A 257112-nucleotide genomic window follows, 5' to 3' on the forward strand; every position below is an offset into this window, starting at 1 on the left:
AACCCCGCAATTCATTCCTTAAATATTTCTGTGCAATTAGACTTCAAAGCCAAAGGTAAGCCTTCCATAAGTGACCACCCAAAAAAAACTCATAAAATTAATAAAAAATCTAAAAAATATCCGTTTATGTTTATTGATCTTAATCTTTATAGCCTTCTACCGTCTATCATATCTTAGACCTTAGTTTCCTGCTGTGCAGTTCTGGGGGGGGGGGGTTATTATAGAAATTAATAAAACATATTGTCTTGTAGGTTTTTGATGTTAACATCATTTTTATATAATAATAAAATTATTATTAGTAATTGTTCGAATTTCCCTTTTCTATTGATAGAGTTTTTCGCTCAGCCTATCTTGATATGTATATATATATACGTTTTTAAATGCGAATAACTTGCTGATAAATCACAACTCAGTGTTACGTAATATAATCTTTGAGACGATGTGAAGGTGTGTGAAATGCATTGCTTTGTTTGAGCCAAAACCATCTCGCAGGTTATTCACATTTTCTTCACGAAGTGTAATTACCTCATTTGTTGGTGTTGTCATTTAAACGTAATAGTAAATCACTATGTGACGGATTATTTTTAATTTAAAATCCATTAGGCATGTGAGTAATCTGAAGAAACAAAAAAACACTTTGTCTAATGAATTGTCCTAGGTTAATCTTGACTTTGTTCACTCATATATTTAACAACAACATATCTTAGAAAATAATGTGACAATGTATAAATATATAGTTAAGTTTTTGTAACACCACAAAAATCAAGGGGGGGGGAGATGAAAAATCCATAAATAGAGGTAAAAAACGGTTTTGGATGAGATGTAGAGTGACTATATATAAATGAATGAAACAACGGGGAAGATTTTTTGTTTTTATCTTCCGGTGGAATAGTTGAGCAAAATTAGTAGCAGAGAAATGTTAGTGAGACTGACCGATAATAAGGCGATACACTGTAACATATGGATTGAGAGAGAATTGGATATCATTGACAACTAGTGGGTAAAACAAGTGGTCAGTAAGATTTTATGATAAAATAAGGAGGGCCTGGTAAGAGAACGAAGTGGGAGACGCTATTGGATAAGAAGAAACGGAATGATTACATAAGCCGCAAGGCAGCTTTTATAGCGTGATATGTAATGCACTACGAACCGTCGACAGAAAGAGAATTCTCAACGTTCCTTATGGGTGCCGGTCGTAACCGTAGCTCGCGACAGTGACCTGATCGCTGCAGTCGCCTCCCTATTCCCCGGACCGTCACGATCAAGATATCGACCTTCATAAAATATACTTCAAACGTATATTAAGCTGTGTAGATCTGACGGACAAAGCTTGATAACAATATATATGGTAACATTTGCATGTGTAAAACAAAACCAGAATCGCTCTTACAATGATATAATCGGTTGTTTTTTTCGCGATTGCAGGCCACTTTTGATACTTTAATTATCAGCCCGCCGATCATGCACAGGTGCAATGCTTACGTCACTTGATAGTTGATGTAAACAGACAAACCTGCCATTCATTTTGTTCCACATCAGTTTTTTCTACAGTAACAATTAGTAGTAGTATAAATTCATCATTTTTTACATCAGTGAGCAGATGATATTACGGAATTTTAAACGATGTTGATGATCATCGACATACTCAGGGGCGTAGCTAGCTACAAGTACAGGCCCATTTGCTGAAAGGGTCCGAGGTCATGATTCAACATGAAAGTTTATTTATTCTAGATGCAAATGATGTCTTGATATACACCAGGAACTCTTCAAGTCATCAAAATCATTTTTATTATGCACTTAACTAGATACATTATGTTGTTCTCTTATGTATACTGTGTACACTAAGGGACCATAGTCGGTATTTAAGGAATGATACGATATGGTACGATAAGTTTATTGTGTAAAACATTTTACAATATTCATAGCATACAACATACAATACAATGAATGGAGAAAGTTTAGAAATTACCTTTTCTGGAGTGATTTAACATGAATGATGTAACATCCTATGGTTGTTATAGAGTGTGATTATAACCAATAGATAAGTAGCTAAATTTTTAAGTATAATTGCATTAAATAGCAGCAATTCAGGTTTAAAAGGAAACACGAGCCTAGTTATGTAAAACCACCTTTAGCTGGTTAGCAAAGTACATATATTGTGCTAATCTATATGTGGTATTCTTTGTGTCAGAACTTAACATGGATTCAAATTTATTTAACGTTGGCCAGTGCCAACAATAAGGCTTAAAAATGTGTTTCTTAATTCCCTACATTTTGGGCATACAAGTATGGTTCAATGGTTCGGTCAAAGTGAATCTACACTAGAAGCGAAATGGGGTATAATTCAGACTATGCTTTTCGCATAAATAACAATATCTTATTTAGCAAAGTATTTAAATGCATGAGAACGTGGGAGTAGCTATTGGTGTATTTATAATAAAAGTGAAAACATTCAGAACGTTAACTACTTTTGCTGTTACTGAAAGCTGACCATTATGAGTTCCAAGAACTGAGGCCTGAACACCTCCTCAGTCTAACCTATAACTGGATAAGTGCTATCACTACAACCCAATATTTTACCGGCGTGGCATTGTTTGTTTTCACTGAATAACCGATTTGTTAAAATCCAACATTCGGAGCTCCTCGGCCATTGTTATCGAAAACAACCTCGGATGTATGCCGGTACATCAGTTGAAGTAGTTCGTAAATGTTTGAATTATATCATTAATAAAATGTAATGTTTTAGAGTTGTATTTATTTATCTAAGTTTAACTGCTAAATAAAATTTAAGCGATATACTTGCAGCGGACTTAAACGTACAGCTTTTTGAGTATGTAAACCGTCCAAATACATCCGAAGTTGTTTTCGATAAAAATGGCCGAGGAGTTCCGAATAAAAATCCAACGAACGCCTCGTCTTACGTCGAGTTTGATAACTTTGGGCTAAAATGCATAGGTGACAGAACGCTTAATCCCGGGGTTCATGTTACATAAGCCACAATTAGGCTTTAAACCAAGAGGCTTGGCACTGGTTTTGTTTGACAGAACGTAAATATTGGCAATTAATATGGCTTACCGCCAAATTTGACCTAGAGCAAAGGTTTGTTTGTTGTAACAAAAAGGAAAAATGTATCATCAAGTTTTGCGTATTTATAATTTTCTCTTGAAGCCGTTTATTATCAAATTTACTTTTTTTTCATTGCAACTACACTGTAATGCTGTTTTCTGGAGGCGGATGTTAGCATGGAAATTAAGGTGAATAACTGTGGGTTTAAGACGAGTGTGAATGAATGGCGTTTAGAGATTAAATGGCATAGGGGAAATAAAAACAAAAAAATGGTATACCATTGAAGGGATTCAGTAAAAATGGGAGAGAGAAGGGAATATCAAAGATGGTATATGCGAAGCAAAATGAACAGTCTGAAAATGGGGCATAAAATGGACATAAAATGGAAGGAAATATTAGAAATTGGGAAATTGGACCTGTTTTAAATAATTTGGGAGATATAGGTAGAGAAAAGGGAAAAACAGTGTGAAAGACGCAAGGAACAAGAGATGAGAGTACAAGGGGCGAATTTATCCCAACGTTTTTCTCATACGTTCATTTGTCAAAATGTGATTTGATTTATCGGTTTTATAAAAAAAAACGATAACGTACTGATACATTAATTATGCTTTCCTTCACGTTAAAATTCTTATAGATCTATTTCTGAAAATCAAACATTTGCTGAACATCTTTTTACTCCGCATATGCTATACTATGATAGGAGTCCAGTGAGTGACTTCATTCTATAGTAAAAACAATATTCGTCACAATAAAAATGTCCGGATTTTCATAATTTCTCTAATGTGGCAAACAAGTAACAGTAAAACAAGTAAATGAAGAGGCGCTTTTTCAAATGCTTGATGTATGGAAACTTGCGAAGTTTAAATGAAGTGTTCTATTGTGTCCTGAGATGAATCCCAGTCATTGCCAAATCTTAGAATACATCAAATCCTCAATTAACATGTAAAACGGACTTGCTTAAAGAATATAATCAAGCACGTGTACAAATGCATTTTTTATGCAATTTCCGAATCGGTCAGAAAGCGAATAATTGGAGCTTGATTCGCTAATGAGCCATCATGGGCGTTAGATCACCTTCGTATGTAACACTAGACCAATTACAAAGCTCTTTTATTATATGACCTGACATTGCAGTTTCATTTTATTCAAGACAAAAAAATCAGGATTGTTTTTTAGAATATTTGAATACACAGGGGTTCGTTCTTATGTGGAGCTATGGACTTCAATCTAGTGTACTGTTATAAAGATTGTTTTTTGCTAAGACATATGCATCAGAACAGTAAGAAGTACTTTAAAATGAATATAAATGGATTAAGGAACAATTTGGAAAGGTCTAAGCCTCTTTACTCTGCGCAATATAATACTCCAACAGAGCCGCATGACAATGATCAGCTGTTAGAATTCGTGAATATAGTTTATTGTTTAAGTTCGAACACTTTCATGTTACAAGTTACACGTATGATCAAGGGTGAGTTTCTTGAACAATACCATTATTATATTGATTAATGTCGACCAGGGTGATACTCTCAAATATATATATCATTAGACTTTAACATTACTATGTTAAACTATCAAAAGCTTAACAGAAATATATCAAGTAATGAAATAATGACAATTGTACCTTGCACGTGTTTCATGGCGTTGCGAAAGTGCTTTACATATTGTGCACTCAACAATATTAAAGAACCAAAAAACGATACTTTCACAAAGAAAAGAACGCATGAACAATGCATTCTACCCTACATTTGCCTTCAGGGAAATATGATGGTAATGTATGAGAATACATATTTTCCCATTTGGAAGCTGTTATATATAACAACACGAGATTGCCCGTCATTTTGAAAGGCAAACGTCCTTCTAATGATTTTTTTTTTAAATTATAATAAAATAATGATACTTGGCAATATGTATGTTTATATATTTTCATATCATTACATTGTGTCTGAATAATCTGGTACTGTTTTACGCATGTTTGAAAAGACATGACGTATTATAGAGCACCAATGGCGGTCTGGTGGCATCCAATGAAGTTTTGCGCTCTTCTACGTAACCATTGCATCCAGTGTTTACCAGACTAAATCATAAATATGGTTGTGGGCGTAATATTTCCAGCACCAGTCTTATCGCCTCAGTTACTCTTTAGTAACACCTTGAAATCATTTACTTTGTCTGGCCCGAAATATACCTTATTTCTATCCAATATTTCCCCATGTTTTATTTAGCGCATGCAATACAAAATAATAAACTTTTCCTCAACGAAACAACCCACACATTCAAAGATATTATTCCGCCTAAATGAGTTGATAACTTTTGCAATGGAAGAAACAAAAAAATATGTGGGTTCTTTATGTTGCCATTTACACAAACTCCTTATATTGTTTCTTCCACTTGACAAGTTATCAACATTTTTTGAGGGAAATATCTTCTTTGAATATTTGTATTGTTTATTGAACAAATTATTATTGTTCTATTTTGAAAAGCGCAAGAAAGAGTAAGATATTTCAGTAAAATATGTTTGGGATAAATTTGATCAGGCGATCATCGATCAAGCTATGTCTATGGCGTTTACCCTGTACCATTCAACCGGGTTTATGTTGAAACTTTTGGCTACTGAGTTTGTTTCTGTAGTTTTCTACATGTATATTATAATTGAACTAGTTGGAAATATTACGCCTGTAACTATATTTGTGACTTAGTATGTAGAACACTGGATACAATTGTGACGTGAAAGAGCTGCCACCAGATCGCCATCGTTGCTCCTGTTTTCTCAAACATGCTTTTGATAGAAAAACCTGATTATTCAGCAATCATATGATGATATTAAGAAAAAACAACATATTGCCACATATCTTTATTTATTCAGTTTGAAGAGCAATTTCTCTATTCTCATACAGAAAGACGTATGTTTTCAGGCAATCTCGTGTTTTTCTTAGAGCTGTCAAATTGGAAAATATTTATTTTCAACCGCTTGTGGAATACTATTTAGACTAAAATTCTCTGGAGACATATGTGGGATAGAGAGAATAATTTTTGCGTTCTTTTCCTTGTCATAGTATCATTTGTTCTGGTTTTTAATATTTGTGAGTGTACAAACTGTTTAAACCCTCTCGGAGTGACATGAAACACGTACAGTGTACCGTTATCATGATTGTATTACTAGGTATATTTCTGTTAAGCTGTTACTAATTTGGTATAGAATTATGCTTAAGATTAAATGTATATCTTATTCGAGAGTATCACCCTGGTTGCTACTGATTCAATATAATTTTCGTATTGCGCATGAAACACGCTGGTAACAATACATGCTTGTGACTTGGAATATGAATATGAAAAAATACAGAAACAAGCTCAGTAGTCGAAAGTTTAGATATAAACACCGTTTAATGGAACAGGGTAAACTCCTTAGACAGAACACAAAATCATTCACAAACAAGAAACATGGAACAACAGCACAAAAGTCCTAAAAAAAACTGTACATGTATGCTATATAAAAAAACTAGGGGTATTTATCAAGGAATGTTAGGTACCGCCTTGGAATGGTCAGTAAAATGTCAATGGAACACACAAATGTTTGAACCCATACAATAATATTCAGAGCTGAAAATTGTCACTCTTGAAATTAAAGAAAAATCAGTAAATCGAACGAAAAGTTCTGACCGATCCGTAAATTGCGTAAAAGTTGCGAGTGTTCACATGTTTGATTAATTCAGATAAACAGATTAATTGTCAGCTTTCAAGTCATCGGTTCACTGCAAAATTGAAGTCTGCAATTTTTGAAAATATGTTTTGTTACTGAACAATGCAGTACAGGTATCATTTCTTACTCGAGGGGTTAGAACGTTTGTCTTAAGGTATTCCATCTCTAACAATGTAGTTCAACGTCGTTTAATTCTGTCAAACTTCGGGCCCGAACATCACAACAACACTTCAGTCAAATATCAATCTCAGCTCATTTAAAACATAATTTTCACCAAAAAAAAACATAACAACATGTATATGTGTTAAACCTTTAAAAATCGAATATAAGACATATGCTTATTAAATACTTTGGAAAGAATTTTGAAAATAAAATAAAATGATACAGCTAAAAACGTAATTGCGAACAGCGCATTGTTTTTAGCAATAAGTCAAGCACATTTTCTTCACTAGAGTTATGTTTTCTGAACTCTTGTTTGATCAACACATCCGATGAGATACTATTGTTTTAGAAGAAACAAAAACATCAAAAAATGTTTAACCATACTGTGTTTTTATGTGGTAAAATGAATTGAGATTGAGAGTTGACCTTAATATGTATTGAACGAGCTCATTAACACTTTTTCAAACTAAATTGCCATCGTAAATATCGACCCGCAAACTAGCGTCGAATACGCCAAACAGCGGAATGACGTCACATACTTCTTTTATTCGAAATGGCGCCAAGCTGAGAATTCAATACAAAATACGTAACATTATTTTTCAAGTAAAAGACATTAAATAAAACGTTGCATTGATTGTTTTTAGATGTTTAAAAGTAATAAGTTATCATTTAAAGATCAATTTACTGACTTATATTTATTTTTTATAAAAACAAATTTATGTTTTTTATGCTTGAAATTAACAATTATCAAAAGCGTAAATGTCGTATATGTATTGCAATGTATAGAACTTGTACAGGTCTACACACTTTATTGGACGCTTGCACCATCGGTATTTATTCATTTACCATTTCAATTTTGTTTTTTCAAAAGGTTTATAGTGGGGGGTTTTAAACATAAATGGACAACGACATGAATTGAAACGAACAGTTTCAGTCCATCGGAGACTGCTGTCTGTTTAAATAATTTTGACATATCTTGCGCTTCATTTCATTTTATTTTAATGCTGGTCGACCAAGATATTTAACCAGTTTCATCAACATCTTTATTCACTATTAAGGTTATAAACAATATATTATTATCATATTGGTATGCTGAATACAGTTGTTGTCTTATGATCTGTCCATTTGTTTAAGAACTTAATTGATTTTATTTATTTTTCTTAATTTCGATCATGGGCCATTTGCTCGTAATTAAATATGTATATACAAGCGGAAGTATTTCCTATAATGGGTATACAACAGAGAAACTATTTCAAAGTTAATGTGCTTAGAAAGGTGTATTGAATCATACAGATACAGTTGTTAACATTGTGATATAGATAAACCTATTTATAAATAATTAAATATGCTTCACCATACATGTATACATAAGCTATTGTATTATGCTATGTAATAATTTGATCAAGGGTCATATTGGCCTATTTCAAATATGTAGTGTGTTGTATGTTGCTTTTGAATAAACTTTCTTCTTCTTCTTCTTCTTTCAAAGTGATTTTAGTATTTATCCACAAATAATGTTTAATCTTATCAAGTGATCACAGTGAATACATATACCATTGACAAACACTGCTCTTTGTTATTTAAACACAAAGGTTTCGAGTGATGTTGTCTTCGTATATACTTACCTTTCCGTCAACTTAATTTATTGCAGTTGATTTGACCTCATTAGTTGGAAATATGTCTTCAGTTTTGTCAGTTAATACTAGTACAAACTTGTTGACATCGCTCTTTGTCTTAGCAGAACACAAATCAATACTTTTTAGAAACTTCAGAACGAAGCGATAGTAGTTTTTTAAAGCGAAGCTCTAATACTACGTGGACAAGTTTCCAGGCTCATACACGTGCACCAAATATCAATGAAAAACAGACAACCAACACAGCATTAAACATACGATTTCAATTTATTTGAAAAACCATTCGAACCAATCGAAACAGAATATGATATCTAATCCTTTATGCAATGAAATCCTGTTAAGCTCACAATTCAAAGGCGAAAACCAAAACACTTTTTATGGAACATTTGCAACCCATGCGTCGTCTTTCTGTGTTGTTGTGCACGTTGTTTATTGCATGGTATCTGTTTTGAATTACAAAGATTATATCCTGGTGAATTTAACAAAGTATTCGTTAATTTTTAGGCTAGTGGGTTTGTGCCTGCAGTATCTATTGTAGTATATTTAAACAGGGCAGCCCTTTACAGTTATCAAACTATGTGTTACATTTTTTAACAAAAATGATAACAAGAAAAACACTTTTGCCACATTTATATATGACAATACGTTTTAGAAAGCAAGGTTGCATACAAAGTGATGAATCTTTTCAAAATGACAGGCAATCTCGTACACCTATTACAGCTTCAAAATAGGAAAGATTGTCCATATATTTGATTTGTTTCTCTTGAGACGTTCAGGTTAAAGTAAATGTATTTGTGTTGTTATTTTATCAATACGCCTTTTATTAGTTTTGGTAGATGCACGTGTTTTCTAGTCCCTGTATTTTTCATTAAATTATTGACCGAGCATATGTTGCTTTATTAAAAGTCTTCTGATGTCTTTTTAGCATTATAACAACCTAAACAACAAGGACAAACCTGATAGCTAACTCATATATCAATACATTGTTACGGAGCACAACTTTAAGGCATAACACAAAATAAACCAGACACCCACAACTTCACAAAACTACACAGATAAACCTTTCACAAAAATTTTTGGGGTTACAGCTAAGTTGTTTATAATAAATGGTTGAGCCTACAAAAAGTGGTAGAAAGACAGATAAAATATTCGCCAAATGGCTAATATACTTGTAAAATTAACTGAATCTGTATTAAAGAATATTTATGATACAGTTTGCTATACGTAAATTGATGCCATTTTATCGTATATATGTAAATTACAAATAATAGTTTAAAATTAAAATAAAACTGCCATACTTAATCTTATTCCTAAAATAAATGTTTTCCAGATAACGAGATAACATTCTAGGAGACATAGCTCGTTCACAATTTGCATCACATATTTCACATATTTATGTAGATGCTTCAACATAGAAATTGCCTACGTAATAGGCATATGTCTGTAGTTAGTGCATGGTTACCATGTTCCAGTTCCCTTCAATAATAGTTTCTTAATTTGCTGTGGTCAGTTTAGGTGGAAACCATATAACAAATGAATACTAGTTCTTATATGCGTTATTGTTCATTGCTTTATTACGTTTTTCAGATCTGTAAGTGTGTTCATAGTTTATATAATTAATTTTTAACAAAATATCAATTTCGTTCACATGTGACTCTTGAAAGGCTTTGTTTGGCTCATTTTGTTTATACAACACAGTTTGTAGTCAAATTCAGACTGAAATAGGAACGTCATTGACATGAAAAGATTCAGTCAATGATGTGTTTGTTGAAAGAACAGTGGCTGAGCACTCTTGGAATACCGTGAACACCATAACATCATGTTGGCACAACTTGTACCCCATGTTATCTCCTAGTATATTATTTCTATCAGCTATTACAACTCACCTTTTAGCGTGTCTTTTGAGGTACTGTTGCCATTTACGTCTTGATATTATTCGTATAAAATTAGTACATAGTATCTGTTTTGAATTATAAAGATTATACCCTGGTGAATTTAACAAGGTATTCGCTATACGAAAGATATTTTTTCATTTTTTTCATATCTGAGAAATTACAAAATAACAGTACAAATATGAAATAATAACTTCCATAATTTTTCATATTCTTAAAATGAATGTTTTCCAGATAACTAGATAATGTGCTAGCAATCGTAGCTTGTGCACGAAATGCCTCACAAATACCATATATTTCATGTTAATACTACAAAACAGAAACTGCCTACGTAAAAGATAGGTATATGTAATTAGTTCATGGTACTCTTGTTCCAAGTCAAGTTGATTATAGTGTCTTGATTAGATTACGTCAGTTGAGGTGGAAACCATAAAATGCCAATAAATGTATACGAGTGCTTAGATGCGTTATTGTTAATAACACTTTTATTTTGGGTACATGAGTTTATAGTATTTATAATTCATATTACCAAAATCATCCGTAAATGCTAATTGCCCTATTCGGTTATCAAAATGTTTGAGTATGTTTATAGTACTGATAATTTATTTTTACCATATATCAATTTTATACCGTTTCACATTTCCCTTTTAATGACGTTTGGCGCATTTTATTCGTCCACCATACTTACCATGTAATCAGTTTCAGTCTGGAATAGAAACGTCATTGACATCAAAACGATTCTCTCAAGGCTGTGATTGTTGGAAGAACATTTGGCTTAGCACTCTTGAAATATCATGAGCACCATAACACATGGCTGAACAACTTGTACCCAGTGTGCTGGTATATTATTTCTATCAGCTGTTAACTCTCACATGATATCTTGACTTTTAGTGTGTCTATTAAGGTTTTTGTTATCATTTACGTTTTAATGTTAATTAAGTATATTTAATTGCGCATTAGATGTAAAAAAGAGATAAAAATTGCTAATCCAATTACAAAAAACAACAACGTAATAGCAAGTTAACTCTTTGTTTGTGGAGACGCCCATGCCCATTTTGTAATGCATAGTACTAAGGATAAAGGTGTGCATTTCGAAAATTGATATTAAATTGGGCATTTAAGCCAACTCCATAGTAGTATACAGGAAACTATTTGTTAAGTGTTAAAATTGTTCTAAATGAAAATAGAATGTACTCCGAATTATAGCAATTAATGTCCTTGAATAAACAGTGACGTTTACAGGCTACGTCCAATTAAATAAAAAAGACTTGTTTGAGTTATTTCTAATTTGCACAGAAAGTAAAGCAATATCCAATAACGTGCATACAACAGACACCATCAGATCTCTGTATTTATCATTTGCACACTGTCTGCGCTATAATGATGAGCATTTGTTACCATTTATGTGGGTACTTTATGTTACCATTTACACAAACTCCTTTATTACAAAATTGCTCAGATTGATATTGCTTCTTCCGCTTGACAAGTTATCATATTCATAAAACACGCTGGTGACCATACATACATATTAATTGGAACAAGAAAATGTTTGGACCCATACAATCTACATGCACATGTATTAAAAGCTGTAAAAAATCAACAAAGGCATGAATAGTTCTGACCGATCCGAAAATTGCGTAAAAGTTGCGAGTGCACAGATGTTTGATTGTTGCGTTTAACTACGTTCAATTTCGCGGTAATTTGGATTTTATTAGAATTCGACGATTTGGCGCTGACGGGGATGCATATTCACATTTTATCTTCGCAGACTTTTCATACCAGCCATTTGAAAGAAGAGCTTCTTTGTAAAACTGGACCTAGTGGGAGAAATAATATAAAACCCGAACATTTCATAGCCAAGAGTTTTGCATTTACTACAGAATGAAGTCACTCACATGAATAATAACATACTCCTACAATATTATGACCATACGTTGTACACAGATGCTTATAACATGTAAGGATTGGCGATAAAGAAACAAAATAACTCCTGCATGAAACAAAGCATATTTATTTTATCTGTACGTTATGTTTTCTTCGCTAAAACCGATAAACCAAGTACTATTTAAATAGTGAACGGAATGTTGTCATTTAAAACATAAAACAGGTCGACCTTTCCTTTGCATCCCCATTTCCATCCCTCCTGCCCTTTGAATATTTGCATGTCCTCTCTCTCTCCTCTGAGCTGAGACTGCTCCACTTGCATCGCTTATACCGTCTTTAACCGTCTTTCTTTCTACAAAAATACTTGTTTCATCCATCATCTCCTCCCTGGCTTATAACCGCAGCTGACATTTATTTGTATTTGCAATTAAAGATCTACCGTTACAGTTAAAGTGAAAGGATAAACTTTTTTTCCTTCTGATAATTGACTTAAAGAGAAAAAAATAAATAACAAAACTCACATGTTCAGCTAATATATACACTAATAGTTTCGGTTACAACAAGCCAACACTTGCACAAGTTTAAATTTACTCGTCAGCAATTTAGAATTTCAATGCCTACGTTCGGTCAGATTAAGAGATTATCAGTCATTTTTCAAGTTATCGGTCCACTGCAATATACAAATCTGCTTTTTTGAAATAATGTATTGCTACTGAACAATGGATTACAGGTAGCATGTCTTGATGTGTTATAACTTTTGTCTTTAGGTATTCCAACTCTATCGATTTAGTTCAACGTCACTTAATTCTGTATATCTTCGGGCCCAAACATCACAACCATACTTAAATCAAATCTCCATCTCAACTCATTTTACCACATAACCATGATAACTGTTGTGTCCGCTAGTGGGAGGTAACTCTTGATAGTATTTTCATTGATCTTTGCGCTCAAACTTTTGGGTAATTGTTTAACTTTCCGCTGCTCTGTCTCCCGCTTTTTCATTGCTGACGTACTGAAAATGGTGGCTGAATGATAAATCTTTCGTTCCTTTATATTCGGCTCCATGGGATGCATGGTGTAAGTTTTTGCAGTATATAATAATTATTCATGTTCTTTGATAGTTTTGGCCACTTTATTTTGAAAGCAAAGGCTCTTCTAGCCCATATTTTGTTATTTTAATTTTTGTGTTAATTCGTACTTAAACATGTTCGTACCCTGGTCAATTTCGTCCGTAGGCCTTTAATTTTTGGTCCTTTCTTGTATTTTGGATTTTTTGGTTTATTATGTAAAACTATTTTAATTCAATATGTGTATAAGCCAGAAATATTGTTGAGAATGTGTTTTTTAGTAGATTTCATTTTTTGTATTTTCAGTATTTACCACACAAATAAATCGACAGACCATTGGGCAGTTGACTTTGTTCTTTGTTGTTTACTGATGGTATTGTCATTGGTTCTACTCGCTGGCCCCAACGATCATCACATCATAGTGCGGTCCGGTACAATAACTTTCACACAAAAACACAACAACATTACAACTAGTAGTTCATTTTAATCATTTAAAAAGCGCATTTTCCTCAAGATATCTGCTTATTAAAAACTTTGGTCAAGATTCGAAAAGAAATACAATTGTACAGATATAAACGTACTTTTTTAAGTAGAAGACATTAAATTAAACGTTTCATTGTTTGTTCTTTGATGTTTAAAACTATATTTAGTAATAATTTAAAGATAAATTTACCGACTTATTTTTAATTTTTATTATGATAAATGTGTTTTTTATGCTTGAAATGCACAATTATCAAAAGCGAAAATGTCGTATATGTAATGCAATGTATATAACTTGCACAGGTCTACATACTTAATTCAGCGCCTGCATCATCGTTTTTTTTTCATTTTATCATTTCATGGATCTTTAAAAGGTTTATAGTGGTTTATTGAACATAAATGGACAACAAAGTGGATTTTAACGACCAGTTTAAGTCCATCTGAGACTGCTGTTTTAATAATTTTGACATATCTTGCGCTTCTATACCAGCTCCGATTCAGAGTAAGTTTAGTATTTATCCGCAAATGATATTCAATCTTTACAACTGGTCACAGTAAATACATGTATCATTGACAAACACTGTCCTTTGTTATTTAAACACAAAGGTTGCATGTGATGTTTTCTTGGTATATACTGTTCTTTCTGTCAACTATCGCAGTTGATTTAACCGCGTTAGTTGGAAATATGCCTTCATTAGTTTCAGTTTATATCAGTCAAAACTTGTTGAAAGCGCTCTTTGTTTTTCAGCAGAACACAAACACTTTTTAGAAACACCAGAACGTAGCGATAGTTGTTTTTTTTTAAAAAGAGGTTCAAATACTACATGGGCAAGTTACCAGGCTCAAAGATGTTCACTAAATGTCAACGGAAAACCGACAACCAACACAAGATGTAGCATATGATTTCAATTTATTTAAAAATCGTTTCTAATTTATCGAAACAGCAAAGGATATTTAATCCTTCATGCAGTGAACTCTAGTTAAGCTGACAATTCCAAGGCAGTAACTCAAACACTTTTTATGGAACATTTGGAACCCATGCGTCGTCTTTCTGTGTTGTTGTGCACGTTGTTTATTGCGTGGTATCTGTTTTGAATTATGAAGATTATATCCTGGTAAATTTAAGAAGGTATTCATTCATTGTTAGGCTAGTGTATTTGTGCCTGCAGTATCGAAAGTAGTATATTTAAACAGTGCATCCCTTTGCAGTTTTCAAACTATGTGTTACATTTTTAACAATAATGATAACAAGAAAAAACATTGCCACATTTATTTGACAATACGTTTTAGAAAGCAAGTTCACATACCAAAGAGATGAATCTTCTCAAACTGACAGGCAATCTCGTACACATATTACAGCTTCCAAATTGGAAAGGTTGTTCATATGTTTGTTTTGTTTCTCTTGAGACGTTCAGGTTGTTAAAGTAAATTTCTTTGTGTTGTTATTTTATCAATACGCCTTTGAGTAGTGTTGGTAAATTCACGTGTTTTCTTGTCCCTGTATTTTCATGGTATTATTGACCGAGCATGTGTTGCTATTTGAAAAGTAGCATGAGTCTTCTGAGTTCTATTTAACTAATATAACAACCGAAACAACAAGAACAAGTCTGTTAAATATATCATGTAGCAGTACCTTGTTACAGAGCACAATGCCAAGGCATCTCACACACTAAACCAGAGATACACAACGTCACAAAACTACACAGACAAACAACACAACTTTCACAATACATGCTGGGGTTACAGCTAAGTAGTTAATAATAAAAGGTTGGGCTGTTGTTAATACCTACAAATAGAAGTGGTAGAAAGACATATAAAATATTCGCCAAATGGCTAATATAATTGTAAATGAATTGAATCTGTATTAAAGAATACTTATTATACAGTTCGCTATACGTAAAATGATGCTATTTTATCGTTTATCTGAACATTACAAATAACAGTAAAAAAATAATATAAAACTGCCATACTTAATCTTATTCCTAAATTAATGTTTTCCAGATAACGAGATTACATGCTAGGAATCATAGCTCGTGCACAAATTGCATCACATATTTCACATATTTATGTAGATGCTTCAACATAGGAAGTGCCTACGTAAGAGGCATGTGTCTGTAGTTAGTGCATGGTTACCATGTTCCAGTTCCCTTCAATAATAGTTTCTTAATTTGCTGTGGTCAGTTTAGGTGGACACCATATAACAAATGTATGCTAGTTCTTATATACGTTATTGTTCATTGCTTTATTACGTTTTTCAGATGTGTAAGTGTGTTAATAGAATATATAATTTATTTCAACAAAATATCATTTTCTTTCACATGTGACTCTTAAAAGACGTTGTTTGGCTCATTTCATTAATACAGCATACTTACTATGTAATCAAACTCAGTCTGAAATAGGAACGTCATTGATATGAAAAGATTAAGCCAATGATGTGTTTAGTTTAAACGTTATATATTTTACAACGATTGTGAAGAAAGCTATGATAGCTTAATATACTAAGTCACTCTCGTTGGCACGATGTTGCGCGAGAGTGTGGTCTTGTGATGTGGGGGAAACCGGAGTAGCCGGAGAAAACCCACTTGTCCGACTTGGTGACCACTAACCAAACTCACATGCGCCCAGGCCGGTAATCGAACCCGGGTCGCCGTGGTGAGAGGAGAGTGTGCTATCCAATGCGCAAACCGGACAACCATGATGTGTTTGTTGAAAGATTATTTGGCTGAGTACTCTTAGAATACCATGAACACCATATCATAGTGTTGGCCCAATTTCTACACAATGTTATCCCTTCGTGTATTATTTCCATCAGCTATTACAACTCACAATGGCACAAAAGTAACACAATACCCAATAAATTGCACACAACAGACACCATCATTTCTTTTATTTCTTTGCATTTATCATGTTTACACTGTCTGCGCTATACATAATGATGAGCATTTGTGTTCATTTATGTGGGTTCTCTATGTTGCCATTAACACAAACTCCTTATATGGTTTCTTCCACTTGACAAGTTATCAACAATTTTTAAGGGAAATGTCTTCTTGGAATATTTGTACAGTTTATTGAAAAAAATGTTTTATTTTAAACGCACGTACAAGAAAGAATAAGATATTTAAGTAAAATATGTTTGGGAAACATTGGACGACCAGGCAATCAACGATCAGGCTTTATCTTGTGCGTTTACCCTGTGCCATTAAACGGGGTTTATGTTTAACATTTTAGCTACTGAGTTTTATTCTGTAGTTTTTCACATATATATTGTTATTCAACTTGTTGGGGATATTGCGCCTGTAACCATATTTGTGACTTAGTATGGTGAACACTGGAACCATTGTTGACGTGAAGAAGGAGCTACCACCAGATTGCCATCGGTGCTCCTGTTTTCTCAAACATGTATTGAAAGAAAAATCTGATTATTCAGCAATCATATGATGATATTAAGAAAAAAAAAACAATACAAACATATTGCCGCATATCTTCATTTATTCTATTTGAAGAGCAATTTCTCCATTCTCAAACAGAAAGACGTATGTTTTCGGGCAATCTCGTGTACTTCTTACAGCTGTCAAATTGGAAAATACTTATTTTCAACCGCTTGTGGAATACTATTTAGACGTTATTTCTCTGGAGACATATGTGGGGTAGAGAGAATTATTTTTGCGTTCTTTTCCTTGTCATAATATTTGTTCTGGTTCTTTATATCTATGAGTGCACAATCTGTAAAGCCCTCTGTCAGTGGCATGTTACACGTACAGTGAACCGTTATCATGATTGTATTACAAATGAACTTGGTATATTTCTGTTAAGCTGTTACTAATTTGGTATAGTAGTATGCTTAATTCTATAATTGATTCAGTATCATTGCCGTATTTTTCATGAAACACGCTGGTGATCATACATACTTGTGACTTGGAACACGAAAATGTTTAAACACATATATTTAAAAGTATACATGTATTCAGAGCTGATATTTATCACTCCTGAAACTTAAAAAAATCAACAAAGTAACCGAAAGTACTGACTGATCCGGAAATTGCGTAAAAGTTGCGATGAGTGTACACATGTTTGATTGTTACGTTTAACTACGTTCAATTTGACGGTAATTTGGATTTTATTAGTATTCGACAATTTGGCGCTGACGGGGACGCATTTTACACATTTTATCTTCGCAGACTTTTCATACCAACGATTCGAAGGAAGGGCTTCTTTGTAAAGCTGTACCTTGTAGGAGTAATAAAATAAACCCGAAAGTTTTATAGCCACGAATTTTGTATTTACTACAGAATGAAGTCACTCACTGGTATAATAACAGACTCCTATCATATTATAGCACATACGGTGTAAAAAGATGCCAATTAAATGTAAGGATTTGCGATGAAAATTTATATTAATTCCAACATGAAGCTAAACATAATTATTTATCTGTGTTTTATGTTTCCTTTGGTATAACCGATAGATCAAATACTATTTAAAAAAAATAACGTAGCATATATTCTTCCCTCTTTTTCTTATTTTTGTCAATCATTCCTTTTTTATCCCATTCTCTATACCTATATCTCAATTCATTTAAAACTTAAAACAGGTCCACCTTTCCTTTGCCTGCCCATTTCGGTCCCCGTTCTCTTTAAATATGTTCATGTTTTCTTTCTCCTCATTTTCAAAATGCTCCTCTCGCATTGCGTATACCATCTTTGACCTCCTTTATCTTTACCAAAATACTCGTTTCATCCGTCATCTCCTCCCTGGCCTATCACCGCAGGAAACATTACTTGTATTTGCATAAAAACATATATCATTCAATTTCAAGTGAAACTGAAATAATAAAATAACGTTTTTTTTCCTGCTGATAAATGACTTAAGAAGAAAAAATGAATACAAAAACTAAAATGTTAAGCACCCCAGCAGGCACACAACGTTGTTTCAACGTTGAAATATAGTGGAATATTGGTCACAACGTCGATCAACAATATTTCAACGTTGAAACAACGTTGAAGCTTCAACGTTGAAAAATTGTCGACATTTCGACGTTGAAACGACGTTGAAATACGGTCGATACCTAAACATTGAGGATGATTGAAAAATGGTTGTCATATTGATGTTGTCATGACATTCGATTATATTAATATTTCCGCATTCAATTTTTTATAGAGAGCCATTCATGCTTGACGAGTAGACTTCTTTTTTTTAGGCTGAATGGCCATCTACCGCAATATAGAGTTACCCCGATTGGAAAGTTCGAAACGAGTTGCGCCCCTAGCGTATTTCATAGTTCCGGTCAGTTTTCAAATAAATATCGATTGTGCAGATCATCAGTAACAGCAGAGCTTTAAAATTATCGTAAATTCCATTAGTTCATGCTAACAACGTGTGGAAAGTGACAGTCGGTTCCATTCGAGTAAGTACGTTTTGTATTTATTAACAAAATGTCAAAAAATTATGTTTTTGAACGAATTATTTGTTGAAAATCATGCATTTCGGATACGACGGGATTTCGGATACGATTTCCATTGTTCAAATTATGGTGAAAAATGTTAATATCAAGCGGTGATCTTGAATTGTTATTAACAATACTATTCTTTGCATCTATTATGTTTATAAAGGATGGTTTATTTACATTTATTGTTTTAATCTTTTACATTTCAGCATGGATGAAGAAGAGGTGGCGCATCGCATTGTTGATGGGGCAGTTTTTACCATTAACATGTACATTCTGTATAAATGTAATCCAAACAAAACTGTGTTCTTTATAGTTTTCACCTTACCTTAACCCTTCAGCGGTTTAACTGCAACGTCTATTTAATGTTGAAACTGCAACTCTGATTCAACCTCATTTCAACGTTGTTTCAACCTCATTTCAACGTTGTTTCAACGTTAAACCGCAACGTTGTTTCAACGTTGAAATCACAACGTCAATACAACTTTCAAATACAACCATATTTCAACCTTTTCTCAACGTTGAAGAATGACTGTTGTTTCAACGTTGCTTCAACGTTGGTGTGGCTGCTGGGTCAATTATTCACTTATAATTTCGGTTACAACACGCAACCCCTTGCACTTTTTCAATTTTTGAGGTCAGCAATGTCGATTTTCAATGCCTACGTTTGGTCATGTAGTTCGAATTTGGTTATCAGCAATGTATATTTCAATTCCTGCAATTGGCCAGATACACAGTCTGCTTCAAGTAATCGGTTCACTGCATAATTGAAGTCTGCATTCGTTGGAATTATATATTGTTACTGAACATGATGGATTGGCAGGACAGTTTGTTTACATTAACTTTCTACTTTTTGTCTTGCAGTGATGTATGCATTGGACGTGCGCAAGATTGGCGGGGCTGATTATAAGAAAATATATCAAAAATAGTCCCACCATTGCGAACAGTAACTGAATATTACTTAGTGAAACTGTAATTTTAACATAACAATACTGTATATAGATTAAGATGTGCACTTAAGGTCGTTATTGTGACCAGGCTTTGTCTGGTAGATCAAAAAAGTTATACAAGTTTAAAGTGTAATTGTATCATGCAGGTGGTTCATTTCGGGAACATCTAAACCTCAGCTTCGGGTCGAATTTGAGCCGTGGCGGTCCCCGCATAGGGGCGGCATCTGCAGTAGTGGGCCGCTGGTGATCTATGCGAAGTGCGGCGAGCTGTAGGGATATTTTAAAAGCTCTAATTCGAAATTGGCTTCCGGTGAGAGTTCCGTAGTGTGTTGCAAAGGACGACAACGGCCCCTCTCGGGATTGGGTCTACAGGGCAGTTATCACTCTACCAACGGCTGTCCTGTGGATGCGTGCAGTTTTCGTTTTGGGCGATCCTGGACAATCATAACGGTAGTCCTGGGTAGAGCTAGCCCCCGAATTTACCATTTCTTCTCATTCCATTGCAACTCCTACTTCGATCTCTCGTTCCTTGCCAAATTATGTTTATATACTATAAAACCTATCAAAAGAGTCTATATGACCTCTTACTTATCCACTATTTCTCATAATTACTTTCATCCCAAGCCATACTTTACAGTACATGTCCACATTATCCTACTGTCTTATATTTCTGTCACCAATATTTCTCTGCTACTGTTTTCACTCGACCATTCCCCCGAACATAAACATATGATTCTCACTTGCTCACAGCCATTCCCCGTTGTTTCCTTCACCCTTTTTCTTTCGACACATATATATATCGAAATTTGCTCACTCTATTTTTTCTTTTCAAATCTCAACCCTCCCCCTCCCCAACATTCTTCCCTCTTACTATGTCATTGCGTCATGCACCTTTCTTTATCATATCAGCACTCATAAACCCACCCCCACCAATACCAAAATCAATGAACTACAACTCAGTAAAAATTAACTTGGTAAAGGTGTGTGGAAAACTCCAGAGATTTACATTGTCTAGCACGATCTAGCAAGTTCTGCAAGTTCTAGATGGTCAATTAATGATTTCTGATCAGAACTTTTATATTTAACACAACGCATAGTCAGTCATGTTTGGAACTACATGCTCCGTTTGTTTGTTTTAAATGTTACTCGTTCACCTCTGAATAGTATCTACAATATATTCACCGTTGGCAATCATATTCAACTGTTGGACACAACAACGATAGGCGTGTTGGAGCATTTTCAAAGCATAACAAAAATGGCTCCAATCATTCCCGTCATGTGATACCTTATTTCAAAGACAAACAAGGTACATAATTTTTATTATAGTATTAGTGGTCATAGTAGTAAATTGTATTTTCCATATTTTATTGCATAATGCTATTATCAAACGTCTGAACAAGCTCATTGCTTAATCGGATGCACCTTTTCCTTATATAACAGCGCTGTTGACTGATGACTTAGTACCCATCTATACTGACGACAAACAATTTGTCAGTGTTATTTAAGTATAAAAGGTTTGTCTTTTGCTCATCTCTTGTTACACTTAATTTAAATACTGATCAATCAAATTGAAAAAGAAATGACTGAATCATTGAGTATTACCTTTTGCGACAACATAGCTTAAGACGGCTCATGACTAAACCATTAAGATTGCTGCAACATCTGAAGGCAGCCTGACTAAGACATTTAAAACTATATCCTCAGTATACATGTACGACTTGGCGACTTCTCGTACCTCATCAAGACTGCACAAATTTGACCGTCATTGCACGCAATTAAAGGACACAACTAAGGCCCTGCCAAGTCATTTTGCGGTAGTGGGCATATACATTTCCTCCACGACTCCTTGCAATCTTGCAATCAGCCATGAGTTTGGTATTTTCTTTTTCTGGTGATGTTTAAGTCTTGCATACACTTTTGAAGGTCGGAACTGCACTGTGACTAGGACAATGGTTTACATGTTGTCCGACCGACTGATCGACATTTGCTCCTCTTCGAAGAGGGCATACTTATTATTTTAAGGAGTCGCAGTCCTGTCCCACAAATCCATGAAGTTTTATTTCCCTAACAGAACAGAAATCACTGCCACTATGCAAATCACTTGACCATGGATAGCTATATATATATATTATATATGTGTAATACATAGATAAATATTGTAAATTATCTTCTTTTTTTTGATAGCGGTTTTCTTATTTCAACCTCCATTCACCTTGAATAATTGAAGTGTTATAATCACTATCTATAAAAAGAGAAATATACAAATATATATTTTGTAAAAAAAACCCCAATAAACTGCTGAATTCAATCTTTACTCGCTCATGTGGACAGAAATCTATTCTGTTTGTCAGGGGAGATTACTGCGAATGAGATTGTCCTGACCCTTGAATACTCAGACATTTTCAGAATGGCATTGCTCCTTTACTTTACTTGAGAAATATTTAGTTTATGATCATGAACCAATGTTTACGGGAATAATAGCCAAAACCAGCCAAATCAGACAGGTAGCTCTCAAGGGTTATTCTTGATTTGTCACTATTTGTAAACAAACTGCACTGTGCCTTTATATAGAATGTTGGTTAAAGTTTAGGCTGCTGAGCCTTTCCAATATAATATTCACAACAGTTTTGGGAGAACTGTGTGGTATTCTTAAAAAAGTCCTCATGTCTATGCAATATGCATTTAATTTTGTTATATTTCTAGCACATACTATGCAGACTGGGTTAAGTAGTCTTCACTCACCGTTCATAAAGGTTAACCCATCATTTATATCAGAAAACTATTTTTACAAATGCATGTGCAGTCTGTTTTTAGTTTTTGTCCCTCGATAAGTGTCAATTGGGCAATTACCTTTTACATATTTTTCCCACAGAAATGCTCCTAATGTGCCCGCTATCAAATACCTTCACTTATTGTTGATTTAAAAAAAAAACATGGCCGCCAGAGGGATACTTTCCACAATATATGTAAATATGGAAAACTTCTCCTCAGAATCTGCTGAACCAATTTAAAAATAGTTTAACAGAAAATATCCTTAGTTAACCCTCTCAAATTCCTTCACTCCATGTGTATTGATAAAAAAAACATTGCCGCCAGAGGACAGTGCTACATTTCACATTATGTATATAGCAAACTGAAAATCTCAAAATTCACTGGCCTGATTAAAATATAATTTAACTGAAATGTGCCTTAGGTGACCTCTATCAAATTTCTTCACCCCATGTTGATTCGCAAAAAATCATGACCGCCAGGGGTCGGGGCTACTTTTCACAATATGTTTATATGAAAAACTGTGAAAATATTCCCCTCAGAATCCATTCGGCGGATTTAAAAATGGTTTTACAGAAATGTTTCTTCGGTGACACTCGATCAAATTCCTTCACCCGATGTTGGTTCATAAAAAAACATGGCCGCAAGGGGCAGGGCTACTTTTCACTGTATGTCTAAATGGAACAATTTGCTCTCTTGTGACAAGTTATATAACTCTAACTTAAATATTGTAAGAGTTATGACCCTTTGTAGCATTTTACAAGTACATGTTTATCATGTTTTATAAGCCTGTTTAGAACATGACATATTATAGTTTCAACTGCGGAGTACTGGCAGAGGGGTCCAGTAAGTTGTCCGATCAATGACTTAAGATTCCTTTGTCCAATCAGTTGAGCGATATAGAGCGTTCTTGGCCCTAATGTTAATATGATCCTAGCCATGTTGTAGACCTTTTTTGCACAAAGGGTTAGAACATTAGTAAGTTTTCTCTGGGAATATTATGGCTTTGATCCATGTTACTTTAATCAGGAGCATTGCTGTCCCTGTAATTTCCATTTTTATTGACAAAATGATGATGTCTGCTCATTAGCTTGATAATTGTTTAAGTTTTGATCACTTCACGTAGAAATATTCTTTCTGGGCATAATTCCCATAGCAGTTCAACAAGCAGCAGTATCACAAAAACTTCATTTAATTTATCCTAGTATGTAAAATTATGTGGATTTTGGATGCTTGATGACCGCATTTAATTGTGATAATGTTTGAAAGGGTTTTATGCAGTGAGAATATATAATCATTATTCCTAAAACAGAATTGTAAACAAGCTTACAAGCCTTATTAAATTGCAAAAAGTCCAATTGACGTCAAATTTCAGTTAAATAGAAAAACAAATAGAGAAGCTGGGCTAATATTTAATCTGTGCATGTTTTGTGTCTTTGAAGTCTTTATAAGATCGTGCAAGTAACTCAGTGCTTAGAATAAATGTTTACATTGCAATCAATTAGATTTATATAAAATATAGAACACTTATTGATTAAAGTGACTAGACACCAGATGGTCCTAAAGTCGACAAATACAGTATTTCCTTAAAAGAAACTAGAATTGTCCATACTAGCTAGTATAAGGTTGATAACACATCACTTTACATGATTGAAACAATTGTTTTACCCGTTTAAATATTAGCGCATAACGGTTTCCCAGTTAGTGTGGAAATTTAGCATGTGAAAGTCATGTGATTAGTACAGATACATATACCAGCGCTATTTTTAAATGTACTGGGATTGACGTGTAAATTTCCAATTGGAAAAATGCGCAAATTTAAGGAATGAATTGCGGGCTTGATGTCATTAACGGGGATATGAACGCAATTGGGCTGGTCAAAGTACTCGTGGAGTCCTTCGGACTCCACACACTTTGACCAGCCCAATTGCGTTCATACCCCGATAATGACATCAAGCCCGCAATTCATTACTTATATTTACACCAATAGTTCATTATTTCATTCAATAATTGTTAAAAAGCGACCAGCCCAATTGCGTTCATATCCCCGATAATGACATCAAGCCCGCAATTCATTACTTATATTTACACCAATAGTTCATTATTTCATTCAATAATTGTTAAAAAGCTTAATTTCATTTTAAAAAAAAGAATTCAGTAACCCATTCCTACCCATTCTGTAAATAGAACGACCCAGAGCATTTTTTTTTCAAATCACGTCACAATATCGCGGGAAAAGATCAACCACTTGAAATCACTTTTAAACGTAAAATTCAAACAGTTATGGCAACTACACATTTAAAATTTAAAAAACTAACACTTTCTAAAATGTTGATTTATATTTTACGGGACCTTCTGACACAATACAAACAATAACAAGATAAATATTTTTCATATATATTGTTATGCAATGAATTGCGATCCGAACATATCCGAAGATGTTGCGTTCATCGATTGATGAACGCAATTGCCGAATTGACGTTCATTTAAGGAATGGAAGTTGAGATGTATATATATGCACTTGAATAACGTTTTAAATGCAATGGAAAGTTGTCCAATAATTGAGAATGGTCGGTTATTTGAGGGACAATGTAGATTGTATACTATATCAATAAATTTGTAAAATAGTTCTTACCTATTTTGTAATTATTTTTTTCATAAATTTGGAAATAAGTTTCTGTGATATAATGAGTGATGGTCCTTTATAGCATTTTAAACAAATACATATTTATCATGTTTTCATAAGCCTGTTTAAAAAACAGGATATATTATAGTTTTACCAGCGGAGTACAGGCAGAGGGGTCCAGTACATGTATGTGATAAAGTAACACTAAATAACTTTAGGAATATTTTTTTACATTGACTTTAAGGTTAGCATAAATGTTTTTGTCAATGCACTTAAGGCTAAATAAAGAATATCAACAAGAGCAGTCACAGTATGTGACGAATGCCCCCGAATGTGACATGCTTGTTGTCAAGCATAGAGGAATTTCAATGTGACATTGGCCTTTGAACAATGTCAGTACATAACAGGGATGAAAATAACAATGAAATGTGTGAATAACGCAAGAAACGTTTATGAACAAATTTGAATATATAAAAACACTAATTACATCTCATTGATCTTCTGAACCACCACATGAGACCCATGCATGGTCACTGTAATATGTCAGTGTTGTTGTTGATCTTATGCCAACTAAACCAGAGAGATACATTTGGTCAAGGCAAAACCTAATACATTGATCGGTGTGTTAGAATACTGGCTAAATTCTTTTTCTGTGAGCGTGTGGCATATTCAAGGAATTTGACAAATGTAGATCTGAATGTCACAACATGTCACTACATGTAATAAGAAAAACCATAGAGCGGGTTCTTAGTGCACCACATGTCGCCTTATTGTGCCAAACAACTATGCCATAAGATTGAAATTCCTCTATGCTTGACAACAACACCGGGTGGGTCTTGCAAATGTGACATTGCCTTTACGTGTCAAATACATACGGCAAGTTTTTTTTTAAATTGCCTCTGAACATAAACAATACCACCAATAATTGACAGCCCACACTATGTCCTTATATGCAAGCATTCCATAGAAAACAAACACTTAGTGTGACCTTGAATTTAGAGGTACAATGTAGGGACACTGGTCTTACATGCGACACATCATCTTGATATAAAATATGTCCATATGTGGAACACATGTGGCAAGTTATTTTAAAATTTGTCCAGACATGAAACAGTTACAGCCCGTACACGACCACCTACATTATATGTTGTTATATGCAGCATGCCAGTTTTCAAACATTAAGAGTGACCTTGACATTAAATTGAGGAACACAGGTCTTGTACGTGACACAACGCTTGAGGGTATAGGTACGATCCCTGGACCCGTGATACCAAAAGACTGGGTACAAGTAGCTCCCTTGTCTGGCACTTGGCATTTGAAGGGAAGTGCTGGGAAAAGTGGTGCACTCAGTACTGGTTTAACCCAGGTCAGTTGTACCCCATGTATCGGTGCTTTACTACCAGCAGATTAAAGAACCAAAGGGTCTCTTCGAAAAGAGCTAGGGTACCGCAACCAGACTGCCTTGAATCCAACCACTGTCTCTTTCACATGTTGTCCGTTCAGCAAAAACAAAGGACCCCGTTGGAAATAAGTGCTTGCACTTTCAAGGGTTTATAATCCTTGACCGCAGCAAGGTCTAAAGAAATGCATACATAACCAGGGGTTCGAACAGGTGATAATTGTCCTGAAAAAAGCAAGGTTCAGTTTGAGTTTGAGGGATTCGTGCAAAAAGCAGGACAAAGGGGCTTTGACCCATTTTGAAATTGTTTCCAAAGTCAATTTTATTCATTACAAGGTACATCCTACTGTTTTTGATGGAAATGTCCAAGCAAAAAAAAAGACAGGAATACATTTATCACTTTATTTTAATCAAATATCTTAAATAGTTCTTTAACACATAACTGTATGTCGACATAAAATTCAAATTAAGCACTCAAACGATCAATTGTACAATGACTTCAAAATACAAAATCATAACAGTAACACGTATTCGAACAAAGAAATATATCTATCAAACATTTCAATAAAGGCCAATATTTATAAAATGCAAATGGCTGTCTTGCCTATGTCATGATGATAACAAAACTATGAACATTATACATTGTTGGTTTAAATAAAACCAAAATGTAATATATATATTTTGCCCGTACATTCGTTATACATTATTTATAAATATATACAACAAAAAGGAACAAAGAAAATAATAATATAAGTAGCATTTGACTTTTTTGTTTGTTTGTCATGTTAAGTATCATAATATATGTATATTAAGTTGATAAAATGGCTCATGAGCTATAAAGTTTTTTGTTACCATATACCCGACTTTAAATAAAGATTCTTGTATCTTATGATTTTGACCAGTTAACTGATTTCCTGATACTAAATTCAAATATTCATTTAGAATTTAATGTAAATGTCTGATGATTATTATTTTTCGTGTTTTGAAATTTAACATTAATTAAAAATACACAACAAATGTTTTGCTTAATATGATATAGTAACTTTTATAATATGATTAATTTTGAGTATTTGCAGCCAAAATACACGGATGTTTTTAATTATACAAGAATCAATATTATACTAACCAGAGAGAAAACCTTTCAACAAGTTATGAGGTTTAACCTAAAATATTATACTGAAAATTACATAATCAACAATAACTATTTTTTCCACATCGCTTGTGACTGTAAAATTCCTTCCTTCTGCTTTATGAGCATAGAAACAAATATAGAGCATTTATCAGTCATCCATCAGTCAACAATTACATCTCTGATACATAAAAAATTCATCACAAGGGGAAATAAATCAATTTTAATGTACGTAATGTGAATAAAGCAATGATCACACTTTCATATTCAACGACTGTCCAAAGAAAAACCAATAATGCATAACATAACTTGTTATCAACCATGCTTACAAAATGAAACAATAAACAAACATATTTTATTAACATTGATTTAAGGGTTTTTCACAGTTGAAAACTCAAACTATGTTATAACTCATATTTTGCTTTAAAATTAAGGGTGAAAATGCCAAATTTAAACCATTAGTCAATCTTTATTGTAATGAATAAAAGCCAAAGATGTCCTAATACTTCTTCACTTTAGATCATTTAGAACACTTTTACATAAACCCCTTCATACAGAGACATTCCAGTAAATCACATCATAATGATACCACACTTAACGCCTTTTGCTCTTCAATTTTTGGATATCAGCAGCCAATTGTATAAAAGTTGGTTAAATTTAACCGCTCGTTAGGACTTATCCACTTTAATACAATTGGCTACAGACATCTATAGGCTTGGTCAGGCAAATAGTTGCCATTTTTTTTTTTTTCATCCATTCATACCCTATTTCATGAAATGTTTACCTAAAACCATTATTGATACTCTTGTAACCCTTGTTTTATGTTATAATAAATATAACTGTTACCCATGACCTAATAAGAACTATCTCATTATGGCCTTGTCAAGTGTTATGGATATTTCTGCTATGAAACATCTCTGATAGGACTGGAACATTGCTGTTTAATCCAAAGTTATATTGTTTTTGTTATAATTTAGTGTGTTTTTTTCCACTTAAAACCATCTAGATCGGAATTATTGTAAAGCAAATTGTCCCACAATAGCCTGGTCATGTCAACGCCTCTTTTACTAACTAAATACAAACATTACATTGTTGCCTGTTGTTTATAAAATTTGTCACATATTTCAGCATGGTCACTTGAAAGCCAGTTTTACCTCTGACTATGTTGTTTCACATAATAACCTTGTCATGTTAAGGACATTTTCCACAACAGAGCTTAGAAATCTGTCATATATCTGCGGAGCTGAGTTCTTGAAGTTTTCTCCACCGAACCTTGCTGTTTTGTCTTAGAAATATTTCACATTTCAGCATAGCCAAGTTTTAGAAGTTTTCCCCTCAGATCTAGGAACTCTGTCACATTTTCGCCTAGCCAAGTTTTAGAAGTTTCTCCATAAACCTAGGAAAACTGTCACATATCAGCCAAAAGTCAACATTTGACAATTTGTTCACCCTTTCTCATCCAATATCCATCCTTGTCCATTTTTGGTCTGGGCTGACCATTCCCCTGTGGTCAATGCTGATACACTTACTTCTTACTAACCAAGGGACATAACTCTGGGTGTTGGTGATTCTCACATGAGTTTTCCATCTTGTCACCATGGTAACAACTGAAAATAGAAATGGAATATTGCATTTATATAAATTTGGAACAGAAGTAAAGTGAAGAACTTTCTAAGACACTTTGCAAGTCAGTATCTTTATCATATATTTTGGAAAAGAACATACCTATAAACCTATTCCAGGACTTAAAATACTTTTAATTGTACCTTAATTATATAAATTATCTTGTTATTGAAGGTAAGCTTTTGTAAAATCCACTTAATATCATGATGAGGCGCAATGAAATCATGGCCCACAGCTGGCAGACAGGCAAGCATGCAACTTCAGAAAGACATTTGCTCTCTCATGGCATGGCCAAATAATACTATTCAACAAAAAGTCAACAACATTTACAAGGGCACCCCAAGCAGATGCTTATGTTTGTTTGTTGCTCATAATTGATCAAGGGGGGTTAATCAAGAGTTATGTAAGCCAGAGTTATTGGTATCGCTACACACCAGTGACAATATCCGTAAGAATTATGTTTTTTTTAACAGTTTCCGCGTTCAACATTGCCTAGGTCAAGGTTGCATTTTTTGCATGAAAACAAGCATGCTGTTGCCAAAGCTATGACAATATCTAAACATACGTTCTCATACATACAGGCTACTTAACATTGCTTCCAAATAATGTGACTGTTTGTTTTATGTCTATTGCTTTATCTTATAGTATAGAAATAGATTTCCAATTATGCTTCCATAAATAAAATGATGTATTTCCTAATTTATCTACACAGTAACCAGCGCTTGACAAATGCTTAACAAGATATTGATTCGCAAAAATATGAATTTCCAGGAAAATTAATCAATCTGTAATATTTGTAATACCAGGCCTATACAAACAAATAATTACTACCCTACAACTCTCAAACTCTCCAAGACAACCAATATCCCATTTATCATAAGAAGATATGTAATTATTGATAGGAGTATGTGATAAAACACATCCTTTACAAGAAAAGTTGTCAGATAAGTCATTTCCCAATCTGTCAGTAGTTTGTAAAAAATATTTCCAGAAATGATACCAGCAAGAAAATGCACATCTCTTGGGACAGCATGACGTTAAGCAAGATAACATAACAATTTATTAAATGGGATATAACAGGTTCACTTCTGGTAAAGTAATAGGAAAAAATACTGTTTTATACTAGTTAACTACCAGTATATATTTTGCCAAAAAAAAAATCAATGAATGGTTAAGTAATTTTTTGCTTGAAAAACAACAACAACAACAACAACAAGAGTAGTCCCAGAAATGTGGCAAATGCATATCAGTTGGCCTTGTTAGTGGGACAGCCAATCGACCTCTAAGTTAGCAATATCCACTATAATGAAGCAAGGCAAAGATAAGGCAATACTGCCTTTAATCAGTGAAACGTAGTTGGAGCATTGATAAAACCAAAAGGTCAATTTCATTACAAAGCAGTGCCTTTTTCACTGAGATTAAGTAGTGTTTGAATGTTACACTTGAACAGCGAAAAACATATTTTACTACAGCATAAATGGAACATGACAAATCTGTTAGTGTGACCTTGACACTTGCAATAAGATCACAAACTGTGTTAGTGAAAGACCTTTCCATGGTGCTCTAGAATAAAAAAAAATATGTAAAGTTTGATTGAATTCCCATGCATAATGATAATTTTTAAGACTATACAGATGATTCATGTTGTTGAATGATTGGACTGGGTGTATGTACAGCTTATTGAAGCACCCTGACTGCTTGTCAATTCTACAGCATTCATTTAAAGCCAAACTTCATTGTTGGAAGTGCATCTATAAGGATTGGTATGGTAAGGTATTTAAAATATGATGCAGAACATAACAAACAGAAATATGACCTACTAAAAGCTTTTTTTCAACCTATGATGAATTTCTATTTTCACATAATTAGCAGTATTAAATGACGTACATGTATGTACATTATTTTCCCCATTTCTCATTTTCCTACTTAATTCTCAGGTCGCATGCAAGAAGAGTATGCAAAGCCTGTTCGATAGATGACATTGCATGAGAACTGATAATTGACCATAAAAAGCCTGTTCAATAGATGGCGTAGCATGAGAACTGATAATTGGCGATCTTGACAATATCGTTCCCTTGTTAAGTCTGAGGCAGAAAAACATACTAAACCATAGCTAACTATTCGCCTACAGTGGTTTCTGAGAATTCCACCCCTGAAGACAGGAAGTCATCAAGTATTGATATGTAATGAAATAACATGGTTCTCTAAGGCAAATGTCTTTTTCTCCTTTTTTCACTGAGTTTTTTTCAATAATGTCGGGTAGGAGAATGGAATGAAAAATAAGAGAGAACAAAGCAATCCGATTCCGTTTACAAGCGTGAGTATAATCCCAGTCAAAAACCTTACAAATATTGAATTTATTAAAGAGTGATGGGGGTATGTCTGGATTATTATTCATGCTGAAGTTATGGTCTTTATTTTATACTTGTGTATTCTCTCTGACAAAATGTATACCAAGTTTCATTTGAATATCCTCAACAGTTTTGAGTTATGGCCAAGGTTCAAGTCTTTGCATGATGCCAACAACGACACCAAGGCGATCACATACCCTCAACTTCTGTCTTTGACAAACTGATGAGCCAAAAACAGTTGAGCTATATACGACCAAAACAGTTGAGCTATATACGACCAAAACAGTTGAGCTATATACGACCAAAAAAGTAATTTTACTATCAATAATTGTTGATTAAAAAAGACATTGTAAATTTAAACCAAACTTAATGGCCAAAACCAAACAATCTTACAAATAACCTCTAAATATAAAATGTTATCTACAGTTCAAAGGAATGATGATCAATTTTATTGTAACCCAAAACACATTTTTCTTTATAGGCCTAATGAATAGTGTCAGTGTATTTGAGACTCTAACAACCTCTGACAATGTCTACCTAGGGTATAATTGTCATTTTTATTGGCCAGCCAAGCAATATTGACAGGGCATTGATTCAACATACAAAGGGCACCAGCTGTGCATGAATAAAGTACAGGTGAACTGGGTTTTAATTTGTATATGAATTAAGGGCACCATTTCTGGTATTAAAATGGACAGGTTACGATGGATTACTTGTTAAATTGGACCTATTATATCACCTAAGTTGAACAGATTATGCTGCTGTGTTTTGAGTAATTTGTAATGTCATGTTGTGTTGTAGTTTGTCCATGTTATGGTATATTGTACAGTTTTGGTATTTTTCGAGATGTCATGTTGTGGTGTTGTCATGTTGCAGTATCGTCATAAAATGGTATTGTTAAGTAGTGGTATTTTTATGTTGTGATTATTAATATCATGTTGTAGTTTCATCATGTTGTGGAAGTGGCACGTTCTTATAATGTCATAAAACAGTCTTTAATAGTTGTCATGATGTATTATTGTCATGATGGTTTTTGTCATGTTGGGATGTTGTGGTTTTGTCATATCGTGGTATGTCATTTTGTGGCATTGTTATGTTGTGTTATTGTCATGTTGTGGTTTTGCCATATTGTGGTATTGTTATGTTGTGGTATTGTCATGTTGTGGTTTTGCCATGTTGTGGTATTGTTATGTTGTGGTATTGTCTTGATGTGGCATTGCCATGTTATGGTATTGTCATGTTGTGGCAATATCATGCTGTTGTATTGTCATGGTGTGGTATTGTCATGTTGTGGTATTGTTGTGTTGTGGTATTGTCATGTTGTGGTGTTGTCATGTTGTGGCATTAAATTTTCATGTTTAGGTATTGTCATGTTGTGGTATAGTCATGTTGTGGTTTTGTCATGTTATGGTATTGTCATGTTGTGACATTGTCATGTTGTAGTGTTGTCATGTTGTGATAATATTGTCATGTTGTGGCATTAAATTTTCATGTTAAGGTATTGTCATGTTGTGGTATAGTCATGTTGTGGTTTTGTCATGTTATGGTATTGTCATGTTGTGGCATTGTCATGTTGTGGCATTGTCATGCTGTGGTATTGTCATGTTTTGGTGTTGTCATGTTGTGATATTGTCATGTTGTGGCATTGTCATGTTTAGGTATTGTCATGTTGTGGTATAGTCATGTTGTGGTTTTGTCATGTTATGGTATTGTCATGTTGTGGTATAGTCATGTTGTGGTATTGTCATGCTGTGGCATTGTCATGTTTAGGTATTGTCATGTTGTGGTATAGTCATGTTGTGGTATTGTCATGTTGTGGTATTGTCATGCTGATGTATTGTCATGTTATGGTATTGTCATGTTATGGTATTGCCATGTTATGGTATTGTCATGCTGTGGTATTGTCATGTTGTGGCATTGCCATGTTGTGTTATTGTCATGTTGTGGCATTTGTTGTGGTATTGTCATGTTGTGGCATTGTCATGTTGTGGTGTTGTCATGTTGTGATATTGTCATGTTGTGGCATTGTCATGTTTAGGTATTGTCATGTTGTGGTATAGTCATGTTGTGGTTTTGTCATGTTATGGTATTGTCATGTTATGGTATTGCCATGTTATGGTATTGTCATGCTGTGGTATTGTCATGCTGTGGTATTGTCATGTTGTGGCATTGTCATGTTGTGGCATTGCCATGTTGTGGCATTTGTTGTGGTATTGTCATGTTGTGGCATTGTCATGTTGTGGTGTTGTCATGTTGTGATATTGTCATGTTGTGGCATTGTCATGTTTAGGTATTGTCATGTTGTGGTATAGTCATGTTGTGGTTTTGTCATGTTATGGTATTGTCATGTTGTGGCATTGTCATGTTGTGGAATTGTCATGTTGTGGTATTGTCATGCTGTGGTATTGTCATGTTGTGGCATTGTCATGTTGTGGCATTGCCATGTTGTGGAATTGTCATGTTGTGGTATTGTCATGCTGTGATATTGTCATGCTATGGTATTGTCATGTTATGGTGTTGTCATGTTGTGGTATAGTCATGTTGTGGTTTTGTCATGTTATGGTATTGTCATGTTGTGACATTGTCATGTTGTAGTGTTGTCATGTTGTGATAATATTGTCATGTTGTGGCATTAAATTTTCATGTTAAGGTATTGTCATGTTGTGGTATAGTCATGTTGTGGTTTTGTCATGTTATGGTATTGTCATGTTGTGGCATTGTCATGTTGTGGTGTTGTCATGTTGTGGCATTGTCATGCTGTGGTATTGTCATGTTTTGGTGTTGTCATGTTGTGATATTGTCATGTTTAGGTATTGTCATGTTGTGGTATAGTCATGTTGTGGTTTTGTCATGTTATGGTATTGTCATGTTGTGGTATAGTCATGTTGTGGTATTGTCATGCTGTGGCATTGTCATGTTTAGGTATTGTCATGTTGTGGTATAGTCATGTTGTGGTATTGTCATGTTGTGGTATTGTCATGCTGATGTATTGTCATGTTATGGTATTGTCATGTTATGGTATTGCCATGTTATGGTATTGTCATGCTGTGGTATTGTCATGCTGTGGTATTGTCATGTTGTGGCATTGCCATGTTGTGTTATTGTCATGTTGTGGCATTTGTTGTGGTATTGTCATGTTGTGGTGTTGTCATGTTGTGATATTGTCATGTTGTGGCATTGTCATGTTTAGGTATTGTCATGTTGTGGTATAGTCATGTTGTGGTTTTGTCATGTTATGGTATTGTCATGTTATGGTATTGCCATGTTATGGTATTGTCATGCTGTGGTATTGTCATGTTATGGTATTGCCATGTTATGGTATTGTCATGCTGTGGTATTGTCATGCTGTGGTATTGTCATGTTGTGGCATTGCCATGTTGTGTTATTGTCATGTTGTGGCATTTGTTGTGGTATTGTCATGTTGTGGCATTGTCATGTTGTGGTGTTGTCATGTTGTGATATTGTCATGTTGTGGCATTGTCATGTTTAGGTATTGTCATGTTGTGGTATAGTCATGTTGTGGTTTTGTCATGTTATGGTATTGTCATGTTGTGGCATTGTCATGTTGTGGAATTGTCATGTTGTGGTATTGTCATGCTGTGGTATTGTCATGTTGTGGCATTGTCATGTTGTGGCATTGCCATGTTGTGGAATTGTCATGTTGTGGTATTGTCATGCTGTGATATTGTCATGCTATGGTATTGTCATGTTATGGTGTTGTCATGTTGTGGTATTGCCATGTTGTGGCATTGTCATGTTGTGATATTGTCATGTTATGGCATTGTCATGTTGTGATATTGTCATGTTGTGGCATTGTCATGTTGTGGTATTGTCATGTTATGATATTGTCATGTTGTGATATTGCCATGTTGTGGTATTGTCATGTTGTGGCATTGTCATGTTGTGTTATTGTCATGTTTTGGCATTGTCATGTTGTGGTATTGTCATGTTGTGGTATTGTCATGTTATGGTATTGACATGTTATGGCATTGTCATGTTGTGATATTGTCATGTTGTGGTATTGACATGTTGTGTAATAGTCATGTTATGGCATTGTCATGTTGTGATATAGTCATGTTGTGGTATTGACATGTTGTGTAATAGTCATGTTGTGGTATTGACATTGCCTTCAATGTGTAATTTGCTCTAAATGTGCAAATGTAAGCCAAGGCTTGGAAACCATTCTGAATTTTTAGATATTTTCACATGAAGCATGCTGCACATATTGTTGTCCATTAAAATTGTACATGACTCTGGCTAAAAATATATTGAGTTAAATCCCCTGTTGACAGGTTTTGGACATATTGACAACGCAGATGACACCATTACAGCACCAGGACGTTGAATATACCTAATAAACAGATCAGCATAAAATACATCAAGTTGCAATGATTTTTTTTTCCTTTTTATTGAGAATATTTAAAATGCATACCTTCTCCATTCCCCTGTAAGCATGTTGCATTCATGCATCAAGGTAGACAGAAAATGATACATTATCAAAAGGTTTCCACCCAACTTAAAACTTGATTCAATTCAAAATTCTTGTGATATTTAACCAAACAGTCTCTTTATCCTTTAAACATGATATGATTGCATGTCATTTATATGATATTAATATGAATCTTGTTTTTGTCATCTGAATTAAGTGTAATTTTGATTTATTAGAAAATGTGAATCATTGAATGCAAGATTGAGGGTGTCTGTTAAAATGCATTTATCAAATAGAATGTAGCCCGCCCAGTATTAAGGCTGACTACTGATCTACCCAAACAGACGTCAGGCAAACCTGAAAAGTACATGTTTTAGAGGTCAAAATTATATTTTGTCAAATAAGTCTGGTGAGTATCTTTCAAATTTTCTAATACATTTATTTTAGTTAATCCATAGTCAGACATTATAATTGGTTATAATCAGGTGAAGCAGAAGATATAAGCAGTGGCTGGCCCAGTAGTGGGTAGTTTACACAATATAATAAAGACCACTAAAAGTTAAAGAATGTTCTTACAAACAGTAAATGGAGAGTCACTTCAAACCATTTACTGTACTTGCAATGTTTAACATTAACTTTAAGATGTCACTTAAATAATTATCTGTCTAACAGGTCCAATAATGATATAACATGAAAAGAACGACAATGTATTAAATTCTCTGATTAAAATTTTACTATGTTTTATTAGTATCAAGAAATAGACTATGATGATTAAGCTATGAAATGACGATATTAACAATATCTAGTGAACATATAATTTTATATTGACAAGATATGTTTATGAATGTCTTTTGTCAAATTTAATTAACACAAAGTTAATTTCAAGTTACACTAAGTCAGGACATGAAGAAGTATTTCCAGGCAAACCAACTGTGCTGGTATATTATGATATGAAAATTAAACATCAATCCACGCAGATCTTGTCCATTTTTCTCTGTCTTTTTCAAACAATTGGTCTAAAATGATGCATTTTGATATAATTCATGCATAATTTCTCTACAATATTGACAGAAAATATTGCCTTGGATTTAAGCAAGACATGTATCGGGTGCCCCCCACCCCCAGATCATCTAGTTAGTTATATAATAACACATAAGGGCATCGTTACCAAGGTTACAATTTTAATTGTGTGCTCTCACTTTTATTAGAGTTTTCCAGTTATGACCAACATTACAATGGGAGTTTTCCAGTGGGAGCGTGCATGGATGGACCTTAAAACTAGTCTAGTACTTAATTGCCTAATCTTCAATTTCATTGGCTGAGAATGTAGGTTGTATTCTAATTCTGGATTCGTTTTTTTCTTCACTGGTTGTCACCCCTGAATGTCTCAAATAATGAATGACATAAGCAGTAGTGAACACTTTTAAAACAGGAAATGATGTGTATTGTTATGTTCCAGACAATACTTAATTCAGACATTAAGTTTTTATTTAAATATAGAGTTCTTCTTTTCAAATATTGACCTAACAATGATTTATTTGACCTAGAAACTGTCAGTTCATTCATTTGTGTGGTTGTGATTTTACTGAGACAGATTTCAACAATGTAATAGAAATCTGATTTTATCCCAATGTAGACCAATTTCAATATTTTACCACCAAGTTAAAAGCACCCTTTGTTTTTACAAATTGCCAACAATTTTTAAAAGGCAGACATATTTGCATAAAGCAAATATTGAATAACTAGAGCTGTCATTGTAAGTGACAAATGCCCCTAAAGTGGCAGACAGATCAATGGAATATGCCAACATTCAGGAACAGCCTAAAGGGCATGTCACACACTACAGTAGTACCTCCGGGACTAAACCGGAGCATACAGTTAAAAACAGCGAGAAAATCAGTCGAGCCCTATCGAAAAAGCTCTCAAAAAAAAAATGGCTGAAGCAATGACCAATATAGTACTACCGTTGGAGCGGATGCGCTACCGAAATACCACTTTTCTTTCACCAATGATATACCGAGGAACTGACAATGTTCTACAGATGTTCCGGAAATTGCCGATTGTCAGCTATAGTGGAGTGATACCCTTGCACTGCAGTTATACTATCTATGAATGGTATAGTAGTAGGGTGTCACATAGCTATTTATACCATCTCAAGCTGATGCTATTTTGTTTGCCGAAGACAATGTATTACTATTGTTCTTAATTATGTAATACAATTGTGATACTGTTGCCCTGCTGTACTTATACCAATTCCGAAATTTGTACTCAGGTACTAAGCTCCTGTGACCCACATCTTTTAAGTAACAGGCCCTAAACATAAACTATAACCATGTATGCAGGACCCAATGATTGATGACTTCAAGTGTCAGGGTAGGGACCTTGGACTTGCAGGCGGCACTGATCCAGAGATTATAGGACCTGCAGGTTGCCCCTTGCATGACAATTAAAGCTACAGCCTAGACAGGACAACATATACTAATATATGTGCTGATATATGCAGCATTTCATAATGATTCATCATCTTATGTGAAAACACCACTGCTGTTGATGCAAACAAACATTTTTATGAGAGTTATGGCCCTTGCTTCACGTGTGTTGGGACTGGTAACATGTGTACTAAGTTTCATGAGAATATCTTCAATAAATTGTTGAACTTAACTAAATCAAACTTACTGCCAACATTATTCTCCCAACAAGCTAGGCTACATGACAATATTTTTCTATTAACACCTCTATTTGTTTTAGTCAGAATGGTCGGAATTAATGTCCATAAATTTTTATGCATACTATTATTTTTCCCTTTCCCAGTCAATCCCCCCCCCCACCAGAGTTTTTTTGTGTATAATTGTGGAAGTGTAGATAGAATACTGGTGATGTTATTTTACTTCTAAGAATCTTGTCAACATATTTTATGCTGACATGACGAGATGAAACATGACATGTTGACTTTTTTCCCACTTGTCCATTTATTTACCTGGATATGTTGATTTTTTTTTTGCCGAGAAATAAGGTAAAACAGGCTATGTGCACCTCATTTACAATAAACTCCACACTGTGTGTTCAACTATTTTAATAATTGACAAAATAAAAAAAGTTGATGTTATACAGTTAATAAGTTAAAACATGTCAACCTACACTTGGTATCATATGTCGAGTAATATAACTAATGTCAAGCCAACCTATAACAAGTAAACAAGACCACTAATCACATCATCAGTATAAAATGATATTTGTCTCCATATTAAATGGTAGCGTTATACCAAGCATACATTATTTATCATGATCGAGTTACAGTAATGATACCAGTAAAAAATGACAAAATACTTGAACTGAAAATTAGCACAGACATCTTTTATTTATGTACAGATTGGGAAAAAACACTTTTCAATTTAACATACATAACATTTAAAAAGCTGTTATTTAGTTTTGGCGCAATATAATATGACTTCTCTGTTCTATTTATTTTAAAAAGTTGCCTTAAGGCTTATGCAAGATGGCTTCTTCTTGAAAGAGTTTTTAAAGTTAGAACATTTCAGAGTATGAGCATCATTACATATATCACACTGTGAAATGATCTCATCCATTACAACAATTCATATTCAGATTTAAAAATAATTATAAGACAATTTAAAATATTTGTGTTTTAAAAAATCCATATGATTATACTGCACCATGATACACACTTTTAAATAGCAGTTAAAGTAACCTTCCCGACACAGACCCACTTAAAATTCCTTTAAAGCTAAAATAATTGTTAAACAATCAAAGAGCATTTAGTGATAAAAGATAAATTAAAAACATGAACACCAAAAAAGAACCTCTTCAGTTTGGATTACCGTATACCTCAATTGCACTTATGAGAATTTATAGATATAGATCTAGTTTGCTTTTTACAAAATTATTTAAGCAGCATGCAACACCGGGCAAGTTTGAATTCAGTTGTATTTCTAATGTCTACATAATATCATACACACTCAACATAATTATATGCTTTAAAAAGACTCAAACTTAAAAGTGCTCAAGGATCATCATTGACTACAACAACAATATTCATTGTTAGCCAGAGTTGTGGGCCCTGAGTCATTTCCCTTTTATGATAGTAAAATTTCAATTAGTGTTTCATCTTTTAAAAAATCGAAAAACAAAGTTGAGTCCAATCAATTTTTGATTTCACTAGACTTCTAAATGTCGATCAGCATCTATCTAAATGACACTTTTTCCATAATTACATATATATACACAAATTCTTGTATTTTGATTTAAACATCTAAAAACATTAAAAGAAAATCTTAATGATATTCACGTACCTGAGTGTAATTATTAACATATCATCAATAATTATCAGGAGAGGTCGTAACCTGACCAACCACTTAGTCATCAATCATTTTTATTCATACAGAAATCAGTGTAATTGTCGTATTTCATGTTCGGCCAATAATTTCCATAAAGTTGTGACAGAAGATTCTAATGAATATGCATATTAGGTAAATTATTTATATCTTTGTCCATTTTGATGAACTTTGCAATTAGTTTTCAAGAATAATTTTAAATGTCTGAGTAATATGCAAATAAACAGAATTTGTTATGCACATAAGGAAAGAGAAAAAAATGGTTTGTTTCGGATAAGATGGTTGTCATTCAAGCATTCAAGTAAACTATAAAAGGATTATATCTTATCCATAATGCACCAGTCAATTGTAACTTCGCCCCCCCACCCAGGCTCGGGGAATAGCAGGGACTTTGACTTTTTGTTCAGCCAAGCCCGGGAAAATCCCCTTCCTGCGGAGATGAACTGCTGGTAAAATCCCCGCCAAATGCCCCCGCACGTCAGGGACCATAGGTAAGGCCCATCCCCCGCTATTTTTGTCGTGAAGACAAAACCACCGCATTCACCTGGCACAGCAGGGCCACGTGGAAGGTAAAAACATGGCTATCCTCGGTAAACCCCATGCAGGACCTGGGGGGCCTTGGTTACAATTGACTGGTGCATAAAGCAAAAGCTTTTTTTTTTCACTTGTTTATCTTGAGTGCTGTACCCATTTTTTTCTGCTCCTGTCAGCTAATAGGGCTTTTTAAAGATAAGAAAAGTGTCATTAAAACCTAGAGAATATGGAGAGTATAAGACGGGAGTTAACCAGAATTGACACTTTCTACGTTCAATAAAATTAAAAAACACCCAGTCAACATAGACTGATCAAGATGATCGTTAAAATGTAAGGCATTCTTTGAAAATTTTTTTTGAAATATCTCTGTGCCATCACCAATTTTGTCCAAATATGATCAGCTTTGAACGACACCAACTTTCTTCATTAAAGTTTTTCGAGATGTTGCGTTTACAGTTTCTTACTAAGATATTAAATTGTATTCAGAGAAATTAAATTATCCTATTACTACATATTTTAGTGACATGGCCTTAAAAGAATTCAATTATTACAGACAAAAGATGACATTTTGTTAAGCATTAGATAATCTTAAACAATGACTTCAATAAATAAAGCTTTTACAATCCAACTGACAAGTAATTTCAATATCATCATTTCACAAGTTTCTCAGCCATTTTCATCAAAATTTGTTTTTTTCTACATTAACAAACTCCGCTTTCAAAGATGCTAAAACAGACAATTATGACTGTGATAAATTGTTTCTTTCAGGGCAAGGAAAAGAACATTTATAAAAACAAAATCACTGTGTCAAACTGTGTTGTGAAATTTAATTATGAACAGAATCTGATGTATTACTTCTTACAGAATTTATGAGGAAAATTGTTCAAGATTTGTCTTCATTCTGGAGACACGAAGGCTCACTTTCAGTTGTTGAATTGTTTCAGAGTCATCATGGACAACATTTAAATGGATCATTCAACACTAGGCCTCGAGCGAGTGATTACAAACAGCCTTAAGTGGCAAATCTGCAAATCTTCATTTCATTGTTAAACATTCCTTTTAGTTGAGTATTGATGATAAATTTAATGATTAAATGCTATTTTAAATTTCTCAATTATGTGAAACAAAATGAAAATACTATTTTTTTAAATATTTTTCTAAGTCTGAGCCTAGACCCTGACTTGAGAATGTAATCATGGCAGCTCAGGGCCTGCACATGATTTTCAAAAAATGTGCCTTTTAAAGCTTAAAAACTCTTCTAAAAGTATTAAAGAAAACACATTATAAAACCCCTCTCCCCCTTTACAGAAATGTCCTGCACAACTTATGCACCAGTCAAATGTAACCACGGCCCCACCAGGTCCAGGGAATAGCGGGGACTTTGACTTTTGGTCCAGCCAACCCCGGGTAAAATCCCTGCCCTGCGGGGACGAACTGATGGTAAAATACCCGCCACATGCCCCCACATTCCAGGGATCCTAGGTAAGGCCCAATCCCGGCTATATTTTGTGCGAAGACAAAACCACCGCCTTCACCCAGCACTGTGGGGCCATCTGAAAGGTAAAAACACGGCCCATTTCCCCTGCTATCCCCGGTATACCCCCGGACCTGGGGGGGGGGGGGGCGTGGTTACAATTGACTGTAAACAGCTGCCCTCCTGATTATCTTCTATTATAGTATAATTAAGTTTATGATATTTTTTTCAATTTTTGGAGACCTTAATAATAACTAACTGTAGTGTTGAAAAATAATTTGAATTAATATTAGAAATAAAAACAGACCTATCAAAACTGTCAAGATATTCCTATTTATAAATTACTTCCCATGACCCTGAACCACCCTGATCTTTTATATTCATAACCATTAAACCAAACAGGAGAAAACAGTGTCAAACTGTGACATACCTAGATAACTAAAATTATGTTTGGAAATGGATTCAATATATTTTTATGTTAAAAAAAATCCTAAATTGCAGAGTGACTTAATTTGATTTATATCAATTGGCTAAAGCAAAATATCTCCAGGTCCCGTGAAGCTATTGAACCACTTAAAGCACAAACGATACTCACACTATAAAGAAGCAGGGGACGGGGGTATCAGTCACTGTCAGTGAGCAAGACTGCTAGCACTCATTCGCATCCCCTGGGAGACAATCGGGTAGGAAACCAGAGACCCATTAAGTTCAATAGTCTGAGCGAGACTTTGATTATTTGATGGCTGGAGGCCCGACATCGTCTGCGGTAGTGAGACAGGAACGATTGTGGGCGGATTCATTGACAGCGTTGCTGTATTTAAAGTCTGTTGAGCTGCAATGCTGCATTGTCCCCCAGGCACTGCCGCTAACGCAGCTTCGCGAACCATTCGCTGCTGTAGTGCCTGTTGCTGATGTTGCTGCGTTATTGTCGTTAAGTCATTGCTTAGCGCAATTTGCTGAGCGAGACTGGTATTAAGATGGTTAAGTGAGGAAGCTTGAATTGCGGCATGCACACCTGCCGAGTTAAGAGTCTGTAAAATGTTTGTTTTACTCACTCGATATCGGGCGTTTTGTTCCAAGAGCACTTCGTTTGTTGCTGTTAAGTCTGCAACCTGTTTTTTAAGTTCGTCGACTTTTTTCCGCAACATTGAATTCTCATCTTCTAATAACTGATAACTGAGCGGTTTAGAATTTGGTGATAAAGGAGGGTAGCGATTTTCGAACGATCTAAATCCGTCATTAGCGAATTCTGGATCAAGTCTTCTACGCTTGATACTAACTTCTTGCTCAAACTCGAACCGATCAAAACGAGGCTCCTTACTGAACAGTTTCATTATTACGTCCCTCAGACTTTCTCTGTAAGAATTCATACTCCGAGCTTGATATGTGACGATATTTACACTGGTTTCCCCTATGACAGTCACCTTTCAAATTATCCTTACATATAGGAACACCACCCTTTGCAACCATTTCAGCATGATTCACACCGATGCCGAGTGCCGCAGCTGGCTGAACGCGAGACGGCAACTCACCAGTTAATCGAGCGTGATCTTCCTCCTCTCGAGTACAGTGCAGGAATTTACAATTACTCCGCCGGCATCCATTATTCTGAAAGTCGTGACAGAATGTGTATTCGGAGATCTTTTTAAATTCAGCTGTTTCTGGTTCACCGGGGTGACGATATTTACACCGCTTCCCACGCCTGCAGACATTACGCAGAAAATCGCGGCAAATGTCATTAGTATGCCCATTGTCACTTCCACTTTCACTATGGTCCGACATTTTCTCACTGCTTTCCGACATTGTGTGAAAAGTCATACAGAAATCAAGTCCTCTTTTATGAACTTAACCAGTTTAAGCAGCTTTGCGCCAATTTTTGTTTGCAACAGAATAAAAATGAAGTGTTTACAGAAAGATATTCACGCTGCCGCAAGGTCGGTCGCAAGGCAGAATGTTAGTAACATTAAAATCACATGACTTGGTCACAGTGTATCTCACCTTGCTCAGTCAAGCGTCTATAAGCACATCGATGGAATCTGAAAATAGAATGAATACATTTTGAGATGAAGATATAAGCAGAAAATTAAATGTTGAGTATAGTGTTTGTAACCTTGAAACTTACATCTAGAGGTACCCGGCCAATATTCACTCAAGTCTTGAAATTTTATGATCCAGACTCAAAACCATTTTTTTTTTTATTACATTGTAAAATTGATATGCAATAAAGGTACAAATTGTTGAAAATATTTGAAATCAGACCATATTTAAGTTACTTTAGACTCAGGACGTTACTGAATATGGACCCAGGATCCCAAGTTTAACACATTCAGAAAAGGCCAAAAAATGTGGGTCCCAGGGATGCACAGTTAGTAGGAATCAGACTGCATGCAGTTCAATTTCTTTACACCAGCTACTGCATTATGTTACCTATTATTATAGTAAACACGCAATTCTGTTCTCCCAGCCCTTCAGTGCTTTGATCATACATACACATATTTTATTCATATGAAAATAAAATAAATACAAAACATCATTTGAAAATAGGAAAATATAAAAACTTCTCAATCTAGAATTGAAATCATGATTGTATTATGATAATTCTTGAAAAGAAGTTCTTCTATAATTCTTTGTTATTTAAACTGATAAACCATAAAGAAAATTAGTGGGATAATAATTCTCCTACCACAAAGATTACCTTTGTTACAGAATATTATCTCTATGTAATTAAATTGCAATAAATCTTCAACATTATATGAAAGTTGTAGCATAAAGTTCTTTTCTATTTCTCAAAATCAGTAGACAAAATTCCTATAAAATCCATACCTTTCAACTCATTAAATCCTAAACAACGTATGTTTTCATTTAAATATCATCACAATAAATGAGAAAACTAATATAATTTACGAGAAAATTGAGAATGTATTCTAAAAGACATTCGGTGATAATTGAAAGGTGAAATGTTAATATGGCAATAACTCTTCCAATTATTGTCTTTCATATATTAATGTTAACCCAGAAACATTCGCATTATATATAATTTTCCTTTAATCAAATATTACCAGGTACAAGAAAATCGTTTTTTTTAATGAAAAGGAATTTTTAGTGAAATATGTTATTTCTGTCGTCTACATAAACACATTTAATACTTTAATAGAAGATTCATTTGGTCAAGTCATATAGACAGTTTTACCAAGCCAAATAATTACAAGATTAACACCCCAAGTGACAAAGCCAGGTTTTCAATGATTGACTGATTAGTAGTCTTCAGCCTTCGTTGTTAGATTTAGTTTCAACTGTTTTTCTATGTTTTTCTATATTGAGTAACAGTAACCTTGACCCTAGGGGCCCCAAATGCAATCCCACGAAAGGTCTCCAAAAACTCTTCCTTTATACCAAGTTTGGTCACAATATGCCAACACTAACTAATGTCATTTAGAACCAACAATTTTTCGACTTTATGTAACAGTAACCCTTGACCTTAGGGGTCCCAAACGCAATCTAATGAAAGCTCTCCATAAACTCCTCCTATATAACAAGTTAGGTTATTATTATTTGTCAACCCTAACTAAATTAAATTTCGTTCAGTCCTGAACATTTTTTAATTTTAGTAACAGTGACCTTGACCTTGACGCTAAGAGCTCCAAATGCAATCCCATGAAAGGTCTCCATAAACTATTTTTATATACCAGTTTGCAATATGTCAGCCCAAACTAAAGTTATTCAGTACCAACTGTTTTTCTATTTTTGATTTCTATATGTAACATCGCTGACCTTGACCTTTTATAGAATGGACCCTAAAGGAATCCTAAGCAAGTTCTTCACCTATTCTTTCTTTCATAATGTTTGATGTCCATATGGATGAACGGAATTCAAGTTATTTACTGGAAAACCCCTACTGCCATAGAAAAGTTTTGACAATTTAAGGGCCATAACTCTGGAATTGATAGTGCAATTTGGCAGTTGATTTAAAAGACAGTCAATATGTGGTGCTAATATTAACACTATGACACAGTTTGGTAAAGATTTGATATAAATGCAGTTATTTGTTTTGAGATCAGAAACAGTCCTTTGTGCACTGTGAATGTAGCGGACGCCGTTCAACATAATCCCTACATGTATGTGTCTCCCGTGGTACGCATAACATAAAAAATTACCGAGGTTTTGGTTTTTGATCAAAATGTTTTGCATAAATGTAAACTAAAGCTAATATTTTAATATGAGCTTTAAAATGGTTGAAAGTAATAAAGTTAGTATCTAAATTGTTAAATTATGTTGCTTTATATTTTAATCTGAAATGTGGTTCATATATACATGAATATTTAAATTTGCTCAGAAAATTCTATTTTTAAACAGGCCTGACAGTTAGAAAATACATTTCTTTCCAGTATAATTATTTTAAAACCATATAAAGCTGTCTACCTTGTAATATAAATACTGTCAAAATGATGATTACAGATTCATTTTAAAATCATAATCAAGTCAAAACCTATTATTTCTTTAAAAACATATGGAAGGCAATCTTGTTCTATATACATATTAACAAAGTAAAGATCATAAACCCTTGCACAGCATCAAAACCACATTTACAATCTCAGCTTGACAAGTTCATTGGCTGATATTCAGAAATGAAAACATTATTAATAAAAGGATGAATTAGGCCTTCTAATTACCCAAGTGGACAACAGTTTTCAACAAAAATGTTATATAGATTTGCTGTTTAAGTTACAATATAGTTCATTCATTCAAATGTTGACAATTCAGCTGCAATTATGAAAATCGTTCATATCTTTGATTCAATTCAGTATTAAATGTCCCCAATCAGGCGCTGTGAGTAAGTCAATGAAGTCACTTATGCACATGCAGTCAATTGTAACCACGGCCCCCCCAGGTCCGGGGGTATACCAGGGATAGCCGGGGAAATGGGCCGTGTTTTTACCTAATCTTTCTTTGTTACATTTAATTTCCAGAATGTAAACTATAATTTCAAACAATTTTTTTTAAAAATATTTTACATTCCAGAAAAATAAAATTGTAGCTTGAATGGGGTTTTAATAATAGTAATCAGATGAAACACAAATAGGGACTTTTAAAACAATAGTTATATCAGGTAAATACCATACATTTTATATCTAGGTACAACACACATTATTCCATATTTCAACAGGTATCAAAATATTTACCTAAACACAGCACAACTGTTTGTATACAAAGAAACAAGATTTATTCAACAGAGTTTCCGAATTCCAGAAAACATTGTACAACACTGATATATTTTGTGTAACAGACAAGAAGAGTTTTAGAGAGATTATTCTTCAGAATAAAATCCCTCAAAGCACCTGAGCTTCAGCAGCTAATTAAATATCCCATTACAGGTTAAAACGCATACCTTATGTAATTGAATTTAGAACTGCCTGAGAGCTGGAATTGTTACTAAGGAGACCGTTACAGTTTTGTTTCTCATTACTTTATTCTTTTAGTAAATAACATGATTAATTTACAATTCCTAGGGACATTGCAGGTGCCATATTATCTGAAAGAGCTCAGGTAACGAAAATTATTAAGGATTGTTTTTCATTATTAATATATTTCTGATTAATTATTAATATCTTTTACAAAATTTGGGAAGATGATTATATTTGATTTTGCAAGAAAAAAATCCAATTTGGTTCTCACAAAATATCTAACTTTTTTTTCTTAATTATTTCATCAAAATTCTTCATATGATGATGTATCAGACAGAGTGAGCATGACTTTGCACAATCCAATCGTACAGAATGGCAGCTACATTTGTGTAGAATATGTTCTTTCAATTTAATTATGTTCAAAAAGTCATGTTTTTCCTTTTAATTAATGAAAATGAAAATCATTTGCATAGCATATTTTCGTTCATGGATTGTGTGTTCTAATAAAAATGTAGATCATTAATTTTGTAAAGCACTTTTTTTCTTGTGATATGTTCTTTTTCTGAAATATTATCTAAAAACAGTTTTCCTTCAGAATTGAAAAACAAAAAACAATCATCCAGCCTTTCCGAAATTGTAAAAATTCTGCTTGGCCACCGGACAGGCACGTTGGAAGTTTTCTCCGTTCCGAGAAAATATTTGCCTTTCCGACCAAACATGTCATTAAAAACTATACAAAAAGAATAAAAAAATGAATATCAACTGGTTTTTATGCTTTCCTGATTTCATTGTCAAAAATACATTTACACACTACACAGACATGTCAACTAGTAAAAATAAACACTTAGTCTCGCAAAAAATAATGTCAAATTAACATCGCTGGCATTTAGGTGTTTTCCAGTTTTCTGGTAATTCCACCAACCGCCGCCATTTTGACACAGATGCTGAAGCATATTGAGTGCTGATGATTTTGATTGTCCCTGGTTGCAAACCAAGAACCAATCAAAACAGATGTAATTAAATGCCGTTAAGGCTGCATCGTATTTACTTGTTTATCTCTGGAAATCAACATCATTATTCCATATTGGAAAAGGCCAATTTTTGGCGATGTTATGTGATGTAAAATATCAAAGTGGGATTGACTAACTTATCGCTAAGGCAAATAATCAGCGAACAGTTTTTACAGACATTTCGCTTTTATGTTCCTTTTCGCTATTTAGTCGTTTTAAAATATGTTGGTCATCCGGACCGTCATTTACGAAAGAGCTGCTGGACCCATACAAAATTTGCCAGACATGTCCGGCAGACTGGCACATTTCGGGAAGACTGATCATCTGTCTTAATAAGAAACCACATATGTGACATAACAACGATATAATTATTGTTTTCTCCTATTCTTAAAATTGAGTGTCGAGATTCTGTCTATAAATTATAAAGATGTTTTAATAGCATTTCAAATCAAGGTTTTTATTTCATAAATATAGTTATTAATTTCAAGGTATGAAGCACCTAAATAGAGTTTAAGAAAAAACAAGATCTTTCATAATTAAATTGTAATCTATTAGTGAAATAAAGAGAAAATATTATCATTTTTACCCAAATATTTCATTCATCATAATGGCTTTTAAGATCAGAAGCCAAAAAAACCCCCAAACCCTTTGATCCTTCATTCATCTGAAACGTTCCAAAAACCTAACCTCAATAAAACACAGTGTTTTTGCCTATTTACCTGAAGTATCATTCACCCAACATTTGTTTGAATTTCCAGTTTATTGTAGGAGTTTTTCAGCACATTATATCAGCACTCTATAACTTACATATATCATTTATCACTATAACTTAATGAGCTTAAAGAAGCAGCATACAACATCATTCTTAAATGGACTTGATCATGTTTTGGCACAAAAAAACAGTTCTCCTGGTAATGTATCTGGAAATACTTATATTATCATTATTTTAGTCTTTCGATATCAAAATTGCGGATTTTTTTTTTAATTGAAGTATAAAAAAACGTGGTTGTAGTGGTGAGGGAACCCACACAGTACAGTCAAGAAAAGAATAGAAAACTGTTACCAGAACCACTCGCCCACAAGTTTGCATAATAAGCTGACAGATATTTTAACCTTTATTGAATAGACATTGGTATCATCATGTAATTATGTCAATGAACAAATCACAAACAGCTTTTGTTGAATAGGGTTACAAACATTTTCCAAAGTCATAGGCTTCAAAGACAATGTTTGAATATATATATATATATATATATATATATATATATATATATATATATATATATATATATATATATTTGTTGAAAGGTTCCTGCATGCATTCATCTGAGTATCTTAGTTTTAACACTCCTAATTATTTGCCACATTTTATTTGCATTTTTTTCTGTGAAAAGTGCATTTCACAAAACATGAAATAAGCCCTTTAAGAAAGCATTATACATAATCCGATTACCATCAGTTGTTTTAATTATGACTGAACAAGTACCGGTAAGCTCAGGTAACTTCTGAGAAAATATTTACGTTATACCCAAAAATAACGCATGAGAAACACAAAAATAACAGGTTTCATTATTAATTTAATAATTTTCAAATAAAGTTAAATACATATAATTTGAATTGTTTATCTTTGAAATGCTTATTATTAATGTTTTAAGGCACTGAGGCCTGCGCCTTAATGGGGTAATAGTTACAAAATTTGCGAATTATTTTCCATTAATGCACATTTCTTATAGAAACATTATCTTTGAAACAAGATGACAGCAATTGGCCTGCATAACAGTGAACTTATGTAATGACAAATCATATTCTTTAATACGTTTTTCAACCATTTAATTACACTTATTCAAATTATTCCCTATCAATTTAATACTCATTATAATCTAATTATACTGAATATCTGATCACAAGGCATTTTACCAGACATGGATGTTTTACGATATGTTTTATGTTTAAACATTACTTAGTTTCAAATTAAAAGGATAGACCAGTAATTTGTAACTGATAAAAAATCATACCCTGTTATTATTACTGTCCTGTTTTGCATCCTAAATTCTGTAATGAACACAATTATATTCCTTTTCACTATCTATATACCTGTTTGATATTTAAACTCAGTTGACCTGTGTTTCAGAAATAAACATAAAAAATACAAATTACTTAACATTTGAACAAATAATGCAATAAAAGTTCACATTAAAAACTCACTGAGTAGAGTATTAAAGATAATTCATATCATATCCACTCTAAAAATTCTCCCCTTCAAAAGAACATCTCCTTTGACTGAATGATAAACACTTATCATGATACTGTATCATATTTTCCTATTTCAGTATTATTATCCCAATGCACAAAATAAATTTAAATAAACTAAGTAAACATACCACAAAAATAAACACTGAAACAACAAAGAAAGAAATTAAAATATCACATACACAGATAAATCCCAGAGCAGTGAAGATAATTTTCAAAGTCAGTTGTTCTCATTGTAAAGCACACACACACAGTGTTTTCCCATGTAGCTCTCACCTCAGTTACCTGCCAGCAAACTTATTCACTGCTATTTTAGAAGAGTGAGTGTAATAATCTATTCACTGCCTACTGATCTAGGAGACAGTGTGGCACATTGACTGGAGGGGAAATTTCCAATAGAGCACCAAGAATTACCAACAAATGGCACATTGGCACTTTATTCTGTGGAATTCTTTTGTACCAGAGGGTGTAGGCAATGATTTATTTTCTGTAATCTTTCACTTGCTGCACAAACATAGTTATGAGCCAAAGATGATCAAGCTCTACATAACTATGTATGAAGACAATAACAATACTTGCATGTCATACACATGTAAGTATTGTTATTGTATAACACTTATAGTGGATAAAATAGGATGCATTTCAAACATTTACTGTAAGATTTTGATCATAATAAGGTCATTTAATTATCTGACAATTTTTAATTGCTGTAAATGTGCATATACAATCAAGTAAATTGAGTATCAAAAATGCCAAAATGTACATGTACAACATGTTTCAAGAGACACCAATGAATTTTAACAGCAAGGGCAAGGAACTGTACAGCCCTACTTCATCATTTTATACTAAGCACCATTTCAGAAACATGTAATTTACACCTTAGAAAACACCAACCCTGACACATGAGCATGCCTTGAAAATAATAGGAACTGTCTGACGAATGGTTGGGCTGGGTTTTCATTACACTCAGCACAGGTAAAATAATGCTTACTGCCAACAACACTGCTTGTTTCATTTGTTCTCCGGTTCGGGAGTCAATAACCCATGGAGCACTGAATTCATCAAGCAATATTCTGGAATGAATTTACATCTTAAAACAATTTCTCATTTCCAGATACTTCGGTTCTTTTGATTATATAAAGTTACAGCCCATTCATCACAAACGGCTTGTAAGACCTTGTGAACATAAATTATAATACCTTGCCTTATTAATTAAAGATGAGCAGTAATTTTATGAGCTCATTCTCAGGAGGTCAATGCCATTACTGACTCTTAATTCTTATTACAATCCTAGTAGAATGATAGTTTGTTTTTTTCTCTTCAAAGGAATAAAACTATACTCTTATAGTTCAATGGGTGTTTCACAGTCATTAATCATTGCTCAAAGTGGCATGCTTTGTATAGGTATCTATATATGTAGAAAATGGTACCTTCATAAATAATAATGACTAATAATCAGCTCTGGTTTAATATTAATTCGTTTCTATCATGTTTAACAAAAATGGGTGTAATATCTAATCATCAGGGGGAATCCCTATCCCTTCCAGGCCTGCATGTCTCCCTCTCTTGAACATTTTATACCAGTTTCGCCTTAGGCAGCATTTTTCTTACACATCAAAACCAGTCATTCAAATGAAGGGAATCAACTCCTTATATGGTGTCATTTGACCTGTAAAAAGTTAAGTCTGACTCAGACATTAAACATAAAAAAATCAGATTATCAAAGGGATTATAATCACTGGATCCTTCCAATGATCTAGCATAAAATAACTACATTGTATGCATTTATTACAGTTGAAAGGCCAAAATAGCCTAAAGTTAAACAACTCACGATTTTTGGTGCAAAGATTTATGGGTACAAAGCAGTGACATGCCAGAGAAATACTTAAACAAACAGGTGCAACAAAATCCTGCATCATATTATATGAATATAACGATCAATGCAGTCTTACAATATGACAACAAGACTTCTCACCTGAGTATGCGTCTAGTTGAGAAAAATTGTTAAAAGTTTCCAAAAAGTATCCAAAAAGAAGTCCCAATACATTGATTTTATGGTATGCATGCAATTACTAAAATAATGTTTTATCTCGAATATCAATATTATACTTCAGTGTCTAGATTTAAATAATTTAGAATCTCAGACTAATATATCAAGATAATTATCTAAATCATTCAAACAAATCTGACTAATCAAGTTAAACATTACAAAAAATTCAAAAAGACAACATCATAGCTAATTCTGGTATGTGCAATTAAGGATTGATTGCTTTGTTTCGTGTATTTATGCAGTATGTAAGCAGGAGCACACACAAAATCCATCGAACGCGCGCGCATTCAATCGAAGCATGAACACATGAACTTTTTTTTTTGATCAATTCTTGTATTTTATGTAATTATTCGTCATGATTAACAGTAAATAAAATCTTCTACAGTCGAGTATTTTAATTGTTAAAGATGCACTATTACTCCCAAATAAGATTTATCACAATAAATACAATTGTTTATATATACCAAAACAATGAGTTAATGTCCAAAACAATGATTCCTATAAAGGATGCCGTGTTTAATTTGAAAGAAATGTGCAGAAAACATGATATTTCTACCTTATGGGACGAAAAAATTTGCGTTTTCAGCATTATTAAGTCAGAAGTTAAAAGTTTATAAGTCAAAACTCATGTTTGTTATACAATAATGTGTGTATATATATTGGTTTTTTAAAAAGAGTGTCACTTTAAAGAAAGGTTTATTAATTTACAACATACATTAAAATAAATCAGATTTTTGTCATGTTGTATACAATTGGTTAAATTATGACACTCTCATCCAATCAGAGCGAAATATTGAAATAAACATTATGACTTCAAATCCTTGCGGTTTATTGCACAAGATGAATGTCATCAGTGATTTCATGCAAAGAAGATTAGGGGAATATCATTATTTCAGAATGTACACATTAAACATAGAAATAAGCCATTTGCAACCAAACCATAATGCTTTCAACAGTTATAATAGAATGAAATTTAATTTGCCTGTATTTCCTGATTGTATTCTCATATATTTTCAAAATTAACTCCTCTTTCAATTTTTTATTATTGAATTTAATATTAATGATTCCTAGTAATTAATAATTGAAATCAAACATGAAAACACATTGTGAGCATGGAAAAACTTGATTAATTACTTTTCCTCACAGCATTTCAAAGGGCTTTTCATTGTATGTGTCGCAGGGTCATGCCAATATCCTGTTTGTTCAGGACCCAGCCATTAATAGTTGAACAGGTATGCTCTCACACAGCACAGCATGCCTCTGTAAACTGACGTCAGGAACTTGATGTCCTTAGATCCATAATATGCAATAAAAGGCATACTAGTGCTATCACTGAATGTGATTAATACCCCGGAACACTGCCCTATTAAAGGGTAATTTTTTTGGCTCATTTTTGGATGTCTTTTTTTAAACATAGAAAATGAAAGTATTTTAATATTGTGCAGTGCACAAGCTTACATGGCAATCTAAAAATATTGAACGTTTTCAACTTAGGCTGAGGGACAAAATTCTGCTATCACAAGAGTGACAAAGGAAATAACTCTGTAATTAGTGAAGACAGAATTATGATTTTCATACAATGCACTTTCTCTCATTGTGCTTTACCAGTATGGTACATGGAAGTTTAATTAAATTCCATCCAGAAGCTCCAGAAAAGAAAAAAAAATAACAAAGGGCAATAACTCTGTAATTAGCTGAAATAGAGTTATGGTTCATGGACACTTCACTTCCTCTTATTGTGCTTAACATGATGATGATGAATGTATAAAGTTAAATTAAATTCCATCCAATATTGGGTGTCCATATGTTGACTAAGTTTATGCGCTTGATAATCATCAACAACAACACCAACTTGTTTTGTATTAAGGCATGTTTTAGGATTTATGTCAGGATTTAGGACAGGTAGCTAGCTAGATATATAGCTAGCTAGGGCCCTGTAGAAATTTAGGAACAGTGTGGGAAGGGTAAATGGACCGGCCGCTCTGATGATTGAATTTGGCTATGAAGAACTTTAACACATAATGAATTTGGCAAAAAAATGGTAGAAATTGTGTTTGATGAAGTAATATTAGGTTTCAACTGCCAGACATGTACAGTTTGTATGTATTTATACTCTAATAATAATTTTATGAAGGTCTCCATGAGGGCAGATTTATTATGGTGCTACTGGTAAAGGACAGGTGCAGCTTCCTTCCATTACCCTTCAGCTATAAAACCTAGGTTTATACCAACATACAAAGATTCAATACCTGCTCAGCAGATATTTAGCTAGCTAGACCACATACTTTGGGGGTGCACAAGATACTCACTGTATGAAAAACTCAATCTCAGAGATGGAATGAGACAGTTCACCATGACACCTGCCCAGATGCCACTATATGTCAACTCAGGTTAATATGTTTTCAAATTTAGGAATATTCTAATAAGATGTCAGTTTTAAAAATAACTGAACCAAAGTTTTGCTCTTTTTTTAGACAATTTGAAGTCACTTTGTCACAATCTGTCTGTACACATGAGGCAATTCCAATAAATCTTTCCCATAATGTCCAATTTACTTGACAAATTACCAAATGACGTTAAAACAAAGATTTATTGGCCAGAATAGTTATACAAGATGGTCTTAGTATACTTTAAATTTTCAGCAATGCACCTTCAAATAAATACTCTCTTCTGTTCATTATTTTATAAATTTTTAAATGTGTGTATATTGCTTAAAAGCTGCTCTCTCACAAATTGACAGTTATGACCTTTTTTGTTTTTTGTCTTATAATCAGCTCATCAGTGCCTTCAATTCAGTCATATAAGATAACTCGCATTAGAACTGATTCCAATTGTTTGATAAAGTTTGCCGAAAATTTCATTGTTTTAAAGTGTTCGTTAAACACTTTTAGACATAAAAAATCAATTTTCAAACGTAAATATGAATACTGCGATCTGCTCTTTAGTCCGAAGTCTTATATCACTATAGTTTCAAGACATTTATGCCAAAATTGGCTCATTCCATGACAAAAAAAAAAAAATTGTCAAAACAATCAATCTTTGAGAGTGCAGCTTTAACAAAAAAGCTTTTTCTGAGTATGGTATAGTTTTACCAGACATTCATTATTTATTGTGATGTACAATTTCAACATGATTTTTTTACAGAAAGCCATCAAATGATAAAACACTGCAGACCTAGGTCAGGTTGCAGCCTGGTTAGTCTCACAACTCCACAAATGATAACAGAAAACTGCCAATGTTCCAACATAAAGCATCAACGATACATGGGTGAACATGACACTGTCACCTGGTGTAACTAGAAAGCTGCCCATGTTCCAACATAGAGCATCAAAGATACATGGGTGAACATGAAACTGTCACCTGGTGTAACTAGAAAACTGCCCATGTTCCAACATAAAGCATCAAAGATACATGGGTGAACATGAAACTGTCACCTGGTGTAACTAGAAAACTGCCAATGTTCCAACATAAAGCATCAAAGATACATGGGTGAACATGAAACTGTCACCTGGTGTAACTAGAAAACTGCCAATGTTCCTACATAAAGCACCAAAGATACATGGGTGAACATGAAACTGCCAACTGATGTAGCTAGAAAAATGCCAATGTTCCAACATAAAGCATCAAAGATACATTGGTGAACAGGAAACTGCCAACTGGTGTAATTGGAAAGCTGCCCATGTTCCAACATAAAGCATCAAAGAAACATTGTTGGACAGGAAACTGTCAACTAGTGTTAACTAGAAAAATAAAAATGCCAATGTTCCTACATAAAGCATCAAAGAAACATTGTTGGACAGGAAACTATCAATTAGTGTAACTAGAAAACTGCCAATGTTCCAACATAAAGCATCAAAGAAACATTGTTGGACAGGAAACTGTCAATTAGTGTAACTAGAAAACTGCCAATGTTCTAACATAAAGCATCAAAGAAACATTGTTGGACAGGAAACTGTCAATTAGTGTAACTAGAAAACTGCCAATGTTCCAACATAAAGCATCAAAGAAACATTGTTGGACAGGAAACTGTCAATTAGTGTAACTAGAAAACTGCCAATGTTCCAACATATTTAGCATTAAAGAAACATTGTTGGACAGGAAACTGTCAATCAGTGTAACTAGAAAACTGCCAATGTTCCGAGATAAAGCATCAAAGATACATGGGTGAAGATGAAACTGCCAACTGGTGTAACTAGAAAACTACCCATGTTCCTACATAAAGCATCAAAGATACATGGGTGAACATGAAACTGCCAACTGGTGTAACTAGAAAACTACCCATGTTCCTACATAAAGCATCAAAGATACATGGGTGAACATGAAACTGCCAACTGGTGTAACTAGAAAACTACCCATGTTCCTACATAAAGCATCAAAGATACATGGGTGAACATGAAACTGCCAACTGGTGTAACTAGAAAACTACCCATGTTCCTACATAAAGCATCAAAGATACATGGGTGAAGATGAAACTGCCAGGCGCGTACCCAGGCATACGCCAGTACGCCAATGCGTACACTTCGTCAGAAAAAAGCGAAAAAATAAAAGTTCCAAAAATGCAATAAAAAGTAAAGGCTGGGGGGGGGTATAAGAAATCATTACGTCAGAATTTTATCGTTTGTTGGTTTTTATAGTGTAATACCTAAATTCCGCAAAAAAGGTGATCACGATGTAGATCTCAACTTAAGTTATACACGCGTTATTTTCCCATAACCTGCCAAATCGGTGTGGATCCAGTTGACCTCCTGGTAAATGATCCGAATGATGTTTACAAGGCGGGACTTTTAAAAATGACTGAACAGAAAGTTCTTTATTACCGTGGATCTAGCTCTTAAATGCGGGGTTTATGGTCTTTATTTCACAAAAATTCTCCAAATATTAAGAAAGTTATCTTTAAAAACCTTACCTGAATCGAGACTTGTTGACATTTGTTGCCGTGCACTTTACCGAATAAGTCACGTGGGTTCTCCACCGTGAGAAAAGTAAGAAATAACTGATCCGATTACGATAGTTGTATACCTGAGTGATAAATTTCATGTAAACGCCACAGCAAAGCACATTAACAGGTGCGTTTAATTATCATGTTTACAAATCGTCAGGTGTGCATGAATACAAGTTAGATGATATTCTGATTGTTATCATCATTTTAGTGCCGTGAAAGAACAGATATTTTCCCATACATTTTAAAAGCAAAATAATTAAGTATAGATCTATTTGTGTTAAGTTACAATATTTTATTAACTTATCTAGATGCTGTTAAGCATAGCATGGAGACAGTTTCAGACTCCGCATGTGATTAAATATACCGGTGAGGTGCGCGGCTGTCAGACTTTTCAACCCCAAGACTTTTCAACCCCTTTGTCATTTGTGAAATCAAAGACTTTTCACCCCCTTTGTCATTTCAACCCCTAAAAGTGCTAAGCCTTTTCAACCCCACCTTAAACAAAAACTTTTCAACCCCTAATAAACGAAGACTTTTCAACCCCTTAATTTCTCACCTTTTTAAGAAAATAACTACAACAGTAAACAATTTATTATGAAATTTCTTTTAAAAATCAAGAATATATTAAGACTAAAAATATAACAAACAAAAAATATGTAATACATACAAAATATACATACTTAAAACACATGATAATACAATAATTCATTAAATATTTACATTTAAATAAGTAAAAAAAATGCTCGACTGTCCATTTAGCTATTTAGTCATTTAACCATAAATCTTCCTTATCTCCCTGAGGAAATCCTCACACAATATATTATGTGCATGGTACTGCTCCATCAATTAATTGAAACAGCGTTTGTTTGTTTTTCTTTTAGTTTTTTTAAACACTTTTTTAAAGCATTTTGTCATCAATAAAAAAGACAATAAAATGAGTTGAACTTTAAATAAAATTCTTCATAATATTTCAAAATATCATGATTTAGCAGACAATGTTTAAGAAATACAAAAGTATACATTGAGTTCAAAGATGTTATAAATGTATTATAGATTGAGTTCCAAATGCTTTCAAATTACATAAATGTAACATAAGATTTTATGAACGTTTTTTATTTCTCAGTTTAAAAAAATAAGGACATTCTATTATAAAGTGGTATATATGTAAAAAAATGCTATAAGCATTGTATTTTCTTTTCATATATGCAATTAAAGAATGGAATGAAGGTTGCACATTCATTAATGGGCAACACGTGTGACATTGTCATAAATTCCTAAGGGATTAAGGGGCTTCATAACACCTTTAATTGAGGTTATAGTAACTTGAAAGTGGCAGTTAACTAAGGTTCTAATATCATGGCCATCATTCCAAACTATGGCCAGCTTGAAAAAATTTGTGTATAATTTTCAGGATTTAAAATCAAACAAAAAATATATTTTATTTATTTATACCCGCAAACTCTGAATTTTTAGATAATACATTATCAAGAATTAAAATCAAACTGTACTGAAATAGCAATCTGGTACTACAAAAAAACTTTCCACTGTTGACCTTTTTTAAAAGCAATGAAAGTTTTATAAATGTTCAAGTTCAGGTTTTTATTGGCATTCTACAGGCACAAAAAGTAGATGTTCTTTTATTAGTTATTAGTTGTAGTGATTCTTTGCATTCATTTTCTTTTGCAATTATTCAAATTTGTTATTTAAAGAACACAATTATGGTAATAACATTGTACATAATATATGTGAATTCGCTGTGATATGTAATATCCTTCAGAATAATACAACAATTGCATGTTCGGAGTAACCAGGCACCAAAATCTTACTTTACCGTACCATTGTTAATGTTCGGAATATTATTTTGAAAAAAAAACTAACCATCAAGTGCTTAGTAAATCAAGGCAAAGCCTTTGTAAATTTCATCCAATACTTTGGAGAAAAGTGTAACAAATAAGCCAAACAAATCTCTAATTGTATTTCAATAACAATTGGTTAAGTTTCTTGCAAAAACAATGAAAAGACAACACCTGGCTGACAAAAATAATAGGGGTTGAAAAGTCTTTGATATAGGGGTTGAAAAGCCTTCAATATGGCTATCAAAATATTTCAACTAGGAGTTGAAAAGTCTTTGATTTAAGGGTTGAAAAGTCCAAACAGCTAGGGATTGAAAAGTCTTTAAAATAGGGGTTGAAAAGTCTTCGTTTTGAGAAGGGGTTGAAAAATCCTGCTCCCAGGTGCGCAAGCCTTTCTGGTCAACGTAATATCTCAATTATTCAGCGGATTGGATGTTAAATAGAGACCCCACCCATCACCCCAGATCTTTTTGTTTATTTAAATCAAATACAAGTATTGATTTTTGGAAAAAAATAATAAAAAAATATCGGGACTAACAATGTTACTTAAGATAAATATTCATCTATTTGTATGCTTTTATACGTGCCAAAACGCCCCTAGATAGCACCAAATGCGATGTTGGATTTCAAAATTTTCCGGGGGGGGGGGGGGGGGGCATGCCCCCGGACCCCCCTAGACTGTGCGTATCCTAGATTTTGACCTAGGTACGCCCCTGACTGCCAACTGGTGTAACTAGAAAACTACCCATGTTCCTACATAAAGCATCAAAGATACATGGGTGGACATGAAACTGCCAACTGGTGTAACTAGAAAAGTGCCCATGTTCCTACATAAAGCATCAAAGATACATGGGTGAACATGAAACTGCCAACTGGTGTAACTAGAAAACTGCCCATGTTCCTACATAAAGCATCAAAGATACATGGGTGGACATGAAACTGCCAACTGGTGTAACTAGAAAACTGTCAATGTTCCTACATAAAGCATCAGAGATACATGGGTGAACATGAAACTGCCAACTGGTGTAACTAGAAAACTGCCAATGTTCCTACATAAAGCATCAAAGATACATGGGTGAACATGAAACTGCCAACTGGTGTAACTAGAAAAGTGCCCATGTTCCTACATAAAGCATAAAAGATACATGGGTGAAGATGAAACTGCCAACTGGTGTAACTAGAAAACTGTCAATGTTCCTACATGAAGCATCAGAGATACATGGGTGAACATGAAACTGCCAACTGGTGTAACTAGAAAAGTGCCAATGTTCCTACATAAAGCATCAAAGATACATGGGTGAACATGAAACTGCCAACTGGTGTAACTAGAAAACTGTCAATGTTCCTACATAAAGCATCAAAGATACATGGGTGAACATGAAACTGCCAACTGGTGTAACTAGAAAAGTGCCAATGTTCCTACATAAAGCATCAAAGATACATGGGTGAAGATGAAACTGCCAACTGGTGTAACTAGAAAACTGCCCATGTTCCTACATAAAGCATCAAAGATACATGGGTGGACATGAAACTGCCAACTGGTGTAACTAGAAAACTGTCAATGTTCCTACATAAAGCATCAAAGATACATGGGTGAACATGAAACTGCCAACTGGTGTAACTAGAAAACTGTCAATGTTCCTACATGAAGCATCAGAGATACATGGGTGAACATGAAACTGCCAACTGGTGTAACTAGAAAACTGCCAATGTTCCTACATAAAGCATCAAAGATACATGGGTGAACATGAAACTGCCAACTGGTGTAACTAGAAAAGTGCCCATGTTCCTACATAAAGCATAAAAGATACATGGGTGAAGATGAAACTGCCAACTGGTGTAACTAGAAAACTGTCAATGTTCCTACATGAAGCATCAGAGATACATGGGTGAACATGAAACTGCCAACTGGTGTAACTAGAAAAGTGCCAATGTTCCTACATAAAGCATCAAAGATACATGGGTGAACATGAAACTGCCAACTGGTGTAACTAGAAAACTGTCAATGTTCCTACATAAAGCATCAAAGATACATGGGTGAACATGAAACTGCCAACTGGTGTAACTAGAAAAGTGCCAATGTTCCTACATAAAGCATCAAAGATAAATGGGTGAACATGAAACTGCCAATAAGTGCAAATCGGTACAACTGTCAATGGTTCTACATGAAGCCTAAATGACTCTTTAAGTGTCAATATGAATCACCATTTGGTGTATGTAACCCTAAAATGGGTGTTAATCATTTTGAAAATGGCCTTAAGAAAATGAACATTTCTACTTGCAAGAATAGCCCCACAATTGAAATACCACACCTGCATGATAAATGTAACGATACATGAGGCATATACAATTATAGATGTAATTAATGAAACGATGATTAAAATGATAGAGTTAACTGCATCACTAAATTAAACCATTTTCTTGTAGACACGCTTATTTGTCATTTGCATTCACTACTTAAGGCAATAAAAAATCTCAACCGTATTGTATGACTTCTGAATGTGGTAATTACATTGTAGTTATTTTCAATCAACAAAACTAGAGATTAAAACTGATACACTTTTAGACAGGAAAAAGTCTACAGTGACATTTATACAGTTATTAACTGTTTCTAATTCCCTCTATTATCTGAAGCATATATAGTGTCTTCTTGAGACTCACTGTTCCATCTCAGCTTGGACTTGAGGCAAGAAGGACCTGTGCACTAGAGGACCCAGAAGGGGGGACACATGGCTGCACCCCCTCTAAACAAAGTGTTATGTAACTACTACTAACAGGTACCAAATATTATTGTGCAGTAAGAGGAGATATCAGTAGTTAAGTGGTATAGGGTTCTATTCCCAGAAGGGGTACAGTCTGTTGACCTCTCAGAGAAGGACACCAGAACTGGTTTCTACCCTGGAGAGTGATTCTTATCAGCACTCGGCTGACTTAACAATCAACCTTGGACAAAATTAAGAATATGATTTATGTTTCTCACACAGGAGACAAAATCTCTTTGCAATACTTATGAAAATGCCCCAAGCTTAAAATGCTACTTCTTACAATGAATTGTGAAGTCACTACTGTGATGTCTTATCATGCTCCCTCTTACATTGAATTGTGAAGCTGCCCATGTGATGTCTTATCATGCTCCCTCTAACATTGAATTGTGAAGCTGCCCATGTGATGTCTTATGCGTATTTTAACACCTCCTCTTACAATAAATTTTAATGCTGCCTTTAACATTGAATGTGCAGTTGCTCCTGTGATGTTTTATAATGCCCCCTTTTACATTGAATTAATGTGAAGTTGCTCCTGTGATGTCTTATATTCCTCCACTATAAAAAGTCTCCCACAAAAGAAACAAGCATTAATGACAAATAAGACATATGTTGGTTTCCATACACCGCCATTAAATTTCAGGAACTTAGTGTTTTCATGGTAAGCAGCCAATGAAAGTCAACACTCCCAGCTTTAAAACTGTCAAATGGCAAGTTTCAGCAATTTCCTCCTGGCATAGAAGGCGGAAAAAGCCATTTTAATTGTCATAGTTCAAGAACTGAATTACCAGCAAGGCATTTAAGGCATTCCATCCATCAGCAAGGTACCCATGGCATTTAAGGCATTCCATCCATCAGCAAGGTGTCCATGGCATTTTAGGCAATCCATCAGCAAGGTATCCATGGCATTTCAGGCATTCCATCCATCAGCAAGGTACCTATGGCATTTAAGGCATTCCATCCATCAGCAAGGTACCCATGGCATTTTAGGCAATCCATCAGCAAGGTACCCATGGCATTTCAGGCATTCCAACCATCAGCAAGGTACCCATGGCAGTTCAGGCATTCCATCCATCAGCAAGGTATCCATGGCAGTTCAGGCATTCCATCCATCAGCAAGGTACCCATGGCATTTCAGGCATTCAATCTTTCAGCAACGTACCCATGGCATTTCATCTATCAGCGAGGTACCTATGGCATTTTAGGCATTCCATCCATCAGCAAGGTACCCATAGCATTTTAGGCAATCCATCCATCAGCAAGGTACCCATGACATTTAGGGCATTCCATCCATCAGCAAGGTATGCATGGCATTTCAGGCATCCACCCATAAGCACTAGGCACCCAGGGCATTCAATCCATCAGCAAGGTACCCATGACATTTAAGCCATTCCATCCACCAGCAAAGTGTACATGACCCTTTAGACATTCCACCCATAAGCAAGGTACCCATGGCATGTTAGGCATCCCATCCATCAGCAAGGTACCATGGCATTTCTGGCATTCCATCCATCAGCAAGGTTCCCATGGTATTTCTGGCATTCCATCCATCAGCACGGTACCCATGGCATTTGAGACACTCCATCCATCAGCAAAGTACCCATGGCATTTCAGGTATTCCATCTATTAGCAAGGTACACATGGCATTTCAGGCATTCCATCTATCAGCATGATACCCATGGCATTTCAGGCATTCCATCCATCAGCAAGGTACCCATGGCATTTTAAGCAACCAAGCTATCAGAAGTTACCCATGGCATTTTAGGCAACCCAGCCATCAGCAAGGTACCCATGGCATTCCCTCCATCAGCAAGGTACACCAGGCATTCCATCCATCAGCAAGGTACCCATGGCATTCCATCCATCAGCAAGGTACCCCAGGCATTCCATACCTCAGCAAGGTACCCATGGCATTTCATCCATCAGCAAGGTCCCCATGGCATTTAAGGCATTCCATCCATCAGCAAGGTCCCCATGGCATTTTAGGCAGCCCAGCCATCAGAAAGGTACCCAAGGCATTTAAGGCATTCCATACCTCAGCAAGGTACCCATGGCATTCCATCCATCAGCAAGGTACCCCAGGCATTCCATACCCCAGCAAGGTACCCATGGCATTCCATCCATCAGCAAGGTCCCAAAGGCATTTAAGGCATTCCATCCATCAGTATGGTATGCATGGCATTTAAGGCATTCCATTCATCATCACGATGTACAATATATAAGCTGAACACTTCATGAGATATAAGTAATAATGTTGTGATTTTGGTTGATGGTTACTTTATAAATTTTAGTTTTACTGACAGCATTGTTGCCAGGTTACTGATCTTGACAATAAACAACTGAAAAAACAACAACGTACTACTTCTTTATTAATTCACTGTCATATTGAAATGTTTATGGGATCAATATTACTTTTATTTCCATCCTTCATTACATTTACTACCATATATACCTAAACAACACACCCTACACATATCATAAAGAAGTGGAGTGGGAGGGGAGAGTGAAAAATGTATAACACCTTAAACTACAGCACAATATATAGAGTGAAATGAGCTGTATTTTTTTTTAAGGATTTTGAGTCTGGTTAGGCCTTACGTATGTTCAAGTCCAAGAGCACAAAAATACCTTGAATATGCATTTAATAATATATGCTTGTTTTTAAGAACATACTATGGTGTATCAGGTCACGTACCCTAGATATTTGTTTTTCTTAATGCATTATCAAGATGTCATCATTTGATTATCATTTGAGTTCAATGATAAAAACAACAAGAGCTGTGGTAGGACAGCGCACTTGACTTTACGCTGCTTTATCTTAGAAATGGAAACAATAATGATACAATATGTGCCTATCAAAAGCACCAAAAAGAACAAATTAAAAAGTAAACAAATGCCGCAATGTGACGAAACCAGGTTTTCAATAATTGACAGCCTCCAGCCTTTGTTGTAAGATTCATGCAAATACAAATGTTTTTCCTTTTTAAGAAACAGTAACCTTCACTTTAACCAGTAGTAGTAGCCTCCTTATTCTTTGAATAGTCAAGCGCTATTATTTTATCAAATGCATTTTCTGGTTTTGATCATTCAAGTCAAATGAGTTAAATACAATATGCATCAGGGCTCGAATTTAACTTTTTTTGATACTTGCAAATTTTTGCGAGTACTTAAATTTTCAACTCGCAAAACCTGAAACTTGCTTGCATTTTTTAAGTTAACCCTTTGTGTTTGCTAGGAAAATAATATATTGTTTGCTAATGAACTTTTACCATTTTGAAGCAATTTGAATGATCCAGGGGCGTACCTAGGCATACTCCAGTATGCCCAGGTGTACAAATGTATTAAGGTTCCCGTGAAATGGCCAGTAAAAAGTCCCACGTCAGGGGATATCGGTCCCGCTCCAACCCCATATTTCATATTGGGACCACAATATAGAAATAACTTTACTTTTTTTCACCGCTCTCAAGTGTTCGGGCGTACATTTCAAAATACTTCAGGTACGTCCCTGTGATCATAAGAGTAACTCTGTCCAATTCACCAACTTTATTTGATTTCAAATCAAGTGTGACATCTAATAAATTAAACATGTGCAATAATTTGTTTAATTGTTTGATTTAACACATCACGTGGAACTAACTAGTTACTGGAGAGGATGCCTTAAATAGCCCCACAAAGCAGTTATACATGTACATTTTGCATCGATTTTACTTCTACCGACCTATGAAATTGTAGCTGTAAATTACACTTAAAAAAGAGAAACTCATTGAAGAGTTGTAACCGATGGTTCAAAGCAGCCATTTAGGCACACAAATTTACTGTCTCTGCTGTGCAAAATGGCACTACGATTGTGCTTTGTTTAACTGATTGACAGGCATGTTTATTTGCAAATAGCAGTACCAGGCAGCTATAAAGTGTCAAAAATCTTTCACAACAGGAAACATCTAAATGCAAAGAAGGGAGGACATGCAAAAATGTGTAACGCAGTCCGCCCTGTTTGTCACTCATGCCATCTTGTTTATACTATTCACAGCTTCCTTTTGTTGGGTTAAGTTACAGCTTAAAGTTTGTTTGACAAAATGTGCGAGTTTTATTGCCGCTCTGATAAGGAGATGATGACATTAAAACATCAGCTTTGTCATTAAAATTTGAAATTGTTGATATCTTCCTTAAAACAATTGCGCATTATTTATGTATGATGTTAATAATAATTTCAAAGTGATATAGCCCATGTAATTTGAGCATTCTTGCATAAGTCATGAATGCAAGTTGAGTGTCTTCATCTCAGCTTGGATAAGCATACGATCTCATTTCTGATAGCAAAATGAAACACTATAATTCACAAATGATGATATTACTTGTCAAACTGAAGCTTATATTGTCTGGACACATTCTAACATGTAAGGCGAATAAAAATGAATTGCGAGATTTTCATCCCCGCTGGTTCCCTGTTTTCTCCCCGCCCCTAAAATTTTATGACTCAAATAAAAATGTTGAACTTGAGTCGATTTAGCTAGCTGAATTTGCGTATGGATCTGATACTGTCCGGGAACGTCTTTTATCATAACTACTGTGTTTGAGAAATATATCATGTTCAAGGATCATCATGAAATAAATGTATATGGTCCCTTATGCAATAAGAAAGAGTATGCATGAACACATATTCGATGGTGAAACAGTCATCTTAAAAAAAAGAAGAAGTCAACCCCCGTCCCCATTTAAAAATCTTGAATGAAAATCGAGCAATAAATGTATTTTGGCCTTAACATCTTCATCGTCTGACAAGAAACTTTATACTGAAAACTTGGTTGCATTATGTATAATCTCCATATAATAGTAAATTATCATAAACAATCCTTATATTCACAAATATAAGATTACAGTGTTTTGAGATCATCTTCCTTCTATATAATATTGATCCTATGAAAGAAATAGGCCCTGCATAATTATGTTCATTTAACCCTGTAATCCTTATCCATTAAAGAGGACACATAAATAATGAAAAAGGAAATAAACCTTCAAAATCTGTAATATTTTCCTCATATCTTACTCAGTAGATAGAGGCACTGAAACTGGGGCGGCCCTGGAGCTGGGGCTGCTCTCAAAGGGGCTGCTGGGCAGGGGAAGCAGCTGCCGCCCCATTTTTAAGGCCTTAAGCTTCCAAAATATCTGCAAATTCTGTGCAGTTGGTTATTCTCAAATTAAACTGATTACATTAAATTGCTTTTTTAAAACTCAATTTCCTTTAACAATTTCAATTAAATATTATGAGAGTTAAATGCTTGCGCTGGAGACAGCATTATTCCTATCTCAGAGTTTTATATCTGGGCGTTAAATGATTCTGCTGAAATAAACACCATTCCTATCTGTCAGTGTTAAATGCATAATTTGCTAATGTAAACAATATAATAAATATCTTAGTATAAAATGTGTATGCTAGTGTCATTATCCCTGTCTGAGTGTAATGCCCAAGTGTTATCAATATATCTGAGTGTAATATGTGTAATTATTCCTGCCTGAGTGTAATGTCCGAGTATTATATCTGAGTGTAAAATGTGTACCGTATTTTCTCGACTATAAGGCGATTCGCTTATAAGACGGCCCCCTAACTTTGCCCATGAAATCTGGTGCTTTTTGTTTCGACTTGCTTATAAGACGGGGTCAATTTTTAAGCAAATCTAAAATGCTAAAATTCTTCCTAATGTGTAAAAATGTTCAAGCTCAACGGACAATTATCAACTTTCGCGGTAACTGTTTTTGTTTTACTCAAAGAAAATGGCGGTCAACTGTGAGCTCTCTATTTGGAGGTAGGTTAAAAATGAGTACATAAGTTTACAGGACAGGTCGTTACTTATCGAAATTGTAAAAATTAATCAATAACAACATATGTTTGTTTTAGTTTATTTTTTAATTGAAGACACCAATGAAGTTCTTCAGCAAAATAAATGGCTTCAATAACATAACTGCGAAAAGCCGAGGCATGAATAGGTGTTTGTTTAGCAATAATGCTTTAGGCAATATTGTCCCTTGATTGGCGACGAACATAAAGGATTCATATTCGCATTGTCATTTGTTTGCTTAATCAAATTGACAGTTAGGTACCTACATCATATTAAGATTCCAATTTATTGATTTGATATATCTGTCAAACTAATTATACTGACACGCGCCATGAAAAAAAAATGCAGATATAACGGTACACTGTGTGACGTCAGAGCACGCGCGGTGAAGAGATTTCGTGTTGTTGTTTACTTAATTGCCCCATACTTATATCAGCAGACAATAGACTGGATAGACGAATACCCTTTGTAAAATTTAACTGATTTTGACTTGAATTTTTTTTTAATATTTTATCGACTCGCTTATAAGACGGGTCCCCTACTTTGGGGGTAAAAATCGGGACCCAATTTCCCAGTCTTATAGTCGAGAAAATACGGTACAATATAATTTATGCTAATGTTATTATTCTTGTTTGGGTGTAATGTCTAAGTGTTATATCTGAGTGTAAATTGTGTCTGCTTATGTAATTATTCCTGTCTGAGTGTAATGTCTAAGTGTTATATCTGAGTGTAAATTGTGTCTGCTTATGTAATTATTCCTGTCTGAGTGTAATGTCTAAGTGTTATATCTGAGTGTAAGACGTGTATGCTAATGTAATTATTCTTGTCTGAGTGTAATGTCTGAGTGTAAAATGTGTATATATGCTCATGGCATTATTCTTGTCTGAGTGTAATGTCTGAGTGTAAAATGTGTATATATGCTCATGGCATTATTCTTGTCTGAGTGTAATGTCTGAGTGTAAAGTTTGAGTGTTATATCTGAGTGTAAAATGTGTATGCTATTGTCATTTTTTTTGTCTGAGTGTATTTATTATGTCTGAGTGTAATATCTGAGTGTAAAATCTGTGTATGCTTGTGGCATTAATTCTTGTCTTGAGTGTAATGTCTGAGTGTAAAATTAATGCATATGCTAAAGTAAACGCAATTCCTATGAAATATAATAGAAATATAATTTATATTTGAATGTAAGATATTCATGCTAAAGAAAAGATAATAATTAATTGGAATTTTAACACATATAATAACAATGATCATTTAAAAATTAACATCACTGATCCCAAAGTGTCAAATGCTAAAAGAACTCTAAACGACTAACATAACAAGTATCATTGCGCGATGTTAAAATGACATCATAAAACAAAATAGTGTGTCGTTAAAATGACATTTATAAAGAAAACATGTTGCTTTTAAGTGATCTAACCAGAATGTATATAATAAAAGGGTAATTAGTACTGCCGTTTTGATCCGGAATGTCATATTCGACTCTCATGGATTTTTGCAGATTTTGATTTCTCTCAGCTTGCGCCTCACGAAATCCAATCCGAATCTGCAAAAATCCACTCGAGTCAAATACAACCTCCCAGATCAAAACGCAGGCAGTACTAATAACCCTATTATAGCATCTTCTCCTCAAAAAGGCTAATCAAGATTCCTTAAGACAAGCAGACAAAGATAGCATGATAAAAATGGCAATAACTTACAAGCTTACAGCACACAAAACAGCCAGCTTCACTATGAATTTCATCTATTATTTAGTAGCTGGTCACATTAAGTTGGTAGCTAGATGAAATCACAGCCATTTTCCATGATAAAGGTGGCTCTCGGTAAGATCTTCTGGTTGCCTGGGGGATGATGAATCACTGTGGAAGAGATCTGGTCACCCCTGGGAATCAGGCAATATGGTTCCCTATATTATTAAAGGCCCGAGGAAATATATCTTTAGATTCTCATCCTTATTTTATATAAAAAATAATGTTGGATTCGCAGATTTTATACTTCATTTATAGAAAAAAAGACAATCTAAATTTTGTATCATTTCTCCAACAGTTGACCAATGGACAGTTAAAAGTTGAATTCCTATGTTTACAAAAGTATTACGGGACAGCATTAATGCATTAAAACAGCTCCTGGACAAGATGATGCCAACTCCTATATTTATGTAGTTAAAAAGGGGCATAACTTGATTGTGATTTAGCTAGAGGCTAAACATGTGTATATTGTGAGTATATGTTTCATGTGAATATGTCAAGTTGTGTGTTTAGTTGTGATCAAAGTATTTTTTTAGTTTTAATTAAATGGCACCACAACGTTCACAAAATCAAGCCTTGTGCACAAGGCATATCAAATAAAGTTCTCAAATTAGTTACATTAGGCAACCTCAAGTCAATAGAAAACTACAAAAATGTGATGGAGTAGCTAAATCCTACAACCCTGACAACACTTTTAATGAAAATCCAGATTTTTACATTTTCAACAATTAAGCTCTAGAAAGTTTTACAAGTTCTAGATGATCAGATTTTTATTTTTGTCCAGACCTTTTTTTGTTACATTTAGCACAACACATTCTCCATAAAATGTGGAACTACTTTCCCTGATTTTTGAATTTTTACTCCTAATAACCTCTGAAAAGGAAAAATATACCTGATGATATACTCTCTGTTACGTTGATTTTCCGCACATTATAATTGGCTTCATTACAGAAGACACATTGGACCATTTCCAACACAGAACAAAATGCTGCGACTCCTATGAGAGCATTATGAAATAAAACCATTTTAAAATTACTCAAATATGCATGAAACAATTTAAATCCATTATTATTAACTCAAAACGCCTGAACATTGATCAATTTTGAATAAATATTTTAAGAACCTTTTGTAATTAACCATAAAGACGTCAAACCAAATTTATTGTGTAATGGTTCGTAACAGGCAACAGTTTCATAACAATTGACAAGCAGGTCACAGACACTGTTAAACAATTCCGACCTAGCTGAACTCATTTTTTTCTGTAAATATTTAATAATAGTGACAAGGCCCCAATACTGAAAATATAGTTTGTTGTTTATTCTAAGCCATTTTTCTAGGAAAGGTTAAAAATGAATATGTACTGTGAAATCATAATTATTGGATGGGCATTAATTTTCATGGACTTCATGGGGTATGGCTTATCCCTGAATTCAAGATCCCAAATAAATTTTGACATTTAATACTGTCTATAGATATAAAATGGTATGCATGTATCGATACACATGAATAGGATATACATGGTCGCGATATACAACTTTTAAGTACCTAATCATTGTTTATATTACCAGTATATATATTTCTAACTTCAATGACAATAAATTAAAGTCAACAATTATAATACACGAATTTAAGTACCCATGAAAAAGTATTTTGAAAAATCACGACATTTCAAGCCCATATATGAATGATTTCCCAGTTTTCCATAATAAATCAGAAACAAAAATAAATATTACATGTCTTGGGTTACTTGTGGAGAAATTTTTAATTGTTATATATTTCTGCTAAAAATCCAATCATAATGATGGTATTACGTAAACATATCTTTATTTTGAAAGCCTAACACTAGAGCTGTCCCAGTGTAAGTAACAAAAGTACCCTGAAAGTGCCAGACAGTTTTATGGAATATAGCTACATTCAGGAAGAGCTAACATGAAATATAAGCATATATGCAGAACTCTGCTATTGTTGACTGCAAGTGTGGGGGAGCAATTAAGGACTTGCATCTGACAAATCTTTATGCATCGAACAACAGTGTCATGTTATTTCAAAATCCCCCCTCGTATGACAAACTTACAGCCTGGCCACATCTCTATCGTATCTATTCTCTATGTGCAGATATGCAGCATTCTATAATGATTAATCTCTTATTGTGACCTTGACCTTGGTGGGGATGTGGGTGTTGTGTGCCACACATGACCTTTATGTGATTATCATCTAATTGCAAGTGTATATGAAAATCACACCATCCCCGAAAAACTTACAGCCCAAACACAACAAACAAGAGGCCCAAAAGGGCCTATGCTCTACTGGCATGGCTCTTGTGGTCATTTTCAATCAAGAGCATGTACGTTTAAGTCATAGGCAACAAATATATAGTTCACTTTTAGTGTTTGGGTTAGCTGAAAACGCTGCACATTCAACATCTGAGGACAGGAAGTGTTGTAAGCAGATTAGTTGCATGAATTATTTTAATATGTGCCAAGTAAAGGTAATCTGAGGGTAAAAAATATTTGCTTTCAAAACTGTACTAATGGTCAACATTTCATTTCTGTAGCTTTAAAAATAAGAAGGTCAAAGTCAAGGACATCCGGGCGCGGGGGGAGTGACTGTGTCGTGTTCACAAGCTAGTATTTACACATTAGCATTTTTTATACTTAAAAGACCCATAATCCAGGCATGCATGGGCAGATCTGGCTGGTTTTCGAAAGGAACCAAGCTCTAATGGATATCTAAATACTGTACAAGTTTCATCGAGATACAATCAAAACTGAAGCCTGTATCGTGTTCACAAGCTAGTGTTTACACAATAGCATTTTTTTATACTATCAAGGGCCATAATCTAGGCATGCATGGGCGGATCTGGCTGGTTTTCGAAAGGAACCGAGCTCTGTTGGATATTGGCTGGTTTTCGAAAGGAACCGAGCTCTAATGGATATCTAAATACTGTACAAGTTTCATCGAGATACAATCAAAAATGAAGACTGTATCGTGTTCACAACCAATTGTTTACAGACGCACAGACATACTACGTACACATTACCATCGCATAAGCTCTTATGGCCTTTGGCCAGTAGAGCTAAAAACAGACAAAGGACAGAAAGACAGACTGTGCCATTTTAATAAGCAAACCTTCGGGGGCATATTATCAGTACATGTTTTTTGCTTGAATGCTCTGATGAAAATAAGAAATGTCCCAAAATGCTAGCCTCAAGTTAGGTGAAGGTCACAGTAAGAGATCAACCATGCAGTTCAGTCTAGATGTACACAATTGTTCAACTGTAAGCCTTTTATACCAAACAGCGTTCATAAATTTAGACTTTAAACACACAGTGCATAATTTTCACCACATGCAGATTATCCCCCTTGACTAAAGTACCTTAAAGGGCAAGGTCACTTAAGGAGATAACCTTGTCAGTGTTTTGTCTGCACTATACAACATAATGCACAAGTAGCATTTTGTTTTAACACATGTAATTTATGACTCATTGCACTAAAACCCCAATTAAGAGGACAAAGGCACTACCAAATACCTTTCTTGCCTCCAGATAATAATCAACTGCTTTCTTTACAGATATCAAGTACTAAGATACTTTAGTTTTGTAAATATCAAGATCATGATTACCACAACTATGTTTAAGTAAACCAAAATCTAACAAACTATTTCAGTATTCATTGCTATCAAAACCGTGCACAAAACTCGAAAACAAGACAAAGTTTATGAATAATTAATGCCCAGACCAAATCATCACAGTGTAATAATCACTATATCTGAATAATGCATAACACATTGCTAGTAAACCAGAACTCTCTGACAAAAAACACAAACAAATGGTAACACTTGATCCTTGATTGACCTAATGGCTTTAGTATCATGTTACAATGTTCCAGACATGGAAGTACTAATGGCAATTTATTGCATTACCATATTTAGTTAGTTCGGTCAGTCAGTATGGAGACTTTAAGAGTGCTTGATCAGTTAGCAGAATCGTCCGATTAAATACAGAACTGCCGGGACCGCTCTATTGAAAGTCAACATGGTTAGAATTTACAGAACTGCCAGGGGTGCTCTATTGGAAGACAACATGGTCAGAAATTACAGAACTACCAGGAGCCCTCCAATGGAAGACAACATGGTCAGAATTTACAGAACGGCCAGGAGTGCTCCAATGGACGACAACATGGTCAGAATTAACAGAACTACCAGGAGTGCTCCAATGGAAGACAACATGGTCAGAAATTACAGAACTACCAGGAGCCCTCCAATAGAAGACAACATGGTCAGAAATTACAGAACTACCAGGAGCCCTCCAATAGAAGACAACATGGTCAGAAATTACAGAACTACCAGGAGCCCTCCAATAGAAGACAACATGGTCAGAAATTACAGAACTACCAGGAGCCCTCCAATAGAAGACAACATGGTCAGAAATTACAGAACTACCAGGAGCCCTCCAATAGAAGACAACATGGTCAGAATTTACAGAACTACCAAGAGCCCTCCAATAGAAGACAACATGGTCAGAATTTACAGAACGGCCAGGAGTCCTCCAATGGACGACAACATGGTCAGAATTTACAGAACTACCAGGAGTGCTCCAATGGAAGGCAACATGGTCAAAATTTTCAGACCTGCCAGGGGCGTTCCAATGGAAGTCAACATGGTCAGAATTAACAGAACTACCAGGAGTGCTCCAATGAAAGATAACATGGTTAGAATTTAAATAACGGCCAGGTCATGCTCCAATGGAAGTCAACATAAGAACTGACAGAACTAGCTGCCAGGCAGAATTTGTCAGAAATTACAGAATTATTTGAACAATGATATTGCACTTTACCCACAAACAGACCTTATCATATCAGAAACAAAAAATGTACAGTATTTACTTTAGTTTTGGATAATAGAAAAGAAAACCCCTGGCACTAGCTGAGCTCTATAAAACATTTCCCATGATGTTAAACATATCCTTCGATTATCAATATTAAATTACTATCAAATATTGATAATCCTGTAGTTTTATGTTTATAACTTGTAAATTATTAAATAACTGTTTGCTTAAACTTTTCATTCATATCCAAAAGATATTTGGAAAGTACTTTTATATGCCATGAATATTGTATAAAATAACAAGCATTTTCAGTGAAAATATATCCCCCGCCAACGATGGCTTGTTTGTGCTTGATGGCTTGTTTGTGCTTAAAGGTTAAAATTCACCGAAGAAGTTCATTGCAGGATGTTGGTTCATATAACATTCAAGTTTCATTAAATTCTAGCAGCTAGTTACTGAGAAACGGCTCCAAACAATGATTTTTTAATAAATCAAGGGCAATAACTCTAAAGGAAAATTGACCAATCCAAAAGAAAAATAGACAGGCATCATCACAGTATGTTGGTTCTTATTTATTCCAAGTGTCATGAAATTCTACCAGCTAGCTGCATAGAAAAGGCTGCAAACATGGATCTTTTAATAAATCAAGGGCAAATATCTCATATAGAAATTAAAATCCAAAATATAAATAAACAGGCATCATCGCAGTATGTTGGTTCATATTTATTTCAAGTTTCAAGAATTTCTACCAACTAGTTACTGAGAAATGGCTGTAAATGAGAGTTTTTCAAAAAATCAAGGGCAATAACTCCAAGTACAATTAACCAATCCAAAAAAAAAAAGAACAGGCATCATTCCAGTATAGTAATTCATATTTATTTTAAGTTTCATGAAATTCTGCCAACTAGTGACTGAGAAATGGCTGTGAATGTGCATTTTTCAAAAAATCAAGGGCAATAACTCCAAGGACAATTGACCAATCAAATTTTTTTTTGAACGGGCATCATTCCAGTATAGAGGTTCATATTTATTTTAAGTTTCATGAAATTCTACCGGCTAGTTACTGAGAAAACGCAGGTGATGGACGGACGGACGGAAGGAAGGACGGAAGGAAAGACGGACGGACGGACGGACGGACAACGCCCTTTCAATATCCCGCTCCCTATTTCATAGGCGGGGGATAAAAAGAAACTGAGCAACTCATTTTATGCCATGATTCAATACTGTATTTAAGAGTTATAAGAAATAAACACTGATCCAAACAATACATGAAATTATATTGTTATTTCAAAAATTCTCTAAATCAGTTAATTTCTAAACTGTCTTAACTATGCGAAAGACTTTGAAGAAATCTGTTTAAAGTCTTAATTAATTTAACTCCAAAAAGGTTACAAATTATTGGTACAGTCGAAACCCCTTGGCTCGACATTCCAGGGACCAGCTTAAATACTTAGAGCCTTTCAAATATTGAGCCAAGCAGAATGCTTACTGAATGTAAACTTCTCTTCGATACCTTAGAAAAACCATGTTTACCTTGTTTGTTATTTTCCTATGTTATTTCCAAAAGAGAAGAGTATTTATTGGACATATTTTCTGTACTCACATCGTACTGGTCGCTATATGAGATATTCATGATGGGTTCAGAGGCTTGATTCAAACCGTCTAAGATTACTACAAAAATATAATACATAGCCTGGTCAAAAACAAACAGATTGAAACATGTTCTTAGTTCAAGGACATAAATATCACACATTTGATTCCCAGGATTCCAATGATTAAACTAACTTTTTTCCATTTACCTCAAACAAATGCATGAAAGATGGAGACGGGCCTGGCAAATATCCCTCTGACAACAGGCAATTAACATTAGAGAGAGGGCACTTCTGCAGGGCTGATAGCCATCTCTGTTCGTCTGTTGTTTTGAGCTCCTATTGTGTTTTAGAGGCTCACAAAGGGTCTAAAGAGAATGTATCTGTCCAACTGATCTTTTTAAGTACTAAGGAAGGCAAGGTAATAGATGATTGTAAAATTGTAGATAGATAGAAACGAATGAGACGAAGTTTTGCTGGAAATGCACTGCATGAACTAACTTGATTCTGGTTAAATCCACGGGGCACACTAAAAATTAGATCCGGAAACCCCAGAACGGTGCATGTAGTATGTGTTATTTACACATAATTTCTCTACTATACGATAATGCATCTGCACTTAACTCTGCATTGTTTACAGAATGTTTGCAACAGGACATTCTCCAAGCTTTCAACAACCACCATACAGCCCAGACCTCTCACCTGACTTCTGTTTGAATCCCCACATCAAGCTGTGTCTGTAAGGACATTGTGCCTGACATACCGCAGTGTTTAAACAGTATGCCAAAAGAAGGGTTTACAATGAAAAGTAATTTTTGACTGGATTTTCCAGCTAAGTGTATAAAGTCTGTGTATTCCAAAGGGCAATACTTTTACCTACTCAAATAGACCCAAACTATTATAACAGTAAAATCCAGTCTTGCTACCATTTATAAAACACGCCCCTTATAGATTTTCATATTTCTGTTCGAAAATTTATGTTTTATGGCTTAAACCATGTACTAACGGTTTAAGAAAAATGCATAAAACATCAATTTTTGAACTTAAATATAAAAACCTGCTATCTATTTTTGTCAGCAGTCTTATATAATTGGTTTCCATGGATTTTCGCAAAAATTGGCTCGTTCCAAGACAAAAGATAAAAAAGTTGTCAAAATGTTCAATCTGTGAGAGTGCAGCTTCAAATAGAAAATATGGTGTAATCTTATATAATAAATTCAATGATTTTTTTTTTTATAATCTTTTGAAGTTTTCAGTGCAAATAATAATTAATATGTCCAACACTGCCTTAGAGCACCAGACCAATCAAAATCCTTCAGTATAGTTGAACATTTCTGAACCACTTCTAGATTACTAAAGATAGAATGCTCTTTTTATTTTCATTTTTAACTGTCAGCTCGTCATTATGTTCCCTGGTAAAATGCAAACAAGCAATTTATATTTGTCTTGATAATAAAATCAATGTTACAGCATAAAAGTGTTAACAATTGATGGCTATTATATTATTCATAAATATGGAAATAACAAGAGCTGTCGCAGGCACATGACAAAGGACAAAGATCCCTGATACTGGCCTTGTTGTACAGATAGCCATTAGTATTTGGGCCTATATAAACAATATAGTTGTTAGTATATGGGCCCATATGAACAAATAGACATTAGTATTTGTGCCTATATATGAACAGATAGCTGTTAGTATTTCGCCCTATATGAACAGATAGTGTTAACATATGTATTATAAGTATCTAACATATTTTCATGATGACCTTCCCTACCTTCCCATGAAGACTTTTTCAGTTATTGATCAGAAACAGATTTTTAGCTCATGCAAGGTCACCACAATCTTGACCTTGACCCACTGACCTCAAAATTGCAAGGCTTCATCTGCTGGTCATGACCAACCTTCATATCAAGTTTGAGGTCCGTTGGCAAAAGCATTCTTCAGTTATTGATCGAAAATGCGTTTTCATTGAAGGGTAACCATGACCTTTGACCTAGAAAGTGATAGCATTCTTCTACTGTTCATGTTCAACCTGCCTATCAAGGTCGGGGGCCTTGGCGTGCAAGCTATAGTGATCAGAAACTGTACGGACATCCAGACAGACTGTCTGATTACTATATGCCGTCCTTTTGGGGCTTAAAAAGGCATTACCAATGCATAACATTACATTTGCCAGTAACATGGAATCATTATGTAACAGCCTAATATTTTATTGATGGCCACTGTAACTTTATAAGGTAGCTGTCCTGAATTACCAACAATGTTTTGTTACTGCTAAAGTACACTTTTGGACGAAATAATTTATTTTTTATCCCTTTATGTGAATCATGCTCCGGACTATTGAGGAAAATAAATTCCATTTTATAATGGAAAGTACCAAAATCATCTGAAAGTGAAACATAAGAAAAAACTCAGATTACAAAATACAAACCCTTTTGTATTTGAAATTCAACCATTCTTGAAAAGCATTCCAGCTGACATGAAGATTAAGGGTGTTCTTCCAAAACAAACATATCCAACATTTCAACAGCCATTTTCTGTCTTTCCCATTCATTCTTGGCTGGCAGTATACCGGGAATATAAACAAAGTACTCTAATCGTTTATTTGTGCCTGTCTCCGAATACATTTTTCCATAATTAAAGGGATAATTTGTTTATACTTGATTAATAATTTGGCTTAGCTAGCATATGCAATAAGCCTATAGTTCCACTTATTTCTCCCATCAATATCTGGCAGCTGAATAAATTGAGTACTGAATTCATAAACAGTTTTGTTAATAAAAATAAGGTGAGATAAAATCCATCTGTATGAAAGGTAACATCCATTCAGTCCAGTCGGAACACTTAACTAAGAGGCCACTAATAATAACTTAGTTGTTTGATGTTTTCCAACTGACTCACTGAAATAAGTGCAGCCCTCAAATTATTATAGTGTCTATAGTAGTGTCTCTGCATGGTCTTCATATCTTTTTTCTGTTATTCACTAATGATTTACGGGGTAAAAGAACAAAAAATAACAAAATAACAAGGGGCTGAGTATTGCTAGGAATACAAAAGTCACCTTTGACGGTTTTCAACAGTTGCTATCTGATAGCAAAAATATATTGAAATGATGAGCATTATTTCATGATTGCATGGTTTCTCACTTACAACCCACAGTCATGTACACAAAGTTCATATATGCATTATACTTATTAATAAAAATTCGTTCATTCACATTTAATTATCTTCACAATAAGAAATGATATGTTTTGTTTATTATAATCTCCTTTTGACCGAATCTAAATCTCAGTTAAAAATGAAAAATTCTAATAAATAAGTTATTTCTATCAATATGACAGTTTTTATACTGTATAACATTAGACGATGCATTATCATAAAGGGTATAATTTTTGTTCCAAATTTGGTCAAAATTGATTTAGTAATGGTGAATGTTAAAACCACAAACCATGACTATCTAATAATGCATGAAGATCTGCAAAATGCACATTATTATAAAATTGCAAATAAGATTTGTATTAAAAAGATATTAACCTTTAAATACGTTTTTTTTTTAATTAATAACTTAAAAAAGTAGCCATATTTAATTCCCTAGTTAAATAAGCGACAAAACATGGCTAAAAATATTTTTCATCTGTACTTTAATAGGCATTTTTTTTATTTTGATCATAATTTAAAGTGGAATGAGTTAAACACAGTGTTAATTAATAGTGCATTCATTATTTTTTTGCATCAACCTGTATTCTGTGCCTTTAAAGGCCAACTGCAACTCTTAAGGATACGTAACCAGTATGGGTTTAGTAAAACAATTAACTAAAATGTTTTTTTAGGCTGCTGCCAGTCACTATAAAACACAATGAAACCTGAGTGGATCTAATTGCAACTAAATATGATCATATACATGCAGCTGCAGCGTAGCAATTTCTTATTTTGCTTTTAATAAATTTTCAAGTAATTTTAGCAGATTTCAAATTAAACCAGAAAAAAACATCAAATTGTGTACCTTTCAATGGGGTTTGCTATTAAAGTCAACATTCTCTATAAGATACATTTTTTTAAATACATTAAACATAATATTCCATAGCCATTGGCAACCTAAAGAAACAATAAATTGCCTTGATAAAGTATTTTTTTCTTGTTATGGACACCCCATTATCTTTCAACTCTCTCAGACATCATAAATATACATTTAGCTATATATTGTTTTAGATATTATCTCAAACAATTTATCATCAACAAAATCTACAATAAAAGTTAAATAAGTACAATATCTCGACTTATTATTCAACAGTAAATTACAAAAAGAAACTTTTAAAATAACCCTTGGGTGAATGTAGTTGTCATTTCTGACTTAATTATAATACACAATGAAATAAAAATGAGCATTATTAAATTATCAAGTGGCGACTTTTGGTATCGAATGTATCATATCCGTGCACAATTACCTAATAAGGAAAATATTTCTCTTTGTAGTTTACCTTTTTATGTTATATATGCTCAACATTGGTCTTTAAATCTGTATATACTTCATCATTGTTCCTGCAGTATAATTAAATCATCAGAAATACTCAACCCTCTAAAAGGCTTGAATATAAACTGTTTAAATATAAAACAATTGTATGTTTATAGTGGTAAACAGCTCTGGGTGCTTCAGACAACAGTTAATTCCTGACAAGTCAGGTTTTAGACAGACCTATGCAATTAAAATAAGTCCACAATTTGGTCAAAAGACCAGGCTAAATGCTTTTATGCCTAAAACACCTTGGACCCCAGGTGACAACAAATTTCTGGCTCCAATGTTAGGAAATAGACAACAAAATTAGCAGTTGGTCTAAATCTGCTTAGTATATGCCATTAAAACTGCCCCTCTACTCCCCCCCCCAACCGCCACTCCCGGCCCCACCATGCCAAACCCCGCTCCACCTCCATGGGAAAAAATTAACAAGTGCAAGTTACCAATAATCACTTTATAAACAAGGATCAAGAATTTTTAGGACACATGGGTCAGAATCTGTAAATTCCAAGATTTCTACAATAATCTGCATTAGAAAAGAAATCCATCATTTTAATTAAACTTAAATGAAGTTGAAAGTCTGACATACATTTAAATTAACACATCTTCCATCGAGTAAGTTTCAACCTTTAAGTATAACAGATCCCAATGATATGTCAGAGCAAGCATCTATTACATTATTACATGAAAATTATTACCTTAATTCACTCAACTCCAATGATGGTCTTGTCCAAATTTTGAATGATCAAAAGTTTATCTAAAAAAAACAGCAAACTATTAAACTATTTAGCTAAATATTCTTCAGTACAGAGAACAGCAATTTATCAGGATATAACTTCTGCTCTGATCTTGTTTTAGCAATTATTTATGGCATATATAACCAACAGTTTGTCAATATGGTCAGATTTATTGGAATGACCTTCACTTCACACCAATATCGTCCCAACGACAAGCATTATTACATGTTTGCCAATCATAACCTGTAACAATAATGTCCCACTGGGTAATAAAATAATAATCACAACAAATGACAGTAATAAACCTGGCTGTAAAAACTGCCAATTTCGCGATATTGATGGATCGCGTATTAATGACTATAATGTGTTAATTATAACGAAGATGTCAATGTTGGTCTACTTTGTTTATGATCCTATAAAATGAGAATTTATAAACAGTATTATTTGAACATTAGTTAATGATTTTATTTTATTATTTCCTTATAATACTTAAAGGTGATCAAGTTTCTTCAATATAGTTTACGCAATAGGTACCGAGAGTGAGTCACAGATGGTATGAAATTTCTCTAATAGTTGAGTGCAATGACTGGAAACCGCAGATCAGGTGAATATAAAGTTGTCTAAATGTTATGAACACATATTGATGCAGAAATTGTGTGTTTCAGTCCGTTACGGACCGGTTTTTTACATATGCGCTATCAGGGCCCGCATTGTAACAGTGGACACTGAGCGTCCTTAATTTGCAATTTTGCATTCCCAGCTCCTCTTGACTGATGCTATTTGTGCTGATTTGATTCAAAGCAAACTACTTATATCAACATGATTCCATTACGACATATATGCAATGAACAAAGAAATGTTCAACATTGCAAAATTGCAACTGTCATTTATTGATCGAGGGTATTGTAAGACTTTGTTCAAAACACTGCTTATGAGGACTCACTCAAGTACCTGTTAAGAAAGTTATTTGGAACTGATTTTTTTTGCAATTGAATGACTTTAAACCTTTTTTTTGACCACAAAAGTACATGGTGACTCAGGTGTGTATGTTATGCAATAATAGCTATAGCAATAATACACATTTTTTTGGTCGTTACCATCTATACACACTCGGGCTGTAAACCAGTTCAAGGGCCTTTGCAGATTGTAACGACCTCAAAAAGGTGTATTAACCCTATAATAACAACATTTTCCCTCACCTGCACCATTTTTGCTGGCTTCCCTACATATTGGAGTCAAATGTAATTATCCTACAAAATCCACAGAATATAACTCTTTCAGCATCTATTAATATTCACACTATTCACTTAATTCCAAAGTACTTAGTTAATAGTACAGTGAGGCCAGGGTAACATCTTATAATCCCTCTATAATTGAAAGCAAGCTGTAGCCGATTTAACAGCATGACATGGTTTTATCACACATATAAAAAACTCCTGACATATATTCTAGGTTGAGAAATATTGATTTAATACTAGGAATATAACATTTTGTCAGGAAACACAATCGAATCTTTATATGCAAATAAACAAAATTTAATACTGATTTACTCAGCAAACCAGCCTAAGGATCATGTTGTCATACACATATACATTTTCATAATTTTTTTATGATCATAGACACATATGTATAAATTTTGAAAAACTGCAAAAACTGACAGGCAACTTCGGGTATGACCCTCGTAAATTATAAGTGTGTGTCTCTCTCTCTATATAATTGCTGCTGGCATTTTGAGCATTTGAATTCCTTTTTATAATTTGCCGAAATTGTGAAAACATAAAACAAAGAAACTTACCTGAATCATGTTACATGGTGTCTGCAATCTGCATCATCTGTGTCATCTGGTTATCCTGAAAATAAAGAGAAATTTATCATACTAACTTTAATACTCAAAGAGATCAATTCAGAATTTTAAATTTGCAAAAACATGAGTTTTATACAAAATATTTTGTCTTATAATTATATAAGTTCTTAGGACGGAAAGAAAAATGACTGCAAGACAAACCAGTCTTCAGCCCAGTGAAAAACTTCCACATATTTAATAACCAAATTTCTGCAAACTGGTTCTTGATGTCCCAAATAAAAAGAATATCTTTCTTTAAATGACATAATGTGCATCAGTGCTTATATAGGAATAATAATTCACTTAAGGCATATCATTTCCTTCAAAATGCAGAACTCACCTCTTAAATGTTTGAACGTATTCATTATATAGCATTTATCATGCACATTTAATAACATGAAAAGGTAGTTGGACCTATAATAACACTATTTTCTATATAGTTATCTTGCTTAATTCTGTCAATTTTAGCACTGAATTATTGTTATTCAAACAAAAGCTGTCGCAGAGACAGCGCGCTCGACTATTTCGCCGCTTTTCAATGTATAGATTGAAAAGTTTTGGCTAAACATGGATGGATCACTGTTAGATTAGATTTCAATGCAATACATGGTGTGCTGAGATATTAACATAAATGTGTTTCCATGCATAATTTTAACGAGAATTTCTATGTCTAATAATAAAGGGCCATTATTTGCAAAATACAGTTATCTTACTTGGGTATTCAATTAAGTTGAGTGGTTGAATACCATTGTATAAAGTCTCAATGCAATACATCAAAAAGTTGCTGAGATATTATCCTATGTGTGCTAACATGCAAGACCTTAACCAGAATTTCTAAGTCACATAATAAAGGATCAAAAATTCTATATTATAAAATATAGAGTTATCTTACTTGATTTAAAAAGAAGGTTAAGTAGATGGGAGCCTGTGTGTAAAGTTTTAATGCAATACATGAAGTATTCGCTGAGGTATTGACTTAAATGTGGTTACATGCAAAACCTTAACCAGAATTTCTATGTCGAATAACAAAGGGGCCTTTATTTTAATTTAAAGCAAACTGGGGTTATCTTACTTGGTTATTTAAGTAGATTTGGATGGTTGAGTACCATTGTATAAAGTCACAATGCAATCCATCAAGTAATTGCTTAGATATTAACCTATGTGTGCTTACATGCAAAACCTTAACCAGAATTTCTAAGTCAAAAAATAAAGGCCCATAATTTGCATTATATTCAAAAAAGTGTTGTCTGGGAATATATATCTAATGTTTTAATGCAATACATGATATATTTGCTGAGATATTGACTTAAATGTGGTTACATGCAAAACCTTAACCAGAATTTCTAAGTCGAATAATAAAGGGCAATTATTTTGCATTAAATGCAAACTAGAGTTATCTAACTTGGTTAATTAAGTAGGTTGGATGGTTGACTACCATTGTATAAAGTCTCAATGCAATACCTCAAGTAGTTGCTGAGCTATTAACCTGTGTGTGCTTACACGCAAAACCTTAACCAGAATTTCTAAGTCGAATAATAAAGGGCAATTATTTGCATTAAATGCAAACTAGAGTTATCTAACTTGGTTAATTTAGTAGGTTGGATGGTTGAGTACCATTGTATCAAGTATCAATGCAATACCTCAAGTAGTTGCTGAGATATTAACCTATGTGTGCTTACACGCAAAACCTTAACCAGAATTTCTGAGTCGAATAATAAAGGCCTATTATATGCATTATATTCAAATAATTGTTATCTAACTTCATTAATTTAGTATGTAAGATAGTTGGGAATACATATCCAAAGTTTCAATGCAATGACTGATGTATTTACTGAGATAATGACTTAAAGGTGCTTACATGCAAAACCTTAACCAAGGTGTGACGACAACGCCGACGCCAAGGTGAGTAGTATAGCTCTCCTTATTCTTCGAATAGTCAAGCTAAAACACGTACAGTAAAAGAAGTCTCAATAAATTTGTATTTCTTTAAGTTTTCTTTGCACGTGGCTATACCTTTAAACACTGACCAGACCATTCAATACTTAAAGAAGCACTCAGAAACCACCTCATTTTCATCTATCTACACAATAAAATCTGGCTGTTTATTTCCTAAATAAACAGTGGCCACATGGAACCCTACAGCATATTGGTGTATTTATACAGGGAGATAAATCTGACAATGGGAGATAACTCACAACAATCAAATATGATAACATAGTAAGCTGGGTAGCTTTATCTGTGTACACTATGGCTGGCATGTTTCCTTTCTTATCTTGTTAGAAGAAATTGCTGCACCAAAAATAGACAATATATTAATAACACCAAACAAATTTAGTCAATGATCAAAACTCTGGGGGTATTTAAGAAATTTAAAGATATTAAAATGTAAATACATAATTTACAATGCTATCACCTGCCACAATACCACAATGACATACGTGAACCACAGCCACAGAGTAACACTTAAGATCTACTTTTAAAAGTGCAGATTCCAAGTCTTAATACCTTAAGACATATTGCATAAACACTGGACAGGAGTGCTCTACACAATTCAATACTTGAAACCTTTTTATAAACCATTCCATTTCCATCTGGCTACACAATAAAACCCTCATGAATTTCTGAAGTAAACAGTTTCCAGGTGGACCTGTCAATATAATCTACCATTTCATATTGGTGTATTTATACAGGGAGATAATTCTGACAATGGGAGATAACTCTAGACAATCAAGCAAGATACCTCAGCAGAATGGAGTCTTTTTATGAGTCTGTTTCATCTTGTATAAACCTCAGTGTACAATAATTATGGCAAAATAATTATAAAAAAAAATGCTGCAGCAAAAATAGCAAATGCATTAACAGTGTCAGGATAAAAGGCTGTGAGAAAGATTTAAGAAATTTAATGGATGCACGGAAATATTGAGCTGAGTATGCAATCACTTGTAAATTATTCCTAATTTTATAGTTTGAATTCTTAGCCAGAAGGACATTAGACCTTTGGACATTTCACATGAAGCACTAAATGGACCAGGGGACATTTTGCATGAAACACCAAATGGACCAGGGGACATTTCGCATGAAACACTAAATGGACCAGGGGACATTTTGCATGAAACACCAAATGGACCAGGGGACATTTCGCATGAAACACTAAATGGACTAGGGGACATTTTGCATGAAGCACCAAATGGACCAGGGGACATTTCGCATGAAACACTAAATGGACTAGGGGACATTTTGCATGAAGCACCAAATGGACCAGGGGACATTTTACATGAAACACTAAATGGACCAGGGGACATTTCACATAAAACACTAAATGGACCAAGGGACATTTCACATGAAACACTAAATGGATCAGGGGACATTTCACATGTAACACTAAATGGACTAGGGGACATTTCACATGAAGCACTGAATGGTGGTCATATCCCAAATTCAATTACTGAGATAAAAAAAAAGCTAATACACTATTTCATCTTTAACTTCAAAATAAAAATCCTCTGAATATCCAGTAAACAGTCAGGTGTTATGCAGCCTGTCAATTAATTTTCTCACTATATATATTGAAATGTTTATCCAGGGAGATAATTCTGAAAATTGCAGAGAACTCTAGACAATCAAGCAAGATAAATCAGCAGGCTTGAACTTGTGTGATATGTTTCATTCTCCTTTGGGGAAAATTGCAGCAGTGAAAAACTTAAAGGCACTTCATGTAACAAAAACAAACATTGCTGAAGATGAAAGGTTCTGGAAATGATTGCGAAAAAAGAAGAATGTTGATATGGATCTGATAAATACAATCATTTGTCACAGCCACAAAATTGTGTGGAGTTTTTGTAAAGCTAATAACAACTTGTCACCCTCATTCTTCTTTAATTCACAAGAACAAACACCTTCTTCAGTATTGAACAAGAGAGCTTGTCTAGGTTTTTTTATCCCCAGTCAAACAAAGGCATGATTCAACAATTATTATTGCATCCAGAGTTAAGGGCCTTTTTATGTTTGTATTGTCTTTGATGCATGCGTACCAAGTTTCAGTTGCATTTCTGAACAGTTTCCAAGCTTTGAATAAGATTTAAGTTTTTGCACGTTGATTGAAGGTTATGGCATCAAGCTAATCTCTGCAAATAACTCAAATTAAAGCTAAAATAAAAACAGAAAAATTATCAAATGCTTCCTCTTCTAACAGTCATTGAATCAAAACATTTTTAAACATCCATCTTACGTTACAAACTTGATATTACAATGTTTTACTCTTTATTTTCTTTAGATAATATCTTCTCCCACCTCAGATAAGTAGATCCAATAATTTAACCATGCTAGAAATTCTTTTCTCCCACCTCAGATAAGTAGATCCATGCTAGATATTCTTATCTTGCCCACGGGCGAAGATAAAATGCCCGTATGGAACTCCTTTTTTATGGTCACCACATTGTAATTACCTCCCTTGTTGAAGACTGTCGTCTGTAGCATCATGGAAAATTGTCTTGTGGCAATAATTAGAATGCTAGTTAATTATTTCTCGCTTCGAATGTCACCATAAAACAGTTTTCACGCACCATTCAATAAATAATGCTTCACTCTCCTTAGGACTATTTAAAGACCGATTTGACTATTAATATAATCGGAATCACTGCGCGAATATCCATGACAACCACAAATTATCGCATATCTATACGCAATTATTTTCACTAAGCACAAAAGAGTTCCAGCAAAAAAATGCATTTTTACTTAATTTTGTTTAACTGAGGTGGGAGAAAAAGCATCTACCATAGCCGCTTGTGTAAGATAGGTTCATCCCGACCATCGCACAGGGTGTTTTGCAGAAACCTTGTTTCTGCAAAAAAACAACGGTTGGAATGAACCAACGGTTATGAAGAGTATAAGTATCTTCCATGGCCGAGAGTGTAAGATAGGTTCATTCCAACCGTTGTGTTTTTGCGGAAACGAGGTTTCTGCAAAACACCCTGTGCGATGGTTGGAATGAACCTATCTTACACTCTCGGCCATGGAAGATACTTATACTCTTTTTTCAAAGTACATTACTCTCAACGAGTTACCGTATTATATCATACATAGGACCCACTTTTTTACCCCCAATTCTTGTCTTAAAAATTGCCTGCGTCCTTTTTATGCTATTAGAATTTCATCTGTTTTTTTCCAAGTCCATTTCAGGTCGAAAATATCGGACCGGGGAAGAACGCGGTAATAGTAAGTATCTGTACTGCGTCACCGAAGAGAACAACTGACATAGGTAAAATCATGCAAGTTAACACACGCAGAAATATATTGAATGTTTACTTTAAAATGATATATTGAGAAATAAATTGATTGTTTACTTTTTTACAAAAGGGACGCTACTCACAAAAACTCGATGTGAGTCAGCATTTAACTGGATTGAGTTATAACGGCAACGGATAATCGGGAAAGGAGGTAAATATCAATTAATCGTTGTTCATGATTTTAATGTTTCGATATTTTACAAAACATTTTGTTGTATGTTACTGTTTTAAAAAATTAATAAAGGAATGTGCATAACGCAAAGTAGCATAATTGTCACTATAAAATCTTTTCAAATGTGCGAAGGTGTGAAAAACAATCGCTGTCTGTCATTAGAAAAACATCAATAGAACGAACTATTGAGATGGTAATAACGTATGGTTGTTTGTTCGCACTTTACCCGTGATGCCTTCCGCTGGCAAGGATAATTACCGACACACATTAATTATGCCTGACATGCTTTATTCCGCGCAGCGACAAGCCTTATCAAAACAATCATCAGTTTTGACAATACACAGTTTTGCAACGGTTGCAATGGTTGACTGTCATTCAGAAGGCATGTCGGAACTATTGCAATGGTTGCAACGGTTGACTGTCATTCAGAAGGCATGTCGGAACTATTGCAATGGTTGCAACGATTGACTGTCAGTCAGAAGGCGTGTCGGGACTATTACAGCATTAAATTGTATAATTCTTATAATATGCATGAATGTTCTCAAAATGTCAAGACTTATATCATTGTTGTGTACACTAAATTACTGAAATACGACGATAATTATCGAAATACACAAGACAGTTATCGAAATATGCCTTATATACATTTTTTTTTTACTTCAATATATGTTATAAATACTTTACCAACCTTAATTTTTCGGCTCCGATTTTGACATTTTTCTGCTGCGTCCTATATTTTTTTCAATTATTTTTTTGCCTGCGTCCTATCTATGCTAGCGTCCTATACATGATATAATATGGTAACTGAGCATATGCACTTTCAGTTTCCCTCGCAGAATTTCCTTTTTCCGACAAAAACAATAAATATAATCATTTGTCCGCGTTACGCAGAGTTAAGGAGTTCAGCCGTCAGCGGCTGATCAGTCCATCGAAGAATTGCTATCGTGGCATTCCTTGGATGGGTTAATCCTGCGAACCGCTTTGGAAGCTAGATAACAATCACAGTTAAAATTAAATAGTTTTGTTTGAATAAAAATGGCACTCAATTCAGATGGTTAGTTATTAAATGCTGTTATTGACTCTTTCCTCTGCCCTTTTAATTTATTTTTAACTTCCACCTCAGAGAAAATATTAGGTAAACTTAATAAAGCGTGTGTTGCATAAAGTTAGCTTACTACAAGAATGAAGTCATATTTCCATAGCAATAACAAGGAATTAAAGAAATAAAATTGTTCACGCTTATCAACATTAGCACTTCATTAGATGCGGAGTTTCTCCGGGGGGGTACAAAATTATTAATATCGGGACGATTTTCAAATGTTTCCGTTCATATTACACTTGCAGTAAATGAGCAACTCGTAGGAACTCTTAGGAATTTCAATGAGGGCAACAGTTTTAGCCTTGGAGGAAACCTGCGAATGTCGGCTTTATTCCTCGGCATGAGGGAGGTAAGTGGGTCTAATCAAGTTGCTGAATGTTCTGTAAATGTAATCTTGAATATAGAACTCTGTATTCTGTAGACCAAGGGGCTTAACTTGGTGTATTGTTGCTTGAGCAATTGGATTGCAGGTACAGTCAGCTGCAGTCTGTCAGTTTTATTTTGAACTATGTAACAATGGTTTCAATAATGGAATAAATTTTAATATTAAATCAGAACCAATCTAAGAGACTTCTCGTTATTCCAAATTTCCATGTTCCAGCACAAAAAGCTAAAACATAATAATTTTTTTTATACAACAGAAGAAAATATCATCATAAAATTTCTATAACATACATGGAATGCAAGGTATACACATCATCATCTTCCATCGTAGATGAGAGCAATTATCACCTACATTCACATACATTCTTGCATCAACCAAACGTTTGTTCTGGCAGGAATTATTTTGTCACATTATCAGTGATAATAAGCAAAATCTGTTATGTTTTATGAGGTAAAACAATTATACTTCTATATTTTTTGCTACTTTCCATCCGAATTAACCTGAAGTCTCTAAGAATAGCTATTATATCTTAGCACAGTCACCTTCTACTAGTTAAATGATATGCAGGGACAAATCCAGGATTTAACATCCCTTAACTTTGGCAGCTTAACTTGCGACATGCCACTGTGAAACAATGTTCTTTAAGAATATAATCATAAACACTTTAGGTCACTTGAATACCTATGCTAAACACTTTATATCATAGTGAACTGTTTTTGCACTAAATTGTAAGCTAAAATAAGCTTTATGATATAACTACCTCCCTTTGACACAAATTTGTCATGATCAACACGTCTCCTACTCTGAAGGGAAAATATCTCACTTATGTTTTTCGTTTTCCCTGAGGTTTTGGTGAGTGCCATTGAATTGTATACCCTAATAAGATAGAACTTGTACTAAAATTATGATTGATTTCTTAGCTGTTTACTAACTTATGAAGCTTAAATAATGTTGTTGCAAATAAGTTGAGAAGTAACTCTGATGTCAATTTACTTCAGATCTGTTAACCGAGTGTAGGACAAAAGCCCTCCCGGACAAAAGCCCTCCCGTCCAAAAATGACAAGGCGGACAAAATCCCTCCCTTATCGTCTGTCTGCGTTCCTCGGAGTTGGAATTTAAGGCCCTCGGAGGGTGATCGGTCGGCCGAAGAATGACGAACGCGGCGTTCCTCGAAGGGGTAACCTCCGCGAAACTCTGCGGACATTTGATAAGAATCTACGCTAAAGTTATTTTTTCATTAAAAATTTCCATCGATAATGACGGCTTCAGTAAATTTCTATTATTCTTTTTCCTCTGCCCGTTTTACATGAAGTTAGCTTACCACAAGAATGCAGTCGTATTTCACTATTTGCACATGCATCTTATAAACGTATATTTTACTAATGACTGAATACATTGATAAACACATTTCACCCGAAAAAGGCTAGGTTACTTATTACACATTTTCAGAAAATCAAACAGAAAGGTCAAACACGCGTTCAAAGTTCACAGCGCATGGTTGAAGCCTTGCCTCGTTTTCTGTGGAAAAATTCCGTAATAAGTCATAGCTATTTTTAACCTTCTATATAATGTATTGATCACGCGCGTGACGTCAGAGGTCATGGTTCAGAATCGTGTAAAATGTCGGCTGTTTTATGATGCAATACAATTAGTGGCAATTTATCAATGATTCAATGTTTACTATAAACAAGTCAAGACAATATTCAATTGGCATTTTCGGACACAAAACAAATTAAACGCTGGAATCTTGTACGATTAATAATGTACATAAGCATAAAAAATAACTTCTAAACAAGAGTGATTTCTTACTTATCTGATTAGACACGGAGTTCCGCCGAGGGATCATAAAATCGGACGATTTTCAACGCTATCGTTCATGTTAAACTCGGCGGAAAACCAGCCACTCGGAGGAACTCAAACAGTTTTACCCTCGGAGGAAGTCCGCGATCATCGACTTTATCCCTCGGAGTAAGCGAGGAAAGTGGGTCTAACTCGTTGAGTGTACTGTATCTATCTTGTGTTTCCGGTCTGGATAGAAAAATCCGACCCGAGGGCACGCGCGTAAGCCGGTAACAAGGACTGCTGAGTTACCGGCCACACAGCGTGCCCGAGGGTCTGATTTTTTCAATCTGGACCGGAAAAACATGATTGATATTTTTTTTCCAGAAAATCAAAAATTACCAATTTGTGGGAAAAAATGACGTAGAAAACGCACATTTGTTCATTTCACCAAAAAGCGCGTGCGATGTTGTTTACTGACGTCACAAAGCATAGAAATTTTAAATAACGAAAAATCATGTATATTACGATTAGTTTATTTTCAATTTTAATTTAAAGTCTTGCATATATATATATTTGATTAGGCTTTATTGAAATGACATTATATTTTTTTCATAAACCTTGCAATAAAAGAAATAAGAAGTTGCGCGTTGTTGCGCGTGACTCATCTAACATAGGGGGTGTAAGATGGGATTTTCCAGCACTTGTCACATGACCGGAAACACACGTCCGGTATGTAAGAAATATCGAGTTTACATTATTAATCTTACTATGTATTAATCTCTGTTACATTATTTTTACACAGAATTAAACTGCACTGGGTAAATAAGATAGAGGTTCACCTATATTTAGGCACTATTCTTGCCAAGGGCGACTTTTAACCCAAATGGTAACATTATACTACCAACACTTTAGAAAACCCATGGAGCACTGACTGTATGAAATATTAAAACCAAGGATTGCAACCAATGACTGTGAAGTTGCAATCCAATAATTTCCAAATATTAAGATCTGTCACCTTGGACCAATATAACAAACGCCTTACCAGGGGTCATGATTTAATGGAACAGTCTCAAGTCTGAGTTCAGATTCAAGTGGCGCAACTCCACATCTTCATTTCAATGTAACTTTTCTTTTGGTTTAGTATTGTTGATGCATTATGTTGAATTTTATCACTACTTGAAATTGTACAATTATTTGCATTTTAATATTTTTGTTAAAGAATGGAATAAAGAAGATTTTTTTTTGTAATTTGGTAAAAGCTCTTGTCTGAGGACCTCTAGACTAGGACTTAAAACTGTTCATAATCATGAGCTCAGATCTGACCAAGGACTTTAATCATCCCTGATGCAAATCATAATTATACCACTGATACCTTAATGCAAGAGAGACATGAAGCAAGATAATACAGCTTCCTTTCATAAACCACTTATTTCCTAGATTTTTGAATCAAAATAACATATCTCCCCACTTCTTATCTGAACAAGTGTATCATTTTTAGTGAGTAAGCCAATACTTTAAAGCCACAGATCTGGACTCTAAATTACAGGCTTTACTTAATTCTATCTCTCATTCTACCAAAGTTATCAGAAATCATGGCAATTAAGGCAGCTTATAGATTCTAATCACCAACTAATGGCAAATAGGCAACAAAATAATGAAATAAATACCTATCCATCATTTCATTTTATTTTTTTCATAATTCTGCATGTTTTCCTGGTATTTTTACCAATGGTATTTTTTACCTTTATCTGTCTTCCAGTTATATTTGGGGGTATTTTTTTAAAATCTCATCAAAATTCTGCAATCTTCCATTGTATCAGTCTTCAACAAACGAAAGAAAAAGCCCACAGGGACAAGGCGTCTACTCAATTTCCATTGTTATTTATTTAGTTATATCTAATCTCAGTACACTTGTACATTTATTGTCCAGAACTGATCACCCTAATTTATTTTCCAGAAAGTATAATCATCACCCCTCATTACAAATATCTCATCACCATGTCAGCTAGAACAAAACTACAGGTGCATGAGCATCCTGTTAAACTATGATGGACCATTGCCATCAGAACAGCATGTTACCATACAGGAATTTTACAGGCTTAAATTAAAATAAGGTTCTATACAGTATATACAGTAAAACTGTGATCACTCAAGGACTCCGCGGACTGAGCTAAAACCTATAGTGATCTGATGTTTTGAACAACCCAAGTTTCCAATTTAGTCTGTTATGAAATGTCTTACAATGTATCAAAGTTTCTAGTGTCATACCTGTTGTTTATTTGGCACCAATTGATAATAATGTATTGCGTTGTGGAAAATCGCTCATATGTTCAAAGGCAGTCATATATACTAAATGTGAAAATGTAAAAGAAAAAACCCAATAAAAAATGAATAATAGCAAAGTTTATTCTTACAAAAGGCACATTTTCTAAACAACCAACATTGGAATATTACAGTGCATATCAGTTATGGCAGAAGTCAGATTTAAATTCCACAAAATCAAGGATGGATATGATATTTGGCGCATCTTGTATGTTCGCGGAACTGTTGAATCATAATATCAATAACTTTTCCGAGTTTCCGATGTTGGACTGTTATGTTATGGGATGTTTATTCATATGTTGATTATACTCATTTACATTTCTTGCAATAAAATTCTCGTCATAAACTTCTCACTATTATCTTCTCAAAATACTGTCCTTAACAAGTAGGGGTCATGTGTAAATGGCGATAATCGTTTTTTCACACCTTAACAAATTTCCTTTCATCTGTCATTGCAATTTTTACAACTTGCTAAATGTTTAGCACCTGGCAATTATTTGTTTGTTTTGGAACATGCTTTTTGAAAAATATGTGAAATTATGACCTTGAGGTAATCATAAGGTTTTGCGCAAGATTTGAGTATTTGGGACTGGCAATGATGCTCAAGCGTCCTCAACTTATTTAGGTTTCGATCCATCGGCAATACATTTTATATGAAAATAAACAGAATAATGGTCAGGACTGAAGCCTCAACCTCGACCAATCCCCAGTTCTTGAACGTCCGCCTGTTCCAAATGATCGCAGTTTTACTGTACATGCATAACCAAAGATTTTGTTTGATTTTTTGGTGACAGACCTACATATAAGGGTCGCTATTGGCGTCAATACTATTTTAAATGAGCACGTTATGATTCAAAATCAAACATCTGTTCTTATAATCAGTATAAAATCACTTCACAGTAATATCCCTTCACAACTCTAGCGTTCACAAGTGAAGCCTTTTATAATGCAAAAGGAAGTAAGTGTTTTTAATCAATTAAGTTCTGCTTTTAAGATCAAGCCAATTGTACTGTAAAATAGATGTATGATTCAACTTCAATTTGCCAGAAGCTTTATTGAATGAAACTTGAGTGTACATTACAGTTTAACAACATTACAAATTGGCGTATTACGTACAATGCACTTTAAGTAAAACCTTATCTGTACTAGAAATCACATAAGCAAGTCTTATAGTTTTTATATAGCCTGAGAGTGCTACATGTACTTTTATATTAATTGCAAATGTTTGGTCCAAATGGTACACCATCCTGAAACCACGAAAGCTTTGCAAAAGTGAGCCCACATTCTGCCAGATAAATCAGGGTGAGCTGAGGCCAGATAAAAGCAAGGAAACACAAGCTTCCGCTACTGACATGAGGAGATGGAATACCCAAAACAGGTACTTTGTGATGAGGAAAACACACATTTACACTCTTTGTAAAGTTCGAGTGGAGGAGTAACATTTTTGATGGCTTGCTGCTTTTTGCACAAATGTGTTTACTGTAGTTTTCAGAAACTCTGACACATGTAAAATGTGTGATTTACAGGTATGAGTATATTCATGGAAGATGAATGGCTATTAATGGTAATTGTATCTAAAAAAATCACATGGAAAAAACTTTATGTAAAGCTTTATTAAATCATTAAGAATTTCACTTTTCGCGGGTGTTTAAAGGTCAGCCTACTGCCACTCGTCCCATACGTAATACCTGCGTCAGATTTTGCATTGACAGTGTGTCAGCCAATGAGGTTGTATTCTAAGTAAGATAACCTGAAGTAATTTTAATGAATAAGAAGGGCTCGTTCGCTACGCACACTTCGCTCATTCTTTTTCATTAAGAATTTGCTTCATGTCATCTAACTATTACTTGGTAAGCCTGCCCATACAGGTTGGGCAAACAGTTTTTAAGACAAACTGTATAATTATAACTTTCTTGTATAGGTGCCAACAGGTATGAATACAAAATAAGTAGTGTTTTGCAATAATATGCTTTTATTTAGCAACATGTACTTTTTCAATTGCAAGTTTGGTCCAAATGGTTTATCATACTACTCCACAGGAACTCTGCTAATGTGATCATGCATTCTATCAGAGGAATCAGGAAGAGCATGAGTAGGCAGATAAAAGCAAGAACGTTCATGCTATCAGTACTGACATGAAGGGATGGGAAAACCAAAACAAGGAACTGGTGATGAGGAAAACACACCTTTGCACTGTTTGTGAATGTATAAAGGAGGGGTAGCACTTCTGAAAGTTCACATTTTTTGCAGTCTTATAGATACAAAATTAATTGTTAATAAACTTAAATTGTTTGGTATGAAGAGCTAAGAAGAATTTAAACCTTGGGTGGTTCCTACCAGCAAGAATTACAGGAACATTTATCAATAGACACTGTTTTATTGTTTTTTGCACTTTTTGTTATGGTTAAGAGGAGGAAAAGTATTTTGGCAGGTTTTGTTTGGATTATTTCTGTGCTTGTTGTTTTGCATGAACAAGCGTTCAAACAAAACCTACCTGGATGTCGATGGATTAAATAAAAAAAGTTTCATCTTATAATTGATGCTTTTGATGCTAAGAAAAACACCCTAGTATTTAGAACCAAAATATGATGATTACTTTAGCTCATTATAACTTATTTTCCAAATTTTATAGTTAAATGTTTTGCTTTGTGAACTTACTACAACAAATATTACAGACACTAATGGTGTTAATTCCACTGTTACTGTTGATTGATGCTCTAAGGAGGGTTTTTACTTTCCCCTAGTGAAAGATTTATTGGATTCACTATCTATCTTTCTTGTTCCTATCAGCTCATTATCTGCAATAACAGTTACATCCATCATGCATGTTGATTACAGCTTTCGGTAGCAGAAAACAACAACCTTGGTTAAAACGGCTGCTGATGATGTAGTATAAATGTAGTATAACTAGTTATTTCTGACCTTGGTTAAAACGGCTACTGATGATGTAGTATAAATGTAGTATAACTAGTTATTTCTGTCCTTGGTTAAAACGGCTACTGATGATGTAGTATAAATGTAGTATAACTAGTTATTTCTGACCTTGGTTAAAACGGCTACTGATGATGTAGTATAAATGTAGTATAACTAGTTATTTCTGACCTTGGTTAAAACGGCTACTGATGATGTAGTATAAATGTAGTATAACTAGTTATTTCTGACCTTGGTTAAAACGGCTACTGATGATGTAGTATAAATGTAGTATAACTAGTTATTTCTGACCGAGGCTGTGTAATATATTTCTTTCACATCCTTAATTAAAATAAGCCTCTACCACAGGCAAGTTAGATGATTGGAAGTGTTCTTCATTGTTTCGTTATACATTCACTTTATATCTGAATACCAGTGTGCCATCATCAGGGCCAATGCCCTCCCTTACCCTCAACATTACAGAGCATATTAACAATAATGCCCTTGCTGACAACCAGGCATTCTTATTTATGACATAACAAACATAAAGCAATGGTATAGTTCTGCTTTAAAACAACAGCGACATTGCAACTAGATAAACCTGTTCTCTAATAATATATATAATATAACTTATCAGTAGGTTGTATACACATCACCAATATTAACAATGTCATGTGCAAGTGTTTAAAAGAGACACTTATGCACCAGTCAATTGTAACACCGGACCCCCCAGGTCCGGATGTACACCGGGGATAGCCAGGAAAATGGGCTGTGGTTTTTACCTTCCAGGTGGCCCCGCAGTTTCGGGTGAATGTGGTGGTTTTCTCTTTGCACCAAATATAGCGGGGAATGGACCTGACCTGTATTAAGGGTCCCTGGGGTGTGAGGGCATTTGGTGGGGATTTTACCATCAGTTTGTCCATGCAGGACCTGGGAGAGCCGTGGTTACAATTGACTGGTGCATAAGGTTCTTGATCAGTTAATAACACTTGTCATGCATGTTTGTCAATCCATTGTTCTTTCTGTAATCCATTTGCTGACAATGTCCTCTATATTTTCACAAAATAGTACAGACCAAAATACCATTAGTCCTCTTTGATATGCATTCTTTGGCAAAATCATCAAATTTCAAAAGTTTAATGTTTAAGTAATTTCATTTTTTAAGTTATTTTGAGACTTTTGAGCGTCTGGAAACTTGAAAATCATCATATTAAATGAAATGCAATTAGCAAACACATCTGTTTTAATCCCCGTACTGGTATTAAGAAAATTAATGCAGCTTTTATTCAAAATGCCCAAGAGTTCCATACAATGTTCTTGGCTTTTAATTACATGAACAAAGTTTACTGCAAAATGAAACAATAAGTAAACCTGTTTCTTAATTGCAAGTAATGTGGTCCCTCCTTACACTTAATGAAGAAACATCAAATACTTTCTAAGAATTGACTGCATGAAGAATATTTTGTATTTATCTTAATGTATTTTGTATTATTTTACACAAACATAGAACTTGGAGTTATAATCCACAGCTGAAGTATGATCATTTTTGTTTAGATTTTTTCAGAAAATAAACGTGGAAAATAATTTTGTTAAGCACTTTTGCGTAATTGTTTTGATGTGAGTCACAGGGAGTTACTTAATTACTGCAGTATGTGTGATTCACAATTTTGCCAAAAAATATTTTGAAACAAGGTCAAATGTTTGAGGCCCTGAATGTGTTTAAAGAAAAAAACACAATTTGTTACAATAAGTTAGAATGTCCTCATGAATTAGCTGCACTTTTCTTTTCACTTAATCTTTATTTCAGACCCTATTTGTTGCTAAAAATTGTCCATATTTCTTTTGTTTGTCAGTCATAAACGATCATGTATTAATTTTAACACAAGTTTGAATTTTCAAATAAGTTTAAAAATAAATATTTTTTTAGAGGTCTAAATTTTGTGAATTGTAATTGTGCTGCAATAATGATCAATTTGAAGGAGCTTCCTTGTACATAGTGAAATGAAGACTATGTATTATACTGTTTTCATTAGATATCAGAAGAAAAGCCAATTTCAGTGTGATAAAGAAAGCCAATTTCAGTGTGATAAAGAAAGAAAATTTCAGTGTGATAAAGAAAGCAAATTTCAGTCTGATAAAGAAAGCCAGTTTCAGTGTGATAAAGAAAGCAAGTTTCAGTGTGATAAAGAAAGCCAGTTTCAGTGTGATAAAGAAAGCCAGTTTCAGTGTGATAAAGAAAGCAAATTTCAGTGTGATAAAGAAAGCCAATTTCAGTGTGATAAAGAAAGCCAGTTTCAGTGTGATAAAGAAAGCCAGTTTCAGTGTGATAAAAAAAAGCCAGTTTCAGTGTGATAAAGAAAGCAAATTTCAGTGTGATAAAGAAAGCCAATTTCAGTGTGATAAAGAATGCCAATTTCAGTGTGATAAAGAAAAGCCAATTTCAGTGTGATAAAGAAAAACCAATTTCAGTGTGATAAGAAAAGCCAATTTCTGAGTGTGATAGGATAAGCCAATTTCAGTGTGATAAAGAATGCCAATTTCAGTGTGAAATATAAGAAAAAGTCAATTTCAGTGTGATCAGAAAAGTCAATTTCAGTGTGATGAGAAAATCCAATTTCAGTGTGATAAAGACAAGCCAATTTCAGAGTTATTAAGAAAAGCCAATACAGTTTGAATAAGAATAGCCAAAAATTGTTTGGTAAGGGTATGTCATTTTCATCATAGCAGAATGGTGTTTAAGTTATCCTCTGTATATCAAGCATTTAAGGATTCAAACTACATATTGAAAAGCAATAAAAAAAAAATATATATATTTTTTTTTTTCAAACTGACTATATAAACGGTAGGGTCGGCGCCTATTCCGTAGGAAGGGTCGGGTTAACTGAACCAAATGTATTATTTTTAGGCCCAATTTTAGCATGATACAGAAAAGCAAATTTCAACATGATACAAAAAAGCAAATATCAGAATGATATGTTTCTATATATACATCGTCTTCTTTAGATATAGAAGAATGGCCAATTTCAGCATGATGTATCTTTGAACAGGCAAAGTAAGCAGATGCCAATTCAGCTTTTTTTAAGGAGGTAAAAGGGAATAATTCAACATGATTTGAGCAATGATAGCGCAATTGAATTGCTGTTGGTCTTTGTATTGTCATAGTAACATTTTAATGATTTAAGATATTGAACCCTGAGATCAGTGCTTCCATTTTGGTTAATGAATACAAATGTAAGAAATCGCAATGAAAGAAACCAAAGAAACCACAAAGCATCGATATCTACGTCACAAATGTTTGCTATGTAACTGCTAATATCTACACATCCAGAATTACAAAGTGAGGGATTAGCATAAAACAGCTTTTACCTTGTATAATACATAATAAGTCACGTCTGTTTAATGCATAAGCCCTCAAAAGAACAACATCTGAGGCCTTATGCCATGTTGCAGCACACCTATGCAAATCTTACCAAAAGATAGTCACACAGTTCCACAGATGTTTTGTGATGAAGTGATATTTCTCTCACAGCCAGGTGCAAGGAAATACCTGCTATTCTCTTGCAGTGTAATGGGCGATATAATATAAATAAGTACCAATTCAGATCATGTAATATGTCTTACTGCATAGAGAAATCAGAAATTATATCAGAGAATTGTTACAGCAAAAGGCGAGGTGGGATTCCTCTCCGATGATAGTGCCAAATGGCTGTTGTCAATGATGTAAGAATGTCCATGCATTATTTCCCATGTCACATGTCATGCTAATGCTATTTTCATTAGAAATGACAGTGACACTTACCATAATTACCTATTCCCAGTGCAAATCTAATCCACAACAGAAGTATGATGAAGATTTGTGTATGAAGGCTGTAGCTCTTTGTTGTCTTTTATGTACAGGTGCCAACTCATTTGGTTGTTATTGTTCTTAGGGGTACTTGGCCTCCATGCACAGGTGCCAAACTCATTGTTGTAGTAATTAGTGTTAATCACTTTTGCAAATGGCCCATTAGCTTGTAACAGAAGATGTTTATAAGGTAAACAACTCCATCAGCAAGGAATTTATACAAATCTGTTTCTTAAAAAATGACCGACACTTGACATTATGCAGCTGATAAAACAAGGATATCTCCAGAAACAATACAACTTTATTTCATATCAAAGACAATCACTTTTTATTTTTTAAGAACTTAAACCAAATAAAAAAAGACCGCCCTGGAGTGTCTGCAGAGTGCCTTAGGCTGCACTGATGGTATAATATCAACAATCTCTACAATGTGTTGTTTTTGGCAACATGACTTTGAATAGCCTGAATGGTTTTTGAGTTAATGCTATTAAAGGTTAACAAGAGCACCGCGGAGTGGGTGCCAACGCTCGTCTGTAATTCCAAGTCGAAAAGGGGGGATAACTCAATATTAATTAAAGGCAAAATTATATGACCTGCTATAAACATGCATAGTGTTAATAGGAACACGTGTAGCAAGTTTAATGTGAAAATGTTGAAAGGTTTTTGAGTTATGAGGTAAGGTTAAAGTTTTTGGACGACGACGACGCAGACGCAGACGACGCCGACGACGCCAAGGCTATCACAATAACTCGACTTTTTTTCTTCGAAAAACAGACGAGCTAAAAATTTTGCATGACAATATCAATGACAACACCAAGGCTATCTGTCATACCGCCCTTTTTCCTCGGAAAAATAGACGAACCTAAAATCATACCCCCCCCCCCCCCCCCGGGTAGTAAAATTGTTCTGCCAAATGCCCCTGCACTCAGGGGACATCCTAGGTAAGACCCATCCTTTGCTATGTTCAGCGCAAAATCAAAACCTACACATTCACTCAGCACTGCAGGGCATGGCCTACAATGTGGAATTAAACAAAACAAGGCCCATTTCCCCCCAGACCTTGGGTGGGTGGTGTGGGTACAATTGACTGGTGCATAAAGAAAATAAATTATATCCCTATATTAAGCTTAAGCTAGCTGAGCATTGTTTTATATTTTACTAGCTTCATTTGATATTATCATGTTTTCAGCTGTGTGAAGAACTCAGGGTAGATTTTCATTCATGATTTGTCATGATAATTTAGACCACTTCAGTCTAAGATGTATTTTTCTAGTATAATAATGACATTAAAAACACATAAACTTCAAATATGTTACAGTGATATTTTCTATTACCAACTATTGATAATGCTTAAATGATAAAATGATAAATCTAATAAATTAACGTCATAATAAAGATTAAGGTAAATGATATCAAAATATTTACACTTACATAATGGCCCAATAAAGGTAGATCTGACAAAAAATGTCAGAAAATCACCTGTTGTTTTATTTCTTTGGGAGATCAATTGCGTTGGTATGGTATTTAGATGATATCATATCTATATTTGATATTTGAGATGAGAGTTCTGTAATTCAGAAAGGTAGCATTCATTCTGTGCAAAATGCTTGATTTTTATCATGAATCATCTTTTAAAGTCACATATTTTTCCAAATTCTACCTAGTTGAGCATATGGCCTATGGCCATAAAGGTCATATTTGTAATACACTCTCAGCCGACGTTCCATCATAATAAGTATCATTATACTAAGTCAAAATAACATCAGAAAAAGAAATAGTGCATTACATAAATAAAACAAATAAAAGTAAGATACAATCGCTGCTCCCTGAATTGCAATTGTGTTTTACTCATGTAAACATTCATATACACTCATACATGCCATATTTCTGGAGACCTCAGATTCCAGGGAAATGGGAAATTCTTTTTTTCTCTCTTTCTTTATATAGATTAAATTTTTATCCCCTGCCAGGATAAGGGGGGAAGAATAAAAAGTCTGGGGGATATTTTCCCTTTTCAGGAATAAAGCATGTATATGAGTGTGAATGTATTACTGTGAGTCAGACATATTGAATATTTTTGCTAAAATGATGTATTGATGAAAAAGTATCACATAAAAACATACTGATTGTAAACCAGCACATGATGGTTAAAGGACAAAAAAAAAGATTTAAATTAAACAAATGATATGAGTGACAGCTGGCTACTCCCAACAGTTTCGAATCAATTCCTAGAATTTTAAAGTAGAATTTACTTGTCACTGAGAGACTCTGCATGACATTTTGCAAAATCAGACATCAATGCAGCACTTTTGTTTTAGGAAAAAAATGACATTTATTCTTTATACTAGAAAAATGAATATCATCATAAAACAGGTCTGATTTGTAGGAGTGTTCCTCTAAAAAAAACACTATCAAATTTAATTAAAACCAAAATCAGAGCGCTAAAGCGTTAAAAGGCTTTGGGCCTGCTATGTTTTGTGATTATAGTCATGTAATTGTAAAACAAATTAACATAATATGATCTAAGTAAGTTATAACGCAGACACAAGCATGTGTACTCAGATCTTTAATTCAGTCTTCTGACCTTGGCCCATCAGGTATGGACCCATGTCAAGGTCGGTGCACATCGTCTCAATGAGGACAACATTTGTACCAAGTTATATGGTAATCTATTAATGCATAAGTACGGTAAGTTATAACACAGACACGAGCATGTGTACTCTTACCTTTAAATGTCTCGTGTGACCTTGACTTTTGAGGTATGGACCGTGGTCAAGGTCTCAATGCATGAGGACAACATTTGTACTCAGTTATACGGTAATGCACCTGTCAATTGTAACCACGCCCCCCCAGGTCCGGGGAATAGCGGGGACTTTGACTATCGGTCCAGCCATCCCCAGATAAAATCCGTGCCCTGCGGGTACGAACAGATGATAAAATCTCTGCCAAATGCCCCTGCACCACAGCGACCCTAGGTAAGGCCCATTGCCCGCTATATTTAAAGCTAAGACAAAACAACCGCATTCACCCGGCACTGCTGGGCCACCTGAAAAGTAATAACATGGCCCATTTCCCCAGCTATCATCAGTATACCCCCAGACCTTGGGGGGGGCCGTGGTTACAATTGACTGGTGCATAAGTAAATAATAGCCCATACAAGAAATGTTATAGACAGACAGAAAGTTAGACAGACAGACTGATGGAAGGACAAAGTGCATAATCTAACAGCGCTGAGGTTCATATGCCTGTGACTGTGCATTGATCGACTAACCAAATGTTAAAACTGTTTTGTCAATCTGCCAATGTTAGATGTTAGTCTACAGGCCTAGTGGCCTTAAATTGGAAAAAAATGGCATAAGTTTATCTATTCCATTATCTTGTCATTTAAACCATGATTAACTGATGTTGTTTTTTTGGTCAAGGATAAACTTACCAGGATTCATGGCCTTGTTTAACAAATAACTTGAGTCACATTAAAATAGCATCCTGAATCCAATGTGTTGCATGTCAGGATGGCCTATACAGTTTTCTAATATAGAGTGACCTTGAACTTTAACCTGTTACCCCTCAAACTAGGGGCAATCTACAGATAATGCCCAATGAGCATACCAAGTTGGTTCAAGAGTTACATTGATTGGAAACAAAAGTGTGACCACAACATGGATGATTACAACAGACAAAGTAAGCAAAGACTTCTGGGTTTCAACCTGATTGGATTTTGTCTGATCAGATTAAAGATTTCTAGGTGTGGATGTTTGGTGTCTTGCCCAAATATTTAAAAAAAAAATTCGAACATCTATGTTGTCTTTTACCCTATGTAGTATAAATGACATTTAATAATAGATTATCTAAATAAGAAACTGTGTTGTAAACTGTACACTGACTTAAGAAAATCAATCACTCAATACTCGGAAGTTGAACCATGGCTTTACAAAATTGCCATATAAATGCTGCTATTCTGATCAATTACAGAACATCCGGTTACCTGTGATTTTATCTCCACAATCTGCAATGACAAATATGACCAGTTGGCCGCTCAATATGGCTCTGTCAATACTTCTGGCACATTCACAATGATCTGTGGTCCACTCATACTTCACTACTCTTCAGATAGTTGTTTAAGACCTTAACTGAGCAATTGGAAAATAAAACCGGCTTGGATCAAGCTTGCATTTGTTTTCAGAATCATTATTACATTTTCTAATCAAATAAACCATTATTGATATTATATAATACAAACAAAAACAAATATTGACATTTACTCTAGCCGTTTGTCAAAGTCACTTTAGCTAAGATTTTTTTAGAGCATTATTGTATTTGCTTTAAAAACCTTTGTTTCTATTCAAATAAACTTTTACTCACTCTTATATATATAATAAAATACAAAATAAATATTGACATCTAGTCTCTAAGGTCTTTATATATAGTCATTTATACGGAAAAGTTCACAGTTAATTATTTAAGGAAAACCTTGACATATATTATAGATTTCAACAGTACTTTAAAATGACAATGATGGTGCATATGCATTACTGGTACATTACTTTTCTAAACTAATACATGATTTCTATTTTTCCAATATGATTAACAACCTGTCTCCCAGCAGTAGATGAATACCTCCCACATTAAACAAGAGGACCAGAATGGCCCTATATCGCTCACCTTTTTAAATTGACCAACTAGACAGTGATTTTTAAGGTTAGTAAACAGTCACTACATAAGGCTACATGCATGCCAATTATCAAAAGTCTTGGCTTTGCGGCCTCAGAGAAGAAGATTTTCAAATTTTATTCTGTACAAGTATATGTTTAAGGAAAACCTTGGGCCTCTGGAATGGGGTATTTTTTTCACTCCAAGGTCATAATTTAAACAATCTTTGTTTCATTCCCTAGGATCATTACATTAAACATACCAAATATCAAAGATCTGTGGGCCTTGTGGACTTTCACTCTCAGAGAAGCTAGAACATTTTCAAAGATTTTACCTTATAATGAAGGTTTATAAGCAATATCACTTTATGTACCATAATGTAATGTATGAGATACTGACTGTATTTAATAGATGATTAAAAATCCCCTGCACTAAATTTTCAAAAGCCCTTAATGGTTTTATGAACAAAGTCACATAGGGCCAGGTTAGTCTCAGGAAATATGGCATGTATGTGAATCTGTCTTTCCATTGGCTCAGTTGAGCAATGAGCATAACTCACAGGGCTTCTAAAAACCGGCAATTTGCTGGTCTGGACCGATTTTGACCAAGCAAGACCGATTTCAGTTTCAAAAATGTAAAAAAAATCGGTCTGAAATTTTCTCATTTTTTTTTATAATTTTGGACCAAAATGACTAAGTCAGTAAAAATTGTAGAAATTGTAATACACAAACATTCTTGGGTCATTCACACATTCAAAATTACCCCCAATAAAAGTGTACTGCTTTTTCTGCTACGCTGAACACTCGATATCTGTTAATTAGCAGAATGTTGCAATTGGTCAAATCATGTGTATCGGCTTTGATGGTTCTAGAGCCCTCTTACGAATTGCCACATCACGAAAAAATATTGACAGAATACACTTGTATATAATGGGACTTTTTAACAGGGGGGGGGTGGGGAAGGGGGAAATGTTCTGAATTATAGCCAATTTTATAGCTTAATTGATAAGATTTTGAACATATTTTGACAAAGAATCATGGGGCATATCTTGAGAATCATTAATGACAGAGTAATGGGTCTTGATACATATAGATACATATATCATATAATGTCCCTTTCAGCATTTTATTGTCAGTTTTATTTGATAGTCTTGAATGGTTTTTGAGTTGGCCAAGGTTCAAGTGTTTGCACACTGACCACACTAACTCGACCACACTAACTCGACCACACTAACTCAACCACACTAACTCGACCACACTAACTCGACCACACTTACTCGATCAAACTAACTTGATCACACTACTCGACCATACTTGCTGGACCACGCTTGCTGGACCAAACTTTCTTGACCAAACTTGCTTGACCACACTTGTTTGCCCACACTTGCTTGACCACACTTGCTCGGCCACACTTACTCGATTGCTCAACCACACTTGCTTGACCACACTTGCTCGATTGCACGACCAAACTTGCTTGACCACACTTACTCGATTGCTCGACCACACTTGCTTGACCACGCTTACATGACCACACTTACTTGACCACACTTGCTTGACCAAATTTGCTTGACCACATTAACTTGACCACTCTAACTTGACCACACTTACTTGACCACACTTACTCGACCACACTTGCAATTACTTTCTTTCTTTGAAAAGCAAACATGCTTGAAATGTTTTTATATTAAATAAACAAATTAAAACATTCAGCCTTTTGCTGCTAGTTCACTGAGCTCAGTGCATGAATAACATTTAGAAATTGCTAGTCTAAAAACTGACTGAAGAATGATTATATTCCTCTACCTCATTTAAACCATCTCCGTTACAAAGAGTGGAAAGTCAGAATCGTGAAACACAATATTATATCAGTGGAATGACAATGTGGTACAAGTATGAAATTGTTTCATTATCTGCCTGAATGGTTAAATGCCATTAGTTTCCTATCAATGGCAGCCTGTTTTGCACATTTCTGTGGAATTTGCATTTGTGATGTAAAACTATCACCATTCTCTTGTGCTTTAATTGCCCAATCGGAATGGAAAGCATTAAAGGGTGTTGATACATAATGGCATTCATTGTATATATGTGTTTATTAGAAAACAAATTATACATGTTCAAACAAAATGGTTATGAAAAGAATGTGAGAGTTCATATGGTGTAGTTATTCTGTAACGGTCTGCTGAAAGGCGGCAGATGTGTGTTCTTAGCACAACATTCTGTTACAGATGGATGTACATTTATAGTATGTATGTTTACTTGGTAGGTAATATGCAAATTAGCAAAGCCTGGGCTCTGTGTGGATTGAAAATATATTGTATGTAAAGACCAGTGGACCCCTTCAGGGTTGAGCATGCTTTTCTCTAAAGGGATATGTTGGCTTTGTTAGGCTAACACGTTACAATTGGTGGCAGTAGTGGGATATTGACAACTGCCAGAACAGAGTTGCCTTACCCTTGAATTTCCCAGACCAAAACTCGAGACGAGTCTTCTCGGAGAGGAAAGTAATGTAACGGTCCACTGTAGGCGGCAGATGTGTATTCATAGCAAAACATTCCGTTATAGACGGAAGTACGTTCATAGTACATATGTTTACTTGGTTGGTAATATGCAAATTAGCAAAGCCCTGGCTCTGTGTGAATTGAGAATATACTGTTTATTAAAACCAGTGGACCCCTTCAGGGCATGCTTTTCTCCAAATGGATCTGTTGGCCTTGTTAGGCTCATACCTTACAATTCTTAAAACAGAAAGTCTTGCTGCTCTTCCCAATATACGCTGTATTAAAATGGCTGTTCAAATAACATCCATCAAAACACATACATTATAGTATTTACAGTAAGTGCATCAGGATGATATATGAGGTATTTAAAGATGTTTATTTCTATGAGAGATCAGACTCCGACTTCAAAAACATCAAGTAAATCATATATAATGCACATGACAAAACCCCCCAAAAGAATCAAGTAAAATAACACCACAAATTGAGGTTTGATGCATCACTGTTGTAACATCTCGGATCTTGTGAAGCAGTTAAGGCAGTGTTGCTTTGAAAGCTAGAAATATGCCATAAATCAATCAGTTCTATTGAAACAGCACATATTAGTAGTGCTGTAAATCAGTGGTGATATAAGGTTTATCCTACCATTAGGTATAATTTGTAAACCATCTCATAAATCACTTAAAGCTTGGATAAGGCCGGAATTATCTGAAAATCCTGGAAAATCCTAACAGATTAAAATGATCTACTGACATAATTTGACAATTATCATAAAATATTAAACACTTTTTCACATTAGGAAAACCAAAAATATGGTACTCCCACACTTAAAGCTGTGTTTTACTAGGTAGAGCTAATCTGAAATCTTTTAAAGGCACACGATAAAGGTTAATCAAAGGCAAGTAATAAATGGCACAGGCAAAGGAACAAGGGAGGTAACAATGGGTACAAGCAATGGAACAAGGCAAGAAACAAATGGAACAGGCAATGGTACAAGGCAAGTAACAAATGGCACAGGCAATGGTAAAAGGCAGGTAACAAATGGCACAGGCAATGGTTAAAGGCAAGTAACAAAAGGTACATTAGCAATGGTACAAGGCAAGTAACAAAGGGTACAAGCAACGATACAAGGCAAATAACAAAGGGTACAAGCAACGGTACAAGGCAAGTAACAAAGGGTACAAGCAACGGTACAAGGCAAGTAACAAAGGGTACAAGCAACGGTACAAGGCAAGTAACAAAGGGTACAAGCAATGGTACAAGGCAAGTAACAAAGGGTACAAGCAACGGTACAAGGCAAGTAACAAAGGGTACAAGCAATGGTACAAGGCAAGTAACAAAGGGTACAAGCAATGGTACAAGGCAAGTAACAAAGGGTACAAGCAACGGTACAAGGCAAGTAACAAAGGGTACAAGCAATGGTACAAGGCAAATAAAAAGGGTACAAGCAACAGTACAAGGCAAGTAACAAAGGGTACAAGCAACGGTACAAGGCAAGTAACAAAGGGTACAAGCAACGGTACAAGGCAAATAAAAAGGGTACAAGCAACAGTACAAGGCAAGTAACAAAGGGTACAAGCAACGGTACAAGGCAAGTAACAAAGGGTACAAACAATGGTACAAGGCAAGTAACAAAGGGTACAAGCAACGGTACAAGGCAAGTAACAAAGGGTACAAGCAATGGTACAAGGCAAGTAACAAAAGGTACATGCAAGGGTATAAAGCAAGTAACAAATGGTACAAGCAAGGGTACAAGGCAAGTAACAAATGGTACAAGCATAGGTACAAGGCAAGTAACAAATGGTACAAGCAACCGTACAAGGCAAGTAACAAATGGTACAAGCATAGGTACAAGGCAAGTAACAAATGATACAAGCAACGGTACAAGGCAAGTAACAAATGGTACAAGCATCGCTACAAGGCAAGTAACAAATGGTACAAGCAACGGTACAAGGCAAGTAACAAATGGTACAAGCATCGGTACAAGGCAAGTAACAAATGGTACAAGCATCGGTACAAGGCAAGTAACAAATGGTACAAGCAACGGTACAAGGCAAGTAACAAATGGTACAAGCAACGGTACAAGGCAAGTAACAAATGGTACAAGCTACGGTACAAGGCAAGTGACAAATGGTACAAGCAACGGTACAAGGCAAGTAACAAATGGTACAAGCAACGGTACAAGGCAAGTGACAAATGGTACAAGCAATGGTACAAGGCAAGTAACAAATGGTACAAGCAACAATACAAGGCAAGTGACAAATGGAACAAGCAATGGTACAAGGCAAGTAACAAATGGTACAAGCAACAGTACAAGGCAAGTAACAAATGGTACAGGCAATGGTACAAGGTAAGTGACAAATGGTACAAGCAACAGTACAAGGCAAGTAACAAATGGTACAAGCAATGGTACAAGGCAAGTAACAAATGGTACAAGCAATGACACAAGGTAAGTAACAAAGGGTACAAGGAACAAGGCAAGTAACAAAGGGTACAAGACACAAGGCAAGTAACAAAGGGTACAAGGAACAAGGTAAGTAACAAAGGGCACAAGGAACAAGGCAAGTAACAAAGGGTACAAGACACAAGGGAAGTAACAAAGGGTACAAGACACAAGGCAAGTAACAAAGGGTACAAGGAACAAGGCAAGTAACAAAGGGCACAAGGAACAAGGCAAGTAACAAAGGGTACAAGGAACAAGGCAAGTAACAAAGGGTACAAGGAACAAGGCAAGTAACAAAGGGTACAAGGAACAAGGCAAGTAACAAAGGGTACAAGAAACAAGGCAAGTAACAAAGGGTACAAGGAACAAGGCAAGTAACAAAGGGCACAAGGAACAAGGCGAGTAACAAAGGGTACAAGAAACAAGGCAAGTAACAAAGGGTACAAGGAACAAGGCAAGTAACAAAGGGTACAAGGAACAAGGCAAGAAACAAAGGGCACAAGGAACAAGGCAAGAAAAAAAGGGCACAAGGAACAAGGCAAGTAAAAAAGGGCAAAACAAACAAGGCAAGTAACAAAGGGTACAAGGAACAAGGCAAGTAACAAAAGGTACAAGGAACAAGGCAAGAAACAAAGGGCACAAGGAACAAGGCAAGTAACAAAGGGCAAAACAAACAAGGCAAGTTACAAAGGGCAAAACAAACAAGGCAAGTAACAAAGGGCACAAGGAACAAGGCAAGTAACAAAGGGCACAAGGAACAAGGCAAGAAACAAAGGGCACAAGGAACAAGGCAAGTAACAAAGGGTACAAGGATCAAGACAAGTAACAAAGGGTACAAGGAACAAGGCAAGTAACAAAGGGCAAAACAAACAAGGCAAGTAACAAAGGGCACAAGGAACAAGGCAAGTAACAAAGGGCACAAGGAACAAGGCAAGTAACAAAGGGCACAAGGAACAAGGCAAGAAACAAAAGGCACAAGGAACAAGGCAAGTAACAAAGGGCAAAACAAACAAGGCAAGTAACAAATGGTACAAGGAACAAGGCAAGTAACAAAGGGTACAAGGAACAAGGCAAGTAACAAAGGGTACAAGGAACAAGGCAAGTAACAAAGGGTACAAGGAACAAGGCAAGCTACAAAGGGCACAACAAACAAGGCAAGTAACAAAGGGCACAAGGAACAAGGCAAGAAACAAAGGGCACAAGGAACAATGCAAGAAACAAAGGGCACAAGGAACAAGGCAAGTAACAAAGGGCACAAGGAACAAGGCAAGAAACAAAGGGCACAAGGAACAAGGCAAGTAACAAAGGGTACAAGGATCAAGACAAGTAACAAAGGGTACAAGGAACAAGGGAAGTAACAAAGGGCAAAACAAACAAGGCAAGTAACAAAGGGCACAAGGAACAAGGCAAGTAACAAAGGGCACAAGGAACAAGGCAAGTAACAAAGGGCACAAGGAACAAGGCAAGAAACAAAAGGCACAAGGAACAAGGCAAGTAACAAAGGGCAAAACAAACAAGGCAAGTAACAAATGGTACAAGGAACAAGGCAAGTAACAAAGGGTACAAGGAACAAGGCAAGTAACAAAGGGTACAAGGAACAAGGCAAGTAACAAAGGGTACAAGGAACAAGGCAAGTTACAAAGGGCACAACAAACAAGGCAAGTAACAAAGGGCACAAGGAACAAGGCAAGAAACAAAGGGCACAAGGAACAATGCAAGAAACAAAGGGCACAAGGAACAAGGCAAGAAACAAAGGGCACAAGGAACAATGCAAGAAACAAAGGGCACAAGGAACAAGGCAAGAAACAAAGGGCACAATAAACAAGGCAAGTAACAAAGGGCAAAACAAACAAGGCAAGTAACAAAGGGTACAAGGAACTAGGCAAGTAACAAAGGGTACAAGGAACAAGGCAAGTAAAACAGGGTACAAGGAACAAGGCAAGTAACAAAGGGTACAAGGAACAAGGCAAGTAACAAAGGGTACAAGACACAAGGCAAGTAACAAAGGGTACAAGACACAAGGCAAGTAACAAAGGGTACAAGGAACAAGGCAAGTAACAAAGGGTACAAGACACAAGGCAAGTAACAAAGGGTACAAGGAACAAGGCAAGTAACAAAGGGTACAAGGGCCACGTTATAAATAGTACGGGCAAAGCATGATGTCTGTTCATATTTGGAACACCACAAGGCCCAAAAGAGCTTGCATGCCAATGATCATACCACTATTGTATGGGAAGTTGCACAGTCAACTTACAATGTCAGTACAATACTAAGGACACAAGGCAGGGAAAAGGGAATGTCTGCATGGGGCCCACATGGTGTTAAAGTTTGCCCTTCAAGCCCTGTACAGCATCCCTGTGGATTCAATCTGGTATTAAATCGATCACTGCACCATTTTTCGTATCAAACAGACATTTTGTACAGATTTGTGTATGGACATGATACATATATAAGTGACAGGGGCATTTAATATCAACAAAAGTTTTATAAAACTGAGAAAATTTAAAGGAAACATATTATGAGAAGTAGGAACAAAGTATACAAAACTGAGATTAACCAAATGTTTTGACACCTATGTTAAATAATGCACCATTCATTCAATTAAATAAACAATTCATTTCTGTAATAACTCCTGTGTATTTGTCATACCCCAATTTCCCAATAAACAAGAGGCCCTCAAATGCTCTACTGGCATGGCTCTTGAGGTTATTTTCAATCCAGAGCATGTATGTATGGGTAATAGGCAACAAACATATAGCTCATGTTTTGTGTTTGGGTTAGCTCAAAATGTTGCATGTTCAACATCTGAGGACAATAAGTGTTGTAAGCAGATTAGTTGCATGAACTATTTTGATATGTGCCAAGTAAAGGACAAAAAAAAGTATTTGCTTCAAAACTGTACACATGTTCAAACTTTCATTTCTGTAGCTTTGTTGGATCAAAAGGTCAAAGTTAAGGTCATCGGAGGACAACATTAATGTTTGTTTGCAAAACTGTACTCATGGTCAAAATTTCATTGCTGTAGCTTTAAAAATAAACTAGAACTCCGCGAGTCGGATGTGTCGCCTGATGAATTATTTACTGTCGACATTACAGCTGTTAAATTGGCATTTTATTCATTTATAGACAATGATGTTGCCATTTAACTTTCAAATGTAGGTGGCATTTGAACTGAAGGTAACAACGTTTAGCCAGGAGCAAGCAATTGTTTATATAAGCAAAAATGAGCACAATAAATACTGAAGTCAATGACACTGAGAAATAATTTGAACATGAAAATTAACAAAGGGCAATAACTCTAATATGGAAGCAAGAGATACAGTTTTTGTGCACTGCGATCCCCTTCAATAAGATCTATCTATCTATAAAGTTTCAAGTTGATAACTCTTATAGTTTTCGAGAAATGCCTCGGACAAAATTTAAGCTTGAAAATTAACAAAGGGCAATAACTCTAAACATATCGATGCAAGAGTTACGGTTTTTGTGCACTGCACTTTCCCTCAATCAGATATACCTACGGAATAAGTTTTAGGTCGATACCTCCTATAGTTTACAAGATATGCCACGGACAAAACCTAAGCATGAAAATTAACAAAGGGCAATAACTCTAAAAATATGGCAGCAATAGTTACAGTTCTTGTGCACTGCACTTGCCCTCAATGAGATCTATCTAGCTATGAAGTTTCAAGTTGATACCTCTTATATTCTTCAAGATATGCCCCGGACAAAACTTTAAGCATGAAAATTAACAAAGGGCAATAACTCTAAACATATAGATGCAAGAGTTACGGTTTTTGTGCACTGCACTTTCCGTCAATCAGATATACATAGGGAATAACTTTCAGGTTGATACCTCCTATAGTTTACGAGAAATGCCACGGACAAAACCTAAGCAAGAAAATTAACAAAGGGCAATAACTCTAAAAATATGGCAGCAAGAGTAACAGTTCTTGTGCACTGCACTTGCCCTCAATGAGATCTATCTAGCTATGAAGTTTCAAGTTGATACCTCTAATATTCTTCAAGATATGCCCCGGACAAAACTTTAAGCATGAAAATTAACAAAGGGCAATAACTTTAAAACTAAGAAAGCAAGAGTTACTGTTATTGTGCACTGCACTTGCCCTCCATGAGATCTATCTACATATGAAGTTTCAAGTTGATAACTCTTATATTCTACAAGATATGCCCCAGACAAAACTTTAAGCATGAACAATAACAAAGGGCAATAACTCTAAAAATATGGAAGCAAGAGTAACAGTTCTTGTGCACTGCACTTGCCCTAAATTAGATCTATCTACATATCAAATTTCAAGTTGATACCACTAATAGTTTAGGAGATATACCCCGGACAAGCGAAAATGGGACGCGGACGCCGCCACCGATGCCGCTGCCGACAAAACTAACCTCTATATGTCGTCTTTTCAGGCGACACAAAAAGTAGGTCAAAAGGGGTTGGGCCAGCTTTGGCCCCAGGGGCATAATTTCAACTGTTTTGCTAGATGGTCATCATTATGATGCTCCACAATAAATATCAAAGGTATGAGCCTTGTGGTTTGAAACAAGAAGATTTTGAAAATATTTCTTAAATAAGTCTCTAGGAAACTTGTGACCTCCAGGGCAGTGCCAGTTTTGACCCCAGGGGCATAATTTGAACAACCATGATAGCGGACAACTAAATTATGCCTTATTCAAAATAGCAAGGGTCTGCATAGCTGGTTCAGACAAAAAAAAATTAAACTCCCAAATTTTAGTATACCAAACCTGTGAACACAGGGGGATGGCCAGAAATGACCCCAGGGGCATAATTTGAACAAACATTCACAAGCAATTGTGTTAAGATGGATGCGGGAACACACAAAAAGATTTTCAAACATTTCCCAATTGAATTATACCAAACCTGTGAACCCTGGGGCGTGGTCAGTAATGACCCCAGGGGCATAATTTGAACAAACATTCACAACCAAATGTGTTTGGATGGATGGATGCGCGAACGACAGACACTTTGGCCAATAGAGCTAAAAATGGCCTTTGGCCTTTCAACAAGAACAAGGGATCTCGAGTAATTCACAAAATCAACTGCAGAACCAAAAAGCAAGTTGTCTCCCTTTAATCCTAGACTTGACTTTACATGTGAACTTGGCTAAAAATAGACTTAGCTCATGTACATGTAAACTTGGCTAAAAATAGACTTCGCTCATGTAGACTTGGCTAAAAATAAATTAGCTAAAAATAGCAATTTTTTTTAAACTATCAAGGCTCATAATCTAGGCATGCATGGGGGGATCTGGCTGGTTTTCGAAAGGAACTAAGCTCTGATGGATATCTAAATGCTGTACAAGTTTTATCGAGATACAATGAAAACTGTATCGTGTTCACAAGCGATTGCTTACAGACGCCCCATGGACGCACATACGACAAATTACTATGGCCTAAGCTCTTCTGGCCTTTGCCCAGTAGAGCTAGAAATTAAATATTCATTTGAATTAATAAAACATTTTTTTATAAAAACAAACTAAATGAGGCTGTCCTCTAGGAGTTGTGAGGAAATCAAACAGGAATGCCTGGAGATGAAACTGTCCCCAACCTTAATTACTCACGGTCTGCAACCTTGACTTTTCAACCTAATTTGTCCCTTATAATTGTCAGAACTTGTATCTTTAAACATTTTGTTGCACGATGAAACAAGTTTAAACAACTCAACAAAACATTATAAGGGGAGGAAATGAAACAGGAATGCCAGGAAATGAAGCTGTCTCTACTAGCTAAGTTTGAGGTGACCTTAACATTTTTATCTTGTTTTAATAATTATACTCAAGCCACAGCCTGTATCTTTTAAATCACCTTAACATGGCATCATAAAGTTTTTGTAATTTAAAAAAAAAAACTAAAATAAAAATAAAAACCTTCTTGCGAAGCAGACATCCACCGCATGTTGCATGTGACCTTCACATTGCAATTTGAACAAAGTACAGGGATATCATGGAAAGCTGTCTCTCTTCTTGCTAATTTCAGTTCAACCATGTTCCTTATAAAATAAATGTCAGACTAAGTATCTTTTCTCCTTAATATGGCATGATGGAATGAGTAAAAAAATAATAAAAAAACATTCATAAGAAGGCCACTAATAATATGTTGTTTGGCAATTTCCTACCCACATATATAGGTAAGGTAAAGTAGGTAGGGTGTTTCTGAAATTAACATGAGCTGACACAGTGTGAGCACGCTCAACTTTTACGATACTTGCCTGCATGATTTTTAAGTTTTATTTAGGATGGCAAAGTTTAAGTGAAACATGCACTGGATCGTTGTAAAATTAAATGACATACAAAACCTCAATCAGAATTGTTAGTGAAATAAAAAAGGGGCAAAATTTGTATTACTGTGAAATCATTTAGATTCGTTGGCATGAAATTTCGTGGTTTGCCGAAAAATTACAATTTCGTGGGTACTTGAATTCGTGGTTTTTCGTTTTTGAAAAAAAATATAATTGAAATTGCGATTGTCCTAGATCGACTTCATTCCACGCGCTGGCCCGTGATTTCCGCTGCAAAACATTAACCAGGAATTACTAAGTCCAATAATAAAGGGGCAAAATTTATATTATATGCAAGATAGAGTTATCTTACTTGATAAATTAAGAAGGTTGGATGGTTGGAAGCACTTGTATAAAGTTTCCATACAATACATGCTGTATTTGCTGAGGTATTGACTAATTAAATGTGGTAACACCCAAAACCTTAACTAGAATTTTCAAAATGGAATTATAAAGGGTCATTTTGGCATAATATGCAAAATACAGTTATCTAACTTGATTATTCAAGTAGGTTTGATGGTTGAGTACAAGTGTTTAAAGTCTCAATGCAATACATAAAGTAGTTGCAGATATATGCGCTTACATTCAAAACCTTAATGTCAAATAATAAAGGTCCGAAATGTGCATCCAAATTAGTGTTACAAATCTAACTTTGTTAACTAAGTAGGTTGGATAGTTGGAAACACTTATCTACAGTATCAATGCAATACATGATGTTTTTGCTGAAATAATGACTCAAAATTGCTAACATAAAAAACTTTAACCAAGGTGTGATGTCAACGCTGAAGCCTAGGGAGAGTAACTAGTATAGCTCTCCTAATTCTTCAAATAGTCAAGCTAAAAACAAATCAAGATGCCAATGTGGCATGCTGCATTACAGCCAGATTTTTTTTATTGACTTTATGACATGGAATAAAAACTTTATAAGATTTAACCTAGTGACTTATTATCTTTTGACCTGAGGTGACCCATATTCACAAATGATCAAGACAACAATCATGTAGAAAAATATTCTGACAAAATTTCATAACAATTGGATAATAACATTGACTTTATGACATGGAATATAAACTCCCTAAGATTTGACATAATGACCTAGTTTTTGACCTAAGCCTACCCATATTCATTAACGTTCAAGACAACATGTAGAAAAGTATTCTGACTAAGTTTCATAACTTTTGGATTGGATAAAAACTATTGACTTTATGACATGGAATGAAAACTTCTTCGATTTGACCTAGTGACCTAGTTTTGAGGTGACCCATTTCATAAAATGCCCAAGACAACATGTAGACAAGTATTCTGACAAAATTTGATAACATTTGGATAAAAACCTTTGATTTTATGACATGGAATAAAAACGTTAACACATAATTGTTAATGCACGCCCGCTCGACCGAAGCCCGCCTGCCCTCCCGGAGAGTATAGAGCTAACAAGAAACGCCGCAATGCGACGAAACCAGGTTTTTAATGATTGACAGAAGAACTTTAGCCTGTGTCTGTTTTTCTATTTTTAGTAACAGTGACCTTGACCCTAGGACCCCAAATGCAATCCATTAAAAGGTATCCATAAACTCTTCCTTTATACCAAGTTGTGTCAGGATATGTCAACCCTAACTTAAGTTATTCAGTTTCAACCATTTTCCTATTTTTAGTAACAGTGACCTTGACCTTGAATCTAGGGACCCCAAACGCAATCCCATGAAAGGTATCCATAAACTCTTCCTATTGACCAAGTTTAGTCAAGATATGTCATCCCTAACTAAAGTTATTCAGTTTCAACGTTTTTTCTATTTTAAGTAACAGTGACCTTGACCTTGACCCTAGGGACCCCAAACGTAATCCCATGAAAGGTATCCATAAACTCTTCCTATAGACCAAGTTTAATCAAGATATGTCATCCCTAACTAAAGTTATTCAGTTTCAACGGTTTTTCTTTTTTTAGTAACAGTGACCTTGACCTAGACCCTAGGGACCCCAAACACAATCCCATGAAAGGTACCCATAAACTCTTTCTATAGACCAAGTTTGGTCAAGATATGTCAACCCTTACTAAAGTTATTCAGTTTCATAGGTGAGTTTGACGCCGCCCGGCCGCCCGCCCGCCCGAACAACGATGTTCGCCATTCTAATAACCAGGTTTCACTTTGTGAAAACCTGGTTAATAAAACAAACATTAAAAACACCAAAACTGATCCGTATATATAAACCAGTCTTAAATAGCATTTTTTTTTATTTACATCTTCCTCAAATGATGCCAGATTATTTGGCTATTTATGTGCAGTTACAGAGAATTTCAAGTAATTGTTCCCTTGACAGCAAGCTAATTGTAAGGCTTTCAAGTAGGAGGATAATTTTGGCGATGAAAATGGCAGAAACTTGTTATTTTGTCTGTTCTGTTCACAGTGTTTGCATTACAAGAGAAGATGTAAATGGTTTCTGTGCTGCCAACAAATCTATCTTGGAAAGATTGCAGCTTTTTTCCTTGATTCATTAGTATTTTAAATGTTTGGTCTTTATTTTAGGCAGTATTTTAAAAGATGTAATCCTTTGAGCCTGGCCAGGGACCTTGCAGATAATTGGGTTAAAAATGGTCTTTCATTGAAATTTGATTTTAGAATACAACCTTCATTTTCAGCCAATGAAATTAAAGATAACAATCATTAAGTACTTATAAGAGGCTTAATCATCATAAATTTCAACTTTAGCGTGTTAAAATGTCCAGTACTGTCACTGACATCCAATAGTCACTCTTCCTGCATCAGCTTTTGCATTGACAATGTGTCAGTCAAGGAGGTTGTATTCTATGTCAGCTAGATGACCTGAAGTAATATCTTAGTATGATTCAGAAGGGCTCGTTCTTGTAATTTTCACTATCTAAAGCAAAATTAGGTTTATTATGCTTACTTGTGGCACACTTTGTGAGGCCCAAATGAAATTCCATTGATTTTTAACCTATTTTAAACATTATATACTTGAACACAGAAGAAGATTTACTTGACATACAATTTATAAACTGTTCTTTTACAGGCCAATGACAATACTATTGTTTTTTTTTATTTCACTCAAATAATTACTTGAAATTTCCCTTGAAATGATTGGTGACACCTTGAAAAAAGGAGGCGTTCTGTATGGAAGGGCAGTTTGGAACTGCACCAGGAAGGTAAGAGTCAATAATAAAAATAGTTTAATTGATCGAAATATTTTTTGTCAAAGATAAATACACGGCGGGTAATCATTGGAGCCATAACATTTTGTTATGTGTTGAAAATGCTCCAACGCGTCTTCCGTTATAGTGCCAATGAGTGGAATATGGATGTAAACAGTGAGTATGGTTTCTTTATGATTTTTCATTTGTAGAGGTTTATACGAGTAAATTTAAAAAATTGAAGAATGTAGTTCCACATAGGAATGGCCATGAGTTGTTCTAAATGTAAAAGTTTTGAAGAAAATTTAATATCTGATCGTCTAAAACTTGCATAACTAATTGCTAGACGTTAGTGTTGACAACGTAAAAATCTGGATTTTTGTGAGAATTGTTCTCGTACCTTAGGTTTAAGCATTTTCTTTACATGTGTGTGACTTTTTTATTGACAAAAGGTTGCCACATTACAAATTTTAGAACTTTATTTGTTATACTTGCTGCACTATGCTCGATTTTCTGAACGTTGTGGTGCCAATGAATAGGTTGTGGTGCTCATGAATAGAAATTTAGTAGGAAACAAATTGTGAAAAAACTGTAGCAATTCCATAACATGAAATTTAATAATTAACTGAATTAATATAATTTTAGATCTTTTTAAAGTACGACCTACTACTACGCAACTTTGCGGACTTTAAGGTTCATTTGGTGTCTAATAAATTAATACTTGATAGCATAATGGTCGTTGTAATTCTAATTCTGTTTTTCCAGGTATTATAAGGCAAAAATCTAACGATTGTGTTTACATATTTTCAGATGGGTGTCTTTAAAGGGAACAGGAGGCGGGGCTATTCATGTCGAGAAAACAATCACTCCGTACCTCAAAATTTGCAAGAAAAAGTATTTTACAGTCAATCACCTAAATAAACAAGCAATCCCTTGCCATCTCAGAAAAAAGTTTCCTCCCTTGCAGCATTGGAAAAAAGATAGTTACTAAACGAGCACAGTTTCTTTTGCCGATAATACATGCTGAATTATCTACCCACAAAACAGAAATCACCTAATGCAAATGAAGGAATCTTTTTTCGGAAATGTTGTCAATCAAGATGAAACCCAGAGTCTTTGAATCAATGATACCCATTACCAAGTATCATAGCAATAGGTTTATCTTATCATATTGCAGGCATCATTGTTTATACAATCTTTAGGAGGGATTGTTTAAGAGCTTTGTAAATAAAGTACCCTTGTGCTCAAAGATTTTTTCCTTGACAGAAAGCATCTCTGCTTCTCTGAAAATATCTGTTTGCAAAAAGTTGAATGATATCAGAATAAAATGTGATGAAAAGAGAGGTTGCACATTGCATTATCAAATCGATAGCCACCATCCTGTAGGGATAGACTGATAAGCTCAGTCATATTGGCCTCCAGTTGAAAGTGTTATAAGTTTAAACAACAAAAAAGTTGATGAATAGCATCAATTGGGCGCAATGAAATTAGAAGAAAAACGTGCATGCAGATTACCAAAAATGGTTATTATTTAATGATAAAATTTGTTTTTATGTTGGGTGTACATATCCTTGAATAGTTTAAGCCCGGAATTATAGATATTCTGGGTTTTTTCCCCAAGCTAATCCTCCGGTTAAAACTAAATTATAACAAAAATATACATACGTTTCTTCGGAAGAAATAGAGTCAATGGTCTAATACATAGATTTCAATAGCATGAAATTCACCTTTTATTTGTACCGGCATGTTATGTGAATTCCTTGCTTTATATTTTGTACAAGTTTTTGTAACATATTTCACTCATATGAGTATATAGAACGGAGATAAAAATACTATACATCAAGAGGGAATTATCTGGAGTTCATTCTTTCGAATGACATTTTCAAAACAAACAATTAAGCTCAAGGTTAATTTTTCAAAACTCGGCATTTTTGCTGTCACCAAGGGAGATTACTGCGTAGAAGGTTTACAAACATAAAGGATATTGTAATAGTACTGTGTAACCTTTTATTTGGGCGGAAGTTGATATCAATCGGATTGAGTTGATATTTAAAATCAAAATGCAGGGCTATTATAATTTAAGGTTTCATTATCAATTAAAGTGTAAAGTTTTATAAAACATACTAAACTTCATATTTTATCATGCAATGTGGAAACTATTAAAAGCATTGTTCTGCAATTTATGAACTAGTCCCTAAGTTGGAATATTTCTAAAGTAATATCAAATATAGTCGGCGCCCTTCTGGGCGCCGACTAATAATACCTTTTATCAATTGGAAAAGTAACAATGGAAAATTAACATACTCTATTTAATACGCTTATTATAGGATTTTATGCTTATTATACGATTTTACGGTACATGTATACATGTATGTATGTAAGGATATAACTGCAGTCCCCCTATTTTGCGGAACAAAATCCACCAGTTTGAATGATTTATGTGTTAAAAATAACTTAATATGACAATTGCAGCAAAAAGCCTTCGACAAATCCAGAAGAAGCATAGCATGTATAAGACAATGGCGATATAAAACAAGACAATTTGACAAAATATAACACAGACTCATACTTTAAGCATTATTTTCAGCACTTACTTCAAAAGTAAAGAAAGCTATACAATTAGGGAAAGACAATACAGAAAGTGCATATCTACAAAAGTTCTTTCAAAGCAGTCTTCGGATCTTTGATGTTGATTAATTTCAAATTCTGCAGCAATCAAGATTTCTCTATAGCACTCAAAGTCTCCCTGTAGGGATATTTTTTGTAATATTGTCCATCACGTTGATATTTCAAACACTAAATGACCATAACATTAGTATCTCTAAAAACCTTGATCATTATAATCAGATAATTACAGAATGTCTTCGTACCTCCAAGATGGCGGCTATATTTTATAACATGAGGGCGTGGGTACAATCACCAACAGGTGCAACCCCTATATTGACACTAAAATGTTCAGCCTTGATAAAGAATATCAATTTTTGAAATTTAATATTTGACCTTTTCTTAGTTACATTGACAATTTGCTTCTTTTTTCAATTAGGTTAAATTGATATTCATAAAGAAATTATCAGCAGTGTTGTGGCTTTCGTTTTGGTGACCTTGCATTATATAAATATTATGTTTTACATTATACAGTATATGAGGATGCATTGAACATTCTGTTGTTAATTCACTATTTAAGACTTTTAGTGAACCAACTGATATAATTTTCCACTGAAATATGCCTCAGACTGCAAATTTTTTATCAGACATTCTCAGATTAAATGCATAAGTAACAATTTGATTTTCAGGGAAAATTGATTGGAGTGGGACTAATCACAATTTAATCATCCACAGGGGGTGACAAGATAGCGTCCATTTTTCCCAATCTTTATTTGCTTATCTGCAATCTTCACTGACAACTTAGATTGGCTTTCATATAAAGAGAGAGCCATGAGAAATATTATTCAAAGTTTCAACGACGAATCAAATGCATTACCATAAATGTTTTAACTACAGTAGTTCAATGGGAATTAACTCCTGCTTTTGTGTAATATGACGCGTAAAAATATTAGTGACATTAAATCTTAAATATTCATTGTTTTCTTAAGATTCGCAGGAATACATTTTTCTAGAAGCATAATTTCATAGTTATAACACATAATATATATGAAAAATATTGCATGGGGTTATATCTCTGCTATCCCATAAGTTATGTTATAAGAGCTGCATGGTTATTATAAGTATAAGCCGTTTATAGGTCATTTATCACAAATTAAACAAACTTATTCCAGCAGTCGCTGTTGCCCCCTTGGAATGGATCTGTTTAATTTGTAATACTTACAATACTTATAATACATTTAAATTAAAATTGTTGTCAATTATCTTTTTGTATACAACCTTATTTTTCCCTTGTTCAATTTTCAATGCCAAAAGTTCAATTTTGGTCTAGCCTTGATTTCATCTTTGTGGCCCCAGAGGAGGCAGCTAACTTTGTTTGTCTTCTTTTGATTAACTAATAGATATTGATGTTTTATAGGAATTGTTCTCATCTGGAACTGGAACCTAAAAAGTATTCATTCTGGGTAGTATTCGCTAAAACAGTAGGAAACAGCTGCAGAGTGACTTAATTGGTATGGTTAATTGCATACTTTCGGATAAATTAGGATTTGAATGTTAACATCCTTTTATTTTGAGCACCATTAGATACCTTGTTTAACTGCTATAACCTTATACTAAGGTCTGAGATTGCTATAGAAACATTTAAGTCTCAGTCAATCTGACAATATAATTAGGCCACATACAACTTAATAACAAGTTTCTGCCAATTTTCTTCACCAAAATTATCCTCCTTCTAGGAAGACTTACAATTAGCTTGCTGTTACAGGAGCAATAACCTTAAATTCTCTGTAACAGCACATAAATAGCTAAATAATCTGTAGTATTTTGAGAAAGTAGTTGATGTTTTTGCTGCTTTCATCTTGTTTTATTTATCAAATTGTAAGGAAGGAGATATTACTATAATATTTACTGCTTTATGAGCAACCCAAGTGGGTGCTTTACAATTGGGTGTTTTTTATTTTCAGTTGATCCAGGGACATATTCAAGAGGGCCGATATGGCCTTGTATCACTCAACTGAGTACCTTGAGAAACTAGGAAAGCAAGCTCATAATTGTCAAGCCAGAAGTCATTAATTGCCAAAGAAGCCATTGGATGCTATTAGACAAAAGGTGGTTGATAAAGAAGTTAGTGGTTGCAAAGGATGGCCATGGTTGGTAAGAAATGCAATTGTTAACTATTATTAAATAAGCAAGTCATTGTGAAGGTAGTCATCAGTTACTAAGAAATAATTTGGAAGCCACTATGATGGCAACTTCAACCAGAGATCTACATGGAATGATTTTTTTTGTAAGATTTGTCAGAGGACAGTAACCCATCACAACAGCTCACCCTTGAGAACTTTGTGTTTAGTCAATCTAAATAAAAATGATTCATTGGTGGACTTTTTCATATAAATATTGATACACATGAAATTAATGTTCCTCAATGTCAATAACAAATGCATGAGAATACATGTATCTTAAAAGTTTTTGCATGACAACGACTCCAAGACTTGACAACACCTCATTTTAACTTTGACAACATATCATTTTCTCTTCAAAAACAAACAAGCGTAAATTAAAGAGAGCGCACTGCAAGCAGATATATTAAGCTCATTCATTTTCCTCTTAGCTGACCAAGGGAGTTCATTAAATAAATTCTTCAGCGAGAATGACAGGCTTGCTACACAGATGCACAGTGAAATATTATCCTTAGAATGATTGGTCACCTGGCTGTTCCATTGCCAAGTGGACTGAACGACATTCCTTGTGCCTAAATGTGAATATGGAAAAGTATTTATTTTAGTTTTACAAGAACACATTCATTAAAATTATTTAACATAATACCATTTGGTTTGGCAAATGTATCAGTTACACATCAGTAAGGGCGAATGATTTACTTTGTATTAAATTGGCACAACAGATTTTTAGGAGCAGCAGCCAGGCATTATTGAAGCATGCAGCACTGAAAACATTGAATTGTGACAGTCCTTAACCAAGTTTCTCAATTGTAACACAATATTTATATATGGGTAACACATTCAAATCCTTTTCCATCCAAACTCAAAAAAGAAAATTTCCAAACAATTTTGCTTTGTAAAATATTCAGAATCAATTCCTAGGAAAAGGTAAATCAATCAGGCTAAGGATGTCTTACTGTCCTTTCAAGAGGCTTAAATGAAGCATAGCTAATCTTATGCATCAGTAAGTCTAATTAGAACAAAACACAAAGCATGGAATCAACATCAGCAATAAAATGAGAAGAATAACTGAGACACTATCACCTGATTTCATTAAGGACCACCTTCTTGTACCTTCTGTTCTCTGCTGATAACTGAAACAATTTGAGGCTTTGTTGTACTTGGGTGGGATGGCTTGAATTAAACTAATTGCAGTGGAAATTATTGAGGGAATGATCCCTAAATCTGCTGCCTTTCAAAGATAAGCTGTATAATACTATGTCTATTGTTGTTAATTTGTGAACATGAAATATTTGATGATGTGTTTACATATTCAAATATAAACAAGTTCAGCTGAAACAGTTGTCTCAAATCTTGTAAGAAATACAGTTGATAAAGTGAACAATGATTTCAAATTAGCCCCAAAATGTCCTAAGTGTCTTTAACCAGTTCCACACAAAAAAGCTTAAATGGGATTTCAAGGAGTTTAAGCAGCCATCATTTAACCCTGAATTGTAAAAGGTAGGGTTAGTTATTAACATTATTGTTTGTATTACAAAATAGTAACCTATATCATTTATTCATGTTATATCTTAATATTTATATTATTTAAAGTTTTCTATAAAGAGCTTTAATAATAGCATACAGTTATAACCAGAAGGTTACACTAAACCATTCTTCATCCTACAGCACTGTGGAACCTTATGGTATTAAGCTTAAATATACCCTTAACAAGCAGTGACAACCGATTCAGCAAACAGTAAGCCAGAAAAAGGGAAGAAATGTTTTTATGCAAGAGATAAATAAAACATTAGATTGAGGTAGCAACATTCACAATAGGTGTCTGTGACTGGCAATCATCAGGTGGATAATTGTTCTCCTCTTATTTCTATGTAAATCCAAAGATCAAAGGAAATGGCAAAGACACCACAGAACTTGACTATGTCAACAAAACCAATGACAAGCCTTACATTAACAGCCAACAATTCCTGTCATGAATGATGTGGTTGTAAAACCAATTCCAGGGTTCTGTGCAAGTCAGATGCCACTCCAGATATTTTTATTTGGTGTTATGTCTGTTTGGCTGTGCAAGTGATTGAGCCCTCAAATTCTGCCATTTAGAGCTCTTAGATATTACATTATGTGACACTATTTGAGATATAATACACCAGCAGCAAAGCTGGCGACCACATTGCTCAGAAAATGTTTTTAAGTTGATCAAGAAGAATAACTTTACAAATAATCTAAAAATTATCAAGAGCTATGGGAGTTTTGCATAATTAATGTCACAGTAAATGTAGGAACCAAGACTTCATTTTAATTAATTCTTATCTGACAATTCCCATTATGTGGATGCAAAGTAATCACTTTTGCACAACAAAAATGCTAATGAAAATGACACCAACCTTATGACAATATCTTAAAAACATTCAAACAGCTAAGAAGTTGTAGACATTTCAAAATATATGAATTCTTACCTCTATGTCTTGTATCCCACACAATTATAATTAATCCATCATTATGTAACAGAATTTGTCTGGAATGCAGCGCCAACAGAAATGTCCAATGAGAAGAAATAAAGATCTGAAACAAAAATGACAACGCTTTTACTGCATCAAATATTCAAATTCAATAACCTATCAATTACACTTATTTGTCTTAAACAAAACTGCTATAACAATCAATTCTTGAAAATCAATTGGGCCCCAATAAAGATGCTATAATGGCTTCCAGGTATATTGATAGCGGCTGAAATTAATTGAAATCAAACACTATGCAGACAAGCATATAACTATATTCTTTTGCCACAATTAGAGATAATGGCATGAATGCATGAGGATTCACATGTTTGCTTCAAGCATTACCAGTGGGAAATGTGACCAGTGTTGACCATGGATAAGGAAGTAGAAATAACACTTGACATGGACATTTCAGCTTTGATAATGTCACCAAAGCTATGAAAATATATCAACATAGTTTTCAAGCAAAAAAGAAGTGCAACATCAATAACAGTATAAGTTATGAACTTATTAAAGGGCGTTTCACTAAACAAAGCCATGAAATTTCAAGATGGGCTAAATCAAAAACAACGACAAAAACAATCAAAGTAAAAGCAACAGTAAAACGATTAAGCTTATATATCCAAAAACATGCCTAGTTTAGAATCAGCGAAAGTATATACAAACATTTCTGGAACCAGCAACAAAATTTTCAGCTGAGTACCCTACTCTCCAAGCCAATCTAAGTTGTCAGTGCAGACTGCAGATAAGCAAAAAAAAGATGAGGAAACATGGATGCTATCTTGTCACCCATAAACCCATGTGGATGATTCAATTGTGAATAATTCCTGTTCAATCAATTTTCCCTGAAAATCAAATTGATACTTATATATTTAATCTGAGAAAGTCAGGTGAAATTCCTGCAGTCGGCAGCATATTTCTGTGAGTTTCAGGTTTTGAAAATGACACCAAAGCTATAAAAATTTATCAACATAGTTTTCAGGCAGAAACAAGTGCAACATCAATACCAATAATAGTATATGTTAATGCAATTTTTAAAGAGAGTTTCAAAATTTACTGTGAAAAACAAATAGGCACAGGCATGTTTTGAAGTCATTTCTATTGAACTGTTTACAAAAATGTTGGTAGATATTGTCAATCAAGATGAAACCCAGAGTCTTTGAATCAATGATACCCATTACCAAGTATCATAGCAATAGGTTTATCTTATCATATTGCAGGCATCATTGTTTATACAATCTTTAGGAGGGATTTTTAAAGAGCTTTGTCAATAATGTACCCTTGTGCTCAAAGATTTTTAACTTGACAGAAAACATCTCTGTTTCTCTGGAAATATCTGTTTGCAAAAAGTTGAATGATATCAAAATAAAATGTCATGAATAGAGATTTTTCACGTTGGTTGCGTAATCAAATCGATAGCAGCCATCCTGTAGGGTAGACTATTAAGCTCAGCCAAATTGGCCTCCAGTTTTGAAAGTGTTATAAGTTTAAATAAATAATATTTTATAACCAGTGTGTATGTAAAAATCACCAACAGATGCAACCACTCTATAAAATCAACTGACACTAAAATGTTCACACTTCTAAATAATATCAAAATTTGCGATTGAATATTCTACCTTTTCTAAGTACATGTGTATATAGCATTGAAAATTTGCATCTTTGTTTTCTTTGACTATTTTGCATAAATATTAATAATGATTACACTTAAAAATGGTACAATGGCACATTGGTAATTAGGTTGGGTCATATTGATATTCCTGAAGGAGTTATCAGTTTGGTGTTCACTTTTAGTGACCTTGCATAACATATATTTTACATTGTACAGTAAATGACAATGCATTGAACATTCTGTTGTTTACTCACCATTAAGAATTTAAGTGAACCAACTGAAATAATTTTCCTCAGAATTATGCCTCAGACTGCAGGAATTTAACCAGACATTCTCAGATTAAATGCCTAAGTAACAATTTGATTTTCAGAGAAAATTGATTGAAGTGGAAATAATCACAATTTAATCATCCACAGGGGGTTTAAGGGTGACAAGATAGCTCCATGTTTCCCAATCTTTATTTGCTTATCTGCAATCTTCACTGACAACTTATATTGGCTTTCATATATAGAGAGCCATGAACTGATGTTTAGGTGGAGAAATGTTATTCAAACTTTCAATGTTGAATCTAATGCATTTCCATGAATGTTTTAAAAAACCTACAGTAGTTTGATGGGAATTAACTCCTCCTTTGGTGTACTTTTAATGACGCCTAAAACAAATTAGTGACATTTAATCATAAATATTTATTTTTTTCTTAAGATTCGCAGGAATTCATTTTTCTAGAAGCATTATAAATCTCATAGTTATAACACATAATATATATGAAAAATATTGCATGGGGTTATATCTCTGCTGTCCCGTAGGTTATGTTATAAGAGCTGCATGGTTATAGTATAAGCCGGTTATAGATCATTTATCACAAATTAAACAAACTTATTCCAGCAGTCGCTGTTGCCCCCTTGAATCTGTTTAATTTGTAATACTTACAATACTTATAATACATTTAAATCAACATTGTTGTCAATTATCTTTTTGTATAGACCTTATTTTTCCCTAGTTCATTTTTCGATGCCAAAAGTTCAATTTTGGTCTAGACTTGATTTCATCTTTGTCGCCCCAGAGGAGGCAGCTAACTTTGTTTGTCTTTTTTTGATTAACTAATAAATATTGATGTTTTATAGGAATTGTTCCAATCTGAAACTGGAACCTAAAAAGTATTCATTCTGGGTAATATTAGCTCAAACAGTAAGGAGACAGCCACGAAGTGACTTAATTGGTGTAGTTAATTGCATACTTTCGGATATATTAGGATTTGAATGTTAACATCATTTTTTGAGCACCATTAGATACCTTGTTTAACTGCTATAATTGTATACAAGGTCTGAGATTGCTATAGGAACATTTAAGTCTCTGTCAGTCTGACGATATAATTAGGCCACATACAACTTAATAACAAGTTTCTGCCATATTCTTCACCAAAGTTTTCCTCCTCCTAAGAAGCTTTACAATTAGCTTGCTGTTAGTGGAGCAATAACCTTAAATTCTCTGTAACAGCACATAAATAGTTAAATAATCTGGGGTATTTTGAGAAAGAAGTGGATGTTTTTGCTGTTTTCATCTGTTTTATATTAAATTGTATGGTTAGGTTTGTTTGTCATGAAACAAGAAGATATTCCTATATTATTTACTTCTTTACCAAGTGGGCATATTTTTTCAGTTGATCCATGGAAATATTCAATAGGACCAATATGGCCTTATATCACTCAACTTCCTGGAGAAACTAGAAAAACAAGCATAATTGTCAAGGAAGTCATTGGTTGCCATGGAAGCCATTTGATGCTTAGACAAAAGGTGGTTGATAAAGAAGTTAGTGATTGCCAAGGATGGCCATGGTTGAGGGGAATGGGACTGTTAATAATAATTAATTAAGCAAGCCATTGTCAAGGTAGTAATTCGTTACTAAGAAATAATGTGGTAGCCATAGCACCTACAACCAGAGTTCTACATCAAACGATTTTTTTGAATGAATCTGGAACAGGACCAACCGAAAAGCAGTTTTCTTGATATTGGCCCAGTGGTTTAGGAGATGGTTTACGAGATGCCATTTGAACAAAAATGTTAAAAACAATGGAGAATGGACAGATGACAACAAACAATGGACAGTGACCAATCACAATAGCTTACCCTTGAGAACTTAGTGCTCAGTCAATCCAAATGAAAATCATTCAGCGGCGAACTTTTTGTTATAAATATTGATACACATGAAATTATAATTATCTCAATGTCATTTACAAATGCATGAGAATACATTTATCTTTTGCATGTATTTGCATGTCAGCAACACCAAGACTTGACAACAACTCATTTTAACTTTGACACTCATTCTCTCTTGCAAAAACAAACAAGATTAAATTTAAGAGAGAGCACTGCAAGCAGATAAGGCTCATACATTTTTCTGTAAGTGGACCAAGGGGGATAATTTACTTCAGCAAGAGTGTTAGTCTTGCTACACTATATGCACAGAGAAATATTATTCTTAGAATGATTGGTCACATGTTTTTTTCATGGACAAGTGGACTGACTGACCTTTCTTGTGCCTAAAAGAGAATATGGTTAGGTATTTATTTTAGTTTTACAAGAACACATTCAAAAAATTATCTAATGCAATACCATTTGTTTTGGAAATCGTATCAGTTACATACACATCGGTAATGGTGAATGATTAACTGTATAAAATTGGCACAACCATTTTTGAGCAGCAGCAGCCAGTCATTATTGAAGCATGCAGCAATGAAAACATTAATTCTCAACGAAGTTTATCAATTTTAACACACTAATTGTATATGGGTAACACAATAACATCCCTTTTCATTCAAACTAAAAAAAAATAATCCCCAATAATTCTGCTTTGTAAAATATTCAGAATCAATTCCTAGGAAAATGTAAATCAGTCAGGCTAAGGATGTCTTACTGTCCTTTCAAGAGGCTTAAATGAAGCATAGCTGATCTTCGGCATCAGTAAGTCTAATTAGAACAGAACACAAAGCATGGAATAAACATCAGCTATAAAATGAGAAGAATAACAGACACTATCACCTGATTTCATTAAGGACCACCGTCATGTACCTTCTGTTCTCTGCAGATAACTGAAACAATTTGATGCTTTCATTTTCTTCTGTTTTTTTTTTCTTTCAAGCAAAATATAAACAGTTTGTTGTTGTATGTTGGGTGGAGTGGCTTGAGTCTGAACTAATTACAGTGGAAATTATTGATGAAATGATTGCTTGTGCGGCCTTTCAAAGATAAGCTGTACAATACTAGCTATGTCTATAAGTGATAGCACAATACATGTGACAAACGGGCCACTTGTTCAAAACTTTGTTAAAGATAAAAACATGATTTACAATATTGTTGTTAACATTTGTACATTAAATATTTGAGGATGTGCTCACATATTCAAATATAAACAAGTTCAGCTGAAAAAGTTGTCCCAAATCTTGTAAGAAATACAGCAGATAACAAATTTATCATGTTCTGATCAGTACTGATTTAAAAGTTAACAATGATTTCATTAAAAAAAAAAGTTAACAAAAAGTAACTATTCATCCAGAAGTAGTAGGGAACCTTATATGGCATTAACCCTGTAATATGCCCTTAACAAGCACTTGCAACAAACCCAGTCAAAGGAAATTTAAGGTGAACTCATTCAGCAGGGATAAAATATTTTTAAACAAGGGTATAAATAAATCATAAGATTGAGGTGACAACATTTCCAAGAAGTGTCTGTGATTGGCAATCATCAGGTGACTGTTTTCTTCTTTTATTTCTATGCCTGTTATGAATGATGTGGTTGTAAAACCAAGACCATGGATAACGAAGTAGAACCAACACTTGACATGGTCATTCCTGCTTTGTCAATGACAATAAAGCTATTGAAATATAACAGCAGTGCTTTCAAGTGAAAAACAAGTGCAACATCCATACAAATAACACTTTTAGCAATTATTAAAGAGTGTTTAACTTAAAGAAAAGTATGCTGTTTTAGGATATGCTAAAGCAGAAATTAAGAATAAGCAACAGTAAAACAATTAAACTACATGTAATTGAAAAACATCTGACAATTTTAGAATTGGCAAGAGTATATACAATATTAAATCCTTTGAAAAGCATCCAACAACTTTCCGAGAACGGCAGCCAGATTAATGCCCTGACTCTCTAAGCCAATCTAAGTTGTCAGTGAAGATTGCAGATAAGCAAATAAAGATAGGAAAACATGGAGCTATCTTGTCACCCTTAAACCCCCTGTGGATGATTAAATTGTGATTATTTCCACTTCAATCAATTTTCCCTGAAAATCAAATTGTTACTTATACATTTAATCTGAGAAAGTCTGGTGAAATTCCTGCAGTCTGCAGCACATTTCTGAAAGTTTTTTTCTCTATGATTTCAGGTAGAATGACAAAACAGATATTTACAGAGAAACAAGACCTGAAACAAAAATGATAACGCTTTTATTGCATCAAATACTCAAATTCAGTTACCTCTCAATTACACGTTTTTGTTTTTAACAAAACTGCTATAACAATGAATTCTTGAAAATCAATTGGGCACAAATAAAGATGCTTTAATGGCTACCAGGTATATTGATAGAGGCTGATATCATTTGAAATTTAACACCATGCAGTCAAGCATTTAACTTAATAATGATGGTATGAAATGCATGAGGATTCACATGTTTGCTTCAAGCATTACCTGGGAAATGTGACCAGTGTTAACCATGGATAACCAAGTAGAAACAACACTTGACATGATCATTTCTGCTTTGATAATGTCACCAAAGGTACCAGTGGTAACATGAGGGATGTGTACGTTATATCATGTGAACATCTTGATAATATTTTAGTTTTATAATAGTCAAAAGTTTTGAACTGCTCTGTCATGTAACCACTATCAATAACTGCTGAGCTCTACAGGAAAATCTAAAGAGTTCTTTAAAAAACAGACAAGCCAAATATCACACCAATACCTTTTTAATATCTTCCTCTGAAAGTTCCAATTTAAAGGAAAGCCTTATTTCAACAATCATACCTAATCCCTTCTAATAAGAACAAGAGCGGTCACAGACAGCTATATCCCCCGCCTCATGGGGACATTTTTGGTAGTGAAAGCCAATCAATGGTAAGGGTAGTTTCTCAACATAAGAAATGCGTAAAATTAAGAAAGGGCAATAACTCTTTCAAAAAAGGTCAAATTGCAAAAGCCTGACAATATGCACTGTGTCACTATATAGTCATAAACGTATGAGGAGTTGCGAAAAAAACAATTTTAAATGTAAAATAAAGAAAGGGCAATAACTCTTTCAAAAATGGCCGAATCGCGAAAGCCCAACAATATGAGCTGCGTCACTATATAGTCATCAATCTGTGAAAGTTTGGTAGAAATTGCATGAAAAACGTAAGAGGAGTTGGGAAGAAACCAATTTTAAATGTAAAAAAGGGCAATAACTCTTTCAAAAATCGTGAAAGCCCGACAATATGCGCTGCGTCACTATATAGGCATCAATCTGTGAAAGTTTAGTAGAAATCGCACGAAAAACGTAAGAGGATTTGCGAAGAAACCAATTTTAAATGTAAAATAAGCAAAGGGCAATAACTCTATCACAAATGGTCAAATCTTAAAATCCAGACAATATGCGCTGCTTCACTTTATGATCATCAATCTGTGAAAGTGTGGTAGAAATCGCATGAAAAACGTAAGAGGAGTTGCGAAGAAACCAATTTTAAATGTTAAATAAGCAAAGAGCAATAACTCTTTCAAAAATGGTCGAATCGGGAAAGCCCGACATTATGCGCTGCTTCACTTTATGATCATCAATCTGTAAAAGTTTGGTAGAAATCGCATGAAAGACGTAAGAGGAGTTGCGAAGAAACCAATTTTAAATGTAAAATAAGCAAAGGGAAATAACTCTTTCAAAAATGGTCAAATCAGGAAAGCCCGACAATATGCGCTGCTTCACTTTATGATTATCAATCTGTGAAAGTTTGGTAGAAATCATGTGAAAACGTAAGAGGATTGCGAAGAAACCAATTTTAAATGTAAAATAAGGAAAGGGCAATAACTCTTTCAAAAATGTTGAATCGGAGAAGCCCGACAATATGCGCTGCTTCACTTTATGATCATCAATCTGTAAAAGTTTGGTAGAAATCGCATGAAAAACGTAAGAGGAGATGCAAAGAAATGAATGAGGGACAGACGGACGGACGCACACACGGTCGCACACACGCACGCACACACACACGCACGGAATCCAGCCTACCATTACTATATCCCCTCGCCTTTTCAAGGCCGGGGATAATTAAACTCTTCAAAAGTACTGGCTAAATAAAGACAAATATTTAGAATACCTATGGACAAGAAATAGTGACTGCAACCATATTCCACAATAGATTTGTTGGCAGCACAGTAACATTACAACTTCTCTTGTAATGCTAACATTGTGAATAAAACAGACAAAATAACAAGTTTCTGCCAATTTTATCACCAAAATTATCCTCCTAATATAGGAAGCTTTACAATGAGCTTGCTATCATGGGAGCAATAACCTTACATTCTCTTGGTTTGTTTGGAAGAACAAGTTTATGTTATTTCCCTGTAAATGTTTGTTTTGTTTTTCAGGATCAGTGTTAAGGTTTCTTTGATAGCAAACAAATAAATAGTTTACTGCATTACCTATATGAGCAGAACAAGGGGATGGCAACGCCTGTTTTCTTAGCTGATCAAGGGGAATATTTCAACAATCATCAAACCCAGAGATATACACCTTGCCAGATAAAATTACTCAAACTGTCAATAGTAACATGTGTGCCGAGTTTCATACTACCGGTAAGAGTGCATATATCTGTTATTTAAAGTTAAGTTGTAATAGATAATCTGAAAACATGCTTTGATAATAATAAAAGTCCACATAATATATTTTTGTCAGTGATTACTAATTACATAAACAGTCAATTATAACCTGGATCAGGAAAAGTCACAAAGCTTTGAGGCCAATTCTACATTAGAAATATTTCATAAACTTATTACCTTTAATGTATTGGTCCAAAAATAATACTTTAAGATTGAATGAAATTAAATTTATACCAAAAACAGACATGCTCATTGTACTGAACAAGAAGAGCACTTGCAGAAGACTAAGTGACGCCAATCATCATCAGAAGCTTCATTATTCCATTAAGTGAAACAAGGGGCATTACTAAACAAATAGTCCAGCAAGAGTGATAAGCTAAGACACTACACAGATACACGGGCAAATATCATCCTTAGAAAGGTTGGTCATGTGGTTGTTATGTTGACAAATGTATACCTCAAACAAAATGAAACAAAATTTCTTTTACTTGTACAGGAACTACATCCAAGGACAACATTGGCATCTGTTTTCAAAACTGAACATGCGGTCCAAAAACACACAGTATTTCTTGTAAGTGTACCGGAACTACATCATTAATTATGTGTGGGGCCAATGGTAGAAGAAACTAAGCAACATTAAAATATAGAAAGTTTTGGTACATGTTGTTTTGTTAGACAGATGATTAGTTTCATTCAAACTGTCAAAACTTTATCAAACATTCAGAGGACGGCAGCCAATTTATCATTGAATATCATTCCTGTCATTATAGTATGCAAGCTTTTCTCCTACTCTTCATGAAGTATTTTAAAAGTTTGGTCTTTTTGGTACTTTTGCAGATTTAATTCCTATTAATTCCCATTATAAAGGCTGGGTGATGATTGTTTAAATAAGGCTTTCCTTCGAATTGGAACTTTCAGAGGAATGTGTTAAAAAGGTATTTATTAGATTTTGGCTTGTCTTTTTTATAAAGAACTCTTCAGGATTTTCTATAGCGTTCAGCAGTTATTGACAATGGTTTACTTATAGAGTAATTCAAAAACTGTCTGATATTATTAAACGAAAATCTTATCAAGATATTCACATGATAGTAAGTAGGCATCCCTCATGTTACCAAGACTAATCCATTTTATAGCTACAACAACTGCAACAAATTGTTGCGGAAGTCGTTCATTAAAGTGTTTAAACCGAATGTATGTATTATATTCTCAATCAACAAAGCCCTGCAGAATCTTAGAATCAATGAAACCCAGCTACCAATTAGCACCATATCAATAAGGTTGTCTTATTAAATTGCAAATAAAACACTGCTGACAAAAACCTTAGGTGGGGTTGTTTAGAGCTTTGTAAATAAAGCCTCCCTTGTGCTGAAAGATTGTTTCTGTTCTACAAAAACATTTTTGCTTCTCTGAAAATATCTGTTTTGACATTCTACCTGAAACCATAGGGAAAAAAATCTCAGAAATATGCTGGAGACTGCAGGAAATATAACAGACTTTCTCAGACTGATTGTATAAGTAAAAAATTGATTTTCTAGGTAATTGATTGAAGTGGAAATAATCACAATTTAATCATCAAAAGGGGATTTAAGGGTGACAAGATAGCGTCCATGTTTCCCAATCTTATTTGCTTATCTGCAAACTTCACAGACAGTTTGGATTGGCTTTCAGAGTTGGGCATTAATCCTGCTGTCAATCAAGAAAAGTTATTCGATAGATTTTCATGTTTGTATATACTTTTGCAGATTTTAAAATTGGCAGATGTTTTTTTTATTAGTTTAGGTGTTTAACTGTTGCTTTTTCTTTGATTGATTTTGTTGTTGTTCTTGATTTAGCCTATCCTAAAATACATGTCTTTGTGTTTTTGTTTTTTTATTTACATACATTATACTATTATTGTTATTGATGTTGCACTTGTTTTCCGCTTGAAAACTAGGTTGATATATATTCATAGCTTTGGTGTCATTGTCAAAGCTGGAATGACCATGTCATGTATTGTTCCTACATGGTAATCCATTGTCAACCCTGGTCAGATTTCCCATGCTAATGCTTGAAGCAAACATGTGAATCCTCATGCACTTCATGCCATCATCTCTAGTTGTGGCAGAAGAATATAGTTATATACTTGACTGCGTAGTGTTGGATTCCAAATAATATCAGCCGCTATCAATATACCTGGTAGTCATTAAAGCATCTTTATTGGTGCCAAATCGATTTTCAAGAATTGATTGATATGACAGTTTGGTTTAAGACAAAGCGAAATAAGTGAAATTGAGCATTTGAGGTTATTGAATTTGAGTATTTGATGCAGTAAAATCGTTGTTATATCTGTTTCAGGTAATCATTATTCTCATTGGACTTTTCTGTTGGCGCTGTATTCCAGACAAATTCCGTTACATACTGATAGATTAGTCATACTTGTATGGGATAAGATATAGTGGTAAGAAATAAGATCTTTCTAAATGTCAACAATTTTCTTAGCTTTTTTAGCTATTGTCAAAAGGTGGGTGTAATTTTCAATTACATTTTTCTTGTGCAAAAAAGTATATTTTGGCCACATAACTGAAATTGCCTCGTAATAGTTCATAAAAATCAAGTCTTGGTTCTCTCTCAAATTTACTGTGACATTAATTATGCAAAACTCCCATAGCTCTGGATAATGGATATATACTTCAAGTTATATTCTTCTTGATCAACTTAAAAAGCATTTTCTGACCAATGTTGTTGCTGCTTTGCTGCTGGTCTATTAGATCTTTAATAGCCAGTGTCACATAATGTAATCTTTAAAAGCTCTCAATAGCAGAATTTTAGGGCTCAAACACTTGCAGTGCCAAACAGACATCATAAACTCTAAAAAAATAGCCTTAGTTGCTTCGGACTTGCACTGAACACTGGAACTAGTTTTACAACCACATCATTAATAGCAGGATAAGTTGGCCATTAATGTAAGACTTGTCATTGGTTTTGTTGACATAGTAAAGTTCTATGGTATCTTTCCATCTTCTTTGATCTTCGGGTTGATGCAGAAACAGAAGAAGTAAATATCCACCTGGTGATTGCCAATCACAGACACTTCTTGTGAATGTTGTCATCTCAATCTAATGAGCTTTATTTCTCTTGTATAAAACATTTCCTCCCTGCTCAATTCTTAGATTTCTTGCCTTGAATTTCCTTTGACTGGGTTTGTTGTAAGTGCTTGTTAAGGGCATATTACAGGGTAATTGCCTTATATGCTTCCCTGGTACTTCAGGATGATTAATGTTTTTGTTTTGTAAACATTGTTTTAAATGAAATCATTATCAATTTTTAAACATTTTTAAATCAGCAATGATCAGATCTTTTGTTTGATACACGTGTGGTCTGCTGTATTTCTAACAAGATTTGAGACAACTGTTTCAGCTGTACTTGTTTATATTCAAATATGTGAGCACATCATTTACAATTTCATGTTTAAAAGATAACAACAGTTGATTCCTTTAACAAAGTTCTAAACTATCGGCCATGTTTGACCCGTGTGTTGTGCTTGTCATAGCTAGTATTGTACAGCATATCTTTGATAGGCAACACAAGTGAACATTCTCACAATTATTTCCTCTGCAATTAGTTCTGATTCAAGCCACCCCAGCCAACATTTGAACAACGATTTCATTAAAAACATAGTTAACAAAAAAGGATTATTCATCCTGAAGTACCAAGGAACCTTATATGGCATTTACCCTGTAATATACCACTAACTAGCACTGACAACAAACCCAGTCAAAGGAAACCCAAGTTATTGAAGTCAATGAATTAAGCAGAGAGAAAATGTTTTTATACAAGAAAAATATAAATCATTAGATTGAGGTGAAAACATTCACAAGAAGTGTCTGTGATTGGCAATCATCAGGTGGATGTTTTATTTTTATTTTATGCAAACTCAAAGATCAAAGAAGATGGAAAGATTCTACAGAACTTGACTATGTCAACAAAACCAATGACAAGTCTTACATTAATAGCCAACTTATCCTGTCATGAATGATGTGGTTGTAAAACCAGTCCGAGAGTTCAGTGCAATTAGGATGCAACTCCGGCTTTATGTCTGTTTGGCAGTGCAAATGATTGAGCCCTCAAAATCTGCTATTGGAGCTCTTCAAAACTACATAATGTGACACTATTTAAGATCTAATACTCCAGCAGGCAAGGCGGCAACCATATTGCTCAGAAAACGTTTTTCAGTTGATCAAGAAGAATTACTTGACAAAAATTTTATAAATTTTCCAGAGTTATGGGAGTTTGGCATAATTAATGTCACAGTAAATTTAAGAACCAAGACTTGATTCTTAAGAATTCTTACCAGGCAATTTCAGTTACGTGGCCAACGTTTACGTTTTGCACAAGAAAAATGTAATTGAAAATTACACCCACCTTTAGACAATAGCTGAAAAAACATTGAAAAAAAGCTAAGAAAATTGTAGACATTTCAAAATATCTTAACTCGTACCTCTATATCTTGAATCTCATACAATTATGACTAATACATCATTATGTTACAAAATTTGTCTGGAATACAGCGCCAACAGAAATGTCCAATGAGGAGATATGAAGACCTGAAACAAACATGGCAACGATTTTAAGGCATCAATACTAAAATTAACTTATTTGTCTTAAACAAAACTGCTAAAACAATCAATTCTTGAAAATCAATTGGGCACCAATAAAGATGCTTTAATGGATGTATCAGGTATATTGATAGCGGCTGACATTATTTGAAATCCAACACTATGCAGTCAAGCATGTAACTATATCCTTCTGCACAATTAGAGATGATGGCATGACGTGCATGAGGATTCACATGTTTGCTTCAAGCATTACCAGTGGGAAATGTGACCAGGGTTGACCATGGATAATGAAGTAGAAACAACACTTGTCATGGTCATTCCAGCTTTGACAATGACATCAAAGCTATGACAATATATATAATTAATTATAATATACATAGTATTCAAGCAAAAAAGAAGTGCAACATAAATACCAATATTAGAATTAGTTTATGCAGTATTTAAAGAGAAAGTCATGAAGTTTCTAAGGGTGAGCTAAATCAAGAACAACAAAAGCAATCAAAGAAAAAGCAATTGAACAGTTAAACAATTAAACTAATTGAAAAAAACATCTAACAGTTTTAAAATCAGAAAAAGCATGAACAAACATGAAAATTATTGAAAAGCACTTTTCTGGAACCAGCAACAGGATAAGTGCCCAAATCTGGAAGGCGATACAAGTTGTCAGTGTAGATTGCAGATAAGCAAATAAAGATTGGGAAACATGGAGCTATCTTTTCACCTTAAACACCCAGTGGATGATTTAATTGTGATTATTTCCACTTCAATTAATTGTCCCTGAAAATCAAATTGTTACTTATAAATTTAATCTGAGAAAGTCTGGTGAAATTCCTGCTTTCTGCAGGATATAACTGACAGTTTTTTCCCTATGGTTTCAGGTAGAATACACAACAGATATTTTCAGAGAAACAAAAATGTTTTTGTAGAACAGAAACAATCTTTCAGCACAAGGGAAGCTTTATTTACAAAGCTCTAAACAACCCTACCTGAAGTTTTTGTCAGCAGTGTTGTCTGCAAGTTAATAAGACAATGCTATTGCTATGATACTAATTGGTAGCAGGGTTTCATTGATTCAAAGACTCTGGGCTTTTTGATTGACAATATATACAAACATTCTATTTAAACACTTTAATGAACGACTTCCGCAACAATGTGTTACAGTTGTTGCAGCTATAAAATTAATTGGACTTAATAACATGAGGGATGCCTACTTAATATCATGTGAATATCTGATAATGTTTTAGTTTAATAATAGCAAACAGTTTTTTAACTGCTCTGTAAGGAAACCATTGTCAATAACTGCTGAGCACTTTAATAGGAAGTCCCGAAGAATTCTTCATAAACAGACCAGGAAACTATCAAATAAATACATTTTTAATAGATTCCTCTGAAAGCTTATATTTAAAGGAAAACCTTATTTCAACAATCATCCCCCAGCCCTTCTAATAGGAATAAAATCTTCAAAAGTACTGCCTAAATTAAAGACCAAACTTTTAAAATACTTATGAACAAGCAATTAAATATGTGACTGCATTTAATCCACAATATATTTGTTTGCAGCACAGAAACATTACATCTTCTCTTGTCATGCAAACACTGTGAATAAAACAGACACAATAACAAGTGTCTGCCAATTTATCACCAAAATTATCCTCCTACAAGGAAGCCTTACAATTAACTTGTTGTCAGGGGAACAATTATATTAAATTAACTGCACTATACCTAGGGTGTTTGGAAGAACATGTTTATGTTATTTCCCTTTAAAAGGTTGGTGCATATATAAAGATAAGGTTTCTTTATTAACAAAAATATAATTCACTACATTAACTATATGAGCAGAACAAGGGGATGACAACACTTCTCTGTTTTCTTACTTCATCAAGGGAAATATTTTAACAATTATTTAGACCAGAGTAATGGACCTGGCCTAATGCATATGTAAATTCTCAGCAGCAACAAGTGTAGCAAGTTTCATAATAAGAATACATGTCTATATAATATATATTAATGTATTTTCTGGTTATAGACAATACGAAAAACATCCTTTTGTAATATTGTCCACTTGCCATATTTTTGTCAAAGTGTTGACTTATTAACCCTTTACTTCATGTAAACCTAAGCCATTTCAGGCTGCCAGTTCATGGCTTATCAGTTCATATCAGTACCCCTACTTCATAGGAGATTATTGATATTATTGGAATTTTAACCCTAATGTATTACAAACCTATTTTCTTAGTATTTCTTTTGGTTTAATCAATAAGTCATCAATGTAAAGTTTATAGAGAATTAAATTTCCAATCCAGTCATATAAATTTTATTTTGTTATCTAAATTATTTTCAGCATGATATTCATAAACAAACAGAAAAATATGTCAAATTTGATGAAAATTAATTTTTATTACACTTTTATTAATCAAACACAACACGAAATATTATATAAACAACATATTTTTATAATTCATTTAATGCAACCTGAATTGAAACAAAGATGGACAGAATTAAAAAATAGTTCACAACAAAGAAGCACGGTATATTTATATATATGATACAGAAGAAAAAAAAAGTTGATCAACAGTCACAGTACGTATAACTTTCGGTTATTTAACACTACAATGAACAAATAAAGTTATTATTCAACTACTAAATGAGGCCTGCATGTTATTGTTTACTAAATTTATATCGTTTATTGCATGTCCATGTATTGTCATTTGGGTTTGATTTTAAAAATCCTCATTTCTCGTATCCTTGTGTGCGTGACGCCGAGGTCTGAATTCTCGACGTCGTACTCAATGTCTCAAACTCATTTTAATTGAAGCCAGAATGTTCCGATTCGTCAGACAAACACTGAAATATAAATGACATTATTCAGGAATGTTGTTTTAAACTGAAGTTAACAAGGGCAGAAATTAGCTCTACATTGCATTCTTGTGTATTCGAAAACACGTGTTTCAACAGCTGATCGATGTTAAATTGGGTCATGTCAAAGTTTAACAATAGGGATAGTCATTATTGTATAACACATTTGTACTTACTTTCAATTTGTAGAAGCAGATGCGCATTTTTATGACCGGATTAGCGAAACAGAAGTGACACATATGTCCCATATAATGATTTATGGCCTTTGTTTATACAAGCCAGATGATTTTTTGTTTATCCAACATGGCCGACATTTTGACACGTTTTCGAACCATGACCTGTGACGTCAGGCGCGTGATCAATAAAATATAGTTGTATTATTGGTAGTTAATTATAACTTGCAGTATTGTGTAAATTTCCACGAGGAAAACGAGACAGAAATGCCCACAAACCTGCGCAGTCAACGTTTTACGCATCTTTGATACCAGTGACCTTATTTCGCGATTTTCCGAAATTCTTTAAATAGTAACATAGTGTTTTTTTTAGTGCATTGTATTTATCGATGTTTATACTTTATGAATATGAATTTATAGCGCATAAACAAGCATCAGGTATGAAAATAAATGCCCCTACATTACGAATACGTAGGATTACGTATCTATGAAGCTATGGATAAAACGTTAAGATCCGTATCTATGAAGCTATGGATAGATAAGTAAAATTGCGTATCTATGAAGTAAAGGGTTAAACAAACAGGCAATTAGCCTTGATCAGGAGGTCACAAAAAAATTGTGGCCAATTCTTCATTAGAAAATTTCATAAATTACCCTTTAAAGGATTAATCCAAAGATTTAATGGGATTGAATTTATACCAAAAACAGACAAATATAATCTACAGAACAAGAAGAGCACTGGAAGAAGATTAAGTGACGCCAATGAAGCAAAATTATTTCTCTAAGTGAACAAAGGGGCATAACTAAACAAATTCTCCAGCAAGAGTGATAGGCTGAGACACTGAATATATGCACAGAGAAATAATAGCCTTAGTAAGATTGGTCAAATGGTTGTGTTATTACCGGAGTGTATGCCTCAAACTGAATAGGGAAACAGTTGTTTAAGTTGTGCAGTAACTACATCCTTAACTATTCGAGGGGACAAAGCTAGAAGATACAAAGCAACATTAAATTATAGAAAGTTTTGGTCCATTCCTTACACATACTTTTATTTCCTTTTACTAAACTGTCGAAAATGGAGCAAACGCTCAGAGGACTGAGGCAATTCATAATTGAATATCATTCCTGTCATAGGCATGCAAGCTTTGCCCCTACTCTATATGATAACAATATAGGGAACTTTTTAAAACAATAAAGTCTCTTTATTTCCAAAACATAACTGCATCTCGAGCTCAGATGAAAACTTATTTTTAAAGTAAAAATTTATTCATTCTTTTCAAAATCCGAGGAAACACAATTCTGCCATGTAATGGAGACAGAATCTATTGACAGGAAAGGTAAATCAATCAGGCTAAGGATGTCCTACTGTCCTTTCAGGAGGCTTAAATGAAGTATACCTGATCTTATGCATCAGTAAGTCTAATTAGAACAGAACACAAAGCATGGAATCAACATCAGCTATAAAATGAGAAGAATAACAGACACTATCACCTGATTTCATTAAGGACCACCTTCATGTACCTTCTGTTCTCTTCTGATAACTGAAACAATTTGATGCTTTCATTTTCTTCTCTTTGTTTATTTTCTTTCAAGCAAAATATAAACAGTGTGTTGTTGCATGTTCGGAGGGTAGGCTTCAATCAAAAATAATTGCATAGGAAATTATTGTTGGAATGTTTGCTTATGTGCTGCCTATCATTAAGATAAGCTGTACATTACTAGCTATGTTTATACGTGGTAGCACAATACATGTGTCAAAAAGAGACCAATCATCATCATTGTTAAACATGAAATATTGGATGATGTGCACACATATTTAAATAAAACTAATAAAGTTCAGCTGAAACAGTTGTCTCAGATCAGCAAAACACACAAGTGTATCCATCAAAAGTCCTATAGTACTGACTTGAAAGTTAACAATGATTTCATTATAAACTCACAAAACACTATTCATCCTGAAGTACCAGGAAACCTAATATGGCTTTAACCCTGAAATAACGCCCTTCAAAAGTAAGCACAGACAATCGATTGAGCAAACCCAGTCAAAGAAAATTCAAGTTAACATAGTCAATGAATTACGCAGGGAGGAAATGTTTTATACAATAGAAATATTTACATTAGATTGAGGTGACAACAATCAAAATAAGTGTATGTGGTTGGCAATCATCAGGTGGATGTTTTCTCCTTTTATTTCTATGTAAATCCAAAGGTCAAAGAAGATGGAAAGATATCATGAAACTTGACTATGTCAACAAAACCAATGACAAGCCTTACATTAATAGCCAACTTATCCTGCCATGAATTATGTGGTTGTAAAACCAGTTCCAGGGTTCAGTGCAAGTCGGATGCAACTCTTATTTGAAGTTATGTCTGTTTGTCAGTGCAAGTGGTTAAGCAATTACATAAGGTGATATACTATTTAAGATCTAACACACCAGCAGCAAAGACAGCCACCACATTGCTCAGTTGATAAAGAATTACTTCTTAAATAATATATGAATTATCCAGAGCTATGGGAGTAATGCATAATTAATGTCACAGTAAATTTGGGAACCAAGACTTATTCTTATGAATTCTTACAAGACAATTTCTCCTATGTGGCCAAAGTATACGTTTTTGCACAACAAACATGTTATTGAAAATGACACCAACCGCATTACAGTACCTAAAAAAATATTAAAAAAGCTTACAAAATTATAGACATTTCAAAAGATCTTACCTTTTACCTCTGTATCTTGTATCCCTTGTATACAATTATGACTAATCATTCATTATATAACATAATTTGTCTGGAATACAGCACCAACAGGAATGTCGAATGAGAAGAAATGAAGACCTGAAACAAAAATGACAACGCTTTCATTGAATAAAAATACTCAAATTGAATTACCTCTCAATTACACTTATTGGTCTTAAACAAAACTGCTATAACAATTAATTCTTGAAAATCAATTGGGTACCAATAAAGATGCTTAATGGCTACAAGGTATATTGATGGCAGCTAATATAATTTGAAATCCAACACCATGAAGTCAAACATACTACTATATCCTTCTGCCACAATTAGAGATAATGGCATTAAGTTCAGGATTCACATGTTTGCTTCAAGCATTACCAGTGGGAAATGTGACCGGGATTAACCATGGATAACCAAGAAGGAACAACACTTGACCAACTTTGAGCTAATAAACATATAAATATACATAAAGTTTTCAAGCGAAAAAACAAGTGCAACATCAATACCAATACTAGAATTGGTTTATGCAATATATAAAGAGAAGGCAAGAAGTTTTAGCATGGGCTAAATCAAGAAGAACAACAAAACCAATCAAAGAAAAAGCAACTGAGCAGTTTTAAACAATTAAACTAATTGAAAAAACAACAACATATGAACATTTAAGAATCAGCAAAAGTATATACAAACATTAAAATGTTTGAAAAGCATCCAATAACTTTCCTGGAAAGGCAGAAGGAAAAGTGCCCAACTCAGAAAGCCAATCTAAGTTGTCAGTGAAGATTGCAGATAAGCAAATAAAGATTGGGACACATGGAGGCTATCTTGTCACCCTTAAACCCCCAGTGGATGATTGAATTGTGATTATTTCCACTTCAATCAATTTTCCATGAAAATTAAATTTTTACTTATACTTTTAATCTGAGAAAGTCTGGTGAAATTCCTGCAGTCGGCAGCACATTTCTGAGAGTTTTTTCCCTATGGTTTCAGGTATAATGTCAAAACAGATATTTTCAGAGGAACAAAAATGTTTTTGTAGTACAGAAACAATCTTTCAGCACAAGGGAAGCTTTATTTACAATACTCTACACAACACCACCTTAAATTTTTGTCAGCAGTCTTGTCTGCATTTTAATAAGACAACACTATTGCTATGATACTAATTGGTAACAGGGTTTCATTGATTCAAAGACTCTGGGCTTTGTTGATTGACAATATATACAAACATTCTATTTAAACACTTGAACGACTTCCACAACATTTTGTTACAATTGTTGCAGCTATAAAATGGATTAGACTTGGTAACATAAGGGATACCTACTTAATATATGTGAATATCTTGATAAGATATTAGTTTAATAATAGCAAACAGTTTTTGAACTGCTCTGTAAGGAAACCATTGTCAATAACTGCTGAGCACTACAGGAAATTCTGAAGAGTTCTTCCTTAAAAGACAAGCCAAATATCAAATAAATACTGTTTTAATAGATTCCTCTGAAAGTTCCAATTTAAAGGAAACCTTATTTCAACATTCACCATCCAGCCTTTCTAATAGGAATAAGTCTTCAAAGTTACTACCAAAAATAAAGACTTTTAAACTTTTAAAATACTTATGAACAACCAATTAAATTTGTGACTGCACTTATTCCATAATATATTTGTTTGCAGCACAGAAACATTACATCTTCTCTTGTAATGCAAACACTGTGAATAAAGCAGACACAATAACAAGTGTCTGCCAATTTATCACCAAAATTATCCTCCTACAAGGCAGCCTTACAATTAACTTGCTGTCAGGGGAACAATTACATTAAATTATCTGTAACTGCCCCATAACCTACGGTGTTTGGAAGAATGGTGTTTGGAAGAATACGTTTATGTTATTTCCCTGTAAAAGTTTGGTTTGTATTTCAGGATAAGTGTTAATGTTTCTTTATGTTAACAAAAAATAAATACTACATTACCTATAAGAGCAGAACAAGGGGATGACAACACTTCTCTGTTTACTTAATTGATCTAGAGGAATATTTTAACAATTATTAAGCCCAGAGTAATTGGCCTTGCCACATGAATATGTAAGTTGTCAATAGTAACATATGTACAAAATGAATTTATAACAAAATATACTGAACAAGGAGACCACTGGCAGAAGCCTAAGTGACGCCAATGAAGCTAATTTATTTCTGTAAGTGGACCAAGAGGCATAACTAAACAAATACTCCAGCAATAGTGATAGGCTGAGACACTGAATATATATGCACGTGGAAATGTCATCCTTAGAAAGATTGGTCACCTGGTTGTTTTAATGTAGTTGTACAGGAACTACATCCTTAATTATGTGTGGGGTCAATGGCAAAAGATACCAAGCAACATTAAAAAATGGAAAACTTTGTTACACAGACAATTATTTTCTTTCACTTAATTGTCAGAAATGGCCCAAACATTCAGAAGGCTGCAGTCAATTTAGCCTTAAATATGACATTCCTAAAATATGACATTCCTGTCATAGGTATGCAAGCTTTGCTCTTTCTCTAAATGATATTTTTACAGGGAATACTTTTAGACTTTAAAAATCTTCTCATATCCAAAAAAATAAGTGCATCTCTAGCTGTGATCTGAGATGAAAACTTCTGTTTAAAGTTGACATTTATTCATTTTTTCGAATTCTGAAACAGCACATTTCTGCCTTGTAAAGGAGACAGCTGCCTAATGTCAAGGAGACAGAATCAATTGACAGGAAAGGTAAATCAATCACGCTAAGGATGTCCTACTGTCCTTTCAGGTGGCTTAAATGAAGCATAGCTTATCTTCCGCATCAGTAAGTCTAATTAGAACAAAACACAAAGCATGGAATCAACATCAGCTATGGAACCAGTGGATTTGTAGACACTTTCACCTGATAGCATTAAGGACACCTATATTTATATAGCTGGTCTCCACTGAGAACAAAGTCTATTTTGTTGCATTCGATCAGTTCCTGAGTTTATGTGCTCTATTTAAAGATAGTAAAACAACATTATGCTGTAGTTTGGGATGGGTTGAATCACATATTGCTGTAGAAAATGTTTTGAACTGTTTACATTATTTGCTTTCCATCTCTGTAAGAAGATCCTGAGCAGCCCTCCTTCACAGTCCTGGGAGGACATCAACTTCTTAACTCATAATGCTGAAAATCTTTCATCAATATGACTTTCTCAAACGGTATAAACATGTCTTTATCTCTGCTACCTTTTATATTTTGAAACTATCATATTTTGCATTCTAATAGAGCTTTTCAAGAATATTTATTGAAAACTGCAGAGTCAAAGACATAAGGCATCAAACAAATATTCACCATAATCATGGCATTATCCCTGTAATATGCCCTTAACAAGCACTGACAACCGATTCAGCAAACCCAGTCAAAGGAAATTCAAGTCAACTAATTAAGCAGGGAGGAAATGTTTTTATACAAGAGAAATATAAATCATTAGATTGAGGTGACAACATTCACATGAAATGTCTCCCAATTGGCAATGATGGAGATTCCACTCCTATTATTTTGGTGTAAATTTAAAGATCTCCCATTATTTTGGTGTGAATTCATAGGGCATTTTTTTATTGAACAGACAAATGCAATGGATGGAGGATCAAGAAGTCCTTTTATATAAAAAGACCAATTTCAAGGTGTACTTATATCCTGTGTTGTTTCTCCATTAAGTGGGATAACTGTTTTGATGAAACCGAAAGTAGACTGCATATCCTCCTGGTTAGCACTTCATTTAAAGCCTGGGAAAATATCTGGTGGTTTTATTTTTTCAAGAAAATGCAGAAAAAAAAACAACCATGTCAAGTAAAAAATACGTATTGGCAGTCAAAATAGGTACATTTTCCCGACGTTAAAAACGACTAAAATAGCCCCAGATATGCTATAGAATGCACCACAGACGTTCCCCATTTAAAAAAATTTACGGGGGGGCATGCCCCCGGACCCCCCTAGTGTGCGTTGACATTACGACGAGTGTCCCGGAATCGACCCAAGAAATTATCACATGTATGGGGATAAGGCTAAGTGTGATTGGAAGCATTTTTACCTGGCCCTTATGTACTGTTGTTTTTTTCACAATATGTGGTCAAAGGATTTAATACCCCAGTGACAAAGCTTGAAGAACAAGAAAAGAGCAAAAAAAGCGGATATCAATGCTTGTCCACCTCTGTTCAGATGACCACTTATGATAACTTCTTTTTTTTCCATTGACCAAGCAGAATATTTTAAAAACAAGCCTTAGATCGAACCAGCTACATATTGACAAGGTAAACATGGGAAAAGTTCCATGTGCATGTAATAATTGATTCCAGTTCTCAAAATATGATCAACATGGTTTTTAATGCTTTTGAACAAGACCAAAGGCTTTTATGACAATAATAATTATCTTAAGATAACTGCACTGCTGATTCTTTAAAAACACTAAATGAGTTTAAAGTGATAGGAAGACCTACCTTTTGTCTTAACATCAGGCATTATTGTATACCATTAAATCATGTCCAATCCATGTCTGGATTACAGCCTCATCAGCAATAGGACACATAAGATCAACTAAAGACCTGAAACAAAAAACAAACTGACAACACTTTTTATGGCATCTGCAAGCATCAAATTTTCCGCAAATTCAATAACCACTCAATAACACTTATCTGTCTTAGACAAAACTGTTAAAACAGCCAATCAATTCTTAAAAAATCAATTGGGCTGAAATAAAGATGCTTTGGTTGCGACAGGGTATATTGATAGCAACCGCTATTATTTGAAGTCATAAGCCATGTAGAAACATGTGCGAAATGTCAAGCGATGCATACATACGTAATATTTCATAGAACACATTATGAGAAAAACGGGGAAAGATTATTACTTTTATCAAAATAGTGATGGGGCATGTATATTATAATCCCCTAACAGTCATGGGGCATATAAATCATTATGATCCCCTAACAATGATTGGGCATGCATATCATCATGATTCCCTAGAATTGATGGGTCATATATATATCATGATCCCCTAAAAGTGATGGGGCATGTATATCATTATGATCCTCTAACAGGAATGGGGCATGTATATCATTATGATCCCCATACAGTGATGCGGCATGTATATCATTATGATCCCCTAGAAGTGATGGGGCATGTATATCATTATGATCCCCTAGAAGTGATGGGGCATGTATATCATTATGATCCCCTAGAAGTGATGGGGCATGTATATCATTATGATCCCCTAGAAGTGATGGGGCATGTATATCATTATGATCCCCATACAGTGATGGGGCATGTATATCATTATGATCCTCTTACAGTGATGGGGCATGTATATCATTATGATCCCCTAACAGTGATGGGGCATGTATATCATTATGATCCTCTAACATTGATGGGGCATGTATATCATTATGATCCTCTAACAGTGATGGGGCATGTATATCATTATGATCCCCTAACAGTGATGGGGCATGTATATCATTATGATCCCCATACAGTGATGGGGCATGTATATCATTATGATCCTCTTACAGTGATGGGGCATGTATATCAATGATAATGGTCCCCTAACAGTGATGGGGCATGTATATCATTATGATCCCCATACAGTGATGGGGCATGTATATCATTATGATCCTCTTACAGTGATGAGGCATGTATATCATTATGATCCCCTAATAGTGATGGGGCATGTATATCATTATGATCCCCTAGAAGTGATGGGGCATGTATATCATTATGATCCCCTAACAGTGATGGGGCATGTATATCATTATTATCCCCTAGAAGTGATGAGGCATGTATATCATTATGATCCCCATACAGTGATTGGGCATGTATATCATTATGATCCTCTTACAGTGATGGGGCATGTATATCATTATGATCCCCTAACAATGATGCGGCATGTATATCATTATGATCCCCTAGAAGTGATGGGGCATGTATATCATTATGATCCTCTTACAGTGATGGGGCATGTATATCATTATGATCCCCTAACAATGATGGGGCATGTATATCATTATGATCCCCTAACAGTGATGGGGCATGTATATCATTATGATCCCCATACAGTGATGGGGCATGTATATCATTATGATCCTCTTACAGTGATGGGGCATGTATATCATAATGGTCCCCTAACAGTGATGGGGCATGTATATCATTATGATCCTCTTACAGTGATGAGGCATGTATATCATTATGATCCCCTAATAGTGATGGGGCATGTATATCATTATGATCCCCTAGAAGTGATGGGGCATGTATATCATTATGATCCCCTAACAGTGATGGGGCATGTATATCATTATGATCCCCTAGAAGTGATGAGGCATGTATATCATTATGATCCCCATACAGTGATCGGGCATGTATATCATTATGATCCTCTTACAGTGATGGGGCATGTATATCATTATGATCCCCTAACAATGATGGGGCATGTACATCATTATGATCCCCTAGAAGTGATGGGGCATGTATATCATTATGATCCTCTTACAGTGATGGGGCATGTATATCATTATGATCCCCTAACAATGATGGGGCATGTATATCATTATGATCCCCTAGAAGTGATGGGGCATGTATAACATTATGATCCCCTAACAGTGATTGGGCATGTATATCATTATGATCCCCTAACAAGAATGGGGCATGTATATCATTATGATCCCTAACAGGAATGGGGCATATATATATATATATTATGATCCCCTACCAGTGATGGGGCATGTATATCATTATGATCCTCTTACATTGTTGTGGCATGTATATCATTATGATCCCCTAACAATGATGGGGCATGTATATCATTATGATCCCCTAGAAATGATGGGGCATATATATATTATGATCCCCTAACAGTGATGGGGCATTTATATCATTATGATCCTCTAACAGTGATGGGGCATGTATATCATTATGATCCCCTAGAAGTGATGGGGCATGTATATCATTATGATCCCCTAGAAGTGATGGGGCATGTATATCATTATGATCCTCTAGAAGTGATGGGCATGTATATCATTATGATCCCCTAATAGTGATGGGGCATGTAAATCATTATGATCCCCTAACATAAATGGGGCATGTATATCATCATGATCCCCTAGAAGTGATGCGGCATGTATATCATTATGATCCCCTAACAGTGATGGGGCATGTATATCACTATGATCCCCTAGAAGTGATGGGGCATGTATATCATTATGATCCACTAGAAGTGATGGGGCATGCATATCATTATGATCCCCTAACAGTGATGGGGCATGTATATCATTATGATCCTCTAACAGTGATGGGGCATGTATATCATTATGATCCTCTTACAGTGATGGGGCATGTATATCATCATGATCCCCTAACAGGAATGGGGCATGTATATTATTATGATCCCTAACAGGAATGGGGCATATATATATAATGATCCCCTAACAGTGATGGGGCATGTATATCATTATGATCCCTAACAGGAATGGGGCATGTATATCATTATGATCCCAATACAGTGATGCGGCATGTATATCATTATGATCCCCTAGAAGTGATGGGGCATGTATATCATTATGATCCCCATACAGTGATGGGGCATGTATATCATTATGATCCCCTAACAATGATGGGGCATGTATATCATTATGATCCCCTAGAAATGATGGGGCATATATATATTATGATCCCCTAACAGTGATGGGGCATTTATATCATTATGATCCTCTAACAGTGATGGGGCATGTATATCATTATGATCCCCTAGAAGTGATGGGGCATGTATATCATTATGATCCCCTAGAAGTGATGGGGCATGTATATCATTATGATCCTCTAGAAGTGATGGGCATGTATATCATTATGATCCCCTAATAGTGATGGGGCATGTAAATCATTATGATCCCCTAACATAAATGGGGCATGTATATCATCATGATCCCCTAGAAGTGATGCGGCATGTATATCATTATGATCCCCTAACAGTGATGGGGCATGTATATCACTATGATCCCCTAGAAGTGATGGGGCATGTATATCATTATGATCCACTAGAAGTGATGGGGCATGCATATCATTATGATCCCCTAACAGTGATGGGGCATGTATATCATTATGATCCTCTAACAGTGATGGGGCATGTATATCATTATGATCCTCTTACAGTGATGGGGCATGTATATCATCATGATCCCCTAACAGGAATGGGGCATGTATATTATTATGATCCCTAACAGGAATGGGGCATATATATATAATGATCCCCTAACAGTGATGGGGCATGTATATCATTATGATCCCTAACAGGAATGGGGCATGTATATCATTATGATCCCAATACAGTGATGCGGCATGTATATCATTATGATCCCCTAGAAGTGATGGGGCATGTATATCATTATGATCCCCATACAGTGATGGGGCATGTATATCATTATGATCCCCATACAGTGATGGGGCATGTATATCATTATGATCCCCTAGAAGTGATGGGGCATGTATATCACTATGATCCCCTAATAGTGATGGGGCATGTATATCATTATGATCCCCTTACAGTGATGGGGCATGTATATCATTATGATCCCCTAACAGTGATGGGGCATGTATATAATTATGATCCCCTAGAAGTGATGGGGCATGTATATCATTATGATCCTCTTACAGTGATGGGGCATGTATATCATTGTGATCCTTTTACTGTTTTGGGGCAGGTATATCATTGTGATCCCCTAGAAGTGATGGGGCATGTATATCATTATGATCCTCTTACAGTGATGGGGCATGTATATCATTATGATCCTCGTACAGTGATGGGGCATGTATATCATTATGATCCCCTAGAAGTGATGGGGCATGTATATCATTATGATCCTCTTACAGTGATGGGGCATGTATATCATTATGATCCTCTAACAGTGATGGGGCATGTATATCATTATGATCTTCTTACAGTGATGGGGCATGTGTATCATTATGATCCCCTAGAAGTGATGGGGTATGTATATCATTATGATCCTCTTACAGTGATGGGGCATGTATATCATTATGATCCTCTAACAGTGATGGGGCATGTATATCATTATGATCCTCTAACAGTGATGGGGCATGTATATCATTATGATCCTCTAACATTGATGTGGCATGTATATCATTGTGATCCTTTTACAGTGATGGGTCATGTATATCATTATGATCCTCTTACAGTGATGGGGCATGTATATCATTATGATCCTCTTACAGTGATGGGGCATGTATATCATTATGATCCTCTAACAGTGATGTGGCATGTATATCATTATGATCCTCTTACAGTGATGGGGCATGTATATCATTATGATCCTCTAACAGTGATGGGGCTTGTATATCATTATGATCCTCTAACAGTGATGGGGCATGTGTATCATTATGATCCCCTAGAAGTGTTGGGGCATGTATATCATTACGATCCTCTTACAGTGATGGGGCATGTATATCATTATGATCCTCTAACAGTGATGGGGCATGTATATATTATGATCCCCTAACAGTGATGGGGCATGCATATATTATGATCCCCTAACAGTGATGGGGCATGTATATCATTATGATCCCCTAACAGTGATGGGGCATGTATATCATTATGATCCTCTTACAGTGATGGGGCATGTATATAATTGTGATCCTCTTACAGTGATGGGGCATGTATATCATTATGATCCCCTAGAAGTGATGGGGCATGTATATCATTATGATCCTCTTACAGTGATGGGGCATGTATATCATTATGATCCTCTAACAGTGATGGGGCATGTATATCATTATGATCCTCTTACAGTGATGGGGCATGTATATCATTATGATCCTCTAACAGTGATGTGGCATGTATATCATTGTGATCCCCTAGAAGTGATGGGGCATGTATATCATTATGATCCTCTTACAGTGATGGGGCATGTATATCATTATGATCCCCATACAGTGATGGGGCATGTATATCATTATGATCCCCTAGAAGTGATGGGGCATGCATATATTATGATCCCCTAACAGTGAGGGGGCATGTATATCATTATGATCCTCTAACAGTGATGGGGCATGTATATCATTATGATCCTCTTACAGTGATGGGGCATGTATATAATTGTGATCCTCTTACAGTGATGGGGCATGTATATCATTATGATCCCCTTACAGTGATGGGGCATGCATATCATTATGATCCTCTAACATTGATGGGGCATGTATATCATTATGATCCTCTAACAGCGATGGGGCATGTTTATAATATTATTATGACCCTCTTACAGTGATGGGGCATGTTTATAATATTATTATGACCCTCTTACAGTGATGGGGCATGTTTATAATATTATTATGACCCTCTTACAGTGATGGGGCATGTTTATAATATTATTATGATCCTCTTACAGTGATAGGGTATGTATATCATTATGATCATGGGGCATTGTTTTGAAAGACGGAATGGGAGAGGGCCTGCCAGTTCCAAATACTATGCCGCAACCAATTTTATGATATAATGTTACCTTCAGAGAGATGGTATATTCAAGTCAGTGTTTTTTTCACTTTTAAGGGAATTGTGGCGGGGCCCTTTGATAGGGGAAAAATAGCATTGTTTTGGCAAAAACGGCAAAATTACTAACATAATTTATATAATGTTTAACATGTTTTCAAATCTTTTATTCATCAAACCTATGGACATATTCATGAATGGCACTAAATTAATTGGTACAATTGCTAAATGTTTAAAGATCAATGCTTCTCCCAAAAAGCCTGGGCAGAGGAAAAACATACTCTTTCAGGAGGGGAATGGAGCTAAATTTCCGCCCTAAAATGGGTCGAAATAAACAGTGTGTAAGTGCTGTGTAAAACAACATTTTGACAAAACAGCCATAAAATACTCCATATTCTCTCTCACTCCTCAAACAAAAAAATGTACAAATGCTAGCGTTAATTCCCTGATCTAAAGCCATTTGCTGTTACAACCTATCTCTCCAATGACCAATGCCTCAGCCCAGAGAATCTGACACTGATATCAATTTATCACACAGTGTAAATAGAAAGACACATGTTTCTCCTGTTCCATCAAGCAATGATCTATTCCCATACAGGAATTAATGTTTGAACAAGCACTATTTTCTGGATACTACATCATACCACACAGATATACAGGGCATTTTAGCGCGGTAGAGCTTGAGACAGTGATCCATTAAAAAAGGTTATCATTTTCATTTATATATGTAATATTATCCTATGTATCATTGTAAGTAATAACGTCAATTGTTTGAAACTCAAAATAATTTCGTCATCATAAGATATGAAGTTTTCCCGAGGAAATTGACGCAAACAGCTGCTCATGCAGAACACTTTAATTAGAATGCATGAATCTTCTTACATCTGTTTATAAGACTGCGCCGGTAAAGTATACATGTAATATGAAATCAATGTATGAACACTAAACTAAACAATACCATTTACAAAAAAAATAATATATATTTATTTGTTATATATTGATTAAATTAGGTGCAAAGTATTTTTCTAATCTGACGTCCTATAAAAAATTCATCAACAAAGTCTACGATTTAGTGGGACAGCCCTCATATAGATATATCTATATTAATATTTATAATATATACTACGAGGTATGTTCGGAAAGTTCCCGGACTGAACGCATTCCTTTTGAAAGGCTCATTGTATTATAATGAAACTAAGTACGGATTTACTACATCTATTATTCCATATCACTCTAAAATTTCGATTTTCATACATATAACAGTAAAAAAGTTACAATAAATTCAAAACATGTACCGACGATATGGCGGAGCAACCCGACGTTAAAATTTATAATGTCAACATCAATTCAGTTTACTCTTTCTCGAAAAATAGCGGCCATGTGCTTGCACACAACGTTCATGTCTCCTGACCCATGATGGGTAAACAGTTTGAAACCATTGTTTATCAAATGAAGACATTATTGTCTGCACGTGACGACGTAGGCTCTCGAGATCGTCGAATCGGATTCCGCGTAGCTGGGCTTTGACGGCCATGAAAAGCGCAAAATCAAGTGGCGCAAGGTCTGGGCTGTAGGGGGCGTGCTCCAACCTGCCGATCCCGAGAACATCCAACTCCAACTCTGTGTACCAGGCTCTGTGCGCTGGGCCATTGTCTTGGTGTAAGAGAACATTTTCTATGTCCTCTTCCATGCCGGGCCTCTTCTTGCGCAGTGCTTGGACCATATCCCGTCTCACGACCTGTTCAATAAATAACACAAAATTAAATACCATGTTGACTTTTTGAAAAATAATGCATTGTGAGGTTACACCGTTTCAATGCTGTTATGATTGAATTTATGCATCAATTCTCTATATTTGATTCATAGCATGATTATATAAATCTGTAATTTCGTTTATAAATATGTTTATAAAAATGTTTACCTTTGAATAATACGCTGCATTTATGGAACGCCCGCCGGGACCGCATGTGTCAAGATTACACCGTTGGCATCCATAAATACGATGAACATGAATTTTCCTTTCGATTTCGTCACCCGGGCCTTTTTTGGTGGTGGTGGTGAAGACGATGTTTTCCAGACCATACTTTGCTGTTTAGTCTCTGGGTCGAACAGATGAAACCAAGTTGCATCCGTTGTGATTATTCTTTGAAGAAATCTGTCCCCTTCACGTCGATAGGACCTCAAAAAGTTCAATGATTTATTCACCCTATCCTTCATCTGATTGTCATCCAACAGCCTTGGTAGCCAACATGCGCACACCTTTGTCATCTTAAACTCCTCAGTAATTAACTTATAAGCTGTTGCTACCCCAAAGTCACATTCCTCGGCCACTTCCCGTGTAGACACTCGTCGGTCCCTATCAAGCATCAACTTTACCATTTCGGGCTTTTTCGCTACAAGTGCCGGCCTCCCACATCTCTCATCGTCGGATGTTGACTCACGCCCCTCCTTAGAGCGTTTGTGCCACTCAAAAGCAGCTGTGCGACTCAAAGTTTGGTCTCCAAACGATTTGTTCCAACTTTATCAATGTTTACAACGGTGAAACATCTAAACTCTGGAGAAACTGTATCACGACATGCTGTTTTTCAATAATTTTGCGTTGCATGTTTGCTTCGAGCACCTGTTTTGGTTTTGCGAGGCGGTGTCTGCTCAAATGACGTCATGCGTATTTACTAATGACGTCATGTTGTGGTTCTACGTCAAGATGACGTTTCCCGCGTTTTTTAACGTTACAAAATGTGTTTAATGTGAACATTATAGGAATATATAAGGCTTGCTCCACAACAGCAAATATTATGTTGCTATGGATACAATAATTTTAGAATGTATTGACTTAATTAGGCGAATGTCCGCTTATTATCAAAATTAATATATATGTGTCTCAACTTTACCGAAGTTTCAAAGCTCTACGTTGAAAAATAACAAAGTTATTAGTACAGGCCGGGAACTTTCCGAACATACCTCTATAAACATATACATGAGCTTTTGTTGTCCAATGTTATATTTACCTTTTAAACTGGTGCTCAAAAGGCCTGCTGCTTGATTTACTTGGAGGCCTTAGTCTGAGCCTGCTTGATAATAACTTGGAAATGTTGACTTTCTTGATATGATTGTTTCACTGTCCAGCTCTTTCTGTAAATTAAACAGTTGCATGGTTACATTACACTAAGTTAACTCATTGACACTAGTGACACCATCGTAAATGTTTCCTTTTGAGCATATTGTCATGTATACAAGGTAGGCATTATGCAGGCATTGTACTATTGTATGTACTTATTATATTGTCTTTTGCCTTATTTTCAGACAAACAATGCAGAACGACCAACACTGATATAAAAGGCCCTCAACTGAGGCATCAACTCATACAAAAACCAAAAAAACATGTTCAAATTAAATTTAAACAAACAATGCTAAAATCTATTCCAAATAATGTCCAGTCTTTGGTCAATATAGCAAAATAGTGGGCGTTCTGAGGATCAAACATAAATTGGACCTTGCTGGCAAGTCATATGCTATACTGAGCCTCACTAGCCCTGGTAGCTTGGAATCATATACATGTACTTTTTGTCTCTACAATACCCTGCGTTCAGGCAGTTTATAGTATGTGGAAAATAAAGATTTTTGTCACATGTCTATCCTATTTTTGCTCCAAACACACTCCACAACAACAATTAAAATTTTCTACAACTCTGTTTCTTGCAATGATATCTTTTCATAATTAGACAATCCTGACAACTTCTCTATAGTTTAAGAACATTTTCCAGGAGAACTTGAAACTTAAAAAAAATTAATGTTAAAATACAGTTAAGTATAATTCACACAGATCATTATTAAACAATTGTCCGTGCCTTTATTTATTTCAACAGCATTAATTTTCTTCTTCTTATTGTCATGTATACAAGGTAGTCATTATGCAGGCATTGTACTATTGTATGTACTTATTATATTGTCTTATGCTTTATTTTCAGACAAACAATGCAGAACGACCAACACTGATATGAAAGGCCCTCAACTGAGGCATCAACTCATACAAAAACCAAAAAAAAATGTTCAAATTAAATTTAAACAAACAATGCTAAAATCTATTCCAAATAATGTCCAGTCTTTGGTCAATATAGCAAAATAGTGGGCGTACTGAGGATCAAACATTGGACCTTGCTGGCAAGTCATATGCTTTACTGAGCCTCACTAGCCCTGGTAGCTTGGAATCATATACATGTACTTTTTGTCTATACTCAATTAATACAAACACACTCAAATAATCTGCCCACGGTACCTTGTGTGGGAGTACAGGAGAGCAAAAACATTTCTATAACAGCGCCATACCAAGACTCTTCGGCACCAATTAAAATCATTCAGCTATCTTCAATCAACTGATTAAAATATAAAAGTGCAGACAACTTGTTCTTTTCTAAGTCCTCGGGGTATGCATGGAACATTTGCAGATATCAAAATCATTTAACATAGAATAACCAGATTTAACCATAGATGAAATGGACTATTAAATGATAGGAGTGCATTAATTGGTACTATTAAAACTGTGTTTGAACCTATTACTGAGATCACCTCTTTCAAATATGATTTATTATCACATTGGTAAAGCCATAGTGAGCTGTATACCCAAGTTCAAAGATAATCAAATCAACAATATAAATGAGTCATTGTAAATCAGGGAAGCCACATCAAATAATTAATCACTTAAGTGGATCCAGAGGGAGGGGGGCACCTAACGCCACCCCCTAAGATCGTCAAGGTTTACTTTTTATATCAATAGAGGAGAAATGCCCAAAATGCGTTATTTCTGACTATTAATTGTTAAAAATTTCAAACCCCCGCCAACACTTTTAACCAAATACATTTCGGTTCTGAGGGATGGGCAAAAGTCAAATACGCCCTGTAGTAAATCCTGGAAACGCCCCTGCAAATGTTATACTTGTTTTATGAAACAGTTCACCACCCTTCTTATTTTGTTAGATTTAAGAGTATTTATCCTTGCCTAACTTTACCTCTGGTAAACCAAGCAAGGCCCCATCCGTCAACAAAAGAGGAAATTTGCACCATTAGTGTCACCCGTATACCACAAACAAGCAAAAATATTGATGATGGATATTGACACAGCAGGTTAGATAACTTGACAAAGGTGCACACCATAACCTCATTTATCAAGGAAGCATAAAAAACATTCGTTTATTAAAACATAAATAAACTACTTTTTCTTTGAAACTCTTTAACTACCAATAAGTCACTTGTAAAATATAGAGGAATAATATATAATTTATCTAAAACTGAATTCTTCATTTTTTTAACATATTCAGTTTGACATATTCTGGTTTAAGCATCTGCTCCTCAAACAATGAGCATATTGGTTTAATCCCCACCCTTAGAGGCCACTAAATCCTTAAAGGTTTCATAATAGTCTCTACAAAAAAATAGAAATTAGTGGGATTTTATACACTATTAACTTTCTTCAAGTCAGCAATCAAGTAGCTATTGTAGTGCATGTGTGATTTATGTTAGTTCTCTTATTCAGAAAATTAAGTTTCTTAGCAATGTCATAAAAGTTCACATTTCCAAGAACGCAACAACCTCTCATTACAATGAGAACACAAAGGCATTTGTATAAGACCTCAATAAGTTCTCAGAAAAGTTAAATCAATCGAGCTTATTTTAATGAATCAGCCTTACTTTGCTTTGAGTAGGCTTAAATGAACCATACCAGGGCATATGCCTCGCTGGTCCTAATTAGAAGAAAACATAAAGCATGGAAATACCATCACCAAGACAGCCTGTATGAAGTGAGAGGCAGTTTTGTACTTCATTATGGTAATTATATGATTATATTGATTATTGTAATTATTACGCAGGCTTGGTTTGAGACTTCGATCATCTTGCATGAGACAGGGGAGACAACTCTTCTTCCAGTGAAATAGCATGTTACAACTAAAAAGTTTTCAAAAACCCTGTTCTGTAAGTTGAATATGCAGGGGAATGGTCAAAGTGGCTGGTTTAAAATCAGTAGTGATCAGGCAGACCAAGTTCAATTTGAGCTTTCGCCAGAATACTTTTTCTACCGGAAAACATTAGTGACTGTATACAAGTGTCTGCATAATATGTGAGAGTCAGATTCCTGGAGAGGTTTAAATTGCGGAACCAATGAAACTACCTCACTAATTATTCATGATAACAAGAGTTTCCTTGCAAAACCACCAGCAGTACACAAGAAAGCATAGCCATCAGTGTATCGGGGGGGGGGGGGGGGGGGGGGTATCCAGTGATGGTTAAGCTCCCAATCTCCATGGTGAAGATTCCCACAATACCCTGCGTTCAGGCAGTTTATAGTATGTGGAAAATATAGATTTTTGTCACATGTCTATCCTATTTTTGCTCCAAACACACTCCACAACAACAATTAAAACTTTCTACAACTCTGTTTCTTGCAATGATATCTTTTCATAATTAGACAATCCTGACAACTTCTCTATAGTTTTAGAACATTTTCCAGGAGAACTTGAAACTTATAAAAATTTAATGTTAAAATACAGTTAAAGTATAATTCACACAGATCATTATTAAACAATTGTCCGTGCCTTTATTTATTTCAACAGCATTAATTTTCTTCTGCAGCTCTGACAGTAGTATTAAAATTATTTAAACTAAACTCAAACAGCAGTGCATTCAGTAAACATGTTTGCTGCGACAGTTTGCAGTTTGGGGTCCCGCTTGCAGTGCATGCACATAAATTAATGCGTTTCAACTGGAATACAAAACAAATCGTTTGCGGGCATTTTGTAAACGCTCGCCTTACTAAAGCACTGCAGATGTAAGATAAAAACGACTCAAAATCTTATTAGCACAGAACCCAAATCCTCCATACCACATGTAGAACTTTTTCCATTATTGATGTAGAAGGTAACATCAAACTTACGCCCCCAAAATTGTGTATAATATCATTTTTTAATTTATTGTAGTATTATATTTGTGTGAATATGAGTAACCGTAATACTAGTTGGCACTAGATGGCAATAGAATCAGCAAAACAGATTTTCACATAATATTTGATTCATCGTGCGCTATTAGGATTAAAAGCGAGTGATCTTTAAATCTAAGTGACACGAGCACTTAACTTAATCAAGTCAAGGGGATTTTCAGTCAAGTAATAAAGCGAAACAAAATGATTTTACCAGAAGAAAAATAAATCTTAAGGATTATTTCTGATTTTTAAGGAAATAACTGTTAATTGGCAATGATTGATATATCTCCATGTGGCATTTGCAGAAAAGGAGCATGAACATTCACTTTTCGTCAATTCAGATACCTAAAAGAAGAATGCCTGGGAATGACTTAACGCCAATTATATATTCATCTGAAACAGATATTTTGTAGTCAAAGAAGATCTGGCAAAACTTAGTAATTATGCACAAGTCAATATATTAATTGTAACCACGCCCAGGTCCAGGGAATAGTGGGGACTTTGACTTTTTGTCCAGCCTGGGTAAAATCCCCGCCCTGCTGGGACAAACTGATGGTAAAATCCCCGCCAAATGCCCGCCCACCCCAGGGACCCTAGGTATAGGTAAGGCTCATTTGTAAATTCTTTTTCAATTGCGATTCTCAAGCAAACAATTAATAAAATTTTGTAAAAAACACAACCTTAAACCCAACACATTATCTGGATTTTAGACTGACAATTAAGCATGCTTTAAAACCACAGGGTAACATGTTTATAGAAATATCAGAGATAAACACGAAAAAAGTTGATGCATAGCATCAAGTCGGCGCAATGAAATTAGAAGAAAAACGTGCACGCAGATAACCAAAAATGGTTATTATTTCAATGATAATATTTTGTTTTATGTTGGGTGTACATATGCTCGAAGGACATTATGGTTAATAATATTGTTACAATAGTTTAAGCCCGGAATTAAAGATATTCTGTTTTTTCCTCAAGCTAATCCTGCGGTTAAAACTAAATTATAACAAAAATATTAGGGATGCAATGAATATTCGAATATTCAAATATTCGATCGAACGTTTGGTATTCTAATGTCAAAATTGGTATTCAAATATTCATTTTTTTAATAAATAAAAAATAAACCTTTTTGCTACCACTGTCATGTTGTGTATAATTTTCGTTTCTCTTGTTTTTACAACGAATGTTCCCTAGTGTCGGAGGCGTGTTATAAAATATACATACGTTTCTTCGGATGAAATAGAGTCAATGGTCTTATACATAGATTTCAATAGCATGAAATTCACCTATTATTTGTACTGGCATGTTATGTTAATTCCTTGCTTTATATTTTGTATAAGTTTTTGTAACACATTTCACTCATTATATGAGTATATAGAACGTGGATAAAAACACTATACATCAAAGGGGAATTATCTGGAGTTTTCAAAACAAACAATTAAGCTCATCAAAATAATTTTGTCAAAACTCTGCATTTTTCCTGTCACCAAGGGAGATTAATGCGTAGGAGGTTTACAAACATAAAGGATATTTTAATAGTACCGTGTAACCTTCATCTATTTGATATCAATCGGAACATACGAGTTGGTATGATTGAGTTGGTATTTAAAATCAAAATTTTCAAATTGATAAGCAGGGCTGTTATAATTTAAGGTTTCATTATCAATTAAAGTGTAAAGTTTTAAATAACAATGTTAACATCATTTTGTCATGCAACGTGGAAACTATTGAAAGCATAATGTTCTGCAATTTATGAACTAGTCCCTAAGTTGGAATATTTTCTAAAGTAATATCAAATATAGTCGGCGCCCAGAAGAAATCCATTTTCTTCTAGCCTTTCAAATGCATTCATAATAGCTAGTTCATCAGTTGACTGCATTAGACAAAAATGGCTTACAAACATGCAATAAAATAATACCTGTTTGATTGAAAAATGAGAGACTTCTCAGAAACACTTAACCCTTAATGAAATGCTAACAGCATCATTTGCATATGGTAGAATGGTTGAATTTCACGAGATTTTTAATTCTGCTAGAATTTGCAACTCCTTCATGGAACCACTGCGACAGAAATCCTACATACAATATATATAAAACCTACATATACATACAGAAGCAATTCATTGCATCATAGCATTATAATTACATTAACCATGCACACATTTTTAAATTTATCTATTCAGATCAGTAAAGTAATTGGAAATCAATTTTTACAGCTCATTGTCATGATATTACCCTGGAGTATATGACATGGTGTCATCCACAGGTTTTAATAATGTGGAGGAAAACAGAGTACCCGACCAAAACAATTGTCAGGCTTGGTGACATTCAACAATCCCACACAGGCCTTTAGGGCCAGAATCAAACATTGGATGACTTGATGAGAAGCAAATGGACTAACATGATTACACTAACCAAACAAACGGAAAAAAAAATCCCCGTTAAGTTAAGGCAATCTACAATAATTTCATTTCTCCAGAAAAAAATGAAGGGCGAATATCGCCTATTAAGATGATTTGTAGGTGTTTACTTAAAGAATATCAGACACACAAAAACACCCAACTTTCACTTACAAATCTCAGAAAGCTTTCAATGATAATGCATTATTCAGGAAGAAATGCATCATTTTTGTAGATACAGCAGTTAAATGCAATATTAAAGACTTACAATCAATCAAATTGTAAAAGTCTAAGAGGAAACAATAAATATAAGCTGTTCATGTGCTCAAGAATGGCCTTTTATCTGACTTTGATTTTCTAACCTAATGATTCCTTAACCTTCCTGAGCTGTTAAGATTTCCTAACCTTGTTACTATAATTCCCCTTGAAGCTTCATTAGGTGTTATGATCCCTCAATCTTCATTAGGTGTTATGATCCCTCAATCTTCATTAGGTGTTATGATTCCCTAAACTTTGTCAGGTGTTATGATTCCCTAACCTTCATCAGGTGTTATCATTCCCTAACCTTCATTAGGTGTTATGATTCCCTATTATTTGTTTGGTGTTATGATTCCCTAACCTTCATCAGGTGTTATCATTCCCTAACCTTCATTAGGTGTTATGATTCCCTATTATTTGTTTGGTGTTATGATTCCCTAACCTTCATTAGGTGTTATGATTCCCTAACCTTCGTCAGGTGTTATGATTCCCTAACCTTCATTAGGTGTTATGATTCTCTAACCTTCATTAGGTGTTATCTTTCCCTAACCTTCATTAGGTGTTATGATTCCCCAACCTTCGTCAGGTGTTATGATTCCCTAACCTTCATTAGGTGTTATGATTCCCTATCCTTTGTTTCGTGTCATGAATCCCTAACCTTCATTAGGTGTTATGATTCCCTAACCTTCGTCAGGTGTTATGATTCCCTAACCTTCATTAGGTGTTATGATTCTCTAACCTTCATTAGGTGTTATGATTCCCTAACCTTCATCAGGTGTTATCGTTCCCTAACCTTCATTAGGTGTTATGATTCCCTAACCTTCGTCAGGTGTTATGATTCCCTAACCTTCGTCAGGTGTTATGATTCCCTAACCTTCATCAGGTGTTATCATTCCCTAACCTTCATTAGGTGTTATGATTCCCTATCCTTTGTTTCGTGTCATGAATCCCTAACCATCATTAGGTGTTATGATTCCCTAACCTTCATTAGGTGTAATGATTCCCTATTATTTGTTTGGTGTTATGATTCCCTAACCTTCATTAGGTGTTATGATTCCCTAACCTTTGTCAGGTTTTATGATTCTCTAACCTTCATTAGGTGTTACAATTCCCTAAACTTCGTCAGGTGTTATGATTCCCTAACCTTCATTAGGTGTTATGATTCCCTAACCTTCGTCAGGTGTTATGATTCCCTAACCTTCATTAGGTGTTATGATTCCCTAACCTTCATTAGGTGTTATGATTCCCCAACCTTCGTTAGGTGTTTTGATTCCCTAACCTCCATTACATGTTACAGGTGAGAGTTGTATTTTTGGTTACTATAAAATAATACAAGAAATTAAACAATTTTCAATTTTTGCCAGTTTATCCAAGTTTAAAATGAAGGTTTAAGATCAGCATTGATAACTGGGAATTAAACAATCAGTATTCAATTATTTTAACATGATTTTGTTAATGACAGGATCTACAAAACTGTTGGTAAAATATAATTGAAAATATCCCAAAAGCGCTTAATCGAATACAGATTATCAAATTAACAATATTATGTTACCAGGCTGGTTTTCAGGATAATCGATCATAAAGGGTTGACAACTGTATTCCTTGAAGTTAAATGACAAGTGAAACAGCAAAATAAACCGTCAGCAAACTGTGTCAACTTGTTATAAGCCTGTCAATATCAAGAATGTTTGTTTTTATTATTCAGCAATTCAGGGGCCATAACTCTGAAAAGTCATGAGTGACATGGGGCAGGTCATCAAATTTGGCTGAGATATTTTGCATGTACACATATACTGTCCATTAGCTAGATTATGTATTTTAAGCAATTCAAGGGCATTAACTCTGAAGTAGCTGAAGTGAAATTGCTCCCATAAACATGCTGTTTAAGTTTGGATGATCAGACAAAAGTTCCTCTAGTTACAGCACGGACAACAAAAAGTTTTGTGATGATCAGTCAAAAGCTTGTTCAAGCTTATAAAACAGGATTGGCAAACTGTTAGCAAATGAACTAGCCTGTTTAATACACCACAAAGCAGATAGCATATTTATTACCATCATGTCAAGTTAACATAAGTATAATCTTTGCTGCATAACCAGAATTTATCTGAGGCTCAATGCTGGCTCAGCCTTCTAGTCATTAATATATATTTTATCTTAAGCCCTATAATTCCTATTAATTGTATTGGGTAGATATTAATGAACCTTTCAGAGTTAAAGAATTATAAATGCATGCATCAGCATAGAAATAGGACAAATTACAGAGTTTACAAACATAATTTAAGTTTACTAAAAGACAAAAAATCCCTGAGACATTTTATTTTTTCAGTGTATACAGGGTGTTCGTGCCATTAAAGTTCCATGATCATTACTACAACGGTGTCCCTTCATGAGGCCCTGATAAAGCATCTAATCCTAGATTAACTTGTTTGAAAGTCATTGGCAAGAAGCTGTGTACATTGATAAATAAAAAGATAATCTTGATAAATCAACTAGGAGGGCCACTAATATTGGAAGCTGTGATGGGTGCTAATGCACTGTTCTAATGACTTGTACCTGAACAGAGATATTTGGCTTTTAAATGTTAAAGGTATATTGAACCTATCTCTCAGAAACATTACCATCATCTGACAAGAATTGTGAAAAGAATCCCCATCTTTAATCAAAATAAATATCAACACCACAGTCACAAAATATTTATTTCTTATTAGACATCAAACTAATTAAATATGTTCCAATAAACTGAAGAAACGTGATATTTTAATTTAAATTTATCATTGATGGACCAAGTCAGCAAATGTCATGCCTTGCACTGATGGCACCAAATGCCACACCTTGCACTGATGGCACCAAATGTCATGCCTTGTACTGATGGCACCAAATGTCATGCCTTGAACTGATGGCACCAAATGTCCCATCTTGCTCTGATGGCACCAAATGTTATGCCTTGTACTGATGGCACCAAATGTCATGCCTTGAACTGATGGCACCAAATGTCCCATCTTGCTCTGATGGCACCAAATGTCATGCCTTGTACTGATGGCACCAAATGTCATGCCTTGAACTGATGGCACCAAATGTCCCATCTTGCTCTGATGGCACCAAATGTTATGCCTTGTACTGATGGCACCAAATGTCATGCCTTGAACTGATGGCACCAAATGTCCCATCTTGCTCTGATGGCACCAAATGTCATGCTTTGCACTGATGGCACCAATTGTCATGCCTTGCACTGATGGCACCAAATGCCACACCTTGCACTGATGGCACCAAATGTCATGCCTTGCACTGATGGCACCAATTGTCATGCCTTACACAGATGGCACCAATTGTCATGCCTTGCACTGATGTCACCAAATGCCACACCTTGCACTGATGGCACCAAATGTCCCATCTTGCTCTGATGGCACCAAATGTCATGCTTTGCACTGATGGCACCAATTGTCATGCCTTGCACTGATGGCACCAAATGCCACACCTTGCACTGATGGCACCAAATGTCATGCCTTGCACTGATGGCACCAATTGTCATGCCTTACACAGATGGCACCAATTGTCATGCCTTGCACTGATGTCACCAAATGCCACACCTTGCACTGATGGCACCAAATGTTATGTCTTGCACTGATGGCACCAAATGTCATGCCTTGTACTGATGGCACCAAATGTCATGCCTTGCAGTGATGTCACAAAATGTCATGTCTTGCACTGATGTCACCAAATGGCACGCCTTGCACTGATGGCATCAAATGTCATGCCTTACACTGATGTCACCAAATGGCACGCCTTGCACTGATGTCACCAAATGTCATGCCTTGAAATTATGTCACCAAATGTCATGCCTTGTACTGATGGCACCAAATGTTATGTCTTGCACTGATGGCACCAAATGTCATCTCTTGCACTGATGGCACCAAATGTCATGCCTTGTACTGATGGCACCAAATGTCATGTCTTGCACTGATGGCACCAAATGTCATGCCTTGTACTGATGGCACCAAATATTATGTCTTGCACTGATGGCACTAAATGTCATGCCTTGCAGTGCTGATGTCACCAAATGGCACGCCTTGCACTGATGGCACCAAATGTCAAGCCTTGCACTGATGGCACAAAAAGTCATGCCTTGCACTGATGGCACCAATGTCATGCCTTGCACTGCTGATGTCACCAAATGGCACGCCTTGCACTGATGGCACCAAATGTCAAGCCTTGCAATTATGGCAACAAATGTCATGCTTCACACTGATGGCTACAAATGTCATGCCTTATTTACGATGATGGCACAATATGCCTTGACTTGATGACATTAAATGCATTGTATATAACAGGATATTTATTTCATTTGTTTCGGAAACGGAAACGCTGCATTTGATGAGCAGGAAACGGACTACAGATGGTATAACCAATATAAATGCCAAGAACAACAACACACCATTGTGATACATTACCTTAACAATTTTACCTTCAAGTTAATTCTGTCTCTAATGCCAACATCATTTTGCCAAGGTCAAGTTTCTACACTGATAATACTACAGTTAAGGTCATTTATATAGCAATGGAACATACATCTTGACACAAAACTAAATCTTCTGGCAGGGTAACTCAGAAATAATGCCAAATCATTGTGTGAACAGATAACCCACCTGAAGGCAGTTTCCTTTGTGAAATACTGAATGAGGTGAGTGACATATATGTTAAGACATATATCCGATTTTGCAGTCAGTTGAGGTCAATGCACATAACAACACCTGAGATATGAGATGGCAAAGCTGACCTAGGTATTTATATAACGACTACTAAATGCCAGCTCCATCTGCCTTATCAGTGATGCTAAGAAAATGAGCTGTCAACACTTCAGTGGTGCAGTTAATTTTGCTATGTGATTACTTCCACTTATGCAAGTATGATTTGTACTGTATTCAATGGACATATTTTGAAAATTGGAGAATATTGGTACCGCATATTTTTCAGAACACATTTACTGCAGGTTGGCTACGATTTCATTTCAATAATGTGTGAACTGGGGTGCCAGGAGCTTTTCTCTCAAATCGGACTTTTGCATATTTTGAGATCTGTTAGCATTTCAAGTACACTTTGTTGCTTACACACACCATAAGAACATTCTGGCGCATGCAAATATAACTATTATGTATAGTACACAGTATAGTATACATATGCCGGAACACAACAATTTTTCAGCAACTATATCATCATTTTGATCATATTGGGCAAATTGTTCAGAACTTTGTTAAATTTAGCTAACACCAATGCATAATTAAGGACATGGTTCTCAAATATTAAACATTGAAATATTTGATGATGTGCTCACATATCTAAATATAATTAAACAATTAATTATAGCTAAAACATTTGTCTCCATTAAATCTTGTTAGAAATACAGGAGATCACAAGTGTATCCATTACAATTCCAGAGAAGTCAGGATTTGAAAGTAAACAACAAAGACATTAACAACTTGTTGATTTTGCTTTAAAACTTTGATGTTTCCAATTTTTACAAGGTCAAAAAATTATGTTTGAATTGTAATATATGGCTCTATATATATTTCAGCACAGTTTTCTAGTCTCCCTGGTGATGTAGTTTTTATCAATAAATCTGAAATTGGATAATTCAAGTTTAAATAAAAATTCATATTTAACAGGAAATTTCTTTCAATTCTGTTGTTAATTAAATTCCAAGAAATTATCAAGCTCATCATAGTTTGAAATGATCCCGATTAAGGTAATAATATACTTTAAAACAGTTTTGTTATAAAAGTGATCTTAAATCAAGTTTTAAATGGAGATTTTTTAGGCTTAAACCTTTTGATTCCATCATAAATCTAAAATCCAAACAAAACTGAAACTAAAATGAGATTTACTAACAGTGTCGCAAGGCAAAGTATTTATATACGCCAGTCATTTGGTACATAAACAGAATCAATTATTACAGACTTAGTCTAGAAGGGAATAAGTGAACAAAGTCCGTAAGGTTAAATTTTGACAAAGGATCACATCAAAATCATTTTAAACAAGAGATGTTTGTCAAACATTATGCCCCCCCCCCCCCCCCCCCCCTGAGCGCCATGTTGTCAGGATTATATGGACAATTGAATGAAATATGCATGGACCGAAATGATTTGTCGCTAACATTGTATGCCGTTGAGGCAGTTTTAAGATTATGACCATTCAAAGTTTGAGGATAGAGTGTGTTATGACCATGACCTTTGACTCTATGACCTCAAAATCCATAGTAGTCATCAGCTGGTCACCAAAAATCTAAATGTTAAGTTTGAGGGCCATGGGTGCAGGCATTGACAAGTTATCACACAGACAAGCATTTTTCTTTCAAGGTCACTGTAACCTTGACCTTTGATCCAATGACCCCTTAAATCATAAGGGGTCATCTACAGGTCAGACACAACTCCAAGTCAAGTTTGAGGGCCATGGGTGCAGGCATTGTCCACTTATCACTTGAAACATTTTCGCATTCAAGGTCACTGTGAACCTGACCTATTGACCCAATGACTCCTAAAATCAATAAGGGTCATCTCCTGGTCAGGCCCAACCTTCATGTCAAGTTTGATGACCATAGGTCTAGGAATTGTCGAGTTTGCTTTCAAGATCACTGTGACCTTGACCTCTGACCCCTTAAATCAATAGGGGTCATCTACTGGTCAGGCCCAACCTCCAAGTCAAGTTTGAGGGCCATGGGCGCAAGCATTGTTGAGTTACCACTCGGGCAACCTTTTATCGTTCAAAGTCACTGTTACCTTGACCTTTGGCCCAATGACCCCTAAAATCAATAGGGGCCATCTACTGGTCAGGCCCAACCTCCAAGTCAAGTTTGAGGGCCATAGGAGCAGGCATTGTCGAGTAATGACACGTACAACCTTTTACCATTCAAGGTCACTGTGACCTTGACCTTTGGCCCGATGACCCCCCAAAACAATAGGGGTCATCTACTGGTCAGGCCCAACCTTCAAGTCAAGTTTGAGGGCCATAGGTGCAGGCATTGTTGAGTAATGACACGGACAACCTTTTACCATTCAAGGTCACTGTGACCTTGACCTTTGGCCCGATGACCCCCAAAAACAATAGGGGTCATCTACTGGTCAGGCCCAACCTCCAAGTCAAGTTTGAGGGCCATGGGTGTAGGCATTGTCGAGTTATCACATGGACAACCTTTTACCATTCAAGGTCACTGTGACCTTGACCTTTGGCCCGATGACCCCCAAAAACGATAGGGTTCATCTACTGGTCAGGCCCAACCTCCAAGTCAAGAATGAGGGCCAAGGGTGCAGGCATTGTCGAGTTATCACTCGGACATCCTTTTACCATTCAAGGTCACTGTGACCTTGACCTTTGGCCCGATGACCCCCAAAAACAATAGGGGTCATCTAATGGTCAGGCCCAACTTCCATATCAAGTTTGATGACCATAGGTCTAGGCATTGTTGAGTTATCACTCGGACAAGCTTTAAAATTATTTTACCATTAAAGGTCACTGTGACCTTGACCTTTGACCCGATGAGCCCTAAAATCAATAGGGGTCATCTACTGGTCAGGCCCAACCTTCATGTCAAGTTTGATGACCATACGTCCAGAAATTGTTGAGTTATCACTCGGACAAGTTTTGGTCTACCGACGGACCGACCGACCGACCGACCGACATACTGACATGCCTGTGCAAAGCAATATACCCCTCTTCTTCGAAGGGGGGCATAACTAGAATTGAGTCCCTTGCACACAGATGACCCCCTCCAACCCCTCTTGCTTCACATGACACAGGAAATGGTCACACCTGTTCAAAATTATTTCCAACCAAAATGAAAGTCTATCCAGAAAAATTGATTTGGTCACTCCTTAATTTCCAAACAAATTTATTGTTCAAAAAAAAAATTTTTTAGTAGTTAAAGGGCCATAACTCTTAATTCATCCCTTTACTTTGGGCAGCTGCAAACAGTGCCCGATGCTGAAGCTCATAAGATACCATAAAAGGTGTTGGTTCATAAAGACAGCAGGACTGTGGCAATGGAAGTCTGAATCCGCTAAGGAGTGCCCATGCAGTTGCACAACTTCTTCTCAACAACAATCCCCATATATTTTAAGAGTCTAGGTGAAGTAGCTTTGGAGTTTTGAATGACACAAGCTTGCATTAATACTTACAGACGGAATCACGCACGGACGCATGAAAAGACGGACGGACAAGGCCAAATCTATATGCCCCTCCCCCAAAATAGGAGCATAAAAAACATTCACAAATAACTTCATCTTACAATGAAATTGTCCCACCATAAAGATTGATTAATTACCTGGTGTTATATGATCATTATGTAATCATCATTCAAGTATATTTATTTTCTTCAAGTTAACTAATCTAAACTTGTACAACATTTCACAATGAAAACATAATTCAACATTTCTTAAACTTCATATACTTTTTTATAATCAATGTCCTACTTTAAGCCTGTAAAAGTCCTACTTAACGCCCCGGACAAGTGTCCATTTGAAAACCCTGTGCACTAAATATCAACCAATTTTTTTCCCCATTGAGCAATGACAACCATATGACAGAATCACACGACTTTTATTCCACCTGTCATTGTATTCAAAAAGGTATGGTTTTACCATATATAATATGCATGACATCATCATTCTGAGCATGCAGGTGCTCGAAAATGGCTTCTAATGGAATGCTTTTCATCGTAACAAAATATATATTTTGGAATTAAGAGTTAAAGTAATTATTGTTCATGTCGCAGAATCAGAAAACAGAGGCCGAAGTAAAGACCCCAACGCATCTAATAGGGCATGCGCTTTTACCAAATACATCAAGATGTGAATAACAACTATGCACCAGTAGATGTTTTATGTACATAAAAAAATCCTACCGTAAATGACTGGGTATAAGACGATAGGGGTACTAGTCGCAGGCAAAAAAATCTGTGAAAAATCTGAGAAAAAACTCTAATCTATGTTTTGGGTTAAATGACGCATAAAAAAAATGTCAAAATCATCTGCCAATCTTGGCCATCATGTTTGTTGACAGTGACAAAAACAATTTTTTCGTGAAAATGGCGCTGATTATCTTTAAAACCATACAATGATTATGCAAAATATGTTTCATTTTTATTCGTTTTATGTTAGGATAGGCACCGAAAAGTACTTAGTGTGTCAATTTGTTTCTGGATGGCCCTAAAAAGTACCTTTTATGACTTTTTGTAAGACTTCTTTCTGACAGTATATCGTAAACGATAACATGTTGAGAATGAAGTGAAGTTATGCAAAAACCTTATATTGTACAGGCTTGTTCTCAAAGTGTCAACACCTACAGAAAAGAATAAAGAACATAGAATAGTGCGAAAAAACAAGACCATTATTGCATCCGTTTGTAGTATTGGTATGTTAAACAGGTCTAAAGGCAGTGCGAATTTTTCACACCTTATCGTACAACTGACAAAAAATATTTTGACAGTGCCCAACTTTGCTTTTTTATATGCATGTTTAATTATTGTTTTATTCAAAATAATATTAAATAATTTTAATCGTACAATATTTCTTTTTAAATATAAAGGGCTTACGATATACCGTATCCCGATCTCAACTGCCGTTTTAACCTGTATATACTCGATCGATATGACATAAGTAACATCCCTTTCTACATAAATCTAAACAAACTCTCGGCCTGACCTCAGAAAAAAAGTTCAAAAGCTTGTTACTGGTTATTAGATGCACACAATTTTTTACATCGAAATCTGAGGGAAAAAAGTGTGTCTAATACCCAGTCATTTACGGTATATATAAAATTCATCATCAATCATTCAGTCCAGAGCAAGCGTTTTTTTGTGGGTTTTTTTATATTTCATATGTCTTAAATTTCTTAAAACTGTCTCTTCAAATTGCTTGTACATACATTTTACTGCTGTATGCATTTGACATGTGTTCACAGAGATATTTTTTAAAAAAGATTCTTTTATGGCACAAACTGGAGGAAAATTCCTTTGTCCTGAGTGAAGTATTTCATGATAACAAGCATAGACTAAACAATCAGCAACTGGCAGTCTCTATCATCACGATGTCCACTGGAAATCCAGTCAGGTAAACAACTGAAATAAATTTGACCAGTGGCATTATTTACCACTACTGATTATTGCTTACCTAAGTGGAATACCAGTGTAATTATGTTTTCCACTGAAATTCAGTTGTATTCCACTGGTATTATTGGAAAACCAGTGTATTTCTGATTACCACTGGAATGTAGTGGTATATAAATGACAATTTTATTGGGGAACTGGCGGTATAATTTTCATGACATTCAAGAAAAACATGAAAATTACACTTCAATTATTCCTTTTTTGCATTTGTCAGGTTATCACTGCGAGTCTCAGGTAAGCTCTTCACGAAGGCATCCTGCGCGCATATGTGCGTCTGTTTGCATGTACATTTCTTGGCGGTCATTAAGGTTGACAAAATCCATTACCCACACGCTCTCAATTAAGTAACATATTGTACTACAGTGCCATGAGCATGATCAATATAATGGTGAAATAACTTGTTCCACGACTAATGGTATTTTATCACTTCTATTTAAAGACAATTACATATTTGGAAGGGGAAAAAGGTATAAGTACCCAACCTCCATTAAGTTCATATTAAAGAAGACTTCATATTAACGTTACAATTTGGATGCACACTTCTCACTATTGGCATTAAAATGTTTCTAAATTACTTATCCTGCTCTTTAAATAGGACAGTTATAGCGTGTTGCACAATGTTGAACATATTTTCAGGCAAATAGTGGCACTCATGTGTGCATCTATGGAATGAATAAATTCAAGGAATAAATGGCATGGCTTGCATCTATGGAAAAGACAATTTCATTGAAACAATGGCACATTTTGCATCTATGGAAGGGACAATTTCATGGAAATAATGGCACAGTTTGCATCTATGAAATAGACAATTTCATAGAAATAATGGGACGATTTGCATCTACGGAATGGACAATTTCATTTAGAGAATGACACAGCTTGCATCTATGAAAGGGACAATTTCATGGAAATAATGGCACGGTATGCATCTTTGGAATGAAAAAATTCAAGGAAATTTAAAGGCATAGTTTGCATCTATGGAAGGGACAATTTCATGGAAATAATGGCACAGCTTGTATCTATGGAAGGGGCAATTAAATGGAAATAATGACACGGCTTGCATCTATGGAAGGGACAATTTAATGGAAAAAATGACATGGCTTGCATCTATGGAAGGGACAATTTAATGGAAATAATGACACAGCTTGCATCAATGGAAGGTACAATTTCATGGAAATAATGACATGGCTTGCATCTATGGAAGGGACAATTTAATGGAAACAATGACATGGCTTGCATCTATGGAAGGGACAATAAAATGAAAATAATGACACGGCTTGCATCTATTGAAGGGACAATTTAATGGAAATAATGACATGGCTTGCATCTATGGAAGGGACAATTTAATGAAAATAATGACACAGCTTGCATCTATGGAAGGGACAATTTAATGGAAATAATGACACAGCTTGCATCTATGGAAGGGACAAATTCATGGAAATTATGGCACAACTTGCATGTATGGAAGGGACAATTTCATTGAAATAATGGCACAGTTTGCATGTATGGAGCGAACAATTTCATTGAAATAATGGCACAGCTTGCATCTATGGAACGGACAATTTCATTGAAATAATGGCACAGCTTGCATCTATGGAACGGACAATTTCATTGAAATAATGGCACAGCTTGCATCTATGATACGATCAATCTCATTGAAATAATGACCAAGCTTGCATCAATGGAACGGACAATTTCATTGAAATAATGGCACAGCTTGCATGTATGTAACAGACAATTTCATTGAAAAAATGGCAAAGTTTGCATATATGGAACGGACAATTTCATTGAAATAATGGCACAGTTTGCATCTATGGAATGAACAAATATATGGAAATAATAGCTTGGTTTGCATCTAGGTAAGACAATTTCAAGAAAATAATGGCATGCATGGCTTGCATCTATGGAATAGACAATTAAATTTATGGAAATAATGGCACAGTTTGCATCTATGGAATGAACAAAGTCGTGGAAATAATGGCTAGGTCCACCTCTAAGGAATGGACATTTTCATGTAGATAATGGCTAAGTGTGCCTCTATGGAATGGACATTTTCATGTAGATAATGGCTAGGTGTGCCTCTATGGAATGAACATTTCCATGTAGATAATGGCTAGGTGTGCCTCTATGGAATGGACATTTTCATGTAGATAATGGCTAGGTGTGCCTCTATGGAATGGACATTTTCATGTAGATAATGGCTAGGTGTGCCTCTATGGAATGGACATTTTCATGTAGATAATGGCTAGGTGTGCCTCTATGGAATGGACATTTTCATGTAGATAATGGCTAGGTGTGCCTCTATGGAATGGACATTTTCATGTAGATAATGGCTAGGTGTGCCTCTATGGAATGGACATTTTCATGTAGATAATGGCTAGGTGTGCCTCTATGGAATGGACATTTTCATGAAGATAATGGCTAGGTGTGCCTCTATGGAATGGACATTTTCATGCAGATAATGGCTAGGTGTGCCTCTATGGAATGGACATTTTCATGTAGATAATGGCTAGGTGTGCCTCTATGGAATGGACATTTTCATGTAGAAAATGGCTAGGTGTGCCTCTATGGAATGGACATTTTCATGTAGATAATGGCTAGGTGTGCCTCTATGGAATGGACATTTTCATGTAGATAATTTTAAGGTTGAATGTATGTAAAGGGAGGGCCTTGGATTTAATTACTGACAAAAGCATGTAGAAAACTCGAACGACCCTAACTGAGATCATCCTCGTCTAGCTTTGGCACTTTAGTTTTTATCTTGGTAGGGGGCTAAACATATACAATATATATTTGTACTATTCTATTCTGACTCTTATTCATGTGGAAAATGGCCGACTTGAAAGCAAAATTTGAAAAGTTTCATATAGCCACATAAAACAACAATAATCAACTCAATCCAGTTTTTGCTGTAGAAGCATAAAAAATTAATGAATGACAAACTGGTTGATAATTGGTTATGCATCAACACATCAAGTGTCATAATTTACAAATAAAATTGGAAAACAGTAATGTATGAATCTTTTTATCAATAAAATTTTAAGTTTAAAGATTTTTTTAACTATATTTTTATACTTGGCATAAAACTCTGGCAACAGAATAAAAGTACATCATAAAAGTACATCATAAAATATATGCACTAAATTTAACAGTCATTAATGAAAGTATGTTACAGGTACACTAACACTAAACTTTATTAACTCAATATGAATCTTTTGTTTATTACCCATTCTGTAAATTTTACACTTCAAGTGTTTTACAATAAAAAAAACACCATGTTGGAGTTTATAATCGCAACTAAAATCAGGCAGGAGGAAGTTTTCATCAATGAATGTTGCACAATATTGAAATAAAGAATGACGTCATAATACCTTGCGTGTTATATAATATAAACGTCAAGTTTAATCTACACATAGGACATTAGGGGAATGACAAATATATATAAATATATTGAACCATTTTTTAAGTCAGGACTTTTTTCATGAAAGTTAAATGTTCACAACAACGCCAAAGTCAACAACTCCATCATGATGACAGTAACACATTGACTTGGCTTCTTCTTTGAAAAATATGCGCTAAAAAGAATCTTATTGCTGTATTACTATTATTTAAAGGATCTGTTTGTTATTAAGGCCCAGATATATATAGTTTAATTGTGTTACCACAGGGTGTGTTTGATGTCCTGAATAGGGTCGCCACTTATCCAGCAGACTCTGACTTATACCAGTAAAAGAAAACGAACATTTACTTGTCTCATGGTAAGGGTTTTGGGTAATACCATATGTGAAATTATAGTTATCCAAATACAATTGCCTGAAAGAAAACTTAATAAGCCACTCAGGTTGAGTACAATATAAAAATGCCACAACATGCCAAATTTAATGAGAATGACTTTTCTTTGTAAACCAAGGGCATAATTCATAACAGAAACATGGCACTTTCAGATAGTCGTTAAGCTATATAATGTTCTGAAAATTATTACCACTGCAAACTTTGACATTTGTCATTTCTAGAAACAGTCTAGAAATCGAGATGGATCTCTTATAAGAATAAGTTTATGAGTCTAAAAGCGTTTTATATGTCGAAAGTACTGTCTAACATTAACAGATACCTTAATATTTCATGAAAATATAAGATACCCACATGTACCAGACAAAAAATACAGTTCTGCTGCATCAATTTGCTATATAATTTGAGATACTGGTTGACATTTATTATCATTTAGAGCATTGAAGAATAAAAGTCACGCTCAACCGTTGTTATCAGTAAATGCTCAACTACTGTTATCAGTAAATGCTCAACTGTTGTTATCAGTCAATGCTCAACTCTTGTTATATTAAGCCAATGCTCAACTGTTGTTATCAGTCAATGCTCAACTATTGTTATCAGTAAATGCTCGACTGTTGTTATCAGACAATGCTCAACTGTTGTTACCAGTCAATGCTCAACTGTTGTTATCAGCCAATGCTCAACTGTTGTCATCACTAAATGCTGAACCGTTGTTATAATCTAACGTTCAACTGTTGTTATAAGCCAAAGTTCAACTGTTGTTAAACGCCAATGCTGAACTGTTGTTATCAGTCAATGCTCAACTACTGTTATCAGTAAATGCTCAACTGTTGTTATCAGTAAATGCTCACTTATTGTTATCAGTAAATGCTCAACTGTTGTTATCAGTAAATGCTCAACTGTTGTTATCAGTCAATGCTCAACTATTGTTATCAGTAAATGCTCAACTGTTGTTATCAGTCTATGCTCAACTGTTGTTATCAGTCAATGTTCAACTGTTGTTATCAGTCAATGCTCAACTGCTGTTATCAGTCAATGCTCAACTATTGTTATCAGTAAATGCTCGACTGTTGTTATCAGACAATGCTCAACTGTTGTTATCAGTCAATGCTCAACTGTTGTTATCAGCCAATGCTCAACTGTTGTCATCACTAAATGCTCAACCGTTGTTATAATCTAACGTTCAACTGTTGATATAAGCCAAAGCTCAACTGTTGTTAAACGCCAATGCTGAACTGTTGTTATCAGTCAATGCTCAACTACTGTTATCAGTAAATGCTCAACTGTTGTTATCAGTCAATGCTCAACTATTGTTATCAGTAAATGTTCAACTGTTGTTATCAGTTAATGCTCAACTGTTGTTATCAGTAAATGCTCAACTGTTGTTATCAGTAAATGCTCAACTGTTGTTATCAGTCAATGCTCAACTCTTGTTATATTAAGCCAATGCTCAACTGTTGTTATCAGTCAATGCTCAACTATTGTTATCAGTAAATGCTCAACTGTTGTTTTTAGTAAATGCTCATCTGTTGTTATCAGTCAATGTTCAACTATTGTTATCAGTAAATGCTCAACTGTTGTAATCAGTCAATGCTCAACTATTGTTATCAGCCAATGCTCAACTGTTGTCATCACTAAATGCTCAACCGTTGTTATAATCTAACGTTCAACTGTTGATATAAGCCAAAGCTCAACTGTTGTTAAACGCCAATGCTGAACTGTTGTTATCAGTCAATGCTCAACTACTGTTATCAGTGAATGCTCAACTGTTGTTATCAGTAAATGCTCAACTGTTGTTATCAGTCAATGCTCAACTGTTGTTATCAGTCAATGTTCAACTGTTGTTATCAGTCAATGCTCAACTGCTGTTATCAGTCAATGCTCAACTATTGTTATCAGTAAATGCTCGACTGTTGTTATCAGACAATGCTCAACTGTTGTTATCAGTCAATGCTCAACTGTTGTTATCAGCCAATGCTCAACTGTTGTCATCACTAAATGCTGAACCGTTGCTATAATTTAATGTTCAACTGTTGTTATAAGCCAAAGTTCAACTGTTGTTAAACGCCAATGCTGAACTGTTGTTATCAGTCAATGCTCAACTACTGTTATCAGTAAATGGTCAACTGTTGTTATCAGTAAATGCTCACTTATTGTTATCAGTAAATGCTCAACTGTTGTTATCAGTCAATGCTCAACTATTGTTATCAGTAAATGCTCAATTGTTGTTATCAGACAATGCTCAACTGTTGTTATCAGACAATGCTCAACTATTGTTATCAGTAAATGCTCAACTGTCATTATCAGCCAATGCTCAACTGTTTTCATCACAAAATGCTGAACTGTTGTTATAATCTAACGTTCAACTGTTGTTATAAGCCTAAGTTCAACTGTTGTTAAACGCCAATGCTGAACTGTTGTTATCAGTCAATGCTCAACTACTGTTATCAGTAAATGCTCAACTGTTGTTATCAGTCAATGCTCAACTCTTGTTATATTAAGCCAATGCTCAACTGTTGTTATCAGTCAATGCTCAACTATTGTTATTAGTAAATGCTCAACTGTTGTTTTCAGTAAATGCTCATCTGTTGTTATCAGTCAATGTTCAACTATTGTTATCAGTAAATGCTCAACTGTTGTTATCAGTCAATGCTCAACTATTGTTATCAGCCAATGCTCAACTGTTGTCATCACTAAATGCTCAACCGTTGTTATAATCTAACGTTCAACTGTTGATATAAGCCAAAGCTCAACTGTTGTTAAACGCCAATGCTGAACTGTTGTTATCAGTCAATGCTCAACTACTGTTATCAGTAAATGCTCAACTGTTGTTATCAGTCAATTCTCAACTATTGTTATCTGTAAATGGTCAACTGTTGTTATCAGTTAATGCTCAACTGTTGTTATCAGTAAATGCTCAACTGTTGTTATCAGTCAATCCTCAACTGTTGTTATCAGTCAATGCTCAACTGTTGTTATCAGTCAATGCTCAACTGTTGTTATCAGTCAATGTTCAACTGTTGTTATCAGTCAATGCTCAACTGCTGTTATCAGTCAATGCTCAACTATTGTTATCAGTAAATGCTCGACTGTTGTTATCAGACAATGCTCAACTGTTGTTATCAGTCAATGCTCAACTGTTGTTATCAGCCAATGCTCAACTGTTGTCATCACTAAATGCTGAACCGTTGTTATAATTTAATGTTCAACTGTTGTTATAAGCCAAAGTTCAACTGTTGTTAAACGCCAATGCTGAACTGTTGTTATCAGTCAATGCTCAACTACTGTTATCAGTAAATGGTCAACTGTTGTTATCAGTAAATGCTCACTTATTGTTATCAGTAAATGCTCAACTGTTGTTATCAGTCAATGCTCAACTATTGTTATCAGTAAATGCTCAATTGTTGTTATCAGACAATGCTCAACTGTTGTTATCAGACAATGCTCAACAATTGTTATCAGTAAATGCTCAACTGTTGTTATCAGCCAATGCTCAACTGTTTTCATCACAAAATGCTGAACCGTTGTTATAATCTAACGTTCAACTGTTGTTATAAGCCAAAGTTCAACTGTTGTTAAACGCCAATGCTGAACTGTTGTTATCAGTCAATGCTCAACTACTGTTATCAGTAAATGCTCAACTGTTGTTATCAGTCAATGCTCAACTCTTGTTATATTAAGCCAATGCTCAACTGTTGTTATCAGTCAATGCTCAACTATTGTTATCAGTAAATGCTCAACTGTTGTTATCAGTCAATGCTCAACTATTGTTATCAGCCAATGCTCAACTGTTGTCATCACTATATGCTCAACCGTTGTTATAATCTAACGTTCAACTGTTGTTATAAGCCAAAGCTCAACTGTTGTTAAACGCCAATGCTGAACTGTTGTTATCAGTCAATGCTCAACTACTGTTATCAGTAAATGCTCAACTGTTGTTATCAGTCAATGCTCAACTATTGTTATCTGTAAATGTTCAACTGTTGTTATCAGTTAATGCTCAACTGTTGTTATCAGTAAATGCTCAACTGTTGTTATCAGTCAATGCTCAACTGTTGTTATCAGCCAATGCTCAACTGTTGTCATCACTAAATGCTCAACTGTTGTTATAATCTAACGTTCAACTGTTGTTATAAGCCAACGTTCAACTGTTGTTATCAGTCAATGCTCAACTGTTGTTGTCAGTCAATGCTCACCAGTTGTTATAAGCCAACATACAGCTGTTGTTATAAGCCAACATTTAACTGTTGTTATAAGCCAAAGCTCAACTGTTGTTAAAAGCCAATGCTCAACTATTGTTATCAGTCAATGCTCAACTGTTGTTATCAGTCAATGCTCAACTATTATTATCAGTAAATGCTCAGCTGTTGTCATCAGTTAATGCTCAACTATTGTTATCAGTCAATGCTCAACTGGTGTTATCAGTCAATGCTCAACTGTTGTTGTCAGTCAATGCCCAACTGTTGTTATCAGTCAATGCTCAACTGTTGTTATCAGTTAATGCTCAACTATTATTATCAGTAAATGCTCAGCTGTTGTCATCAGTTAATGCTCAAATATTGTTATCAGTCAAAGCTCAACTGGTGTTATCAGTCAATGCTCAACTATTGTTATCAGTAAATATTCAACTGTTGTTATCAGACAATGCTCAATTGTTGTTATCAGTCAATGTTCAACTATTGTTATCAGTAAATGCTCAACTGTTGATATCAGACAATGCTCAACTGTTGTTATCAGTCAATGTTCAACTGGTGTTATCAGTCAATGCTCAACTGTTGTTATCAGTCAATGCTCAACTGTTGTAACAGTCAATGCTCAACTGTTGTTATAAGCCAATGTTTAACTGTTGTTATAAGCCAACATTCAACTGTTGTTATCAGTCAATGCTCAACTGTTGTTGTCAGTCAATGCCCAACTGTTGTTATAAGCCAACCAATGCTCAACTTCTATTATCAGCCAAAGCTCAACTGTTGTTATCAGTCAACATTCAACTGTTGCTATATCCAATGTTCAACAGTTGTTATCAGACAATGCTCAAATGTTGTTATCAGTAAATGCTCAACTGTTGTTATCAGTAAATGCTCAACTGTTGTTATCAGTAAATGCTCAACTGTTGTTATCAGTTAATGCTCAACTGTTGTTATCAGTCAATGCTCAACTGTTGTTATAAGCCAAAGCTCAATTGTTGTTATCAGTAAACGCTCAACTTTTGATATCAGTAAATGCTCAACTGTATTTATCTGTCAATGCTCAACTATTGTTATCAGTAAATGCTAAACTGTTGTTATCAGTCAACAGAGGGACAATTGCCTCAACAATTTGAAAGCCAGAGTTATATGAGCCTTGCTGTACATGTGCAAATTTTCTGTTGCAACATGAGTACCAAGTTTCATTTGAATATCTTGAACTAAAAAAATATATTTTGGGTCATGACCAAGGTGTGTTTTAGTTTTGCACACTGAAATTGTTAAACTTTATATGGGGAGTACCCCCCCCCCCCCCCACACACACACACCCTGACAACATTTTAAACCAAAAATATTCTGGTTCTGAGGGGGGAGGGACAAAATTCAAAAGGTAATTTTAGCCCTTAAGTAATACACCCCCTTTAACTTCTACCCTAGATCCGCCCCTGGCCCCCTTCCTAATAAGAATAATATAATTATACGTTTTTCCTAAGAAAATATTTGGCATAAGTCTGAAAAATTGCATTCTTAATGTAATTTTTTTCAACTATTGACATGAAAAAGTAAACTGAAACAATTTAAGAGGATGTGCGAGCTCGGTGCACCCCCATCTAAATCTGCAAGAAAGTAAAGCATATCCGATAAGATAAAAGGCAAAAAGTATGATGTTTCAAAATCCAGCTGTGCAATTTAAACTAAAGTATCTTTTACAGACAATTAAAGTGCTTTTCTTCAAGGCAATAAAGTGCAGATTTTGTGCAGTATTTTCAACAGCAAAAATAATAGTAACCCGTGTGGGCTTGATTCTTCAATGAAGCAAAGCAAAACAGGTCTTCCCCTTGGCAGACGTTGGGAACATGTTACCGGAAAAAACCTAACATATCACCACTTTTTTAAATTGGTAATCCCATAGATTCAAAGAAAACTGATTTATTGCTATAAAAAGAAATCTGGGAAGTTTTGCTTATAAATCCTGTCAAAGATAAGTGGTACGCACCATGGGGCCATATAATATATCCTACTAACAAGCATACAACAAAATATTATAACATCAAGAGTTTTAATTTAAAATTGCGTTAAGGAAACAAACTGAATTAAACATCTAAACTAATTGTGTCCCATGTAGGTACCAGTGATTGGTCTAACAATTAAAACTGAGAAAACTGGCATAAAATATGACCCATTTTATCAAATAAATCAATATATATCTAAAATAAAGCTCCGTGGTGTCTATATAAGCAATTAATAACAATTATTCAACTGTTTTATTGGTGAAAGATGAAATATCTGGATGATTCTAAATGCTTTCTTCCAACTAAAAGTAATCTACGAATAAAATTATCAGTAAATCTTCTTTGAGTAATGTCTCAAACTTAATGTACCAAGATAACAGCACATTTCAGGACCAAAGATTCTTTTTAGACTGTTCACAACTTAACAGTTACCATTCCCGGATTTTCCTCTGTGGCTTCAATCCAATTACAGAAATCGTCTTGTCAAAGTGTCAATGCATGAAATGGGATTTTCATTACATTTGAGACACCGTGAGACACCGCATTTACAATGAAAACAACATCGACTGACAGTTTCTCTTGTATCAACGGACATCATTTATCAGATAACGCAGTGATCTTCTTTAAAGGAGGCGTAAAGCATCACATAGCTTTGAATCCCGAAATCGCTACATTATGAGAAGTTTTGTTAAATAATTGTTGGAGAAAGAAAAATAATATTGTGTAAAATTTGTTGTATGACAGCTAGGATTATTTGGCAACACGTTATTTTTGGGAAAAGCACATCAATTATTAAAATCGAGGGGGTGGCATGGGGATGGAGGGGAGTTAGTAGTTCATTTTGTTATATGCCTTTTATAAATTTCCTTTTATATTATATCCAATAGTGAAAATACAGCCCACCGTATTGAAAAATCGGTATCATTAAGCTGTAACTGTTGTTCACCAAACAAAAATCTGAGCATAGTACAAGCATGAGTTGAGTGCTACCTTTAACACTCTTATGCTTTATATTTTAACCTTATGACCTTACTATTCAATACCAAAATAATTTAGGAACATACTATTTCCTTAGAAATTATTCAGAATGACTATATATTTAATTGCTGATAAAATTGTGTTAATATAGAAGAAAATTCACCAAATCATTATAAATGCCATTGGTTTATGACGACATTTCCACAATGGTAATTTCCGGGAAATGCCAATTACGGTAAAATTATTGAAATCCACCAATTATAATGTTTAAAATGAGTACAGGGATTTTAGTATTTTCAACCTGCAAAAAAAATTTGTAACCCCCCCCAGCCTCCCCCCCTACCCCTGCCCCCCGGTATAGGTCTTTGCCCAAAACAGCAGGGGGAAACACATTATTTCAAAAGCTTTGAAAAAAATCCAGTTATATGACACAGTTTGATAATTAATTGAAGATTTTTTTAAATGAAATTACCGTAATGATTTTTTTTTATTTTGATTTTTTTTTACCAAATAATAAACAACAAATAAATTTTGTACAAATTAAAGAACTGATATCAAACCAGTGAAACTTATTTTTATATATATTTGTGAGAAATAATCATTTTAACTTTCTCTCTATGTATGATTTAGAACTGGAAATGACTGTTAATTTTAACAGGAAATAAGCAAACCTTCAAGTTATTTTTTTCAAGAATTTCAAGTACATATCAATTTTATGCCAAAATTCAAACAGAAATATCATTTTTACTACTTTTTCTTTCAAAAATATTTCCATGATTTCAAGATATTTCAAGGAGTCATTTGGAAACCATTAATCAACCGGTATTCCCTGTATTCATTTTATGCCATATACATAATAACAATTACTGTTTGAAATTAACCAAGATTTTACAGCTTGGAATGAACTAGTCTTGATACAATACCAGGTGTTAATCTATTATGATGAAATTTCATAAATCTTAAGAATATCATAGTTCTTTCATACTTATGTTAAGTGAAGTTTCAGTATGTTAAAATATGCAGCTCTAATGCTCAGAAATTTTACAGTCCAATCAAATCACTTAATGGATTCCAATGTTAAAATTAAAGATGCACTTTTACTCCCAGATAAGATTTACCACAATTAATAATATTGTTTTAATATTCCAAAAAGGACAGTCATGAATAAATGTAAAAACAATGTTTATTATGAAGGATACCAAGTTGAATTTGAAAGAAATGAGCATAAAACACGGTATTTCTACCTTATAAAACTAAAGAAGACCATAGTTAAAGTAACTCTTTTAGCATTCACCAATCATTTAATATTTTTGTGCTTTCTGCTATTAAATACACGGTTACAATCGTGTTATCAGTAATATATATTTTCCATGAATGCATAGTTAGAAGTTAAAGATGCATACCCTTATGAAAATACGCTCTTTCAATAAGATCGTACGAGCTCGCAACAAGCTCGTTACGACCTTGCACAATCTTAATTTCCCCTGTTGCTTGCTCGTACAAGCTTGTATGAGATCGCGCAAGGTTTTGACAAGAGCAAGCTCGTACGAGCTTGCTCGTGCGAGCTTGCTATCTTTACGAGCTTGCACGAGCTTGGACCACAAATTATATTATATGGAGCAAGCTATGAGAACTTAGAAATTTTAGCAAACTCTGAAAAAAGACTAAGTCCATAAAATATCAGAAAAATCACCAAATGTCACATTGATGCACATTGTAAATGTAAAACATAACTTAAGTACAAGGACATAATTTTTTTATTTAATTATATATATTTATAATTATTTATGATTACTGAATAATAATATCTCTTATAATAATAATCATCATCATAAGTGTTGAATACTAAGCACGTATTAAACATATTATACATGTATGAATATCATTAATAATAACACTCAAAAAACAACAGTTAATTTAACCAACAAAAAGATCCAACAAGTACTAGCAATGGGAATCCAACCAATATGACCTGACAACCTACAGTAGCAGTTCAATCATCACTTCATCACTTCATTTTGGTCAAATCAGGCACAAGTAGATATCCATCCATTAAATGCAGTCCAACCAACACTTGTGCTTCCATTAAATATTGTTCAACCAAAACTTGTAAATCAACTGATTATAGCTGTCCAAACAACAATAACTGTCTATCCAACAGTGATTCAAATAACACTAGTTGTCCATCACACATTCTGTCCAACAAGCAGTCCAAACAACACTGGTGGTCCAACCAACACTTCCGGTCCAACCATTTATAATTGTTCAATCAACACGTTTGGTTCATCCAATATAGCTGCCCAGTAAGCAATAGATGCCCAACCAACATTAGTGTTTCAACAGGCACTAGCTGTCCATCACGTTGCTACCAATCTAGCAGTCCAACCAATTGTAGTGATGTTCTTCATTGAAAGCAATGATCTCAGAAGATAACATCAGCATATTTGAATAATATCTGTAAAGAAAGGAATGGAACATAAAAGTATATTTTTTATAAAAAAAGTAAATAACTCTCAGACTTATTTATGGATGGGGTTTAAGACAATCTGGACAATTTAAGTGCAGGCCTGGGTGTATGTGACTAGTCCTGTGGCCATCATAATATTTAAACATAACTAACTAGTAACAAATTATTCAGAAGACTACACAGGTGACAGCATGACATAATTGCTCTTTCTAAGTAAAATGTTTATCACATAGTAATAAAATACACAAAGCATTATAAATATCATACCTTATATTGATGAGGATTTATATATGTTCATTCATAAGACTTATTAGTTATACCTGGTCATGTACATACAGATTCCTTATAATAGATTTTGATGGTCAGATAGTAAAACAGACTAATGTATTATTTGTATTGATTTTCAAGTAAAACAGACTAATGTATTATTTGTATTGATTTTCAAACAAATATTTTTAGAATAGATGAGAATTATTTGTTGTTAATAATACTCCAATAAGAAAAGTACCGCAGTCTTTTCTGAACCATCTACCCCACCCACCAGAACTAAGTGTCCAGGTAAACAGTCAAGCGATTTATAGCTCAAATAACAAATGTCATTCAAATAATATCACAATAAATTAAAATGACAAATCTAATATAAATAAATAAATTATAACAAACCTGGAATGATAATTAGTCCGCTGTTATTGTACTTCGTTATAACCCGGAAATAAACCGGAAGTCACCCTGGACCGCAAAGAATTATGGTCTATTGGAAAGTCGAAAATGTTCTGGATCTGGATCTGGATGTATACGCTGCAGAGCCTTTCAGCATGTACGCAGCGGGAGAGAGAACACTTAGTAAGACTGTTGGACTGCTCTTCTGAAGCAGTTCACTGTATCAGCACACACAATGGAAGGGTCCAGGTTATTCCACTCGGTGATAGTCTTAGGTAGGAACGATTGCCTAAATTGTTCAGTTTTACAGTTTATATGTTTGTAACACTTTGAGTGGTTTATTGCGTGTTTTTGCACTAGGTTGTTTGATACAAAGTCTTTAAGATTTCTGGGTTTAATCAGGCGTTTGCCACTAATGGGGGTCAGATAGGCATTTGCTGGCATAGCTGGCACCTTTCCCTCGGTCATCTTGTAGAGGAAGGTCAAACGTGACGTTCGTCTTCTATCTTGTAGTGGTGGCAACTCAAGGGTCTTCAGCATGTTCGTCACACAGCCTGGATCTCGGGAAGAGTAGTCGCCGGTTATAAATCTCGCAGATCGGCGCGGTATCTGTTCAATTTTGTCGATATCCTTTTGGAGGAAAGGGTCCCATACAGTAGAACAATATTCCAAAGAAGACCTAACTAGGGATACGTATGCTGCCTTTCTGCATGATAGAGGGCAGTGTTTGAGATTTCGTCTAATGAACCCTAGGGTGGAGCTGGTCTTGTTGCAGATGTTGTTTATGTGGTTTGAGAATTTCAAGTTTTCAGTGATCATAACACCAAGATAAGGGTTTTGCTCGACTTGTTGTAAGATGTGCCCGTCGAGTTGGTTGAAATTTGATGACTTATTATTTATGCTCATGATGTAACATTTTTTAGCATTAAAGCGCATACCCCACGTTTCTGCCCAGACTTCTAGTGCTTGTAGGTCCTTCTGTAGTTGAAGGTGGTCATGTTGAGACTTGATATGTCTGTATAGGAGACAATCGTCAGCGAACAGGCGAACGGTGGATCTGACGCTGTCTGGAAGATCGTTTATGTGGCAGAGGAAGGCTAGGGGGCCTAAGACAGTGCCCTGTGGCACGCCGGAGTCTACTGGTACAGAATCAGACGAATCACCTTCAACTACCACTCGCATCCTCCTATTTGTCAGAAAGTCTCTTAACCAGAGGTTGATGTTGCCATCAATGCCGTAGAGATGCATCTTATGGAGAAGACTTTCATGAGGGACAGTGTCAAACGCCTTCGAGAAGTCAAGGATGATAACGTCAACTTGGTCACCTTGGTCGTAATGATGGAGTAGGTCGTGAACTGTTGTGAGGAGTTGAGTCTCGCATGAGTAGCCCGATCGGAAACCATGGTTCAAAGATGTAAGAATTTTGTTTCGTTCCAGATGGTCTAAAATATGTTTACTGATGATATGTTCTAGAGATGTTTGTCGAAATAATGCGCCAAATAAACTGAAGTGTTGTTTCGTTTATTAAAGGTAAGTTCAAGCAAAGTTTGGGGTATAATTCAATTACATTTATAAGGATCTTTTACGCTAACATTATTGTTTAAAATAACATAGCAACATTTCAAAGTAATGAACAAATATGTTTTGTTGTAATACATTTTCGCGACAAACGTACGAAATACGTTTTTGTAGAAACACAGTTAAATGAATGTTTGTGACTAGCGTACAGCTAATACTTCATTGTTATATATTTTAACAGCTATTATATTTGTTACTTAATGTAAGTAGGCTATTTTTGTCTAAAAAAAGAATCAATTGCCATAAATGTCCGGCAGCGATGCAAAAGTGGGTGGGAAGGTCAAAAACTAAAACGTTTAAAAAGTCCTTATATAGTTTTGAGGAACGATCTTTTAGGGAAGTGAAACATCTATTATTGGCAACATGTTTTGGTGTAGTAAGTTATAGTTAAGTGTCTGAAATGTTGTTTCGTCTATTTTAGCCGGCCTAAGTGAGCTAACAAAGAAATCATCAGTCCACAAAAGAATCAACCAGGGAAGGAGAAAAACATTCAAAGCTGCAAATTGCCAAATCCATCAGTGAGTAGACTATTTTTAAAGCACATGGTAAGATTTCCATGTTGCAATGGATAAATGGGTATGAATCATGCTAGTGAAATATTGAACCTCAAAACTAAGTAGAAATTGATTTTTTTTAACATTTTAAAGTTTGGTCCTTCAATGGGCTTTTGCATCACTGCTGACCCTTGACCTTTTAAAAAACCACTATGCAAGCAAATTATGGTTTAGTGTCTGAAATGTTGTTTCGTCTATTTTAGCCGGCCTAAAGGAGCTAACAAAAAAATCATCAGTCCATAAAAGAATCAACCAGTGAAGGAGAAAAACATTCAAAGCTGTAAATTGCCAAATCCATCAGTGAGTATATAGACTATTTTTCAATTCCCATGGTAAGATTTTCATTCTGATTTTGAAAACAATACGGTGAATGTGTGGAGTGGATTTTATTTGTAACGGACAAACACTTATAAAAATATTTTTTAAAAATAAGACTCAATAAATTTGAGCACTTTAGTTTGAACAAATACAATAATCTATCATTAATTTATATACCTGTGACATTGAAATCTTAATTCGCACTGATTTGATAACCAACTGGCCGTTAGTTATTGGAAAATATTGGCAGTACAAATAAAAAAAGAAATATTTTTCAGGTTGGAAGATGGATGTCAAAGTCTCAGACAAAAGCTTCCAGAGTTAAGGAGAGAACACTTCAACAAAAACAAGCACGAGAAGAATGACTGCAAAAAAGTTTTTCGCAGATTCGTTTCCTTATCAAGTGTATTTAAGGAAAATGGACAGGAGTGTCTACAGAGACTAGATGTAAATGTCAATGACTGCAATGAGCAATTCAATGACTCCTTTCTAATTGTGTCAAGTGTCATAAAAAATTAAAACTGTTATAAATGGACGTGTAGTAATGATGAAATTATTACCCTGTTGCGAATAACATTAACTATTCATGAACTTAGTTCATGAATGACATTTTGAAAAAATCATGTTCATGAACTGTCAAGTTCATTAACTAAGTGGGAGTTCATGAACATGATTTGTCCAAATTGTCATTCATGAATAGTTTATGTTTTTCTTTAAAAGCACACGCCAGGGGCTAGAATAAGGTTAGGTGAATAAGGGTCCTCTTATTTAAACTTCAGATAGGCTTGCACAAGCTCGCAAAGTGAATTGTAACGAGCTTATCAAGCTCGTAATATTGCTCATACAAGCTCGTAAAGCTGCCCATGACGAGCTTGTACAAGCTCGCGACGTGAAATGTAACATGCTTGTCAAGCTCGTAAAATTGCTCATACAAGCCTGTAAAGCTGCTCGTGACGAGCTTGTACGATCTTGTTTTTAAGCTTGTACTATCTTAATTTTGAGCGTGTACGAGCTTAAACGAACACGTACGAGCTGGTATTTGTTTCAATTACGGCCCATAATAGCTTAAAGCTCGGGCGCGCTTGCTCGCGAACTAGATTGGGAAGTTGATCGTACGATCCCTTGACAAGCTCGTCTTCTAGCTCGCGATTTTCATAAGGGTAGTTAGAAGTTAAAGGTTTATTAGTCAAACATTATGTTTTTATACACTCCTACGCACAGGGTACAGAAGGTATAAAATTCAGCTATCTATAGATGGTTATCAAATAATGCTCAAAATGAGCCAAATTCTGACCACTGTGCCCAAGACTGTATACAAGTGTATGTATTGATTTTGAATAAGAGTGTCACTTTAATTGAAATCTGAGGTACATGTAGCTATATTGAATATACAGCCCCAGAATAGTAACTTAGAATTCAGTCTAAACATAATATTGAAACACATTAACAAATGGATCCTATGGCAAACAATTTTTACTCAAGTTTCATCCAATTCTGTGAAAAGTTAGAAACCTGAGCTTAATAGCAAACACTTCTTGGGCTATTCTCTAAACATTACAATCATCATACTGTTACTACATAGCACTGTTAATTGTGACAATTTCGCTCAACTTTCAGATCAACCATTATAAAATGCCAATAAATTATGAATGAGATATCAAATTAAAAAAAAAATATTACAATGAAACATTTACTGGTGTTGACAATAACTATTTGTAATAAGCCTGGAAAAAAAGTATTTCAAAAAAAGTGTCATCTTTAATATTGGAAATCAATACCTTTTTACAACCAGACCTTCTTTAAACTCACCTTACCTAATAGTATGTTGAAATTTAGTTTGAAAGTTTACTGGTGCCTCAGTTTGCAAGCATCTTCATACACCTGATTTTTTTTATATGACTTTTTTATTACGGAGAACACCAGAAGTTCATCATGGTCTTCCTTTCTCAAAAGACAATGAAGCACATTAATAAGTTATAAAATATATTAGCAAAAGTTATTGGGACTAATGTGTTGCAATGACAAATTGGACGGCTAAAAAAACGGTCACATTGTCACTGTAAACACACATACCAGTAGGATCATGTGATATGCCTCATGTTGATGTATTGAACATGTCCTACGCTGCCCTCATGGACGACAATACCACCTAACAGAAAATATCACCGCGCCTACAAAACCACCTATACGACAATACCACCATTATGACAATACCACCATTATGACAATGCCACCATTATGACAATACCACCATAATGACAATACCACCATTATGACAATATCACCATTATGACAATACCACCATTATGACAATATCACCATTATGACAATACCACCATAATGACAATACCACCACTATGACAATACCACCATAATGACATTACCACCATTATGACAATGCCACCATTATGACAATGCCACCATTATGACAATGCCACCATTATGACAATACCACCATTATGGCAATGCCACCATTATGACAATGCCACCATTATGACAATGCCACCATTATGACAAAACCACCATTATGACAATACCACCATTATGACAATGCCACCATTATGACAATGCCACCATTATGACAATACCACCATAATGACTATACCACCATTATGACAATACCACCATTATGACAATACCACCGTAATGACAATACCACCATTATGACAATACCACAATTATGACAATACCACCATTATGACAAAACCACCATTATGACAATACCACCATTATAACAATACCACCATTATGACAATACCACCATTATGACAATACCACCATTATGACAATACCACCGTAATGACAATACCACCATTATGACAATACCACCATTATGACAAAACCACCATTATGACAATACCACCATTATGACAAAACCACCATTATGACAATACCACCATTATGACAATACCACCATTATGACAATACCACCATTATGACAATATCACCATTATGACAATACCACCATTATGATACCACCATTATGACAATACCACCATTATGACAATGCCACCATTATGACAATGCCACCATTATGACAATACCACCATAATGACTATACCACCATTATGACAATACAACCATTATGACAATACCACCATTATGACAATACCACCGTAATGACAATACCACCATTATGATAATACCACCATTATGACAATACCACCATTATGACAAAACCACCATTATGACAAAACCACCATTATAACAATACCACCATTATGACAATACCACCATTATGACAATACCACCATTATGACAATACCACCGTAATGACAATACCACCATTATGACAATACCACCATTATGACAAAACCACCATTATGACAATACCACCATTATGACAATACCACCATTATGACAATACCACCATTATGACAATAATCACCATTATGACAATGCAACCATTATGACAAAACCACCATTATGACAATACCACCATTATGACAATACCACCGTAATGACAATACCACCATTATGACAATACCACCATTATGACAATACCACCATTATGACAAAACCACCATTATGACAATACCACCATTATGACAATACCACCATAATGACAATACCACTGTTATGACAATACCACCATTATGACAATACCACCATTATGACAATGCCACCATTATGACAAAACCACCATTATGACAATACCACCATTATGACAATACCACCGTAATGACAATACCACCATTATGACAATACCACCATTATGACAATACCACCATTATGACAAAACCACCATTATGACAATACCACCATTATGACAATACCACCATTATGACAATACCACCGTAATGACAATACCACCATTATGACAATACCACCATTATGACAATACCACCATTATGACAAAACCACCATTATGACAATACCACCATTATGACAATACCACCATAATGACAATACCACTGTTATGACAATACCACCATTATGACAATACCACCATTATAACAAAACCACCATTATGACAATACCACCGTAATGACAAAACCACCATTATGACAATGCGACTGTTATGACAATCCCACCATTATGATAATATCCCCATTATGACAATACCACCATTATGACAATACCACCATTATGACAATGCCACCATTATGACAATGCCACCGTAATGACAATACCACCTATATGACAATATCACCATTATGACAATACCACCGTTATGACAGTAACACCATTTTGACAATACCACCTTTATGACAAATACCACTGTTATGACAATACAACCATTATGACAATACCACCATTATGACAATACCACCATTATGACAATACCACCATTATGACAATATCACCATTATGACAATACCACCATTATGTCAATGCCACCATTATGACAAAACCACCATTATGACAATACCACCATTATGACAATACCACCGTAATGACAATACCACCATTATGACAATACCACCATTATGACAATACCACCATTATGACAAAACCACCATTATGACAATACCACCATTATGACAATACCACCATAATGACAATACCACTGTTATGACAATACCACCATTATGACAATACCACCATTATGACAAAACCACCATTATGACAATACCACCGTAATGACAAAACCACCATTATGACAATGCGACTGTTATGTCACAATCCCACCATTATGATAATATCCCCATTATGACAATACCACCATTATGACAATACCACCATTATGACAACACCACCATTATGACAATGCCACCATTATGACAATACCACCGTAATGACAATGCCACCTATATGACAATATCACCATTATGACAATACCACCGTTATGTCAGTAACACCATTTTGACAATACCACCTTTATGACAAATACCACTGTTATGACAATACAACCGTTATGACAATACCACCATTATGACAAAACCACCATTATGACAATGCGACTGTTATGACAATACAACCGTTATGACAATACCACCATTATGACAAAACCACCATCACGTATGACAATGCCACCATTATGAAAATACCACCGTAATGACAATACCACCGTTATGACAATGCGACTGTTATGACAATCCCACCATTATGACAATACCACCATAATGACAGTCATCAAAATTAGACTCGGATCATGCACAAGCCATAATTCTTATACAATTGTTTAGTATCAAATTTTTGAACAAGCCCTGCTATATAAAATTCAGAATTTGTGCAAGCTCAAAGGCATTTTACCAGTACAGGGCTTGGGGGCATGTGTTAATTTTTTTGACCACTGTGACAATACCACCATTATGACAATACCGCAACTTTGTCCCTTGGAAAATCAAGTGAAAAATAGTCATAATAATGCATCAGTCAATTGCAACCACGGGCCCCCCCCCCCCCAGGTCCGAGGAATAGCGGGGACTTGCCCTGCTGGGACGAACTGCTTGTGAAAACCCCGCCAAATGCCCCCGCACCCAAGGGACTATAGGTAAGGCCCAATCCCGGCTATATTTGGTGGGAAGACAAAACCACCGCATTCACCGGCACTGCGGGGCCACCTGGAAGGTAAAAACACGGCCCATTTCCCCGGCTATCCCCGGGACCTGGGGAGGGGCGTGATTACAATTGAATGGTGCATAATTGCGCTTTTAAATTCAATCAATTTTTCAAATCAAACAACTGTCTCATGCACTCACCAATTTCATTAGACCTTTTCAAGTTGCAATAATTATTCAAAGCTTCACACAATGGGGGTTGACTGGTTTACAGAAGCCTGGTAATCACCTGAATATAGATGTGGTAAAAATAAACAAAATAGAGCAATAGTCAATACTAGGCCTAATTAAATCAATTGTAAATTTACATAGTAATATAGGCTTTGTGATTTTTTTATGCCGCCATCAGATGTCGGCTTTCAAAGCTATTTCAATTTAGTATTAAATAATGAAAGCAGTGAACTGACCTACATTTGAAAAATAATACAAACTATTACATTATTGCATTTCTTCTATTGTTTTTTAAATAATATAGACCTAAGTTAAACAATTGTAAATATAGATTACGGTATGTCATTAAAGGCCGGCCTCAGATGACAGCTTATAGAGAGCCCTTTCAATTGATGATAATTTCAGTATTGGTCAATGAAAGCACTTTTAAACTGACCTTCATATGAAGTGATGATCATCCAAAACAGGTCTTGACAAGGATTACCAGGTAATTATATCAATACTTTGCAAATTCTTGCAAATAATATTTTTCATATTAGAATTTTCAGGGTGTAAGGGGGGGGGGGGGGGGAGTAAATATAGTCAATCATTCAGGTGGCACCCATATTAAAAAACCTGGGACATATTGTATGTTTTAGGGAGGAGAAGTAGTGTGACATTATACTATCGTTTATATAATATCTCAAAAGTGTGATTCAAACATGAATCAAAATAATACATTTCAGCACATTTTTTACGTTATTCAATGGATCTACTTAGCGTAAGGATAATTGAGTAAATCGTTGGCTGCCTAATCATGTCTGCGTACACCTTGAAGCCATCTTATGAGGTCTAACCTGAAGCTTGCTGGAGATGGGTGAGTTGTATCAATTGGTTGACATACCTCTGCCACGGATCACTGGTGGGATTCACATTGAACATTTAGAAAGCCCCCCCCCCCCCCCCCCCCCGATATCCTTCCATGGGGGGGACTCTCTTAAAAGTTGAAACCGTGACCCTAGTTTTGTGACCTTAACTCAGCCCAAATGAGAACAGCATGTCACTTTGATGATAAGCAACCAAGTTATATCAATGTCATTTAATGTATGACAGCACAACATTACAGAGTTGACATGTAGCAAATTGCATGGCTCAAATATTATTGACCTAGTACTGTGACCTTGACGTTGACCCCGCAGTGTGGTTCTAACATTGGGTTCGGTGGTCACCAAACATTTCATCAATACCAGGCTGACCTCTATTGTGTGTAGAAAATATGCAGCAAACAAAAAATGCAATGAAGAGTTGGACTGATTGAAAAGAGAATCATATATTTACCTTGGACAAATATTGAGTACTTAAATATGAAGTAGGCGCGAGCGAATGATTTCTGAGGTTGTGAACATTGGGCATTAATTCCTTCATGCCTGTACTCACATTATTAGTTAAAATAATATTTATTTCATGAAAATACGTTAAAACAAAACATATTATATATATATATATATTCTATTAAGAATTGAGGAAATTAACTGAAAGCATATATTAATATTACCAGTCTCTCTATATTATTGAAAGCTTTAGCAGCTGATTTCAGCAACCTCTATGAAAATTGATGACCAGTCTTGCAGACAGTATCAGACACTAATAACAATTTATAACCACATGTAAACATACAAACACACGTTCTCTGGTTTCATTACTGCCCTGATCCATTCTAACAAGGCCTTTCTGTTTGGACAAGGAAATGTTGTCCTGGACAAAATCAACAGAGCTGATGGGATACAATGAATGTAAAATATTTGTATAGCATATAACATTCAGAATTAGATACAACATTGTTAAGTTTTAACACAGTAGCAACTGACAGAAGATTGCAAAACAAATATGGTAAGAGGGATTTGTTTTTGTACTGTTGGGATTAATTAATTTATCAGTTGAGTTTTTTTTTTCTTTTTAAACTCATAAAGGGGTTTAAACTTCCAGAGAGTTCTTATGTTATTTTGAGATATTTACCTTTCTTTTTTAATACAATGCATAAAACTGATAGCTAAAACACATACTTTATATACGACTGTTTCTGCTAGATGCATTTCATGTGTTCAAACCATGCAGCAAAACACATTACTGGAATTCATTTTCGATACACTGTAATAAAAGGATCCAATGTATTTGTCTTAACATTTAAACTGTTACAATAAATCAAAATGAGCTGAAATAATGCCACCATTATCAGGGAAATTGGTGAAATCTGAGAAGATTAAACATGATATATTGGCTTAATTTGTCTATAACCATGAAATATTAAAATATCCCCCAAATTATGTAGCAATAAAACCAGATTAGGAGCCCTGATGGCTAAGCTGATAAAATGAAATAATGTATTGTAAAAACATCACATCAAACAAGTGTTAAGGGTATTTTTTTCTTTCAAATTATTGCACAGAAATTCTCTACTCATTTGTGAAAAAAATTAAAATTTAAATTAAAGTTTAATAAAATACAACTTTCAGCCCACTCATTCCAATGAAGAAAACTCAAATAATTTATCCGGTTTATTCTTTGGGTGTGTACATGTACCCATAAAATTGTCCTTTTTTGAAAAACCAGTGATTTTCCAGTATAGGAATCTAAATGAATATTTCTGTGACCTATAAGACCTGTGCACATGTTGCCTGAATAACTACATGTAAGTTAACTAGGGAACAGTAAATCATAAGACTCCTCCACAAAACCCACCTATGGATATTAATAAAGAAATCTTGACAGACAAGGCATGATAATTATTATGCTATATTTGTCTAAACTAAAACAGTGAAATATGCTAGTGCTACATTATGTCACTCTCCATATAAAGTTAGGCCATATAATAATACTGTTCACCGTAGTTTCTGATTACATATGGCCATCACCTTCTAATTTTTACATACCCGGTAATGCTTCTTTTTTCTAAGAAAAATAAAAATATTTATTATTATTATACCATATTTGTTATTTAAGCCTAAACCTATTTTGAGATATATTACTTTTGAAAATATCATCGTTCGACTATTTGATCAGCAGTTGATAAATTCCTATTTTAGACAAGCTATATGAGGTAACTCTTGGTTGAAGACCATTTTGAGAAACAATCAGGGCTTTTTCTGCCCATTTTGGGAAAAAGATCCCAGACATTTTGGGAAATTTTGTGTCGTGAAAATGCTGAAATTGGGAAATTTTACAGTTAAAAGAAAAAGCTGTCTAGTCTCCTGCGTAATAGGAAAAGATTTAATATCAGTTTATTTTCCCTTTAAAAGACTCAAAAAATATCAATCCTTGGGGTGTAAATATCTATTGCAATAAATCATGACAGATAATATTTCATACTGATCTCTGAATGTGATGAAAATCAATGATTTCAGAGTTAATTTATCAAAAAAAACTTTACATCACACAATTTATCAGGTTGTTGAAAATGAACCAGTACAGGTAAAACGACTTTCTAAAAAAAAAAATATGGACCCATGGGAACTATAGAAAAAGCCCTGACAATTAATCAAAACAGCGGTCAAAATAATATAATCTTTCCAACTCCCTTCTCTTTTTTTTTTCAATTATATGTATGTGACGCAGAGAAACCAGAGTTTTATTGTGCTTGGCCTCGTAGATCACCTATTCAAGTAGAATGACTAACAGGTTCATAGAAAATTCATAGAAATTCTCCCAAATTTATAACATCATAAATTGTTATTATAAATCAACACCTTTTTAGCATGTTCTAAATGTGTTCCATTAATTATGCTGTTTCATCATTTTTCACCATATAAACAGATGAGTTCATGTGTGTTACCACTGTTCATAAACTCCAAGTATGGTCTCAATAATCAAGTAAAAACATTATTATGTCTGCTGCGGTTTTAATACTGATGTTGTCATGATATTTTAGGCATTGATTTCTCAAATGCCAATTAAATGTAATGCAAAGTAAAACAAGGAAAGCAAAGGAAATGCATTCCGAAGGGTACTCACATAAATCTAAAGTGTGTGATCATCAAGACCCAAATGGCAATAAGTATGAGTCTATTTTCAATGTTTTGAATGAAATTTTTTAAAGGTGTGAGGGCCTTAGATAACAAAAGTACTCCAGTCAAATCTCAATCTGAGTCTAAACTCATTTTACCACATAAAAGCATTTTATGATTCAAAATTTTGCATGTTTTTACTTTTTTAATAAACACATTTCCTTATAGAATGTCTTGATAAAAGCACTTTGTCAATATTTCAAAAAAAAACTTATTCTAGAGTCAAAAATACACTTCAGCAATTGCTAAAAAACATAGAGATCTACTCAATTACTTTTTATGCTGTAGAATATTTTTTTCTTTGGAATCTTGACTAAAGTTTTAATCATCATATTCTATGAGAGAATGCCCTTTTAAATGGTGTAATAACATATCCGATTTTTAATAAGTTTTAATATTATGTGGTAAAATAAGTTGCCTCTCCGATTGAAATTTGACTTTAAAGAGTATTTTAGTGATGTTGGGGCCAGCTATATCTAGGGACTGCCAATGCAAGTGAGAACCCTGTAAAAATTTATTAAAGGCCTAAAATTGTATGTTTTGACTCATAAATGTCATTAAATACAGTCTTGGAAAACCATAAGCATTTTTTAAATTAGTTTATACTGATTTACCTTTGCTCCATTTTAAAGACAGATGTAAGCAAAAATGAGTCTTATGAGTAGACAACCTGAACAGCAGCTCTACATCTATATCATAATACCAATCTCGTCCTCAAATACATATCTTTGGTTAACCTTCACTTCCATATCAAAGGGAGACAACTATTTTGTTCTACCATTTTGTTCATAGTCTGCATGAACAGAACATGAAATATATATATGAATTTAATGATATTTTTGTTACGACACATTAAATCTTATTACTGATGTATTAACATCGCTTATGACACATGCAACTTCATGGCTTTGTGCAAGAATGGTCATTGCAAGGAAACGGAATACAGCTGCGAAACAACGAAACAGTACAGAGCCCGACAGATCAACATCAATGATGAAATTAACAGATGAAAACTTTTAAAAGAGGTGAACTCTGCTTAAAATGACACTGAGTTGCTAAAACACTTACTGACAGTTTGGTATGTGAAACTTTCACATGACCTGCAAAGTGTTCAGAAAATACACATTCAACGCTTTTTCAAACTGGGAAACCATTATACGCCTTTTTTAAATGGGAAAACTCAGCTGAGACAGCAACATGATTGTTGCATTTATTCTTTGAAACATGTAAATTTATGTATTATCTGCCTCCTACTAGCTCGCATTGACAATTCTAGGCTTGCTTTGAGGAAATACTGTATTTGCCAGCTTGGGAACATCTGGTGTCTAGTTTGTTTAAACTATTAAAATGAAATGCAATGCCATCGGGCAAGTTCAAGGGAAAGTGTGAAGCTGAAACCTTTTTATATCATTCAATGTGAGATGGAATGCAAGGCCATTTGGCAGGTTCATAGGCCAGACGGAAAGTGTGATGGACTTATCCAGTTTGTTACTACAATGTCAGATAGGGTTGGTCTGAGCAGGCCTGAGAGGTTGTAAGAAAGAAGCGCAGGGCACGGCCAATGTGGCACCTTGCAACAGAGATTGGTGTAGCAGTAACTTGGACATCACATGTCAAGCAGTCTAGATGGCAAGATATTCAATCAGAGCAGCTAGATGTTAGAGCAGCCGAAATACAGGTGCTGGCACTTGTCTATTCTGACATAACTCCCCAAAATCTGGCCTTTCAGAAGAAACCTGGGGGGAGTGTTGTCAGTCTGTACGATAGTTTGTCGGACCTTGGCTGCCGCTTGTAAAAAATGGTGAGGTCCGAAAACCGTATGTATATTGTAGGCCTGTGTGTCTGGCAATAAATATTAAGGGGAAATCTGTTGTTTTTTTATTTAAAAATCAATGAAGTGTCAGAGTTTTTGTTAGTTTCACTGTTTCCTTGTTTGGAATGACGTCCTAGATTGTTTAACAGTAACCACGGAGGTCTATTAAAGTAAATTATGTGTCCTGGCATTTTCGCTTTCAAACCTTTCAAACATTATAACCAAAAAAATTGCTGTACATCAAATAAATTATATAAGTGAATCATTAATGCAGTGTGTATTTTTTTACCCTAGAATTCCCAGAAAAAATGCCAGTGTTTTATCTATGGTATTAGGCTTCTGACAACTTCAATTCTAAGTTTTTCGTTTCAGAAAAATAATTTGGAAAAAAAACATTTCTTTACTTTATTACAAAGGGATACAACTCCCATTGCCTTGTCTTGAATGAGTTATACCAGCCATGGAAAATCTGGATATAATAAGCAAAAGAAACGGTAGTTATATCAAATATTTCTTATGATATTGTATGATTAGCATTTATGTAAAATCATTCTACACATATTTAAATAATAAATAAATGTGGGTTCTGTGAAATTCTTTAAAACTTTGCTGAAGGTATTAAAATATTGATAAACACAGAAACATTCGAAAGTTTGCTTTCGTAATTAATATCGCATGGTTTACATTAACAATCCGTAAAAAATTGGCGCTGTTAACATTGTGGCTATCTTATTTGACAATTTTCACTGCGTCCAACCTTTGGTTTATTAGGTTTAAAAAAAATAATCTTAAATTTGCGTATTTTTTTTGGCCTGCATCCTATGGGCGAGTATAAATGTAGTCCATACGTATTCACAGCCTCTTCAGAATCTTTGGCAATTTTGTATTTGCGACTCTATGCCAAACATTTATAATGAAGAGGAATATAATGAATGTCCAAATTTCATAAATTTTCCTTAACATGCATTATTGTGGCTATGGGTGTGTCCTATACACTGTCATTTACGGTAAATATAATATATCTTAATATATGTAAAAACCCTATGTTTACTTTTAAAGTTATACATAATAACTTGGTCCTGCAAAAACTGGACCAGTCCTACAATAGTGACTGTATTGTAGGACCTAGTCCATATAAACAGCCGCTTCAGAGTCTTTAACGATTTTTGTGTTGACGGCTCTACGCATCCATTTTCCCACTCGTTGTTTTCCTAGCCAAGAATTACAGATCCATATTGAGCTGAAAGAGAATGGGCACCTGCTAGATAGTTAAAAAATGGCGATGCTTTGTTGACAGATCGATCTAAACTTGTGGTTCATAAAACACTTAAGTGTAATAAATGAAAGGTATTGACTAAAAATAATTTATGTTTAACTTTTGTGTTTTTATTTAACAATGCAGTGTTAAAAATTGTGGAGTTACAGTTGAAGAATATATTTTACATTGGTATGAATCAGTCGACTTGTGGCAATTAGGGAACAAAATGAATATACAAATGTTATTTATTTTTCCGTATACGCGCATTATTGTGGCTATGTAGGACCTTGGTCCACCACTGTTGTTATGTCACTTTCGACATACTGTATTTTGATTCTTGATTTATAGATGCTTGGCTTGTGACATCACCACAGGGATTCTTGGTAACCCACAGGGTTCTCAAAATGAATCGGCCGCCGGCCTATTTGACCGGTTAAAACCAGAAATCGGCCGGTTAGAATTGTTCTAGAAACCATAAGGTCACATTCTGTTCTGATATATTTAATACTGATTATCTATTCTTACCTCGGCGTATGTAAGAGTCTTCAGGTTTGAAATCGTATTGGTAAGAATTCTCCGTAATTCACGCATGCGCAATCACGCTTTCCTGTTAGAAGAACACATTGCTGATGTCCAAAAAAAGAACATAATTCACCTTAGAGTTCGGACGCTCTAAAAAATTCGGACACCCGTAATTATTTTCAAAAAACAATTTATTTTGCTTACCTATTTTTTGGACACTCAAAGGACATCAATCATAACTTTCACAGTTACCAAGTTTCACAGACGAAGATTATTGATTTTTATCCTAACAATGCCTGGCTAGATTACCTAACCATATACACCACTGTGACAAGTTAATTAGTTAATACCCATCCTAAACGATTTATTGCCTGTAGAAAGAGGAAGTGTGAAATATTTATTGGAGGATTATAGAAACAAAAAGGGCAATCAAGGGATTAGAAAACAAAGACATGACATTTGTAAAACGATCTGCCAATAAACTTTGAAACTTGTACCACACTTTATAATATAGACTGTAAGAAGTAATAATCGTACAGTTATAGTTATTGAAACATCAATACAAGTCAACACATTCAATGATATAGGTTACTAATTAAAGTTTGAAATGAAATACTTAAGTTACAATCGAAAACACCACTCAGACATATTAATCCTGCATAGCAATGTCCATGCTCTCCACGAGATCCTCGTGGGTATAACTGTGAGTAATGTGACGTCACACAATGTGACTGTTTGTTCTGAAGCCGATAGTATGTGCTTATGAATTTCAATGCATGTATACATAAAATGGTGTTTAATGGGATTTTAATTAATTTGATGAAGGATTTACACTTATATGTGTAATAAATAAGTTTATGACCATTGATAACTACAGATAAATTAATAAGTGGTAAAATGCAAACATGAAGAAAAAAGGCAGGTTTAAAATACATGTAGATAAAATGTAAAAATGGTAATTTTCTATGAATTCTGACAGCAAAAAAATAATTATTTAAAGGTGTCCGAACTCTAAGGTGAAATACGGTAGATGACCTTTTTTTCGGCCACAAACATCCACTAGTAAGTATGAATAATTAAATACCATTGAGTATTCATCCATTTATTATAGACCTGTTGCATAAGTTAGCGTGATATTTCTCTTTTTACTTTTATATATTCGATCGATTCTTATTTTGATTTGTTTGCAGGAAACTTCAGGAAAAGAAAATGGTTTAACAAAATAGGTCTGAAATGTGTTCTTTTTTCTATTTTCAATCCAAAACGGCTTAGTCAGTGATGATACAGACACTGACAGTGACTTGTCAAGGTCTTTCTCTGAATGTATGCTATGTATGACATTTCTGTATATTGTATGTGAACTTATGTACAAAACAGTATTTTTATCGAAATTTTGCATTGTTGTTCACTTCAAAACTCCTAGAAAAACAATACCCAAAATGGCTCAGATTGCAGGAAATTGCGTTCTTGTCTTAAAAAAGTCCGGAGGGGGGGAGGGGGCATAACCCCGGACCCCCCCCCCCCCCAGAAACAGAATAGAATTTGTTACAAATTCAATTTGGCCTGTTCAACTCAAACATTTTGAGAACCCTGAACCCACCATAGGATGTACAAGCCAACAACAAAGCTTAGAGTTTACTGGTATGTATAGATGGAAACAAGGGTGTCTGAGTCAGGTTGGTAACTAATATCTGGACCTTCACTTCATAAGTTCAGTGGTATGAATACTACATTATTTAACGATGGCATTTCTAGTATGTGTTGCAAAACCACAAAATATATCGTAAAATGCTCAACTAGGCCCTTAAAGTCTATTCCCAAAGTACCTAATCACTTACTTACTTATGTATTCGACGGTTATTTTCCAAAACAATTGAAAAACATGTGATTTCTTAAACTACAATGTAAGGGACGTTACGCTAAAACTGAGGTTACATTACAACTTATTTCAGAATTAAGTAAAACGTCCATTGGTATTTAGACAAATTTTGATTGAATTAGTTTGAAGGCATCTGATGACAGCGTTTTGTATTCTCTTTAATGTGTTTTCCATTTGTTACCATCTGATCTAAATCGATTTTTTCAGCAAATTCAATTCTCTACTGTAGCGTGCGACGTCAAACAAACCCAACAGATCCCTTTGGAGAAAAGCATGCTCGACCCTGAAGGGGTACGGCCGCTGGTCTTTATTTACAGTAAATTCTTAATCCACACAGAGACCGGGCTTTACTAGTTTACATATTACCAACAAAGTAAACATAACAACTATGAACGTACTTCCGTCTATAACGGAATGTTATACTTTGAACGCACATCCGCCGCCTACAGCGGACCGTTACATTACTTTCCCCTCCGAGAAGACTCGTTCCCGAGTCTTGGTCTGGGAAACTCGTTGGTAAGGCAACTCCGATTCGGCAGTTGTCAACATCCCACCGCTGCCACCATTTGTAACGTGCGACGTCAAACAAACCCAACAGATACCTTCAGAGAAAAGCATACCCCACCCTGAAGGCTCCGCTGGTCTTTATATACAGTAAATTCCGAGTTAATCCACACAGAGACCGGGCTTTGCTTAATTGCATATTACCAACAAGTAAACATAAGTACTATGAACGTACTTCCGTCTACAGCGGAATGTTATACTTTGAACCTGACAGTAATTAAGATTACATATTATTGGTCCCAGTTTGTACGCACAATCCGCCGCCTACATCGGACCGGTACACTACCAATCACAACACAGTTTTTACAAAATTTACCCTTTTAGTTCCTAAACGTTTTTTCTCCATTTAGTATACATGTAATTGGTCTATACTATGCAGGGTTTGCATACATTCAAAGAAGCTGTATCCAAGATTAGGCTTTGACTTTCAATCATATAACTTTCCCGGTCTATGTGCTTCCTAAAATGCCGTATTTATGTATCATTAAAATAATCAATGACTGATTTAATACATGTATATTCATAATCACAGTGTATGCAGTGCGCATGCCAAGAACCTTACAGATAAACCGCCACTGCAGTGACATCCTGAAAGTTGTAATAGAATGCTTTCAAAAGAGTAAATCCAACACGTCCTACGAGCCTGCACTGCCACACGAACATCAGTTGGATAGCCGTTTAAGTATGATGTACATTTTGAAAAAGGTTTATTGAGATAACTAAGTTATAAAGCTATAGCTAAAACACGAATAATTGCTTTGAATACTTGAGTGTACAACTGTATTGCCCTTAAAATATTACCTTAACCTCGAATACACTTCTCGATTATGCGACAAGCGATACAAAAAAACTTGTTGCCAACAAATATTATCGACATCTTGGAAAACTTAAGTGTATTTTATTCGCAATACAACGAACATTATAGAAAGTAGTATGTAATGACAATGTCATTAATGCACAACACAAAGTGAAATACTTAGAACAGGTAATTGATAATATTTGTTCAGGTGAATCATCTGCTAATGATACAATTAAGAAAGTGATTATAGAACAATGCTAAGATTTCTGTACAGACAAAAGAATGTCCTGAATATTAACTTACGCCAACAATTACGTAACCCTATAATGCAATATGTTCTTGTTGTACTCTTGTTAGTCGTGGTACAATGTACCTTGGATTGCCTGCCATGTTGAAATCCACACTCTTTGACCAGCTCAACTGCGTTCATACCACGATAATGATATCAATTCATTCCTTAAATGCCTTTTGCACGGAGTGCATATCAATTTGCTCATGTGCGTCCTTCCGTCCGTGCGTCCGAACGTGATTCCCTCTGTATGTGTATTGCGAACTTGTCATTCAAAACTCCAAAATTATTTGACCTAGAGTATTGAAACTTAAGGTGAAAGTTAATAGGAGTATGAAGTTGTGCACCTGTGGTTTCGTTTGCAGCATCACATAGTAAGATGAGAGTTACTTCACTACTATTCCTAACAAATAACATTTTCGTACTGATTGCTTGCAAATATGAGTGCCCAAATTAATTTCTGGATAGACTTTTATTTTTGTTGGAAATAAACTAGAACTGGTATGAGCCTTTCCTGTGTCACGTTAGGCGAGTTGGTGTCAACCGTGACCTATGGACACAATTAGTTTTCATATGTCTATAGCTATATAACTTATACATGCATCTATGTAATGTATGATCTGTGTCATGTTTTAAACCGTCAGAATTGTCGAACATCCCCTGCTCGTGTTGGACAGGCACACGTGTTTCATCCTTCATTATCATGTGGTTATCTCCCTTGAACAGTTGAAGCGAAGCCACAAATGATATGTATGCAAAAAACGTCCTATGATTCTTTAAAATGCTGATCAATTGACACAATTGCAGATGAGAAACAATGTATTATTGCATTCATATGATCTTCAAACGGACTCCATTGGCTATTTCTTGTGAACTTGACTTTGGCTTTAGTACATGAATGTGTAACGGTCCGCTATAGGCGGGGAATGTGCGTTCATGATAATATTCCGTATAAAACGGAAGTACTTATGTTAACTTGGTAATATGCAACTTAGTAAAGCCCGGGATCTGTGTGGATAGAGAAGTTAGTGTATATAAAGACCAGTGGACACCTTCAGGGTCGAGTATGTTTTTCCCTGAAGGGATCTGTTGGTGTTTGTTTCATTACGCCAGAAAGCTCGGCTATCTGGTGTTTATCGAGACGTCGCACGTTACAAATGCTAATATGGCCTTTTCATATCATATTTATAATATTTGTTTGCCCCATGGGTTATTTTTATTCGATTCGAGTTTTATTCAGTTGATAACCACCATAGCCAGAATTGTCTTTGATCTCCAAATCGATTATGGATAAGTACAGATTTGTTAGAGTTGGACCTACCTATAAATGATTTGTTGCCGTCATTAAATGAATAAGAGCAATCATCAATTGGTTTGAAGAGCCCTGTAATTCAATTAGTCACAGAAAGAATTGAATTTTTGCTAGCAATTATTATATAATGATAGCAACAAATAATTAAAAACATCTACAAATCAACTACAGCAGTCTTCGAATGAGTTCTTCAAATCATTTGAAGAGGTTTCTAATTATTCGAAAAAGTATTTAACCATTCGAAGAGCTCTTCAAAGAATTGAGTTTATGTAGCTTTAATAGCGCACACCCACTAGTAACGTACCAGTCAGTAGTGTTATGCCGATGAATAATTAAAATCGACGATTGGTCGGAATAGCCTACGACGGCGACAGTCGATAGTGAAATTTGAACACTCGATTATAGAAGCAAGGGACGTAACTGCTACCGACGGATTTTCTTTTTCTGGTTAAAGCTAGTTAATGTTCTTACAAAACTATTAATTGTCTGTTCACTGGTGCTGCTCTAATGTGTAGTTTAACTTGCTCAGAAATAATTTGAAAGTGATACTCTTATTCAAAATCAATACAAACCCATGTATAACAAACATCAATTTTGACTGATAAACCTTTAACTTCTTACTAAATAATGCATTTATTGAAAATATTAATTACTGATAAAAGATTGTAACCGTGAATTTAATAGCAGAAAGCGCAAAAATATTAAATGATTGGTGAATGCTATAAGATTTACTGTGGTCAACTATAGTCTCATAAGGTAGACGTACCGTATTTTATGCGTATTTCTTTCAAATTCATAAGAACCATTGTTTTAGACATTTATGGATATTTTGGAATATTAAAACAATATCATTAATTGTGGTAAATCCTATTTTGGAATAAGAGTGCATCTTTAAAGCGTTACTATGTTATGTTGTAAAGTCATATTTTTACTTAATCAGCAAGTCACTATAGTACATTATTACAAATTTTGTTTGTAATTTAGCTGCTAAAGGATTGGTTTTAAACTTCTCATGTTTTTGGTTTATAAGTGGTTTTTAAAACATATGTTACCGTTTACTTCTTACCATGTAAGAATTTAGTTTTCTCAGTTTTCTGAAAGAAAATGTTCTTGTAAAGCATATAGAATATTCAACTGCGTGTTACATACTTGTTAATGACTGATAATCATAAGAAAGAACGAAAGCAAAACGAAATTGATATCTTTCTTTGTTTTTATTTTACATATATGTATACAATACTTAATGTAAGACAGACATTAGAGCCTGTGGTCTCATGTTTTGTAATAGCAACTTGTAAACACTAAAAGATAGTTGCTTTCTGAAAAATTAAATAATGTTATGTATACAAAGAAATGTACAAACAATATTGTAAGGGAACATTGGCGCTTATAGTGCCGCATGTACTGTATCTGTATGCCTTTTATATGATGACCAAAGATAATTAAATAATGATTAAATCGTTTAATAATCGATCATTGATCGGTTTCATAAACCGATTATCGATTGTAATTTTTCTGTTCGATTTCAACACTACCGGGCAGACCTGTGTTACTATCTACCGTGACCGTTATCTCATCAATTCATTATTGAAAATAATAATTTATGGCCTTTTTTCTTTTGCACCGTTTTGACTAGCTACAATGACCTCTGAAAGAACAGGGGAAGTAACCAGAAGTAGAACTTCTGAAATAATTGGAGTGGAAAAAATAGAAGTGCTTAGCTGTGCATATCATGATTGGTACGATTGTCATTGTAAACCAAACACTGATATTTAATGTTAGATGTATCAAGTTTAGAGACAAGTAAAAGTTTTACCTGTAAGTATTTTAATTTACTTTTTAAAAATTGACTGATTGACAATAATATTACATACATGATTACATAGAAGGAGGGTTAAAACTTCAACAGTTCAAAATGAAGTATTTATAATGCATAATAGCAATCGAGATGTTAATATGGAAGAATAGAGAACATGTAGCAGTTATACATGATATGCAATATCAAAAGTTGTAACATTTCAAACTGGTATCCTTTCCGAGGCGTACTGGTATCATTATGCACCTGTCAGTTGTAACCATGCCCCTCCCCCCCCCCCCCCCCCCCAGCTCTGTGGGTATACCATGGTTAGCGGAGGAAATGGGCCGTGTTTTTACCTTTCAGGTAGCTTGCAGTGCCGGGGGAATGCAGTGGTTTTGTCTTAGTGCTGAAAATAGCGGGGAATGGTCCTTACCTAGGGTCCCTGGGGTGTGGGGCATTTGGCAGGGATTTTACCAGCAGTTTGTTCCTGCAGGGCAGGGATTTTACTCTGGCTTGGCTGGATTGAAAGTCAAAGTCCCCGCAATTCCCCCGACCTGGGGGGCCGTGGTTACAATTAACTAGTGCATTACAAGCACATATATAGAGAATTATTCGTAGGCGCTGGAGCTGGGATGGCAGGGGAGGCAGTCCCCTTTATTTTGGCTGATTAAACCACTGGTGAAATCATATTTTTTGCTATTAAAGTATAGTTAAGATACAGCCAGGAAATTTATTGCCAATGTGTTAAGGGTGCAGTTGTCTGTGCCCATTGAAATGATTGCAATTAACAATATTATTATCAATATTGAATCAATCAGTGGTCATCAAAGATTAGTGGAATCAAGTATAACAATGACAGAACCTGCAAACTGCAGATAACTGATTAAAAATATATCACATAAATTTGTCTTTAAGAGAAGATCAAAAAGGAACTATGTGTTTACTCAAAAATAGGTTGCAGCAGAAGCAGTAAAGTACAATATCATTTACATATTTCTATTTATAAACATGTCAGAGCCAAATCAACCCTGAAAGGAAAAGCAGTGTTAAGGTCATTCAATGCTCAGTGGTTGATTTACATTTTTGGCTCAACTGATAATGATCATTGGGTTAAAAACATACTTACGTATAATTTAAAGCTGTCAAAAAATAATCAAAGTAGTTGAAAAAATTGGTATAATCTACAGTTTTCGTTATTTTTAAATCTATTATTCAAACTATTGTTGAGAGTCCTGAAATAGGGTTAAAATGTGTCTTTACCTAAATGTATGTTTTAAAAGAAAAGCTGCTCAACAGGGATTTTCAGACTGATATTTTGTAGTTAATTAGCATATATGTTCTAAGATATCCGTAAGTTCAGTATTATAGTATATAGGATGGGTAATAAATTAATAACGAAAATAATATTTATTATTTGCAAAAAAATAAAATTAGAAAATTTGTAATGAAATAGATTTCTTTGCTATCATAAAATTAAATACAGTAAAAGTACTGCGGTCGCTCGAGAATAGGCGGTCCCTCGAGGTCGAAACGACTAGTTTATCAGCCTGAAAAACAAATTCAAAACACGTTTAAGATTACGTAGTGCTTGGTTCGATCAATATTTCATTAGTGCTTGGTTCTAAAAATGATTGTAACATTATTTCGGAAACATACGTACGTTGCTGTGGAAACAAAACTTAGGGCATACCGATAGGTGTTCATGCAATGTTTTTAAATAGCTCTGTAAACGAAATTGCGTATATTAAGGACAACATTTAAAAATAAATGACAGTTCATGCTTGGTTCTAAGATTTCTGAAGCACATTTCGCCTCGATTGAAAATTTGTGACACACATTCCAAATAAACTACAGAACTGTCTAACAAGATAAAGGTACCAAATAACGGGGAAAATTGGGCGCTGGAACATGGTCAATGTTACGAAATTTAATTGTTTAATTATTGATAGAAACTTAACAAAAATACACACCGTCTCACTGGGCGCTGCCATTTTTTAATGCTTGGTATCAAAACAATATACCACGTGATTACCGCCTCTGAAAATAATAAATAAAAAAATATATAAATACATAAGAATTTGTGTGGAAATAAGTATTCTGGATAAAATAAGATTCATGTTGACGATAAGATTTATGGTAAATATAAGATTCAACCTTCAAATAAGTATAATGAAGTCTTATGCATGTTAAAACAAAAAATGCTAATCTATTTTAAAAGATAGATGGTGATTTTAAAAGTGCATAATTGTGTCGTTAGCATATAACAACATTTTTTTTAAAGAATTGTGTGCAACTTATCAGTATGAGCAGTATCCTGAATATATACCCTCCTCCATTAATGATATTTTGGGAAGAGTATAAGGGCAGTGGAGAGGTTCTCCTAATGGCGGACACCAATGTTTCTTGAAAATTAGTTTATTTGGATACATGGTATTACTATACCAGTGTTCTGTGTGAATTCAAGACATTTTCCATAGATACCGTAATTGTAATAATTTATTTCTGCCACATTCCCTGAGATCTCCCTGCTGTGTTAAAGGGGCTGTACTCTGTATGATAAAATAGCGAAAAAAAAGAAAATTGTTGAAAACTGACATAAACTTGGTATCGATGTGTACTGATTCCAGGCTGTGACATGCATGAAAGACAAGCGGTTGTAAGATTCCCTTAAAACAAACACAACACAACATTAGATCATTTAAAAAAACATTTTATTCAAAACTTGAGAAAAAAACAGCATGTCAAAAACTATACATGTGTAAATGACAAAACATACCTACGTAACTGAACACTAACAATAGTCTTTTTCGTTGTGGTCTGCTTAATATTGTGTAGCCTACATATTTACGGTACTACCACTGTTCATATTTTACGCTTTACCAGATTCAGGGTTCCCACAGACTTGGGTTAGTACTTGAATTTTATGGCTGCTGAATGAAAATTCCTTAAATTTGCAAATTTGTAACTCCTTAAAAGTACTTGAATTTTTATTTTGCCTTGAAAACTGTTTGAGAAGTGCTTGTTTGTTTTTTTAAATGTACGTAAATTTCCTTGTTCAGCCCCAAATAAAGTGTCCGCAGTAAAAATAATCCATCTTTACAAAAAAATTTGATCGTAAATGATACTTTGCTAAGTTTCATAAATGTGTGTTATTTTCATAGTTCTTATTAAAGATAACAAGTCTTTGAAAATGAAAAAGGTCCTTGAAATCTCCATGAATTAGTTGCCTTGGTTCAGCTATATGCACCCTGTAATTACAATCGGCTTACAATCAATAATGGCTGACTGCTGACTGAAATAAATGTGCTGGCAATTGTTTTCATTGGTCAAAATATTATGTTGACATTAAAGTGACACTCTTCTTCAATATCAATAAAACATCTTTTATAACAAACATCAATTTTGACTGATAAACCTTTAACTACTTACTAAATTTGCATATATATGGACAATATTAATTAATACTGATAGCAAGATTGTAACCGTGTATTAAATAGCAGAAAGCGCAAAAATAATAAATCATTGGTGAATGCTAAAAGATTTACTGTGGTCTACTATAGTCTATTCAGGTAGAAATACCGTGTTTTATGCTAATTTCTTTCAAATTAAACTCTGTATCCTTCATAAAAACCATTGTTAATAGACATTTATTTATCCTTTTTGGAATATTTAAACAATATTATACATTGTGGTAAATTTTATTTGGGAGTAAGAGTGCATCTTTAAAGCAGATTTGAGCTGTCTTTACAATCCATCTAAATAAATTGGAATAAACTTTAACTACTGGAGTAAAATTTTAAACCAGGTAAGTCGGGTTGTTTACTCCTGAGGTACATGTACCTACTCCCTCATAGCCATTATGAAATTTCAATGTAGAAAAAGCAAGCTATATTAGTGTGAATAAGCAGCTTCTTTCATGAATGTTACCTGATACTTTAAAATCATATTGAGTATACAAAAACACTCTTATCTAAAACAGACCTTACTTCATCTCTGAATAATATGTAGCATGTAACTGGTATCATGTTTAAATCGATGAAGGACGTTTATTCTGCATATCAGCAATAAAGAAAAGGTAATTTAGTACATACACTGTAATTGCTTGTTAATTTACGATACATGCATGTGTTGTTTTTAAATTGGGGCATTAGTTAGGTAAAGCTTTTGAAATCAAACGGCAATTATAAAAGGTAAATGTAGAATGCAGTCTTTGAAAATATTGCACTTGAAGGGTACTTCAAGGTTACAAATAAAGTTCAATCAGAACTTCCTGGTTAAGATATTACTAAGTCTCTGGATAAAAGTAAATATTTCAAGACAGATTTGTGTGTTGTTTTATCTTGGCTATTATTTACACAAATGTAAGTGACACAATATTGTCTTTTTGATACCATGGAATTATATGATGAAATAACTTACTGCTTGTCAAAAACTGGGTCATATTATGATTTTTGATCATGTATAGACCCCTTAATCTATGATCTATTTTTTTATCTAGCCATTCTGGCTGTCACAGATAGGAATTTCGGACCACTGGGACATCATCGACAATAAATGAGTTAGTAAAAACGCCCAGCTATTTAATTTTTTTATAGATGGATCAACTAACCCAGTACAGAAGTTATTGCGGCTGAACTGCACAAATTGTACCATCTAACCTGTCAGATGTCAGGCATAGGACTGCTTTGGACAACTCTGCCCAGACGCTAATGTTATATTGGAATTATTTATTACATAAAAACATTCTTCTTTTCAGAAAGGCATAAGCCATGATTGATCTACCCCCTTCTTAGGTCAGATGTCTAGCCTATCACCGTGTTGGATGTCTCTCCAAAGCATAACATTTCATCCTGGGAATTGACATAAAATGAAATGTTCTTTTTCATTTCCCATTCCAACTCAATAGCCATAATTTTGAGCTCTTGTACATGGGCCACATATCTGGCCTTCTGTGGATGTTATCGTATATTATCGAGAAATTGTCATAAAAATAAGCTAGATAGATCGGACGCACTCACACTTATAGCCACTTAAAATTAGCCATGTTATACATGTAGCGAAAAACATCAAATGCCTGTGTTTATGCACTAAATCAATAAAAAAACATATGTTTGAAAGTTATTTTGGACAAAAGATCTATTAACACATGTAAATCATTTCCTACAGATTGACCAATTTGACCTGAAACATAAGTGAACATAATTATGTGCCCAGCCCTTTGACTGATATGAGCCGCGCAGTCTTTAAATCATACTGTTATAAAAAAGAGCACAATATCATACCAACTGTTTCCTCTTGCAGCTAGACCCCACCATCACCTGACTCTTGATTCCACGACTTATATAAGCCATGTTTGAGCTACCCTCCCATCTTGGTCAGATGTCAGGCCTTGGACTGCTATGGACATCTCTCTCGGGGGCCTATGTGATCCGGGGAATCTACCAGGCAGTAGCAGGGTCTTCTACCAATCGGGACTTTGCTGGCGAGAAAGGCATCCTGAGATTTTCAAAACAGTTAGTGCGGTTTGGTTTTGTTCACATCCTACCTTATATTTGCTCAATTGTAAAAAACTAGTTCCGGCTGTTATATATTTGACTTCATTTCAAACTTTGAAACAATAAAATTTGTATTTGGCTCAACATATTTGTTTATATTTTTAAATCCTACTAGTAGGTAGATTAATTAAGATTGTGATATATATATAGGTAGATTAATTAAGATTGTGACTTAATTATGTAGTGTTCATGTAATGCCTCTAGTAAATGAAGAAAATTAAGGAAATTCTTATTTATTGTTATATTTCTTTAAGAAAAAATGTCAATAGTCAAGATGTAATTATATTTCTGCTTTTCTAGCCCGATCCGTCGCCATTTTATCGGCCTTGGTATGAATGGGGCAATCTGCATTGCAGCCTACAACTCTTACTGTTTCGGTATCTCAGACTTTGGATGGCTTCAGGGTCTGTTAGACAAGGTTTCCAATCCTGGGGTTGTCACCACAGGTGAGAGGTTACTTTATACCATTATATTAGAATAATGCTTTGACAACCGTCAGGGGCAGTATTCCAGATTTTTTCCTCTCCTTCTCCTTAGATATGCTAATTTGTGATTCCTTTCAGTCTATTGGCCAGTAATTTTTACAGTGCAATCAAAACCTTCAGATTATACTCGTAAACTTAAGTAGGATCTTCCCTAAGTTTGTTATTGAATTCGGCCCTCAGGACTGACTAGGTCAGTGACACTGAGAAGTTGTTGATTAATTGTCAAATTTGATTTATAGTTTCAATGAGGATTGATATATCATGCATTGTTTGCAATCATAAAAATACTACCGCAGAACATAAGCTATTTAAAGTAACAATAAATGCCTAAAAATACTACCGCAGAACATAAGCTATTTAAAGTAACAATAAATGCCAATCTGCATTGATAAAATGGACGTATCAAAAATCGAGGTACTGTCATAGTCATGGGGTGGGCATAATTAAAAACAATACCTACATGAACAGCAAAGTCTATAAATCTGGCTTATTAATATATTTGAGTTATGTCCCTTCATTGATTAAAAAAAAAACAATCACCAACAAGCATTAGAGTTTTTTATCTGGCGCTGTTGTTTTAACGTATTAATAATGATGATGAGATTGGTCACATTTAAAACTTATTTTGTACAATATTGTTTCTGTAACATTTCATTTTCATATTTTCAGACGAGATGTCCTGCCTGGTCGGCTGCAGTCTGCTGTTCACCCACACACTGTTACGCTGGTACCAGAGCGTCTACATCAACGTATTCAGTAGTTCATGTACTGTAGGCCTACTTGATTGGCTCACACCCAATCTCTACACCCTATTGGCCGGTTTAACACTTGTCTCTGATGCTCCACCTCTAGAGGGAAAAGGCTTTGGTAAATGAAGGGAATTTATAGTCAATATGAATTTATAGTCAATAGTGTAGCGTTTATACTTTCCTGTTTTTTGTAATTTTTTTAAAGGTTAAAATGAATATTGTGTGTTTGAAGCTGGACTACTCATAGATTTAGGCTGGCTTTTCTTCTCACCCTGTTGTCACCGTTGGCATCTGCATCTGGTTAAAGTGTTTTAAGCAAGTACCATTCATTCAATTGACATTATACTTCACACATTTGTTCAGGGCCGTTCGGCAATTAAGTTAGACAACTCAATATAATCCTATATATATATAAATAATGGCCCTCTATTGACTTGGAAAGAAATCTTTAGCAAAATTGAGCACTGAGGAGGCAGTCCTGTTATTGAGAATTAAACACAACATTCATAAAAGTCATCAGATTGACCTTGATTTGTTGAATTAAATCAATAATAAGTTATTGATATATTTTGAAAGAGCTTATATAATGTTTGCCTGCTTATAAGACACAATTCAAGAAGGAAAATCGAAAACTTTATCCACAAGACTCAATTCCTGCCAATCATAACAACATGTTTCATAGAAAACCCCAATCATATTGTTCATACCATACCAGGATATTCAGTTCCAGCTTGCAGTTTTACTTTGTTTTAAGTTTCTTTAATATTAAATCTGTTGCATCTACAGGCTGGTTCAGTACGTCTGCTTTATCATGGAGACATACATGTATGGTTGGAGTCAGATCCTACAAAAAATGTACATCATATATCAGGATGACAAACTGCAGTACAAAATTGCTTAAATTGGAACCCAGTCTTATACACTTATACCAAATGTACTCAATATATTATTACTGATTTTTTGATGTTTTTCTGTCTACAGATGGGTTCAATATGTCTGTTCTATTCACCTTATGGGAATTGAACTGTTTGTTGTCATTTCATATCAAGAATATGATCTGAAATAACTAGTATTATAAAAGTTCTGCACAATCTTCATATAATAAATGATGTTTTTCCTTGTACAGGCTGGTTCAACACATCAACTCTATCGTGGAGGCATGCTGTTGGTGTGGCATTGTTCACTGCAGTCTCCATTCATGACAGCAAGCTGCAATACCAGCTGGCAAAACTGAGGAAAAATAGAAATGGTAGACCAATGATTTGTGTATTTACTGATAATTGGTATCATTAAAAAACCCACCAACTTTTAGAAAAGAAAATTAGTTAATGAAAACTACGATTTCTTATCAAGCAGTCTAACTTGTGCAGAAAGTTTAGTCCTAAACTAAACCTTAAAGAAATTATACTTAAATGGCCCTTTTTCCATTTTGCAAAAAAAAAGAAAGAAATATTATCTTCATTGATACATGTCCTATGTAACTGATTTTCAGTCCTCCGTGTGATTCTTCATTATTTGTATATTTCAAAGAGGATACATAATACATTGTACTTGATAGTTTTGCAGTCCTAACTCCTTATGAAATCATAATTAAATTCAATGTCTCTGCAGGACATGTTGTCAGTGAGGACCATAAAATGCCGAAGGGAGGAATGTTTGACATTGTCTCCTCGCCACAGTTTCTCCATGAAATTGTCCTCCATGCTTCTATTGGTAAGTTTAAAATTGAAAACAATAATACCTTATAAATTTGAATATAAAATATTGCATAAGAGGAATCATTGACGTTCCTTGTTCAGATTGTAATACAACCATTACTTACTTTCTTACATATCACCAGTGTAATTTAACTTGACATTGACATCATTTTGCCCTTCTAATTCTAAACGTCCAACTTTTTGCCCAAAATGAATAAAATCTTCGTTTTATGGCAATGAATGAGCCTTATCATTATGATAAAAGAATCTTACAAGAGTTGCGCTGTTTAAGACAAAAAAATATGAAATTCATTGGAAAAGATGTGAAGCAAATCCTCATCAAAGGCTTGCATAATAAGCTTCCTTAATACTTGTGTCATAATTGTTTCAACTCGAGTAAGATCCTATACATGCTTTTTTTTTAAATGTTAACTTTATCTTCTCATATTGTCTCATGCCAAAATGAGGTGGTCTCCTCAATACTGTTTCTCCTAAATATCTCATTCAAGCTTCCACGGGTAAGGTTAAACACAACAGCACCATATAGATTATCTGAATTTGGTATGGTCCATAAAAGAAAGGATGTGTCACTATATCTTCATATGTTGTCTCATGCCAACAAAGCGATGAATGTTTAGCCATACATTCTATAGCAAACACTTTGACATGCTGCTGTTGTGAGTTTACATTAACAGACCCAAAGAGCACCAGACTAAAACTTTACAGCCAAAAAAATCCAGCACTACAGTCTGTGGCCTTGTGCTATTTTTGCATTACAAATTACAAGACTGAAGTTCAAGAATTTTCTTCAGGCCTTTGAATTCAATCACTCCACACACTTTACATAATGGCCTTTAGCAAACTGTTGTCAGTCTTCTTTTTATTTTTATTATTCATCCATCAAATTTTGTTCACAGTAGAACTTGTAAAGTACTTGATGGAATCGACTGGAACTTGGCATAAAGATTGTTGTTGAGTTTTGCCATTAAAAAAATTATAATGGTATATTTATCATCATGTTTTATCTGAAATATTTCTTTGAATTTTAAAACATTTGCAAACTGATATGAAGCAGAGTTACCTCCTTTTGTACTTTTGTTAATAAATGTTTGTACAATGTTTAGCACTTGGAAACCATTGAATGGAATTGAAAGACACTGATTGATGGTAATGCAGTTTTAATCATGTGCAATTTTGTGCATAGTTTTCTCTCCATGTACTAAGATTTTCTTGAAATAAAAAGTATATCTGAAGCAATACCAAGAATCTCCTGAATGGAATTAAATAATACATGAAGAATTTATAGATGGCATGATAAGTTGTGCGCATCCTAGAAATTATCAGCACTTTCTTGCAGTTATCTCCACTAATAATTTTATTCAATATGTTTTATTCACTCAGCAAGACTAATGATTACTGGGGTCTTGGAAAACAGAAGTCCGGGTACCAGAAATAATAAGGCCCTTCCTGTGCATCATCACTGCTAAATTCTCCTGTCTTTGTATTAAGTACAGCTTTCACCCTGGACTCCATGACATACCAGCACCGTTTGCTGTGTTACAACACCATCACCATTAGCCTGATTGTACGAGGCCATGTGAGACTGGAGTTATAATGGAAAACAAAAAGGAGGCCCTTCCTGTGCTTCTTCAGTTCTCAATTCCCGTACATTTCAGGTCTGACCCTGGGATTCACTCATCAGGACTGGTGGCTTTGTACCGGCTATATCACCATCAGCCAGATTGTGCGAGGCCTTGGAAGACAGGAGTGGTATCGGAAAAAATATGAGGACCTTCCTGCTGGTCGCAAGGCTGTTATTCCTTATCTGCTGTAGATAGGAGGCCCACATCGGGGCACTTTGCAAATCATGAAATGCCTTTTTTGTGACATTTTATTCATCAAAGCCTTATATTAGATTGAAGGACAAAATCCAGACTCCATATGCTTATAAGCTGTTAATTTATGTTTTTCTCCAATTAAATTGTTATGAAATGAATATTTTACAATATTTATGAAATGTCTATTTTGGAGAATTTGGTTTGTCTATGATAAATTGGGAGGATTTTGTCCATACCACCTTTTTTAAGGTTTGTAAAATGAACATGATGTGGTATGATATGAGAGAATAAAATCATAGAACACCATTAAGTATGTATGCATGTTTATGATTGAGTCTATTTTTAACCAGGTTTTCACATAGTGAAACCTGGTTATTTTGTTTTATATTAGTCGGACATATGCCTTTTATGAAATTCACTGAATTTCACATTGAAAAGAACAGATGTTGTTTGGATGTTTGTAATTTGGTAAATTGAAAGTTTATTGCAGTATGCATTGATGGTAGAAAAAATATTTTTTTTATTCATTTATTTTTCAAATAGTATTGAAATTCCGCAAAATTCCAGATGTTGTGAAAATTCCTTATTTGTATTAACATGTTTTTTTGTGTGTAAAATTCTTCTTTTTCTCTGGCATAATACTTATAATATAAGCCTAAAGTAAGTGCTGTGATTGTTGGATATGTTATTTAGATATTTTATAATGACCCCACAATTTAATTTGATAACCGACTATTTGTCTGTTCATTCATATTTTTCATGTTTTTTCTTAATAGCTATGATAAGTATTGTGAAATTTCACACATTACAGGTTCTCTGATTTTAAACCAATACTTGTAAACATACATGTTCATCTTTAATAAAATTCTTTTGATTAATCTTCACATATGGATAGTTTACTAATAAGAACTTTGTATATAATTATACCCCCCAAAACAAAGTTTGGGGGGGGTATACTGGAATCGGGTTGTCCGTCTGTCTGTCTGTCCGTCCGTTTTTTTTTGTCCGGGATTCATCTTTGTCGTTATTGAACAAATCTTTTTCAAACTTTCAGATATTAATGGCCATGATGTAAACTTGCGCCTCTGTGAAATTGGTACGGGTCACATGACCCTGACCAGAGTTATCTCCCCTTGATGTGTTAAAGTAGGCAAAATAAGCCCTGTCCGGGATTCATCTTTGTTATTATTCAACAAATCTTTATCAAACTTTCAGAAATTAATGGCCATGTTGTAAACTTTCGCCTCTGTGAATTTGGTACAGGTCACATGACCCTGACTGGAGTTATCTCCCCTTGATGTGTTAAAGTAGGCAAAATAAGCCCTGTCCGGGATTCATCTTTGTTATTATTCAACAAATCTTTATCAAACTTTCAGAAATTAATGGCCATGTTGTAAACTTTCGCCTCTGTGAATTTGGTACAGGTCACATGACCCTGACTGGAGTTATCTCCCCTTGTAGGCAAAATTAGCTTTGTCCGGCCTAACTCCAGGGCAAACAACCTAGACATGGAGGGGTGGGGGGTATTCGTTAGCCTATGGCTTACAGTTCTAGTTAAATATCTCAAATTGAAATATCTCAAAGACAACAATAAATGTTCATGATCTAACGCCATCACTTGACTGCATGGCCCATATTGGCAAAGTTATCCTATTTGACTTACAACATGCATAAGTTGCTCCCCCTGTCATGTTAGCTCTCAAAAAAATAAATTCAATAACAGGTAAATTCAACGTCAGTCCTGGAATGTTTGAAAGCTGAATTTCAAACAGAAAATAACAATCAAAACCTTGTATTGTATAATTGTGAAAGTATGTATATTTTCTATGAAAATACTGATCATTTTAAATTTATGAAATCAGTTACTACATATACAAGACATGACAAACTTCTTATGTGGACAGTTATTATAGAAATAGGTATGGTCATTAGAAATGCATGTTTAACATTATACTTGTACATCTCCTTACATATCATGAATTACATCACAGTTGTATACAACATTCAACACATAATATATGAATGCAAATATAATGTAATCAGACTGTATTATTAATTGTGTAAAAGCTTTATAATTTCTAATAAAGACTTAAAAGCATCTGATCTTTTTTATGTTTTGTTGGTTTTTCCCCATTATATAAATGTTCATGAAGAAACATTGGAATTGATAAGATGCTAAATCAGATAATACCTGCCCTTGTTGATAACTTTGTTTAACAAGAGAACATTTGTATATTAAATTCATTGAAGTCACACCATGCATTTAATGATTTATTTGCCCAGTGTTATCATTTGCTATGACAGCATCATATTCATTCTCGTTCACAGGAGTGATGATGCTTTGCTTTACATTTATCATTATCAAACCTCTAATGAATGAGAATGAATCATACCTGGCAGTGGCTGGTGTTTGTTTTGAAAATTCAATGATCAGTTGATGTCATTTTCAAATTCAATGCCAATGCTCAGTTGATGTCATTTTCTAATAGGTATTATAAGGGGCTGTCTTATGAGCATAAGACCTAATATCTCGAGACCAAGAAATGTTGTTAAAATTGCGTTAAGATTACACATTTATCTTATTGATGTGTTATTTGCAAATTCAAACCAGCTGTGTTGTATTTGATCAATAAAACTCAGGCCTCGTATTACAGCCAAAAGGCCAGTCCTGAAATAATGTTCGGGCAGGATTTCGGGGCTGCCTTGGGGTGAAGGGGAAACGCCCTGGTAGGGGGACCAGGGGTGCTAAGGACTGTGTGGAAAACAATTTTTAGTAGCTTCAATTGCTTTATAAAAGCTCTCAGAGACTTCGAAGCTACGATATCCAAACCTAGTTTCCAAGTCATATTGACAGCTGAAGTTTCCAGTAACCAGCAGGCTGACTATTGCTTTATAGTTGTGCTGTAACTAGGGCATCGAGTGCTCTTAAAACATAAATAGACAATGACTATCCTCAAAATTATACTGGATAATGTGAAATCTGAAACTCGGCATCATCTGAAGTATTTTAGTAACAAACAGGAGAAACAAAATGGTAGCTTTTATCTAAGATATCTAACAACATCATACTATGTAAAGAAATGCATGTTTAAACACCAAAACAATGCAATTCACTGAAAGTAGACCAGGCTTTGAAATTCAAATTGATGTTCATATTTTTTTTATCGCGACGTTCACTGTTCAACGTCCGCCAGAACCATTTAATATCTTAATAAGTGTTCATCTGATACTGATGAATTGATATTCAAAACACTGGCTGGTAAGGAGAGCCAATGAAAACACTTCTTATAGACTAATCTGGTTATGAGAGTTTATTTTGCTTCGCTTGAAGTCTGTTTCAAGGATCATAGGGAAAGCTTTTATAGGGTACCCCTAACCCCCAAAGTTTCTCATTGGATTTGCACATATCATGGGACCTCAAGTGGGAAATCCAGCCTAGGCTGGAAAAATACCATGCCTGAAATCCTTTGTTTAAAAAAATATATACCTAGGATTTACCAATTTTATAAAGTGCTGTCACAGGAATATGGCAAATGCCCTCCCACCCCCTCAAAAGGCCTTATTGGATAGATAAAAAACATTTTTATGAATATATTTATATATATATACTAATCCATTATTCTAAAGTGAATGTCTGACCTTGTGACTTTGATTCTTCAAACAAACTTCAACACAGGTTATTTACTCATTACTGTACTTCATATTATCAACATCCACATGAGCCTTAAAACTTCTCTGAATCAATTGTCCTCAAATCTCTTGAGTATCGACAGGTAAAATGACCATGTAGCTGTTAAATGACCCCTCAAGCCTTTAAAAAAAACAGAAATCTGGTATAAAGCCAAAAATATTTTACCCCTGAAAGTGTGAGTTTTCAGGCCAACCAGCATACTAATGGAAACCATAGTGTTGTATTTTTTGTAACTTACGCTCGTCTGTTATTTCCAAATATCTTAGCCAGCCTTACATGCGAACATTTGGACCATGTTTCATTTGAATATCTTGAACGCTTTTTGAGTAATGACCAGTTGGTTTTTGCTTGTGGTTACGGAAGGTGACATCAAGACTACAACATATTTATTAAAAAGGCAAAAAAAATAAACCAAAAAGTAAGTTATCTATCAGACATGTATTTCTCTTTGACACGTTTATGTTTAATGACACAAAAATAATGTTTTGCAACAAACATGTAACACTATGACCATTTGTTTACAAACTTATGCAAATGCTGGAACTTGTATAACACAGGAAACAGCTAACGCATGTGATTAAGTTTGAATACAAAATGTACACATGGGTGGTTCAACATGAACAAAAAAGACAGATAGTGATAAATATTTCAGCTTGAAAAACAGTCTTAATAATGTGCCCTTCATTTTAATGTACAAAAAGCACTCTTATCATTATGGCATTTATTTGTCAGTTAAATGGACTGAGCGGGCAAGTGAACCAAGAAAGTGTGTAAGGTATATTCCTTTCCATGAAGTCATGACTTGACACTCAAGTTTACATGTAGTTCTATCACTGTGATGGCTGGATCCCCTGTTGGTAATGCTGTGGTGCACGCACCATGAGTTCTACGGCACTGTTGTAGAGGTCTAAGCCTGAAAAATATAGCAAAGTACACTTGTACATGATTTTACTTTGTGTATGTCACAAATTAAAACATGATATTTCTGCTTCTTCTCATGTTTTCAAGTTCCCAAACCTTGACAAATCCCAGCTTATTTCAAGTGTTATGCTTTTAAGAATTTCAGATTACAGTTTACCAGAATCTTTGGTCGTCATTTTCACATTGTCAACACAAAAAATTAGTGTTGGATCCAGGGCTTGTTTAAATTTGAAGTAACAGTCTTATGCTTATTACTGTTTGCTACCATTTGCATTCAGCGTCTAAACAACATATTTTCTGAAGTTCTGTGACATCTTGTTGGAAAAATTTAATGTAGATGGTCAATATAGAAAACTTACTGAAGCTCTGTGAGGTCTCATCTGAGAAGCTGATGTAGTTTTGACACTGAATGCTGTTCCTTCCATCCACCTGTCCATGGACCTCAGTCAGACCAGCCACATACTCGCTCAGCTGAAATAGTTCTATAAGTTTGCCAGAGTCCACTAGTCTTTAGCCATGTTGTGGTTCACCCTTACACTCTGAGAAGAAGCAGGATAAGAATGTACATGGTAGAAATTTTACTTTGAAAATGATATTTTATTGTGTACAAAGCTTGTTAATTTCCAAGAGTTCCCAATTTGAGTTGAAATGACACAGTTTTTACAATCAGCCAGGCTCCACACCATGGTGAAAAACACCATGAAATTAGTAACTAAATCCAAGAGTGTGTTTTTCACTGAGGTTAGTTAAATATGAAACTTACAGGCTCTTGCATTTGAATTCTGACATCTTTTCCATCACTTGTTGTGAGGGTGAATGAAGTGCCATTGGTGTCAACCTAAAATAGAAAATTATATTTATAATCATCATGAAACAAACATGTATCAAAAAGCCAAGGAAAGAATGTGTGTGGTTATAGATCAGTTAAATGACCAAAATAACCAAGAAACAAAATTGATCTGAATTTTATTCAATTGTATTTTTTTCTTTCTCTTCGGATAAAAACAGATCTGCAATTATGATACATTCCTTCCTATACACAGAACTGCCAGCCGTGTTAATTTATTAACTTAAGCCTACTGAATGGAAATTAATTGCCTTAGCCTCCAGTGATTTTTATTTAAATTTTCAAAACCACCTGTGGCTTTACAATTGGGACAAGAGATGTTAGTGAAACTTTTATGCCCCGTTGGGAGCCAAATTGTTAGTAGGATTTGGACAACTTAAATAAAATATGGACAATCAGAAAACCTTTTTTCAGCTTACAGTCACACTGACCTTGACCTTTGACCCACTGACCTCAAAATCAATAGGGTTCATCTGCTGGTCATGACCAATAAGCCTACCTAGTATGAGGTCCCTGGGTCAAAGCGTTCTCAAGTTATTGATCGGAAACCGTTTTTCATGTTAAGGTCACACTGACCTTGACCTTTGACCCACTGACCTCAAAATCAATAGGGTTCATCTGCTGGTCATGACCAATACACCTACCAAGTATGAGGTTCCTGGGTCAAAGCGTTCTCAAGTTATTGATCGGAAACCGTTTTTCATGTAAAGGTCACACTGACCTTGACCTTTGACCCACTGACCTCAAAATCAATAGGGTTCATCTGCTGGTGATGACCAATACACATACCAAGTATGAGGTCCCTCGGTCAAAGCGTTCTCAAGTTATTGATCGGAAACCATTTGGTATTCCGACCGACCGACAGACAGACCGACCTACCGACATGTGCAAAACAATATACCCCACTTTTTTCAAAAGGGGGCATAATAAAAATAAGCGTGTTAATTCCCAAAATTGGGAAAATACAATGACCATTAAAATAGTCATTTAAAATAAACAGTAACAAAGATACCTATTAAAACTGTTTCAACTCTCTTTAATGACTGTTACTATCATCAAAACATGTAAAACATGATTTTTGTGCCAAATGATCCCTATCAATATTGGGAAATTTTTCATTAATAATTACAAAGGATATAATTTATATAATACTATAATGAATAACATTGGTATTTTCATCATAATATGCACTGACTCTGTTAACACCTTACCATACATTGTTTAATCCCTTGTTTTAACTCTTTGAAATAGTCAAAAACTTCAGAGACAATTTAATGGGCTTATCTTCCCCTTAAATTGGATACAAAATCTGCTGTCTATTAAAAATGATGACTTTCACACCCATAGAGAGAATGTAATGAATATGTCAATATTTTTATATTTTTCCAATTTCCTAATAGTCAGACTTGTTTGCAATTGATCATAAAACAAATCAATGAATTTTGTAGGATTTCATCAACATGTTTCCTTTGGCATTCATCAAAAAGTAAATACACCATCATTATAATAAATAAATACTTTGTCATTTCACCCAGTTGTCTACTTTCGGTTTCACTTCTCAGTTCTGTCATTTTCCGATATTGGCAATGAAGGTCAATGTCACGTATGTAAACATGTAGTTTAGGCATGACAAAGAACAGCATTGTCTATTAGTTATTTTAATCCCCTCCTGCACCGAATAATTTACTGTCACTTTTCAATTAGTAATCCTTTTGTTGACAATAATACATGTTTTTAACACAACGATTTGAACTCTTAATTTGTTACATGCTCTCTAATTGGATAAAAAAATGTAGTTAAAACCAATGAAAATCCACCTTTCACCATGATGCGGATATTACATCATTGTATGTTTCTGTGAATAGACGCATGTATATAGGGGAAATAACTGTTTTGTTTATATTTTCATCGTCTTTTATTCTTATTTTCTTTTGAAGTTTTAGAACTCCAGATTGGAAATTTTTATTAAGAAATGGGAAAAAAGGGTACTTTTTGCCATTAGGAACATGACCGAATACCGGCTATAAATATTGCCGGAAAAACCCTGACATTTCATGATTGTATTTTTTATTCATTTCTGAGGGGAATTGATTACCAATTTTTGGGAAAAAATGACTATTTTTTGGGAAAACTGGACAATTTTCGGCGAGGGGGAACAGCCGTTATTCGGCGGTAAATTTCACGAAAAAAATCACTGGCCTCATTTCCCATGATTCCACTAGTACATGTAACTTTAAACATCCAAGATGGTGGAATACTGGCTATAAATATTGCCCAAAAAAAAACCCTGACAATACAATTCAATATTTTTTATTCAATTCTGAGGGGAATCGATTACCCTTTTTTGGGAAAACATGACTATTTTGGGGGGAAATTGGACGATTTTCGGCGAGGGGAAACAGCCGTTATTCGGCGGTAAATTTCACGAAAAAAAATCACTGACATATTTTGTTCATGCATTTTTTTACAACCATCAGTAGTTATTAATATTTTGATAAATTCTTGACTAAATGAATACAAATCTTTATATTTGTATATTCACACCTCAACTTCCATTCCTTAAATGAACTGCCTTTTGGTAATTGCGTTTATCAATCGATGAACGCAACATCTTCGGATATGTTCAGATCGCAATTCATCACATAACAATATACATGAACATTTTTGATCTTGTTATTATTTGTATTGTGTCAGCAGGTGCCGTAAAATATAAATAAACATTTTATAAAGTGTAAAAGTATGATATGTTAAATGTATCATTGCCGTAAGTGTTTCAATTTTACGTTTAAAAGTGATTTCAAGTGGTTGATCTGTTCCCGCGTTATCGTGACGTCATTTAATAAAATGTTTACGGTTACAGTCAGGTCGTTCCATTTACAGAATGGGTGAGAAATTCAACCTAGAGGTGCAACGATTCACTCTGATGCATCGAAAAAAAAAAAACGGTTTTAAACTCGCCGATTCGATTCGATACAGAAACCCCAAAATTTTATTTGATCCGCATATTAAACATGCATGCTACAAAATGACCCGGTGTATCCGCATTCTCAACATGTCCACTTTTGTTACACGGCGTGCAATTGGTTAATAGTAAATCTGGCATCCAATCAATAATAGTTTCACTCTTACTAGCCTAGTAACATGGTGTCTCCCTCATTGAAAGATGCTCCTAAAAAAACTAAAATCTCGAGTGAGGGCACATTTTCAGGCCCCGCGACTATACAAAAAGCAACATGTAAAATTTGTTTCGATGACATAAGTTATCCAAAGTACAGCTGTTTAAAATTTAAGTCTGTCAAATCGTAAAATTCAACATGTACAGAAAAGCACCACACATTTATAACAGAAACTATCAATTGATAAAATTTAAATGAATTACAAAACCATGTCATGTTTTGTTATACATTTAAATATTATCAACATTTTCTGTTATAAGTATATACTGTTTTTTTTTGTTATTTACCTTTGTAAACAGAATTTTGTTTATTAAAAAAAAATCTTGATGAAACACTATCCTAGTTTTTCATAATTGCAATGATTTAACAACCTTTAAATAAACAACTTAATATTTAATAGCAACAATAAGTAAAACATGAATCAAATAAAAAATAATCGAATCAACATGTTTGATATCGGATTCGAATGGACCTTTTAGTGAATTGTTGCAGCTCTATTAACCCAATTTATATTTGACAAGGAAAACTCATGCTCAATTTCTTCTTCGGTGAGGCTCTATTAATATTTATTTTTATGAGTGCAGTAACCAAAGCCTTTGATAGTAACTGGGATAGAAGGTAGTCCAAATAATTGTACGTTGACAGATTTTTTTTAGATTTTTGATATGGCAAATCCTTCACGTACAAATTGTTTAGTATCAAAAGTGGGTAGTTGTTCCGATCAGGATTCCGGGTTAAAGCATATAGCGTCTATAAAATATCATAAAAAACAAGAAATATAACCAGATAATGTTATTTTATATTAAAAGGTCCTCGCATGATCTGTCAGCCCTGAATCCGTTTTGTTCGTCTGCTAAAATGTCATTATTTTCGAGATATCCCATCAGCCGCTTGTTCAAAAATGAGGTGTACAGTTTGCTGATTAGTTCCATACACAAACTTTTTTTTTTATCCAACTTATAATTATGAGTTTGACGACTTTTCTTCATTTCATTCTGTCAAAACATAACGATATATACATGAAGGGCACCTGCAAGGCTTCAGGGCACAGTTTTAAATAGCTCGGAACATTTCGGCCATGGCCGAGTTGTTACAATTGTATAACGAGGTCTATCACGAAGCTTTGTCGGATGAGGCCGAGCTATTACGATTGTATCGAGTTGTTCCCCTTCGCATAATTGTTGTCTGTGTCAGTCAACTTTCGTTTTGTTGGAAAGGTAAACAACTTGTTTTAATGAATTAAATGCTTGTTTAGTGCAAAATAACATTTCACTTACATGGTTAAGTATGAATATAACTCTTTATGATCAATTTCAACCATAAAATACTTCACTTAAAAGAATTTCAATATTTTTAAAACACCCCCGTTTTTTGCACATTCCCGTTTAGACGTTAGGGATTGGAAGAATCCCGTATAACACGTCTATTACTTTAGACTAGGATAGAGGGTCCCTCTCAATATTGATAACACATATTAAAAGCAGTTATTGTTTTGATTAACATATATATTTTAATGTTTTTCTTTATTTGTTAACATTTTGACTTATTTACTATCTAAACATTAGATAAATTTTCAAAATTAAGTGATGTTTAACCTCAACACAGTTATTCCTTTATATTATTAGTTGTTAGGCTAACACAACTCCAGCAGTGACGTAAGCGATCCAAGATGGTGGATAATGGTAAACAAGTATGACGTTATGAAATGTAAGAGGTGTTAAACATATATAACAATTAACTCAGCAGTTTTATCACCTTTCCAACTATTATTTTATTTCACTGTTAAGAGCATTGAGCCCACAAGTTTATTGTTACTAAAAGCATATTGATTTTTCTTTAGTATTAGTGAAATTTAAAGAAGCTTGCACATATCCTGGCATAAATTCCTTATCGTTTCTTAATACACCAATAGTCGGATCTCCATGATATATCCAAACAAAAATAAACGTCGCGAAAATATGTAAAAATGACAATATTACGTCTTTCGCCATGCCCATCAAGCAGACGTTCTTTCCTTGGTAGCTAGGCAACATCGCTGCATTAACGCGTGTAGTCTGATGCTCATCCATTTTTATTTTACTACAAATATTACAAAAAAAAGTAGAATAAATCTATTTCAGCAAATTTGGCGGGATCAAGCGCTTACTGAGAGAGATTTTGGTAAATGTTAAAACGGCCAATTAAAAAGAATTAGGCTACCAGACAAATCGGCCCCTTACCAAATCGGCCCCTAGCTCAAACGGTTACATTTTCGGCCCCTTACCAAATCGTCCCCATCCCGTAGACGTTTCGGCCCCTGATTACATATTATTTATATATTTTTTTTATTTCTAAGTATAAGTAAAAAACATGTAATTTCATTTTTTTATTTTAAAAGACAAAGCTATATACATGCATACAAAGGTATAGATAAAAATAGATTTAAAGAAAATATCTGTACACTTGAAAACATGTAAAGATTTATTCACGAGATATTTTTATAAAACGAAATAGAGTTGAAGAAAAAATGTTTAAACTTCATTTTTTTTAATAATCTTTAAATATTATACATAACTATGTTGCTAATATTATGTATAATGACATGTCCATTGTCTAACATCAGTCTTGACCAAACACCTATCACCCGCCGTAGATGGCACCAACATTTTTCAGGAACATCTTGCAGGTGACCTCATGCGAATCGTATGAGTCCCATTCATCCATGATCCTGGCGTCTAGAGCGGATACTTCATTTGAAGTTTCATCAAGGAACGATTCCGATGTGGCGAACTGCGAAACATCTGAATTGATGGATAATGATTTATGAACAGAAGAGAACAGAATTTTTATAATAACTAATATACAGTACATCTTCTTATTAACTACAATTTAATAATAAATAAACAAACACATGGTAAGACATAAGTTATACATTTTATGAATTTCAGTAATTTATATTTTAAATCAGTCAAGGATGAAAAAAAAACTATTATTAATCTTATATTGAATACGTATGCAAAACCATACTGGCTTAAAAGGTGTTTTTTAGACAGACGGTCTTATGGCGAATTGTCACATTCCACAGAGGTATCAGGCGTTGGAATTATGACACTTTGTGTTTACAAGCTTATAAATACGTCTACAAGGTTTGTTCCGACTTTTCCCAACCGCTAATTCTCACACTTACAGAATAATACCAATTATCTCTTCGCACCTCAAACAGAATATTATTTCACTCTTTTATTACGGATATATTGTTTTACTCTTTTTAAAATGCATATTTGTTGTAGAATATCTGTAGAACTATCAAGTTGGCACTTATGTGCAATTCATATCTATAAAACAAACATTATTTCCTAATTCTGTTTGCTAAAAAATATTGTGAGAATGTTATCGATATTAAGGTATAATATGAAAGGGTAATGCTTTCGGTGTTATGCATACCGCAAGGTACATACAACACAAAAGAAACAAGAATATGTACAGTCCAGTGTCAATGACAACAGCTTTGATATACCTTTGGCGGTACGTGCATTTAAATCTAAATTACATGAGTTATGGGAGTACTTGGCGGAAAACATAGCCATACCTGGATAGTGTTATACATTCCTATACGTTTTTTTGTGTGTCTATAAATCATATTACTTGCACCTACCTGTATCGCAGACTCGATGCTGCCAACGGTCACATACATCGCAGGTGATGGCATGTTGCAGCGGCCACACAACCTTATCACACTCAATACACAAATCCGAATCAGACATTACAATTTTTAACAAAATTCCATTACACAATAAAATAAAAGTAGCACAACAACGCGTTTATAATGTCCAATACACGAAAATTTAACAGTAGCACAGCAACACGTTTAAAACAAATGGTACCCACTTTTAGAAACGATTTGATATATATACTTACGTTGTTTATATTACTCAAATCTTATTTAATCAACTGTAAATAACATTAACAAATTAAAGATAATTATTCATTCACACGTCTTTGAATGTCTTTTTCACACCCACAACACTTACAGTTTGCCTTGCAAAGAACGCATGGTTCAAAGACACATTTTCTTTGAAGTCTTTAATGATCAATTAATAATTAACAGTTATAACAAATAAACTTTCTTAGATTTTCTAACAATTTATATTAAAAATCAGGGTTAATAGTTATTTAGATTTTAATTATATTTTTATATCAGTCATATCAATGTTTTTCATGCATATTTGTCTATTTGTAAATTTAAAGATGTTATTTACAACTCATTTACATATCTCATTTACATTTATAAGACGACCTACAATGTTTTTTCTTTATTCTCAAGATAAAAATTAAAACAAAATTAAGGGGCCGAAATGTCTCTGTTGAAAATCACTAAGGGGCCGAAACGTCTCGAGTCATTTTAATTAAGGGGACGAAATGGCAGAGCCGAAACGTCTTAGGGGCCGATTTGGTAAGGGGTCGATTTGTCTTGCTCCCTTAAAAACGGTCATATTTGGCTATTGCGGTTAGAGACCACTAAACATAATTCCTTTATATTATACTGCAGTATGATGATCTGACCAAATTGCACGAGAAACATCACTGATTTAGAAGTTCTAGTGTTTCACGACCCTAAATATCATATGTGGGAAAAAGTTACTTTTCTTATAAGAAATTCGTAACCCTTATGCATTCCATAAATTACGGACATAATCATGCATTCCCAATAACGCGGTGCACTTGAAAAACTTAAACATAAATAACTGACTAGCTAGAATTTACCCAAATTCTATGTGTTTCTCCTGCCACATGTCATATGGATAGTATGCCAGAGTATTTTTAACAATATATAGACGGATTTGGTGATATGGACTCTGAAATGTTACTCATTAGAAGTATTTTTTTAAACTTGTAAGGTTAGTTACATTGACGCCATTCTAGTTTGAACGACGATAGATCAAATGAATGTGCATTGATATGAAAATATATTTATCTATATCCGTAACATAACGTTGGTAAAATATTTGGGGAAAAAATCTAATGGCTTAATGCTATGATTTGTTTTTAAGAGCGGACTGGAAATTATGAAAATATTGATCGTTTAAAAACTATATTCTAGGCACAAAATGTTCGCAACACATATAGTATATGAAAGTATCTCACACAATATATAAATTTCATAAGAAGTTTCTGAAAGGTTCGTTACTATTTAATCACGAACGTTACACACTATATAACCTTAAATTCTAAGAAATTCCACCACAGTTTACTTGTCAAATTAATTATACTTTGAGCAAGGATAAATCACCTAAGTAGTTCAATAATTTTGAACTATTAAGTGAAAATACTTTTTTTAAATATATGCTTTAACCCAAGTAACAACAAGATGTCAATATTTCGTATACAGCCAGTGAGCCATTTGCAATAAATCTAACACCTATACCATGATAACTGATTTTGTCATTTATCTGAATAAAACGATATTGAAAAAATATGCATGCAATGTGTGTTTATTGGTATTTTAAGCATTTCAAACAAAAACGAACCTTACATTACTTTGGAAATCCTTAAGTATGCTTCCAATGACATAAAACACGTTACCATCTATATTTCTAAGCGAATGAGTATTTTTGTCACACAATGGTATAACCATGTCATGTGTCCAAAGCGAGAAAAAAACAAAACAAGCAAGTCACTTTCGATTTGGTGTAACTTTCGGTATGGGCCAGATGGGGAAATTTTCTACACCTATACTTTCTGAAACGATTTACCTTTTGCCATGCTTTGCCATTTGTTCGTTGGGGCTTTCCGGTGATGTAGTTTGTTTTATATTCTATCCATTGATTTCATAATAAAATAGTAGTTTTTTAATATGTATAGTTCTTTAAGAAATCAAATGTTAAATAACGATGCTTTAACCTTTATACATGATGAAATCGACAATCTCTGAATCACTTGGTAAAAATAATTTGTCTTAACTGTTAGAGCCTGTATTGTCTGTACGTTTCCAAAAACATTCAAGAACTATCGGTACTTTTATTTTACATTCTTCAATTTAAACATACATGTAATAAGGACATATTTATTATATTCTTTGTTTTGCATTCCTTCGACCCGGGTATATTTCATATTAGTTGGTCGGTAGTTTTGACTACTGGATCCCTCTAGTTCTCATTGTATTATCTTAATTTTGTTATTATATTTTTTGTAGATGGAATTAGATATTATAGTTTACGTATTAGTTTAAAGGTCAATGGTAAAGTAAAATTAAACTAAATCATATTGAAATCAAGCGTTTTTTTGCCATTAAAAATTGTTTAAATGTGCCTTTCGCGAGCCATTTATGGCTAAATAATTTAATTTCCCGCGTAATAGTCTGAAAGACTCATTATTCCGCGTAATAGTCTGAAAGACTCATTATTCCAAATTATCCCTTTTCCTTTTCCAAAAACTTTGATCGGGGATTATATGCTTCTATGAGTTTAATATGTCAAATATATATATATATATATATATATATATATATATATATATATATATATATATGAATATCATCAATAAATTATTGCCTAAGTGGTATTCAAAGAATAATTTCCCAACAAATAGTTTAATAGTTTTTGTTATATCTTTCTAAAGGGGGGTGTCTGATTCGTCAGTGTATCAGTTTGCCCAACAAGCTTTTTATCTGTAAGAGGGACAATATCTGATACATTTCCTTTTGTATTAAATGGGTTATAATTTATTTAGATAAGTGGATTAGGTACACCAGATGAGAGTAGATTTAAGTAATAGCTAGATGACATGAAGTACATTCTTAATGAATAAGAATGAGCGGAGTGAGCGCAACGAACTTGATATTTACATAAAGGAAAATAAACATGTTCAGTCGTGAGAAAATAAATTGTATGTAATCTACTTTAAACCAACTCGACGGTCATGCGTGTATATTTGGCTACACCGATCGTCTAAGATGATCATAATCCGTTCATTGTTTTAGAACTGTAAACATGTATGATAATATGTTTGGCACATTTTTTTAGTGTCTCTTTGGCCGCGGAAGTTTCTAACCAGAACATGGTGTCACCAATGAGCCCGAAATCAGCTGCTCGTTTAAAACACAACACATTTTAAAGCAGAATGAAAACGATCGAGGTTCTTTGCCTACCAGGTTCATATTGGAGCACATCTTCTTAAACAGTTGCAAACTTATCCAAATGCATTTCGACAAAAAGACAAAATGTTTACCTCTCAGGTATTATGAGTACACTTTTGTTTAACTTGGAATACTAAAGTTTTAAGTTATGCAAATGCCACAGGCTCAGAAATGCATGTCGGCAGTCCGGGGATTGAGCTAAATACTCCCTGCTTCATAGTAAGACGCGTTCCCGACTAAGTAGACCGGTCCGATAACTTACCTCCTTTGACCTGTGCGAGACTGAGTCAATACCATAACATACACACGAATTGTACCAGAATTGATCCCCGATTTCCCCATCCGGATTATTTATAAAACCATTGTGGACCTCATTACCACAATTCCCAATCAAATCTGTACACTAGGCTCTAGTCACACGGCCCCTCCTATGTCGTCAAATGTCATAGTCCCAGAAATGTGCATGCGGCCAGCACGGGAATGGAACCAGGGACCCCTTGCTTGCAAATCAGGCGCTCTACCAACCAAGCTTACCGATCTAATATCTCACTTTGAAAAAGGTAATGTCCCAACCTGATGAAAAGAACCTTCAACGGACGAATTTAATGAATAATTTGAATATCGTGAAGAATTCAACAGTATTGTTGCCCGTTTTTAATGAAAATAGATACTTCTTTATCGTAGAGATGACTAAATAATACATTCTAGTGAATCAAACCCTAACGTATATTTTAAAGGGGATATACACCGTTTGAGAGAAAACAAAGAAAATTGTCGAAAACTGACATAAACTTGGTATCGATGTGTATGTAATGCATTGAAACTAATTAACTGAAGTACCACATAGTTTACAATTAATTTATTTTTCGTAGTTTTTTCGTATTTTTCCATTTGGAATGATTACTGGGTATGCAATTCATTCTTATGCGTGATTGGCTAGTCGATGTTATCACGTGATGTTACCAAGTTAGGTATATATCTTAAATAGTCCAACAGTTCAAGGTAAGCTTTCGAATACCGTCTCCGTGGCCTAGTGGTAAAGACATCCGCCTACGGAACTGGAGGTCGTGGGGTCGATCTCGGGCCGCGTCATACCGAAAGACGTTAAAAGTTGGTATAAGTAGCTCCCTTGCCTGGCGCTCGGCATTTAAAGGGTAGTTTTTGTAAATTGGTGTACTCAGTCCTGGTTCAACCAAGGAAAGTTGTATCCCGTGTATCGGTGCTTTACACCGAGCACGCTAAAGAACCAAGAGGTCTTTTCGCAACGAGCTAGAATAAGGCTAGGAAAGTCTTCCAATATCTGGATTTGACTGCGAATTGCTGTCACTTCTATCTCATGTCACTTATGGCATTTAAACATAATTAAAGTCGTGATGGCGTTACGGCGTCAAGCAATACTGCAGCCAATGGGCGCGGGCAGACCTTGATTAACTCAAATAAACAAACAGGTAGGTCTCGTAGCACAGTTGATACAACAATGGACTGCAATTTTCAATTTTGGCGACACCGGTTCGAACCCGGTCTCCGACTCGATTTGTTTTTTACATTTTAGTATTTTTTACATTTATGATATTAAAGAGTAAAACATTTTATTAAATATTTGTCTTGAGATTCGTTACAGAAAAAAACATTTTCAGTGCCAATCTGGTGCATAGTCCCTTTAAAGTTGTTTAATCTTTCTATATAATAACACTTGCAAAAAATGCAAATCTTGCTCTAGGAGACTTAGTGGTTGGTCCTAGATGTTGACCTCCAAAAAGACCCTTTGTTGAATTTGTTTGTCTAGGCGCCAACTATATTTGTAATGGTTAATTAAGATATTGCTTAACTGAGGGGCAAATCCATAAATCACAGAAGAATGCTGTTCATATTTTTCAAGTTGCACTATGTAATCTAGCTGATGGACGGTGATTTAAAAACGTATACTTCAATGGAAACGAAGGCTAAACCTATAACGGCCTGTATATATTGTTTTCTCAATATATAGACCCATTTTTAAATTTTTCGTTAAGACAGTTTGCCAAATAGTTTTTCACCAGATATTGATTTTTAGATTCCAATTTATCCATGAATTGTTTCCGATGCAGAAGGTTACACGCTACCATTTCAATTTCCTATATATCTCCCACGCAGTAATTTCCCTTTGCGAGCGAGCGAAAAAAGATTTCTGAACGACAAAATAACTTACATTATGCAGAATATATTTTAAAGACTTCCTAACATTGCAGTTTTTATTGCTATTGTTTAATTATTCGGAGTGGGTGCATTCTATATGAGTTTATTTTAATATTTATTGTGTAATGAGATGCAATAATGTGAAATGTAACTGAACAAGAACTCTAAGATACGTATACATATTAACGTGTTATTACTACATTTTCCCAGATAGGGTGTTCAAGCTTTATTATTTCACATCGTTGAGAAAACCATCCGAAACGGATTAAATGCGCGCAAACCTTATCTTGCATATAACTTTTAATCGTTGAGAAGGCATATCAACGTTTTCTTATGTTCATCCATTTACTCCATGCATAACATAAACTCTCAAAGATTAGTTTTTATTTCTAAATACACACAGGAAAGGTACATAGATATAACAAATAAAAGTAGTCCACACAGTATAATATACAATAAAAACAGTATGTGCCAAAAATATAATGTCAAATAGATCGCAATAGCAATACACACCGAAACAAACACGGAAAACTAATATAATTTAATCAAACATTTTTTCTCAACCTGTTCACCCTTGTAAAGAAGCAGAACCAAACTAACATATTTTTCGGTGTTCACTTATCTCCGCTCAGTTATGTCCGTCCCAATTATTAGGACCGTTTTACAATATTTATACATAATAAAATATTATGTCAGAATATTATGCCCAATAGATCGTCAAATCCCGACACATCCAATTTACACGCAACACTAATAATTTAAATTAAACATTTTTTTTAGCAAAAACACAATCTTAAACTAAACTAAAATCATTTCAACGTTAACAAAACATTAAACAAATGCTTGTCACCCGACCGACTCGTATTCCAATCTTACTGCTCCGAAATAGTACGATTTGAATACCTGAAGTAAATGGTTTTTTTATTGAATACTTAATAATTAACGGCCTTAATGACGAACTAAAGGACACCAGGGTCGGTCTGCTGCAAACATTCGAAGCTAATGAATGCCTAACGTAAGAAGTAACAACTAAGCGGAATAATTCAGTTTATGCAAAATAAAGCATTTATTACTTGTAGCGTTAAAATTATAGTAAATTTGTTTCTCGTTCAAATATGTGCATTAAAATTGTACCAAATAATTAAAATACATATGCAATATTACTAACTGACTATGAATTCAATGTTATGTCAGATAACTCCGAATAAAACATGCCTTACCATAAACATATGCTAACTGTTAAATTATATATTCCCTGTTAATAATACCAACACACGTACACTGGATTTTTGAATATATTTAAACTTTGGTTAATAAACTAAAATATGATATGCGATGCCATACTTAAGGATTTGTTATTATAATTGTACGTATACAATCGGCTTCTTCTTGTCTGGTGCTATACATTGCATGAATAATACTTCATATTCATTATAATACAGTTATGCACTTTAAAAACAAAAAAGAGTAACATCTACGGATATTAAAAAAAATGTAATATTTATGATTTTACATTAATACAATGATTAGGTAAGAAAATATTCCAGCAAATATACATTTTTCTTGAATTATGTACATATTAATCCACGTATACGTTAAGACAAATACATTTCATTATTATTTGCAAATATACTACATCTTCACAATATGGTTACAATCATATATGTATGTCTTGAAGATGAACGGATGATTAAAGGGAAGGGACATGATCAAATCTATGTCTTATTCTAAAACTTATATAAATTATTATATGTCAAGATAGCAAATAAAATATTTTGATATTTTGCATCATTTTACAGCACTTTCATTATTCATATACAAATAAATGATGTTATACTTTCTTTGAAATTCATATAACATTTCAACATTTATAAATAAGATGTTATTTTTCCAAACACAACCAATAAATAAATATGTACAGTTTACCATATGTAACATTGCTCAGTGTTTATTCAGTTGTTTTATTAAAAGTGGAATGACCCCTCATAATAGTTAGGAGATCTTTTATTGTAATTTTGGTATGCATTTATGATGATGGACAAAGTCACAACAAAACATACTGGAATATATCTTCTGTCCAATATAGCCATATTCAGAGTTATGCTGAATAAAAGATCTCTACAGGAAATCGCTCTTTTTTGTAAAGAATCCTGGTAAAAATAATTTAATCAAATTCAAGGGTTTGTTTACTTGCTATGGTCAATGGTACTATATTTACACTGCGATTACGCTTCGAAGATGAAAGCCTATTCTTTTAATTGAACTCATATTTCATTAAATCCAATAACTATATAAAGTTACTGCCTGTGAATCGCCGGTACTAAATGTGCCCATTCTGTTAAGTCTACGTAAGAATATTCAAAAGCTGAATAATACAATTATGCGCCAATGAATCTTTTGTCCAAATTTACAAAATGATAAATGTACGTTACTCATCCAAGTTTACATGTACATAAATATGTCTCTGGTTTAATTGGATAATTTGATCAGTAGTTGGAATATTGGATCCATAATCTACCTAAAATTTCAAAGTGATCATGTTCCTTGTTATACTACCAACTTAGAAACAAATTCATAGATTAAGGGTGCTGTCTTAAAATATTTTGTAAAATAAAATCTTCTATTCAGCGTTTTCTTATGTAACTTGCCACCTACGAAACGTTTTAAAAATCAAATCGATACAGTAGTAGTTGATATCATTTCACTCAATACAATGAATTTCTTCGTGTAAAATAATGAAATCACATTTTCGACTAAATAAGCTGTTGTATTTGTTTAGTTGTAACAATCGTCTAAGCTTTGTATTGCGCGATCTACACTTATTTTCGACCACGAACTTACGAACTCTGATACATCGTATTCATAAAAATCTTGTAGTTCAGTTTTGTATTTACCAAGAAACCATAGCCAGTATTCTGCGCAATCATGCATGGAATCTTTCGGACGTATATCCCATTCAGGACAATATTCCGCATAGTCTTTGTACCTGTGATATGTTTTGAGACAGTCCTCTTTTCCATTATTACATTTATAACTAAAGACGTCACAAGTATGGGTCAAATCAGAATCTACTGCATAATTACAAACATTACAAGATGCTTGATTTGAACTAGACTTGCTCACTCCGACACAAGCTTTCAGACGATGTTGATTACAAACATGCTTATTAACTGCAGGATCATGGTCGTTTAGAGCGCATGGCTCTAAACAAAATGGACAATGTTCTTCGCATCCCCATACACGCTTGAAAAGTGTAGATATTGGACTATTGGCTGACCACTGAACCTTTTTGGCACTAACATGCTTAAAATCAGATTCAAAACATATTTTATCAAGATTGTTTCGCACAGCATTAGAAAAGTATGCTATATCCTCAATGATTTGTTGTTCAAACTCGCCAAAACAAGAGGAATCTAGTATTAAACCATTCATCTCAGCATTGAATTGTTCAAACCATTTTTTACCACGAATTGTTTTGCCTGAAGAGCTCGTCATGTTGTTTGAGAGTGTAGCAAACGCAGACCGAACAGACGCCAAACAAGATGATGCTTCCAACCGTACTATAGACATATATTCGCCGTCAGTAAACAGTATTTTGTCACATTTTTCTTTCACCCATGACATTGCATACTCTTTAGGACAACTCAAATAACTTATGAAATTGATAAAAACATCCCTCGATGCTAAATCCTTACATATTTCTTTTAGCAAAGTGTATTTCATTTGTGGAATACTTTTTCTGAGCATAATTTCTGCTTGTAAAGGAATGCATTCAGATATAGTATTTTTCAAGGATTGTGTAACCCCTAAGTAAAATAAATGAGCAGCAGTATCTTCTTTACGACGATTATCAAGAGCTGCGCGAAAAACAACGCTCATTTCTCTTTTACTCTCCTCTAAAGTAATATCTAATCCATATGTATTCTCATATTGTTCGTTATGCCGGCCAAACACAAAAGCGGCATATCGACAAACATGGATGCTCAATTTGATATTATATGACGGAGTGAATAAGAGGAGTTCATGTTCTTTTGTAAGGTTCGGTACTATTTGTCCTAAACTGCTGACCAATTTAGCAACACCTGTATTTGTTATTACGTTTGTCTCATTCATGATCTCGTCAATCACATATTGGAGTTTCGTTAAAATCTTTAAATTAAACTGTTCTAGCTCTTTTGATGTTGAAGAACCAAATATATTAAAGTATCTCTTTTGCACAGTCTTCCAACTGACATCGTCCTTTGTGATAAGACTATATTGATGAGACTGTTTAAGGTCTTCAAACTTCGGTTTTGTTACAGGAAGATGACAAGTATTTAGCAAAAGGTCTTGGTGACTGTCATTTCGATGTAATTCAAATAAAGCATGAATGAACACATTAAATAAATGGTCTTTGTTAAAGATCTCAGAAGATATATCTGAACGAATATCTTTTTCAAATGGCCACCAAATATCATTAAAAGCTTTTTGAATTTTATCCTCTGTCAAAATTTGACCTTTCAATGAAGTTGCAAGTTCTGACGATTTTCTTCTTAGCTCTTCTTTCTGTATCTCTATGGTGCGTGATCTTTCAACTTTAAGCAGTCTGCTTTCATAATACTTCTGAATGTCCGTTTTTATACCATCTCGAAGGTTATTACATTGAGTTTTAGCCCATTGCATTTTATCAAATCTCAATTTTTGTATCGTATCTTTTTCTTCGCTTGGCCCGTCAAAGAATTCATCCAATGTCTTTTCTAAAGTCAATGTTATTTCGGATATGGTTATTCGACAGATACGCATACATTGGTCTCTTATTTCAACAAGTTTGGTTTTGGTCGTGGCTGAAGTAAATCGGTGTCTTATTGATTTCAAAGTATCGCCCCTAACCTTCGTTTCCACATCACAGACCTGATCTCTCACATACTTGTCAAGGGAACGATAAGCCTTTATTTCCATATTATTTCGGAATGAAAACACAAAGTTTTCTGACAAAATGCCTTCCCACAAGCTGTCTGCAAGGGTTACTATGTTCGTTAGATTTTGGAAACATGATTTTAAATCTAATACAGATTGGAATACACACACTTTCATGTCGGCTACACTTTTACTATAATCTTTGTTCACACGGTTCATAGGAGGATTTCCTTGCCAAAGATTTGGAATATGATATACCTGCTCATCTTCATTGAATTTAATGACATCTGTAAATCTACTGATTTCATTTCTACCTTCAGTTTCGGCCGCATCAGCCGTTACTGCGTCCAAAATTTGTATGAGCTTAAGAAATCTGTCCTTCATACTATCACTTGCAGATTTATCAGTAACATTGTGATGAACAAACATACATGTTTGTCCCGTCTTTAACGCACCATTCGCAAGTTTTAATCGCAAGAACGCATGTACAACTATTTGTAAAATATCACGCATATCTGAAAAGTTTTCCCCCATAATGTTCATTAGAGTTAGATCCCCTAACCCTGTAACAAATGTTGCAAGTTCGTTATCGCGCTTTCCAATGTTTGTGGCGCTGTCCAATTCCGGAGCTCTTAGTCCTTCTGAGTCAATAATAAGTACATGCTGAATTTTATTTGTATGCGTTTGATTAACAGGCAATAACTGTGCGTTTATGCCTCTTGTGCAGCGACCCGAGCTTACAGAGAAATGGACACCAAACATTGAATTTAATAATGTAGATTTCCCGGAGCTTTGAAGTCCAAGAACGCTTAATGTCATTATTCGTCCTTGCCCTGATTTTTCATCAATTTTTTTAAACACCATCGCTATCCATTTACTTGGAAAAAAAACATTATCTCCATCAATGATTTCCAAAGATTCACCATCCAAAACTAGATTGGCAACTAAGTCAGCAATGTCCTCTGCAGGAGGTAATTCAAATCGACTTAAATCATTTTGGAGATGCTGAGATGAATCACATATATGTCCTACTTCTCTAATCAAATGTTCGACTCCGAATGATGCGTCCTCAATTTCTGAGTCTAGATTTGCAAGACGTTCTTGATTTTTATTAATTTCTTCTTTCCTATCTGTATGTTTCGCTTTGAGACCAATGTAATTTGATCTTACCCGACTTTTCTCAATTTTCATGGTAGGTAGATAGCTTTTACTTTCACGTTCAAAAAACTCCCTCAGAGTTGATAAAAAGTATTTTCGAAGAGTTGCACTTCCATTGGCGTTTTGCAAGCTATGTATGAATGCTGCTACCGTTTTCGTTATATGCAACTGCTTTGATCTCAGGATTAACACTTTTGCGTTCAGTGAATTTTTCTTCTTAAGATCATGTGTTCTTTTTCTTTCTTTTAATACTTGTGACAATTGTTTGGTAAAACTAAACGAAACAGGTGTTACCCACTGCTTGCAGTACTTGAATAAGTCTTTTTTATCAGACGTTTTCTTACGTACATCTACAGTTTTTTCTTGAAGTTCTGTTCTCATGACATTCAAAACATCTAATGCCAATTTAGTTCCCCGTTGAGAGATTCTGTTATCTGTATCTAGTTTAATTAGTTCTGAATTGGTCGTTTTGATACGATTTAATATGCAATTATCATTTGAATCATTAGTCACGCTCAATACGTACTCAAGTAGATCGGTTGCGTTATTGAAAAAGTTTTTATCGGTATCATACTCTTGTATTGCTTCTGCTGGTACTCTAAAGAGCGTTTGGAGTTTTTCAAGTTCATCAAACGCTTCTTCAGATGCATTATCGGACAAAGAATCAGTAAAATAGAATATGAATTTAGATTTTAGCTGTTTTTCTCTCATTGATGTTACCATTTCTTTTAGTTGTTTTGTTTCCAAAAAAACAACAACACAGTCTGATAATCCTTCGATAAAATGAAAACAAGTATTTAGTTCGTCGGATCGAATATCACCGCGTACATTTAAAAGTGTGATTGGGATATTATTAAGAAAAATTTGATTCGAGGACTGTTGTAACCAAAACATTTCTACAAACCCGACAAACGTTCTTTGGGTCATACCGTTTGGACAGTCATGTGTATAAAAGGTTGCATATGCATTACTCTCATTTGAAATTATACAATTTAACATCTGAGATTTCGAAAATTTCGGTCGACCAAATCTTGCAAACGAAATAACATGGGTTTTCATTTCAAGAGCTTGTTCTTCTTTGAACCTATTTGTTTCTGTGTTCAATGTTATTGCTTTAAGAGGCCAAACTGCTACAGAATATATATCAAGATGTATTTCTTTGTATAAAAATGGTATAGCTTGTTTGCATAAAAACATCTTTCTAAAAAGTAATTGTCTAAGCATGGGTTCACAACAAAGATATGTCGACATAAAAAGATCCAACTGACTTAATGAATCCAGTTGAGTTCTTGTATTTGGTTTACCTTTACCAAATCTACGGCGTAGATCGCTGTTTGCTTGCTTTCGAGACTCTGATGTCGTCACTGTGTTTCTGCTGTATATTTGAGTGTAATCACGTGCGGTATAGTTAACAGCGATAATATTTCGAAGCATAATCCAGGGCAATTGATTGAACGACATTTCTTCTTCTGTTTGTGTTTTAATATTTACAACCATTGCTTCGTGAACAGTTATGTGATTGTCGGATCGCTTCTGAAGTCCAAGCCGACGAAGCAAGTTTGAGATACCCTCGTAAGGTTCTGTAACACATATAATAATTTTCTAAATATAAGTGCATTGGCGAAATAAAACTGTATGTTTTGTCATGTACTAATTAACATTCAAAATAAAATTTGTTGATGTACATTACTTTTAATTTTATTTACTATTTTTGATAATCGCATTTGTTATTAACTTCATTTAAAATTACTATTACCAATGCATATTTACTATATCTGTAAATGTGTTATGCAGGACAAGTGCTATAAATGTTTATGATCCTTAATAGATATGTATTTCATGGTGACTGTTTGAACTTTGCTTGTCATTCCATCATTTTATAAGTGAAGGTGGTCATTATTTCTATAACCGTGTATAGCATAATGAAATATTGTTTAATTTGAAATTCTGGTGATATTGAAATTGTATGTTTATGGACTCCTTACAAACAATTGAAGAAAATGCTGCCTTGTTACTGTGAAATAATTAGAGTTCAGCTAAAAATACACCCGAAAGAGTACTGTGCTCTGCTTTGTTTATTTATAAAGAAGCACATACCTTCTTTAGTCGTATTTTGCTGCTCTTGCTAAAAAATAAAATGAAATTCATCTGACATCAACATATCTTAAACGTGCAACGGTATAAATCTCCTTAAAAAATCATTACTTGTCCATGTGCCAAAAACAAACAAATAAGTATTCAGAGTGCACATAAACGTTCTTAAAAATATTTAGAATAATAAATTAAACCGAAAACATGACTTTTTGACGTTGTAATAAAGTGATTGTCTATGGTCACAAAGCGAATATGAAACCCCTTGAAAATACGGTACGAAAATATTTCAGAAATAATTCCAAAAAGCATTATTACCACATGTTATTCAAACGATTTTATCACGTGACATATGTTTATACTCAATAGAAACCATACGTTAACAACCTTTACAATTTTAAACAACATCAACATCAACTTTGTTTGTTTGGTATGATGTATCCATTACAATCTACATTTTTGTTAACACTCACATGTCCAATATTGTTTGCAGACTTAAACTTGAGGCCTAGCCTCAAACTAATGACACTCATAAACGATATCATCGACAGAAGCCCAAGTATTTCGCTCGAATATGAGAAAAATGTGACTGTGTACTAAGACGATTTTAAACAAATATGATAATTAAAGTGCTATCATATTCAAATATCAATGCTAGTAATAAAGTTTGATTTGCGTTTTTAAGAGCTCGTAAATCATACCTTCGTTCTGGTGTGCGGGTCAAACACGGATTGTGGGTGATCTGAAACATTTGGTTTCGTATGTTGAATTTTCATGGCTAAAAATTAAAACATGCAAACTAACATGGCAAAATACACGCTATTTATTGTCTGAATTCTTTACTTATATCTTAAAATTGCTCAAGCTGTTACAATGAATCCATGTGTTCAAAACGTTTATAAACTTTTATGCAGGTGTGTAGTTGAGCATATTATGAATATTTTTTATTAAGGGGTTTTTGATACAAACGTCGTTTTGAAGAAAGATAATCGAATGAAATGCTCATAAACTTCCTAAAACGAATATGTTTATGACAAAAAGGTGTTCGCTTACCTTGATCATCTGACTCCTGTAAACAAAATATTTTTTGTTTAATTTGCTAGTATCACAGATTTAAAATGCTTTATAAGTCGAATTTAATGAAAAGGGCAGATATGGTATCTTAGCAAATATATCCTCGATAACTAACAATGCTTTGTTCGGCTCCTGCGATGATCAGATAAAGACCTGGCGGATAAACTTGTGGATGTCAACGGTGGTGCTCAACGCATGTTCTGCACATTGATATGAGCAGATAACGCACTCGTACTTTTACTATAAAAATCTATAATAAAAAGTTTTCCTATTGTAATATCAATATTTTCTTTCTAAGGTTTCGATATGGTTAGTTGAAAGCTCGTCAGTTTTACCTTTTTTCCGGTGCTAGGATCACTCATCGTACACAAAGATTGGGGGGGTTTCTGGAACATTCGATTTTGGTCGTAGTGTGGTTTTGGCTGCAAAACATTAATTTCAAAATAGTAAAGACGCGATGATAATATTGTTGTTCTAGTTGTTTATCTAACATCTTTTCGCCTTTTTATCGATGTTAATATCATTCATCGTACACATATTTTGGAGTTTGTCTGGAACAGTAGGTTTTCGTTTTTTTAATTGTGAAACGTTTTAATTGCTATGCAAATCGGTGCAAACCTGGCCAAAAAAGTTTCAGCAAAAACTAAAAACATTTAGTTGACTTGGACACGTGTTTGGGAAAAAGCACATACTTTGAACCAAAGCTTTCGGATTGGGACACACATTTTTATTCCATTATACTTATGGACTTCTATGTCAAATCAGTGTGTTACCGAACTCATTGACCCTCAATGTGAGAATCATCCCAAAGTGTATGCGTACATAGCACATGTACTTAAAACATTTTTGATTGAAATGACATTTACCTTGCTTTAACTTCTGCTGCACCTCTTCCTGGTAAAATAACAGTTACAACAATTAGTATGCAATGCATCAAAAGCAAGCGGTTTAGTTTATTGTACATGTCCAGAAGTACAGGTTTCAATCTATATTTGATAGAATGTAAAACAGCCTGTATTACTCTTTTTTTCAATGTAAGAATTCAAAATTACTATGACAAAGAGATATTGTACCGAGGGTCGGTAAGCGTATATCTGCTATCATAATGCATTATACAAAGAATAGTAGATATTTCTTATCCTAGACTAAACAATGCTAATACACGTAAATGGCACTTTCTGACTTAACAGTGATAAATTCAAATATGAATTCATACCTTTTTATCAACCCGAGCATCAAATGATCGAGAAACGCGTTGAGGAGCAGGAGGAGCCTTTTGCACTTGAAGTAGAAATGTATGTCTTATAAAATCCGGTATAACTTCTCAAAACACGTTTCTCAGAAAGACATATTTGCTTTATATACATATATATCTTCTGTTTAGTTGAAAATTGTTGAAAAATATTATTTCACATATTATATTATTATCATAAAATGTTATTATTCCGACATCGTTTATGAGATAATAACATATCATATCTAAATTCCGTTTATATAAAAGAAAATGGAAAATGTAGCATTATATCCAAATGATTTGACTAGCAGAAGGAAAATAAGGCTGGAATGTTATCAAACTATCGGGTTTGCAGATGAAACAGGCAATGTAAAAAACAACAACATCAATACTAAATGCAAACTTTCTTACCTGATACTTTTGGCACCTGTAAATAATGTTATGGTTATGAAAATGTAAACAATATATAATTATATTATCTGTTCGCAGAACAAACCACACAAATCGTCAAACCTGAACATGCATAAAAATGAGTATAAATTATCAACAGTATGAGTCGACTCTAGCCGGCAGTAAAGAATTGTGGCATTATAATTATGTTTCATCGATCGCTAAGCAACCAACTAATATTTATTGTTTGTTTCATAAGCTTAGGAAGAGCCTGAGTCGATTTAATTATAAGGCTGCCACATTCAGGTATTACGAATCAGACAACATATTCCTGTGATGAATATCAAGGTGTTGAATTCATTTACAACTTTGTGATATGATAAGAAAATCCTCGTGTTTAAAAAACAAAACAAAAATAGAAGCGCTAAGTCGACTCTGATGTTATCAATGCTAGGTATCTTCTTCTGCAACTGTCATCCATGTTTTCTGTAGATATTTTATAATGTTTTCGTCAAATTACGTGTCGTATTAACTCTTTATTTGTTACACGTGATTAGTCACCCACATGAATAAATCAAACATAACATACACACCGGAACTTGAGTCTTAAAATGTTGGTCTAGCAGAGCCGCTTGTGTTTTGGGTTCCATTTCAATGCAAGAGGATCCGGATCCTTGTGGGTAATCTGTGAAAGTAGTTTTACTATAGCATAATTACTAACACGAATGAGATTTTCCGACTTGAAGAAAACATTAGCACCGTGACGCATTCGCAAACCGGGATGGTATCACTGACAGGCAAGAGTTTTTCTCACACTAGAGACATGTCATTAACGTCTTTATATTATCATACATTCTTCACACAATTCATTACGCAAAAGCTATGTTTTTAGGTTTATGTTTCCATAGCATTGTCGAAGTATGTCTCATTATTTTCAAAACATCATGCTTTTAGAGAGAGGTTGTGGTAGTTACATATTTAGAATACATAATGTGTGTTCGTTAAACTTATGCATCGTTTTTGTCGCACATTACATAAACAGATCTTTACTAAACGGATGTTGCCAATATTATATGCCAAAATAGAGGAGCATTTATTGATATACTGTTTTTTGTAGAATATCAATAGATCTAGTTAATGAGCAATGGAGGTATTGAGGGTAAAAAATGTTGCCTTATGTTGTTTTCAATAGTTTTTCATTTACTGAGTACATCTATAATGTGTTTCTTAAAAGTTAATGTTCAGCTTGGCTTGGTTCTATTTTACAAACGTGAGTTGAAATATTAGTTTCAAAACTTAAGGTTGTAAGATATGTATAACACTAAATTTTAAGACAGGTGTCTCTCATACTTTTTGGAGGTCACGGGGTTTTCGAAATCGAGTTTTGTGCAACCGCTTGGCCAATAAAATGACGATGTTTGATTATGGATATCACGACTCATTTAACTGTTATCATTATATTTCATCGAACCTTATGCCACTCCATATAACGGTAACGAATGACCTGGTGTCTCACAAAGTACGCACACTTTATCAATAAGTCAGCGTGAAATCACTAGCGACCCTGTTACATGAACCACTCCGTGTTTGGACGCTTGTAGTGACTTTCACATCGACAAGTAACTACTGACGTTTAACCAATAAGTGAGCTTCGTACGAATGCATAGAAGCTCCGTAACTAACAACCGATGTTACAATTTACCGTTAACAATATCAAACAGCCACATTTATTTGTTCATGTTATACCCAATCTTAATATAGAGAATAGTAATAGTTAGTCATTTAATTTGTGGTGTTGTATCACTTTGAGTTGCTTGCATGTAACGAAAGGTGATTCATTTTAAATGATCAATCGACTAACGTAGTATATCTTTTGTTTCATACTTAGGAAATTTAATAAAATAGCAAAAGTTCTCTTTAAATAAATCATTTTAATTCGACCGGCAGACGTCCAATCTGTGGGATTACGTTTGCGCATTCGCATTAAAGTACATGTACTTTGTCACAGCAAACAGCAAACACAGTGTTTACTTCAAATGTCCATATTTTTATGTTTAATCGTGAAACAATTTAGATGAAAAAACAGGGAAGTAATTAATTGATATATTGCTTAGATAAGTTACCTTCAACCTCATCTGTGGAGACGTCCTTTGCATTTTGGGTCACACTGCATTGAGGTCGCATGTCTGTTGCCCTACAACGTGCTCCGAAAGGGGGATTATTCGCTGAATCGTTGTAAACAATTATTATTCGACCGACGGATCACAGCAACATGTATTCTTATTTCATTTAACCTGTCAATCGCTTTTACACAATTTTGAGACCAAACTAAAAAAAAAATGTTGCCATGGTATGGTTTAGACGCGTTTTAATGCGAGACTACTCTTGAACTGTAAATGCTTGATTACCAGTATTACTTCCCTGTTTAATATAGGCGCTCAATGGGGATACTACAATTTATGTTTGATAAAATTTACAATGTACAATAATAAAAAAGGGAAGGCAAAACAATGTATCTGTGTACACATTCAAATGAAATCTATTCATGAATAATATTTGATAAACGGATGGATTGGTTAATTTCGCTCTGTAGCTTCCCCCTGACGAGCGACCAGGCCTGTGATTATGTCCAACTTATAGCGAAACTCTCAGGCAATCAGGTATGCACTTACTTCGATACAACCATTTAATTATTTGTTTTTTTTACGTTAGACCTGAAGCATATGTTACATAAGATACATAATAGCCGTGGCCTTCACTTCTACAAATCCGCCTGATGGAGCACTGTCAAAACATAAGTTTGGTTTTGGTGTGTGTCGAAGTGTTTGAAGAAAATAATTGCTTATCACTTCCGGTAATAAGACGAAGGCGGGGCTCTTTATGCGGCACAGACTGCCCTTTGTTTCATTTAAAATGGTGAAGAAAAGGAAAAGTTATCTTTGAATTAAGTATTCATTTAAAGCAGTATGTTGCCTTCCCACGTAGCATATATGACGTAATTAATACGTGGTATATAAATACACTGGTACAGTTAAAACAGCTTTTATTCAATATTGCGGTGTTGCAGGTATAATTTGTGCGATAAGAAAGAAGATAGAGTGAAAGTCATCGCACCTTGCAAAGGGAACGTGAAGCAGCAACGTGTATTGACCGCCGACTATTTCACCGCCCATGTGTGCATATCCAACAACGGGAAAGTTCTACCACCATGTTTTATATAGTCAAGGGCAGCTTTTCTCATCACAAATATAAGGACGGTGTTTCAAGTTTGTGTTTCGCCATTTGAAGTACAATGTAGCAAATGCCACATAAACTATATACACATTACTGTTTGTTTGTTTATTCGTAACAAACTCAATGCAATGTGTTGTACCTTTTTAGGGTCATGGCAGTTTGCGACCAGCATCACTGGCTACATGAATAATGACATATTCTGTCAATGGTCCGATCGCTTCTTTTTTCCGAACTGAGGAAGAGCGCGGCCAGTGGTGCTCACATTCACGTGAGCCTGCCCCTGTTTAAGACCGCAATGACAAACTAGGTTGTATAACTACGACTTTCCAGGCACACAAGCCACCTTCTCAAGCCGTTAGATGTGCACGTAAATGGGCTATTGAAGGAAAATGTAAAATAATTAGGGATGGAAGCGAATATCCGAGTATCCGGATATCCGGATATCACGCAAGTATTCGGATACCAAAATGGGTATTCGAATATTCGTTAAGAATTAAAATTTCAATGAAATAGCTTAGCAGAGACATAGCAATTGCTGTAAAACTTTTCAGATGAAATATTTCAGGTGATCAACAGTGTCTGTCGCGAAGTGGGTATGTGTCACAAATCGTCTGCTAATTTGGTGTTTGTAAAAGGCGTGATATTGTGTCCTTGTGCAGCACCCTGTGAAGTTCTATGACCTTGTTTACAATGACAAGTGATGTTTTATGATATCAGATGTGCT

The 257112-nt window shown here is 34.6% G+C and overlaps 4 protein-coding genes, 1 long non-coding RNA gene and 1 pseudogene across 8 annotated transcripts; 3 read left to right on the forward strand and 3 right to left on the reverse strand.

Moving 5' to 3' along the window:
- Positions 1 to 27828: 27828 nt before the first annotated feature.
- Positions 27829 to 209352, reverse strand: LOC128229895 (zinc finger CCCH domain-containing protein 10-like; annotated as a pseudogene).
- LOC128227740 (uncharacterized) lies at positions 74847 to 111707 on the forward strand. The gene is made up of 2 exons (XM_052938552.1): positions 74847 to 75521; positions 111141 to 111707. Exons 1-2 carry the CDS (start codon positions 74847 to 74849, stop codon positions 111705 to 111707), a joined length of 1242 nt encoding a protein of 413 aa, XP_052794512.1.
- Positions 170193 to 170726, reverse strand: LOC128227751 (uncharacterized). Its single transcript, XM_052938563.1, has one exon. The coding sequence runs from the start codon at positions 170724 to 170726 to the stop codon at positions 170193 to 170195; it is 534 nt and encodes a 177-aa protein (XP_052794523.1).
- Positions 193133 to 195269, forward strand: LOC128229914 (uncharacterized). Its single transcript, XR_008260143.1, has 4 exons — positions 193133 to 193194; positions 193664 to 193760; positions 194000 to 194096; positions 194393 to 195269. It is a non-coding gene; the product is annotated as an uncharacterized LOC128229914 (long non-coding RNA).
- Positions 209353 to 213941: 4589 nt separating the features above from the next.
- LOC128236525 (polyprenol reductase-like) lies at positions 213942 to 226485 on the forward strand. 4 transcript variants are annotated; one of them, XM_052951434.1, is made up of 7 exons: positions 213942 to 214083; positions 219365 to 219576; positions 219919 to 220064; positions 220773 to 220970; positions 221979 to 222101; positions 222464 to 222565; positions 224226 to 226485. In XM_052951434.1, exons 2-7 carry the CDS (start codon positions 219413 to 219415, stop codon positions 224381 to 224383), a joined length of 891 nt encoding a protein of 296 aa, XP_052807394.1. In that variant the 5' UTR covers positions 213942 to 214083; positions 219365 to 219412; the 3' UTR covers positions 224384 to 226485. The 4 variants fall into 4 exon arrangements, with proteins under 4 accessions (XP_052807394.1, XP_052807419.1, XP_052807412.1 ...); XM_052951459.1 differs by lacking the exon at positions 213942 to 214083 and adding an exon at positions 217851 to 217868; XM_052951452.1 differs by lacking the exon at positions 213942 to 214083 and adding an exon at positions 217977 to 218138.
- A 2012-nt stretch (positions 226486 to 228497) lies between these two features.
- On the reverse strand, positions 228498 to 235161 carry LOC128236547 (uncharacterized). The gene is made up of 4 exons (XM_052951472.1): positions 235002 to 235161; positions 229763 to 229837; positions 229359 to 229470; positions 228498 to 228991 (listed from the first exon to the last, which is right to left on the reverse strand). Exons 1-4 carry the CDS (start codon positions 235089 to 235091, stop codon positions 228909 to 228911), a joined length of 360 nt encoding a protein of 119 aa, XP_052807432.1. The 5' UTR covers positions 235092 to 235161; the 3' UTR covers positions 228498 to 228908.
- Positions 235162 to 257112: the final 21951 nt, after the last annotated feature.

Source organism: Mya arenaria, chromosome 1 (genome assembly GCF_026914265.1).
Source record: "Mya arenaria isolate MELC-2E11 chromosome 1, ASM2691426v1".
NCBI lineage: Eukaryota > Metazoa > Mollusca > Bivalvia > Myida > Myidae > Mya > Mya arenaria.

Bases quoted from the DNA above. Each gene is read 5' to 3' on its own strand.
- LOC128236547 (XM_052951472.1), bottom strand. From the start codon at position 235,091: ATGGATGAGCATCAGACTACACGCGTTAATGCAGCGATGTTGCCTAGC. The intron at 229,838-235,001 runs GTAATATTGTCA...TTTCTATTTTAG, and splicing joins TGATGGGCATGGCGAAAGAC to GTTGACACCAATGGCACTTC. The intron at 229,471-229,762 runs GTAAGTTTCATA...GAACTATTTCAG, and splicing joins GAATTCAAATGCAAGAGCCT to CTGAGCGAGTATGTGGCTGG.
- LOC128227740 (XM_052938552.1), top strand. From the start codon at position 74,847: ATGGTTAGAATTTACAGAACTGCCAGGGGTGCTCTATTGGAAGACAAC. The intron at 75,522-111,140 runs GTTAGAATTTAA...AAATGATACAAG, and splicing joins CTCCAATGAAAGATAACATG to CAACGGTACAAGGCAAGTAA.
- LOC128227751 (XM_052938563.1), bottom strand. From the start codon at position 170,726: ATGACAATTGGTGCCATCAGTGCAAGGCATGACATTTGGTGCCATCAG.
- LOC128236525 (XM_052951434.1), top strand. From the start codon at position 219,413: ATGTTTGAGCTACCCTCCCATCTTGGTCAGATGTCAGGCCTTGGACTG. The intron at 219,577-219,918 runs GTTAGTGCGGTT...CTGCTTTTCTAG, and splicing joins ATCCTGAGATTTTCAAAACA to CCCGATCCGTCGCCATTTTA. The intron at 220,065-220,772 runs GTGAGAGGTTAC...TCATATTTTCAG, and splicing joins TCCTGGGGTTGTCACCACAG to ACGAGATGTCCTGCCTGGTC.